At 48.9% G+C, this 279,516-nt stretch overlaps 11 protein-coding genes across 17 annotated transcripts; 4 read left to right on the forward strand and 7 right to left on the reverse strand.

The window, feature by feature from the left end:
* Positions 1–11,578: 11,578 nt before the first annotated feature.
* Positions 11,579–18,240, reverse strand: PPP1R32 (protein phosphatase 1 regulatory subunit 32). The gene is made up of 13 exons (XM_040981889.1): positions 18,132–18,240; positions 17,594–17,711; positions 17,106–17,259; positions 15,807–15,935; positions 15,306–15,369; positions 14,950–15,062; positions 14,448–14,507; positions 14,247–14,333; positions 13,868–13,981; positions 13,606–13,700; positions 12,422–12,586; positions 11,852–11,952; positions 11,579–11,695 (listed from the first exon to the last, which is right to left on the reverse strand). The coding sequence occupies exons 1-12, from the start codon at positions 18,238–18,240 to the stop codon at positions 11,859–11,861; spliced, it is 1,302 nt and encodes a 433-aa protein (XP_040837823.1). The 3' UTR covers positions 11,579–11,695; positions 11,852–11,858.
* A 23,165-nt stretch (positions 18,241–41,405) lies between these two features.
* SDHAF2 (succinate dehydrogenase complex assembly factor 2) lies at positions 41,406–61,736 on the reverse strand. Its single transcript, XM_040981998.1, has 4 exons — positions 61,616–61,736; positions 53,582–53,805; positions 53,397–53,506; positions 41,406–42,076 (listed from the first exon to the last, which is right to left on the reverse strand). The coding sequence occupies exons 1-4, from the start codon at positions 61,652–61,654 to the stop codon at positions 41,946–41,948; spliced, it is 504 nt and encodes a 167-aa protein (XP_040837932.1). The 5' UTR covers positions 61,655–61,736; the 3' UTR covers positions 41,406–41,945.
* An 84-nt stretch (positions 61,737–61,820) lies between these two features.
* On the forward strand, positions 61,821–86,450 carry CPSF7 (cleavage and polyadenylation specific factor 7). 6 transcript variants are annotated; one of them, XM_040982004.1, is made up of 10 exons: positions 61,821–61,888; positions 62,466–62,575; positions 71,441–71,659; positions 72,489–72,592; positions 72,945–73,090; positions 75,900–76,314; positions 76,910–77,028; positions 79,091–79,259; positions 79,876–80,043; positions 84,407–86,450. In XM_040982004.1, the coding sequence occupies exons 2-9, from the start codon at positions 62,522–62,524 to the stop codon at positions 80,036–80,038; spliced, it is 1,389 nt and encodes a 462-aa protein (XP_040837938.1). In that variant the 5' UTR covers positions 61,821–61,888; positions 62,466–62,521; the 3' UTR covers positions 80,039–80,043; positions 84,407–86,450. The 6 variants fall into 6 exon arrangements, with proteins under 6 accessions (XP_040837938.1, XP_040837933.1, XP_040837934.1 ...); XM_040981999.1 differs by having other exon boundaries at positions 61,827–61,888; positions 72,945–73,117; XM_040982000.1 differs by lacking the exon at positions 61,821–61,888 and adding an exon at positions 61,922–62,006 and having other exon boundaries at positions 72,945–73,117.
* Positions 86,451–89,006: 2,556 nt separating this feature from the next.
* On the reverse strand, positions 89,007–94,715 carry TMEM216 (transmembrane protein 216). 2 transcript variants are annotated; one of them, XM_040982007.1, is made up of 5 exons: positions 94,636–94,687; positions 94,014–94,115; positions 93,345–93,437; positions 90,321–90,522; positions 89,007–89,444 (listed from the first exon to the last, which is right to left on the reverse strand). In XM_040982007.1, exons 1-5 carry the CDS (start codon positions 94,646–94,648, stop codon positions 89,429–89,431), a joined length of 426 nt encoding a protein of 141 aa, XP_040837941.1. In that variant the 5' UTR covers positions 94,649–94,687; the 3' UTR covers positions 89,007–89,428. The 2 variants fall into 2 exon arrangements, with proteins under 2 accessions (XP_040837941.1, XP_040837940.1); XM_040982006.1 differs by lacking the exon at positions 89,007–89,444 and having other exon boundaries at positions 90,165–90,522; positions 94,636–94,715.
* Positions 94,716–114,815: 20,100 nt separating this feature from the next.
* TMEM138 (transmembrane protein 138) lies at positions 114,816–121,726 on the reverse strand. The gene is made up of 5 exons (XM_040982010.1): positions 121,409–121,726; positions 119,159–119,422; positions 116,808–116,979; positions 115,593–115,668; positions 114,816–115,325 (listed from the first exon to the last, which is right to left on the reverse strand). Exons 2-5 carry the CDS (start codon positions 119,284–119,286, stop codon positions 115,213–115,215), a joined length of 489 nt encoding a protein of 162 aa, XP_040837944.1. The 5' UTR covers positions 119,287–119,422; positions 121,409–121,726; the 3' UTR covers positions 114,816–115,212.
* Positions 121,727–121,734: 8 nt separating this feature from the next.
* Positions 121,735–131,693, forward strand: LOC121157663 (cytochrome b ascorbate-dependent protein 3). The gene is made up of 7 exons (XM_040982009.1): positions 121,735–122,294; positions 124,921–125,021; positions 126,483–126,681; positions 127,896–128,104; positions 128,737–128,891; positions 129,587–129,743; positions 130,263–131,693. Exons 3-7 carry the CDS (start codon positions 126,498–126,500, stop codon positions 130,284–130,286), a joined length of 729 nt encoding a protein of 242 aa, XP_040837943.1. The 5' UTR covers positions 121,735–122,294; positions 124,921–125,021; positions 126,483–126,497; the 3' UTR covers positions 130,287–131,693.
* A 4,284-nt stretch (positions 131,694–135,977) lies between these two features.
* On the reverse strand, positions 135,978–146,520 carry TKFC (triokinase and FMN cyclase). The gene is made up of 17 exons (XM_040982008.1): positions 146,100–146,520; positions 143,114–143,303; positions 142,380–142,490; positions 142,101–142,282; positions 140,641–140,719; positions 140,313–140,402; positions 139,755–139,789; positions 139,582–139,666; positions 139,409–139,498; positions 138,811–138,927; positions 138,430–138,549; positions 138,129–138,266; positions 137,353–137,459; positions 137,133–137,236; positions 136,990–137,023; positions 136,810–136,899; positions 135,978–136,497 (listed from the first exon to the last, which is right to left on the reverse strand). Exons 1-17 carry the CDS (start codon positions 146,100–146,102, stop codon positions 136,336–136,338), a joined length of 1,737 nt encoding a protein of 578 aa, XP_040837942.1. The 5' UTR covers positions 146,103–146,520; the 3' UTR covers positions 135,978–136,335.
* Positions 146,521–147,503: 983 nt separating this feature from the next.
* On the forward strand, positions 147,504–176,834 carry DDB1 (damage specific DNA binding protein 1). The gene is made up of 27 exons (XM_040982012.1): positions 147,504–147,718; positions 148,656–148,804; positions 150,134–150,250; positions 150,524–150,745; positions 155,193–155,307; positions 155,714–155,811; positions 157,038–157,196; positions 157,745–157,828; positions 158,347–158,463; positions 159,027–159,129; positions 160,880–160,955; positions 161,051–161,159; positions 163,332–163,510; positions 163,593–163,756; positions 163,832–163,939; positions 164,074–164,281; positions 165,277–165,372; positions 165,466–165,577; positions 166,648–166,771; positions 167,408–167,572; positions 168,839–168,933; positions 173,228–173,398; positions 173,988–174,097; positions 174,331–174,500; positions 174,698–174,800; positions 175,602–175,725; positions 176,089–176,834. Exons 1-27 carry the CDS (start codon positions 147,658–147,660, stop codon positions 176,170–176,172), a joined length of 3,423 nt encoding a protein of 1,140 aa, XP_040837946.1. The 5' UTR covers positions 147,504–147,657; the 3' UTR covers positions 176,173–176,834.
* A 4,089-nt stretch (positions 176,835–180,923) lies between these two features.
* Positions 180,924–204,692, forward strand: VWCE (von Willebrand factor C and EGF domains). The gene is made up of 20 exons (XM_040981857.1): positions 180,924–181,033; positions 182,961–183,055; positions 183,163–183,252; positions 183,583–183,711; positions 186,334–186,450; positions 189,318–189,434; positions 190,549–190,677; positions 191,905–192,344; positions 192,427–192,520; positions 193,438–193,520; positions 194,742–194,829; positions 196,182–196,267; positions 197,138–197,255; positions 197,518–197,603; positions 198,794–198,890; positions 199,665–199,747; positions 202,041–202,131; positions 202,213–202,295; positions 202,602–202,692; positions 204,058–204,692. The coding sequence occupies exons 1-20, from the start codon at positions 180,924–180,926 to the stop codon at positions 204,690–204,692; spliced, it is 2,862 nt and encodes a 953-aa protein (XP_040837791.1).
* An 8,127-nt stretch (positions 204,693–212,819) lies between these two features.
* Positions 212,820–219,952, reverse strand: LOC121157598 (pepsin II-4). Its single transcript, XM_040981890.1, has 9 exons — positions 219,897–219,952; positions 219,318–219,477; positions 217,344–217,461; positions 216,635–216,753; positions 215,787–215,986; positions 214,857–214,973; positions 214,220–214,364; positions 214,021–214,119; positions 212,820–212,969 (listed from the first exon to the last, which is right to left on the reverse strand). Exons 1-9 carry the CDS (start codon positions 219,950–219,952, stop codon positions 212,820–212,822), a joined length of 1,164 nt encoding a protein of 387 aa, XP_040837824.1.
* Positions 219,953–244,478: 24,526 nt separating this feature from the next.
* Positions 244,479–252,828, reverse strand: LOC121157599 (pepsin II-4-like). Its single transcript, XM_040981891.1, has 9 exons — positions 252,773–252,828; positions 252,214–252,373; positions 250,230–250,347; positions 249,554–249,672; positions 248,677–248,876; positions 246,351–246,467; positions 245,701–245,836; positions 245,505–245,603; positions 244,479–244,628 (listed from the first exon to the last, which is right to left on the reverse strand). The coding sequence occupies exons 1-9, from the start codon at positions 252,826–252,828 to the stop codon at positions 244,479–244,481; spliced, it is 1,155 nt and encodes a 384-aa protein (XP_040837825.1).
* Positions 252,829–279,516: the final 26,688 nt, after the last annotated feature.

Genomic DNA, 279,516 nt, shown 5'->3' on the forward strand with positions numbered 1-279,516 from the left:
AATATAGAATTTTTAAAATTATTTTTATTACAAAGTCAGATATACAGAGAGGAGAGACAGAGAGGAAGATCTTCTGTCCAATGATTCACTCCCCAAGCATCTGCAATGGCCAGAGCTGAGTCAATCCGAAACCAGGAGTCCAGAGCCTCTTCTGCATCTCCCACACAGCTGCACGGTCCCAAGGCTTTGGCTCGTCCTACTGCTTCTCAGTACACAGGCAGATGGCTGGATGGACAGCAGGGCTGCTGGGATTAGAACTGGTGCTCATATGGGATCCCGATATGTGCAAGGTGAGGACTTTACCCACTGCCCTAATTATAGTTTTTTTTTTTTTAATAAGGGAATGAGCAAGTAGCAGAACAATAGTATCTATGACGGGGAGGTGGGGTCTTGAAGCAAACAGCTGATGGAGGAGGGAGCGGACATGGGGGCCAGTGCTGCAATGAGCCAGCAGCCGTGAACCCACATCCTGGCAGAGACTGACTCGGTGGGTTTCCTGAAAGTGGACCCAGGAGAGGGAGAACAGGACCCGGTATGGCTGAGGAACCCCCACCACAGCTTGGAGGGGCTTCTGGCTCCTCCCCTACCCCACTTCAGCCTCTGTCCAACTGTTACTTCTTTGCCTAGGGAAGGATGTTCTTGAGGCCATGAGGGGCAGGGGGTGGAAGGCAGCCAGGTGCCTGCATGAGATCAGGCTGAGCACCTGCCTGGCCCTGCCCCCACCCGCCCCCAGGAGTTGTGATCAAGGAACATTCGCTGTGGAGGAGGCAGCTCAGCAGCCCCCCTCGCCACATGCTCAGGCTGGCACTGCAGCACCAGCCTGGTCTGGCTTCCCAGGGCTGCAGCCGGGAGGACCAGCCCCCTTTTTCTTCTCCAGGGCTTATTATATATTTTTTTTCTTTTGCTCTCGGTAGCTCCTGTACCCTCACCTCCCATCGGGCCTTTCTCAGTGGGTATGGGTAAATGTGCCTGCGTTCCAGGCCCACGCAGGCTGACAGCGGGGCAATCATCCTGATGAATCACGCTGGCACCGTAGGCACCAGCTCCTTGTTGAGGCGTCACTAATGAATGAGCCTCACCTCCAGCATGGGGCCCCTCAGCTTGTCCCCACTCCCTGGGAAGACAGGAAACTGAGACCTGTGGTGGGGGCCAGGAAGTGGGGAGCAGGGCCAGGAGAGGGCTGTGACAGCCTCAGGCAGCAGCAGCCCCCCACAACAAACACACTGCTAAAGTATTCCAAGGGCAGGTCCTCTGGCACCCGCCCCAAACTCTCCTGTTCAGCCCTGAGCCCCAGCTGTGGCACCCCTGAGGCTGATGTTAATTAAAAAATATTTTGAAATGCAGGAAAATGGAACTCTGGGATTAATTTGCATGTGCCTGGGACCCAGCACCAACAATATTTCAACTTTGCTCCCCGTCCCTGCCAGTAGCCAGCAATCTCATATCATCAAGTCCCACCCCCCCACCGACTCCCCGTCCCCCACAGGAATCCTCTTCCCTCCTGGCCACCAAGAGCACTGGACGCTGAGACTTCAAGCAGACCGTGGGTTATTGAACACTCCATTGGTTTTTAGCAAAGGTTTGAGCCTACCAGAGGCAACTGTGAAATGTCAGAGCACAGAGGGGGCTTAGCTCCCCTCGGAGGCCACAGCGAGGGACTCACCCAGGAATGTGCACGATTCTTTGCAGGTTCATGGTCTCTAGGATGCCTAGCCCAAGTCCTTCATCCAACAAAAAGGGAAAGGAAGTCTCATTCCCTTTACCTGTGCCAGGCATCACCGGGAACTACTGTCGATGTCATCACAGCAGACGAAGGGCCCTGCCTGTGTGGAGCGGATACGCTTGCAAGCTGGGATAGCCAACAAAACGTGTGCTTGTGAAGGGGTGACCAAGCTACAAGGTCAAATCCAGCCGAAGGAGAGAAGGAGGGCTGAAAAAAGGGTGGGAATGGGGAGATGCTTTTCAAACCCAGAAGCCTGGAGAAACTCGTGGGTAAGACAGAGTGGAGGCAAGGGTCACCTTGTGCAGGTGTTTCTGACCATGGCCTTGGGGATGCTGTTGGGTGACAATGTGCCTGGAAGGCCAGGAAATAAGATGAGGTCAGGGATGGACCACGAAGGACCTGTGGCTTTGACTCTGGGTGAAAGGTCACCAGGGCTCTTTGGTTGGTCATATGTTTCTCTACCTGCGCCCCCCCTGAAAAAAAAACGTGTTTATTATTGAACCATATTTATTACTTTAGTCCAGAGCTAAGGTTTAGGCCTGATTGGTGTGTGTCTCCTCAGGGAGTCTTCTGTTGGGAGTGTGGTCCATGATGTGGCTATGTGGGAGCCAAGAAAAACGTGCAAGAGGCAGGACTAGTGGGGAGTCATTGGGTAACTGCCCTTAAAGACGTTAAGGGAGCCCCCTAGGGTGTGGGTAGGTTTTTTTAAGTTATAAAAACAACAAGTTCAGCCCCTTTTCTCTCTCCAATTTCCCACGCTATCAGGTGATATGTGCTTCTCACGCATGCATCCATTGAAAGGTGCCATCCACCATCTACCTTAGCCAACAGAAACCGATGTCATGGCCTTGAACCTCCAGCACCATAAGCCACATAAACCTCTCTTTATAAGGTACCTTGCCTCCAGCATTTCATTACAAAACGAACTGACGCACAGAGATGAAGAGAAAAATCACTTTCCAATCCAACAGGTCCGAGTGTCCAGCCAGCGATAGCATTTCTAGCTGGATCTGGTGAGGTGATAGCAACCTTGATACAGCATGAGTATGTGTGCCACCTCACGTGCAGCTCCTCGGGGCGCCAGCCTGGCCGCCAGCCAAGGTCTCCTCCTGTCGTTGCACTGACTGTGTCAGCAGTTCTCATCTGAATCCACAGGGAAGGAGATGGTTCTGTTTTAGTTTCCTGGCCAGGAATAGCTTGATCCTGAAAGTCTCATGAGGAGGTAGGGCAAGGAATGGGGTCAACCACACACACACACACACACACACACACACACACGCGTGCGCGCACACACACACACACTCGCATACATTACAACGGCAGAAAAAAAGAGAAGAGGGAAAGGCATACATTTTGATAGCGTCCTTTTGGCTGCAGCTGTAGGAAAGTGTGTGTGTGTGTGTGTGTGTGTGTATCTGAGAGTATATATGCATTTGTGGGAGCCTGAGTATGCACATGTATGTTGCTACCCTGAGGGTAGCAATCACAAGCAAAGCCAAGATCTTGTGCACAAACCCGCTTTGGTGCGCTGTCCAGGTTTTTCCCACTGAGTCATTGATTCTCAGCTTGGAGGAATTAGGGGAAGCAACCAATGCTCAGTCCCACCCTGCAAACAGCAAGCAGTCCAGGAGTACCTATCCAGTGAGCCCCACGTTGCTGGAGAGGAGCCAACCATGTTGTTTCACAGCCCAGGCCCTAGAACTCACTCTGTCTAACCAGTAATGGTATGGGAAGTAGTAATCCTGAAAACAAGGCAAGCCTAGAAACCCCACAACAGGGACAGGTGGACAGGATTAAACAGACCTGCAAGCCCAGTGTCAGCTCAGGTCTGCGGCCTGGGCCCAGGGTTTGCCTGACAGCACATTCCAGGCAGTATCTGCCCCAGCCTTGGTCCAGAGGCCTGCAGTGAATAGAAACCCCACCTGGCTGGTCAGCTCTGCCCTCCTTGAAACCTGAGCCCAGGTACCCTGGAGATCACATTTGCTGAAACACTAGCTCTGCAGCTTACCTGTCTGAAAGCTGAGAGCCTTCCACTGTCCTGCCATCCACCCACCCAGTGACCTCAGAGCCGCAACAGAAGAGAGCGAAGAGCTGTGAGGTGACAGAGCAGTCAAGCTGGGGCCCCAGGTCACATCTGGAGGCTGATGGAGTTACTGTGGAGCACCACATTGCAAACTGGTCCCCAGGCATTGGGAGGCTTTCCTCCTGGGAAAAGGCCACAGCTGCCCTTGGGTCAACACATTTGGGAACTACGGCCAAGTACGAGGCAGAGCTCCTGCTCCCAACATACAGACCCAGCTCTCAGCCACGACTGCCCAGGACTCGCCTGCCCGGTCCACCTGCTGGTACCTGGGCGGTTTCCCCCTCGTCTTCCTGGATATTCAGCACCTTTGCTTTTCCCAGGGAGATGGGGTAGAACCGTGGGATGAGCCCTGGGCTGATGGATGTAGGCAGAAAGTGAAACGCCCATCTTCCACGCTCTCTCATGATAACAAAGGTGGGAAGGACCTCGGATCCGTGAGTCAGCAGGTGGAGATGACCACTGCCCCACGTCAGACAGTGAGCAGGGTGACCAATGAATGTCTAACTCGCTGAGCCGTCTAGACTTGAGACCTGACCTGACCATTCCTATCAGTGTCTCAAATTCATCTTTCCAGTGAATGAAAGTCAATAACCAACTTGTTTAAATTAATTAATATTTATGTATTTTCTTGAAAGGCAGAAAGAGAGAGGGGATCTTGTTGTCTGCTGGTTCATTTCCCAAATGCCTACAACAGCCAGTTCTGGGTCAGATCACAGCCAGGAGCCCAGAACTGCACCCAGGTCACCCATGTGGCTGACAGGGGCCCGCACACCTGAGCCACCACCTACTGCCTCTCATAATACACATTTGCAGGAAACCTGATTGGAAGCAGTGACTCAACCTCAAGCACTCTGATGTAGCACACAGGTGTCCCAAGTGGCTTGACCCCCTGTACCACCATCATTGCCCCTGCATAAGCATTTGTAAAAGGATTACATCAAACTATTTGCTTGATTATGGAACTGTTTGGCCCCTCTTTACATATTGTGTCTGGGGCAAAGGGTCTGCTCCCCTCACCCTGGTCCCAGATCTGGACTAGGCATAACCAGGCCTACTCCGGGGAATCACGGGAAGGCAGCTTGGGAGCTGAGTGCTGTCAGTGTGAGATGCTGAAGGCTCTCCCCGCAGGCTGCCTGCTCATGCCCATTCCCTCCATTCTCTGGCTTAGTTGGCTTCCTCTGTTTCCTGCTCTCCAAGGGAAACCCAGAACAAAGACTCCAATCCTCTGCTTTGAGTTTTGCGAAAGAGGCTTTGAAAACCAGAGCTGAGACTGCAGCCCTACAAGAGCTGGATTTTGAAAGAGAAATGCTTTTTGTAAGTCCAAAAGCTTGCCTTTGAACTTGAAGAGCAGAGAGCTGATGCCATAAGCTCCAGAGAGAGGAGGGATGCGTCATCAGAGAAGCAAAGATGCCACCCAAAGGAGATAGCGGTTCAACCAGCAGGTGGGAAAAGAAGCAGTAAAATGCAGCACCCAAATGCACCCCCAAAGCACGATGCTGCCCCTGCTTTTGAGGTGGCATGAGAGAAGACCCAGGAGGGTCTGGGGGTATCTTAGCGGGTGTGGCCTGAGGAGGTAACAGGTCTCCCACAAGTCCCTCTGCTTGCAAAGGAAAGACCTCAATGAAGTGCAGATGGAGGTGAGCAAGCCCCTCCCTTGAACTCTTATACATGCAAGTCACAAGGGGAACATCTAGAAGTTTCTGCACCTCCAAGACACGTGCGGGTATGTCATATGTGGCTGAGTAGGTGGCAACCAGAGGTCAGAATGTCGCAGTGGCTTCTGGGGAGATACAAGGTGGACACAGGTGCAGACGGCTACAGCTCATGGACATCTGGGGAAGGGGAGTCAGCAGCAAACTCCGTGGGGTGCACAGCTTCCTGTGAGGAAGAACTGGCAGACAGGAGAGCAGGATTCCTGACCTCGTGGGATGTGGGCATTTTGCAGGGCAGAGTTTATGTTCGAAGAAGCCCAAGTTGGACTGAAACTAGATTGATGTTTTTGCTCAAGTAGATCACTGATAGACCAAGACATATTTATTAAGACAGAGTGACAGAGGAGAGAGAGAGAATGAATCTCCCACCAAGTCCACTCCCCAAATGTCTGCAATAACCGGAGTTCAGCCGGGCCAAAGCTAGGAGCCTGGAACTTCATTTGAGTCCCCCAGTGGGTGGTAGGAGGGTGGGCCCATCCTCTGCTTCCCAGGCACACTTGTAGGCAGCTGGATGGGAAGCAGAGCAGCCAGGGCAGGAAGCAACAGCTCCCCAAAGGAGATGTGGATGTCCCGAGTAGCATCCTAACTGTTGCACCATCACACTTGCTCCCAAGACAACTTTCTAACAATTCGTTTATTGGACAGACAGAGAGATCTCCCACCACTGGCTCACACCCTGGATAACCGTAACAGCCAGAGACACTACTTGAGCCATCATCTGTTCCCTTCCAGGGTGCACATTCGCTTGGAAGTGAAGCCAAAACTTGCACCAGCCATTCACTAAAGGACATGGGAGCACTCCAGGCATTGCTGCCTCCCCCAGGACCCATTGTTGGGCTCCTGGGCATGCGCTTATGAAGTCTGTGTTCTCTGCTCTGTTCTTGGCTGTGCTCATTGCGTTGCATGCGATGGAACTGCCGCGTTGGTGCCAGAAGCCTAGGCTGGGATCAAGTGTATTGAACTAGTTCATTTCTTTCCATGCTTCATAATGGGACCTGCCAGGCTGGTAGGGTCTCTGCCAGACATAGATGCTGAGCACACAGTAGGCACACACACACACATTCCCCCACTTCTCCATCATGGTGACCCACACATAAACAACACGGGAGCTTGTGAGCTTCCCAGCCTCTAAAGCTATGCTGACTCCTGTGCCGGAGAATCTTATGTGCACGTAAAACTGAGCCCACGCCTCCTGCTGCAGAAGCTGAAAATGCCGAGAACTCACTTTCCCAGAAGCCCTCGCAAGCCTGGTCCCCAGCTTTGTTCTTGGATTTACCTGCAGGTTCTGTGGCTGCCCAGGTCATTGGAGGAAATTCCTTTGCTACTGAAATGAAGCAAGGCTGGTTTTTGCCACTTGAGTGCTTGCCCCGCCGGGTCAGACTTGGGCAGCCTGCCGTCACTCAGAGAGCCACCGGCTCACACCCACTTCTCCCTTTCAGCGCCACTCCCAGGAGCCCCCACACTGCACGGAGCCTCCTCCAAGCCCCAGCTCAGGGATAAGTTTGCCTGAGGTGCTTTCTCTGCCAACCTCCTGCCCGTCCTCAGCTCTAAGCCAGGGCTCATCAGGAGGGGGCTGCAGCAGGCCTTGGCATTGGGTCCCATGGTGCGGCTGCTCTGCTCAGGCCCAGGGTCTCAGAAAGTCAGTCCTGAAGCTAACAGGTGGGTGACAGACACCTCCCTGACCTGGCTCGTCACTTTGGGGACTTGGAGAGACACACGTGTGCACACACACAGCTTTAGTGTAAGACGACAAAGCCCCTGTGTTTATCACTGGCTGCACATGTGACACTCCTAGGAAGCCACCTGGCTCCCAGGCCCACCTACCAGAGTCCCTGTTCAGTGATGAGACGGGCAAGGCCCCAAAGCCACACAAGAGAGTAACACTGTGAAGTCACTAAGCCAGCTGACTCTTGATGGGTCACTTTGTCCCTCTGCCTCTGGCTGACCAGGTCAGCCCCAGAGCACCATGGCGGGGAGGGAGGAGGGCAGGAATGAAGATAGGAACTTCAAGAACTTTCTCAGCAGGGCCCTGTCTGCAGCAGAGTCTTGAGGCAGCAAGGAACACTGGGCATCTAGCAGAGCCTGCCAGTCCTGCCCCTGCGCCGCTGAAGAGCCTGAGCCTCACTCTGTCCTGCAGGTTCTGTTGATCAGGGCACAGCTCTGTGGGGATGGGTGGCCCTCCAGATGGCCAGAGAGGAAACTGGGGGAGCAACGAAGAGTTTTGCCTGCTCCATCTGTTCTTGTGTACTGCTCCCACCCACCCTCATCAGCTCCCCCCACGCAGGGTTCCTGTGGCCCGTGGGGCCTCCGGCCCCCACAGACAGATGCCTTGAAACACCAAACCCCTTCCCTCCCTGAGTGGGGAGGGGCAGTTTTCCCAGCTGGACAGTTGTCAAGTCCACACGTATGGGCCAGCTGGTACCTGTCAGCATCAGCTGCCAGGAGCCATGACGGGCAGCAGCAGCCTTGCACAAGTCCCCATGCATCACAAGTGGGGCCTAATGGCATGACCCCCAGCACCAGCCCTGCTCTGAGAGCTCCATCTGCTCGCTGGTCTGCGCCTTCCCCAACCCTGGTGCTGTCAGCAAGGCAATCATCCTTTCACCTGGACTGCCCCCAGAGTGAGGCCCCCACAGCGTTCTTGCAGAAGCAGGTGAAGGCCCACAGGATATTCTCTGCGCAGGCAGGCTGTGGGGGCTTAAGGAGGCTGATCATCGCAGCACACCTCACAAGCGTTTCTAACCCATCCGTGGGCCGGGAGCTTTTGGTTGCAGCGAAGGCAGTCACAGTGGGAAAGAGGGACCCCATGGATGGCCCAAAACCTGGTTTCCAGTAGCAGGTGACAAGTGGGCAGCTGGCAGAGGGGGCCGTCAAGAAAGGGGTCTGTCTTCAGAGAAGGTCCCTGTGTGTGTTTCCCAGCTCCAAGGAGCCAAGCAGGAGACAGAGGCCAATCCTGTGCCCCGTGTCTTGATCAAGTCACTACCTAGGTGGGCCTCAGCTGCCTCCTCCTCCTTCTCCTCTTTTTCCTCCCCCTCCTGGGCTGAGTCTTTTCAAAGCAGCTGTTGTTGATGTACTAAAGTGCTATACACACGCATGTACACGTGTGTGCGTGCACACACATGCAACCCATTTTGTGTCTACCGCTGCCACTCTTAGCTACAGCTTGGAATGTTCAAGTGCAGGGAACGCAGATGCGGGTGGAAAGCCATCTCAGGGTGGGGTGAGCTGGGATTCGGACCTTGGTCTTGGGAGCACAGACCTGCCACAGCTGCTCTCTGTTGAAAAGTCAGGTGCCAGGCTAGTGCCAGCAGAGAGGCCAGAGGCCAGGGCTATGGGAGCAAAGGCCCACGGTGTCAGCCCTCACCGAAATTCTCTCATGGCTGTCTGCAAGGGAGTCTCCCACCTAACCTCTTCCATATTCTGGGAGCTGAAGTTGTCATGCCCTCTTACCCCCAGGATTGCTGCAAAGTGGGACCTCTCCCACACTCTCCTGGCAGCACGGAGTAGGTGAGTGACAGAGTCAGGCTCACGCAGCCAGCCAGTCCTGTTGGTGGGGGTCCCATGTTCCAGAAGCCACAAGGTGGGCAGGTACCACAATCCTGCCATGGGACCACACATGGAACCTCCAGCTCTGATCTGTTCTGGTCTGAGGGCTTGCCAGGGCTCACAAAGTCCTTAGGTCACCGCAGGTGAGCAGATGGGGTGGGTTGCTCAGACGCTGTGAGCAGGGGGCGTGAGGGGTTCACAGTTGCAATAGCTGGCATGTGGGGTGGCGCAGCAGGGCCTCTCCTGCCAGCTGCACAGGTGTGTGGAGGCTTGCCAGCATCAGGGCAAGCAGTGCTCAGGAGTCCCTGGAGTCAGGGTGTATCTATTCATTCATTTATTCATTTTCTGGTCCCCCAGAACCTCGTTTTCTGCTAGGCTCTGCAGGTCCCCCTATGAGGAGGACAGACCAACAAGACGAGGGGGTACCAGGAGCTCCATCTTGTGGCCTTCAAAGCCCCATAATTCTGACGCAATTACCTTCTCCACTCCTTTAAGGGCATGCCCTGGCCACCTGCCTGCCCACTGACTCAAGGCCCTTCACTCTGCATGAGTCCAAGGGATTCAGGTTGGGGGCATTGGTCCTGGAGGAGGCAGGTGGTCCCCTGACTCCAGCAGGTGGCTGCTATTGCTGCTATGGTCTCTTGAGGGTCCTCACTGGCTAGGTGAGCTGGGGCAAGTCACACCACCTCCCTCCTCAGACTGTTGCACCGGGCAGGGGGCATACAAGTGCTATTTGGATCCCCTGCCTCCGCAGGGTCCACAGCGCCAGCTCAGCTATTGTGGCAGGGTGGCTCCAATCGCTTGACCTGGAAACGGTGTGATTGGCTGGGAGAGGGGGAGGAATGGAGACATGATGTGATCGGGTTGCCCTGTGACCATATCTGCCATTGATCCTGTGGGAACTGGTTGGGGTGGAAACAGTGAGCTGTAAAAGGATGCTCATGGGGAGGGGAGACACGGAGGGAGGCTGGGCCAGGGCCAGGGAGGGGAGCTGAGGAGGCATCTCTCTGAGTCTCTGTGCACTTGCTGTGTGTGTTCACGTGTCCATGCTGTGCGTGCTGCTGTGTTAGGCCTGCCAAGCTTCGCATCTGCCTGTGTGTGACCTGTGTGCTCTTGTCTGTTTGTTGTGTTTTTATGTGAGCTTCTATGTGCTCTTCTGTTGGCCTTTATGTGCCCACGTGTGTCTTGATGCATGTGTTTAGGGATTTGTGCTTTTACATCTGTGTTGGTGTGTGGTCTGTGTGTACAGCATGTATGGGGAGGCTTGTGTGTGCACAGTGTGGAGTGTGTGTGCATATGAATGGCACATATGGGAGGTGTGTATGTGTCTGTGCAATGTGTATGGGAGGTGCGTGTCTGGGCAGTGTATGGGAGGTATGTGTGCAGTGCGTACAAGAGGTGTGTGTGTGTGTGTGCGCAGTACATATGGCAGGTGTGTGTCTGTGCAGCGTCTATGGGGGGTGTCTGTGCAGCGTGTATGGGAGGTGTGTGTGTCTGTGCAGTGTGTGTGTGTCTGTGCACTGTGTCTGTGGGTGGTGTGCCTGTGCTCACAGCATGTATGAGAGGTGTGTGTCTGTGCTCATGGAGTGTATGGGAGGTGTGTGCCTCTGTGGGGGAGGTGTGTGCCTCTGTGGGTGGCAGCCTCTGGGTGACCCCCATATTCTTGCTGTGGCCAGACCACAGTTGGGACCCTGCCCAGTCTCTGGGTGACTGATGGTAGTGTTGGAAGCTCCACGGCAGAGGGGCTGTCACCAGGTCCTGAGTCTGGCGGGGAGAGACTCTGTGTCCTCCATTCCCTCCTCCCACACTGGAGCCTGCTGAAGCCGCCCACACCCCACATGGAGCCCCAGCCAGGCTGGGGACAGCCCTGGGGGCCTGCCACTGCCACTGCTGACTGCGTTGGGTACGGCAGAGCTGCTCCACAGACCTGCATGACAGCAGTGCCCTGCTCAGAGGGCAGGTAAGGGGGCCCAGCTGCCCCTCCACCCAACAGGTCAGGGCAGTGCCCAGAGGAAGGAGGCCTTCCCCACCTCCTCCCCTGATATGGTTAAGTGGCTCCGTGCTCAGCTGTGGTGGTTCTCGCAGAGGGACAGCCCATCCATGGCCATCCTGGCTGGTGGGAAGGAGGCACCTGCCCCTGTGATCGGACCCTCCCTGCGCCATGGTGAGGTCGGGTGCCCATCCAGCACAGAGGAGCTCTCCCACGCCATGCCCCCACTGTGGCCCTTCTTTCTCCTGCAGATTAACCAATACGGGACCTAAAAAAGCCCAGCAGTCTCTTCCCATTTTACAGATCAAGTGACAGGTGCAGCTTGCTCCTCCCCTACTTCCCTGCCCATCACTTTCTTGGGAGTCCTACTGCCTACACTTGACCAAGCAATTCGCCCCAAGTCACAGGAGGTCCCCTTTATGAGACAGGAAATTGAATGAAGGATCAGTTCACAGAGTCCCCATGGGCAGCCTCTCCACCCCACACCTACAGGCCACCCACCCAGACAGGGACTGCCAGGCCTGGCTGCTTCGACATGCTTTATTTCATTAGGAAAGTGGCTGAGGGTCCCCAGGGGTGGTTGGGAGTGGAGTTGGGACAGTAGCCAGCTTCTGTTCCTTCCCCTCATGGGGTTGGCAAACCTTGCAGAGTCGGGGAGAGAGGGAGGAAGAGTGGAGGCTTGAGCCTGCTGCTCGAAAACCATCCGCCCCCAGCTCTGAGGCTTGCTTGACCCAGGGCTTGGGAACAGGGTGGCCCTGACGGAGGGGAGCAGCGGCAGTGGGGTCCCCTCCCCTTACCGAGGCATCAGTTTCGGCTGGGTGCCAGGTAGCGGCTGCTGTGTGTTGTATAGCCACTGTAAGGCGAGTCTCGGTAAAAGGGATCAGTTGAAGCCAGGGTTCTACAGGGAGGAAGTGGTGGGGAGTCTAGGCCTGACCTTCTCTTCTACCCACACCTCTTAGGAACCCAAGGGCCTGGCCAAGCCAGGGCTGCCAAGCCACAGGCTTCCTGTGCCCTGCCAGCTCCAGGCCATTGTCAGTGTGCATGTAGCTCTGGGGAGACTGAATCGGATGGCAGTCACAAGTGGGGCGCCATTGCAATCTCTTTATCTCTGGATCTGCTCCTGCCCCCACTCCCACCACCGCCATTGTCACTCAGTGAAGGAGTAGTTGGAAGGGCACCAGGGTGGGGCAAGGAGCCCTTGTGTAGAGGGAGGAGCTGCCAGAGAGGAAGAGGAGGTGAGGCACTGAGGCAGGGGGAGCCAGCTGGAGGCAGTGGCCTCTCAAATGGACACACAGACGGAAGGATGAATGAATGGACGGGGCTGGGGAGTAGCTGGGACTTGACTGAAGCCTGGGTGCAGGGGTTACCTCTCCACATGGGGATGCAGGTGCTGTAGGTTCTCCATGGGATTGGTGGTGGGCTCCATACGGGTGACAGGGTGGTTGATGGCATAGCCTCCGGGCAGCTGGGGCTGGATGCCACCTCGAGTCCAGCCTTCCCGGTCTATGCCCTTGGGGATGTTTTCAAAGTACCTGCAGTTAAGGAGACATAGTGGCTGCCAGCTGGCCTCTGTCACTTCTGCTGCTTTCCCTCCAGTGCTTCTTGTCTCTGTCCATGCTGTGCCCTCTGCCTGGCACAGCCCACACCCGGCCTGCTGGTGCCTGGAGGCTTTTAGCTTCCTGCTGGTACCCCAGCATATTCACAGAACTCCGGGCTGGGTCTTGGAGGGTGCCAAGATGAGCATGGTGTGTACCCTCATGCTTGAGCTTATTTAACAAGAGAGTGTTGAGAGATCAATGCAGAAAACAGAGATTCCAGGACCAGCACTTTGGTGTAGTGGGTAAAACTTGCCTGCAACACTAGCAGGCAACCCAGGTGGGCACCAGTTCAAGTCCCAGCTGCACCACCTCCAATGCAGTTCACTGCTAATGGGTCTGCAAAAAGCAGCAGAAGGTAGCCCTGCATCCATGTGGGAGACCCAGAAGAAACTCCTGGCTCCCGGCTTTGGTCTGGCCTAGCCTTGGCTGTTGCAGGCATTCGGGGAGTGAGCTAGCAAGTAGATGTCTCTTTCTCTCAATTCGTGTCTCTCCTTTCCTCTGTAATTCTGACCCAAACAAATAAAGCAAATTTTTTTTTTTTTTTAAAATCAATGATTCCCACCCCAGGGGTTCTGTAGCCACTGGCAAGGACCAGCAGGCATGACTTCTAGGCTGCAACAAGGGTTTGGTTTACACAGGCAGTCTGGCCAGGGAAGGAGCCAGCAGAAATGGCTGAGGCAGAGGGGCAGTAACATACCTGTCCATCAACACGCAGAATGACAGCTTACCATCCTCCACAGGGTTTGCACTATTCCTGTTATGTGGCCTGGACACTACTACTCCCCTTGGAGCCTCAGGGTCCCCGTTACAAAGAGGAGGGGTTTAGCCCAGAGGCTGACCCAGTCCATTTCCGGAAGAAGGCAAACTAACATAGTGCTGACCTGCTCAGCTGTGACTTTGTGACTTGTCTCGGTCTTGGTATCTGAGCTTTGGGATGAGAAGAGGAGCCTTACCCTTGGTTGTAGGTGGTGAGGTACCGATTGTCCCTGTCGGGGTCACAAGGGCTCCGGACATAGCTGGGGTTGTTGAGGCTGAAGCCACTGAGCTCCTGCACAAGTGGGCAATTGTCAAACCGGAAAGTGCCAGGGCTGAAGCTGGGGCCAAGGCCAGGACTGGGGCCAGGATCACGGCTGGGACTTGGGCCAGGGCTGGGATTGGGGCCAGGGATGAAGCTGGGCCAGGACTAGGGCTGGGGCAAGCTGGGGCAGGCCCCACCTTGTTGCCCACAGTCTCCCGGCCAAGCATGGTCACGTTACTCTGCTGCAGCCGATGGGGTGGCTGGAACTGCCAGTGGCTCAGACTGCTTGATTCAGGGCCCAGAGGGGGTACCTGTAGGGACCACAGGAAGGAGACTGGAGTGGCCAGGCTGAGGCAGCACAGGGCAAGGAGGAAGGCAGGGGCATTTGCAGCCCCTACCCCAGGGTCTGGGGACCCTGTCCTCTCCCGCCCCTTCCAGTCAAGTTCACTGTCCCAGCACACCCAGTCCCTCGGCCCCCAGCTGTTTCCCTCTATGTCTCTCACTAGTCTAGCTCCTCCCAGTCTTCCATGTCTGACGTAGAGACCACCTCCTCCAAGAAGCCTCACTGGCACTCACCCTGGAGTGCAGATGCCTTTCAGCTACGCGGCTGTAGCCTGTCTCCCGGTCAGAGCCTCTGGCCAACACAGGGAGGCTCTCATTTCCCTGGAAAGAGAAAGGCAGTCGCTGGCCTCACAGTGTGGCTGGTCTTCCCATGGCTGTCCCTTAGTCACGCTCCAGATGGCGGTCCCTGCCTCCGCCCCCACACTCCCTGCTTACACGAGGGAGACTCATGGGGAGAAAGTCAGCCTTGGTGCTGGTCCGGCTTGGGAGGACGACCTGGCAGGGGGCCCATGGGGCAGGATCAGTGGGACAGTGGCAGCTTGCCTGCCCCACCCTAGGGGAAGACAGCTGCCCATGCCCAACTCAGCCCTCCACTCCCCACCCTGTACTCAGCAGGGTGGTGGGCTCTGATTGGAGTGACCGAGGAAAAGGAATGCTGGTGATGAAGGAGAGAATGTGGCCTGATGTGCAGCCAGCAGGCCAGGGTTCTTGTCCCAGTTGCCCACGATCTCCTGGCCAAGTGTCCCCACGTGGGTCTGCTGTACCCAAGACCAAGGGGCCTGTGGACCTCAATCTTCTCATCTATAAATGGGAGCGCTGCCCCCAAACTCTTGCATCGTGTATGTAAACCAAGCTTGTACATTGTTTAAACTAGAAATCCCTTAACCAGAGGCCTTCAGTCACCCTGGGATGCTAACTGGGGTCTAGGGGGCCTTACAGGGTCCCCAGGGAGGGCCTGGGAGGGTGGCTGGAAGACGATGGGGTTCTTGTTGGACTCCATGGTGAAGCCAGTCTCCTCCTTGGCACCGATCGTCTTCTTCTGCAAGAAATCTGCAAAGATGAAAGTGGTATGCTAGGCCACCAGGGCTCCAGCCACATGCTTCACAGTGGGTCAGGAAGGAGTGGACTCTGAGGATCTAGGGACCTGAGCTGGGAGCAGGAGGCCTGTACAGGCTCAGGGATGACCCCAGAGTCCTGGCCAAAGGGTAGAGAACGGCAGGCAGCACCAGGTGCTGAGAAGGTGTCTTAGCGGGCAGGCAGGCAGGCAGGCAGGCAGGTAGGTAGGGGGCCTACCTGGCAGGTTTGAAGGTTCCTTGAGATAACTGGAGTTGTATTCAGAAGTCATGAAGCGCGGGCCCTGGGACACAGAGGAGAGATAAATGGGGACCCTGAGGACAGGCGGCAGTGTGGCACTTCCTGGGTTATCTGTGTTCTGTGCCACTCAGCAGGGAGAGCCATGAGCACCCTGAGCACACTCGGATACCAGAAACCGTACCACGTGAGCACAGCTCCGTGATGGTACGGACCTCTCCCCATTCTCAAGCCACACCAAACTCCTACTGTGGAGCCCACACCATGGGCGTGAGGCGTCAGGATGGGGTGAGGGTGAGCAGGGATCTCGGTGTCCTATCCTGACCCACATGGCCATCAAGGCCATTCTGAGGTTGTTTTCCAAGTCCTGTGCTTTCTTAGGGTTTGGCTCCACCCAGTGAGCATCCTGGCTGACTCTGGCAATAGGGTCAGTGGTCAGTGCAGCTCTGCCCTGGTCCTTGGGCCCAGTGGGGTGCCACTCACGTAGTATGCATTCTCCCGTGCTAGTGAGCTCTTGTCCTGCTGCTGGACCAGTAGTGGCTTCTCCTTGGGCTCCAGTCCCACGATGGCCTGGGCGCCATGCTCCTGTGTGTCGAAATGTACCTTCCTGACCTGGAGGAAGGGATGGAGAGGGCTTAGCGGTCACATCCTCCCCGCAACCCTGACCCTTCCTCTGCTGTGGCTCCTACAGCCTGGCAGTGACCAACAGAGACCTGAGTTTCTGACAATACACTGGCCCCTTGCCCAGTCCTCATTATCCTCCTCATAGCAGATGCTCCTGTTGGGGAGCCCTGGCACCTGACAGGGGCACCTCCTGGAACATACATCTCTCTGATGGCCACAGCCCAAGGGTCCCTCATGTCCCTCAAGTCTGTCCAGTGGCTCTTTGCTGACCCCTTGGCCTGCTGTAGTTGCTCTTTGCTTCTGCCCTGTAGCCATTCTTCACTTGATCTTAGCCAAAAGGCCGAGAAGTGATGCCCTGTAGCCATTCTCACCACACTTAGACACAACGGAGGCCTTCAGAAAAGACTGCCATTGTGGCACAGGGGGTTAAGTTGCTCTTCTGACGCCAACAACCCTTCTCAGTGCTACCCAGAGTTCCAATCACTTGGCATCCAATGCGACTCCCTGCTAATGTGCCTGAGAAAGCAGCAGAAGATGGCCCAAGTGTTTGCATCCAGGCCACCCAAGTAGGAGAGCCAGATGGGATTCCTGGTGTTTGACTTCCGGCTGGTCCAGTCTTGGTCATTCAGTAACCATTTAGGGAGTGAACCAGCAAATGAAAGAGCATTCTATCTCCCCTTTCGTCTGTCACTCTGACTTTGAAATCGGTCATTTCTGGTTAGAATATCTTGGTTGGGTGGATGAACAAGCAAGCATCTGTTTTGACGATAGTTGTAATGATCATAGTAATGACAGACAGGAAGATGATGGAGGTGATGGTGATGGCTGTGGCAGGATAGTGCCAGTGGTGGTGAGGCTGGCGATGATGGCTTGAGAGGAGGATCAAGAGATGGGGAAGAGATGCAGAAAGTACAGGTAGAGGGGATGGTTGCAGTAGGGATGAGACTGGAGGGCTGAAGTGGGAGTGGACATGAGGGTGGGGGGATAGGCTAGGGACAGGAAGCAGAAGCAGGTGACAGTGGATGCGTGGATGGCCCCTCCACACCCTGCTATTTCAGTCTTGGCCGTGTGCTGGCGGGACCCACACCTCATCCCTTCCTGTCCTGCTCCACCATATCCTAGGCCTGCCCTCCATCTCGGCCGTGGCTCAGCACTCACCTCCTTGGAGAGGGGACCCATACTGGGCCTCTCCTGCCCATACCCAGAGGTTGTCTGGTGTACACTCCAGGGCAGTGGGGCCCGGCCATCAGGGACTTCCAGGGGCCGGTAACTCTGACCAGTCGTTGTCTGCAAATTGTCTCGGGCTTGTTCCCTGGGGGCAGAGGGCAGCAGAGGAGCTGGGACCACCAGGATCATCTGCCCTGGACCTTGGTGGAGTGGTGGGCAGGGAGGGGGCAGGAGGGCTGCTCGGTGTAAGCCTGAAGCTTCCCACCTCTTTTGGCCCTTCCACGATGCTATAGGCATCCACCAGCCTTTGGGTGCCAAGCTGGGCATTGAGCCATGAGTTTTCCAGGAACCCAGGCCTAGGCCAAGCAAGGCTCGGGGCCTGTGCCAGGAGTCTGGATTTGGTCTGAGTAAATCTGGCATCCCTTAGAGCTGAGGTCCCCAGAGGGCAGGGGGTAGGAAGGATATAACATGGACCATACCCCATGGCCAGGCTGCCTGAGGCATCCTGACTGGTTTGGTAGGGGACCATGGGCCGGTAATTTGACATGTAGCCTGTGCCAGTGTGACAGCCTGTGCGGGGCTTGAAGTCCTGTCGACCTGCCAGAGGGGAAGCACATGTCAGCAGGGTTGGGGGCGCAGTGGACTGGGGTCCCCAGGCAGATCCAGCATCCTCCCATGGACCGGAATGGCTCTGAGCTGAGTGTGCATGCCTGACCCTCCAGGACTGCAGCACAGGAAAAGAGAGCAGGTGGGGTGGAGACAAGATCAGTAAGTTAAAATTGCAGGGCCAGAGCTGGAGAAAGCCGCAGCCTGCCCCCATCTCAGAGCTGAGGGGTGGGGACCTTTCCTTTCCCACTCAGTGTCCTGCGGGTGGCCCCTCACACAGGTGCCCCTGCCCCCTGTCCTGGGGGTGGCCCCTCACACAGGTGCCCCTGCCCCGTGTCCTGCGGGTGGCCCCTCACACAGGTGCCCCTGCCCCCTGTCCTGGGAGTGGCTCCCCACACAGGGGGACCTTACCATAGGCTGTGCAGTAGCTGGTGGCATAGAATTTCAAGGGGTCTGTGCAGCCGCCCGAACTCATCTTCACATAAGGGGAGACCACCCCAAGGGGGAGCTTGCCCAGCATGATGCCCTGGGGCAGGGCCCCCGGGGCCCTGAAGAAGATACAAGAGCTTGGTCAGCGCCCAGTACAGACTTGGGGGTACCCCAACGGGCCGGTTGATCTTCCACACAACCAGCCCTTCTTCTAGCCTGCTCCCTGATACCCACACCGCCATGCCACCACAGAGGAGACTCCATCATCCACTCCTCTCTCTCCAGGCCACCTGTGACCCCCTTCACCTAACCAACACCTTTCCGTTAACCCTCTATGCCCCCATTTTTCATTGGGGATTTTCTCACAATGGGCAGTGAAGTCTCAAGTTCAGACTAAGGGTGTCTGAACTCCCCCGACCCTGATCTGAGCCAGGAAACTCCCTTCTCTGGGTGGACAAGTTGGGGGTGAGTGACCTGGCCACTTCCTCCTGGGCAGCTGTTGGTCAGCCCGGCTCGACGCTCACACCCAGCCCCAAGCCCCTTGGCCCAGCCCGGCCTGGCTTGACCTGCCTCCTCTGTCTCCCAGGGCCCCCTTGGCAGCTGGCCCCACCCTCACCTGCCCGCTGGCCAAAGGGCGGCTCTAAAAGTTAAGAAGAAGCTGCAGGAGGCAGGAAGGACTCCACAGAAGCTGGGGCCCTCCTGGAGGTGGCTCAGCCAGGGAGAAACAGTGTGTTGCCTAGCAACCAGCACCTAGCAACAGCGTTTCCACACCTACCTCTGAAACCCTTATTGGGCCATGGCCCAGGGAGGGATTGACCCAGGGGAAGAAGCCAGGACCTGCCTGGGCAAAGCCCTGCCTCCCTGGCCCAGCTCTCTTCTTCCCTGGCCTCCCCCACAGGACCAGGCAAGAACTGTTAGTGACATGAAATAAAAGCCAATCCCAAACAATCACGGGGATTTATGGAGTGCCTCCTTCTCACTCCTCCAAGCACCAATTCCAGGCACTATTGTCACCCCGTGTTCATAGGGAGGATGTGGGGCTTCGACGGGCAGCTTAGCCGGCCAGGGACAAGCACGCAGTGGAGAGTGGCGTGGGCAGACACAGACGTGGCCCTTGGGCCACATGGGGAATCCCTGTGTGCTCTGCGCAGGTGGAGCCAGGTGGGGCTGAGCCCTGTTACCTACACTGTCTCATACACTGCCCCTACCCCACCCCCTGCAACTCAGCAGCTACTCCAGGAAGCTCATGAGCCAGAGTGGCGGTTAGGAGCACGCTGAAAGGCGCTTACTAAATCCTCTCAATGCTACCAGCTCCCCATCCTTCCCACAGAAGTAGCTGCACCTGCCTGACGGCTGCTGGCAGATTTGCTGAGAGCTGGAGTTCAGCACCTGCCAGACAGGAAGTCCTCGTTTCCCCAAGCTGCCGGTCTTTGGGCTTATGTGCAGACAGGAGATGCCAGGGCTCTTGGTTGGGGGAGCAGGAGTGAGGCTGCTCTGGGGTCCATGTACCGTCCAGGACAGCCTGCCTGAGGGCCTGCTGGGCCTGTGAGGCGGGAGCAGGGAACTCTCCTTGTGCCACATCTGCCAACTCCAGTGATGGGAATACTCCCATCTCTGCTACTTTCAGGCCACCAGGGTCACTGAGGGAGAACTTGGGCTGGTGCCCACCACCACCAGAAGGTGTTTTCACGGCATGGTCAGTAGAAAACAGAGAACCTCATAGACAGGAGCTGAGTCTTCAGAGTGTCTTCCCTCTGTTTTTAACGTAACACACAGCACATGAAAGGCATGAGATTGTGTCGCTCACAGTGGGCGAGTTTAACTGGCAGCTGTGCATTTCCCGGAGGCTTCACCTTCGACAAGAGCAAGCTGGCTCCAGCACACCCCTGCAGTGTGGGGAGAGTGAGTGGGAAGGAAGAGCAGGCAGTTGAGAGCTAGGGTGCCGGCCCCACCCAGTAGAGCCTTCCCCGCAGCCCCCAGGTTTGCCAGGGAGGGGCTTGTGAGCACCCCTGTCCCTCCACAGAAGGGACCAAGGTATTGGAAGGGCCACACAGAAAGCAGAGGTACTTTGGGCACTCGCCACCCCGAGTCTGTTCAGGGAGGAAGTGGAGCTGCGTAGATCCAGCAAGAGCCCAGGAAAGCCAGCAAAGAGGAGAGCACAGCACAGCACATGCTCTGCCAGCCCAGGGGAGGAGGAGCCGCCGCCCTCCTTTTGGGTTCCAGGCAGGAGTCTGGCTCCCGGCTCAGCCACTAGCAGCTGTGAGACCCTGTGTGAGATGAATCTTAGGGAGCTCAGGTCAGGAGACATCTCAACCATGGCCTGATGCACAGAAAGCAACCTCAGATCCAGAGCTGCAGGTGCAAGGTGCTTCTGCCAGAACCCCCGGGTTCCCCGCAGGGGATAAGGACGCCTGCCCCGGCAGATGCCAAAGGGCTTGCAACAGGGCGGGCACGGCGTCTGCGGGTGAAGCAGGCCTGCGTGGGTGGAGCCGAGGGTGGTGAGCACCGGCAGAGAGGTGCCTGAGGAACCCTCTGGGGACCCACAGGAGAGCTCAAGCTGAAAGAAGCAGCCCCGGGGGAGGCTGTGGCCAGGTTTCCTTTCAGCGGTTTGGGTGCGGAAGAGGTAATGGAACGCTTTGAAATCGTCCCTTAGGGAAATTCTCGGGCTGTGGGAGCCAAGGAATTGGGCAGGAATCCCCAGGGGCCGCTGAACTCTGCGTCGGGGCTCCGGCGAAGTCCTGCAGCCTCGCATCCTGCAAGTGGAGAAGGTTTTTGCTGTGTGGCGACACCTAGCGTCAGCAAGGTGGAACTGCAGGAGATGCCGCGTGGCGTCCCAGCCACCCCACTCTCCATAAAGGGATACGGCTGAGCAAAGGCAAGGGCTGAGCACAGACAAGGAACACAAAGCTACGAACTGTTCACCTGCATGCAGGTTCTAGAGGTGATCCGTTTGCTTCCTGATCCCTGACCACCCACTAGTTCTCTCAGATCTGTACTATGAAGAAGCAAACCTTCAGGATTTGACCCAAGTGGACACGCTGGGCCCACCCTACCCTCTTCCTTCCCTAACAGTGCCCATTCATTAAGTACCTTTCTCTGTGCCAGGAGCTAAGCTTTAGACATCATCTCAGGGCCTTCACTCCAGCCCTACTAACCAGGAACTGTTGCTTTGACGGCCCGTTTACCCTGTGAGGATGGAGCCGCCCTCTAACCCAGCTTTGAGTCTGGAATCTGCACGCCGCTTGCTGAATGTGCTGGCAAATTGGCTATAAGGAGCTGGGATGGCAGCAGCAGGCTCCAGCACCTTGTGGTCAAACTCAGTTGGTTTCCAAGAAGATGGAGTGCCCTGGCCGGACAAGCAGCCTCCCCCTTTCCAGGCTCTCCCAGACCTGGGGAGTGAAGTTCATTCTTATTTGCTCCACTTCAGAAGACCGGGGTGGCCCAGACACTGCCCCTGCAGAGGTTTCTGTTGTTGGTGGTATTGTTTGTTTGTTTTTTATGTGCTTGAAAATCAGAGAGGGAGAGGGAGAGAGAGAGATGTCTTCAATCCTTCACTGTACTGACTTACTCCCCAAATGCCTACAACATCCAAGGCTGCACCAGGCCAAACCAGGTCTCCCGTTTCAGGGCGCCAGGCTCTGACTATTGGAACTGTCACCTGCTATCTCACAGGTTGGGTGTTAGCAGAAAGTTAGAAACAGAAGCAAAGCCAGAGCTTAAACCCATACACCCTGATACGATGTGATTTGCAAGGGTCCCTAGCGACGTCCTGGCCACTGTGCCAAATGCCTGCCCTCGCGACAGTTTTTAAAACTCTTTATAAAATAGTCATCCCTTCTCCCCTTGCGATGGCCTCTCCTATATTCAGCTCCTTGGTTTATATTGAGAATTTTCAGGCAAATAAAGTCACAGAAGAACGCTTTGAAATGATCCCAATCAGCCGAGATGACTGAAAAGTAGGAAGCACGTTCCTGGGAGGTGGCAGCTGCGGGAGCCGAGCACGGGCAGACCGGGAGGAACCAGCGACCTGCTTTAACTGCTGTATTTGTAACGTCCATGCTGGAAGCTGGCGCTGTCACAAGGACTCCTGGTTCGGTGGGGGCAGGGCGCTGGGACAAGGAAATGCTGCCGGATGGTGGGTAGGATGGCCAGGAGTAATGCTACCCTGAGGAACAGACCGGGCGCTGCTGCATTGGTGTAGCTCAAGTCCCACTTCTGAGATGCTTCTAGAACTTGCTCTGGTCTCAGATAATTCTGTGTGACCTTACTTCATTAGCCATGCCTCTCTGGTCCTGTTGCCTGTGAAAGGAGAGGGTTGAGGGAGCGGCACTGTGGTGCTTGTGACGCCAGCATTTCATATCACTGTGTCAGTTTGAATCTCAGCTCTTCTGCTTCCCTTCCAGCTCCCTGCTTATGGCCTAGGAAAGCAGTCAGGGACTGCCCAAGTCCTTAGGACCCTGCACCCACATGGGAGACCCGGAAGAAGCTCCGGGCTCCTGGCTTTGGATCGGTTCAGCTCTGGCTGTGGCAGCCACTTGGGGAATGAACCAGCAGATGGAAGATCTTTGTCTCTTTGTCTTTCCTTTTCTCTGTAAATCTGGCCTTGGATGAAAAGGAGAAAGGAGAAAGAAGAGGACCACGGGGAGAGACTGGGTGGCCAGTGTTAAGGCACAGCAAGTGAAACCACTGCTTGTCATTGCCAGTTTCCTATGAGGGTGTGGGTTTGAAATCTCGTGCTCCACTTCTGATCTAGCTCCCAGCTAGTGTTCCTGGGAAAAACGGCAGAGAATGGCTCAATACTTGAGCCACTTCTACACAGGTGGGAGAGCCAGGCGGAGTTTCCAGGCACCTGGCTTCAGTCTGATCCAGCCCCGACCATTGCACACGTTTGGGGAGTAAATCAATAGATGGACAGTCTGTCTCTCTCTCTTCCTGCCTTCCCCTTCTTTAATTTATCTTTCAAATAAACAAATCATTAACACACACACAGAAAGAGAGAGAGAGTTGGACCAGAACAGCAAGTTTATTTTTCTGTCTGCTTCCATTCTGGCATGTGTTGATTGTTTGACCTTGTGGTCTTGCAATCCTTTCTTCAGATGCTGCTGCACTGGTCTTTGGCACCGTGTCTCTGCCGCCTGCACCTGTGAGCCCCTCACCCACTCACAAGGCCCTTCCCTTGGCCTTGTTATAGGAGAATGGGAGGGAGAGCCAGCCTTGACCAGCCCACCCTCAGCTGGACCTCAAGGGCAAGCCAGCCTTGCACCTGCCAGTTTCTCCTGGACCAGACTCCATGATGTGACCCTGGGGGACACAACATCCGGGACAGAGAGTTCACCAAACCCCTCATTCTGTTCCTGGGGAGCAACAGTTCCAATCCAGATTCTTCTGAGGCCCCTTGACACGCATCAGCCACGACAGCTGTCCTCACTGTGTGTTTTTCTAACCATCGGTTCACTCCCCAAAATGCCCACAACAGCCAGGACGGCACTGTGGCAAAGTCAGGAACCCAGGGACTCCGTCCAGGTCTCCCATGTGGGAGGACGGGGGCCTGAGCACTTGAGTCATCAGGGCCGCCTCCCAGGACACCAAATGGGGGCACGGACCCTCTCATGCCTGCTTTGCGTCTACACTGTCTGCCCATTCCGTTCTGTTATTGTCTCTTCTGGGTGAACTTGTTGATCTTGCACAAGGTTTAAAAATTCATGACTCCTGAGGAAGACAGAATGAGATGAAGCAGAAAATGAGAACGCAGTCACGGTCCTCAAGAGGCACGGAGTGATTCTCGGCAGCGTCAGCAGGATACCCAGGCAGACGATGTGCAAGCCATTCAACGGTTTCTTTTTTTTTTTTTAAGAGTTATTTTATTTTTATTAGAAAGTCAGATATACAGAGAGACTTTAGGCTAACCTTGACTGCATTCCCAGGTCACAAGCAGGGAGCTGGATGGGAAATAGAGCTGCTGGGATTAGAACCAGCACCCATATGGGATCCCAATATGTGCAAGGTGAGGACTTCAGCCGCTAGGCTGCTGTGCCAGGCCCTCAACAATTTCTTTATTCCTTTTTTATTTCTTGATTTGTGAGGGAGAAGCAGACCTCTCATCTAGTGACTCACTTTCCAAGTGCCTGTAATGGCCAGAGCTACAGCAATCCAGAACCCAGCAGCCCAGAACTAAACCCAGCTCTTCTGTGTGGTAGCAGGGCCCCAGGTACTTGAGCCGACACCTGCTGACTCCCAGATGTGCAGCAGTAGGAAGCTGGAATTGGGAACAGAGCAGAGACCTGAACAAAGGCCCGATGTGGGATGCAGATGTACCAAGTGGTGTCTTGGGTACAGAGCCAAATGCCTGTCACTCAGCATCTTAAACTCCTGTGTGTGTGTGTGTGTGTGTGTGTGTGTGTGCGCGCACGTGTGTGCATGCATGTGGACAGAGTAAGAGAGGGAAAGACAAGAAGGTTTAGAACATGGCACTGGTTCACATGATGGGGAAGGCTGGCTAGTACCAAGCTCTCTGGAGTGAGTTCACAGGTAATCTGGGAGCCAGGAGAGAGAGTGGTCTAATTCTGGTCTAAGTCCAAAGGCAGCAGGACCTGGAGCGCCAGTTGTGTCGCTTCTGACTGAAGGCCAGTGGCTTCTATCTAGGAAGCCAAGAAGGCAGCCTTCCCTGGAGCCTGAGACCCCTAGCACCTCGATCTTGGCCTTCCCAGCATCCAGAGCTTCAAGAACCTGCACATCTGTTGCTGGAACTCAATGATTACCCCGAGATTCGTGTTGTTGCTATGTGGAGGGGAGATGAGGTCATGAAGGTGGGACTCGTGGCTTTATACAGAGAGGAGGAGAGCCCCAGCATACACCCCCTCGCTGTCTCACACATGCTCCCCTGGTCTCTGTTGAGGGCAAAGCAGACCAGAAGCCCGCACGGCCACTCTAGGAGTTTACACATGGCAGAAAATGCCCATCCTGGGCCTGGTGTGATAGCCCGGTGTCTAAATCTGTGCTTTGTATGCTGATTCATGTCCCAGCTGCTCGACTTCCCATCCGACTTCCTGCTTGTGGCATGGGAAAGCAGTAGAGGACGACTCAAAGCCTTGGGAACCTGTACCCACATAGGAGACCTGGAGGAGGATCCTGGCTCCTGACTTCAGATCAGTTCAACTCCGGCAGTTGTGACCACTTAGGGAGTGAACCAGTGCACAGATGATCTCTCTCTCTGTCTCTTATTTTCTCTGCATATCTGCCTTTCCAATAAAAATAAATAAAATCTATGCCAAAATGAAAGTGTCCATCATGTATGACTTGTCCTGCTGAGGCTTTCTGTTACAGAAGCTGGAAATGGACTGAGATGTACCCCAAGCAGACCAAGATGCCTGCAGGTCCAGTGTGGGGACAACCAAGAGGTGCTGGGCCTGCCTTCGGCCCTGCGATGTGATCTGGAAGTAGGGTTGTATCTGAGGTGAACAGGTGGCTCTGCAGGTGAGATGCCACTTGGGTCCCCTGCATTGCACACGCGGCATAACTCAATCCTGCCTGCTTGTCAGCGTCATCTGTTCTCAATGTCATGATTTTACTTCAAAGCTAAGGGCATGGTGTCAGCATGAAGTAGAACACCCACCCACCATCTTGCATTCTTTCTGCCACATTTGTTTTTATCCATTAGAAAAGGCAGAGGAAGAGATGCAAAGAGAGAGGGAGAAGGCGACAGAGAAGAGGACGGGCAGAAAGCACTAACAGCAGGTTTGGGAAGTCCAAAGTCAGAAGCCTGGAACTCCATCCAGGTCTCCCACATGGGTGGCACAGAAACGGGACATGAGCCATCTCCTGTGCCCACCAGGTGCTCCTTAGCAGGATGCTGGATCAGAAACGTTACGTGGGACTGGGTGCCAGGCGCTCTAGTGCGGATGCAGGAGTTCCAAGCAGCAGCTTAACCTCCCGCACCTCAGCACCCACTGCTGCCACCCTCCTTTCTAAGCCTCACCTCTGACCTTTCCCACCCCGTGCCCTCTCTCTCTAACCACACAAGTCCAGCCATGGCAAGTGGTGTCCAACACATCGCGGGCTTGCTCACCTCCTTGCCTTTACCCGTGCAGACCCTGGACCTACAATGCCTTTTCCCAGAAGTCTGCTGACGCTCTTCCTGTGGAGCCCAGTGAGTCACTTCTGGTTAGACTCATGTTTTTCTGATCATTCCCCAGGGATCTGAGGGGAGAGCACTCTGCAGCAGAGGACTCTGATAGGCGAAGGCCATGTTGGACACGTGTGCCTGGGGAGCTCGTGACCACTGCCATGCAAGGCAGATGGCAACGAGGGACTCATCATGTGGTCTGTGCTGTGGAGCTGTGGCCTCTGCAAGTCTCCAGAAGTAAGGTGGTCTCGGGCAGTGACCTTAAGGATGGCAGGATGTGAGCAGTGGGTCCCAAGTAGGGGCGGATCCCCAATGTTTTAGAGGAGGGGGGTGTATATATCAGCCAGCGTGTGAGCTTGGGTCTGAGAGCAGGCCAGGCAGGGGTAGGCTACCACATCCACTGTGAGAGTTATGTCAAGCTATACAGCAGTACCCCCTGCCAAATGCAAGATCCTGGGCAAGTGGAAGTGTGGGCACTCCCCTGTTAGGCTGAAGCTCCTGCTGGTGAGTATGAGAGCTAGGGCTGGGGGTGGGCCAGGTTGGTCAAGAAAGCAGCACCCACTGGCATATGTGTGGCTCAGGTCTGGGGGTGGATTGGGTTGAACTAAGCCACAGTATCCATGAGTGTACACAAGAGGCAAAAGGGATGTGGGTTAGATTGGGTCAGGTCTCAGCATACTCTGGCATGCACAAAAATGGGCTGGAGGCAAGCCCTGGTGGGGTGGTAACTGGGAACCCCTCAACTGGGCCATGGCATCCTCTGGTGTGCATGAAGACTGGGTTTGCAGTGGGCTGGATTGGGGTAGGCTGCAGCACCCACTGGTTCTCATGAGAGATGGGGCTGGGGGTGGAATTGACTAGCTAGCCACATTCACCAGTATATGTGTTGGCTGATTGACAAGCTGAACCTGACCCTGCACTGGCTGGCGCACACAAGAATCAAATCTGAGGTCACCCCAAGTGAGGTTTTTTGGAGAACTCCACAGTTAGATCACTGGGCTCATATCCCAGCTACAAGATATTTGATTGACCCTGGAATGCATGTATCGGGACTGGGCCTCCTCAGTTACTGAAGCCTGTGCAGTGGACAGCGTGCTCAGATGCATAGAGGGATGTGACAGCTGGTACATCTAGGCCAGCAGAGGATGGAAAGAACAGAATGGACAACTCTCCTGACCAGGCTGTGCAGCAAGTGTCTGGGTCTGTAGATGCACTCAGGCAGACTTGCTCAGTCAATAGACCTTGGTAAGATGTCATCAGCCCTAGTGCCATGTAGCCGACAAGGTCTCAGAACTATCAAAACCGCTGAAAGAACACCTTCAGAACATTCTTCCCCACATTGTGGTCTCTGAGGCGTCATCAGACGACTGCTGACGTAGTTTGACAGTAAGGAGCAACCCAGCCGCCAACAGACCAGGCGAATAAAAACATTTGTCATAGCTACCTTCACTCTCTCCGCTCTCATTGGAGACCAACATGCCTCTCAGCTACGGAAACAATATCAAAAGTAAAATAAAAAACTGAAAAAGAAGGGAGTAGAGACAAACCGATTATTGTATAATTCAAAACGTGAACATACAGAGGTAACCAGTTCAGCAAACCTCTCGTCCTCTGAGAAGGGAGGACAGAGGATGGGGTGGGGAGAGGCAGGTCGTGGGACTGGCAGCCCTGCAGCCCCCACAAAGCCAAGCAGCCCCGGTGGACACAGTGCAGGGCTTCCCCGCATCCTGGTTTCCCAGCTAAACAGCGATTGCAAATGCCTCCACTTTTCTTGATGAGAAACAAATGCGATAAAAGTGAAACACGCTTGGCGCCTGCTAAGCACCTCTCGTTAACAGAGGTCTCAGGAGAAGGCTAAAGGAGGTGCTGATTGGCCACAGCAAAGCCCGGAGTGGCTGTCTTCCTGACACTGACCAGGACAGACGCCTCGTGGCCCAGGTCCTGGCTTCTGGAAGCTCCTGCTGCGTTGTCAACGAGCCCTGAGTTGAGACGAAAGACGTTACTTGTAGACAGTGACAGGCATGGTTGATGTGACCAGCTGATCAATGTGTCAGAGCAGTGACAATCTTTTGCTCTTCCCACCTACGTACATATGGCTTTGGCATTCGCAGTGCCAGTTAATATCAAACTTCAAAAAAAAAGGCTGCTTTTTGATGAAGAGTGGTGGCTTCATTTTAGATATAAATGATATTAATGTAAGCACCTTAAATATTACAAACTAGTCAAAAGCAGTGAAAAATTTTACTTAAAAGGTTACTTTATTTGAAAAGCAGAGGGAGTGCATTGTGTGGAGACACACAAAGAGAGTTTGGGAGCTCTCTAAGGGTAATTTCTGTATCTTTTTTTTTTTCCTAAATTTATTTATTTTTACTTATTTGCTAGGCAGAGACACAGAGAGAAATCTTCCATCTGCTGATTCATTCCATAAATGCCAGTGTTAGGCCAGGCCAAAACCAGGAGCTGGGTCTCCCCCAGGGCTCAGCCATGCCTGCTGCCTCCAGCACTGCAGCAGGAAGCTGGCATTGGGAACAGAGCTGAGACTTGAACCCTGGGATAAGGGAGGTGAGTGACCCAAGTGGAGTCTGCCACTGTGCCAGCCTCAAAGAGCCAGGGGATGCGTCCACGCAGCATCATCACAGACATGGCCTCATTGCAGTTGTGAGGACCGTGGATTGAAGTCCTGCGCCTGCTGCCTCCTGGCTGAGTGACCTTTGACACACCTCTCTGCGCTTCTGGTTCCCAGGGAAGAGGGGCATGAAAGCCAGGATGGCTACCAAGGACACAGATAAAACCCACCCATGCTATATGCTCCAGGGTTGCCCCAAAAAGCATTGAAGAGGTACCTGGGTCAGCGAAAGTATGTGTATGTGTTGGGAATGGGCAGTAGGGGAGAGCCCGTGCAGGTGCAGCCGAATGCAGGCAGTGAGAGGCCGAGCCCCGTGCTTCCTCACCTTCTCATGCCTGGGACACATTAACGCCTGCCCTTGGTGTGGGGACGTTCCTGGAGCCCCAGGCTCAGGTTGCTGTGAGAGACACTTGCTTCCTTTAACATCTCCTTTAATATAACATTTCAGAGGCCTGGGCAGGGAACCAAGAACTCTCCGCTTTGCACAGTGCAAGAGACAGATCTAATTCATTAAAATACTTCTCCCTGTCATAGGGCATCCAGTCATCTGGAAAGCTGGAGACATGGAACCATGGGACTTGGGTAGGAGAAAACAGGCTCTTGTCGCAGCACGAGGTCCCAGTAGTAGCCTCTGATGCCCCCTAGCCCCCACAGCCCCCACAGCCCCACAGCCCCGCAGACTCCAGCAGCCCCACAGCCCCGCAGTTCCCACAGCCCCGCAGCCCTGCAGCGCCGCAACCCCCACTCTGAAACGTTTCACTTTGAGTTTCGCAATCTGCTTGAGCCACCAGTGGACTTTTTAAAATTACTTGTTTCTTACACAATTAGGAGCACAATTATGCCAAGTGCTGTGCCAGGCATGATGGACATAAAGTGAACAAAAAGGTAAGGCACCTGCTGTTTTAAGACTGATAATGGGGCCAGTGTGATGGCTCAACAGGCTAATCCTCCACCTTCAAGCCACATGAGCACTGGTTCGTGTCCTGGCTGCTCCACTTTCCATCCAGCTCCCTGTTTATGGGCTGACTGGGAAAGCAGTCAGATGACTGTGCTGACATACACTGACATTGAAGCTGCAGGCAGAGAACAGAGTCCAGGAGGCGCTGGGTGATGGCCATAGCAGCTGCCCTGCTGAGTGGCACTGACCACGGTAACTGTGCTGGAGATGGGAAGAAGTGGGTAGTGTCCCCTCCAGAGCTATTCTGGAGATCAGCCAACAGACTTGGTGAAGGGTGTGCAGGGACAGTTCCTGCCTTGAGACGTTCAGTCATGGAGGGCAGGGATCACAACACAAAATGAAGGATCTTGTGAAGAAGCCAAGCCTTGTGAGCAAGAGACGGCAGGCGGGACAGGCGACTCCCACAAAGGGGGCTGCTCAGCAGGATGGGGTTGGGGCTCAGAGGAAAGCACAGGGACTGCCTTCCATCTCTTCTGTTGTGAGGAGGGCGTGTGCGCAAGGGAAGAGCTCCTAGCTGACGGCTTCTTTGGTTCTCTCTGAAGGAAGTCAGTGGGGTCACTGGGGCGTGGAGAAAACAGATATATTGTAAGTGTGAGACTATGGAAGGCTTCACCCAGTCACTGTGGGCAGTGAGAGCAGCATGAGCAAAGTTCCTGTGGCGGGCGTGGGGAAGTGAGCCTGGCTGGGACGATGGCGGATGCACTAATAAGTGATTGTCACCCATTACACCGATACATGCAAGTGCCATTCAGAGTCAAGTGTGTGATGGAATGGTACCTGCTGCTTCCCAAAGTGCACACCAACAGGAAGCTGGAATCCCAAGTGCAGACAGGGCTCAAATCCAGCACTGACGAGATGCAGGGGTCCCAAGCTGGGCCACGCGCCCACCCCTCATGCACACTCTGAAGGGGCTTAGATAACGTGCTTCCTTTGCGCGGCATGGTCTGGAATGGGTGGCCTCTTGGGTGCCTACAGCAAGCTAGCCTGGCTGGGGATTGCTCCGGATGCTTCCAGGGGCCAGAGCTGGAAGTGGCTCTCATGACCTTTGCCTCCATTGCATTTTTCTTCCCACTCAGGCCACACACTCCCCCTCTCAGGGACACACTCCCAAGTCCCATCCAGTCCCTGCCTCTGGTGATGCGCAATCATCTCTTCCTCAACCAGCATTGCCTCTTCCGGTCCAGCCACCCATCAACAAGACAGCAAAACAGCAGGGCACCCCAACCCTGCAGGTGGCCCAAGGCCAGGAACCCCAGGAGACACCCTCCCTTCCGTTCCTCCCACGGCCCTCACTCTTTCATGTCCCCGTCCGTCTGGGGCCACATCTGCCATGAGAGGAGCAGAGCAGTCCTGCTCCTCCCTGCTGATGGCTATTGGAGGCCTAAGCTTGCTTCATAGCTAAAACCAGGAAGGTCTTCTGGAGGGGGCATGGGGCCTGGCTGCCCACTTCTTTGGCAACAGAATTCACAGACTTGGCTTCTAACTTGTTCATTTCCCACCTGCTGCACATGCCAGTTACCATGCATATCCAAAGTCATGTCCTAGACATGATTCTGGCACCTGATTTGTCTTGCTCACTCACCTCCAAGCCCTGTTCCCTTTCTACTCAACAGCTAGCTTGAGGCTACTGGGAACACTGAATATCAAGTACCCCTTTTAGATGCAACCCTTGTCCTGAGTAATTTTACTCAAGGGGAAAAGTTTTACACCTTGTTAACCCGAACTTAATGTCACATCTCCTATGATTGAGGAGGCAGGGGATTCCTAAAGCATGAAAGACCCTGAGTTTCTGGACTCCATTTCCAGTCGCATGGAAATGGATTTTGGCACCAGTTCCTCCTTCCCTGAGTGCAACTCTTCCTGCGGAATCCTTAAATGTAGCCCAAAGTAGCCAGCAGCTTTTCTTCCTCCCAATCTCTTTCCCATGGGTCAGCCCACATGCAAACATGGGGTTTCTCACACGACTTGCTGGTGCCTGACACAGACCAACTTTTTGAGGAAGCTTTATCCATTGCTTTGGTCTCATCTGTCCCACGGCTGAGTATCTTGGCACCACGGGTGCATGGCTCATGCTCTCTGGGCACATTTTCTACTTGGTGAAATGAACGAAATAGTACACTCCACCATGCTGTGGAGTGAAGCACGGTGAGCCCAATGCCTGATCCAGGATCAACACTCAAGGAACATTAGCTGGTGGCTGAGGCTACTGATCAAATGGCTGAGGAGGAACCCCTCCCCTTTTTCTGGTGATTTGGTATATTGGTTTGTATGATTTGGTATAAGTGCCAAAGGGTCCGAGAGACTTAAGGACCTACCTTAAAAAGTGAAAGTGATGGGGTCAGGTTGATCCTGCACCTACAGGGCCAGCATCCCGTATGAGCACCTGTTCCAGTTCCGGCTGCTCCACTTCCTATCCAGTTCCCTGCTGTGGGCTGGGAAAGCAGCAGACTCAAGGCCTTGGACCCCTACAGCCACATGGGAGACCTGGAAGCTCCTGGTTCCCAGCTTTGGACCATCCCCTCTGGCCATTGTGACCATCTGGGTGAGGGTGATGGGGCCAGTTTGATGGCATAACAAGCTAATTCTCCACCTGTGCCACTGACAGCCTATATCTGCATTGGTTCCAGTCCTGGCTATTCTACTTTCTTTCTTTCTTTTTTTTTTAAAGATTTATTTATTTTTATTGGAAAGGCAGATATATAGAAAGGAGGAGAGACAGAAAGATCGTCAGTCCGATGATTCACTCCCCAAGTGGCCACAATGGCTGGTGCTGTGCCAATCCGAAGCCAAGAGCCAGGAGCTCTTCTATGTCTCCCACACGGGTGCAGGGTCCCAAGGCTTTGGGCCATCCTCGACTGCTTTCCTAGGCTACAAGCAGGAAGCTAGATGGGAAGTGGGGCTGCTGGGATTAGAACCAGTGACCTTATGGGATCCCGGGGTGTTCAAGGCGAGGACTTCAGCCGCTAGGCCACCACGCCGGGCCCAGCTATTCTACTTTCAATTCAACTTCCTGCTTATGACTTGGGAAAGTAGTAGAGGATGGCCCCAAGTGGGCCCTGTACCCAAGTGGGAGACCTGGAAGAGGCTCCTGGCTTTAGTCATTTGGGAGTGAATCAGCAGATGGAAAGCCTCTCTGTCTCTCCTCTCTGTGAAAATCTTGCCAATAAAAATAAATAAAAGAAAGAAAGAAAGTCGCAGGTTCACCTGTTCAGGGCACAGGATACCCAATCATGTTGACCAGTCAGGTTTTACTTCTCCTGTAAGCAGATCTACACAGGGAGCCCGAGGGCTGCCCGTGGACATCAGTTACCAGTGGCCACAGGGACAGAACATAACACCGCAACCCAGAACTTGGTGTGAGCTGCCAGTTCGAACCAGTCTTGGCTGGGTCACTGTTGTGGTCTGAGCTGGGCTGAACTCTGCTTGAGCCAGGGGCCTAAGACATGCCTGTCTCACCTTCCACAGTTCCAGCCTGGTCAAGCTCTGAAGCCAGCACAAGCACTTTGCAAGGGTCTGCTTGCTTCAAGATCTCAGTCCTCCCACTGCCAAAGCAAGATGCTTGGGTGGCCCCTGCCACACTGCCCGGCGTGGGAAGTGTGCACATAGGTCACCACTCCGGGGCCGGCACTGCGGCATGGAGGGTTAGGCTACCACCCTCACTGACACACTCCGCATGGATCAGACACTCCGTTTCTGATCCAGCTCCCTCCTAATGGGGAAAGCTGAAGAAGATGGCCCAGATGCTTGGGTCCCTGCCATCCATTACGTGAAATCCAGGCTCTTGGTTTAGATCTGGCCCCATGCTGACTGTTGTGGCCATTTGGAAAGTGAACCAGTGGATGACAGCTGTCTCTCTCACACTGTAACTCTAGGCCTTTCAGACAAATAAATCTCAAAACACAACAATAATCCAACCCTAATCTGCCAGACAAGCCTGAAGCTGGACTATTGAGGATAAAAACAGAGTGAGAGAAGTTATTTCCTTGGGATTCAAAGCTGGGGTCCCCGGGCCCAGCACAGTAGCATAGTGGCTAAAATCCTCGCCTTGCACACACCAGGATCCCATATGGGTGCCAGTTCGTGTCCCAGCTACCCCACTTCCCATCCAGCTTCCTGCTTGTGGCCTGGGAAAGCAGTCGAGGATGGCCCAAAGCCTTGGAACCCTGCACCCACATAGCAGACCCGGAAGAATCTCATGGCTCCTGGCTTCAGATTGGCTCAGCTCTGGCCATTGAAGCCACTCAGGGAGTGAATCTGCGGACAGGAGATCTTCTTCTCTGTCTCTCCTCCTCTCTGTATATTCTAATAAAAAACAAATAAATCTTAAAAAAAAATAAGAAGTTGGGCTTCCCGATTACAAGGCCCTGCAGGGCTGGGTGGTCCACTGTCTGTCCTCAGGGGTCACTGCCCGAGATCCAGCACCAGCCTCCCTGTCTTCGCGCCCCCCTTCTTCAGAGGTCCCCTGGCGCTCATTGATCTGGCGCAGGGTGGAGCGCACTGCCCAGCAATCAATGCAATGCAGCATGGTGGAATAAACAGTGAGTGCTTCAAGGACAGGCCGGATGCAGTGTTCTGCCTTCCCCAGCACCCCACACAGACCATCCCGGTCTTTCAGTGAGATTTGTGAGCTGCCTGCTGCTGTTTAGACAAAGTTGTCTCACCAGCAGCCCTCTGGGGGCCCAGGCAAGACTGAGTGCCGGAGTCCAGCTCCAGCTGAGTTCGGAACTCGCGAAGGGTGCGTAGATGAGGCGCAAAGAAAGAAAAAGACGGACCACTAGAAACTCTTGACCATCGTGGACCACGCACAAAAGCTGTCCGCTTTATTTATACAAAATCAGTCAAACTCTGGCTCAGACTTTTTACGTCATGGTCAAGCGGGGGTTTCTAAAGATAACTCTGCCATTTGTTTCACCTAAGGCTAGGTTGCTGTTCATCTGGCACCTGGCGCCTGGCTAGGAAAAGGTTTTCAACAGATGATGCATATCAGTCAGTAGCACATTCCTACCACAATTGGTCTTGAGATAGTCAAGGAAGGAAGGGGCCTAAAAGATCAAAGAGAGAAGGAAAGAATAGATTCCCACTACACCTGAAGGCAGAACTCCCTTGATTAGCATAGGATCAAAAGGGGAGTTAACACTCTTGATTAACATATTGCCACAGGACGCAGCCCTAACAGCAATAATAGCTCTTTGGCTAAAAACGGCACCAGCAACATTAGCTTCTAAGTTCCTATTGATATTTAACAGTAACTCCGCAGAGGCAGACAATGCCTAAATAGATTACAGGATACTCAGCGGGGTTGTCCGGTGTCCATGCAAAGGGAGGCAGAGCTGCATTCAGGTGTTGTAGAGACATCCACCGGGCCTTGCCACACAGCAGGAAGTTCCTTGCGACCTTGCCTGCAATAGAACGATACTCTTCACACCTTCCTGTCTTCCACACCCATCACACGGACCCCAGCAACTGAGGATGCTGGGGGGTTAAGGTGTTCCGCCCACCTGCGAATGTCCACCCCAGGAGGCAGTGGGTGATGGGTTAAGTGCTCGGGTTCCTGCTGCTCAAAGACTTGGATAAAGTTCCTGTCTGTTTTGGTCTGGCTCTGCCCTGCTGTTGTATCTGGGGAGTGAACAAGCACATGGGAGATCCTGTTTCTTCCATTCAAAGGAAAAAAAACCACTTTTTTTTAAGGATTTGAGAAGTCCATAGCAGAAATAAGGATGTTTTTCACCTAGTGCCATGTGCCCAGGCGTGGAGGCCACAGCCTGGTTAAGGACTGCGGACCCCTAGCACTGCCTGTCCGTGATTCGCAGCAAGCAACCCCATCTCATCAAGACCATGCGCAGCTCTCAGCACTGCCACAAGCACCGACAGAATCCAAGCTGTGCTCCCAGGAGTGTGGGTGGGCCATGTGGGACAGACGCTGCTGCTGGCCGGCCTGACCTTGCAGTGTTCCTGGAGAGCCTAGGGCCACTTTCCCTGCGTTGCTATATTTAGTCCTTTCACCCGAGCTGAGTTTAGGCTCTCTTCCTCTCCCCTTAGCAGACAAGAGACAGCAGCTGGCAGAGGTGCCCACAGCCAGCCGCCCGGAAGTGGCTCCAGGATTCTACCTAGAAGAGGCTCTTAACCACACTGCTCTGTCTTTGGACAATATTATTACCACTTATTCACTAACCTGAAATCTGCTAGAAAACAAAATGCACATCTTTACAGCGTTTGCTTTTTTCACATTTTAAAAAAAAGACCTATTTATTTTTTATTGGAAAGGGAGATTTACAGAGAGAAAAGACAAAGATCTTCCATCCCGGGTTCACTCCCTAAGTGGCTGTAACAGCTGAAGCTGAGCCAATCCGAAGCCAGGAGCCCGGAGCCTCTTCCAGGTCTCCCACACGGGTGCAGGGTCCCAAGGCTTTGGGCCGTCCTTGACTGCTTTCCCATGCCACAAGCAGGGAGCTGGATGGGAAGCGGGGCTGCCGGAACACAAACTGGCACATTCTTTCTATCTCACAGGGCATCCGTGGGTGGCTTCACTGGGTGCTGATCACCATCTTCAACTTGACACCTGCAGGTGCCAAGCCTCGCATCCCCCATTACTACAGGAAGCAGTGATGCGAAAGGGGGCAGCGGGGGGCGGCGGAGGTGGGGGGTGCCTAGCCTGGCACGTCTCCCAGAGTCCCTTGCCATTTGGGGCTTTTCCAGCTGCCTGTCCCTCTTCGCTCTGGCCTAGCGCCATCTAGCAGCAGACTGGACAACCGCAACTTCCGTCTATCCCACAGCAGTATCTTTCCTGGTAAGGCTTAAAAATGTGAACCGCGGTGGTGCAAATGGTTAAAGGTCCTCGCCTTGCACGCCCGGGATCCCATATGGTCGCCGGTTCTAATCCCGGCAGCCCCGCTTCCCCTCCAGCTCCCTGCCTGTGGCCTGGGAAAGCAGTCGAGGACAGCCCAAAGCTTTGGGACCCTGCACCCGCGTGGGAGACCCGGAAGAGGCTCCTGGCGAGACCCGGAAGAGGCTCCTGGCTTCGGATCGGCATAGTATCGGCCGTTGCGCTCACTTGGGGAGTGAATCATCGGACGGAAGATCTTCCTCTCTGTCTCTCCTCTCTCTGTATATCCGCCTTTCCAATGAAAAAATAATAAAAAATAAATTTAAAAAAAAAAATGTGAACCACCTCCGTTTGACAAAAACCACCTTGGAGTCATGGCTGACACTGTTTCCACAGGTTTGTTGGCAGTTTTCATCAAACTTGAGCAACATGTGTAAAATGCTTGGTCGTTTGAGCAGAGCTTGCACTAAGACACCAACTTTGCTTTGTAAGGAGACGGTACGCACAGACTTCCATCGGCCTGTGTGGATTTCCATACTTCACTGGTGCCTGTCAAAAAGATCTAATTGACTTTTACTAGAATCATTACAGAAGTTAATCTTCTCGGAGGGTTAGCACTGTGGACTTATGACTCCAGTTACGTTTTCTGATGTGAATTTTGTTTTTGAAAATTGTCTCTTTTAGTTCCGTTCTTCCTGGTCACCCCCCTAACATTAGTAACTATAACTATTGTTTCCCTTCATTACAGTGAGTGAGCCCATCAGACTGACGCTAATTGACCTGTTATCTGAACTGAAACCCTATTACATGTTAAGCACAGTTTAAAAAAAAACAGAAAAAAGAAAAATAGAAAGTGGGCCCAGCATGATAGCATAGTGGCTAAAGTCCTCGCCTTGAACACACCGGGATCCCATATGGATGCCAATTCTTTTTTTTTTTTAATTGATTACATTGCATTATGTGTCACAGTTTTATAGGCACTGGGATTCGCACCCCCCCCCCAACCTCCCTCATGGTGGATTCCTCCCCCTTGTTGCATTACCACAGTTCAAATTCAGTTGAGATTCTTTCATTGCAAGCATCAACCAAGCATAAAGTCCAGCATCTTATTGTCCAGATAAGTTCAACAGTTTCTTGGGGAGACCATCTCTGGTCTGAAGGCAGAGCTGGCAGAGTATCATCCTGATCAATTAAAAGCCCCGACATTACATCAGTAACAATTTATAACGTTATGGAATTAGTTGACATGGTATTGAGTAATCAATATGTTAAAAGAAAAAAAAAAAAGAATGCAAGTTCTGAACCACATCCTGTGACTTTTACATTGACATTTCAATTATTAGTTTATATACAACCGGGTTCTATACACCTTAAAATGGCTATAGATTACTATTCAGCTGTCTCATGTCTATTTTTAGTATTTAGCAGTTTATAGCGTTGAAGCATGATTTTGCTGAACCTGGCTGTTTTTCAGGTAGTCTAAATCTATAACTCTAATGAGACATATGTCAACAGTTTAGGTGAACAGTTTTAGGAGGGGTGTGCAGAGAAATCTTCAATACCGTAGTGAGGAGTAACTAATCTTTGTGTCCCACCCAGTGAGTTATAAGTGCATCCCCGCTGACCGTTTCCTGTCTGTTTCTAAGCTTTCCTTGTTGTTCTCTATCTATTCTAGTTTTTTGTTTGTTCATTTGTTTGTTTTGAGGGGTTTCTGGAGCGATCCTGATGGTCATTACGAGAGAGGGTGGGGACCTGAAGTGGAAACCAGGAAAGGACCAGAGAAAGCTCCTCTCCCTAGTCCCTGGCTGTTGTGGCCATTTGGGGAGTGAACCAGTGGATGGAAGATCTCTCTCTCTGTATGTTTATGTCTCTCCTCCTAACACTGTCTTTTTAAAAAAAATAAAGCTTTAAAAACAACAACAGCAAAACCCCTAAATAGGTGGTCCAGCTCTGTGGAGTGACAGATCAAGCCTCCACCCACAGTACGGGCATCCCTTATATGCGCCTGGTCGAGTCCCAGGTGCTATACTTCAATACAACTCCCTGTCGACAGCCTAGGAAAGCAGCAGAGGATGACCTGAGCCCTGCGACCATGTGGGATATCCAGAAGCAGCTCCTGGCTCTTGGCTTTGGACCAGCCTAGCTCTGGCTCTTGCAGCTATTTGGGAAGTGAATCAGGAGATGGAAGATATATCTGTCTCGCTGCTATTCAAGTATTTATTGAAATGTTTAAAAAAAAAAAAACCTGAAGCAGCTGTGGGCCCAGAGCGATAGTCTGGTGGCTAAAGTCCTTACCTTGCATGTGCTGAGATTCCATATGTGCACCGGTTCTAATACCGGCAGCCCCACTTCCCATCCAGCTCTCTGCTTGTGGCCTGGCAAGGAAGTGGAGGACAGCCCAAGACCTTGGGACCCTGCACCCGCGTGGGAGACCTAGCAGAAGCTCCTGGCTTCAGATCAGGGCAGCACCAGCCACTGCGGTCACTTGGGGAGTGAAGCATCGGATGGAGGATCTTCCTCTCTGTATATCTCACTTTCCAATAAAAACATAAAACCTTAAAAAAAAAACTGAAGCAGGTGTGTGCCAGTGCTAACCCGGCTGGAACTGAAGACTCAAACCAGGTGATCTCCATGTACCTGCCCAGCCAGCCAGAGATGCCTCCTGCGAGCAGAGACGCGCTCTGAGGCCGAGAGGGCTAGGGCGCTACGCATCTGGCTTATGGATTATTTTAGATTTGAAGAGGGAGTGAAGGAGTGAAGGGGAGGGAACAGCCCTTCCTGACCCAGTTTCATGTCACGCGGGGAGCCTGTGGGGAACTCGCAAGATCACCCCAAAAGGGGCAGGACAGGGTGTGACACGCCTGTGTCCAGCCCAGGCCCTGAGCGAGGCCAGGCAGCAGGCTGCACCAACCGGGAAGCACTGAGGCTGGCGGCTTGTCCTTGCACGGCTCAGCGCATCCTCACGAGCCTTGGGGGGCTGCTGCCTCTTGCTGCACATTTCTTACTTTTTAACAAATGTGCTGCGGCCAGCGTAGTTTTGCTTCATGTCTAATGAAGGGAAAAAACTGTTTACATAGCAGCCCCGGGCCTGACACTGCGCAGCTGAGGTTAGTGAGCGAGCTCACTTGCAGAACTGACACAAGCCAGCAGCCCGGGAGAAAAACAATTCCTTTCGAAGCACGCCAGTCCCAGGTGAAAGTGGGAGCAGGCCAACATGTTAAATAAGACACAATCAGGGTAAGAAGGGATCAGCCTCGCAGGGCGGGGGAGAGGCCCAAGCCACATACTCGGCTTTTGGGCCTGGTTGCATAATGTGCACCGGATAAACGGGCAGGGTACGGCCTGACTCATGCGCACCAGGCCAGCTGTTTCTATATATAAACTCCCTCGGCGGTAACACTCTCCCCACAGGACATCAAACGTGGCCCGAGAATGGCCAGCCTCGCTGTGCACCCCGGGCGACGTCTTTGTGCCTGTCCTGCTTCTGCCCCAGACCCCACTCCTGTTCCTTGCCTGGGGGAGAGTGCTAGGTTTCTCCATCCAAGTTCTTGTCACCAGGGCCTGTTTCCTCAGCAGTCTTTGCCCACCGCTGACACTCCACGGTTACTTCAACAGGCTTGGGTTTCCGACCTGCAGACCAAACTGTTCAACATAGAGACACAGTGGCCCTGCTGACACGCCGGGCAGTTTGGATTGGGGACAGCTTGAGGCCCAGGCTCTGGCCAGGAGCACAGGCGAATGGTCGCGGCTGCTGAGTGCACACCGCGTGCTGCCTCGCTCCCTCTGCTCTCCTCAGCTGCTGGAGTGGGGAGCATCCTCTCCATTTCACAGGTGAATAGGGGATCTGTCCAGCAGGTAAGCAGTCGAGACAGGCTTTGAACTCACAATCAGCAGCATTCTCTTTCCTCACTTGGGAAAGCATCACTGGATGGCCAAGTTCAGATCTACTCACCCTGGAAGCACCTGCTGGCTTCTTGTCCCCCATTTGCAACAAGAAGTTTCATGTGAGCACTACTTCTTTGCCAAGTGTATATTTCTAGGAAATTGCCAGCAACAGGTAGTATGTTCTAGTAGAAAGTTCATGAGTTTTGGAAGCAGACTGGATAATGCTAAATTTTGGTTTTCTGACCAGAAGCTATTGGATCTTGAACAGCTTCTTATCCCTGGGCCCACTTTCTCATCCACAGACGAGGCCCGACATCTACCTTGGACATGACGTGCTGTGACACTGTTATGACATCACCGACATAGAAGCTGGCTCTGTTTCCTTCCTTTCTTAGCCAGAGACACCGAGGGGCAGCAGGACCCGGATCCCAACAAGGCTGGAGCACACACTTCCTGCGGGCAGCTGCCGTGATCACCAACCACTGGCTCATTCATCCCGGTCAGCCTTCTTCTGTCAGCACCTGTCGGTGGGCCCAGCCAGGCCTGGGGGACTGACCTGAGACGGGGTTGCAGTTGAGGGCAGAGCTCTGGGGAGCTCATTACCAGCAATGCGGAACTCTCCTGGCCCCAGGACTAAATATTTCCATTGGATTTATTCCAACACATCACAGCCACTGTGTTATTTTTCAGGCGACTAGAATCACTGTGAAGATTGCAGAACCGAAGGGAAAAGTTTGCCACAGCACCGCAGGAAGTAAAACCTGTAATTGCAACCTTGTAGAGCTGTAGGACTATGGTTATAGGAGGAGAGGGGAAATGAAAATAAGATGTGAGGGCTGAGGTACTATAAATTTCTTTTCATCTTTATTCTCTAATAGTCAATTATCTCACAATTTACAAAGTGCGTGGTTTAAAGAAAACCTAACAATCAAGATGTTGACACGTAGGCAGTACGGTCTCATTCCGCCCGCTGTGTTTCTCAATTGTTCAGCTCAGGTGGGACTGGATCAGCTTCCTTGGACAGGAAAGACCACACCAGGTTGTAGGGAGGGGGATTTCACTTTGACAAAGCCGTGGAGCACTGGGGTGGGGGGCTGCTCCTACAGCAGGTGCAGCGCTGGCCCCTTTCAGGGAGCACTGGGGGCAGAAGCAATGCACCAGCACAGCTGCTTTCCTACAGTGCCATCTGGTGGCAAACTTGCTAATGGCGCCAGCGGTTCAAGCCAGACCTGAGAGGCAGCAACACGGAAAACCATTTAGATAGGTCAAAACTGAACCAGAAAGTGCCAGAGCAAGTCACACCGCTCATCTACATGTGGGTCCTGGGAGGGAGAGAAGCAGCAGCCGAGGGAGCCGGGGGCCGTGCTGCACACGCACAAGGCTCAACGTGGCTTTTCAAAGAGGTACTCCAGATCCGGGGCCCGCAGTCTCTGCTCTTTGTTCTTGTTTTTGGCAAAGTCTCTCAGCAGTGTCATGACTTCATTTTCAAATATTTCCGGGGCTGGCTTTGCTTCTGCAAGAAGAGTGGACAGAAAGAATTATACCATAGTCACGTTCAGGTATCAGAAACTCTGGCCTGGTTTAAGAAACACAGGTGGGCACTCCGACTGCAGACCGTCTCTGTTCTTCCTTGGGACAGACATGACGTCAGCAGCTGCTCCCAGGTAGAGTAAGGGTCAGCCATGGCGGCTTTCCCATTATGGCAGGAGAGCCGAGTCGCTGTCCGCAAGACCACGTGGCCATCAGATTTAAGTGTGCAGGCTCTCACCATTCTGCCTCTGTCACTGTGCTGTGCAATGGGCAGTTCACGTTTTCCAGGTACCACATTTCCCCTTGTAATCTACACATTTCTGAGACAAGCTTTCACTTTATTATTTAGATGTCCTTGATTAGAAGTGACAGAAATTGGGCCCAGCATCATGGCTTAGTGGCTAAAGTCCTCGCTTTGAACACGTCGGGATCCCATATGGGTGTCAGTTATAAACCCGGCAGCTCCACTTCCCATCCAGCTCCCTGCTTGTGGTTGGGAAAGCCTTGGGACCCTGCACCCACGTGGGAGACCTGGAAGAGGTTCCTGGCTCCTGGCTTCAGCTCGGCACAGCACTGGCCGTTGCAGTCACTTGGGGAGTGAATCATCGGACGGAAGATCTTCCTCTCTGTATATCTGACTTTGTAATAAAAATAAATAAATCTTTTTTTAAAAAAGAGAGAGAAATTGGTAACTCCAGCAAACTTAAGTGAAAAGGAATTTTCTGGAAGGATATTTGAGGCACTGTGATAGAACTACATTTAAGTGGCCAGCAACCAAGGCACTGGCAGCAAAGAAACGAGAAGGCTGGAAGGCCAGCTCAGGCCGACACTCTGGCAGTGTGCTGCTCAGGCGGCTTCTCCTGTCCGAGACATCTGACCAAGCGGCCAGCACTGCAGCGTAGCAGGTGAAGTCCTTGTCTACAATGCCAGCATTCTATCATTCTGCATAGGCACTAGTTCATGTCCTGACTGCTCCACTTCTGATCCAGCTATCTGCTAATAGCCTGGGAAAACCAGTGGCAGATGGGCCAAGTATTTGGGCCCTTAACCCCCAAGTGGGAATCCTACACAAAGCTCCCGGCTTTGCTGCCATCTGGGGAGTGACGTAGCAGACGGAAGAACTTTCTCTGTCTCCCCGTCATTCCTCACTCTGTGGCTCTAAGTGGGGGGGCAGGGAGCAGTATGGTAACTCAACAGGCTGCGCATCAGCAAGTACTGGCATTCCAAATGGGCACCGGTTTGTGTCCTGACTACTCCATTTCTGATCCAGCTTCCTGTCAGGGGCTTAGGAAAGCAAAGGCCCAAGTCCTTGAGTCCATGAACTCACATGGGAGAACCAGAAGCAGTTCCTGGCTCTGGACCTGCCCAGCCAGCGGATGCAGCCATTGGGGAGTGAACCAGCTGATGGAAGATCTCTCTTTCTCTCTCTCTCTAACTCTGCCTTTCCATAAATAAATCTTATTTTAGAACATTGCCCAAAGGCAAGCAGTTTTTTAAAAGGTAAACTTAAGGATTAGATGTTTGGCACAGTGGTTAAAATGACACTTGATGAGGGGCAGGGAGCAGTGTTGTGGCATAGCCCTTAGGATGCTGTCATACTGGAGTGCTGGTTCATGTCCTGGCTACTCAGCTTCCAATCCAGCTCGCTGCTAAGGTGCCTGGGAAGGCAGCAGAGGATGGTTCAAGTCCTCGGACCCTGCCTCTCACATGGGAGACAGGACGGAGTTCCTGGTTCTTGGCTTTCGCCTGGCTGACTAGGCCGTTGCAGCCAACTGGGTAGTTAGTGGATGGAGGCTCACTGTCTCTTGCCTTTCCTTTTCAAATAAATAGCAGATAGAAGATCTCTATCTTTCAAACAAACAAATGTTTTAAAAGGTAAGTTTATTTTGACCCCGGTGTGGTAGCCTAGTGATTAAAGTTCTCACCTTGCAAACGTCGGGATCCCATTTGGGTGCCAGTTTGTGTCCTAGCTGCTCTACTTCCCTTCCAGCTCCCTGCTTGTGTCTGGGAAAGCAGCAGAGGACAGCCCAAAGCGTTGGGACCCTGTACCCACGTGGGAGACCCAGAAAAATTTCCTGGCTCCTGGCTTCAGCTCTAGCTGTTGCGACCACTTAGGGAATAAACCAGCGGACAGAAGATACTCCTCTCTGTATTTCCTTCTTTATATATAACTGCTGTTCAAAAAAAGAGGTGAGTTTATTTCGGTGCAAACTAATTTTGAAATCTATGCATAACTTTTTCTACACTATGCATTTCCATGAACTTTTGGAAGACCCCTAGTATGCATGGATTCAAACCTTTTTTGCACCAAAGTAATGAACCTTTTAATTTCAGTTTCTACACAGTTTTCTAGTCAAAGCTAGGAAAGAGAATTCCTTAAAACTAAGTCCAATTCTCCCTTGGCACGGGACCAGGCATCTCATGAGCATTCCGGCTTTTTGTGATGGTCAAAATGAAGTCATACAGACTGAGCCTGAGCAACACGCAAACCTGGGAACTAGACACAACTTCGCTTGAAGTCGTCAGAGGGCTGAGGTCACAGGCCAAGCCTCAGTTCCCGAGATGAGCAAGGAACTAGAGGAGACGCTGGACACGCACACTCGCCTCTGTGACGGCCACAGAAACGAGAGACATCAAACAACACAACTGGTAAGAAAAACTCAGTTTGGAATGACTACAAAAGCCAAATGTGAGTTAGTGTGAGCATAAAGCCCCTGGGATCCACAGGCATAAGCACAGCCGACACCCACTCGCGGGTTCCTCTACTCCAACAAAGCTGGGCGTGGAACAGATGCTGGAGGCCGCCCCCAGGAGCAGGGGAGCGGCCCGCGAGGCCAAACACAGAACAAAACAAAAACACAACGGAAAAAAAAATCCACTGAAACAAAAATTCACACAAAGCCCAGCGTGCGCACAGGTGAACAACCCTGCGGAATGATGGAAGGACACAAGGAAAACAGACTCCTCCCCGGGGAAGGGGAAGGGCCCGGGCACGCCCACAGCAGCCCCAAGGCTCAGGGCCCAGCTGCACAAAGCTGAGGCAGCAGGTGACAGACAGCAGGGGTCTCCTGCAGGGCGGGTTGGGGCATGGCACAGGAAGGCACAGAAGGCCAAACGCTGAGGGTGGACAAGAACACTGAGCAGCCATGTCCAGACGCCTCCACCCAGCACACAGGAACACCACAGGCTAATGACGTGCTCAAGATAGCCAAGGTCAAAGCAAAACCCAAACTGGGGCTGAGTATGTGGCACTGGAGTCGACTGCTGCTAGGCACATCTGCATCCCTTACTGGACAGCCTGGGTTTCAGTGCCGGCTCTGCTCCATTCCAGTCTCCTTATGAAGTGGACCCCGGCAGGCAGCAGATGGATGCCTCCAGCTCCAGCATTCGGGTACCTGCCACTCACGGGGCAGAAAGACTGAGTTCCCAACTCCCAATACAAGCTCAGCCTCAACTGCTGCGGGCATTTGGGAAGCCAACCAGCAGACTGAGATTTCACTGTCTATCCCTTAGCCTTTCAAATAAAAAATAGAAATTGAACCTGGTTTTATTGCTAACTTAACCATTTTTACTAACCTATTTTTACTGAAAAGGCAGATTTACAGAGAGAGAAAAGATCTTCTGTCAGTTGGTTCACTGCCCAAGTGGCTGCAACAGCTGGACCTGAGCTGATCCGAAATCAGGAGCTTCTTCTAGGTCTCCCACGCGGGTGCAGGGACCCAAGGCTTTGGGCGGTCCTCCACTGCCTTCCCATGCCACAGGCAGGAAACTGGATGGTAAGTGGAACAGTGAGGACACAAACCAGCACCCATGTGGGATCCCAGTGTGTGTAAGGCAAGCATTTAGCCACTGGGTCACCAAGCTGGGCCCTAATTTCACCAACCTGACCCCCCAAACCAAGAGCCATGCGGAAGTGGTACACTCAGTTCTGGGAATAACACTGTAACACAGTCTTTTTGTCTTACCCATGAGTGAAAAATTATGAATATATATACAACAGGGAAAAAAGAGTTGGGGCAAAGTAATGAACAGACTCGGGGATGACCTACATACCAGAACATACCAGAGAGTCTGCAGTAAGAAAAGCTAATATTAAAGACTTGTGGAAGACGCACACAACATGCATGAGCAGATAAGAAAACTGTAAAAGTCACTGGGAAATGCGAGGACTACAGTGGAATGACTTTAACAGGTTCATCATGAGAGTTGACATAATCAAAGGAAAGAATTAGAAGGCAGGTCAATTGCTACTAGTCAATAAATCACACAAACTGACAACAAAAACAAATAGAAAACCAAAGCAGAGGAGCTGTTGCTGTGACAGTGAGTAAAACTACTGACAGCTGCGCTGGCACCTCATACAGGTGTCGGTTCAAGTCCTGATGCTCCACTTGTACCCAGCTCCCGGCTGCTGCACCTGGGAAGGCAGAGAAAGACAGCCCAAGTGCTTGGGCCCTTGCACCTATGTGGGAGAGCCAAAAGAAACTTCTGGCTCTTGGCTTCCATCTGTCCCTGCTCAGCCATTGTGGCCATTTGGGGAATGAACTAGCAGATGGAAAATCTATTTCTCCCTCTCTGTGTAATTCTGCCTTTCAAATAAATACATTATGAAAATACAAAGCAGGGAATACAGAAATTACAGGACAATACCAAATGCTCTAACCTAAATGTAATTGGAATGCCAGAAGGAAAAAGAGAGAATGAGGCAAAAGAAACATCTGAAGATAGAATGGCTGGAATTTTCCCCAACAACAATGAAAAATTTATTAGATACAGCATGTCCAGTAAACAAGAAGGCAGGATCACTATCTGAACAAATTACATCAAATCCAGACAACGAGAAACCAAGGACAAAATGCCAAACATACTCGGAAAGAAAAGGCACTCCTAAAGGGATGGAGACGTGGCACACTCAGAAGCTCGGCACACCAGAAAGCAGTACACGGACCGCTTGGGGAGCAGGAGCTGGCAAAGTGCGGCACCGGCCACCCGAGACCCGGCTCTACTCCGGGCCAGACGACTCACTCTGCACACCCACGGCCAGCACCGTGTGCCCAGTTAAACTGCTAAAAGAAAGAGACTGTGAACATGGAATCCCATTCTGTGAAAATCTCTCAGAATAAGAAACCAAAGCTGAGAGAATCCCAGCAGCCCGTCTGCGCTACAAGAACTACTAAAAGAAGCTTCTAAGGCACAGGAAACACGGTACCAGACAGAAGTATGAATTCGCATAAAGAAATAACAATCTCAAGAAGTGGTTAAAACAAAGGCAAATATCAAATATTTTTGTATTTCCTTTATTTCCAATCACTCTGAAGATACCTGGCTGACCAAAGAAAAGCAGTAAAAATATAATGATAGCACAACTGAGGGCAAAGCATGGCATGGGCACAAAAGACTGAGTGGGAGGACCTGGAGTATACTAGTGTCAAGTTTTATGTTGTACACACGAAACTGTGTAACATTTCCTGAAGGTGGACTACAATCAATTAAAGACACATGCTCATTCTGCAATCACAAAAAAATTATACAATCATAAAAACAACTCAGATTGGATGAAAAGACTGCATATGTAGTATACAAGATATTTAAGTACAAAGATAAACGGAAGTTGGAAGTAACAGAATGGTGTGTTAGGACCACTTCCAGGGTGGCCCCCCGAGGCCCTGCTCCCCAGGGACACAGCCCTGCACAGTGGGGTCACTCTGACCACTTCCAGGGTGGCCCCCCGAGGCCCTGCTCCCCAGGGACACAGCCCTGCACCGTGGGCACTTCCAGGGTGGCCCCCAAGGCCCTGCTCCCCAGGGACGCAGCCCTGCACCGTGGGGTCACTGTGACTCTGATGACAACGCTCCTGTGATCAGGCTGCTACAGGCTGCGGTGGACTCTCAGTCACAGATCCTGGCCAGGCAGGTCCTGCCGACCACAGGAGTGACCAAAAAGCAGAGCTTTTTCAGCCAGCGGCAGAAGGGGAGCCAGAGGGCTCCGAATCAGGAGAGGGATCCCATTAGATGGCTCAGATGCAACAGGCCAAGAGACAAGGATCTCCAGGAACAGAAAAAGATGGGATTGTGAGCAAGACAACTGGATCTCAGCTCTAAAACTGCAAGAAAGTGAATTCTCCTAACAACCCAAACACGCGTGACGTGTTCCTCCTCAGCCTCCAGACAGGAATGCCAAACATCGGATACACTGATTGCAGGCTCACAGACTTTGGGCATGGCTTCTGAGCACAGAGCTATGAGCTAATGAAAGTAAGTTTGTGGTGTTTACTACACGGCATTAGGAAACCAGTACAGAGAGGGACATATATGCAACATAACACTAACCGAAGACTAGCTGGAGCGCCTTACTGCTGTCGCTCTCAGACCAGTTCAGAACAAAGCGCAGTATTGTAATAAAGACACGCAAATTACAATGTCTGAGTAATCAATTCACTAAGGAAAAATAATCCTAAATGTATTATCACATATCAGAGCTTAAAAATGGAAAAAGCAAAAATGGACAGAAAAGAGTAACTGGTGAATCTACAATTATACAGTAACTAACTGACAAATACTCAGAAAATCAGAACATAAAAGACATGCAGAACAGTATCAACCAACTAACCTAGTTGAGATTTACACAACACGTTATCCATAAAGAAAAGACAAAACACGACATAATCAGACGCACTTGGAACATTTATCAAGTCATAAAACAAACTTCAAAAAATTGTGAAACTTCAAATGTTTGAAACTGAATAACTCATGGATTAAAAAGGAAGTACCTGGGCCTGGCGTGGTAGCCTAGCAGCTAAAGTCCTCGCCTTACATGAGCTGGGATCCCATACAGGCACCGGTTCGTGTCCTGGAGTCCCTGCTTCCCATCCAGCTCCCTGCTGGTGGCCTGGGAAAGCAGTAGAGGACGGCCCAAAGCCTTGGGACCCTGCACCTGCGTGGGAGACCTGAAAGAGGCTCCTGGCTCCAGATCGGCACAGCTTTGGCCGTTGCAGTCATTTGGGGAGTGAATCACCGGACGGAAAATCTTCTTCTCTGTCTCTCTTCCTCTTTTTATATCTGTCTTTCCAATAAAAATAAATCTTTTTTTTTTTTAAAAAAAGTGATTTTTTTTTGTTGTTTGTTTGTTTAAAGGAAGTTATTCAGGGGCTGGCACTGCGGCTCAGTAAGTTAGACCTCCACCTGTGATGCTGGCATCCCAGCAGACACCAGTTGGAGTCCCAACTGCTTTACTTCCAATTCAGGTCCCATCTGGTGTGCCAGGGGAAATAGCAGAGGATGGCCAAGGTGTGCAGGCCCCTCTCACCCACATGGGAGACCTGGGTGGAGTCCAGGCTCCTGGCTGTGGCCCGGCCCTGGCTGCCGTGGTCATCTGAGGTATGAGCCAGGAAGAAAAGATTTCTCCTTTTTGCTCTAACCCTTCATCTCTCTTTTTGTAACTCTGTCTTTCAAATAAATAGCCAAATAACATTTTTTAAAAAGTCATTTGAATCAAAGGAAAAAAAATATCAGTATTACCAAAAGCAGAAAAACAGAGAAAATAAGTGAAATTAAAGAGCTAGTTCTTTGAAATCATGAGTAAAATTGATAAATTTGTAGTCAGACTGATCAAAAATACAAAAAATGACCATAGATTACCAATAATAGAAATAAAAGAGGGAACTCATCAACACTCATGGGCACTGGGGTTGGGTACAGGCCATCTGGTCTAGGCTGTAGCACCTGCAGGTGCACCAAGAATTGGGTGTGTGGTGGATTAGGCCACAACATCTACCAGTACACACAAAAGCCAACACTGGCAGGGGGGTGGCAGAGTGTGACAGCTAAGGGCCTAGCATTCACTGGCATGCATGAGATGTGGGTCTGAAAGTAGGCTTGGTGGGGGAACTTGGGAAACTCCCCTGGTGGGCCATCACGCTCATTGGTGAGCATGTGAGTCAGGGCTGGGTGTTAGCCAGGGCAGGGCTGCTTCACTTGTCAGCAGGTGTGTGGGCTGGCTCTGGAAGGGTGGGGGCAGCACCAGGCCAAACCATAGCACACTGGCATGTGCAGGCGCCAGGATGGGGTACGGGCCATGCAAGGCTAGGCTGTCACATCTACCAGTCTGTATGTAAGCCAGAGATGGGGGCAAGCTGGGCAGTGCCAGGCTGCAGTACACCTACCAGCAAGAGCTGGGACCGGAGTGTGGAGAAGAGGGGCAGACCAGGTCAGGCCGCAACATCTGATAGCAAAGCCCAAGATGGGTGACGGGCTATGCCAGGTTGGGTGGGAGCAACCGCCGGCATGCACAAGACTTGTGGTTGGGAGAAAGCCTGGTTGGGGAGCTAAGGTCCCACACCTGCTGGGCTGTGGTTCTCACTGGTGAGTGTGAGAGCTGGAATGGGAGTGGTGAACTGGGCTGGACATGGCTACAGTATTCCTCGACACGGGTGTGGATGGAGTATGGGGACTGTCAGTCGGGGCTAGACTACAGCAACAACTGGTGCTTGCAAGAGCAAGAGTGTGTTTAGGTTTAGCATAGGCTAGGTCAGGTTTCTGCACCTGTTGAACCATGCAAGAGCTGGGTCTGGGGGTGGACCAGGTATGGCTGGACTGTAGCATCCGACAAGAGCCAGAATGGGTGTGGGCTGGTCGTACAAGGCTGCTGTACCTGCCAGGACAGGAAGTGGGCCAAGTTAGACTGAAGTGCACAAGATCCGCCACGGGGAGATGACCTGATGGAGGAACTTGAGGAATTCCTCTGTCAGGATGCAGTTCCTGCAGGGGAGCACAAGAATCAAGGCTAGGGGCAGCCCAGACTGGACCACTGGCAGATGTGAGAACCAGGACAGGGTCCAAGACATGCCAGATTAGGCCACAATGCCAGCCAGTTCACAATAGGGCCAGATGGGCTTGGCTAGTCTGCAGAACCCACCAGCAGGAACTGACACTGGGGGCAGGCCAGGTCAAGCCAAGCTGCAGCATCCACTAGTGAATGCCAAGCTAAGGGAAGCCATGCCAGTCTGGGCTACAGCTCCTACCTACACACAAGACCCATGATGGGGGGCAAGCCCAGCAGGGGAGCTGTGGAGGTTGCCCTGTTGGACCACTGGTCTTGCTGGTGAGTGTGACAGCTAGGACTGGGGGCAGAACAGGCTGGGCAGGACTACAAAGCTTGTTAGCCTGCATGTGAGCTGGGTTGGGGGAGAGCCAGACTGAGGTAAACGACCATATCCACTGGTGCAGGCTGGTTGCCACAGCATTGGCTAGCACGTGCTGGGACTGGAGACAAGTCCTGTCAGGCTATACTATAGAACAACCTGGAAAGTACATGATCCAGGGCTAAGAATGGGCCTGCCTAGTAGGGAAATTGTGGGCACCTCTCTGATAGGCTGCAGCTTCCACTGGTGAGCATGAGAGTCAGGGCTGGGGGCAGGCCTGGCTGGACAGTCGGTGACACATGCCAGTATGAATGTGGGTTGGCCAGTGGGGTCGGTTGGGCTGAGCTTGGTTCCAACACCTATTGACATGTACAAGAGCCGAATGGGATATGGGACAGACTGGAACAATCTGCTGCACACACTGGCATGTGCGGGAAACGGGGTGCAGCAGGCATGGTGGGGGTTACTGGGGTTTCTCCAACTAGGCTGCAATTCCTGCTGCTGTGCCTGAGGGCCAAGTGTGCAGTACACAGGGATAGGATAGGCTGCAGTATCCACTGGTTTGAGCATGAGATGGGGCTGGGAACGGAAATGACGAGGTGACTGCAGCCACCAGTTTATTTAGGCTGATATGGGTGATGGACTGAACCAGATCCCTCACTGGCTGGCAAACACAGCAGTCAGGTTGGGGACCCCCACAACTGGATAACTGGACTCAGAACTTCAACCACAGTGAAAATCACAGGATTGAGGAGTGAATGTGTCTCCTTGGTTGCTAAGGTCTGTGCAGTGAATGGTAAGGCCAGATGTTCATGAAGGACATGACAACTAGTTCTCTGAGGCCTGCAGAGGAATGCTGGTACCACGGAGGGCAGAACAAACTGGACAACTCTCCTGGCCAAGCTTTGACAGCAAGTATCTGCGCAAAACGAGACTCCAAGGTGGACTATGTCGATGAAATAGGCCTTGGAAGGATTTTCTCAACCTTGAAGCAATGAAATCAACAGCATCTCAGACCACGCTTCCCATCGGGGACCCTGGGATGACACTGGCTGGCTGTCCCCCTTCCTGGGTACTGATGTGGTTGGGCTGCTGGGAGTGGCCCTGTCCCCTTCTGCCTCCACTTTCCCAGATACCGGGAGAAAAACGGAGATTGGAGGCAGTTGTCTCATTCACCTGCCCCCATTCCTCGACCCTCCCCCCACTCCGTTTGAAGGTCCACATGGGCACACACCCCTATCAATAACATGAACATCATCAAAAATAAAATGAATTATTCAAAAAATAAATCTACAAATTTTTTGTTGTTAGAACATAGGCACAGACACTCACTTGTTTGCTATAATCTATCCTGCTTTCATGTTCTAAGGCAGAGCTGAGACCATATCGTCTACCGTGGCTAAAATACAGGCTACTGGGACCATTAAAGGAAACGTTTGCTATGAAGTGGACTATACACTTACCACATGACCCTGTTATTTGTTCTTCTGGTATTTACCCAAGAAACACAAAAACCTATGCTCACAACATACATATAGCAGCTTTAGTCATAATCACCTAAAACTGGAAACGCCATTCAATCTCTCACCTGGGCAACAGATAAACGAACTATAATATACTCACATGTGGAATATCATTCAACCCATATAAAAATGAAGTTTTCCTAGAAATGATAGCATGAACTTTGCTAAATCAAGGGCAAACCTACTGAGTAAAAGATCACACAGGGAATATTTTAAATTGTGAGGTCTGGCAACCTGCACAGTAGCCTAGTGGCTAAATCCCTGCCTTGCAACTGTTGGGATTCCATATCGGCACCAGTTTGTGTCCTAGCTGCTCCACTTCCCACCCAACTCCCTGCTTGTGGCCTGGGAAAGCATGATGATGGCTTAAAGCCCTGGGACCATGCACCAAGTGGGAGACCCAGAAGACCCAGAAGAAGCTGGCTCCTGGCTTCGGATCAGCTCAGCTCTGGCCACTATGGCCCCTTGGGGAGTGAATCATCGGATAGAAGATCTTCCTTTCTATCTCTCCTCCTCTCTGTATATCTGACTTTCCAATAAAAATAAAATAAATCTATTTTTAAAATGGCTTAGAATAAAATTCTTGACTCAAATCAGCCAAAGTCACCCTTGTTCCACATCACCCTGCATATGCCCAGTACCTGTGGCCCAGTAGTAGATATCCCAGTCGTTACTGGGCTCATTGATCAGGCGGTCATAGAGGTTCAGCTGCTTCTCCGTCATTTGGTGCAGGTGCTCTTTGGCAAAGAGACTAAAAACAAGAAGGAAAGAGGCTGAAAAGGCTGCCTGTGGTGAGGGCAGTGACCCCAGCCTCCTCCCGGCGTACCTGAGGAGGATGCAGTTCTCCAGCATCCCCCTCTTCCTGCTCTCGTACAGCAGCCGGGCCCTTTTGGTCTCTAGGGACTCATCGGTTCTCTCCTGCCACGGAGGCAAAGGTATTTCAATCATGTCTTTTTGGGAATCTGTTGGGCTGTCTCCTCTGTAGAGGCGTCTGGGTGATGTCACGCTGAGCAAAGGAGACAACAGACTGTGCCTTGACAGCACAAGCATCTGAAACAAAGCGCAAATATCTATGTCAGTGACAGATACCACTGCTGTCACCTACTCAGTGCTCACCGGCTGCCAAATACCTTCCATCTCAGCTGTTAAGAAGTCAATGGGGGGACCCGGCTAAATCCTCGCCTTGCAAGCACCAGGATCCCACACGGGCATGCCAGTTCATGTCCTGGCAGCTCCACTTCCCATCCAGCTCCTGCTTGTGGCCTGGGAAAGCAGCAGAGAATGGCCCAAGGCCTTGGTACTCTACACCCACGTGGGAGACCTGGAAGAAGCTCTGGCTCCTGGCTTCAGCTCAGCTCAGCTCTGACCACTGCAAGCTACTTGGGGAGTGAACCAGCAGATGGAAGATCTTTTTCTGTTTTTTTTTCTCTCTCTCTGTAAATCTGCCATTCCAATTTAAAAAAGAAAAAAAGTCTTCAATTGAAAAAAAAGTCAATGGTTGCAGTCAGCATTAGGGCCCAGTGTATTAAGCTGCCATGTGTAATACTAGCATCCCATATCAGAGTGTCAGCTCAAGTGCTCCTTGCTCTGCTTCCAGTTCAGCTCCCTGCTAAGGCACTGGAAAGCAGCAGAGGCCTGGGCGTTTGGGCCTGTGCTACTCACATAGGAGAGCTCCACAGAGTACCAGGCTCCTGGCTTCAGCCCAGTCCTGGTTGGTGCAGCTATCTGAGACTGAACCAGTGGATAGAAGGTCACTTTTTCAAGTAAATGAAATAAATCTTAAAAAAGAGAAACTGTTAATGCTCACATTGTCTCCACTTCGCAGCCCCACCCCCGCACAGAAAGGCAAAATAGTTGAAATAGTTTTCAAAAGTGTACTCAATCCTAAAATACTAACTGCACAATCTTAAAAAAAAAAAAAAAAAAAGTAATTTTCCTTTCTTTGCAAGGCAGAGTGAGAGAGTCACTGAGAAGGGAAGGGAAATTTCTTCCATCCTCTGGTTCATTCCCCAAATGGCCAAGACAGGACCAGACGGAAGCCAGGCTCTCCCTCTGTGCTTCCCTGGGGCATTAGCAGGAACTGGATCGGAAGCAGAGTAGCCAGGCCTAGAAGATCACAGGACAGACCTGTGTCACGGTCAGCAGCTTAATCTACTGCACCCACAACACTGACCCCAAACACAAATTGTTAAATAATGTCTTTTCAAAAATTAGCCCAACAAAACTATCTTCTTGTTTTACAGTCTCTTACAACCCAGTATGGTGTGCACTGAGACCCTGAGGATACAGGTAGTGTGGCCCCCAAACTCCTAAAGGTTCCCAATCTACTGAAAGGCATAGTTCTCAAGATACAACATGAAGATGGTGACACTGGCAAAAAGACAAACAGGAAGCCCCCTTCCCCAAGACACTGACTCAAAAAGGCAGACCAAGTCCCCCTGTAAGAGATACAAACACTGTTCGGCAGAACCAGCTGCCCTGACACCAGCAGGACAATCTGGGGCAATCGTCTGCAATGGTCCCTTCCCCAACGCAGTATGGCCTGACCAGGAGAAAACTCCCAGCTCCTGGCTTCTAGGTGGGGAGGAAAAGGAATGTCCGAGACATACACCCAATGTTCAGATTTTGGGCGGAGGAGCTGCCAAACAGGTTGGCACTGACAGAGCCTGATATACATTACAAGGCTGGGGACCACCGGACAGGGAAATGACCAGCAACAGCTTTAAAGAAACTACAGTACCACAAACAAGCGCTAGAGGGAGCAAGAGATCATGAGAAAATCTCCATAAACTCATAAATCCAGAAAAAAAAATGCATCTACAGAAAGGAACTGAGACGTCCTCAGAATTCCTCATCAGGCTATATGGTGAAAGCTGGTCCTTGTACAAAGCCAGTCCATAAAGACTGGGACAGTTGGAAATTTTTCCAATGTGCTGATCCCAACACAAAGATGGAAGGTACACAAAGAAGCAAGGCAACATGGCCCAGACAGAGGATTAAAGAATGAGGTTTATGAATTACCAACAAAGAATTCAAAATAACCATCACAAAGGTGCCCAATTACCTCAAGAGAGTGAATGTTGAACAAAATATAACATCAATCAAGAGACACAAAGTAGTTTTTTAAAATTTTTGGAAGTGAAGAAGAGATAATATTAGGGTTATTACCCATTTTCACCCTGTAGCCCTTGACCCTTTGTACCCTAATCAACTAAGACATTAAAACAAAAAAAATAAATTAAACAAAATTCACTAGGTTTACAGAAAAGCTTTGGTCAATCCAAGGAAACAGTGTGTGTATGTATTCTGTGATGAAAAGCCAAAGAAAGCCATCTCCAGAGCAGCTGAGCCTGCGCACACTCTGATCTTGCATTTGTTTTAAGACGTATTTATTATCGTTATAGGAAAGGAAGATATACAGAAAGGAGAGACAGAGAGGAAGATCTTCCATCTGCTGATTCACTCCCCAAGTGGTCGCAACAGCCGGAACTGAGTCATTCTGAAGCCAGGAGCCAGGAGCTTCTTCCAGGTCTCCCACACGGGTGTAAGGTGCCAAGGCTTTGGGCTGTCCTCTGCTGCTTTCCCAGGCCACAAGCAGGGAGCTGGATGGGAAGCAGGGCATCTGGGGTTAAAACTGGTTCCCATATGGGATCCCGGCACGTTCAAGGGGAGGATTTTAACTTATCTGGACTGTGGTATTGTAGTATTTTGTAATGGCGGTAGTTCTAGTCACCTTTTCTTTTTTCTTTTTAAAGATTTGTTCATTTTTATTACAAAGTCAGATATACAGAGAGGAGGAAAGATAGAAAGATCTTCCGTCTGATGAGTCACTCCCCAAGTGAGCGCAATGGCCGATGCTATGCCGATCCGAAGCCAGGAGCTAGGAACTTCTTCCAGGTCTCCCACATGGGTGCAGAGTCCCAAGGCTTTGGGCTGTTCTCAACTGCTTTCCCAGGCCACAAGCAGGGAGCTGGATAGAAAGTGGAGCTGCCAGGATTGGAACCGGCGCCCATATGGGATCCCAGCACGTTCAAGGAGAGGACTTTAGCCGCTAGGCCTCTGTGCTGGGCCCTCTAGTTACCTTTTTATCACCGTAACAAAAAAATACCTGAGGCAGCCTGAATTATAACAGCTCACATTTCTGTTGGTTCATAGTCTAAGACTATGTAGGCCCAATGGCATCTTGCTGGCAGAGCCGTGAAATGGGGAGGAGCATCACATGGCCCGTGGCAGGGAATACACCGTGCACCTATACCCGTGTGTTCTCGTAAACCCACCAGGATTTAGTCCCGAGGGCTCCACACCCTAGTGAACCAATTCAATGCAGTCAGCGCCAAAAGCCAACATCCCCAGTCACGACAGTCTGTCCGACTATCTCCATTAACACAAGACTTCAGGGAGACAAACATCCAAGCCATAGTAACAACACTAGCAAACTAACAGACTACAGAATGAAAACTCAGAGTTCTCTAAGCTCTACTCTAGTCATTTTGGGTCCTATCTCTAGAACTGGGCCCTGGCAATCATATCCGGAACAAGTTCTCTAGAACATTCTGACGTGTACACTGATATCCTAGTATCTGCACTAATGTAACATGAGTGGATGAGAAATTTCCATGGAAATGAGGGATTAAGAGAGCCTATCATGATCAATACTGGAAAATTAACTTCAATCTTCCTTTTTCTAAAAAAATTATTTTGACAATCTTTACACATTGATTAGTGCACAAAGGGTCAAGGGCTACAGGAAAGTGGGTAAGACCCATTATTTCCACATTAATATTATTTTTTAAAAAGACTTATTTATTTTTATTGGAAAGGCAGATATACAGAAAGGAGAAGAGACAGACAGAAAGATCTTCCGTCCAATGATTCACTCCCCAAGTGACCACAATGGCCGGTACAGCACCGATGCAAAGCCAAAAGCCAGGAGCTCTTCTGGGTCTCTCACACAGGTGCAGGGTCCCTAGGCTTTGGGCCGTCCTCTCCTGCTTTCCCAAGCCACAAGCAGGGAGTTGGATGGGAAGCGGGGCCAACCCAGGCGCGTGCAAGGCAAGAACTTTAACCACTACGTTATCGCGCTGGGCCCAATATTATTTTTTCCCTGTGTCTGGGGTAAGGGGAGAGATAAAGGGAAAAGCCCCACCCAGCCTCCCATCTGTCCCAGGTTCCTGATGTGGGGCATGTTCGAGGGTCCTGCTCAAGCAGTTTGATAGTTCAGCAGTTCTGAATTGCTGCCAGTCTCATCATTCCAAGCATGATGAAATCTCTCCAAAATCCACTGACTGACGTGGTCTCTTCATAGTTGGGGTTCTGAGATCAGCAGCTCAGTTGAAGAGATTTCCAAAGAAACTTTATCTGAGGTGATCCCTAGACCTGATTCTTGCGTGTGCTTGCCAGTACAGGGTCTGGCACAGTCCATCGCCCAATCAGCTTATGCACATGCTGGTGGTTGTAATTGTTGGGTCAGTCTGTTTCCAGCCCTGTCTTCCACATGAACCAATGGGTGTTGCAGTCCAGCCCGATCCTGCCCACTTCTGCTGGGGTCCATGTGATGGGTGTGGAAGACAGGAAGGTGTGAAGAGTATCATTCTATTGCAGGCAGGGCCGACTTCCTGCTGTTTGGCAGGGCCCAGCGAATGTCTCTACAACACCTGAATGCAGCTCCACCTCCCTTTGCATGGACACCAGACAACTCCATTGAGATTTCTGTTATCTATTTAGGCATTGTCTGCCTCTGTGGAGTTACTGTTAAATATCAATAGGAGCTTAGAAGCTGATGTTGCTGTTACCATTTTTTAGCCAAAAAGCTGTTATTGCTGTTAGGGCTGCATCCTGTGGCATTATGGTAATCAAGGGTGCTAACTCCCCTTTTGATCCTATGCTAATCAAGGGTGTCCTGTCTTCAGATGTAGTGGAATCTATTCTTTCCCTCTTTCTTTGATCTTTTAGGTTCCTCCTGTGAAGTCCTTCCTTTCTTGATTGTCTCAAGACCAAGCTGTAGAATGAGAATTGTGGTAGGAATGTGTTACTGATTGATATGCACCATCTATCCATTGAGAACTTTTTCCTAGCCAGGTGCCAGGTGGATAACATCCTAGCCTTAGGTGAAACAAATGGCAGTTATCTTTAGAAACACCCACTTGACCATGACATAAAAAGTCTGAGCCAGAGTTTGACTGATTTTGTATAAATAAAGCGAACAGCTTTTGTGCATCATCCATTATGATCAAGAATTCCTAGTGGTCCGTCTTTCTTTCTTTGTGCCTCATCCACGCACCCTTCGCCAGTTCCGAACTCAGCTGGAGCTGGACTCCGGCACACTTCACTCCACCCTCATGCAAACCAGTGAGAAATGCAGCCTAGTCGGGTCGACTCCCCATAAACCCCCACAGGTCTGCCCCCTACCCTGGTTCCCATGCCTGCCAGTAATGTACTACAGACTTGTTCAGCCTGACCCACATCCCATTCAGCTCTTATATGTCAATGGATATTGAAGCCTAGTTCAACCCAACCAGCCCTATTAAACAGCCCACCCATATGCAGCCGGGTGCTGTTCTGTCTAGCCATCCCTGCCCTAGTCCTGGTTCTCATGCTCTCCAAGTGGGAGTGGTAGCGCAAGAGGCAGGTGCCCACCAATTCCCCACTGGGCCACTCCCACTCTCAGATCATGCACTCTCCAGGTGGTTTTGCAGTTTAACTTGACAGAATTAGCCCCCAGTGCCAGCCTCTACCAGCTGATGCTGTGGCAAAGCCCAACCAACCCTCACCCACTCTAGTTTTGGTTACACCAGCAGGGACAATCAGCCCAGCCTGGCTTTTCCCTGATCTAGCTCACATGAGGTCCACAGGTTTTGCAGCCATGCCTGGTCTGGTCTGTCCCCATCTCAACTCACGCTCTCCAGTGGGAGTGGTGGTCCAGCAGGGGAGCCCTCCACATTTCCCCTGCTGGCTTTGCCCTCTACCCCTCTGGTTCTTACATGTGCCGGTTGGGTGCTGCAGCCCACTCTGGCATGGCCTGCCTCACCTCGGCATTTGCCAGTGGGTCTGTAGCCTGACCCAGCCCGGCCACCCACAATTCCCACTGATGCCAGTGAGGGTTACAGCCTATCCCAGCCCAGCAAGCACCCAGTTCCAGCCGTTATATGTACTGGTATGTTTTGCGACCGAACCTGGCCCAACCCACACTCTGTTCTGGTGCTTGGATTCGCCAGTGGGTGATGTGAACTGGTTCAGCCTGTTCTGACCCCGACCTATGCGAAATGTATGCCGGTGGGTACCTACCCTGGTCTGGTCTGGTCTGGGCTGCTACCTTTCTTGGCTCTTGTACTCACCAGCAGGGACTATGTCCTGGCAGGAGTTTCAGATCTCCCTTTTTAAAAACTTGATTGTTCCTATTGGTGCAAGCATAAATCAGAGAGGGTGAGGGTTGCCCTCTCTGTCAAGTTAAAAGTGTAAATCACTTTTAAGTTGTATACAATGGGGCTGGTGTTGTGGCTCAGCACGTTAACACACCACCACAATATCTCTATGGTTCAAGTCCCGACTGCTCCACTTACAATCTGGCTTCCTGCCACTGTCCCTAGGAAAGCAGCGAAATAGGGCTCAGGTGCTTGGACGTTTGGACCCAGCTAGGAGATCCAGAAGAGGCTCCTGCTCCTGACCCTGGATCAGCTCAGCATTAGCCATTGCAGCCACTTGCGGACTGAACCAGCGGATGGGAGATTTGTCTTTCCTTCTCTCCATAAATCTGCCTTTCCAATAAAAATAAATAAATCTTTAAGATAAGAGTGGCTGAATGGGGCGGGGATCAAGACACACAGTCTACAGAAGACAATCGCTGCAGATTTTAAGGACATACATAGGCTGAAACGATAGGAAGTGACATTCCATGGCAATGGTCACCAAGAGCACACGGATGACCTACTTAACACAGACAAAACAGACTCTGAGTCAAATTTGCCACACGACACAAAGAAAGACATTGAACAAGTATAATGATCAAAAACGTTAATTGGCCAGAAAGGTCGAACTACAAATAGATTACCCAAGGTCAGAATATCCAAATACACCTAGTAAAACCACGCAGAAGTGAAGGAGGACACTGCCAGCAACCCAGTAACTGCAACTTCGGACAAAACATTCCAGAGGCCAGTAACCAAGGAAACCAAGTGTTGTGGATCACAGGGACCTAACAGATTCGCACACAGTCAAAACACACCCCTCGGAAGCACTGAAAGCAAATCTCAGTAAACGGAAGAAGACTTCATGGGGAAAACAATTCAACTAGATTATCTTTTCTAACCTCAGAAGGGAAAAAAAAAACACACCAGAAATCATTAACAGGAAGAAAACAGGAACATTCACAAATTCGTGGTATTAATGCACTCCTAAAACAGCCCAACGGGCCAAATCAGAACTCAAAAAGGAGCTAAATAAGACATCTTAAGACAAAAACCAAAAATCCAACACCCAAGAAATGACGAGTTGCAACAACAACAGGAGTTTTGAAAGTGAGGTGTATAGTGGTCAACGTCCACATCCACAAAGAGTACGAAGAACTCAGGAGACTGTGAAGTCGGGAAAGGCATTTCAAAGTGCTTAGAACAGGTGAGAATTGAGGCTGGTCGCCCCCCAAGGCCGAGTTCTCAGGCACCTGCGACAGCCGGAGCCCAACGCAGGTTCAACCAAAAAGCTGGACCCGATCTCAATGTCAACTGCAGGACAGACCTCTCCTTGGGTCCTCCCTTTACCCTGGGCTCCCGCACAGCTGAACGCCCCCTTTGGGCTCCAAGGCCGTCAAAAACCGAAACCCTAGCCCCTCAGCCCGGGCCCCAGACCCTATCTCCGATTGCCTCACCCGTGCCACCGCCGGGAACGCACGGACCGCCGCCGCCATTTTTTCCCAACCCACTCCGGAAGAAAGCCTGCCCCTGCCCACTTCCGGAAACTCCTGTTGACCCCACCAGCGAACCGCGGCCGCCAGGAGACCTGAGCCGGAAGGTGCGTGCTTGCGCATGGCGGAAGTAGCGGTGCGTGTGACGCCGGTGGCGGGGGGCGGGGCCTGGGGTGGAGAGCGGTTCGCGCGCTTCGGGCCTAGTCCGGACTCGCCGCCGCCGCCGCCATATTCCCGGTAACGGGGGCGCGCGGCCGTGGGCCGGCGGGGCCGGAAGAAGGGCCTGGGCCGCGGCTGAGGCGGGGAGGGGGTCGGTTGAGCTTAGGGCCTGGCCGGAGGCGGCGCGCGGAGGGAGGTGCGGGCCTTGGAGGGAGGGGCCAAGCGCGCCGGGCCGGGTCTGTTGGGAGGGAATGGGGCAGGCCGCGCTAGCCGGGGGCGAGGATTGGGCCGGGAGGGAGAGGCAGGGGCGGATGGAAGCTGCCGGGACCGACGGCACCCTGGCTGGGGTCGCCTCGGGGCTTGGGCAGGTGCGGGTAGGCGGGCTTCGCCGTCCGGCTCGAAGAAGGCGACTGCGAGCCGAGGCCTGGACTCTGGGGTCGCGCCCTGCTCCCGGCAGCAGCGGCGCCACTCGGGTCGGGGCCCCTGGGTGATGATGGGCAGCGAGCCCCGCGAGCCCGGACGGCCGGGGAGAGCTGGGCAGGGTGCGAGGCGGCGCGAGGCCGGGGGCGGGGCGGCCGGACCATCCCTGCCTCTCCTCCCGGCCTGGGACCCTCTCCTGCCTTTCTAATCGTGGGGCTTCTTCTGCATACCGCAGTGGCTTCCTTCTTTACTTTGTCCCTTCTCCGGACTTGAGATCTTCCTTGCGGAGCCATGTCAGAAGGAGTGGACCTGATTGATATATACGCTGATGAGGAGTTCAACCAGGTGAGGGGGGCGGCGGGGAGGAGGTGGTCATTGAGAGCTTTGGGGTTTCCGTCACTTTGAGCAACTTTGGCACGGGTTTCAGGATGTGCCAGCCCTAGTCTTGAACGCAACTCTTCAGGTGTAACATTTTCCCTTCTAGCGGAGATTTTAAAGCCTATTGAGTATCCTGCGTAACGTTAATTTGAACCTTCAGGCTTAATTTGAGAGAGTTTGATTTAAGAGCACATAAAAATCAGTTATAATGGAATGAGGAATCAACCTGTGGAACTGGCTGCTCAAGGAAGCGAAAGTTGGGTGTCAGTCTTCTCCAAGACTAACCGTGTTTAAAAACCACGTAGCTGGAAACCGTTCGCAGCGGTGTGTTCTGGGGGGCTGGCTGGAGAGATGGCCCTGGGCCTCGAGGTGCAAAGGCCCACTGTGCTCGAGAGAATTGAACGTTCCGTTTTGCTCTGTTCTGATTGTTTCTAGTGTGATTCTAGGCTTGAGAAGTAAGGTTGGCATTTTGATGTAATAAATTGTATTGAGAAGAAAGGAGTGAAGGACATTGGGCAGAGTGGTTCAAAAGCAGGTGGAAGTAGAGCCATTCACATGTGCCAAGTTGGGAGTGGCTGGTCGCTCCATGTGTCGATTTCACGCGGTTTTCCAAAGTCTGTTAAACTGTGGTGTCTACTGCTAACTGTCTTAAATCTGTCACGTTTTTCAGTTCAGGCAAATCAAAACTTCTGGAAGAGATTGGGTATATTCACTTAAATCCAAAGCCGTTGCTCTCCTGAGTTTTCCACGTTCCCTTGAATCAAATTTTCAGCAGTTGTGTGTGTGTGTGCTTGTTCTATCATGACAAGAAAAGAAAGCTGGCTAATTCTTTATTAATGAAAAGCTTTTTGTCTCAGCATTGAGTCCTTATTTGTCGATGGATGACAGTGTTACTGGTTCATTGGAGAAATACTCAGAACAGGGTTCTTGGTTGTGGGTCATGTGTGGTCTGAGAAAGCGTTATTAAGTGGTGTTCCTTATAGGTCACAGGATGCAGGCACTGGTCCCTGGTCACTACTCTGTTAGGGGAGACGTTGCTGGCCTCAGCAGTGTCCCCTCTTTAATTGTACAGGCAAACAATAGTGCATAGGCTCTAATTGGGTACCAATTATTACACCAATGAGGCAGGATTTGAATGTCTGGTGGAAGACAGAGGAAGGGACACACTTCCCCCAACTTCTCACCATAAGTTAGTTCATTTTTGGCAAAGCTGGTTTTAGTGTAATCTGTGAATTGCTAAAGAAATGGTAAAATCCCTTGTCTGAGTAGAATGGTAGACTCTGGCTTGGGCCAGAGACATCCAGTACCAATTGTGTTGAAGAATGTTACTGATTAGTCACCAAGCTGGGCCATGCACAAAAATCCCTTCGTGTGCTTTTTGCCCCAAATAAATATAGTTCGTGTTGAGTCCCTAGTGGTGGCTAGACCCTTCTTTTTTTATTGGCAAGGCAGATTTACAGAGAGAATAAGAGCTAGAAAGAGAAAGGTCTTCGATCCACTGGTTCACTTCCCGAAATGGCCATCCAGAGCCAGGAGTTCCTTCTGGGTCTCCTACATGGATACAGCATCCCAAGACTTTAGACCATCCTCCACTGCTTTCCCTAGGCACAAGCAGGGAGCTGGATGGGAAATGGAGCAGCTAGGACATGAACTGGTGCCGGAGTCCAGCTCCAGCTGAGTTTGGAACTCGCGAACGGAGCTTGGATGAGGCGTAAAGAGGAAAGAAAGAGACGGACCACTAGGACTTCATGATCATAATGGCCAACGCACAAAAGCTGTCCGCTTTGTTTATACAAAATCAGTCAAACTCTGGCCCAGACTTTTTACTTCATGGTCAAGTGGGTGTTTCTAAAGATAACTCTTGCCATAGTATTACCTAGTTCCTGCTGCCAGTACCTAGAAGTTCCTGCTACAATTCTTATCCTACACTTCAATCTTGTATCACAAAGAAAACGAGAACTTAAAGATCAAGGAAAGAATGAAAGCCTAAATACAGGTCCCTTGATTAGCATAGGTTCAATGGGGACAGCCAAGACAGTAGGAATGATAAAGGGCCCTTTTTGCAAGATATTGACCTCCAAACTCAGGCTGAGCAAAAGGTTAACCTCGCAGTAGCAAATGCCAGGATGGATTAGAATTCTTCCCGCAGGGTGGTCTGGTGTCCATGCAAAAGAAGGTGGAGCTGCATTCAGGTGGTTGTAGAGACATCCGCTGGGCAGGCCCTGCCAAACAGCAGGAAATTCCTTGCGGCCCTGCCTGCAATGGAACACTCTCACCCACTCATGTCCCCCACATATACTGCACGGGCCCCAACAAACTGGCACCCCCATGGGATGCTGGCACTTGGAAGTAGAGGATTAGCTGGTTGAGCCATCACTCTGGGCCCCTTGGATGCTTAGTTTCCGCAGCATGCTGCAGAAGTCTCTATGTAGCACTGATGGCTTTTTTACTGCATTGCATAGCGTGGATTACCAGCTGATAATTCTGGGAAGGAGACTGAGCATTGCCACTCCTTCCAGTGTTTTGGCTTGTTTTAAAGGTTTTTTTTTTTTTTTTTTTTTTAACTTCATTTGAAGGGCAGATATACAGAGAGAAGGAGAGACAGAAAGATCTTTGATCCATTGGTTCACTCCCCAGTGGCCACCAGGAGCTTCTTTCACATCTCCAGGCTTTCTGCTATCTTCCATTGCCTCCCCAGGCCACAGGCAGGGGGTGGATGAGAAGCAGCTAGGACATGAGCCCAGCAGATGCAATACTAGAATTTAGCTGGGTCCTCCTTCCTGTGTTTTGTCTTTATTCCTTATTATGCTGAGACCAACTTTGTACAGAGTAGGTGATCGTCTTTATTGCTTAAATCAGCAAATATTTGTTGAGTTTCTTTGGTTTGCTAAGCATGTGCTAGGACTAGTAGAGTAAAGCGGCAAAATTTTAATACCTGTACCCAAAACAGTACTCGAAACAGTTTCCAGTCATGTCGGGTAAGCTTGATGAACAGAGACAATGGGGAATAATGGGTGGAGTGATGGGGAAGGAGGGTGTGAGATGAGAACCGGGAGAATTGTTTAAGACCAAAAATTTGAGTTGTGGTTACAGTTAAAAGATACAATGATATCAAGTTGGTTGCTTTAAAAAAAGGGGGGGGCTGGTTACTCCCCATAGGAAGACAGGCTAGAAATTAGGGAAATTAAGTATGTGTTTGAAAGTTCCCTTTCATTTACTAAGCACGTGAGACATCCCAGTTCTTTCTGTGCCATTGAGCATAATTCTTCTTATTTATACTTATTTATACTTATTTATACTGAATATATACAATATATATCTTCAGTTTGAAATGAAGCTTTCAGCAGCACAGTACATGTAAAGCTTTGCTGTTTTATCTTGAACTTATGATTCATCACTGCATATATCACCAACTTTGGTAATTGGAAGAACCTCATACCCTTACCTAGTTTTCTGTTTTACCAGCTGAACCAATAAAATGTTTTGGTGATGCTAGACAATTTCAGGAGAGCCTTACGGGAGCCTATGCCAAAGTAGTTTGGACCCATTTCTCTGAAGTGAGGCTCTGAAAGGTCATTTGAGTCTGTGAGACAATTTTGCATTTTGTTGGTTTGTTTCTGAAGTGATAATCTATGCTACAAGGTCCTCTAGGATTAAATCCTTCTGTTTTTGGAGGGATCTTGAAAGAATAGATTGTTTGCCTAAGCTTATAGCGTGAAGTTGCCTGCAGTGCACTTGGTCTCTGGCTGTCTCAATTGGAGTATTGTTTCATTCTATAATTTTCAGTGATCTTTTTTTTTGTAGTATCACTAGGAAACATATTGCTGATACTAATTTGCCTCCATTAAGTATCCAAGATGTTATACACATAAATATCTTAATTCTGTTGATTTGGGTCAGGGGAAGAACCTATGCTGTACAGACATCCCGCGATGTCTAAGGGGTTGGTTGTAGGGTAACCGCTTCCCTGTGGATACCAAGGTTGAGCGTGTTCAGATTCCTTACATTAAATGATGTAGTGCTTGCATGTAACCCATTCACATTCTCCCATATGCTTTTAAGCCATCTTCAAATTACTTACACCATGTAAAAATTTATGTAAATAATTCTTAGGATGTGTTTTTACCTTTGTTGTTTGAGAAGCAGAGATAAGTCATCTCACGTACTGGTTTACTCCCCACATACCAGGAGCCAGGAACTTAATATAGGTTCCCCATATGGTGACCATGGTACTTGACCATCACTTGCTGCCTTCCAGGGCAGGTACCTCCAGGAAGCTGGACTCAGGAATGCAGTCATTATTTCAGTCCAGGTATTTCCATTAAAACTCTGGGTGTCCCAAGTGACATATTAACTATTGTGTGAAATGTCAGCCTCTCCCAATATTGGGTTTGCTTGCTTGCTTGTTAATGTTTATTTACTTAAAAGAAGAGATGTCTTTGCTGATTCATTCCTTAAATGGCCACAGCAGTTAAGGTTGAGCCAGGCGAAAGCAATGAGCGTTTGAGTGTCAGAAAATCAAAACACATGAGCTTTCTGGGTGCATTAGCAGGAACCTAGATCTGAAGCAGAGCAGCCAAGACTCAAACTGCCACTTCAATGAGGGATCCACGTGTTTCACGGGGCTGAGTAACATGCTGTGCCACGACACCTGTGTCTCTAAATATTTTTGATGTGAAGTTGAATTCATGTGGTCTGCAGGTGCCAAGGGCTTAGTGCAGTGATGTCTAAGGTGTCATCTTTATGTAAGGTATGATACACTTGAACTATTTACTTTGAGTCACAAGAGTAAGTCACCAGGGCCCGGCATGCCCGGGATCCCATATGGGCGCCGGTTCTAATCCCGGCAGCCCCGCTTCCCATCCAGCTCCCTGCCTGTGGCCTGGGAAAGCAGGAGAGGACGGCCCAAAGCTTTGGGGCCCTGCACCTGCGTAGGAGACCCGGAAGAGGCTCCTGGCTTCGGATCGGCATAGCATCAGCCGTTGCAGTCACTTGGGGAGTGAATCATTAGATGGAAGACCTTCTTCTATGTCTCTCCTCCTCTCTGTATATCTGCCTTTCCAATAAAAATTATAAAAATAAATCTTTAAAAAAAAAAAGAGTAAGTCACCCTACCTACTAAGTGAATAGATAAGTGATTTGTCTAGATTAGGGGTGGCTTAAATATGACTTATACCTGGAACATCAAGTTTCTAGCTCTAGCTGATGTGCTTATTCAAAGTACTATCTACTACCCGCAAATACTAGTGTTAGCTTCTCTCCCTGTACCTCTGTGTCCTATTTTTCCAAGATCCTGATTTGTAGGCTTCACTATGCAAAATACTCTTCTTGGAAACATTTGCTCTGTTGCTGATCTCTAACACTTGTTTGAGGGCCAAGAGCTTTTTCCTTTTCCTTTTTTTTTTTTTTTTTTGTGGGTTGGTAATATTTGAAATTATTTACGAGCTTGAGGAATCTTTGCATTTTGCTTTCAGAACAGTTCAAGATTGTTATCTTGTTGTTTTTTTCCACTGTAATTCAGATAAACTGAGAAAGTAGATTATTTCCAAAAGTGTGTGATGGCATAAGGATTGCAAAAGTTCTGTGTGTAAGTTTGGCAGTGAATTTCTTCTGTGCTCTCAGTTCAGCGTCCCAGATTCTTGTGCTGATATTTACTGGAGCTTTCTTGTCTTAGTTAGAGAAACTTTATTCAGAGGGCCAGACAAGTTACCTAATTTGAGTGCATTTTCTCTTTGTCTCTTTAAAAAAGTAGCAGTTGGGACCTACTGTGATGGTTTAGTGGCTAAAGCCTTGCCTTGCAATGCCGGAATCCCATGTGGGTGCTGATTCATGTCCTGGCTGCTCCACTTCCATTCTTGCTCCCCTGCTTGTGGCTTGGGAAAATAGTGGAAGATAGACCAAAGCCTTGGGACCCTGCACCCACATGCCTGGGAGACCCAGAAGACCTGGCTCCTGGCTTCAGATCAGCTCAGCTCTCGCCATTGCGGTCACTTGGAGAGTGAATCAGTCTCTCTTTCTGTCTCTCCTATCTGTAAATCTGACTTTACAGTAAAAATAAAACCTTAAAAAAAAAAGGTAGCAGTGGTGTGAATGAGTTACAGTTTCCTAAAGCATGTTGAACTTCTTGCTGTCTCATTTTGGCCACAGCATCATTAGTGATGTTTGAATGTTTGGAAATGTGACTGTTTTGAAGTTTAAGAAGTTTTTGGTAACATATGTGTATCACATAGATAAAGGGTAAATTTTTTCATCCAGAATATAATATCATATTATTATAAATGCTTTCTTTGGCTCAGCTTATGATATGTTGGTTTTAGTTTATTTGAAAGAGGTTTTTCCATCTACTAGTTTACTCCTGGATTCCCACTCCAGCTGGGCCTGGGCCAGGCTGAATCCCCGAGCCCAGAACTTAGTCCAGGTCTCTGTGGATGGCAGGTACTGGAGTAACTGAGCCAACACCTGCTGTCTCCCTGGGGACACAGCAACAGGAAGCTGGAATCAGAGCTCACATAAGAGCTGAACCAGGCAGGGTCAGTTCTTCACCAGCATGGCATTTGGCATCTTAACTGCAAGACCAAGTGCTTACCTGATATCAGTTTGACTTGTTTTCCGGACCTTACATTTTAGAGAACTTAGACTGCTTGTGGTGTCATTGAGCATCTTTGGGATAACTAAAAATTGTCTCCTATGCAAGTATCACTGTAGTCTGTTGGAATTGCATATAACTGGAGAAATCGAGCCTTTTTTTTTTTTAACATTTATTTTTATTGGAAAGTCAGACATACAGAGAGAAGGAGAGACAGTGAGAAAGATCTTCTGTCCGATGATTCACTCCCCAAGTGAGCACAACGGCCAGCTCTGTGCCAATCCGGAGCCAGGATCCAGGAACTTCTAGGTCTCCCATACGGGTGCAGAGTCCCAAGGCTTTGGGCCATCCTCGACTGCTTTCCCAGGCCACAAGCAGGGAGCTGGATGGGAAGTGGAGCTGCCGGGATTAGAACCGGCGTCCATATGGGATCCCAGGGCGTTCAAGGCAAAGACCTTAGCCACGAGGCCACGCCACTGGCCCCGGGCCTTTTTTTTTTTTTTTTTTTTTTTTTTTTAACTTTTAAGACTTTTATTGGAAAGGCAGATCAGGTTTACAGAAAGAAGGAGAGACAGAAATGGAGCCAAAATGAAGCCAGAAGCCTCTTCTGGGTCTCGCACAGGGGTGCAGGGTTGCAAGACTTTGGGTGGTCCTCTGCTGCTTTCCCATACCATAAGCAAGCAGGGATGGGAAGCAGAGCAGCTGCGACACAAACTGGTGCCTGTATGAGATCCCAGTGCTTGCAAGCGATCTTAAGCCGTCACACCAGCCCTTGAGAAATAGAACAAACTTAAGGGAGCTAGGGCTTTGGCCAAGTTGTTGAAACACTCATGTCCCATATTGAAGTGGCTGGGTTCTGGTCTCGACTCTGACTCCGAGAGTGAAGTTTCCCACCAATAGGGACCCTCAGACAGCTACAAGGGCTTCAAGTGTTTGGCTCTTGCCATCCTTTGGGAGACCTCCGCTCAATTCCGAAGTCCTGGGTTAAACTTGGCCTAATCCCAGCCCTGGCCATGGTGGGAATTTGGGAAGTGAGCCAGCAGATAGAACCCTGTCTGTTTCCCTGTTTCTCCAATAATAATGAAATTAAAAGGGAGAAGTAGAACCAACTAGAAAACCGACTAGAGTTACTCTTTTAACGTTTCCTTGATGGTTTTTAAGCACAGGAAGTTCTGTGCCGTGGGCCTGAGCTCCCCTAGATTTCTTATAAATCAAAGACTAAATCAGTAACTCTGTCTTGTCGGTGCCAACATAAAGTTACCGTTTCCTATTAAATACTGCTTGTAAGTTTTACAAAACACTTGCTTTCACACTAGTGTGAGATGTTGAAATAAGTGAGATACACTTTTCTAGTGTATCTCAGACGTAGTATTTAGAACCTGACCTCACTGATAACAGTAACAGATGCATCTTCTGCATTCTTATTCACCATGTGTCTTGTCTTGTCTTGTTTGAGATGTAGAGACCCGTCTACTATTTTACTCCCCTGTTACCTGCATCAGCCAGCTCTGAGCAAGGCTGAGTGGCAGGAACGCAACTATGTAAGCCATCGCTCCCTTTACCGGGGTCTATGTTAACAGGAAGCTGTGGGCCCGGTGCGATAATCTAGTGGCTAAATCCTCATCTTACAAGCACCGGAATCCTACATGGGCGCCGGTGTGTGTCCCAGCTGCGACACTTCTCATCCAGCTCCCTGCTGTGGGACAGCAGTTGAGGACAACCCAAAGCCTTGGGACCCACATGGGAGACTCCTGGGTCCTGGCTTTGGATCCGGCTGTTGGAGCCACTTGGAGTGAACCAATGGAATAAAGATCTTTCTCTCTGTAAATCTGCCTTTCTAAAATCTGCCTTTTTAAAAATTAAAAAGAAAAAAGCAGGAAGCTGGAATTAGGGCAGAACTAGGATGTGAACTCAGGAATTCTTTGGAATTCTATCATGGGACAAAAGTGTTTCTGTCTTGACCACTGCCCCAAATCCAGACTCCTTAACCATGCACCTTTGGATTCTCACAGGTGGCTAAAGCCGAAAACATTGCAAACAATTAAATGATTAACTATCTTGGAAGAATACGCAGCATAATCAAAATTAAGTAATGTGGTTAACAATGAAGCTGTTTCCTAGAGTAGGACAAGAAAGCTTTCTGTATTGTTTTACAAAATATTTGACTAGATTCTAAATAACAGTGCAGTAGAATGAACAGCAGGAAAGGTTTGTGAACACGCCTTTGCTAACCCCTCATCTCTTAGGACCCAGAGTTCAACAACACAGATCAGATTGACCTGTATGATGATGTGCTGACAGCCACCTCCCAGCCCTCCGATGACAGAAGTAGCAGCACTGAGCCACCACCTCCTGTTCGCCAGGAGCCATCGCCCAAGCCCAATAACAAGACTCCTGCAATTCTATATACGTACAGTGGCCTGCGTAACAGAAGAGCTGCAGTCTACGTGGGCAGCTTCTCCTGGGTGAGCTGGGATAACCAAATAGGCTGGCGGGTGGCTGGCGGGAGAGCCCTGGGAAGTAGTGGCATTTTCAGAAAGTACTGTTGCACTGTTTTGTGCTCTGATGGGGTTGGATTTCTTTTTCCTGGGATCAGGTTGGATTGATCTCTGAAAGAGAACTATCCTGAGGACGTTCTGGTGCCGAAGAAAGCAATGATTAAGTGGGTAGTTGCTTTTTCTGCCATCTTGTTACTGCCCCTGACCCTGGGGCTTTATGTCTAGCAGGGTCATATGTGGGATGAGATTTCAGAGTGAACACCTTGAACTCTTGGTGATCATTAGATAATCCTGTATAGTAGTGGGTGATGGGCATGAAAGGAAGACCCTGATAGTCCTAGTGCCCTTGGGGTAGGTAGGCATTCTGGAAAAGTCGTAGTGTGACGTATTTTGGTTGGGTGATGGGGGTGGTTATTTCAAGATAGAAAATGTTACATACTTAAGGGAAAAACTCTGGCATTGGTGAACACCAGTGTGTCAGATCTGTAATTTGAAGTTGCTAGCAACCAGTGTTTGAATTCATGACTAATCAGACCAAATGACAGTTAAAATAGGTTTTAATTGCCTTAACCTTAAAGTTGGGGGTTGTGAGAAGTGGTCATTTTAGAATTCTGTGTGCATAAGGGCGATAAGTAAAAGCCTACACTAATTGAAATGCTGCTAGGCTTTTGAATTCTTCTGGGAGGTCATGCTTGTGGCTAGAATCCTCGATTTGGGGGGTGGGGTTTGGGACATTCTGGGGGTGGGGGGCATGTAGCTCTTGACGTTTCTTCCTTTTTCATCTTGCCGGCCCCAGTGGACCACAGACCAGCAGCTGATCCAGGTTATTCGCTCTATAGGAGTCTATGATGTGGTGGAGTTGAAATTTGCAGAGAATCGAGCAAATGGCCAGTCCAAAGGGTGAGGTCTGGATTCTGAAGCCCCTTTGAGTTTGTCACGATGAGGATCACACATCTGCACTGGGTTTGGCCCTGGGATTTTAATCCCTCCCACCCCTGGCCCACCTAGCCTCCCCACTTAAAATGAGCACCTGTCTAGCTACCACATGGTAGGGTAGCTGTTGGGGAATAACAAATGCTAATTTATATTTCAAAAAACAAATTAGGAAGATTGTAGGGTGACACTTTTTTTGTTGATAGGTGTGTATTTTATTTAATGAGGATCCCTTGCATTATCAGTTTTTGTTGAAAGTAGAAGAGAATTTGTTGCCTAGTAGATTTAACCTGCTGTCATGTAATTTTTTTTCCTCAAGGTATGCTGAGGTGGTGGTAGCCTCTGAAAATTCTGTCCACAAATTGTTGGAACTTCTGCCAGGAAAAGTTCTTAATGGAGAAAAAGTGGATGTAAGGCCGGCCACCCGGCAGAATCTATCACAGTTTGAGGCACAGGCTCGGAAACGTGAGTGCGTCCGAGTCCCAAGAGGGGGTACGTGGAGACCATCTGTATGAATGGGGGGCGGGATTGGTGGGTTTGTTTTCCGTGGTGTGTACTCAGTTTACAATGTGGAAGAGTCTGGGAGGCATTGAATGTAGCTGTGGATCGTGGAATGGTTCGTAGGTGGCCCACGAAAAGTGGGGATTGTGTAGAAAGGAGCTTTATGCTGGGAGTCTGCTAGGGTCAGGTTGTTTTTATTTATTTATTTATTTATTTAGATTAGAAAGGCAGATATACAGAGAGGAGGAGAGACAGAAAGGAAGATCTTCCGTCTGATGGTTCACTCCCCAAGCAGCTGCAACGGCTAGAGCTGAGCCAATCTGAAGCCGATCTGGAGCCAGGAGCTCTTCCGGGTCTCCCACGCAGGTGCAGGGTCCCAAGGCTTTGGGCCATCCTCTCCTGCCTTCCCAGGTCACAAGCAGGGAGCTGGATGGGAAGCAGGGCTGCCGGGATTAGATCTGGTGCCCATATGGGGATCCCGGCACGTGCAAGGCAAGGACTTTAGTCATTAGGCTATCGCACCAGGTCCAGGTCAGGTTACTTTGATTCTGTACTAACTTGTATGACCATGGGCAATCAGAACATAGGGCTCTCTCTTAGCTATCGAAAAATGTTGGTGTATCAAGATGGCTGTGATTCTGTTGTGAACATAAAATGGGAGGGTACTCTGTAAGGAATCAACCAGGAATGTGGATGAGTAAGAATGGAATATTGTTCTCCCAGTTTTGTTAAGGGAGCAGAGCACTCTTTTAATAACTTTTTTTTTTTTTAATAACAATGTTCTCATCTGCCTGGCGAATACTAGTGTCCTTCATTAGTAAAGAAAGTTGCAGCATAATAACCTTGCTTTAATGATAGTATTCTTTAAATTCATCTTACTCCCTTTATGCTAACTGTTCACACCAAGCCACCTTCTGATGCTAATTTGATTTTTCGACTAGGCTCTCTTCTGGGAAGAGAATGTGTTGATCAGCTGACTTAAGTATTACAGTCTGATTGGCAGTTAATGTCTCCTTGCAAACTGATAGATTGGCATTCTGGTTTACTGGTTGGCCTCTTGTGAGGTTGGCTACTGTGAGTCAATCTGCTAGGCCCGATCACTCCTTGGTGAATGATTCAGATTGCTGTGACCTCAAGGTGCTGCCACGCTGCAGAGCCCTTCCCGAGACAGCCACCTGTTACGAGAGATGGCAGAGGTCCACCACCCATGTGCTGCCACTGCTCAAGCCCAGGTCTCCATTTAGGAAAAATGATTGTATCAAGTGAAAGTATAGTCATTTCTCTCTTGCATAGAAGCAGCTGTTGCTTTAACTAGCTTGACAGCCTAAGTGAGCCTTGTGTGGGCTCCCATTATTCTGGGTTAAGTTACTGCTGCGCACACTTTTCTCCTTGACAGTTCTCACCTCTGCCCAGCCCCTTACTCCCTGGTGTTACTGTGTTGCTGAGAAGATGATGTTCCAGTGCCGTTTTTCTGCTTTTCACATTAATGGATTTGAGCACTGTTAATTCAAAGCAAACCTTGCTTAAAAATGTTTCTTTTTCTGGGGATTTGTAGCCAGATCTCTTGCAGAATGGAACTGTAGCTAGAAAGATGCTTAACTGAAAAACACAGCTGCTTAAAACTTCTGTTTGTGAGAATTCTGGGGAGGAGGAAGTTGCCATGTGGGGGAGACATTAAGAACCTGCCAGTGTTGTGCTAGGCACTAGCAATACATTTCTGCAGTAGAGAAAGTAAGGGCCTGGCTGTGTAATGCATCCCACCCTGGGCTTTACAGCGAAGTTAGCACTGTTGAGCTTAATTTAAGGAGTATTGTTTTCACTCCACACTTGTTGCCAACAGCATCTTTCTCCCACCAGGGTTCCTGTGACCCGTACAATCATGTTCTGTTAGGCTTTCACATTAATCAAGATTACCCTGGTAAATTAGAGAGAAGGAATCAAATCAAGCAAGTGACTTGACAGTGTCAGAAGCCATGCTTCCAGCTACATACCAGCATGTCGTAACCGCCCTTGTGCCCTGCTAGGTTCCTGGCAGGCTACCCTGAGGGCTTGAAGTGAAGTGGGACTTTTCTAGAAAAGTACATTTTATACCAAGCTGTTGAGTCTCTGCTGTCATCGGAATGCCACCTGCTCATTCTTGGCTAATCTCCCATTTTCTCTTCACCTGTCATTTAACCTCCCATTTGCCCTTGTTCACCTGAACCTCTTTCTCCACTGTCCCTGTTTTGGATTTGTGACTAGAGAAAGTGCTACCTGTTCTGCCTTTCCACTTTTTCCCCCGTAAACTCCCTGGCCACAGCAGTATGGCAGAGAGAACACTTCAAGTGCACAACAAAGTAGAGATGTGAACTAGTTAGTGTACTAGTCTAAGTAGAAATGCCTTGAAACCCTAAGGGCTTTGGGATTTAAGTCAGCAGGAATTCAGGTGAGCATGCACAAACACTCTTGTTTCCTACTGGGCCATTGGGATCCTTCAGCATTAAAAATAGGAAACAACTCCAAGGATGAAGTAAATGTGTGTTCAGAAACACTCAATTCTGGATAAAAAAAGACATGCATCCTTGATATAGAAGACTTGCAGTGATATTGCTTTCTGGGTATGTCCTGAATTGCTTCTGATCTCTTTTCTGTAACCAAAGAAAAGGCAGTGAATAACGTTATTCTTTCTCAGCTGCTTCCTCAGTATAGTGCCACATGGCTTGCTGAAGGTTGAGCTGGTCCTGTGGCAGTGTCTGCATGACAGGCAGTAACACTGACTCCGTTTGCCTTGCAGGAATACCTCCACGGGCCCATTCCCGAGAGTCTAGTGATTCTGCAGACGGCCGGGCCACGCCCTCTGAGAACCTTGTACCCTCATCTGCTCGCGTGGATAAGCCCCCCAGTGTGCTGCCCTACTTCAATCGCCCTCCTTCAGCCCTTCCCCTGATGGGTCTGCCCCCACCCCCAATTCCACCCCCACCACCTCTCTCTTCAAGCTTTGGTGTTCCTCCTCCTCCTCCTGGCATCCACTATCAGCATCTCATGCCCCCTCCTCCTCGATTACCTCCTCATCTGGCTGTTCCTCCCCCTGGGGCCATCCCTCCTGCGCTTCACCTCAACCCAGCCTTCTTCCCACCACCAAATGCTGCAGTGGGACCTCCACCAGATACCTACATGAAGGCCTCTACACCCTATAACCACCATGGCAGGTAAGGACCATCTTGTGCCTTTTGAGATCTGAGCCAGGTGTGGGATGGAATAGAGTGTGAAGCATTTTGTTCTGCCTTAAGAAGTGAGCACTGATTCCTTGTGTTTACCCTTGTGGAATCTGTTTTCCTAGTGTTGAGTCTTGGGACATAGTTCATTTTGCTTTTGTTAGTGGGCTCATGGCTTCATATGTGAAGGGAGGTTCATTTGCATTTTAAGCACGTGACCCAGAAGATCCCCTTTTAAGGAGCTTGATTAAACTGAGTGCCATGATTATGACTACGAATGTCTAGCACTGTCAGGTCAGGCCACAAATATAAAAGCCTATGATAGAAAAATGTGTTTTGATTTTTTTTTTTTTTTTTTTAGCGGTAGATCCTTGACCTGGGCTCTAGTGGTTGCAGGCACTAGCATTCCTGCTCGCCTGGCTGCTGAGTTTGAAGGTGTCACCTTTTAAAATTAAAATACAATAAATGTGGGGGGGGGGGAAGCATATGATGGAAGAGTAACACATAAGACTAAGTAAGACAATACTGTAATACATGGTAAGAAGAGTAAGAGGTGTGGGCATTCAGGAGTGATCTTGTCTCCGTGCAGCCGAGATGTGGGCCCTCCACCCTCTGCAGTGAGTGAAGCTGAATTTGAAGAGATCATGAAGCGAAACCGGGCTATTTCCAGCAGTGCCATTTCCAAAGCAGTAGCTGGAGCCAGTGCAGGTAACTTGCTCTTACCTTGGCTGCTTCTCCCTTTAGTTTTTCAACAGGGACAGGTAGAAACATTGTTAGTTATCAAGCTGACATACCTGGAAGAGCAATGTGTAACCTGATTTCTTGGCTTTTGGGAAATACTGGTGATATTGCTTACTTAGCCTGTTCCTAGACCTGCCCCCTGTCAGAATGTAAGTTAATTAGTACCACATGATTGTGGTATTGGTTGTAGAATGAAATTCCTGTCCCCCAGACTCCCCTGATCTTAGTGCCTGGTACAAGTCTGTTTAGTGAATCCACTGCCAGGTGTAGTCCTGAGGTTTGTAGGAATGGTCTTAACCAGATGATTGTTTGATATGGAGTCTGCTCAAACTTGGTGACCTTCATGTAGCCTTAGAAAGAGGCAGGTGTGTGGGATGTCATCTTTAGGTATATTCTGCCCTTCTAGAAGCTGACTTTTGCCCTGTTTTCAGGGTTCTGGTTTGAATTTCACTTATTAGTAATGCTCGCTTCCTTCTATTGAATTTCTCACGTTGAATGTGAATTGTCTCTAGATTGTCACATCTTGTAACAAATAAATTTGCCCTGGGGTTGGCGCTATAGCTCAACAGGCTAATCCTCCATCTTTAAGTGTCAGCTCTCTTTATGGGTGCTGGTTCATGTCCCAGCTACTCCACTTTCCATCCAGCTCCCTGCTTGTGGCCAAAGAAAGCAGTGGAGAATGGCCCAAGTACTTAGGAACATACATCCATGTAGGAGACCCAGAAGAAGTTCTTGGCTTCTGACTTCAGAATCAGCTTCGCAGTGTCCATTGTGGCCAACAGAGGAATGAGCCAGTGAATGGGAGGTCTTTCTCTGTCCTCCATCTCCCTGTAAATTTGTCTTTTGAATAAAAATGAATAAATCTTAAAGAAGTTTGTTCTGAATATGTTTTCTATAATTCCTCACTTTTTGCTGTGAACAGCTGAATTATTGTTTTTAAGAAGTAATACACATCCATTTTAACAAGTCAGAGACATAGAATTTAACGAAAATTATCGTTGTTGTCTTTCCCTTGGCAGTCACTTCATACTGCACTGATCAATAATAAACTCTGTCTCCCTCCATTTTTTATGTTCTCGGTCCTGTCATTCAGACCACATATATTTCATGAACATCGGGTCCTCTAGGATCTCACAGCACTTACAGGGTTTTACTCAGTTCTTGTTGCCTTGCACAGAGGCAGTTTCCAGCCTTTTATTACCAGACCACTGTGTAGATTTGTACTTGCCTTGTATTCTGTTCTCAATGCTTGTGACTTATTTGGAACAGTGGTATACCAGTACGCAGCCTGTGACCCTGAGCACTGACCTCTTGGGCATTGTTCAGAGCTAGAAGCAAACGGGCTCGTCAGGATGGCAGCTATGTTTTAAAATGTGCATGTGCATGCCTGTGATTACAGATTAAAAGTTATTTAAGAAGTATGCATTATTAAAAATAAAGGTCCTGTATACAAGGACCACCAATAAGACTCCCTTTTGTAATTTAGTGTGTATTATTCCAGAGTTTGTTCTGTGCATGTATCAACATATGTATCTTTGATTATTTTATAGAATGAACACCATTCTATTTATTTATTGAGCCCTTACTTTGTGCCTGGTACTGTGCTTAACATTTTATGTGAATTATTCTCTCTGTATACATATTTACTTACCTTGTGATTCTAACAACTATGTAATATTCCAGAAAACCAGTGTTTCTGAATTTATATAGTGCGACTATATTGAAAACGAACACCACAAGTAACACTAAAACATTTTTACGCATATTTATGAACTAAAAATAGAGCAATTTTAGTAGAATTATAGTTGTGCTTCGACATAGTACTGTTTCATAGTACTGAGCTAGCAGCATCTGATCATGAGATACAGATGTCATTCATCCACTCTCATACCTGTGACATGTGCCTTGTCATTTGATACTGATTTGGGGGATGCGGTTAATTACTCCTGGTTCTTGTCCTCCTGAGAGCTCCTTATGGTTCAGTTATCAGTGCCTCTGCTCATCCTTGGCCTTTTCCGTCCCTTGGCAGGGGATTACAGTGATGCGATTGAGACACTGCTCACAGCCATTGCAGTAATCAAACAGTCCCGGGTCGCCAATGATGAGCGTTGCCGTGTCCTCATCTCCTCTCTTAAGGACTGTCTTCATGGCATTGAGGCCAAGTCCTATAGCATGGGTGCCAGCGGGAGCTCTTCCAGGTAAGTCGATGGCTTCACATTGCCAACCCTGAGTAGCACTTCTTCAATGTGTGGTAGTAGGAGGCACAGAGTCCTGCTAGGGTGTTTGGCAAGGACCTGGCTAGATGAATGGACCTAGTCCTTATGTCCTTAAGAGGGAGAGGTTGATCGGTTCTCACTAGTGTTGTCATGTCTGAAATCTGTTGGATGAAGTAGTGGGATCAGTTAGGAAAAGACAGTGTGTGTAAGAAAATGAGCTTTGAAGCCATATAGCCTGGGGTCTGAATCCCAATTCTTTGCTGACTATCTTTGAAGACTTTCATGAGTATAGAAGTTCAGTCATCTTTTTGACTGTTATTTTCTTCAATTTTACAAAGGAGCAAGAGTAGTGTTTGCAGACATGATTCTTGTCAAGTCTTTAACACTGGGTCACATTCATTAGTATGATCTTTAAAAATTTAACTGTTGCTATTTTCCCAAGCAAAATTGGCTCTCAGAGAGCTGAGATCTTAGACAGTGGACCTGTGGTAGAAGAATAGAAGATACATGACGAAATCACAGGGAGATACCGGAACAACATACTCTTGGGAAGATTATAGTAGGCCTTCTGGCTGAGGCTGAGGGATCTTTCTAACAGGAAAAGACATCGGTCCAGGGAACGGTCACCTAGCCGGTCCCGGGAGAGCAGCAGGAGGCACCGGGATCTGCTTCATAATGAAGATCGGCATGATGACTACTTCCAAGAAAGGAACCGTGAGCATGAGAGACACCGGGATAGAGAGCGGGACCGGCACCACTGAGAAAGGTGGGAGGCAGTGCCATTCCTGGCTGGTGGATGATCTTGAGAAAGGAAGGGTTGCTTAAATTAAACATGTTGGGGTGGAGACAGCCTTATTTTAGGTAATCAAAGTTCAGAACATACTGCCTGCTTGTCTATGGGAAGTCTGACTGCCAGATGAAGCTAAGCTGTTGTAGCAGGGGTGTTTGTTTGTTTTTAGAATTCCTTACCCTGGTATCTGGTAGAAATAATAAGAGCATGGCATCTGAAGAAACCAGTTTAAATAATAGTCATTGCTAGATTTTGAAAATTGGACCTTAGGAGAGAGCACTGATCTAAAAAAAAAATGTATGTAATAGCTTTCTAGACTGGAAGATATTTTATTTTATACAAAAAGCTTATGCACATTTCTTTTAAATCAAAAACAGAAGGGTTGTGGGGTTGGCAAATGATTAACTCAGGTAATAGAAAAGTTCTTCAGTTACAATCGGCTAGATCCATGGGCTCTGGCTATCCCTTTATTTCCCACTCATTAATAGGACCCATGGTGGAGCAGGAGGCTTGTAGCTCAAGGTAACATCCTGTGAGGTTTAACAGTGTAGCCCAGCTGAAAACTAGCACAAGACTATAGTGTTAAGTAAGCAAGAGGAGTAGTCTGGAAAGATCTTTAAATGTTCTAAGCTCTGGCCAAGAGAGCCTATAAGAGGTCGTTTAAAAGTTTATTATGAGAAAGCTATGCATAGATTTCAAAGAAAATGTTTGCACCAAAATATTCTTAAATTCTATTTTTCCATGAACTTCCTGAGGGAAGTTCAGATCTGTGGTTCCAGGGTGCGTCTGCATCTCTCTTGGCAGTTGCAAGCTTTGTTAACCTCTAGGACTCCCCACTTTTCTGTCCCACATCAAGTTTTGTTATGAAGTTGTCCTTTTGCCTGTTGGTCTGAAAATAATAACTAAGAAGGAAGGTGAGGAGAGAGAACAGTAATTATCTTTGAAATTTTGGGGATAGATGGATAACTGAATGAGTAAGGGAGAAGAAATCCCGACCACAGAGCGTCCCTCCTCTAGGCTGTAAACACTGAGAGAAATCTGTCGCAGTTTGCCTAGTGACAGCCTACTAAGAAAGGATGCCCTCTTTGCTTTGGTGACAGCCTTCTAACTTTGCTTTGGGTTTTATTGCCGGAGTCCAGCTCCAGCTGAGTTTGGAACTCACGAAGGGTGCATGGATGAGACGCAAAGAGGAAAGAAACACGGACCACTACAATTTCATGATCATAATGGACCATGCGGGAAAGCTGTCCGCTTTATTTATACAAAATCAGTCAAATTCTGGCTCAGACTTTTTATGTCATGGTCATGTTAGGAATTTCTAAGGATAATTCTGCCATTAGTTTACCTAGAAACAATAGAAGTTCCTGCTACAATTCTTATCCTACCACTCAATCTTGTATCACAAAGAAAAAGGGAAATCTAAAGAATGAGGAAAGAATGAAAGCCTAAATATAGGTCCTTTGATTAGCATAAGGTCAATGGGGACAGCCAAGACAGTAGGAATAATAGAAGGCCCTTTTGCAAGACATTATTATTGACATTAACCTCCAAGCTCACATTGAGTAAAAGGCCAACCTCACAGTAGCAAACAATGCCTGGATGGATTAGATTTCTTCCCGCAGGGTGGTCTGGTGTCCATGCAAAAGAAGGTGGAGCTGCATCCAGGTGGTTGTAGAGATGTCCACCGGGCCGGGCAGGCCCTGCCAAACAGCAGGAAGTTCCTTTGGCCCTGCCTGCAATGGAACAATACCCTTCATACCTTCATGTCCCCCACATCCACTGCACGGGCGCCAACATTTTATCTGCCATTAATAGATTTATAGTTGGTAATTATCTTTTGCCATGGGAAGCAAATAGGTGGGAAAATGAACAGTTACTAGTATTTTTATGAGTTTATTTTCTCTGTTATGAAATTTCTCACTTATTTCACCAGATTCTAGAGTGTTTTCCATCACTGATAAGCTGTGGGTTTGAGTCCAGTGGATGAGTTTTGGTCAGTGCCTGCATCACCTCGTGCGAGGCAGGCTCCTGTGCTGATAGAACTGACTGTCTTCAGGAGGCCAGGCAGCGGAGTGGCTGATGGCTTATTGCGTAGGAACAGCATTTCACTTTCTTGATGGAGTTCACACAGTGGGTAGTGCCACACAGCATGCAGACCACACAGTGTGGAAGCTTTGGAGTTCACTGAGCCAAGAATCCCCCCCACCCCCCCCAGACTTGACAAGGAAGTGGTTGGATCCACTGATTCATAAGAACCCTGAGGCTTGCACGTCTCAGCTTGAACATGAGCTGTTGTTGCCTTGTCTCATTTCTCTTACCTATAAAGTGAGACTGATTGAATTTGGATGACTGACAATCCTTTTAACAGTTTTGCCAAGAATATAGTCAATTGGCACAGGCCTCTAACAAGGAAAATGAACTCTAAGATAGATTCTTCATTCCCCAGCTTCTCCCGGTTTACCCCTTAGATATGTCGGTATTCCATGAGCCCAAAAGAACTGAGTCAGATTCCCAAACAGTGTCTGCTTCTCACAGTCTCCCCTAAGGACTTTGAATTCAATCTGTAAGTACCACATTGTGGCTTAGGAGGCTTCGAGTTGGGGAGATAATGGTTCTTGAATCATTTGCCTTAGAAGCCTTTATTTTACAAACTCTATAGATAACAGTCTTTCAGTCAGAAAGGGTTGTATTTTGAGTGTATGCACATGTGTTCTATGAATGTTTCTCAGGGGCAGTGGCCTTTGTCCATCCTTCCTCAGGAGGCCCACTTAGGACCTGAAGGTGGATTGACCCCTGAAACAACCTTTGATCTCTGTGTGTAAACATTACCCCCAGCCTGTGACCATAGAGCTTTACGGATTTATACTGTAGCTTCTTACAATGCACAAGTTATGCTTTGAATCTTGGTTTGTAGGAATAGTTCACAAATTATGATCATCTCTTTCTGGTTATGTGAGAGAGCTGTGGGATTTTATGGACTGGGACTTACGTAGTTCTCAATGTCACTGTATTAAAACTTCCCTAGTTTGTATCTTCCTAACCCTTGAAACTTTCTATTCAGTTTTGTGAAACAGTATGCAGTGAGGGCTTTAGTTTTCTCTCACAGCAAATGGGACATGCAAGTGTTGAGAGAAGCAAATAAGGCAGAGGCCTGTAGATTCTGGAATCCTTGCCAAAAGAGTGCCATTTCAGTGCATAGGAGGATCCAGCCGGAGGCAGCGTGCCGGTCTTCTGTGTAGTGCTGGCAGGCACGTGGAGCCTCTGCCAAAATACCTGTGTGAAAGGCGAGCATTGCTCTGTGGGCCATGTTGACCAGTGTGAGTACTAGAAATTCTAAGCCTGAATTTAATTTCCTTTTTCCTCTTGGTTACTAATTCTGTTTTGTATGGCAAGAGGAACTACACAGCACCCACAGGTTGATATTGCAGCACTGCAGGAGGGGCCTTGAGTTTGGTGGTGATATGACAAGTGGCTGGCCCCGAGCCTCACTGTAGGGTGGAAGATGTTAACTCTGCTTGTATGCTCATTGTGTTTTTGATAAGGACCACTGGTTATTTTCTTTTCCTGCTGTGCTGTGCTCTCTGTTCTGAGCCAGCCAGGTGGTTCCTGCTTAGTGTTAGCATGCTTCTCAGCTTCTTGCCCACGGCTGTAGCCTCAGGAAAGACTTAGTCTCTGAGTTTTAGAGTAACTTGGAAAATCTGGTGCCAGGTGTGGTCATATACTGTGAAGGACACTGCTGAGAGTCACTTTTAACCAGGCCTTTAAAAGAGGAAAAAGAGGCATTTCCTGCTGACGTGCATGCTCCCTGCCAGAGCCTCTGGGATGTGGGGAATCGGTGGGTTTGGTTCTGTGCTTACCTGTTTTCTTACCATTGTACCTCCCATTTCCAGATTTTTTCCCCTTTAAGGTAAGCTATGACTTGCTCAGAATAGATTTTCTGAAACAGTATTTAAACTTGCCACATTGCCTTGCAACTTCTAGAAATGTATCGTTTCCATACTTTCTGGCAAGATTCCGTTTCAGTCAAGCTGCATTCAGAGACCTGCTGTTGTGGTGGTCCGTGTTTTCTTCTCCCCTACCCTTAAAGTGAGATGTCACTGCTTTTTTTCCCCCTTTCTAATCACTGTAGCTTCTCTTCCAACCACTTCCCTACCCCTGGAACATTGTTGGACAATCCTGCCTGCCTTCTTTTTAGTTTCCCAGGCTAACATTCTCTTCCTGTCCACATCCTCTGCTTCTTAGGCTGTAACTGTAGAAAATGCCAGTGTCTCCTCTAAGCTCATCTCAATCAGGAGGGAACCTCTAACTTGTTTTCTTTTTCCTGATGTTTTCATTGCAGGAGTTTGGTTGGAAGCAAAATTTTTTAATGGACTTGCTGCATCTCCTCACCTTGATCAGGACTAAGGACGGAGGCCGCTCACTCCTTTCCTTTCCTCCAAATCCCTAACTCCCTTGAAACACCCAGGGAATACCCTCCGCCCTACAGAATTGAAGATTGCTTGGCAGCCCTCCCAACCCCACACCTCCTGTTTTTCCAGTGGGGTGGACTCTGAAGACTTGTGTGGTTGGAAGGAGTGGCAGACAGGAAGAAAACAACTTGTCCAGGCCCCTGGTCTCCATAGAGAATGGTGCTTTGTCCAAGGAAACAAACCGAGTTTGATTCTCCAGGAGCAGTTTAGTGGTGAGGTTGATGGGAAGACTTCTTTCCCAGGAAAAATGGATCCTTTATGTGGGGTCTGAGAGAGTGACTGGGCATGCTAAACATGCTCAGGTCTGCCCTCAGCACTCGCTGTGATGGAGCCAAGAGGGTCCACAGCCCTTGCTAACATACCACTTGTTTGTTTAACTCCTTTACCTTCCCAGCCCTCTGAGGAGGGACCACAAGAACAGAAGTGACCTTAGGAAAGGTACATCTGTTCTGGCTTTCCCTCGCACATACTGACGGTTTCCTTCCCTGAGCTCTCAGAGGACCGAACCCTTTCCACTCCCCCTGCCCAGCCGCTTCAGTGGACTTGTCCCTCCTAAGCAAAGAAGGCCCCTGAGGTTGCTTTCTGCTGGGAAGACTGGCAGAGCCAATTACCACCTTCTGCTGCTTAGTGCTTGGTTGCCTGTTGCAATAACCAGCTCTATTAGGTGTTCCCTTTCCCAAGGGCTTTTTCCATTTAACACATGGAGCCCTTCCTTCCCCCATGAAGGCTACTTCCTTGTTTTAGAGGAAGGTACTGCCATTGGGAGATGGGGATAATCGGGACCTCAGCAGTGAAGACTGTAAAATTACCAAGAAGAGCGGGGAGAGAGGCAAGTTGGGCAGGATGTAATCTACTTCCATAGGCTTTTCTTTTTTCAGGTTGGATGTAAGCTTGGCCTTGCATCCCCCAGGTACATACTTAGCGTGAGATGACCTGGCACTGGTAGGCAGGTAGTCGCAATCTGGTGTCTTTCCACCTTTTGACTAGTGACTTAACTCCCCTCACTCTGCCTGGAGGTACTTCTTGCTTCTGCTGAGGATGCAATGGAGCCTGAGGACTGAAGTCAGCTCCGGGTTCTAAGGACCAGCACTCTGGGGGCTATTTCTACTCAGGCAACTGGAACTTCCTTTTCCTGTAACATCCAAATTGTGATGTGGTTACTGCTGGAGGAGGAGGTGGCCACAGGGTCCTGCAGTACCCATGGAGCGATTCTTCTGCGTGGCAAATGACAGCTAATGTGAAGAGACGTGGCATGTGGGATGAGACTTGGCATGTGAGGCGTAGGGTTGCTGGAGATCCTCTAGTTCAGAGGAGAAAAAACTGAATTGGACTGAACCCTTCCTCTGTTCCCAGCATGATTTCTGACACAGCCCTCAGGCGCTGAGGGAATGCCCAGGGCTGGAGAGGCACATTCCCTTGGGACAGAGGCTACTGGTTGTAGCTTTTTTCTCCCTGTCCCCCAACCCGGTCCCTACCTCCACTTCAGAACGAGGCACCCCGCCCAGTCAGCCAAGTGTTAAGTGATGTGCTTATCCTCGAGAGCAGCTCCGGGCGTCTTTGTAAGTGTAGAGAAAACCAAGATGACACTTTAAGGGGAATAAAATATAGAAACCAGAAAAGCCGTTACCTGGAGGATTTCTTTTCTCTCCGCCCCTCCCCCCCGCCTTTTTTTTGTTTTTGTTTTTACTCAATGACACAATTTTTAGTTTTATTTCCTGATAGCAAAAGGAAAAAAACAGCTCCCCCAAAAAAGGCTAAGGCCCCCGTCCCCCTGTTGTCGGTGATTTGTTTGTCTTTCTGATAGGTTGAAAATTGTGTAATAAACTTGATGACGCTGTCAATCTTTTATACTGCATTGTATTTTTTTCCTTTTGTAACAAAATATTTTTAAATAATAAATGGGGTGTGAGCTGTTTTCTGGATTCTGCATTGAATAGATTTGTTGAGGTGTCTGGGCTTGGGGCATGGGCTGATGGAGATGCTGCAGAATGGTGCCAAGAGCCCAGGTTCTGCAGAGCTAGACACGTGTCAGGCAACAGGTTCTCTACAGCCATCACAGCTGGCTATGGTAAGCCTCCTCTGGTGCGTCTCCCCGCCCGGAGATCAGCTTTTTTCCCTTGGCCATCTCAATAGCCTGATTAAAGAACGCTTCCACCGGGCACACATCATGACACAGCAAGTTAAGCCACCAGTTGGGACACCTGCATCCCACACGGAGTGCTAGCTCATGCCTCGCAGCTGTTCTGCCTCTGATCTACTTCCTTATTAAGAGGCCCGAGAGGTTGATGATGGCCTGAGGACTTGAGGTCCCTGCCAGACATGTGGGAGACCAGTTCCTGGCTCCTGGCTGTTGGAGCATTTTGGGGAATACGCCAGTAGATGGAAAATCTGTTTCTTCTTTCTCAGCTCTGCCTTTTAGATACATAACATACATGCCTTCTTTACCTCATCACTCATTTTCATAACAAATGTCCTGCTTTGGACAGTTCTAGTGCTATGAAGTTCGGGGAGCCAGCATGGCCTAGTTCAGTCATCTTCACCTGAATGAGCAGCCAACATTTGGAGAAGGTGGAAATGTAAGTTACTCTGCCTTCTGGTAAGATGTTCCAAGAAAATGTGTTGCCAATTGGACTGCGACCTAAATGTGAGAAAGTATGCATTGGCTTCAAATTGTTATGAGGCAGTCTTGGGATCCCAGACTTGCTTAAAAAGCCAGGTGAACAAGAAAAGTTAGCTGATAAAGACAAGATAATATGTAAGGTGTATGTATAGATATGTAGCCTTCAGGAGAAAGGGAATTCCCTAGCAGGTTTAGGATGTGAAACCTGAAGGGAAGGAAAGACATCAGTGAATTTAAAACCACAGTTTGTGTCCTAAATACATTCTGACCTGGGCCAGACCTCAGCTCAGAGATGGCCCCTCCAGATGGCTTGGCTAGAGGGTGCTAGTGTGTAACCCGGCTGTGCCTCCTTGCCTGTGGACTCAGTAACAGCTGCCCAGCTGTCCGCCCTGCCTGTTCCTGTGGCTCACTGCATCTGCACACATGGCTCCAGTGACCATCAGGAAAAATAAACATTTCCAGAACCGCAGTCATGTTCTCGTTTCAGCCATGATCTTCATCCTTAAGAGGAATCTGTTAAGAAGCATCAGTTTCCTTGATCCAGACTGATCAGCTGTGTGACTGCCACACCACTGAACACTAAAAAGTGGGTAGAACAGACTTCATGGGTCTCTAAGGTCTCCTTGAAGTTGAACATCTAGATTTTACGTTACCTCTAAACTTCCAGCTGAGCCTTCTATTCACTTCTGTTGCCTGGGCTTGTGCTGGGGGGCCATGAAGAAAGACCCCCCTCTATAGTGTCAGGCCATCAAAGCAGGGCTAGAGAAAGCAGAAGAGGCCGCGGAATATTGGTGCTACAGGAATGTGTGACTCAACTGAGGGAAGACTACCTTCTATCCGAGTCACAGCACCAATTATCGGGGGTCCTCCCGTCCCGCAGAAGAAATCACCCGACACTTGAGAGTCTCCAAGGCGCTTTTATTGCGATCTTCCGTTGAAACCGTTATGTCCGTTACGCTGATGCCCCTGTCCCACCAAGCCCCCTGCTTATCTGTCAAACTTGTCCAATCAGCTTAAAGATAACCAAGGCACAACAATCAGGGCAAAGTGCCAATCACAGGGCAGGAAATGGTCAGCGCCCCCAACAGAAGACTCCTGGATTCTGTTAAGGATTTCGTTGTTGATTAGACCCAACTGCTGTGTTTGGACAGAACTCAGCTAGGCACCAGCAGCACTGGACAAGGTAGCAAACAAGAAAAAGGCTCAACACAGTGGAACTAGAATGAGCCTGCTCATAGGAAGACCAGCATAGATGCCTAAAGCTCAGCTACTTTGAGAGCAGCTATCCTAGGGATCTGACAGCAGAGAGAAGGGCCTTTAGTTTTGAAATTGATGCAGTTTGAGCTAAGAAAAATGGAACTGTCATGCGTAACGAGGAACAGTTTTAAAGATGATTGTCTTACTGGGAAACTAGATACTCATCTAGGACAACATATCTAACATTAAGAAAGGTACGTGTTCCTTATATAATGGTCTTCCAAAAGCTGCTGGACAAGTATTTTAAGAAACTGCATGAACTTCAAGAACTTCAAAATTGTAGCAAAGATTTTATATTCCTACAAACTTTTTGATAGACCCCCTGTGTGCTAACTGGTTTTTAAAATAAACTTTAAAATGTTAGTGAGATTCAAATCTGCTTCTAGTTACGCATGGTCCACTTTAGAAAGCAGCTGCCAATCATCTCAAGGAAGGAAGACCTCAGTCACTGCCTTGGTGTCATGCCCCCACCAAGTACAGCCGGAGAGCAAACTGCACGGACTGTCCCACCCCTCAGACTGGATGAAGCCATTAAGAAAACGCTCAATTCCACCACAAAAAATACATTTATTATAAAATAGTGTTTCATAATGAGCATAGAAAAATAACTATGAACTACTATAAAAGTTTGGGAGCTCAGTCTCTGGGAGGAAGAGGGTAAGAGCCCAGCAGGGCAGGTGCTGCCTGGCACACCCTGTGAGCGTGCAGCCCAGGTCCGCAGGAAGCAAAGTATTCTGGCCACAGTGATCAAAGAGAACTTGAGCTCAGCGTGGAGTTCTGAGAAGGGCCAGGCCAGGGCTGGCCTTACAGGCTGTCGGGTAGAAGGGTCAGGGCCGATCGTCCTGGTTCCGAAGATGCCGCGTTCCAGCCTTGGGCTGGGGTGGCTGCCCAGATAATGTGTGCCATGGGAAAGCTGTGCTTTCTTCCCCAGGATAGCCAGTTCTCACTGGTGTGGCTAAAGCACCGCAGTACACGCTTGCAGCTCTGATGGGCTGCTGGCTGACATCTGTCTACATCAAACCCTGTCCATACTGATGGCAGAAAGAAAGAAAAAAAATGTTAGAAGAGTAGTGAGGGGCTGATGCCATGCTCAAAGGCTAATCTTCCCCTTGCAAGTGCCAGCTTATACGGGCACTGATTCTAGTCCTGGATGCTCCACTTCTAATCCAGCACCCTGTTTATGGCCTGGGAAAGCACCGGAGAATGGCCCAAAGCATTGGGACCCTGTATCCATGTGGGAGACGCAGAAGCCCCCGGCTCCTGCCTTCAAATGACTCGGCCCCCTTGTGGCCATTTGTGGAGCAAATCAGCAGATAGACCTGTCTCTTTATAAATCTGCTTTTCAAATTAAAAATAAATAAATGTTTTAAAAGGGAGTGTGGGTGCAGTAGCCTAGCAGCTAAAGTCCTTGCCTTGCACGTGCTGGGATCCCATATGAGCACCGGTTCCTGTCCTGGTAGCCCTGCTTTCCATCCAGCTCCCTGCTTGTGGCTTAGGAAAGCAGTGGAGGACGGCCCAAAGCCTTGGGACCTTGCACCCACGTTGGGAGACCTTGAAGAGGCTCCTGGCTTCAGACCGGCGCAGCTCTGGCCGTTGCAGCCACTTGGGCAGTGAACCAGTGGATGGAAGATATCTCTGTCTCTCCTCTGTATATCTGACTTTCCAATACAAATAAAATAAATCTTTAAAACAAACAAACAAAAAAAATAGCTTGCCTAAACTGTTCCGTATGCCAAGGAGTGAGAATGATCCTGAAATGGAAATGGGTAACTCTCCCACCTGCCCTAAGTGGGAAAGGCAGTCCCCCAGACATACCCCCATGCTTCAGAGTCCTTTAGCTCCCTCAGGCTTCAGTCACAACCCTTCCACGCAAGAGAACCCCAAGCCCTGGCAATGGGAGACAGTACCTGGAAAAGGCGGCCAGGGTCAGCACCTCAAGCAGCAGCTCGGAGCCACAGAAGAAGAGCAAGATACCGTTCATGATGGCTTCCAGGCGGAGCACATAAGTCTGCAGCAGCAGGTAATAGGAGGCCATCATGGCAGATGGCAAGGTCAAGGCCACACTAATACCAAGGGGCATCTTTCGCTGGCAGAGGTTTCCCTTTGTACCTGTCAGACACAGCCAATGGAGTCACCTGCAGGTGGCCTGCTTGCCCTGGCTTGGGAGGAAAGATGCGAGGGATGTGACACAGAACCAAAGCAGAGACGCTCCTGAGGGGGTGTAGATGGGGTCCCCTGCAGCAGACACTGGGGGAGCTGTGCGATTATGGGCTGGGAGTCACTGACTCAAGTCTTGCTTCCAACCTAATGGCCACTCAAGGACAATGGGATCTTCAAGTGGGAAACCAGTTTTTTAATTACAGAAATAACACATATAACCACTGAAAATATTATAACACGTGCTCATGGATATCATTGAAAATGTCTCCAAATAATAAATAAAACTTTAGAAATACAGAAAAACTTCTATGTCTCCATCGTAAAATGATATAAATGGTACTATCAGAGTTTATATGCATATTGATATTACCTTACAGCTTTTTTTTTAAAAAAAAAGAGATTTCTTTATTTTTATAGGAAAGACAGATTTACACAGAGGAGAGACAGAAAAATCTTCCATCCGTTGGTTCACTCCCCAAATGGCTAAAGGAGCTGGAGCTGAGCTGATCAAAAGCCAGGAGGAAGGCACTTCTTCCACGTCTCCCATGTGGATATAGCAGTCCAAGGACTTGAGCCATCCTCACTGCTTTCCCAAGTCATAAGCAGGAAGCCAGGTGGAGCAGCAGGGACACCAACCAGCACCCATACAGGATGCCAGTGCTTGCAGGTGGAGAGTTAGCCAGTTCAGGCATTGTGCCAGCTCCTTTGTAATTTATTTTTTTCTCATAGACTTAGCTAACTTATTTTTCGATGGTTGTATATGATTTCACCAAGCCAACTGCATCACTGAACTACTCTTATATTTCATAGCTTGTTTCTAATGCTTTGATGTAAGATTGTTAACAAGCATTCTCATACAGCAATTGGCATATTTGTGAAATTTTGCTTTTGTAATACAGTTTTAGAAGTTTACTTGTTAGGTCTAAGAATATAAACCTCAGGGGAGAGTGTTTGACCCAGCATTTAAGCTGGCTCTCGGGATGCCTTAGACTATCCGAGTAGCTGGTTCAAGTCCCAGCTCCTTTGCCCCAGATTCAGCTTGCTGCAAATGTGACTTGGCAGGCGGCAGATGACTCAAGTACGTGGACCCCTGCCACACACATGGCTCCTTGCTCTGTTCCAGCCCATCCCTGGCTGCTGCAGGCATTTGGAGGTGAACCAGCAGACAGAAAATTCCCTCTCTGCTTCTGTGTTTCTGCCTTTCATATAAAATGAAAATTTAAAAAAATAGAGATAAGAATGTTTTAGATTTATTTGTTTTCATTTGAAAGGCAGGTTTATAGAGAGAAAGGTCTTCCTTCTGCTGTATCACTCCCCAAATGGTCGCAATGGCTGGAGCTGGGCTGGTCCAAATCCGTTAGCATGGAGCTTCTTCCAGATCTCCCATGCCTTCCCAGGTGTACCAGTGGGGAACAGGATTGACAGTCAAATTGCTGGTACTCAAGACAAGCGCCCATATGGAATGCCAGCACCACAGGCAGAGGTTTAACCTAAAACGCCATAGAACTGACCTCAAAAAAAGATATGAATTTTACACAGTAATAAATAACAACAAGGCAGTATTAATTTATAGTCCCACAAAAATATGTAAAACACTCATTCCAGGGCAAGTTTTTGGCACAACCATCAAGCAGCTGCTTGGGACTCTATTCCATACTGGAGTATTTAGGTTCTAGTCCCAGCTATGGTTGACAACAGTCAAGTCTCCTGGCCCAGCTTCCTTCTAAACAAAGCACGCCCTGGAGGCAGCAGGTGGCAGCTCAAGTTCTTTGGTCCCCAGGACCCACGAGGCAGCTCGGAACTGAGCTATGAGCTCTTGCCTCATCCTGCTCCAACCCTGGCTGTTGTAGGTGTTGGGCAACGAACCAACCAGCAGATGGGAGGATCTCTGTCTCTCAAATAAAAAGGAAAAGAAAAATTTCTTTTAAAATTCCCATCCCCACTGGAGAGTGTAAATTCTTTAATTGTAGCCAATTTGAAGAACAGAAAAAAGTTGCCTTGTTTCAGCTGGCTGTTTCCTTAGTGAGTTTTGGCACCCTGTCAAGCTTTTTTAAATCCCCTATAATTATTCTAGTAAGGATTACCTATTAATGTTTCTTTCCCATTTTTAAAGTTAGTTTGTTTTGGGGCCTGTGTTTGATGAAGCATGTTAAGCCTCCACCCACAGTGCTGGCATCCCATATGGGATTTGAGTCCTGGCTGCTCCACCAGAAATCTAGTTCCCTGCTAATGTCCTGGAAAAGCAGCAGAAGATGGCTCAGGCATTTGGGTCCCTTTACGCACATGCAAGACCTGGGTGAAGCCTGGACCAGCCCTGGCTATCGCAGCCATCTGGGGAGTGCACCAGCAGATCAAAGAGCTCTGTCTCCCCCTTCTCTCTGTAACTCTGAAAAGAAGCCTGTTCTAGAGGGACATTTATGCAAAGAAGTAGAGGGGACCTTAGCTCTGTGTATGCTGCCCTGCACATGCAGTTACAGCTGGATCTTTCTCTCAAGTGAACCAGCAACAGCTGCTAGGCACCCCTGCAAAGATGAAGCAATTAGGGAGAAAATTCTGTAATAAGCCGTGCTATTGCCCCCCTCCAGCCCTACAGGCAAAGCTACACCCCAAATGGGAAGGAGCAGCTTGAAGCTTCAGACAGGAAAGTAATGAGATCGGCCACCAGATCCAATCTTGGGAAGTGAGCTGAGCATAGTTCTTCCCGGTAATCAAGTTACAGATACCAGCTTGTCTCAGAGGGAGGAGAAACATAGTCTCTGGATGACACTCACCGAAAAACAGACGGATTATTTCAACTCCAAGGTAGAGGAACAGCATCACCACGTCCAGGATGAGATTGGCTGTTGGGTACGGCAGCAGGAGCCCTGCCGGCAACACAGTCAAGGTTAAAGCAACACGGGACAGTGCCCATGAGGACAGTCACAGCCCAGGGACCAGGGGGGCACCCTGAGACAGAGCCACAGAAATGTTGACTCAGGGCGTGGCTCTGTCTCCAGGAGGCAAGCAACACAGGACAGTAATGGGCGTCTTTTATCTCTCTCTCTCTCTCTCTGTAAACCTGCCCTTCAAATAAAAATACATCTACATTTCTAATTCCTAGGATCAGAAGTCCTTGGGGATTTCCCTCTCCAGAACGACTAGATGTACACAGACCACTGAGTAGCTTCTAGAGGTGACCAACAGGTTTCAAGCCCCCCAGTTCCCCAGAGCCGTGATGGGAGAACCCCACGAAGACGCCCCCATTTCCCAAGCCGTTTTGGTCGCGGGGCTTCTTTTGAGCCAATCTCCAAGAATCCCTTGGAAGAAACTTCTGCCTTGCAGGGAGGAAAAATGAAAAAAAAAAAAAAAACAAAAACCTTGTACAAGGCCCTTGGGAGGGGCTGGCTCTGGGATGTGAGGTTAGGAAGCCGGGCCAGCAGAAGTCAGACGCCAAGCCTTACCTTTATAGAGGAATATGAAGAGTTCCAGCAGGAAATAAGTGGCATAATACCACCCGTTCAGAAAAAACAGGATCTCCAGCGGGGTGGAGGACAACCGTTTACCTGCCAAGAGAGCACGGGCAAGTGGCACGGGCAGAAGCGCGGCCAAGCTGCCAGGGGTCTGGGTTTAAAGCAGGCAGCACAAGGATGCGCTAGAGGGACGGGACTGCTGATCGCGAAGTGGCAGGGCGAGGGGTCAGCGTGTGGCGGCCGTTTCCTTCCAGCAATCATCGTCAAGCCAAGAGCTAACTCACAGGATGCCGCGCCTGGAAGGCACTGACCCCGTCGCCACGTGGACCGGAGCACAGGGGCGCAGGGGGTTCGCAGGTGAGTCGGCCTAGAAGACGCCCAGCCAAGGACTCAGGGTCCCGAGCACTGCAGCCCGTAAGACCCCCAACCTGGAGACCCTCCGGGCACCAGGAGGTGCGCGGGGCAACAAAACTCTTCTCCGACCACGTGAGGACCAACGGTCCAAACGCCTCAGAACGGAGGGTTAAGGCCGAACTCCGGGAGAGAAGCAGGGAACGGGCAGACAGAAGCTTAGACAGACCCGCCGGCGGCTCACACACCTCCGGAAGCTCACCTCGCGACGCCATCTCCAGTCCCCATGGAGACTGTGTGCGCCCCGAGAGCGGCTCCCGGGGCAGCGAGGCGCTGCCGGAAGCGGCGGACAGAGCGGCCGGGGCCGCTGTGGCCTCTCTTCCGGCTGGCAGCACTCTATGGTTGAGCGCGGAGCCCAGGCGATGGCGGGGCTGCGCGTGCGCGGGGTGGGGGTTGGTGTGATGTCCACCGGCCTCCGGGACGGGGCGGCCCCGGGGGACAGGACGTCCGGGCGAGGTACCCCGGCAGATGTGTGGTTCCTAGATTCGTCTGGGCATGAGAATCCCTGTGGGCGACGGTCCGGTGCAGTGTGCTCCAGTTGGGGAGTTGTGTGCCAGATAACACCCCGTTAGGAGCCGGAAAACAGCCTTCATTCCAGGAGCACGCATAAATAAGGTTCGAAGCTGAAAGGCGAGCCGCCGATTGCAGCGGGCGTGAGGGGGACAGAGATTGAGTGCTGGGGTGTGAGTTAGGCAGTAGTTGGCACTTCTCCTAGATTTTGAGGGAAAGGGCAGACGCAATTCTTTGATCCCATAGTGTGTGTGTGTGTGTGTGTGTGTGTGTGTGTGTGTGTGTGTGCAAGGCCCTTCTGGCTCCAGGGTGGGACAGCCTGGGAACCAGCGGGTAAATAGGCACTGATGACCCTCCTGCACCCGCACCGTCTCCCATTTTCAGAACTTCAGGGCAAATGGGCGGGCACTTCTGCAGGGTCCCCTTCGCAAAGCCCAGCGCAAACTGGAGGTCGGAAGGGCTCCAGATCCTACAACCCATCTCCAAGGCTGGCGGACAGGAAACCCCGGGCAAGTTTCTACTATGGATCTCAGAAGTAAGATGGGCTAGCATTTGGTTTTGACTATAAGTGCTTTTAGGAAAAAATTACTGTTCCCAATCAATTACATAATGTGTATTTAAAAAAAAGGATTTATTTGAAAGTCAAAGACACAGAGGTCGAGGGAGAGCTCTTCCATCTGCTGACTCACTCCCCAGATGGCAAAGGCTGGGTCAGGTGAAAGCAGGAGCTTCGTTGGAGTCTCCCATATGGATGGCAGGGGCCCAACCATTGGGGCCGCCCTCTGCTGCTTTTCCCAGTCCATTCGTCTCAGAGAGTTGGGTCAGAAGTGAAGCAGCAGGCCTGGACCGGTAGCCTAGTCACTAAGACTCCTCACCCTCCAGCCGCTGGGATTCCACATGGGTGCCAGTTCTAATCCCGGCAGCTCCACTTCTCATCAAGCTCCCTGCTTGTGGCCTGGGAAAGCAGTGGAGGACGGCCCAAAGCCTTGGAACCCTGCATCCGTGTGGGAGACCATGAAGAAGCTCCTGGCTCCTGGCTTTGGACCAGCTCAATTCCGACCATTGCAGTCACTTGGGGAGTGGATTAGTGGATGGAAGATCTTTCTGTCTCTCCTTCTCTCTGTAAATCTGACTTTCCAATAAAAATAAATAAATCTTGAAAAATAAATAAAAAGAGGTGACGCAGCCAGGTCTTGAACTGGCGCTCACAGAAGATGCTGGCGTTAGCAGCAGAAGCTTTCTCTAACACCATGACAGCAACCCTCTCCTGCCACAGTGTGTATCGCTTTCATGCTCCAATGGAGGTTGCCTTGTTAGAAATAGTGGCCACGGGCATGGCGGCGTGGCCTAGCAGCTAAAGTCCTTCACCCTGAACACGTCGGGATTCCATATGGGCACCAGTTCTAATCCCGGCAGCCCCACTTCCCATCCAGCTCCCTGCTTGTGGCCTGGGAAAGCAATTGAGGACGGCCCAAAGCTTTGGGACGCTGCACCTGCGTGGGAGACCTGGAAGAAGTTCCTGGCTCCTGGCTTCAGATTGGTGCAGCACCGGCCGTTGCACTCACTTGGGGAGTGAATCATCGGATGGAAGATCTTCTCTGTCTCTCCTCCTCTCTGTATATCTGACTTTTCAATAAAAATAAATAAATCTTTAAAAAATAAATAAATCTTAAAAATAAAAATAGTGACCATGTGGCCTACAGCCTTCAGTGCCATCTGGCCCTTTGAAAGCAATACCTGACTGACCATGTCAGAGAATGCCACCCAACCGCACAGCTGCCACAAAGAAGCAGATCAGACTACAGCACAGCCAACAGCTAGAGTCTGCTCAGGGCAGCCTGGGTCTGGGAGTGATTTCAGCATGGCAGCTTCAGTCCTGTGTCACGTCATGGTCAAAGCATCCAAGGTAAAGGACTCAGCAACTTAAAAAAAAAAAATGTTTTTTTAATTGCAAAGTTAGATATATAGAGAGAGGAGGGGAGACAGAGAAGAAATCTTCCATCCAGTGATTCACTCCCCAAGTGACCGCAACAGCCAGTGCTGCACCAATCCAAAGCCAAGAGCTAGCAACTCCTGCCAGGTCTCCCACGCAGGTGCTTGGTCCCAAAGCTTTGGGCCATCCTTGACTGCTTTCCCAGGCCACAAGCAGGGAGCTGGATGGGAAGTGGGGCTGCCAGGATTTGAACCAGTGACCATATGGTATCCTGGCACGTTCAAGGTGAGGACTTTAGCTGCTGGGCCACTGTGCCGGGCCCTTTTTTTTTTTTTTTTTAAGCAAGCAGCAAGCAAAGCCAGACCTCCCTTTCCTGGGGAGGGAGATACTGTGCTGTTGTCACTGTTGGTCATGTTGATGACCCACGGAAGTGCTTGGGTCCTCAATGTCATGATGTTTCAGTCAGCAAAACCAAGGGACACTTGGGATCCAGGCTGGTGCCTGGCCTTCACAGGATCCTTCAGAATATATATGTGTGTTTAAGAGAGAGAGAGAGAGAGATCTGCCTGCTGGTACCCTTCCCCAGAGCCCATGCTGGTCGAGCTGAGCCAAGCTGAAGCCAGGAGCCAGGAGTTCTCCCACTTGGGTTGAAGGGGCCCTGTACTGTGAGCCATGTCTGCTACCGCCCAGGGTATGCAATGGCAGGAGGCTGAAATTAGGAGGATCATGGGACTCGGGCACTCAGAAATGGGATGCAGGCATGCCAGGCAGCATCTCAGCAGCTGCACCAAATGCCCGCCCGAGTTGCAGACACCGCTTTAAAGAAAACTTGCTTTCCTAGCTTACTGGGAGCTTGGTGACAGTCTTGTGATCTCAACCCCATTCCGTTGCTGTGATGAATTGTAGCTGATCTTTCCATCCAGAGGAGAAAATTCATTTTGTTACGATGTGGTGCATAAGAAAGCTTCTCCAGAGCCCAATGTGGAAGCTGGGGCTTCCGTCCTTGGAGAGCCCAGTTTGCAAGGTGGATCCCTGGCTGGTGCTGGGGAATTGGGGTTTTGCAAGGGCTCGCACCAATCCAAAGTGGTGAGACCCCTGTTGTTGTGGCTGAGCATATTACGCGACAGCCTACACCACTACATCCCATATCAGCACCAGTCCCAGCTGTTCTCCTTCCCATCCGGCTCCCTGATAATGCAACTGGGGAAAGCCCCTGCACCCACATGGAGACCCTGATGGAGCCCCAGGCTCTTAGTTTCAGCCTGGCCCAGCCGTGGCCTCTATGGCCATTTGGGAAGTGAGCCAGTGCATGGAAGCTCTGTCTTCCCCTCAGATTCTGCCTTTCAAATAAACTTTCTTTTAAAATTTTATTTTATTTTACTTTATTAAAAATTTTTTTTTAATTTGTTGAAAAGTCAGATATCCAGAGAGGAGGAGAGACAGAGGGGAAGATCTTTAATGCATTGATTCTCTCATCAAGCGGCCACAACAGCTGCACCTGAGCTGAGCCGATCTGAAGCCAGGAGCCAGGAGCCTCTTCTGGGTCCCAATGAAGATGCAGGGTCCCAAGGCTTTGGGCCGTCATCCTCCACTGCTTTCCCAGGCCACAAGCAGGGAGCTGTATGGGAAGTGGGGCTGCCAGGATATGGATGTCACCCATATGGGATCCCAGTGCGTGCAAGATAAGGACTTTTAGCTTCTAGGCTACAGCACTGAGTCCAACTTTTTTTAAGTGGCTCATAGTGGCTACACTGTACTAACAGTAGGATGTGTGTGGAATGCCTGTCTGAAAGTCTGAAATTGGGGCACATTGTGGGCAGAGGGCACCTCTGGTTCCTCGTGGAAACCTTGCACGTGGAATCTCCAGGGAGCTGCCCCGGAAGAAGACATTTCAACTGCATTGGCAGAAGGTGGTGCCGGTGCAGCAAAGCACATTGTGAGATGGGTGGAAGTTTACTCCTGGCTTCCTCTGGACTGCTCCCCGTTCCCATTTTCCCTTGTCTGTATATTCTGTCACTGTACTAAATTGTCACTGTGTAGACGCGTGGATACCAAGTCCTTCAAGTCTTCCTGGCAGGTCATCAGTGGAGCTGCCGGGATTAGAACTGGTGCGCATATGGGATCCCAGCGCGTTCAAGGTGAGGACTTTAACCGCTAGACTGCGCCGTCAGGCCCAAGTGTTTTTTTTTTTTTAAAGACAAATTTATTTTGTGTAAGAAATTTTGAGGGGCTGATAGTGTAGCACAGTGAGTTAAGCAGCCACCTGTGATGCCAGCATCCCATATGGGTCCTAGTTTGTGTCTCAGCTGCTCTACTTCAGATCCAGCTCCCTGCTAATGTGCCTGGGAAATGCAGTGGTGAATAAAAATGTGCTTGGGCATCTGAATCCACATGCAAAACCCGATAGAAGTTTCTGGTTCCTGGCTTTGGCGAAGTCCAGGACTGACCACTGTGGCCATTTGGGGAATCAACTAGCAGATAGAAGATGTCTTTCTCTTTCTCCCTGTCTCTCTACTCTCACATCACTTGGTCAAATCAATCAATAAATAAATTTCTTTAAAAGAAGTTATGAAATCTGTGCATTTTTAAAATATCTTACATGAACTTTTTTTTTTTTTAGTTTTATTTATTTAAAAGAGATAAAGTGACAGAATTTTTTTCTGCTGCTTCACTCCTCAAATGTCCAAGACAAATAGGACTAGGCCAGGCTGGAGCCAGGAGCCAGGGGCTGCTTCCAGGTCTCCAATGTGCATACACAGGTCCAAGCACTTGGGCCGTCCTCCTGTGCTTGCCCAGGTGCAACAGCAGCGAGCTGCAGGGGAAGTGGGGCAGCCTAGACCGCGGGCTCGAACAAGTGGGCACCTGCACTGCAGGCTGAGACTTGCCCCAGTAGCCTCGACCCAAGTCCCAGTGAGGAACGTTGGAATGGGAAGGACCCTTCCAAAAGCCACGTGTGAAGACTGACCGGTCATCTGTGTGCAACTCTTCCCACAGTTAGGAAGGACTTCATCTTCCCCTCTGAGAATGATGTTGTTATTTCATGGCTGAGCTCTGTCAGGTAGAGGAGGTTCTTTTTCAAGGTTGGAAATAGCATTTACCGTGAATGGGTGTTGAGTTTTGTCACAGATTCAACCGTTTTATGATCAAATGCTTCTTCTCTTTGATTCTATCAGTTTGATAAATGTCATGTAGGAATTCTTAGATGGTTAACAAGTCTTATATTCTTGAGCTTAATCCCATTTGATTAGATACTGCATGCCTTTTCTAGGTTGCCTGGCTCAGTTTATTAAAGTTCTAAGGATTTTTACAATTCTGTTTAGAAGGGATATTGGTTTATATAATCTTGTCTTTTAAAAAACTGAGCATTTAAGATATTTGTAAGAATAGAAGGAATGCAAGAGGGATTAGAATTTCATAATACACCTCAGACATTTGTGACAAAGAGGTTTCATTTTCATCTCACAATTAAGCTTCCTCCAATTCTTTTTCTCATCTCATTTTAAAATTATTTTTTTAAAAGATTTATTTTATTTTTATTGGAAAGGCGGATATACAGAGAGGAGAGACAGAGAGGAAGATCTTCTGTCCCATGATTCACTCCCAAAGTGAGCGCAACGGCCGATGCTATGCCGATCCGAAGCCAGGAGCCTCTTCCAGGTCTCCCACGCGGGTGCAGGGTCCCAAAGCTTTGGGCCGTCCTCGACTGCTTTCCCAGGCCACAAGCAGGGAGCTGGATGGGAAGTGGAGCTGCCGGGATTAGAACTGGTGCCCATATGGGAACCCGGGCGTGCAAGGCGAGGACCTTAACCACTGCGCCACTGTGCCGGGCCCTTCTCATCTCATTTTTAAAGATTTGGAGACAGAGAAGATCTTCCATCTGATGATTCACTCCCCAAGTGACCGCAATGGTCGGTGCTGCGCCGATTTGGAAGGAAGAGCCAGGAGCTTCTTCCAGGTCTCCCACGTGGGTGCAGGATCCTAAGGCTTTGGGCCGTCCTTGACCGCTTTCCCAGGCCACAAGCAGGGAGCTGGATGTGAAATGGAGCAGCAGCCAAAAAAGGAACTGGCGTCCATGTGGGATCCTGGTGTGTGCAAGGTGAGGACTTTAGCCACAAGGCTATAGCGTCGGGCCCCAGTCTTTCATTTTATAAGATTTCTGTTGGTCTTTCCGTTAGCAATCCATTTGCACCTGTGCCCTTACAGTATATTTTGCTTTTATTTTATTGTTAAAAAGACTTTGTTATTTTTACTTGAAATAGAGAAAGAAAGAGGGAGACAGGGAGAAGCCTTCCTTCCATTCGCTGGCTTACTTCCGAATGGTTGCAACAGTTGGGACTGCGGCAGCTGAAGCCAGGAGCCTGGAGCTTCTTTCAGCTCTCCCATGTTGGTGGCAGGTGACCAAGGACCTGGGGAGTTCAGGCTGCACGTGGAAGCTGGGCAGTCAAAGCAAGGACTCCGCTGGCGACCCACAGGCATTCCTCACTACTCATCTCTCATTTACAGAGAGTGCAATTCTGAGCCTTGCCAGCAGGGAGCACCAGAGTGTTGTTGCAGGAAGACCAGGGCTTGCACAAGGGGATGGGGGACATAGATGGTGCTATGCGCCCATCACACACCAACAGCAGGCATTTCCTGGCCACTCCTGCGGCCCTGGTCAGTGACAGCCGTGCAGTGGTCCTCCTATTGGGAAGACTGCCTACTCCAAGCCTTGCACCTGTGGCAGTTTCCCAATGCGTGCCCTTGCCCCCAATTATTGGTTTTTCTATGCCTTGGGTGTTTTTTTTCTAACACCTTCTGAGCGTGGGAACGCACAGCCACCGTGCACCAGGGCCATCTTCAGCTCCCAGAGGTTTGACCACTGAGGTCCTGTGTGGGCCCTGTGCAGTCACGCATGTGAGCTATTGAGCTCCTTCGGTATGTCCGCCTGACAGCCTTGGTTCACCTGTCAGTCCCAGAGACTGTCTCCCGGTGTTCTTCTGGGCCTTGAGACTTGTCTCCTGCCTAGCAATTGTGAACCTGCCCTGGCCTGGGCAAGCCATGAACTGTACCATCTTTTTAGTGGGCTGCACCAGGGCCTGAACCCCAACCTCAGAGGTGGGGACCCTACAACTTCATCCTTCCCTGGGTAATTCCCTCTTTATGTCTTCAATGTTCCTTCCATAGTATAGTTTAATCATTCTTTACATATATTTTTAAAGCTTTTTAAAAAAAGATTTATTTCATTTATTTTTATTGGAAAGTCAGATATTCAGAGAGGAGGAGAAACAGAGAGGAAGGTCTTCCATCTGATGATACACTCCCCAAGTGACCACATCGGCTGAAGCTTGAGCCAGTCCGAAGCCAAGTGCTGGGGTCCGTGTGGTGGGTGTGGAAGACATGAAGGTGTGAAGAGTATTATTCCACTGCAGGCAGGACCACAAGGAACTTCCCGCTGTATGGCAGGGCCGGGCCGATGTCTCTACAACACCTGAATGCAGCTCCATCTCCCTTTGCATGGACACTGGACAACCCCGCTGAGAATTCTGTAATCTATTTAGGCATTGTCTGCCACTGTGGAGTTGGTGTTTACTACCCATGTGAGCTTGAGCTTGGACGTTGATGTTGCTGATACACTTTTAGCCAAAGGACCTTTTAATGGTCAGGCAGTTTCGGCTGCCACCATTGACCATATGCTAATCCAGGGTGTTAAGTCCCCAGGTGTAAGTGGGAATCTATTCTTTCCCTCTTTTTTTGATCCCTCCCTTTCTTTCTTAGGTCCCTCCTTCTGTGATACATTTCCTGCCTTCACTGATTCAAGATTAAGTTGTAGAATGAGGATTGTAGTAGGAATGTGTTACTGATTGATATGCACCATCTACTGAGAACTTCCTGACCTCGGGGTCAGGATGGGTAACATCCTGCTTTAAGGTGAAACAAATGGCAGAATTATCCTTGGAAACACCCACTTGACCATGACATAAAAAGTCTGAGCAAGAGTTTGACTGGTTCTGTATAAATAAAGCGGACAGCTTTCTTGCATGGTCCATTATGATCATGAAATTGTAGTGAAGAACTTCCGTCCCATGATTCACTCCCCAAGTGAACGCAACGGCCGATGCTATGCCGATCTGAAGCCAGGATCCAGGAACTTCTTCCAGGTACCCCACACGGGTTCAGGGTCCCAAAGCTTTGGCCCATCCTCAACTGCTTTCCCAGGCCACAGGCAGGGAGCTGGATGGGAAGTGGAGCTGCTGGGATTAGAACTGGCGCCCATATGGGATCCCGGGCATATTCAAGGTGAGGACTGTAGCTGCTAGGCCATGCTGCCGGGCCCGAGCCCCAGTCATTCTTACATATACATTTGTTTTTATTGCAAAGTCAGATATACAGAGAGGAGGAGAGACAGAGAGGAAGATCTTCCATCCACTGGTTCACTCCCCAAGTGATTGCAACAACTGGAGCTGCACTGATCTGAAGGCAGGAACCAGGAACTTCTTCCAGGTCTCCTACATGGGTGCAGGGTCCCGAGGCCTTGGGCCGTCCTCAACTGCTTTCCCAGGCCACAAGCAGGGAGCTGGATGGGAAGTGGAGCAGCAGCCAGGAAGGGAACCGGCACCCATATGGGATCCTGGCGCATTGAAGGTGAGGACTTTAGCTGCTAGGCCACCATGCCGGGCCCTGGGCACCGGTTCTAATCCTGGCAGCCCCATTTCCCATCCAGTTCCCTGCTTGTGGCCTGGGAAAGCAGTTGAGGACGGCCCAAGGCCTCGGGACCCTGCACCCGCGTGGGAGATCCAGAAAGAAGTTGTAGGTTTGGGTATACACTGCCGACCAGGGGTGCTGGGGGAAGCTGCTGTCTTGTTTGGGATCTTCTGTCTTCAGGCAGGCTGCCTGGCCTGTGAGGTTCAGAGCCGGAGCAGAGCCGTGGGCAGACAGGATTTGGGATGTCCTTCCCTTCAGAGTTTCCCGTGCCTCCGCCGTGGCCCCGAGCGCCCTCCTCTGTGCTCTGGGACTTGGATTTCCTGCCAGCATGTCACATGCACTGTTGGCCTGTCACCAAGCGACAAGCAACAAAAACAGGGGACTTTCTCCGCTGGCGTCTCTGGAGGAAGGAAAGCTCTACTTCCAGCACTTTCCACGGCCTTCAAGTAGCTGCCCTTGAATTAGACCCGTAGTTGTTCCACATCTGTGCCCTATGAGAGGCTCAGTCTGAACGGGATTTTACTCAGCCTTTCTTAGAGACAGAAGCCTCTGCAGGCAGCTTAGATATTTTATCTATTTCTTCCCTATTTTCCTAAGAATATCACATGGTTGACTCCTCTGCCTTTACCAATAACTGGGCCACTTGTTCCCATTTCCTAAAAAAATTTTTTTCCCCTGGTTTTATATGGTCAGTCTACTAATCAAGTTGAGGCACACCAAATGTAATGTAAAAATAGTTTGTTGGAGCAAAAATGAGGGGGATTACCAGGTGAGCATGTATTCTGGTTGTCTGAAAGGTTCTGAAATAGAATCTGAGCAATTTAAAAATATAAGCAACCCAACTAGGAGAAACATTAGGAATTATTATATATTGTTTCAGTTACATTGGTTAAGAAGAATAGCATGGGGGCCTGGTGCGATGGCGCAGTGGTTAAGGTCCTCGCCTTGCACGCCCGGGATCCCATATGGGCACCGGTTCTAATCCCGGCAGCCCCGCTTCCCTTCCAGCTCCCTGCCTGTGGCCTGGGGAAGCAGTCGAGGACGGCCCAAAGCTTTGGGACCCTGCACCCACGTGGGAGACCCTCCTGGCTTCGGATCGGCATAGTATCGGCCCGTTGCAGTCACTTGGGGAGTGAATCATCGGACGGAAGATCTTCCTCTCTGTCTCTCCTCTCTGTATATCCGCCTTTCCAATGAAAAAAATAATAAAAAATAAATCTTAAAAAAAAAAAAAGAAGAATAGCATGGGGGCCTGGTGCGATGGCGCAGTGGTTAAGGTCCTCGCCTTGCACGCCCCAGGATCCCATATGGGCGCCGGTTCTAATCCTGGCAGCCCCACTTCCCATCCAGCTCCCTGCTTGTGGCCTGGGAAAGCAGGCACAAAACCTTGGGACCCTGCACCCATGTGGGAGACCTGGAGGAAGCTCCTAGCTCCTGGTTTCGGGTCAGTGCAGCACCAGCTGTTGTGGTTCACTGTTGTGAATCATCGGAAGATCTTCCTCTCTCTCTCTCCCCCTCTCTGTATATCTGACTTTGCAATAATAATAATAAATAAATAAATCTTCACAAAAAAGAACAGCATGGGCCCAGCATGGTAGCCTAGTGACTGAAGTCCTCACCTTGCATTCGCTGGGATCCCATGTGGGTGCCGGTTTTGTATCTTGGCTGCTCCATTCCCGTTCATCTCCCTGCCTATGGTCTGGGAAAGCAGTCGAGGACGGCCCAAAGCCTTGGGACACTGCACCCATGTGGGAGACACGGAAGAAGCTCCTGGCTGCTGATTGACTCAGCTCTGGCTATTGCAGCTGCTTGTGGAGTGAACCAGCAGATGAAAGATCTTTCTTTCTGTCTCTCCTTTTCTCTGTAAATCTGCCTTTCCAATCAAAATAAATAAATCTTTTAAAAAAAGGTAGCACAAGCTTTCTGATGTGTTATTGTTTACTTCATGCTATAATTTCAGTACAGATAGCAAGAACATACACTTTGCCTGGGTTCTTTATGTGGCATCCGTTGGCAAGGACTGAGCAGTAATGCTGCTGAGTGCTGTATGTCCAGGGCTCCGTTTTCTTTTTCCCCTGGGCTAGTGATTTCTCATAAACCTCAACCTTGTCTTGTTTTAAATTCATTTCCTCATATAATAGGGTCCTATTTCTTGACATGTTAGTAATTATCAGATGCAGAAATTGTGGGGGGACATGTTTCCCCGACTCCCACTGGCCTGCCATTCCTCTCTGCTAGACAGATACAGTGGAAGAGGGCACTTCATCCCAGCATGGATTAGGTGATTTCAGGCTGTGCTGCAACCTTGCTAACACTCAGTCCACCTCTTTCCTCTTGCTCCAACTAAGGAGTCCTCCAAGACTTTAACTGGAAGCCCTGTGTACTCACATCGCCTGTGCTGCATTCTAATCAATGGTACCATCAGCCAAACCCAAGGGTTTCAGAAGTCTGAGGTTTGAAAGATCTAAAGTAATAGTATTTCTTCATGTCTCCTCTTTCTTTTTTTGGCCAGAGACAGACAGACAAAGGCTGAGAGATAAGATTGTGTCATTTTATGATTCATTCCCTCAATGCCTCAATGCCAGGGCTGGTCCAGGCTGAAACCAGGAGCCATCAAATTCCATCTTGGTCTCATCTGGGTGTGTGCCAGAGTGTGGGTACCCTGCCTGCCAGGCATGCCTAACGCTATGCCTGCCAAGGTGTGTGCTGGCAGGAAACTGGAACCCAAAACACAGCTGGGACTTGAACCCAGGCGCTCTGGGATGCACGAGACCCAAGCAGTGTCAGCTGCATCTGCCTGAAGCATCTTTTCTGTGCTAATCAGCTGGCTGCTGGCTAACACTTCCACTTAGCTGTATGCATGGACATCGCTGGAGGCTGCTGAGCTGAAAGAGGGGGCGCGAAGGCCAACGTCTCTTTCCCGAACTATATGGCCAAAGGCCTCTCTTTGCAGCCTTTTTGTAACAACCTCGTAGGAGACTGGTCACTAAAACGGTGCCTTGAATTCCCTGAGTCCTTCCGGCCAATAAACGGAAGCCACATCGGGAGTTGTGCAACATCTCTAGCTGATGGACCAAGAAGCAGAGGTGAAACACTGGGGGCTTCCAGCTGGCATCTTCTGTGGGCAGTGGCAGGACCGAACCCCCGGCCCCTGAGGTCAGAGATCATCTCCAGGGAAACAGAACTAAACTGGATTAAAGGACACCCAGCCGGTTACCTGGGCAGACTGCTTGCTGGCTGGAGGGGAGAAAATCCCTTTTGAGGTCACAGAAATCTGTGTGGTTGTTGTGGTGTGAGAACCACTAGAGAAAGTTTGTTTCCCTAACATAAAATCTCAAGTTTTTTTTTCTTTTCCTTCTATTTTTAAGACTCCTTATGCCCTCCAACCCCCACCTTTAATCCAACCTGGCTTCACCAGCTGCAACCTTCTGTCTGGGCAATGCTTAGATACTTTGCCTCTTGCTCAAATCAAAAAATAACAAACAACCCAGGGACAATCAGCTGCGATGGCAACTTCCTTCTTTGTGATTTAGGCTCTCAAGCCCTCATTACTTCAGCAGTTCTCAGAGGCTATTAAAAAGGCGACTTGAGGGCCTGGCACAGTAGCCTAGTGGCTAAAGTCATTGCCTTGCACACGCTGGGATCCCAAATAGGTGCTGGCTGCTCCACTTCCCTTCCAGCTCCCTGACTGTGGCCCGGGAAAGCAGTCGCGGATGGCCCAAAACTGGGGACCGTGGCTCCTGGCTTTGGATCAGCTTAGTTCCAGCTGTTGTGGTTACTTGGGGAGTAAACCAGTGGATGGAAGATCTTTGTCTCTCCTTCTCTCTGTAATTCTGATTTTCCAACAAAGATAAATCTTTTTTAAAAAAAGGATGATTTGAGGGGGATGTTTAAAAACATGTTTTTATTTTTAATTGATACATAGTCCTTGCCTGTATTTCTGGAGTACAGGATGACATTTCAGATTATGCATATACCATGTGTAATGATCATATCAGGGTAACTGGCACATCAATCACCTCAAAAGTTCTCATATCCTTGTGGTAGGAACATTTAAAAATCCTCTCCAATAGCTATTTTGAAATGAATAATTAATTGTTGTCAACCACAGTTATCTTACTATGCTAAAAAGAATCAGAAGGGCCTCGTGTGATGGTTCCATGGCTAAGTCCTCACCTTGCAAGCACTGGGTTCCCTAGGGATGCCAGTTTGTCTCTTGGTTGCTCCACTTCCCAACCTGAGAAAGCAACGGAGGATGGCCCAAAGCCTCAGCACCCTGCACCCACGTGGGAGACCCTGATCCTGGCTTCCGATCAGCTCAGCTCTGGCCAGTGAGGCCATTTGGCAAGTGAACCAGCAGATGGAGGATCTTTCTGTTTCTCCTTCTCTCTGTAAATCTGATCTGCTTTTCCAATAAAAATAAATAAATATATTTTTGAAAAGAATTAGAAGTTATGCTTTCTATACTTCGACATCCTTACACGGGTTAACTACCTGTCACCCATATTGTCAGTATTCTATCCGATCTTTCCAGTTCCTAGCTTCAGCCCTGGCCAACTAGAAACGATGCCATCCCATTGAAGTAGGGAAGTACCTAGGTACTTACCAAGCATTCAGTTCCTTCCTCTGAAAGATTAACATCAACTATTCGCATGGTCATTTTACATTCTAGCTTGAAAAAATATTCCTACTGCTGAGTAAAATGAAAAATAAATCCTTGTTCCCTCTATAGTCACTTCTGACACCAAACATGTGGGTTTTTGCCCCATACTGACCAGTTCTTCAACCTAAGCAAGCACTGTATAATTCAACTAAATTCTGACGCTATTTGCCTGGAGTCAGTATCAGTGCGCACCAGTTAAGTGGCACGCAGACAAGTCTATCCCTTTAAATGCCACTCGCATGTCCTGACTTCTCTCCATGGCTACAAGTAAGGGTTCCCACAGTCCCCTCCTTGAGTTCAGTAATTTGTTGAGAGGATCTCACAGAGCTCAAGCCAATAATTAACTTAATAGATTACTAGTTTATGATGATGGAAGAGATGCCCAGGACAAGGTCTGGGAAGGGGGCATGCTGTGAGGGCCTGGACGTGCTTGCCAGCCTGGGAGTGCCCTGAACCTTGTCGCTCCGTAGCAAAAGCATAATCAAATGCATCATTTTGGGCCATTAATGTATTACTCAGTTTCTTTCACTGTTATAAAGAAATGTTCGGGGCTGGCAGGGTGGCACGGTGGGTAAAGCCACTGCTTGTAGTACCAGCATCCCGTAGGGGTGCCATTTGTTTAAGGGTGTCATTTTAAGTTCAGGCTGCTCCACTTCTGCCTCAGCTCCTTGTTAATGCACCTGAGAAAGTAGCGGAAGGTGGCTCAAGTCCTTGTCTTCTGCATCCACTTGGGAAACTTACAAGAAGCTCCTGGCTTTGGATCAGCCCTGCTCCAGCAATTATAATCTTATGGGAAGTAAACCAGCAGATGGAAGATCGCTTTTGGTCTCTTCCTTTCTCTGTAATTTTGATTTAAAAAAATCAAAAAGTCCAAGGCAGCATTAAAAAATTTTTTTTAAAATTTTTATTGGAAAGTTAGATATATAGAGAGGAGGAGGGACAGGGGGGAAGATCTTCCATCTGCTGGTTCACTCCCCAAGCAGCTGCAATGGCTGGAGCTGAGCTGATCTGAAGCCAAGAGCCAGGAGCTTCTGTTGGGTCTCATATGCGGGTGCAGGATCCCAAGGCCTTGGGCTGTCCTCCACTGCCTTCCCAGGCCACAAGCAGGGAGCTGGATGGGAAGTGGGGCTGCCAGGGTTAGAACTGCACCCATATGGGATCCTGGCACAGGCAAGGCGAGGACTTTAGCCACTAGGCTACTGTGCCAGACCCCAAAGTAGCATTTCGAACTTCCTGAAGAGAAAAGGCTTTTGCAGGCTCATAGCCCAAGATCGGATCCTCATAGTTTGGTCTTGGGTGAAGCTTTACTGCTGACAGCGTCCTGAGGTGTAGACTGTCACTGGCATCAGCAACAGGGGCCATGCATCTGAGCCTGTGTGCTCCCTGGTAAAGCCACCAGGTTCATTCAAGAGGTCTCCACCTTGACGACCCAGTCCAATTCAGACATCTCCCAAAGATAACACCTGCATATGCCATAATTTGATTGATTTCTACTCTCTTAGTACCAACCACATAAAGCGACCAAGCCTTTAGCACACAGGTCTTTGTGAGGCACTCAACATCCATATCAGAGCAGTAATGAACTCTGTCTCCAACCCCCGAGATTTGGAGTTGATGTTGCAACGCTCTGAGCACATGGTTGGTCTCTTGGCAAGCTATCCTCACCCAGGGCCATGCAGGAGCCCCAGCACAATCAACTCCTGCGCACACAGACACATGCTTATCACTTCAGACTCTAAGGCTGTTAGGAGATTGTGTGCCAGGAAACAAGGCAGAAATTAGATGTGAGGATACTTCAGAATATTAACACAGGGGCGAGTGGTGTGGCCTGGCAGGTGAGGGGTCTCTGGGGTGGCAGGGGAAGATGGCCCAAGGACCTGAGTCCCTGTGATCCTTGTAGGACACCCAGATGGAGCCCCAGGCTCCTGGCTGCAGGCTGGCTCAGCCCTGCTGGTTGCAGCCATTTGGGGAGCGAAGCAAGAGATGGAAGATCTCTCTTGTCTCTCCTTCTCTCTGTAATTCTGTCTTTCAACTAAATAAATCTTTTAAAAAATGAGTTAAAATGTAATTTTAAATAGAAAAACCTGTAAAATCTATGCTTATGTTTCCATAACATACATTTTCAAGAAATTCTGGGATATTCCTTCTTAGATTTTTCAGAACATTTCTTCACCAATTTAAACATTTTGACTTTTGGAAGCATTCCTTTTTACAAAGCAGTGGAAAAAAGAAGCAAAATAATTTATAGTCTATTCTGTACAATCACAAATATATATAAAACATACATGTATTAGTAAAAATTGAGATAAATTAAGGACACTACAACAACTCTTTACTGTTTTAAAAAAGATTTATTTATTTTTATTGGAAAGTCAGATATACAGAGAGGACGAGAGAAAGAGAAGACCTTCCATCCAATGATTCATTCCCCAAATGACCGCAACGGCCAATCCAAAGCCAGGAGCCAGGAGCTTCTTCCAGGTCTCCCACGTGGGTGCAGGGTTCCAAGGCTTTGGGCCGTCCTCCACAGCTTTTCCAGGCCATATGCAGGGAGCTGGATGGGAAGCGGGGCTGCTGGGATTAGAACCAGCGCTCATATGGAATCCCGGCATGTTAAGGCGACAACTTTGGCTGCTAAGTCGCTGCCAGGCTCAATGTTTTACTTGTATAAATAGTTCTGAAATGTTATCATGCTATTAGAAGCCGATAATAAAAGACTGCTGAGAGACAGTGAACATAATGGTTGACAGTGAGCAGTAGAAAGATTATTGCATAAGCTCTCCCTTACCCTTTATGTAATTTATTTCTCTACATTGGATGCATTTTTTTAAAAAAGATTTATTTATTTTTACATAAAAGGCAGAGTTATAGAGAGTTCCTCCATCTGCTGGCTCACTCCCCAAATGGTCACAATGGCCAGAGCAGGGCCAGTCTGAAGCCAGGGCCAGATGCTTCAGCCCATTCTCCCAAGTGGGTAAAGGATCCCCAGCATGTGGGCCATCCTTCGCTGCTTTCCCAAGCACATTAGTAGGACGCTGGGTTGAAGTAAAGCAGCTGGGCCTTGAGCTAACACCTACATGGGATGCTGCTGCTACTGCAAGTGGAAATTTAACCTACTACACCACAGCAATAGCTCACCTTGATTCACTTTGAGGCACAGAAAACTAGTGTGGTGGTATAGCACATCGGCCTTCTGCCTGCAGTGTCAGCATCCCATATGGGTACTGGCTCATGTCCAGCTCTTCCACTGCTGATTCAGCTCCATGCTTATGACTTTGGGCCCCTATACACATGCAAGAGACCCAGACGAGGCTCCTGGCTCCTGGCTTTGAGCCAGCTCAACCAGTAGATGGAAGCCCCCTCTCTCTGTGTCTCTCTTCTCTATAAAATCTGTCTTTCAAATAAAGATAAATCTGAAAAAAAAGGCCTTTAAAATTTTTTTTGTTGTTTTTAATTTCAGAGGCATAAAGAGGTCAGAGGGAGGCATCACATACTCCCATCCATTAGATTACCTCTCCGATGGCTACAATGGCCTGGGCTGGGTTGGTGTGAGAGCAGGGAGCCAGGGGCTCAATCGAGGTCTCCTAAGTGGATACCAGGAACCCAGTCACTTGACCCACCGGGGTCTGCAGGAGCAGGAACATGGAGTCGGGAGCCAGAGGTGAGCACTAAATCTGGCACCTCTAACATGAGATGTGGTAGCATTTCCCCCACCCAAAGACTTATTTATTTTTATCTGAAAGACAAGAGTTTACAAAGAAAGAAGGAAGGAGAGACAGAGAGCTTGCATCTCCTGGTTCACTCCCCAAGTGGCTGCCAGAGCAGGAGGCAGGCTAGTCCGAAGCCAGGAGCCGGGTGCTGCTTTTGAATTTCCCACATGAGTGCTGGAGCCCAAGCGCGGGGTCATCCTCCACTGCTTTTCCCAGGCCATTAGCAGGGAGCTAGATTGAAAGTGGGGAGGCTGGATGGAACTTGAACTGGTGCCATTATGGAATGCTGGTGTCCTAGGCACAGGTTTAACCGGCTATACCTCTAGTGCTGGTGTGGGTATTTCAACGTCTAAGCCAAATACCCCCAAAAAGATTTACTGAGAAGAGTTTGTGCTGAGTGATAGAAGATTTTGAGATATACTAATGTAAATACGAGGGCTGGAGGATGGTGGTAGGGATAGGATGGGAAAGATAAGGAAAGTTAATCAGTTACCAGCTGCAGGTAAAACCAATAAAGACATGTTATGTTGAAATCCTGACATAAATCCCATCAGGGTCACGGTAACCTGTTTACCCACTGCACTGCTTCATTTATACTTTCTGGACTGTAAGCCTCAAGCAGATCAGAAGCAACAGGTCTTTCTTAAGGACTGCCTTCCTATTTTAAGGCTTCTCCACTTCCTGTAACCCTGCCCCTTTTATTTGCAGTCAATATAGGTTCAATGTAAACAACAGGGGTCTTCCTTCCCCATGTTTTTATGAGTGAAAAATGCTTTGTTCTGGACCAGTGCATGTTTTTCCAACGCTACCTGGTTTGGTGGCTGGCAGTCTGCACAAACTTGACCCATGACTGTCCTTTTTCTGGCTAGCATCTACAACAGCTTGGTAACCTCTTATATTCCTGTAGCTATTTTTGTGAAAAGGTTCAAAACCAAGTATTATTCCTTTCTCTTAAAAAATTATTTCAAAGTCAGAATTAGAGAATGCAGAGACAGATCTTCATTCCCACTGGTTCATTCCCCAAATGGCTGTAACAGCCAGTGCTGAGGAAGGCCAAAGCAAGGAGCTACATCTGGGTCTCCTATGTGGGAGGCAGAAACCCAAGCACGTGGGCCATCCTCCACTGCTTCTCCCAAGCCAATAGCAGGGAGCTGGACAGGAGCAGGGGCAGCTGGACATGAACTGGCGCCCACATAGGAGGTTGGTGATACAGTCGAGGCCTCATCTGCTCTACCCCCTGTACCAGCCCCATATTGTTCATTTTTTTCCCTCATAGATAAAGGAATAGTAAAAGTAGACAGTGACTTTATTAAAACTTTAGATCATTTGAATTAATTACTGTGTATGAGGCTGGCTCTTTAGGTACTTCATTCAAATATTGTACCTTTTCTTTTGTGATATTTGGTAAAACAGCAACATCTTATTACCTCTATTCTCTCCTGTCTTTTTCTACAAAGTCTATTCCAGGTTTCTAACACCAGAGTTCGCAAACTTTGGCCTGGGATCAAGTCAGGCTTTCTGTATAACCCACAAGCTAAGAGTACTTTTACATTCACACATAGTAAAAAAATAATGATAAAAGAAAAAAAAATCAGAAGAGCATTATTCTGTGACATGAAAATTATGTCAAATTCAAATGTCAGTGTCTATAAACGGTTTCACAGGCAGACCGCTCTATTCATTCATGTAGTAAATCATTTTATCTATGGATATTTTCATGTTCTAATGTGAGTTGAAGCTTGGCTTTCAGTCTAAAATATTTACTATCTGGCCATTCAAGGAAAAGTTTACCAGCCCCCATGCTACACTGTACTACTATTCAGAGTTTCATAGGCTACCTCTCTGGCACAATAGACTGATTAAATCAATGAGCCCCATTCTTCAACTTTTCTGTATCCAGAAGCTTTGCTATACTTTCCCACGCGGACATGGGCTCGGTCATTTGACTCACCCTGACCAGTGGGAGCGTAGGAGTACCCATGGGGGCTTGTTCTCACCCACTCCTCTGCACTGTCATATGAACAGCACCCAGGTTACTCTGGGTGGCTGAATCATGTGCCCAGGGTTAAGAAACAGTTATTCCAGAGGCGGTCATCCTAGGTTAGCCAAGAACCCAAAGATCCCAAGATGATCACATCTTCCCAGATGACCCACAGCTGACTACAAATGATTATTGTCTTTCTTTAAAAATGTTGGGCTCAGGGCCCGGTGTGCTGGCCTGTTGGCTAAAGTCCTTGCTTTGAACGCACCAGGATCTCATATGGGCGAGGGTTCTAATCCTGGCTGCCTCTCAAAGAGAAAAAGTCTGAATAAAGTCCGGGAATCTTGAAATCCAGGTGTGTGGGGGGCAAGGGGACCTAGATCACACCTCAAATTTCTGCAAAACACCTGTACTTAAAATGGGATTCAATCTACTCACAGGGCCTTAAGATGCTGAAACTTGGGGCCCGGCGCGGTGGCACAAGTGGTTAAGGTCCTCACCTTGCACGCCCGGGATCCCATATGGGCACCGGTTCTATCCCGGCAGCCCCGCTTCCCTTCCAGCTCCCTGCCTGTGGCCGGGGAAAGCAGTCGAGGACGTCCCAAGGCTTTGGGACCCTGCACCCACGTGGGAGACCCGGAAGAGGCTCCTGGCTTCGGATTGGCATAGCATCAGCCGTTGCGCTCACTTAGGGAATGAATCATTGGACGGAAGATCTTCCTCTCTGTCTTTTCTCTCTGTATATCCGCCTTTCCAATAAAAAAATAATAAAAAATAAATCTTTAAAAAAAAAAAGATGCTGAAACTTGGACTTGGCACACGTGTTAACCATGATGAGATCTACCTGGACAGATAGACACTACCATTCATGGAAAAAGAATTCAATTTATTTCCATTTATAAAATGTAAACAAAGAGTCTTGGGTATAAAGTCTAAGCTTGATCATATGATCATCCAGGAACACAAAATAATCCCTCTTTGCACCCTTCCGTCAGTTCCGGGTGCCACTAGGGAAGTGGGGCCTGAGAGGTCCTTCTCTCCCAGGTTAGGGCAAAAGATTCACAAGGGAAAGCAAGGGCCACAGAGCCTACAGAGGAAGCTGAACTGAGGCTAAGGGGTCCGAAAGGGTGAATGGGACAGAGCAGGAAGGAGGGCAGAACTAAAGTAGGAGGCAGGAAAGGGATTATGTACAGGTCTGTTGGGGAATACTTTAATCAGCAAGAAGTCCTTTGGCCTGAGCTGTTTCCTGGGCCAACCCTTCTTCAGGAGGGAAGGGAATCCATCAAAGCAACAGGAGGAGGTCACCTTCGGACTTGCATGAACTCCTTGCGCAACCACAGGGAATCCTGGTAGAAGCGAGGATCGCCCAGTCTCACGGCGGTGCGTTTGTAGAAGTAGTAGTACAGCACGGCCGCTGCAAGGTGAGCAGAAAAGGTGCCTCAGGTGTGTGCCTGCATACTTGCTTCAGGACTGGAACCAACAATGCTGAGGGAGCCTACCTCCTGTTCTCCCCACCCTTTCTCCAGCAATGTCAGAGGGCGGGAATCTCTCCTGTTCTCGGGATGCCTGTCCCAGCCAGCTCAGAGCAGCCAGCATTAGTTCTGGGAATCCAGAACCAAAGCCCTCAGTGCAGGAGATATATAGGGGACTAAAATGATGCCCAAGTGGCTCTGTTCCTTACCTAGTCGCTGGAATACGAATAACGTTTGGAGTCCATCTGTCCAAACAAAGCTGTTGGAGCTTTTCCAGCGTAGGTTCTGCAAGAGATGGGAAGTCAATGGCCAGGCAAGGTCCCGGCATCTCCAGCCTGGCTAGCTGCAGAGCTGTCCCTGGGCTGGAAATCGTATGGGTTTCTCCTTTTGCCTGTCTACAGTCACAAGGAATGTTTTCTCAAAGCAGCCTCAAGCTCCCTTTTTTTTTTTTCCTTCTTTGCTGCAAAGGGGATATCCTCACAACCCTTAGAAAGGAAGCTCAACTCAGCTCTTGATTCCCTTTCATTTCATAGCCTTGGCCCGGAGAAATGATACACACTATCTCAGGAAATCATCTGGTCACCCTCTTGCCTGGAAAAGTCTGCAGCTTGGCTCCTGTCAGATAAACGTTTTGCTGCATTCAAGACTTAACTAGATCAGAAGCTTTAGTGTCCAGAGACAGGGCCTGTTTTGGCTCTAGGAACCGCGGCTCAGAGTCTACTTCAGGAAGCAGCTACTGACGTTGGCAGTGCTCCTCTTTCCTTCCTCTGGCCTCTCCTTTTCCCCATGACAAGGGGAGCCTAACAGATGTTTGAGAAGGCAGCTTTAGTAAAGATGTAAAGGATTTTAATGTGTGTTCCATCACCATGAGTCCAGGATAAACATGTAATACACCCGAAGACATGGGAAAACTGCTACAGCTGGAAACATCTGCAGCCAGGGTAGCTGCGTCTGCTCCCAATCCTATGCTGGAAGCAAAGAGCAACGTCCTGGAAGGGGTGAGTAAAGGGTACCCAGCACCCAAGGGCACCTAGCACTCTTATTTGGCTTCTGCTGAGAAACACCCTCTTCCTGCCACATTAGCCACGGACACTGAGGCCTAAGGAGACTCCCGGCAACTCTCACGTGCCCAAACAACTGATGACACATTGTCCTATCGTAGCCCTTAGTAGGCCTGTTTGGGACAAAGGTGAACGGAATGTTTCAGAACAATTCCTCAACCTTTGGATAAAGTTGTTCTTCGAGACCTAGGATTGGGCAAAAGCGCCTCAGGAGACTGTCCTATGCCCAAAGCTCCAGCCTGGCTCACCTTCACCTTACCGGTTTCTTATCAAGGATTCTGTGTGACATAAAAGAATGAAGGTGGATTCTCAGAGAAAAGACCAGCCCTTGAAAGGTTAGAGAATTTACAGCTCGGCTCTTACCATGACCCAGACATGAAAGGAGATGCTGAGGGCGAAGTAGACAGCTGTCAGGATGATGGTCCCTTTGAATTTACGGAACAGGAGGTTGACCAGGCCCGCCTGGAAGACGAAGGTGTTGAAGAACATGAGGAAAATGATGATGATGTTGAAGAGGACAGCAATATCCTGGATGCTGCAGACATACAAAACAGAGCACAGCCAAATGGGGGTCTGTGTGAGAAGCTGAGAGCTGGCCCTATGTCCTGCTGGACCATGAGCTACAGCCCTATGACCACCCTCCTCAAGAGATAGCATGGGCTTTGGCACCTCAATAGCACATCAGTAAAAAGTACTCATCAGTTGAGTTTCAGTCCACAGACAAGACTTTCATGGACAGTTTTTTTTTTCCTTTTCCTGGACATTCTTAATAATCTATTAGGCACCGATGAGAACCTCTTTCCTCTCTTTGTCCAGAAAAAGCCAGCTCTCTCTCTCACACACATAGCCTGGTCCTGTCAATTTCACCTAGGCAGAAGCATTTCACCCATCTTAGCTTGCCTAATGCTGTCGTGCCAATCCAATTCTTAGTTCCAAATGTCCCTCCTGCAAAAAGACTTTCCTTTAATCCTTCTACCCAACATGTTTTTCCTTTTCCACCCCAGCTATTTCATACTCACTACTGTATTTCACACATCACTAAGAAATGATTGTATCTTACAGTATACATTAATGGCATCTCTCCACTCGAATGGAAACCCCATGTCAGGTTCACTAGAAGAACTACAACACCATTTAGAAGGCTAATGAATACTTGCTGAGTGAAGGATAATGTCCCAAAACTGTGGTTTTTCAGTTTAGAAACTGCCTCAGGGAATCTACAAATCATGGTGGAGTTTGATTTAATGGTGCAAGTTTCTGTTCTATGGAATTTAGATGTAGTCACATGTCCTACCAACATATTCCATCAGCAAGGATATATTCTCAGAAACACTAAGGGATTGCACTGCTGTATGAACATCATGGGCTCTACTCACACAGACTAAGGCGCCCACAACACTGGGCAAGTACACTCCCACAGAACCACTGTCAGAAATAGCGTCCCTCACTGACTGAAACATAGTATGTAGAGCATGATCATATATTATTCATGACCATCTTTTTTTAAGATTTATTTATTTTTATTGCAAAGTGAGATATATAGAGAGGAAGAGAGACAGAGAGGAAGATCTTCTGTACGATGATTCACTCCCCAAGAGACCGCAACGGTCGGTGCTGCGCCAATCTGAAGCCAGAAGCCCAGATCCTCTTTCAGGTCTCCCATGCGAGTGCAGGGTCCCAAGGCTTTGGGCCGTCCTCGACTGCTTTCCCAGGCCACAAGCAGGGAGCTGGATAGGAAGTGGAGCTGCCGGGATTAGAACCGGCACCCATATGGGATCCTGGTGCATTCAAGGCAAGGACTTTAGCCACTAGGCCATGCTGCCAGGCCTTAATGACCATCTGTTTAAAAACTTTATTTGAGAGGCAAACGGCCATGGAGAAGGCATTCCCTTCCACTGGTCATTCCCCAAATGTATGTGACAGCCTGGGCTGGACTGGGCTGAAGCCAGGAGCTAGGAACTCAGTCGGGTCTCTTACACGTGTGGCAGGCGCTCAACTCACTGAACCATCACCACTGCCTTCCAGAGTTTACACACAAGTGGCAGACACCTAATGACTATCTTCTCAGCCTGCCAATTTATAGCACTCTTTCATGGCAAGGCAATCTTTCCATTCACAGATGGAGAAAATGACACGGTCAGTATTCTCATCTTCATTTCATATGTGAACGCTCCCCTTCTTAGAGGTATGTAAACAACAGGACTGGTGCTGTGGGGCAGCACATTGAGCCTACAATGCTGCCTTCCATACTGGAGAACCAATTCAAGCCCTGGCAGCTCCACTTCTGATCCAGCTTCCTGTTAATGCACCTGGGAATGCAACAGAAGATGGTGCGAATTCTTGGGCCCCTTCAACCCACACAGCAGACCCTGACAGAGTTTCAGGCTCTTGGTTTGAGGCTGGCCCAGCCTCGGCTGTTGCTTCTATTTGGGGAAGGGACTAGTGAGTCGAAAATCTTTCTCTTTTTCTGTCTCCTTCTCCTTCTGTAACTCTTCTTTTACTGAAATAAATTTAAAAAAAAATTTTAAGTGTATAAACAAACAGGATCTGTGACCATGTCTATGTGATTTCCAGGCTTTCATGTAGAACACAGGACAATGTTAAACTCATTCTCTGTGGTAGGTCCCTATTAATAACTTAGAAACGCTAACCCCAACCACCGGGGCTGTCACTCTGCTTGGGTTCAGCTTTCCAGATCCACCCACTCAACTCACATGAAGAGCACCAGCTGGATGACAGGGGCTGTGCGGAGCAACTCTGAGAAGGAATTGACAAAGAGGTCATAGGACAGCAGCAGGAACTGCAGGGAGAGCACCAGGCTGTAGTTGCTGGTCTGTAGCATCTTCCTTCTGCTTTCTTGGGCCCCAAGGGCACATTCCACAGCTCCCTGGGAAACTGCTCCTGCTTCTCGACCCGCCCAGAGGCAGAGGCGTTCTGTCCCTCTAAATCAGTTGTTCCCTTTATTCTTTGGTGAGGGCCTGGGGGTGGGGGGGGAGAGGCAAGAGTAGATGATAATTAACACAGCAAATACTACTGGGAGATCAGAAAGGACCAAACTCCATTGCAACAACCAGAAACCCCAATTGCTGCATCCTTCTAAGGCACTTTTTTTTTGAAAAAAGATTTATTTATTTTTATTACAAAGTCAGATATACAGAGAGGAGGAGAGACAGAGAGGAAGATCTTCCGTCCGATGATTCATTCGCCAAGTGAGTGCAACGGCCGGTGCTGTGCCAATCCAAAGTTGGGGAACCAGGAACTTCTTCCAGGTCTCTCATGTGGGTGCAGGGTCCCAAGGCTTTGGGCTGTTCTCTCCTGCTTTCCCAGACCACAAGCAGGGAGCTGGATAGGAAGTGGAGCTGCTGGGATTAGAATCGGCGCATATGGGATCCCGGCGCATTCAAGGTGAGGACTTTAGCTGCTAGGCCACCCCAATGGGCCCTCTAAGGCACTTTCACCCTCACTTTTCTCTAGGCCTGGCATTTCTTTAAATGCAGAGCTCTTCCTTTAAGATTTATTTATTTTTGGGACCTGGCATGGTAGCCTAATGTCTATAGTCCTCACCTTGCACATGCTGGAATCCCACACTGGCACCAGTTCCTATCCCAGTGGCCCCGCTTCCCATCCAGCTCCCTGCTTGTGGTCTGGGAAAGCAGTTGAGGATGGCCCGAAGCCTTGGGATCCTACACCTGCATGGGAGACTTGGAAGAGGCTCCTGGCTTCAGATTGGCGCAGTTTGGCTGTTGCGCTCACTCGGGGGGTGAATCAATGGATGGAAAATCTTCCAGTCTTTTTCAAAGGGCTCTAGGGGTATTCCAGTTGTGCTGGTTTGCTGTAGTAGAAGCAATAGCAGCCATCCCTTCTCTATACCATTTTCACTGTGCCTGGGACTATCATACACACTGCTTGTTTTAAGCTCACAACACTTTCAAGTTAAACATACATCACCTTCTCCTTTAAAGGTGAGAAAACTGCGAACCACAGAGGTAAAACTACCCATCCAAAGTCACCCATTTATTAAGGTGCAGAGCTGGGATTCAGAGCCAGGCAGTCCAGACTTGCACCCTTCTCACTAAGCACAAAGCCACCTCCTGTATAACCAACGGCCTGAACCATGTCTAGCTGGGTAAATGGCACAGGGCAAGGGGGGAAGTGGTGCCGGTGGAAAGAGCTGAGAGGAAACGGTGTTCTTTCAAAAACCTTCCGGTGAAGGCGATGGCACCTGGCAAAGGCAGCTGGACCTTCACCTTCATTATTCCAAGACCCATAAGTTACTCTAGGGGTGCTCACTGACCTTGAGGCTAGAAGAAACCTGTAAGCAAATTTCAAAATGCCTTCAAGAGCTAGAAAACGAATTGCAATGGTTTGCAACGCACAATATCCAATTTTACCACCATCTGAAGAAGCAGCCATTATAATGCAGTTAAACCTCCATAGCACAAGGGCTGAGTGCCTAAGGCACCTGGACCACCTTCCCAGGGTAGCTTCTCTAAGCCTGGCTTCTAACAGCTTACCAAATAATATTGTTAGCTGTCACTTAGGTTACCTGGTCAGCCAAGATAATTCCCTTTAATCCTTGCAACAATCTGCAAGAGTGGGAAAGAATTAACCCTTTTACAGGGAAGGGCAGAGTCAAGATTTAGAACATGCCTCCAAGTCGCAAGCATGTCAAACCGTGCTCTGGCCCGCTTCCAACCCGGCCACCACCAAGGGCCCCGGTGAGGACCGCTTGCCCTAAATGGACGGCCAGCTCCTCCCCGCGTTAGGGGGCGGTGGGGATCACAAGGCAAAGCTGCGTTCCACACAATTCTTCTACCACCACCCGCTGCCTTCACCTTGTTCCCCCAGAGCAGCTTTCCTCACCTTTCCAGGTCCACTGAAAAAGGAAGCGACCTGGACTAAAATTATATAGAGTAACAAAAACTGACTTCCGCTCACTTTCCCCGCTCATCAGCCACTCTCACCTCAAAGGGCCAACGGCGGTTGTCATGGGGACGCCATCCCGACTCCCGGAAACCGGTTTTGAAATCCGGAAATAGGACGCGGGGAGTCGGTGGCCAGTGCGGCCGCCCTGGCCGGGCCTTCAGTGCTGCGGGGTCCGCCTTGCGCCCGGCCCTCGCCGCATCGCCGAAGCTGACCAAGGCTTCTCGCCCCTGCCGCGCGCGGCCTGGCTAAGGACCCGCCGCTGGCGGGGAGCAGCTCACCCAGCCCAACGTTTCGGCTTCCTGGAGCTGGGGCTGTCGGAGCAGTGAAGTGCAGAGCGGACGCCTCCTGGCTCGGGGGAGAGCCGCGGCATCTGGGGGCCCGGCGCAGGGGAGCCCCCAACTCTAGGGGCGCAAGACTCAGTTTCCCAGGCGGCTTTGCGCGTCACCGGAAGTGCTGCCAATCCATAAAGAGAGGGAGGCGGCGGCGGTGACAGCTCAGTTCTGCCGTCGGTCAGTCAGTTCTCTTCGGAGCTTCAGGAGCTGCAGCTCCGGTGGCGAGAGGCGGGACTCAGAAGACCCTGGCCCTGTGGTGTCCCACTGAGGGTAGGGGTGAGGAGGAGCTCGGGCTGGGACTTCACGGACCTGGGTTCGTTGGAATGCTGAAACTCCGCTGCTGCCTCGCTTCGCACTGTCCCGATCCCCTGGCTCAGCCTCATTTTTGGTGTTTGGGGAATTGGACGTTGGTCTCTCGGCGCTCTTCCTTCCACAGGTGGTGGTCGTAAAGGCACACAAGCCCCTTCAGAAGGCGCAGGGTGCAAGAGGAACCTCTTTGCCCAGTTTTCCTCGGAGGTGTAGGCGATACCAAGCACCCAGCCCACAAGTGGCCGGACCCAGTCTTTGGAAACCTGGGCCCGGTCCGAGACAGGTCTGTACCCACGCTCATGCTTGCCTACCTCCTCTTGGACTCGGGCTTTCACTTCTGAGCCCTGACTTCGCATTGTCCACCTTTGGGAACATGGGTGGACTCTTAATTCCTGCACCAACTCTGCCGCTCTTCTTGGTCAAATCTTTTCTCTTGTCAGGGCCTTGGGATTAGCAGTAGCTTTAATTTATTTTTGTTTCTTTTAAACGATTTTTTATTTTACCCACTTGAGAGAATGACAGAGAGCCCTCCCCTCTGGCTGCATCCACCAGCACTGGGCCAGGCTGAAGCTGGCATCTCCACCCAGGTATCTGTGGATGGCAGGGACTTAAACTCTTGGAGCATCTGCTGATTTTCCCAGGCCATTGGCAGGGAGCTGGATCATCCGGGATGTGAAACATGTCCATGTGGGATGCCAGTGATGCAAGCTTGCTATGTCACATGTGTTTCCTAGTATTTTACCTGTAAGATAAGGAATATAAGACTTGAGCCCCAAGTCTGGATTGTTGAATTAAAAAATATATATATTTGAAAGGCAGAGCAACAGGGAGAGAATGCTAGGAAAAGCTTCCATTTGCTGATTCACGCCCCCAAAAAGGCTGCAACTGGCAGAAGCTCAGAGTCTGGAGCTGCATTCAAGTCTTCCATCTGAGTGGCGGAGGCCCAGGTCCTTGGGTGTGCATTAATAGAAAGCTGGATCAGACACAGCAGTTGAGACTTGAACCTGGACCGCTGCTATGGGCTGCTGGCCTTACAAGCAGTAGCCTAACCTGCAATGTGAGCCTCTCATTCCATTTTTTTTTTTAAAGATTTATTTTTTATTATTTTTTATTGGAAAGGCGGATATACAGAGAGGAGAGACAGAGAGGAAGATCTTCCATCCCATGATTCACTCCCCAAGTGAGCCGCAACGGGTCGATACTATGCCAATCCGAAGCCAGGAGCCTCTTCTGGGTCTCCCACGCGGGTGCAGGGTCCCAAAGCTTTGGGCCGTCCTCGACTGCTTTCCCAGGCCACAGGCAGGGAGCTGGAAGGGAAGCGGGGCTGCCGGGATTAGAACCGGCGCCCATAGGGGATCCCGGGCGTGCTAGGCGAGGACTTAACCACTTGCGCCACCGCGCCGGGCCCCATTTTTAAAAAATTATTATTATTTTATTTATTTTTGTTGTAAACTCAGATCCACAGAGAGGAGAGACAGAGAAAAGGATCCTCCATCCACTGGTTCAACTCCCTAAGTGGCCGCAATGGCTGGAGTTGAGTTGATCCAAAGCCAGGAGCTTCCCCGGGGTCTCCCAACAGGCACAGGGTCCCAGTCCTTTGGCTTCCTCTACTGCCTCCCTGGTGCATTAACTGGAAGCTGGATATGAAGTTCAGAGTTGCCAGGACTTGAATCAGGCATTTTTGAGTTGTGGGCATTTCAACAATATCTTAACATGAAATCCACATGCCCCCCACCCCCACCTACCCACTTCTATTTGGGAAGACAGAAGTTATGGAAGCAGATGTCGGCTGCATGGGACTTGTTTCCAACAAGGAGTTCCTGCATGCTGACTTATTTCACCTTAGGTGGAGAAGGTTTTAGCTGAATATTTAATGACCAGAGACTTCCTCTGTGCTGGTGGGAACTAAGAGGGCAGTGCTAGGACTCAGTGGCATATCTCAGAACCCAATAGTTGAGTCACAAAGTTTTAAGGAAGTCACTAGACTCAGTGAAACTCAGATTTAGCTGACCCCTCCCAACCCTGCCCCCAGCCTTCACACCTTCCTGTGGAGATGACTGTAGCTTGGAGCACCAGGTGAGAACCCAGTGTCTGTTCTGATTAGGTGAACACGTGCACCAGGTGAGAACCCAGCGCCTGTTCTGGTTAGGTGAACACATGCACGGGGAAGGATGAGCTGGCATGTGATCAGGGTGACTGAGAGTCCAGGGTAGGCGCAGCAACCACAAGCTTCAGGGTTTTGTTGCAAAGTTCCATGACAGCAGTAACTAAGAAGAGTTAGAATATTTGACTTCTAGAATGTTCTCTGATCCACTTTTTCGCTTGATCTTCTGAGAACTTGTGGATAAGAGAAAAAAAGCAAAGGCCTTGAAGTCAAGCAGACAGGAATTGGAAACTCCCAACCTACTTGTTGAGTCCTTATTCTGATGACTGAAGGTCTTTGTGTCCTGGTGTCCTCAGGGGCGAGTTGGGCATGATAGTCCTCGTAGAGTTATCACAGAAGGGAATGGTGTGTGTGTAAGATTCTAGTGTTCTGGGTCCGGTGCGATGGCACGGTTAAGGTCCTCACCTTGCACGCCTGGGATCCCCTATGGGCGCCGGTTCTAATCCCGGCAGCCCCACTTCCCATCCAGCTCCCTGCCTGTGGCCTGGGAAAGCAGTCGAGGACGGCCCAAAGCTTTGGGACCCTGCCACCTGCGTGGGAGACCTGGAAGAAGCTCCTGGCTTTGGATCGGCATAGCATTGGCCGTTGTGCTCACTTGGGGAGTGAATCATTGGACGGAAGATCTTCCTCTCTATCTCTCCTCTCTGTATATCTGCCTTTCCAATAAAAATAAAATAAATCTTTAAAAAAAGATTCTAGTGTTCAGTGATAGAGTATTCTTATTATTGTTCTACCTTTCTTTCAGGTGAAAACTGTGAGTGCTACAAACACTAGGTGATTTCCCCAGGTGCCCAGTGTGTAAGTAGCGCCCAGGCCAACACCGTGTCAAGTTGTACTGGGCTCAAGGTGAGGAACCAGGTGTTCTTTCTCCTTGGGAGTTACTGGCTGGTTTGTGTCGCTGTCAGCTGGTTCAGTTGCTGGAGGCCGCGTGGTTGCCTTCTTGGTGTGGGTCCAGGGGATGGGGTGACGGCCTCGAGGCCTGGACCCGTGCTGCCTGCACAGAGCTGGAAGGAGGCCTATTCCTGTGACTTTGCCTGTTAGTCTGGCCTTTCGTGCGCAGCTGGGACAGGGTGGGTTTTTGAGTTAACCAGTAAATATGGGTATCTCAAAATAAACCTTCTACGTTCTAGACCATGAGTTCTTACTTCCTCTTGCCTCTCTTGGACTTTCCCCAGAGAAAGCAGAAGTGTGAGAAGGGCCTGTGACAGCTGCGGGGTACCACCAGGTTCAAGGTCTGGGTCAGGGGGAGTCAGGCGTGAGCACCTCATCCCACCTTCCCAGTGTGAATTGCTTCCCCAGGGCTCAGTGTCTGGGGAGGAAACACTTTGCTATGGACGTGGGCGCCTGAAGGCCATGTTCCTGGTGAACCCCACAGTAATCTGGAAATGCACACTACTGCTTTTTTGACCACCAATACATCATGCAGATGACATGCACATAGTTAAAAACCTGAAAAATTCTAAAACCTGAAACGCTTCCAGTACCCAATGTTTTGGACAAATCTACTCAATCTTTAGTGAGCTTTCTCCATTCTGACTGGGAGTTTTAACCTGCCTCCTCTGGGCATTTGTGTGCGCTAATCTGGAGTTTAAGAAAAAAATATTTACTTATTTGAAAGGAAGAGTTAGAGAGAGAGGCAGGCAGAGGTGGAGAGAGGATCTTTCATACATGCTGGTTTACTCTCCCAAATGACTGCATGGCCAGGACTGGGTTAGGCTGAAGCCAGGAGCCATGTGGATCCAGGGGCCCAGGTGCTTGGGCTATTCTCTGTTTCCAAGGTGCATTAGCATGGAGCTGGCTCTGAAGAGGAGAGTTGGGATATGAATCACTCCACATGTGGGATGTCAGTGTCAGAAGCGGCAGCTTAATGTGCTGTGCCACGCTGGCCCACTAACCTGGGTTTTGATTCCTAGTCCTTCTTTTTCTAGAGGAGAACATAATGCCTTATATTCTGCTTCTGCACTAGGGGAGGGTCATCCCGGAGTCTGCGCTTCTATCCACAGCAGAAAAGGCCCTCTCCAGGGCCAGTCACAGCCCCAAGTTGGCTGATGTGTGCATTGCCACATGCACTCATTTCTCTGTAACCAGAGATCAGGCCCACCCAAGCTCTTAAAAAAAAAAAAAAAAAATGGGGGAGGAAGCTCCTGGAGCTGTGGCTCCTGGGAGCTGTGCTCAGGCTGCTGGTGGGGACTGAAGCAGTGAAATTTCTCCCATGAGTCCTGAGCCAGGCCAGTGTGATTCCTGTAGCTACTGTTCGGGGTGCTCCCCAAACCAGAGGGGACCAGTGACTTCATCTGCTTTTTCTAGGAGTGCTCAATCAGAATGGCTTCAGGCTGGTTTTATGTGACCTGCCTGGTGCTGGGTTCACTGGGTTCCATGTGTGTCCTCTTCACTGTCTACTGGATGCAGCACTGGCGCGGAGGCTTTGCCTGGGATGGCAGCAGCTCCATGTTCAACTGGCACCCAGTGCTCATGGTCACCGGCATGGTGGTACTCTACGGAGCTGGTAAGTAGCAGGTTGGCCTGGGAGGTGCGGCCATGGCTGGAGTACGTTCTTTCCTTAAATCTGACCTCTATCGCTGTTAGGTTTAGGGTTATGGGAATGGACCCAGCTGTCATCTGTGGGGAGATGTGAGAAAGCAGAGGCATCTCCGCAGGGCACAGGTGCTCTAGGGAAGGGGTTGGCAAACTTATTCTGTAAAGGGCCAGAGAGGGGATAGTCTAGCCTGTGTCAGCCCCATGTGACCTGTTGCAGCCACTCGACTCTGTGATTGTATCATGAGAGCAGATAGACGTGAGTGTGGCCCATGTGTTTACTGTGTTCTGGTAATGTTCTGGTAATGTTCCACAAGACTAGGCAGTGGGCTGTGACCTGCGAGCTGTCGCTCATCCAAATACGGGGTTCACTTCCTCCTCCAGGGTCTGACTTGCCCTGTGCATTCAACTCTGTGCCTTGAGGCCTAGGTGAGCCTCACTGATGCCATTGATGATAGCAGCTTATCCTTTTGCTTCACATACGTCATTCCATTTTATTCTTACAACTAGCTTGTGCAGTGTGCTCTGTTGTTACTCCATTTTACAGGTGACGAAACTGAAACTTAGAAAGGAAAAGTCCAATGGGCAAGAGGCAGAGCCTGGATTTGAAACTAGTTTATCAGACCTTTCTGCCCATGTGCCTGATCACTAACCTTAGTGGTGAGAATTCAGTTTGATGAAACAAACTGAATGTGACAGTTTTGGGGTCTGCAAACTGCTTACAAGCTCCCCCGCCTTTTGTTTAAGAAATACTTATTTTTATTTGAAAGACAGATTTTACACAGAGAATGGGATATTTTACACAGAGAGTCAGAGAGGTTTTTCTATTTGCTGATTCACTCCCCAAATGGCCGCAAAGGCTGGAGCTGAGCCAATCCAAAGCCTGGCGTTTCCTCTGGATCTCCCACATTAGTGCTACAGGCAGACGACTAGTATGCAGTGCCACTGTGCTGGCCCCACAAGCTGCCTTTATGATCATGATAAAGTGGCAGCTTCAGGGATACCTGCCCCTGCCTTCTCTCTTCTCTCATAGCTGACTGCTATCCCTCGTGTGATGGGAGAGTGGAAGATGCCGAGGCAATGACTGAAATGTGCTAGCACTTCTTCCCTCTTGGAGAGGTTGGATGGGGGAAGATCCACAATTCCCCTGATGTGGCTGAGCTCTTGGACTGTTCTCCCCTGCAGCGTCGCTGGTGTACCGCCTGCCCCAGTCCTGGGTGGGGCCAAAGCTGCCCTGGAAATCCCTCCATGCAGGCCTGCACCTGTTGGCCTTCATCTTCACGGTTGTGGGCTTGGTTGCTGTCTTTCGGTTTCATAGCCACGGAAAAATCGCCCACCTCTACTCCCTGCACAGCTGGCTGGGCATCACCACCGTCATCCTCTTTGCCTCCCAGGTGGGTCTTCTCCTCACGCCTTCCCTGGATCTCTACTGCTGGGCTGAACAGCCAGGGGCTCCCTGGTTAGGTCTTTCCTGTGTCAAGAGGGCCTCACAGACACTCCCCTCTAACTTGATAGTTGGAAGGGCTGAGGGAGGTGGCCAACTCCCCAGTTTTCCTCTGTTGGTTTTGCCCCTCACACATCTGTCATTTTTGGATTCCTCTGGGCTTTGTCATAGCATGTCCTACATTAATGTTCATGAACCACTTCTTGTCCACTTCCCACTCCAAGCTCTCTCTGAACCAAACCAACTCTAGAAGTGGTTTCTATATTCCGAGGTCAGCCCTATACCAATGAAGGGTTTTATGAGCAAGGGCTGGGAGGAAGCAAAGAGAAACAAGGACTGTTGGGTTAACGTGGGGAGCGGGATTGTGGCTCAGCAGTTCCTCTAATATTCTTGTTGCTTGTGTAGAAACAATTCACAGGTAGAAGCTGGGCGGGATGGTGGGTAATCCCTGGTGGAAGATGTTTAAGTTAAGAAAGCAGAGCCAAGGGATGGCGATGGATGGGAGGTACTGGTGGGGTGGGATGAGCTGTGGGCCTTTGGTCACCTCAGTTCAGTTACATGTCATCTTTCCTGTGTCCACAGTGGGCCCTGGGCTTTGCCATCTTCCTCCTGCCCTGGGCATCCCTGTGGGTGCGGAGCCTCCTGAAACCCATCCATGTGTTCTTCGGAGCCTCCATCCTTGCACTGTCTATTGCTTCGGTTATTTCTGGCATTAATGAGAAACTTATCTTCAGTTTGTAAGTATGATGGGGTCCCCACCTTTAAGGGGGAGGGAATGGGGTCTTCAAAAAGTACACTCCATGAGCATGGAGCCTGTCTAAGGGCCTTCCTGATCTGAAAGGTTACAGAGCTGGTCTTCCTTTGGGCTGACATTGCTGAATTGGTTGGCAAATATTTATTATTGGGTTGATTCAGTACCTACTATTGGTCAGAAACTGTGTTAAGCACCTCAGATTTAATCCTTTCAGCTACCTTATAGACCTTAGTGGTGGTGTCATTGCCACTTCCAAATGAGAGAACGGAGGCAGAGAGAGGTTCGGTAAATTCCCTAAGGACACCCAGAGCTGGAGTATGAATTGGGCAGACAACTCCAGAGACTAATGCCAACCACTTCTGTCTGATTTCTGAAGCCGTGGAGTACAGTGAGAAGCAAGTAAGATTTACACATGTGGGTACAGATCTTGGCTGCACCATTTACCGGTTATGTAACATTTGGCCAGTGTATTTCCCTGCTTTGAGCTGCAGTTTCCTCCTAGGTGAGAAACTGCACTCAGTGTCTGTTATGGTGGCAGGCACTTCGTGTATTCACATTCTGGGTCGCAGGCGGTTGCAGGAAGATTTTTCTACCCTCTGTTAGTAGCCTCAGATCTTCTACTTGGAGAGAACAAGTGGGGAAGTCCTTCTGGGACCTACATTGTCTTGTCATCTGCAGGAATGGTGGTGCCAAGCCCTACTCCAGCCTGCCCTCTGAGGCTGTCTTTGCCAATAGCACCGGGCTGCTGGTGCTGGCCTTCGGGCTTCTGGTGCTGTATATCCTTCTGGCTTCATCTTGGAAGCGCCCGGAGCCAGGGATCCTGACTGACAGGCAGGTACGGCATACTGTCCCCCACTCCAGGCCTTGACACTGTCACCCAGGAGAGTCCTGGACTTCGCTGAGAAGACAGACACAGTAGCAAGGGGACACTAAGTGGCTCGAAGGGGATGGGGAACATTAGTCAAACAGTAGTGTCCCAGCACATGCAGGGGCTGTTAGGGGCTGCCCATCAGGAACCTCAGCCCCCTCTCCAGGCCAGTGGCTCTGTGGGGTGAGGTGAGACCTCATGTGCCCTGAATGCAGGCTGAAGCGTGAGGTGAGGTGTGCTGTTCACAGCTAGTCCACAGGAATGAGTGCTCCAAGTAGGACCTGTTCTTCCTGACCATTGAGTGTCTGACAAGATGTAGGGGACCAGGGCCAGGCTTGGGGGCTTTGAGGGCTCCCTGAGAGATCTGGTGGCTGGGTGAAGATTACCCCTTGGGTTGGACTCTATCTGAACAGCTCAGGCCTGGTGAGACCCCTGTGGGTCTGGGACTGTTCTGATGTGTCATTAACCCCATGCATCTCTTTCCAGCCTCTGCTGCACAATGGGGACTGAAGCGGGAAGGGGCTTCAGAAGCAGTCGGTGGTACAGTCTGCACTCTTCTCAGAAGCGCTGCTACTCCTGGGGCAACACACTTTCTTTGGGTGCTGGCCCCAACTTCCTGCCTGGGGATCAGGTCTGCTGTCTCCAGCCACATGCTGCCCACCCGCTTTTCTTGAAGGCTTTGGCTTCTTGTTACGGACTTCTCAGGTCCTCTGTTTCCACCAGATCCTCCTTGCCTTGGTTGGTCCTGCTGCATCTGCTCTGTGTGAAGTCAGGCAACTGCCCCTTTAGGCTCCTGGGGTTGGGGTACGCAATCCCAACAGCTCACAAAAGCTGGGAGTCAAGTGCAGTCCATGACGTAGAAGCTGAGGGAGGTCAGCTTTCCCCTCGAAGGTATGCACTTTAGTCCAGCCACCCAAGAAGCAGCTTTATCTGCTCTGGTGTCCCCAGCCAGCCCACGGATAGAAGGTTGGGCAGAAGTCACTAAAGAAGGGGCGGAGGGTGGCAGAAAACAGCTTCAGCAGGGGTGAAGTGGAGGAGCTGGACACTTGGAGCTGCTGGTCCGCATCATTGCCCTCTGATCTCTGTGTGTGCCCATGTGGCTGTACCTCTTCCAGCTGCTGCTACAGCTGGGACCCGGATCCCGGCCTTTTCCTGTGACGTATGTGCCTGTCACCGTCAGGCAGTCCTGCGAACCCTGGTAACCTGCTCTCCAAGGACAGACGACCTGTCCCCAGGTGCTACGGGAGTGCCAAGTCGCAGAGCTGGTGGGTTCCCTTACTGCCCCTCACTAGGCCAGGCCCTTCTTACCTGCCAGGGTCCAAGACCAGCTGTGCTCCCCGCTCCTGCTCACCATGAAACCAAGGCCAGCACTGCGGTGCTGTGTCCTCAAGCAGGCCCCAGGAGCTCCTTCCACAGACGACCCTTGCTGAGCACCAAGGTGCTGCCCTGCCCCCACAACAGTCACTTACATTGCTTACCCCAGTCCCTGTGTGATGCCAGAGTAGGAGTTTTGTTCCTTTCCTAGGGAGAAACGGATGGGGAGGGAGAAGTCTTGCCCCTCTCTCGCACTGTTGCTTTTCTTGCCTTCTCCAAGTCAGCCTTGACAAGCCTGCACTTGACCTCATGGTTAAGACACTGGTTAAACTGCCTCCATGCTGCTGGAGGCCACAGTATGATGGTTCACATGGGAGACAAGCACTGAGTTCTGGGCTCCCTGGCTTTGGCTGCTCAGCTGCTGTGGGCATCCCAAGCGTGAACTAGAGGATGGGAGCTCTGTTTCTTTAACAGATAAATAAAATAAAATAAAAAATCAAGTCTTGCCACCTCCAGGTTTCATTTGCTTAGCAGACAAGATGGATGAGGCCTGAGGTTTGGGTCTGCCAGCTCTGAGGGAGAGATTGGGCAGCACACTGTCAGATGTTGAGCTGCCTCACGGAGGAAACCTACAGCATTGCTGGGAGAGGGGCTGGGCTCCTGGGTCACATGATTGGCTCCCCCCTTTCCAGATGGTTAGGTATCTCACTTGTTTATGAAGCGTGATGTTCATCAAAGGTGTTTAGAGTCAGAGCTGTCTTAACCCACTTGTGATGCTAGAGCAGAAGCCACCAGACTGGGGGGTGTAAACAACAAGCACAGGTCTTGCCAATGAGGGCTCCTTCTCCAGACTTCCCACTCAGCCTTAGTTGGGACAGAGTGCATGAGCCCTCTCCAGGGCCCTTTTAGGAACACTAATCCATTCATCGAGGCTCCATCCTCACCACCTTATTTTTCTCAAAGGTCCCACTTCCCAATATCACATCACTTCACCATGAATGAAAAAGCTCCAGGATGGGTTGGCTGTGGTCTGGTCCAGCTCACCAGGATGAGCTGGACCAGACCACAGTACCCACTGGCAAATGCCAGGGTGAAGCAAGACATGCCAGACTGGGGCCTGGCGGCATGGCCTAGTGGCTTAAATCCTTGCCTTGAACACGCCGGGATCCTATTATGGGCACCAGTTCTAATCCTGGCAGCCCCACTTCCCATCCAGCTCCGTTTGTGGCCTGGGAAAGCAGTCAAGGACAGCCCAAAGCCTTGGGACCCTGCACCCGTGTGGGATACCCGGAAGAAGTTCCTGGATCCTGGCTTCAGATTGGCATAACATCGGCCGTTGTACTCACTTGGGAAGTAAATCATCAGACGGAGGATCTTTCTCTCTGTCTCTCCTCCTCTCTGTATATCTGACTTTCCAATAAATAAATAAATCTTTAAAAAAAAAAGAAGACATGCCAGACTGGGTTGCAGCATCCAATCAGCACACGTGAGACCCAAGGGGAGGGGTGTGAGCCTGGTAGAGTGGTTGCAGGGGATGCTCCCCTGCTGGACCACTACTCCTACTGGTAAGTGTGAGAGCTGGAATTGGGGGCAGGGCTATAAAACCTGTTGGCCTGCATGTGAGCTTGGCTAGGGGGAAATCCAAACTGGGCTGACTGTACCCACTGGTGCATGCATAAGCCAGAGTGGGTGTGGGTTGGTTGGGTTTTGCCACAGCATCAGCTGGCAGGCACTGTCACAGGTGGCAAATTCTACCAAGCTAAACTGCAGAACCACCTGGAGAGTGCAAGGTCTGGGAGTGGGACCATAAGGAAACTGGGCACCTCTTTTGGGTTGCCACTCCCGCAGGTAAGCATGAGAACCAGGGCTTGTGGGTGGGCATGGCTAGAATGGCACCCACCAGCATGAGTGTGGGCTGGATAGAGGGACTGGTCATGTTGAACTAGGTTTCAATGCTTACTGGTATGTATGAGAGCTGAGTGGGATGTGGGAAAGACTGGACCAGTCTGCTGCATACTGGTAAGCACAGGAATCAGGGCAGGGGGGCGGGCCTGGTGGGGGGGGTTATTGTGGGTCGCTCTGACTAGGTTGCAGCTCTTGCTGGTTTACGTGAAGGCTGAGTGTGTGATGGGCAGGACTGGGCTGGGCTCCAACACCCATTGGTTTGCATAGGAGACAGGGCTGGACACAAAACTGACCCAGGAGGCTGATGTAGGCAATGGACTGAGCCGGATCCTATATTGGCAAGCACACATACAGATCAGGTCTGGGATCACCTCAGATGAGGTTTCTTTGGGGATCCCCCCAAATGAAGTGCTGGATTCAGAACTCCAACCATGGGGAGAATCAAAGGTTCCATGGTCTGACCGTGGAGTGTGTGTGTCATAAATGGGCTTCCTAGTGGCTCAGATGGAGCAGTAGACAGCATATCCAGTTGTACATAGGAGATATGGTAGTCCATTGGAGCCTGCAGAGGACACCTGGTACCATAACAGGATGGAGGACAAAACAAATTACCCCATCCAAGAGTTGGCAGTGAATATCTGGGCAAATAGAGACTCTAAGGTAGACTATATCAGCCTGTGGAACACAGATTTCATCATGTTTGGAGTGGTGAGATGGACAGCATTTCAGAACTATTGAACTACCAAAACCATTTGAGCAGGTCCCTTGGAATATGTTCCACATTGGGGACCCTGGGATAGCATCGGGTTGCTCTCTCCCATCCCAAGGTTCAGAGGCAGTTGGGAGGCTGGGTGTGGATTCTCCCCTTCTTTCCTTCCTTACCCCAGATACAGGAAGACAGAAAAAAAAAAAGGTGAAAACAATGATCTCACTCACTTTCCTCTAACCCTTGACCCTTCCCATATTAATCAACTACGTAAACATCATCAAAAATAAACAAAAACCAAAAACCCAGGCCAGGTACGATGGCTTAGTGGCTAATTCATCTCCAAGTGTCAGGATACCATATGGTAGGCTGCTTCATGTCCCTCTGCTTCACTTCCCATCCAGCTCCCTGCTTGTGGCCTGGCAAACTGGTAGACCTAGAAGAAGCTCCTAGCTTTTGATCAACTCAGCTCTGGCCATTGTGGCCATCTGGGGAGTGAACCAGTGGTTCGAAGATCTTTGTCTCTTCTTCTTGCTGAAGATCTATTTTCCCAATGAATTTTTTTTTAAAAGATTTATTTTTATTATTTTTTTCATTGGAAAGGCGGATATACAGAGAGGAGAGACAGAGAGGAAGATCTTCCGTCCGATGATTCACTCCCCAAGTGAGCGCAACGGCCGATGCTAGGCTGATCCGAAGCCAGGAGACTCTTCCGGGTCTCCCACGCGGGTACAGGGTCCCAAGGCTTTGGGCCGTCCTTGACTGCTTTCCCAGGCCACAAGCAGGGAGCTGGAAGGGAAGCGGGGCTGCCGGGATTAGAACCGGCACCCATTTGGGATCCCGGGCATGCAAGTCAAGGACCTTAACCACTTGCGCCACCGTGCCGGGCCCATGAATTTTTTTTTAAGTCCCTAACAAAATCCTTCCCTGCTGAAATAACATCATGGTTACCTGAGCTCTGGGGCCACTTGGAAGAGCCCCGGAATAGCCTTGCCCCTCACAGAACCAGGGGAAAGCCAACCAGAAGGCACAAAACAGCTCCATGATTGTCCACATAGAATCATAGCAGAGTCCCATGAATGCGGATGTGTGAACAGCTGACTGGGGTGGGTGTTCCAGTGCAGAGTCCAGCTGCTGCTTGCAACACTTGCTTCCCATATGGGAGTGCCAGTTTGCGTCCTGGCTACTCTACATCTGTTCCAACTCCCTGCTCCTGTGCCTGGGAACAGTGGAAAAAGCCTTGAGTGTCTGGGTCTTTGACACACACAGGGGAGACTGGAGTTCCTGGCTCCTGAATTCATCATTAGCATGGAACTGGTTATTGGGAGCACTTGAGGAATCAACCAGTGATGGAAAATCTTTCTCCCACTCCACCTTTTGAGTAGATGAAAATAAATATTAGAAACATAATTTGTTAAAAAAAATAGTTACTAACTTTTGAGCACTTGTTTATCTTGTGAGAAAGAAACCTATAAAATAAAATCCAAGTGTAAGTGACTGGCCTGGGGTTACCCTGTCAGGCAGTGGTAGAGTTTGGATCCAAAATGCACTCAGGCCAGTCCCCTCAGGTGCTGGGCATGGGCACCTTTGAGTGTTGATACTGCCCCTGTGCTCTGGCTGATGGGCAGGGGGTTCTGATGAGGGTAGCTCTATGGGGTGATAAGCTGTACGTGGCAATTGGTGCTAATCACCCCTAATGCATGAATACTCAGACCACCCTTAGGGGTGCACTTTTATGGAGTCATGATTCTCTTCCATTCTGGTAACATCAGTACCATTCTAACTTGAGATTCCACAAGGCCAGAGTGCGTCTGAGTTCACACAGCTGTTTAAAGCAGAACTGGATTCTCCATCATATGCATGTGGTCTGAGTCCATGGCCTGTGCCTTCTGCCACCCTTCTACACAAAGGAGGTGCCAGCAAGCACTGTGCCATGTCCACCGTATACCAGGTACCATCAGTAACTGCTCTAGAAAAGAAGCTGGGGGCTGGCTTGGCTACAGTTTCTGGTCTGTAACTGAGCCTTAGAATATGATTTCTTTTCCTTCCGGTGTCCCAAATTCAATTCCCAAAGGAGCACTGCACCTGTAATTGGGAGCCTTTGTGCCATTTCCACATGTGTCAGGTGTCTAAGGGAAGGAGGTCAGGAGTGGAGAACCCGGGAAAGCCAACTGAGCAGAGCCTGCTATCTGGGAACTCAGTGGGAATGATCTTCCTGGTAGGAGCTGGGTCAGGATCATTGCTGACAGGTCTAACAGGAAGCAGCAGCTTTATGGCATCAATGTGCTTTATTAGCTTTCTTCTCCACATTGTCTCAGATTCAGGTGCAGAGGGCCCTTCACTGAAAATGCTTTGGAGTTTTAGGGCAAATTACCCTTACAATATAATGGCTGTGCTTCAACTCAAGGAGGAGGAAAAGGCCTTATCACTGAAGCCCAGACCCAGGGCAGGGGGACTTAGGAACTCCACCCTTCTGCAGGAGGGAAATGGCAGAGCTGGAGAGGTAGGTGCCTGGCCCATTTTGGCTGGCTGCAGTGTGGTTCTGCAGGCTTGGTGGAGGACTTCCTGCTGGACTTGGGACGGTGACAGTGGCCACCTCGGCACCACTGTGAGAGGAGTTGAGGGCTGAGGACATCACGCACCCTGGCTCTGCAAGACCTCCAGGATGGCACGGAGGATAGCAGCTGCTGCCACGGCCCCGGGGTCCGGCTGCTCCAGACGCGCAGAGCTGATGTAACTGGCTCTTCCGGCTCCAGCTTCCATATTTTTGGTGGCCTCGGCGGCAGCTTCCGCACTCTGAGGGGGGGTGTGATGAGTGTAGCAGCAGGTTCCAGGACAGGCCACTGGCCCCCTCATTTCTACCTCCTTCAACTGTACTATCATGCCACCACTCACTCACTATTAGCAGGAAAAGAGCTGTTGTGTACTGAGGCCTTCCTGTGTCTAGGTACTGTGCTGGGCTATACAGATCTCCTTAGCCCCACAGACATTCATCTCCACTTGATCGGGGAGGCAGCTGGGGTTCAGGCATTCACTCAGTCTTAGGGAGATACAAGCCTACTGGCTCCAAGCCCTTCTCCCTAAGTGGTGGGGCCCAGCCTTACTCACCGTGACTGCTTTGGTCAGCACTTGGATTAGGTTTGCCCCTGGGTTCTTCCAGGCTTGGAACTCCTTTCGTGCTGCCCACAGAGAATCCAGCTGGAGAGTGAAGAAGCAGGGAGCTGAGGAGAGGCCCTGTGATAGAGGGCACAAAAGGGGGAGGGCTGGGGCTAACACCCAAGTACACACCATTGTCCTGTCGCCTGGCGCAGCCTGTCCATACCTGACAGGGAGAGAGAATAGGCAACGCTTACTCTGGGCAATCACTATGGGTGGGGACACTAACCACCTCCTCCAGTGCATGCCTGGGGAAGCCCAGGGCCCTGGCTCACTTTTGCATGGCCTCCAGGCCGGCATCCATGGCAGCAGACCAGGCTGGGAGGTCAGTCTTGGCTTTGAGAGGCTGGGCAGCTGCAGTCAGGAACAGGCCATAGAGCTGGGGAAGACCAGAACATGAAGGATGTGGATGGAGCTGGCCTGGACCCTGGGTCCAGCCCCGGTAGGATCCCTCCCTGTCAGCCCTCTCCCCTGGAGGTTGCCGCTGACACTCACTGCCCCAGATGAACCTCCCATCTTCTCCAGTAGCAGGACAGACAGCTTGGAAAGAAGTTGAGCAGGGCTGGCAGGCAGAGGGCCCTCTTTCAGCCACTCTTGGATTGCTGCAGGCAGAGAGATGGGAAAGTTTTGGAGATGCTCCCTCTGTCTGCCTGAACCCCAGCGCATCAACGTGACCCCAGTCAGAACAAATGAGGGCTGGGAACCAGAACGCCACTCCCAAGGCTCCCTTTCCATACCGACTGTAGTTTGAAGAGGGTTGGGGAAGGGACCTGGGGGGTAACTCAGGAGTGAGGCCTGCCCTAAGCACTCTCGACCTGGCACTTCTTACCCTGCTTGCCTATTTCCTGCCCTTCCTCACTGGCTTCTCTGCACTAACATCCAGTGTGGTTCACTGAGATTCAGCCTGCTTCATTTACTGCTGTGTCTAGAGGGTTGAGCGCACAGCCTGGCCCTGGTAGGTCCTAAAATACATTTTTTTTGAGTGAATGGTCCATTTTTCTAGTCTGCCTACACTTAGTCCTCACTGTAGAAGGTTTTGTTTTATTTTAAGACAGTTGCCTCCTACATCTGTAGTGTAACATGCCCCTTTTCTTTAGGCAAAGAGGTGAGGAGCTGCAGGGGATCCGTGAATGGTCTCATTCAGTTGGCAGCTCCATGACAACATTCTGCATGTTTTGGAAATCATTTTGTTTCATGAAATACCAAAAAATCCAAGGCCCAGGAGGCCATCCCAGTCCCTTTCCGGATGCCACTGGGGCCTGGGCACAAACCTCTGGCAGCGCGGCTGTGGGTGGTGCCACAGTCTCCATCGCCAGCAGCCCGGTCCAGGGCATTCAGGTGTTCCTCCAGGCCCAGGAGGGTAGTGCACACCCGTTCTAGCACGAGGCTCATCTGTTTGGAAGTTACGCCTGGAAAGACAGGACAGTGGGCAAGAGGGCTGCCTGGCCCTTCTCACAAACTTGTATGTTGTGTGAGGTGTGGGTGCCAGGGCCCTGCACATCCCGCTGTGCACTTTGGCACCCTCTTGGCCACTGAAGATGCTTGCTCCCTCCCAACAGCAGGATCCAGTACCTCCTGCAGCACTGGAGTCAGGGGCTTCCTGGGGCTCAACAGGGGCTGCGCGGCTTCGCTTCTGCCCAGTAACGGAGACCTTGGCTACATTTGGCCAGGCTGCTGCGGTGGTCTCAGCATCTGGGCACAGTGAGATAACTCTCAGACATGGCTGGCCAGCCAGGGACCATGGTGAGATGGTGGGAGGGTCTGGGGAAGGGCCAGGCAGCTCTGAGGAGGGTCCTGTCACCAGCTTCTCTCTAGGCTGGTGTGAGATGGGGAAGGCTGGGGAAGCCGGAAAGGGCCTCTTCATGGGGTGTGTATCTCTGATCATCCTGGTCCCTCTAAGTCTCCCCAGGGTCCTAACAGCAACACCAAATTCCCCACATGGATGACCCTCACCTATCAGTTTCAGGAGAGGCTCATCCACCAGCAGGAGGGTGAGAGAAACACCAGGCATCTCCAGAGCTGACATGAAGGTGCCCACTAGGGCCCTGGCGATCTTCACCCCACGGCTCTCTGCAACACCAGAGCACAGAAGTCCATGAGCGACAGGCGGGGACTCCCCTGCTCCTATCCTGGGCAGCAGGCAAAGTACTTGTATATTGGAAAAACAACAACCTTGGGAACAGGGCCTTGAGGACTGTAGGAGACGGCCTGGTTGTTCTCAGGGCAACTCTCAAAGATACCCCAAAACACCACATTCCCTGCAGGTGTCTCCACTTTAGGGACAGGATCTAGGCACTGTGCTAATTATCTTAGCTATGCTTAATGTCATCTGCACCTCACATCAAGCCCTTGAAGCAGGAATTATTATTGCCCCCAGTTCATGGACAAGACAATAGAGGCCTAAGGTGCTCAGCAGAGGATGCATCCAGTCCCGCCCTGAGGTTTTTCAGACAGCACAGCCCTCCTTTGGCTGTCTCAAGATCCTCCCTAGTTGCTTTCCTTAGGTCTAACTCAAGTGGCTGGAGGGTTCCTGTCTCGGCGTGGAGCTCACCAAGACAGCGGATGGCAGCATCGGCGATGATGCCCAGTTCCAGGAACGACAGGCCGCCCAAATTGTTGACCATCAGCAGCACCGAGGAACCTGCAGGTAGCCATGACACCCTGGGTCAGATTTTCTGGGCACCCCTTGCCCAGGGCTGGTAAGAGGGGTGGGATGCCACTTGCCTGACTGCAAAGGCACATGTGATGCATTGGAGGTGCTTGTCATGTGGTCAAGCATGAGCTTCACAATCTCGTTGGTGCTTGCCATCTGTTGGAATGAGCCCCAGGTGAGCTGTGTCTGGGCAGTCTGGGCCTGGGGCAGGCCCTGGGCAGGTCAGAGCAGGGTGTCCACCTACCTTTATCCTGCGCACACCAGCCTCCCCATGAATCCCTGTGGAGAGACATGGCCATTGCTAACCTGTTTAGGGCTAGGGGAATGTGTGCCCCTTGTTTTTTTTTTATCAAGGACTTGGTACTCAGCACTAGGCAAGATGCTGCTGATATGGGTGTGAGTGGGAATGGAAAGAATAATGAAAAACACCCACTGCCTGTTGTCTAGAAGCTCATGGCTTGGTGGAAGAGACAGCCAGGGAGTGGAAGTAACTAAGCAGAGGCAGCCATGGGGAGGCCCCAGCAGGATGGGACTTGTCACTTTGGAGCATATGGAAGCATAGGGGGAAGTTTCTCTGCCTAGAAGCCCCAGGATGGTGTGAAAATAGGTGGGAACGAGGCTGGCACCATGGTGTGGATGGTAAAACTGATGGACATCAGGCAGCTTGGCCCACTTATAACATCTGGGGGACAACTCCAGGTGAGCTAAGGGCATAAGGCTGATGGCTGCCAGGCCCAGGGAGGTAGGCAGAACCCAAAGCAGAAGGCCAGGCACACTCAGGACGGGGTGCTCACAAACTTACCTAGGCCCAGCTCGACCTCGTCAGCTGCAAGCTCGAAGGTGGGTTTGGAACCTGGGACACTACAGGAGGACAAGCTCACCCCTAGGGTACCTGGGGAAAATGAGGTACAACAGGGAGGCTGTGCAGGTGTAGGAAGGGTGGGGCGGCTTTATTTCTTGCTTTAGGAAGGAGAGAGAAGCCCACCCGTGGTATCCAAGGCTGCTGGGCCCTGGGAGCTTCCCCAGATATACCTTCCCCCAGCCCCTGGTGGGATAACCTGGAAAGCCCTTCATGCAGCCAGCAGGAACTCACCCTTACTCTGGCCTTGTCATCTGAGTCCCACACTCACCCATGGCCTTGGCGACCTCGCTCACCCGCTTGGTGATCTCCTCCAGCCCCACCCCTGCCTCAGCCAGGGCACCGGCTACCTGTAGCCACAGAGACGAGGTTGGTGAGAAGGGGGCTAAAAGATGGGCTAGGGATGGTCTTCATTTTGGGAAGAGGGAATCCCTGAGGATTAAGGGCCATCACATTTGGGGTAGGAGGCTACTTGTTCAGTTCAAAATGTACCTACGTTCTTGGAATTTGCAAGAATTCTAATGTTTTGGAACCATAGGAACTGGACAAGTGGGGGTGTTGGGCCCCGACTTGCCAGTGTCTCTCGGCAAGTTGGTGGTCAGTTTCCCCATTCCTAGTGCCTTCCTCTCCTACTGCCTGGCTCACTTTGCTTATACCTCCATTATCCAGCCATCCCTCTAACCAACCGCTGCTGAGCATCTAACTCCCACTCTGGGGAAGCAGCGTTGGAGTCCACCACAGAAGTCTACAAGGAGGAGCTCCCGGTCACTTAGGACTGGGAAGCTGGCTGGGCTGTTAGCCAGGCTACAGGAGTCTAGCACAGGGGAAGCAGCTTCCAGCCATAGTCAACAAAACAAGAGATAGGCCACAATCCCCTGGGCACGGGATATAGCATTAATGGAGCAGGAGAGGAAGATTAGTAGGGAGGATGGAGGATGAAGCTAGAGTCAGGGAGATGTGGCAAGGGAGTTAACCTGTTGCACCATGATGAAACTCCCAGACACATACTTTTACAAGAAGACTGGAATGCAGGGAGTGCAAGGAACAGACTTGCGAGGCAGGAAGGCAGGAGGCATGCAGGAGAGTGCAGTGAGGAGGGGACTGTGGCCATCAGGGCAGGCACAGTTGAGCCTTGAACAAGGCACAGACAGAGAAGGCAGGAGCTGAGGAGAACATGTGTTATAAGCCATTTGAGAATTGCCAGGAGGGGAGGCAGTGTTGTGGTGCCTCAGAGCACTGGTTGTAGTGCCAGCTGCCCTGCTTCCTGTCCAGCTGCTAAAGGCACCTGGGAGATCAGCAGAAGATGCTGGGTCCTGGCCACCCACATGGGAGACCCAGATGGGGCTCTAGGCTTTGCTGGCTCTGGCCTGACGCAACCTTGACCACTGTGGTCATTATTTGAGGAGTGAACCAGCAAACAGAAGAACCTGTTCTTTATCTCCCCTGTAATTCTGTCTTTGAAATAAATAAACATAAAAAGAAAAAAGTTGCCACAAGAAGGTGACTCATGGCTATGGGGGATAGGGAAGGGAATAGATTGTGGGAGACACCCGTCTCCTGGGCTTGGGGAACTGAGGGATGGTGGGGTCCGGCTGGGCTTGGGAGCATTGGATAGAGAGGAGCAGCTTTTTGGAGGGAGGGAGTGGCTAGAAAGCCCCTGGGTCTCCATAAGGCCCTGACCAGGCTGCCAGGGTGGCTGTGTCTGGGGTGGGGTGGGGTGTGGGGCGTCACCTTGTGGATGAGCACGGTGCCACAGAGCCCCCGGCGGCCTGCCTTCTTCAGCACGGTGAAGGCGCTGTCGTCCCCAATGATCACCATCTCCACGGCGATGCCCTCAGCCCGGGCCTGCTCCCGGGCCAGGCCAAAGTTGAGCCGGTCCCCAGTGTAATTCTTCACGATGAGGAGGGTCCCAGCTGCGGGAGCAGCCGGCAGGGCCCCATTAGTGCCGCCCCTGCTGCAACCCCGTGTGCCCGCCTGCGGATGCCCCTCTTTCCCCTGTGTCCGTCTCACCTGTGCCAGCCTGGGCCACAGCCCTGATAGCTGCCAGGATGCTGCCCACGGCTGGGGAGGTGAATACAGCGCCAGCTATGACTCCTGTCAGCATCCCCTTCCCTATGAAACCTGGAGACAGATGGGGAGAGGATGTTGGGAGGGCACAGACTGTGTCTGCAGTCACTGGGCTTTCCCTAAGCCTGTCTATCTCCGCAGAGTAGGACACATTAGCTCCATGGGTCCAGTTCAGTGCCAGGCACAGAGTAGGCTCATTAATGCTTGCTGAACAAACGATGGATTTGCTGCAGGGGCAAAGGATGGGCACACACGCTGCAAAGCCTAGGCTCTGCCCTCCTCTGGCTGTTAAGCACGTCTCACACCCTGGGCTCCAGCAAGAAACAAGTTCTGTTTGTAGGAATCAGGGTAGGAATTCACAAGGGGACAAGCCTTCAGGATGGAAGAGTCAGGGAGGAAGTCATGAAGGAGTGGGTCAGCTGGGACTGGACAACTGGGGAATTCATGGGGTCACCTGGTCTCAGAAAGGAAACAGCCATGCTGCCCAGTCTAGAGGGAGGTCCACAGAGATGCTGTGACCCACTCTAGGACAGAGCCTGAGGGAGTAGGGGAGTAAGGGTGGGGCCCTGGCGTCTGACTCTGCCCTGGGCTGTCCTGCACCTGATGCTTGCCCTGTGGCTCTTCCAGCAGCCTGCATCTGCTGTCCGGCTTCCCCCACCTTACTGCAGGGTACTCACCTGCATGGGCAGGCTCATGACCCGAGCCCCCACCCGACAGCAGTGCCACTCGGCCCTTGAGGCTGTCTAGGTCGGAACGGAGGGCCACACGGTGGCCCTGCAGAAGCTGCAGGTTGGGGTTGCAGGCCACCAGGCCAGCAAGGGCATCATCGGCACAGCCAGCCACGGAGTTCAACAGCTTCTTGGAGGCCTGCAGGAGAGGAGCAGGGAGAAGGTTAGGGGTGAGGCTGGCAGGGACAGACACTCCTCTCTGCCCTGTCATATTCACCCAGGATCGTCAAGGACACAGCAGTGCCCTGAGCTGAGCCACACTTTATCAGGTGGATTTTTCTGGAAGCTCTCTTCAGTTAAGTTTTTATTTAGTTTTATTCTTTACTTATGCTTAATTTATGAAGAGTTTTTGCAGCATGGCTTCAGCTTCTCCTGAAACAATGGGTTCAGTGAAACCAGGGGAAATGAAGTCTTCTGTTATAAAACATTTTAGGGGCTGGAGTGTTGGCTCAACTGGCTAATCCTTCAGGCACTGGCATCTTCTATGAGTGCAGGTTCATGCCCCTCTTCCTAACCAGCACCCTGCTGGTGGCCTGGGAAAGCAGCAGAGGATGGTTCAAGCATTGGGTCCCTGAACCCACATAGGAGACCCACAAGAAGCTCCTGGCCTCAGATCAGCTCAGCTCTGGCAGCCCTTTGGGGAGTAAACCAGCAGATAGAAGATCTTTCTGTGTCTTTCTCTTTGTAAATCTGCCTTTCTAATAAAAATAAGTATTAAAAACATTTTAATCAAGTTGGAGCTCAGTACTTTCTCCTGTCAAAGGAGAAGCTTCAAGCAGTGGCTCCTGTTTTGGGGGATACGGGGAGGGGGGTCCTGAGCATGCCCCACAACCAACTGCTTGGTGGGTCGGGCCTGGAGCTGGGCACTGCTTGTGAAAATAACGGACCACTGTTCCCACCCTCTGTGGAGTGCACTGGGGTGGCATGGGGGCGGGAGGGAGGAGGGTAAGCAGAGAGGATCCTGGAGATCTGTGCGGGAGTAAGCAGGAGTTAGATTGACAAAAGAGGGTGAGGAAGAGGAGCATAAACCCAGGCCCAGAGTGCAAAAGATCCTGATGGCCCCAGGAAGCAAGTTCGATACACTGGTGAGAAGCAGGAAGAAGAGGGCAGGGCCTCTGCAGATGCAGGAGGAGCCTGGCCCCTGGCCAGCTTCAGCAGGGAGGTTGGAGCAGGCTGGCCTGAGAGCTGCAGCCAAGGGCCGCTGGGTGCAGCTGAGCTGATGTGCACGCGCAGGCAGAAGTGAGCACTGTGTCAGCTTGCGCCCTGCAGTCGCAGGGGCCCGGGGTTCAAATGCCATTCCTCTTAGCTCCTTAGCTGTGAGTAGGAGGGAAGACACACGGTTGTTCTGAGCTCAGTTCTTCCTCTGTGAAATGGGGATTTAGTAGGATAAAGCACAGGCCTGTGATACAGTATGAGCTCAATAAAAGGGTACTACTCTCTTTTTGGAACAGGCTCAGAAAAGGTGGAATCACTTGAACCCCTGTGGTGGGTTGGGCTTGTAAGAGCCAGTGAGACTGGACCAACAGGGACTCAGAGGGTGGGGCTACTAGTGCCACCTGGTGGCCTAAGCGTGCCAAGGCACACTTCCTAAGTGGCCTCTTTCTGAGCCTGCCAGTGGCTATTTGGTTCCTTTGATCTTGATGCCTGCCTGCTGGCTTTCTTTGGGTCTGGTCAGGGCCTGAACCAAGTCACCTGCTTCAGAATGTGGCTAACCTGTCGAGAATGTCTCATTTTATCTTCCTAATAAGCCCATAGAGGACGAATTCACCCACTGAGGAAACTGAGACATAGTTAAGTGACCTTGCAAGCAAGCAGCCAGGTGTGTCAGCCTCATGGATGGCTCAATTCTGGGCCCAGTGTGGTTGCCTAGTGGCTAAAGTCCTTGCCTTGCACGCACCCGGATCCCATATGGGTGCCGGTTCGTGTCCTGGCTGCTCTACTTCCCATTCATCTCCCTGTTTATGGCCTGGGAAAGCAGTGGAGGACAGCCCAAAAAGCCTTGGGACCCTGCACCCACGTGGGAGACCTGGAAGAAGCTCCTGGCTCCTGATAGGATTGGCACGGGCCACTGTGGCCACTTAGGGAGCAAACCAGCAGATGGAAGATCTTTCTCTCTGTCTCTCCTTCTGTGGATGTGGCAGAGGTCTTGTCCTAGGAAGGTCACAGGTTTGGTGGCTCTCAGAAGCCACAGGCATGTGAGATGCTTTCAATTCCAAGCTCAGGTCCAGCAGGGCCAAGCTCTAAGACTGTGCTCTGCTCAGCCTGATGACATGCCTCGCCCAGGACCATCCCTACACCAGGGCCCAGGAGGACTCAGGGCCATGTGGCCTGAGGGGATGCAAAAAAGAGGTAATCAGGCATTGTGCAAGGGCCCTGGGAATCTGGTCTGATGGGCCTTGCACAGGCACCAGCGGGAGGCCTCTGTCTGGCTCATTTACAGCTGAAGAGGCACATAGAGGTCACCCTGCTCAGCTCATCCCTGCACTTAAGAGTGGCTTGATTTGGTTGAGATCAGTTTGAGTGCAGCCTGCGGGCAAAGCCCAGGGACCTTGCAAGTCTCCTACACCATGAATTCCCACTCCAGGCTCAAAGAGGTGTCCGGTCTTTCCTCAGGGTGGTCCAGTGTCCATCCCAGAACAAGTGACCATTCATGTTGTGACTGAAATGCATGGCCCAGGCTGGACCACAGGCGCTGCAGCCAGACGTACAGGCTGTGGCCCCAGGCCTGGCTGAGGCCAGTGGCTTCCAGAACACAGAGGAAGGAAGGCAGACAGACCAGCTGAATGGCTCTTAAGACTCTCTGAACCCCAGGAGGCAGCAGCACCTCTGGCTCACGGTATAAGAACTCCAGTATGCTCATGGCTGAGTTGTCTCTACTCACTGAAGCCCATGGGGTCCCTCCCCTGCCCTGCCCTCCATGCCCCCGCCGACTCACCATGGTGGGCAGGCTCTGCTGCGTTCAAGCCTTTGCACTGAAGAACTTGAGGCTAGGTGACACACTGGATGATCCTCGGGTGGCAGTAGCACCTGCAGCGGTAAGCAGGCACTTGACGCTGACTGGCACAACCACCCTTCCAGTGCCCTAGTCATTAGGGAGCTGGCCCAGACTTCGATCCAAGTCCAAACTCTAGTACGTGGGCTGAGGATGGAGAAGAGTGTGGGGCTGACCAAGGTTCAGGCCTGCACTTGGCTGCCACGAGGCAGATCGATTTGTTCTGGGCACAGGGCCAACTGCATGCCCACGAATGGTGCCCACCTCATCACCCAGGAGCAAAGTTATCCACAGGGTAACTCCACCTCCTACACAGACATCATTTAGGGAGGTGCAGTTAGGACAGCTGCCCCCACTTGCCCTCATTGGTCCCACACGCAGGAGGGAGTCAGCTGTGATGACCCCATCTTCCTTCTGGGAAAGAAAAGAGCTCTTGTCCAGGGACTAAACCCCCGCCCCAGGTCCAGCCTTCGGAATCTGGGTTTTTCTCCCAAATTATGCAAAATCCCTGCTTGCCAGGAATCCCAGGACACCACAACGGCATTATATTTTAGCTCGCCTGGCTTCGGCCTGGCTCAGGGGCGCCTCATCCCGGGTATTGGCCCTCTGTGTGTGGCCAGGGGCCTGCCTCCTGCCTGGACTTCATGGGGAGAAATTGGAGTAAACAAGTTTCCATTTCTGCCCAGCACGGCTAGGCTCCTCCCTGACATGCCACAGCGCCACGTGGTCCCCCCTCAGGCTCCTCAGGAGCCTGTCCCACACAGGGTGGCCCGCAGGCCTGACCGGAACGTGCCAGTTCTCACTGGAGAATTCGGCTTTTGTGTGCAGATGTGTACAGCCTGGGCGACACCACACAAATGACCTCACTGGCCCTTCAAAGTCCGGAGAATTAAACTCAAGGGGAGACGCGAGCATCGGTGGGGGGAAGACAAGGAGGACACAAGCCGCCGGGGAAGGGGGAAGAGCTGGGAGAGTTGGGAAGCCAAGGCTTTCCCGGGTGCATAAATCATTTTCGCCTCCCCCCCTTCTCGGGGCCTCTTTCTAGAAAGCTCTTGGAAGCAAAGGAAGGGCCAGAGGCCCCGGTCTGGGGGCCGGCGGGCGAGCTCCGAGGGCGCAGCACCCCACCCCGCCTGGGAGCCCGCCAACAGTAACCTCAGGAGCGTCCGCCGCGGCTGCACAACAACCGCCCCCCCTCCCAAAGGCGCACCCTCATCCGGGTACTCCGGGCTCTGGCGGTAACGGACGGGGCGGGAGTTCGGGGCGGGGCCTCGCCGGGTTGGCTGCCTCCGGCTCCGCGAGTCCTCCAAGAGGCCAGGTGAGGCCGTCCCGTGGTGCCCCGCGTCCTGGACGCTCTGGGCTGCAACGTGTCTCGGGGCGGAGGCAGCGGCAGCGGAGTTGGCTGTGTGCGGCTCGGGGCGTCGGGGGTCCGTCGGTCTCCTGGGTCGTTTCCGCGTGTTTGTCTTTGGCGCTTGGGTCCTGACGGGCCGCCTCAGGCCTCAACATGTCGTACAACTACGTGGTAACTGCGCAGAAGCCCACCGCCGTGAACGGCTGTGTGACCGGTGAGGCTTTTTGGGGTTGGGGACCCGACGAGGGGACAGTGCGGGGAGCGGAGGCCTAGCGGGTGGTCGAGGAGGACCGGGCGCCGGGTGGGGTTAGAAGCGGCTTTTGTAGGTCTCCTGTGGACAGGGCCCGGGCCCAGGGGCACCGAGAGCCGAGTGTTGATTGTTCCCCACCGCCTGGGCCCGGGCATGGCCCCCCTGTGGCTGAGGGAGAAGGGGCGGTCGGGGATGGCGACTTTCGGGTCGGGCTTGGCTTGGGGCGGAGTCCCGGGGGCCCGAGGGGGGTGGCGGAGCGGGGGGCAGCCATGTCCACACTCGTTCGTCGACGGACTCAGCCTTTTACCCGGGGCTGTTGTTTACGGGAGGGCGTCGCGGGAGAAGAGGGTTGGGTTGGCCTTAAAACCTGGTTGAGGGCGCCGAGGTCCAGAACCCAGGACTGGTCCTGTGGAACGCGTGTTCTTAGCTGACTGTGCGGACCCCGAGCTTGGATGTTTTTGTAAATCTGAATTGGGGAGTCCCAGGTGGAAGGCGGTGGTTCAGACACCTGGAGGCACTTAAGAGGGGTAGTTAAGGGGAAAGTGCTGGGCTGCTATGGACAAACCCGTGCGGTGCACAGCCGCAGAGAATGCTTGTATTTTACCTGGGGAAGTGGAAGGGATGAACTCTTTCAGGTGCGCTAGCTAGAGATGTTTTGAGGGGGAACAACACTAATTGTAGTAGGCCTTTCCGAGTTTCTTAGTCGGATTAGGCAAGTAAGCTTAGTTTAATGTGGGTAGGGAGGGTCTTGCGTGGGGCGGGAGGGAGGTGCTGGAATTGGCCTGGGAGTGTAATGGCTGGAAATGAGAATTCAGGAGGGATTTAGGTGTAGGAAGTAGTGGCCTGAGCATTTTAGAAGACTGGCTCTGGCATCAGAAGTGAGAGGGTCTGTTCTTTTCAGGACACTTCACTTCAGCGGAAGACTTGAACCTGCTGATTGCCAAAAACACGAGGTTAGAGATCTATGTGGTCACCGCAGAGGGGCTTCGGCCCGTCAAGGAGGTGGGCATGTATGGGAAGATTGCCGTCATGGAGCTTTTCAGGCCTAAGGTAAGCCTGAGCTGGAAGTAGCCAGTGCGGGCAGAACTGTTGGTTGCAAGTGACTTTGTGTTAATGTTAGTACGATTGCCTCGGGTAGGTGAGTAAGGCTTAGCAGAGAAAGTGTTCAGTCTGTTATTTAAAAAGAAAAAAGTTTGTTTTCATTTGCCTGAAAGAGGGAGATATCTTCCGTCTGCTGGTCCACTTCCCCAGTGCCTTTGAATGGCAGATTTTAGTGTATTCTTGAACAAGTTCCCTGTAAGTGTAAGGGGAGGTTGCTTAAGGTGAAACTTTTATATCATTGAGTTCTTTAGGAACTAGAAACTAAAGCAGCTGAGGTGGGTCGCCAAGTTGCCTAATGATTTACAACAGGCTCTAGAGTGGTACTGGGTTTCTTGTCTCTAATCCTTGCTTAAGGCTCCTTGCAGAACCTTGGTTTCTCAGTCTACAGAGTGAGGACAGCACGGTCCAATCCCCTGGGTAATGCCACAGATCCATATAGCAGACATTCCTATACTGTTAGGTTAACAGAGATCGTCATGGTTATAATTGAAGTGGTTATATTCATTGTGCCTTAACTGAATCTGACAAAAAAGCAATGATTGATTATTTTTAAAAAAAGATATATTTATTTATTTGAAAAAATAGATTGGATTTATGGAGAAAAGGAGAGACAGAAAGACCTTCCATCCACTGGTTCACTCCCCAAATAGCTGAGCTGATCCAAAGCCAGGAGCCAGCTGGTCTTTCATGTGGGAGCCAGGATCCCAAGGCTTTGGGCCATCCACTGCTTTCTCTGGCCGCAAGTAGGGAGCTAGATGGGAATGGACAGCCAAGACATGAACTGGTGGCCATATGGGATCCTGGTGCTTTGCAAAGTGAGGATTTAGCCATTGCGCTGTCATGCCAGACCCAATGTGTTGATTATTAAAGGGTTAATTAAAACCATTTGAGCAAGAGATTTAGTTTTGAAATCAGAGTTAAATAAGTAAGGTCCTTTTAGGTTCCATTGTTACTCTCTCCCCACGTTTTTTCTGTATATACTTGGAGTAGAGTGGAGGAGGCATTGCGTTCATCTGTAAGAATTTGAATGGAAAGTTTGAGATTATCTTGAGATTGAAACATATGAAGACAGAAGTTGTTTCGTAATAGTGAGGACTAGTTGTTTACAGCCTGAGGTTGGACCTTTTGTACACACCCTGAGGATGTGAGTGCGCCTCGCTCACACTGTGTTTTCTGGGAGAGGAGTTAAAAAGTTCTAAAGGCTTAAAGCATGTAAGGTCAAAACAGGTTGTTATTTTTCAAAAGAACTTGTTTTGATAGCATGATGTTGAATTCCAGGGGGAGAACAAGGACCTGCTGTTTATCCTGACAGCGAAGTACAACGCCTGCATCCTGGAGTATAAGCAGAGTGGTGAGAGCATTGATATCATCACGCGGGCCCACGGCAATGTCCAGGTGAGTGGCCGCTTCGAGATCCTGAGAATCATCCAGGGAGAACTGTCTTGATTCAATGCTGTACATGAAGCAAGGAGAAGGCACTAAGGGTTTGTTGTTTCTCTGAAGAGAGGACATCTGGGAATAGGGTAAGAAGATGCAGCATTTCAGAGAAAGCTGTATGCTGGCATTTGGACTCTGCTAGCTAGCCTCACTTTGTCCTGGGAGAGTGGTGCCTGGCGTGCTGTTACTCTGAGAGAGCCGAGTCTTCCTAATGCCAGTTTTGTTTCTCAGGACCGCATAGGCCGCCCTTCAGAGACTGGCATTATTGGCATCATTGACCCCGAATGCCGGATGATCGGCTTGAGACTCTACGATGGCCTCTTCAAGGTCATTCCACTGGATCGGGACAATAAAGAGCTGAAGGCCTTCAACATTCGCCTGGAGGAGTTGCATGTTATTGACGTCAAGTTCCTATATGGTTGCCAAGCACCTACCATTTGCTTTGTCTACCAGGTACTGGATTGGGAAGAGAAAGGGGAAAATTATGATTTGACCTAATGGGAACTGGTTTTTACTTATCAGAATTTCTCTGTATGGTGGTAGAGACAAGTGTTTAATGTATGTTTTTCTGAGATGTTTCAAATCATACAATTAATGTGAGTCATATTGCTTGCTCCCTCAAGGTCCTGGTACTTTGTCTGCAGGCAGCCAACTGTCTGGACCTTAGCAGATTATAGTGGTGTGGGCCTGGGAGATTTTATACGGTGACCCAGTTTATACTTTGTCTCTCTTACTAGCATGCATGGGGATTAAGATCTAGCAATGGAGACATGATATAGAACTAGCCTTTGTAGGGAAAGATAAAGTGTCTTGGGAATGTCTTCTTTGTATCTTCTAGAAAGGAGAGGCCTGTGTTTTCACTAGCACTCTGGTGACTTGCTGGCTGAGGACTTCTATTTTAGTTCATGCCTAAAACTTCAGCAGGGCTGATCCTGGGCAGCTGTTCTCTGGTCTAGATCTGTGACGTGGGGGTGGGGTGACAGAACACCAGACAAACATGCCAGTGTCTTGATAAAATCAGCCTTTTAGCAACGGCCCTGCAGCCCGAGGTCATTTCTCCTGCCTGTGTTTGATACAGGATGGAAGGACGTGACAGTCCGGTTCTATGCAGTGTGTGGACACATAACCGTCTCAAGTGGTGGAATGCAGGTGTATTTTTTTATTTTTTTTTTTTAAGATTTATTTTTACTATTATTTTTTTATTGGAAAGGCAGATGTACAGAGAGGAGAGACAGAGAGGAAGATCTTCCGTCCGATGATTCACTCCCCAAGTGAGTGCAACGGCTGATGCTATGCCAATCCGAAGCCAGGAGCCTCTTCCGGGTCTCCCACGCGGGTGCAGGGTCCCAAAGCCTTGGGCCATCCTCGACTGCTTTCCCGGGCCACAGGCAGGGAGCTGGAAGGGAAGCGGGGCTGCCGGGATAGAACCGGTGCCCATATGGGATCCCGGGCATGCAAGGCGAGGACCTTAACCACTGTGCCACTGTGCCGGGCCCAATGCAGGTGTATTTTTGTGTTTCTTGTCACAGTAAATGATGAAATTGAAACTTGTTTAGGAGATTTTGTTTGATTTTATTAATCAGAAAATGAACTAAGGTTTATTTATTTATTTGAAAGTTACCTCAGAGAGGGAGAGACAGATCTTCCATCTACTGGATCAGGTGGAAACCTGGAGCCCAAGCACTTGGGGCATTCTCTGCTGCTTTCCCAGGTGCATTTTTTTGGTGGTCTGGATTGGAAGTGGAGCAACTGAGCAGCTGGGACTTGAACCAGATCTCATGGGGTGCTGGCATCACAGGCAGAGGTGTAACCTGTTGTGCTACAATGCTGGCTGTTGATTATTCGAGACTTTCTGTTACCACCCTCAGGTCTGCAGTTGTGACCATCTTCACTTTTGTATGTGTGTCTCAGGCCCTAATCTACTTTTTTTTTGAGGATTGATTTATTTGGGGCTGGCATTGTGGTGTAGAAGACTGAAGTCATCACCTGCACGATGCCTCTTACTTGACTTTTTGTCAAGTTGGCTCTTACCCTTATTCCTTGATGGGAAAATAATTTTATCCACTGAAAATGACTATTTCTTATGCTACAATTTTGATCTGACAAATATTTAGGTACTTGCATATTCTCATGTTGAGTGTTTCAGTACCTTCAGTAACAGTGATTAATATGTTATATCCCTGTCCTAAAGCACATTGTTGAATTCCTTGAATTCTTTGGCTTTTGTTGAAGCCCTCTTCCACTGACTGAACCTAGCTACCTCTGTGTCTGCCCTTTCACTTCTTAAAGGTGACTTTAGACTCTTAAATGCAGCTCTAGGACCAGCATGGTTCAGAAAAAAACGTATGGTAGTATCGATAGTGAGAGGACTGAATATATATGTATTTTAAATTTTATTGTGTAATGTCTAAGGTAAGGAAAAGTCCTATTAGTAAAAATATTTTAAAGATTTTATGGGAAATGCTGATTTACAGAGAGAAGAGGCAGAAAGATCTTCTGTCTGCTGGTTCACACCCCAGCTGGCCACAATGGGAGCTGAGCTAATCTGAAGCCAGGATCCAGGAGCTTCTTTCGGGTCTCCTATGTGGGTGCAGGATCCCAAGGCTTTGGGCTGTCCTCTACTGCTTTCCCAGACTGTTGATTTAGCCACTGAGCCATGGTGCTGGGCCCCGTATTAGTACATTTCTTAAAACAATTATTTATTTTTATTAGAAAGATATACAGAGGAGAGGAGAGACAGAGAGGAAGAACTTCCGTCTGATGATTCACTCCCCAAGTGGCTGCAATGGCTGGAGCTGTGCCAATTTGAAGCCAGGAGTCGGGAGCTTCTTCCAGGTCTCCCACGCAGGTGCAGAGTCCCAAAGCTTTGGGCTGTCCTCTCTTGCTTTCCCGGACCACAAGCAGGGAGCTGGATGGAAGCAGGGCTTCTGGAATTAGAACCGGTTCCCATATGGGATCCTGGTGCATGCAAGACAAAGGCTTTAGCCGCTAGGCTAATCTTTTTAAAGAAAGATTGATTTATTTGTAAGAGTTACATAGAGAGTAACATAGAGGATCTTCTTTCTACTGGCTCATTCCCTAAATGGCTAAAGAAAAAACGCACCCACGTGGGTGCAGGGATCTGAGTACTCGAGCCATCTGCTGATGCTTTCCTAAGCGCATTAGCAAGGAACTGATCTGAAGTGGGGCAGCTGGGACTCAAACTGGCATCTATATGGGTTATCAGCTGGATCCCAAATGTCATTCTTTATGGCAATAGATAGCAACTTTACATGCTACACCACATTGCTGTCCTTTGCTGAAGAGTTTTGTTTTTACTAACATTAGAGGAGCATTATATTCTGTTCTCCCAAGTTATCGGGGGTCCTCCCGTCCCACGGAAGAAATCACCCGACACTTGAGAGAGTCTCCAAGGCGCTTTATTCTGATCTTCCGTTGTGACCGTTATGACCGTTGTGACCGTTATGCTCCAGCCCCTCCCCCGCCAAGTCCCCGCTTAACTGTCAAACCTGTCCAATCAGCTTAAAGATACCCAAGGCACACCAATCAGGGCAAAGGGCCAATCACAGGGCAGGAAATTGTCAGTGCCCCCAACACCAAGTGTCATTCTTTTTTTTTTTTTTTAATTAAAAAATTTTTCTCCTCCCCTCAATTTCCATCCTCCCCAATTGATTTTTCCCATAATGTCACAGCTCTTCATAAGGAGTTACAATTCCATCAGTCTGCTATTGAAGTGTGCCCTGACATTGCTGGTACAGTGTCAAACCGTCCTTCATCCCATTTTCTAGATATATCCAACACTTTTGTTGGGAGTCATCTTTTGTTTGGAAGCAGAGATGCATGTTGCATTATGTCTTCACATCTGGATTTGGTAGTCTTTATTACTGTACCACTATACATTCCAATTTGCATGATGGATTCCTTATATTAGAAAGAACATGGTATTTGTCTTTTTGGGATTGACATACATTTCACTGAGTCTAATGTTCTCTATTGTATAATTTCATTCTTTGTAATGGCTGAATAATATTCCATGGAGTAGATGTGCCACAGTTTCTTTAGCTACTCCTCTTTGGATTGGCATCTGGGTTGTTTCCATGTCTTTGCTATTGTAGATTGTGCTGCTGTAAATATGATTACAGATCCGCTTCTCATATGTAGTTTTAATTTCTTTTGGGTATATTCCTAGGAGCGGGATAGCTGGGTCCAAATTGTCATTCTTTATCAATGTTTCTTGTTTTTTAAATATATATAATTTATTTTTATTGAAAGTTGGATATACAGAGAGGAGGAGAGACAGTGAGGAAGATTTTCTGTCTGATGATTCACTCTCCAAGTGAGTGCAATGGCTGGTGCTGCGCCAATCTTAAGCCAGGAACCTAGAACCTCCTCCAGGTCTTCCATGCAGGTGCAGAGTTGCAAGGCTTTGTTCTGTCCTTGACTGCTTTCCCAGCCACAAGCAGGGAGCTGGGTGGGAAGTGGAGCAGCCGGGATTAGAATCGGCGCCCATTTGGGATCCTGGCGCATTCAAGGCGAGGACTTTAACCACTTGGCCACCATGCTGGGCCTTTATCCATGCTTCTAAGAACTGTGTCTCACCATTTTTTTATTCTTTGATTTATGTTAATATGGTTTTCTGGTTTGTATATTGAGGCCATGGAACACACACACAGTATTTTGTATTGTATTTGGTATACTCAAGTTGATTTCTCAAGTTCATTAGACTTGGTTCAGTTAGAAACAGATCTGAGGTTCTAACGGTTTACACAAAACTCAATCACAGGCTGGACTGGTGATTGACAGCTTGTTAGTAGATGGGCTTAAATGACAGCATTGTTGCTCTCGGGACGCCAGCTTGTCTCACCCTTCTAGGGGCTAACCATTCCACTTTTCCTCCCAGGACCCTCAAGGGCGGCACGTCAAAACCTATGAGGTGTCCCTTCGGGAGAAGGAATTCAACAAGGGCCCTTGGAAACAGGAAAATGTAGAAGCTGAAGCCTCCATGGTGATTGCAGGTTGGTGGGCGTCTCCAGAACATTTGCCTATGCCTCAAGTCTGGGTCAGATTCCTACACTTTGCTCCCTTCCTTTCAGTACTCAGTACCCAAACTGAATGTGTTAGATTTTGCTTTTTCCATTTTTGTCTTTGAGATTGTTTTTCACTGTTCCAACCCCCCAGAGGTACAGCTTTGCTTTCATTTGGTGCAGGAATTGACTATAAAACATTAAGACTGTTTATGGGATGCTGGCACTGTGGGTGGCAGCTTTACTTGGTATGGCACAATGTGGGCCCCTTGGTGTTCTTTTAAAATCATGATTTGTATTAAAATTTGCCTCAGGGCTAGCTGCACCAATGCCCTTGGCACCTCCGCTCAGCGGCTCAGCTGGTGCTGAACGTTCTGATGTTATCTTTGTCTTGCAGTCCCAGAGCCCTTTGGAGGAGCCATCATCATTGGACAGGAATCCATCACTTACCACAATGGTGACAAGTACCTGGCGATTGCGCCTCCTATCATCAAGGTGAGTGGCTTTCTTTCATCTTTTCCTGCCTTCCATCTTTTTTCCAGCCTGTGCTGCTCCTTTTCTCCTAGTTTGTCATGGCTGGTTGTCACACAGCTACTGTGTCTAGACTTTGGGAATATAGATTGATGACCTGATTTGGTTAGACTCAGCTTGCTTGCTAACCAAGCAAAATAATAAACTAGGTTTACCTGGTGCACGCGTTTGCTCAGCAGTTAACAAGCTGATTGGGATACCCATAAACCATCTTGGAGTGTCTGGGTTTAATTCCTGGATCCACTTCCAATTCTAGCTTCCTGCTACCTTGAGAAGCAGCAGGTCATGGCTTAGATGTTTGGACCCCACTACTCTGTGGGAAACCCACATCGAGTTTCATCCTGGGCCAGCCCTGGCTCTTGCAGGCATTTGAGTAATGAACCAGTGGATAGAAGATCTGTTTCTGCGCCTTAAAAATAAATAAATAGGTTTATTTCGTATTGACTGGGACAACCTTAGGAAGGGAAAAATTTTTTTTAAGATTTATTTATTTTATTGGAAAGACATTTACAGAGAAAAGGACAAACACAGAAGAAAATCTTCCATCTGCTGGTTCACTCCTCAACCAGCTGCAATGGCCAGAGCTGAGCCGATCTGAAGCCAGATTTCTCCAGGTCTCTCTCCCATGCAGGTACAGGGTCCCAAGGCTTTGGCCTGTCTTCTGCTGTTTTCCCAAGCCACAAGCAGGGAGCTAGATGGGAAGTGGAGCTGCCAGGATATGAACTGGAGCCCATGTGGGATCCTGGCACATGCAAGGCGAGGACTTTAACCACTAGGCACCACACCAGCCTCAGAAATTCTATTAATTGCTTTCAGTGCATAAATAATATAAAGTAATGCAGTGATAAATTATAGACTTTAAAAATTGATATAAAGATTTCAAGTCTTAAACTTTCTGTTTGTAAAAATGAAACCTTAAAAGCCTAAGTTTTTCTGTCATTGAGGATAAGGAACAATATATATGGTAGTGTTTGTAGTCTATTGAGTACTTAGAGCCGCCTCCTATTCTGTATGTATCATTTTTCCAGTAGAATTTGAGCAAACCTTTAAGGTATTATTTGAGCTCCTCAGAAAATTAAAAATAAAAGCTGTTCATTTCCCATCATCTGTATGTTGTGTGTGCAGGCCATAGCGTTTGCTTTCTGGTTGTGGAAGATACTGTGTAAAGATTGTTCCCTTCCTGTTGGCAGCAAAGCACAATCGTGTGTCACAACCGAGTGGACCCCAATGGTTCTCGATACCTGCTGGGCGACATGGAAGGGCGGCTCTTCATGCTGCTTTTAGAGAAGGAGGAACAGATGGACGGCACCGTCACCCTCAAGGATCTCCGTGTGGAACTCCTTGGAGAGGTAGGCTTGTTCCTGTTCCTCCACACTTCTTCCAGGTGTGGAGTCCTGCATTTTGACTCTGGAAATTATGTTAACACTTGACCAAAAAAAAAATGTTGGTTCTGATGTGGAAGTTGATATTTGAATGAGTTAGAAGTGGGAGAAGCTCTCAGGGCACTACCACCTCAAGCCTTGACAGAAAGGAAAATCAAAGGAAACAGTATGAAATTAATCTGCTAAGTTCTGCAAAGAGGTCCCCTGGAGCTTAATACTTACGCAGTGTGTGTGTGTTTTGGAAGTTTCCAGTTACTCTGTGGAGACTAGAGTAACTGTGACCAAATAAACACCTGAAAACTTGGTAAAAGGTGCACTTTCCTGTGTGTGGGAGTGAGCTAAATGAGAAGTCTTGAGACTTCAAAAATCTGTGACTTCGGAATGTGGCATAGAGAGCCTTTTCCTCTGTTTGACCTGTGGAGGCCTTTTCTCAGCAGGTGTCTCTGAGGGGGAAGGTCTCTGGCTCCCACGGAGTGTCCATCCTGATTTCTTTGGCGCCCTCCCTTTTCTTCCAGACTTCTATTGCTGAGTGCTTGACGTACCTTGATAATGGAGTTGTCTTTGTTGGGTCTCGCCTGGGTGACTCCCAGCTAGTGAAGGTGAGAAGACGTTTTGTTTTGTTCTTTTTGAATGTTTTTTCTTACATTTTCTTTATCAATTTTTTGTTTGTTCAGTTTACCTACTTCCCTGCTATCTACCTTACAACTTGGCTCATTTAATATCTACTCCCTAAAACACAGCCAAACAAACAGCGAAACATCTTGCTGCCTACCAGCTTGTTCTAATGGCTCCTTCAGCAGACATGCCAGTTGAGTTGCTGGCTGCTGTCAATACATGGTCGAATATAATGGATTCCCTCAAGAATGTGGTGATTTTGGACCTTAAACCTACACAAAAAGGCACATGAACAGCTTACATTAACTTTTAAAAATTCATTGCTAGCTGGTTTGGAGGTCATTTGAATGGCAATAATGTCACTTAACAGTCTCTTTCTAGAAATGTCTAAGGAGCACAATAGTGGAGCTAACAGGTTTGAGAATTTCTTTTGGACACTAGCCATCTTTCTGGTATGGTCTGTTAGGATTATTCCAGCGCTAATTTTGTTCTTTCTTTTTAGCTCAATGTTGACAGCAACGAACAAGGCTCATATGTAGTAGCCATGGAAACTTTTACTAATTTAGGACCCATTGTGGATATGTGTGTGGTGGACCTGGAGAGGCAGGGCCAGGGCCAGGTAAGGGTCATCTTGGGAATGAATGTTTGGAACGTACACTCAACCTGTGGCCTCCTGGCTTTGCTAATCCAGGGTGGAAAGTGTGTGCTGAAGATGCTTTTAAGAGCCTCACTCAGTAATCCCCAGGGTGCAAGGATAACTGCCATCTATTGATTGCCTATCTTGCCCTGTCGAGCACTTATTTATATACATTATTGATGATCATAGGAGCACCCTGTTAGAAAGCTGTTAGACAGCCACTCCTGGCCATGTCCTAAGTGAGGAAATGTATGGATTAGGATCATTAAGCAACTTGCCCAGTGTCATCTAACTAACAAATGGCAGGCCTGTCTGGCTCCAGGCACTATATTCTGATAGACTCAGTTGCAAGGATTTAAGCAAGCTTCCGAGGAGCAGTGGTAGGAGCTCATAGTTGCTTGGAGGAGGATGTCTTGTTAAGTTTGAGAGACTTGGGAGATGAGTGACTGCTGGGTCTGCGTCTTTTAACTTGCTAACTTTCTGGGCATCAGTGGTTGCTCTGGTCTCTTGAGGGGCTTACTCAGAAACCTTTTCTCTACTTGCAGCTGGTCACTTGCTCTGGTGCTTTTAAGGAAGGTTCCTTGCGGATCATCCGGAATGGGATTGGAATCCATGAACACGCCAGCATTGACTTACCAGGCATCAAAGGTAGCCTTTTGGTGGGTTTAGGGTACAGATCTTAGTGGAGTGACTGGCCTCTTATTCTCTTGTAAGTTTTTTTTTTTTAAGATTTATTTATTTTTATTGGAAAGGCAGATATACAGAGAGGAGGAGAGACAGAAAGATCTTCCATTTGCTAATTCATTCTAATTAGATGCAGTTGCTGGAGCTGAGCCGATCCAAAACCAGGAGCCCAGAGCTTCTGGCTCTCTCACATGGATATAGGGTCCCAAGGCTTTGGTGCTGTTCTCGACTGCTTTCCCAGGCCACAAGTAGGGAGCTGGATGAGAATCGGGGCCACCAGGATTAGAACTGGAGCCCATATGGGATTCTGGTGTGTATAATGTGAGGACTTTAGCCAGTAGGCTACTAGGCTACTCTGTCAGGCCCTCTTTTACGTCTTGAAGACGTATTATGGTAGCAGCTAGCAGAAGGCAGATGAAATGAAGAGTTTAAAAATGCAGAGCAGATCAATTGGTAGAAGCATAAACATATTTAAAAGTTCACAAGTAAACTGAAAAATATTGTTAGTAAGAACTGCGTGGCAGGGACCTGAGTGGTGTGGTGGGTTAAAGCCGTTACCTGTGATGCTGGCATCCCATATGGGTGCCGGTTTGAGTCCTGGTTGTTGTGCTGCCAGTCTGATTCTGAGTGTGGCTCAAGTCCTCAGGACCCTGCACCCACATGGAAGACCTGGAACGCTCCTAGCTCCTGGCTTTGGTCAGGCTCAGCTCTGGCCCTGTGGCCAATTGGGGAGTAAACCAGCAGATGGGAGATCTCTCTCTTCTTCTCCTTCCCTTTCTCTGTAACTGCCTTTCAAATACATAAAATAACTTTAAAACAAAGCAAAAACAAAAAAAGTGACATTTGATGTTGATGGAAGAGAGCTAATAGCACCTGAAAAGAAGCATCGGACTGTCAGTATTATAGAAAGATGTAATTTTTAAAAAAGATTTATTTATTTCTTATTGGAAAGGCCGATTCAGAGAGAGAAGGAAAAAGATTTTTCCATCCACTGGTTCAGTCTCCAAATGGCCAGCAGCTTGGAGCTTCTTCGGGGTTTCCCATGTGGATTCAGGGAACCAAGAACTTAGGCTATCTTTCTCTGCTTTCCCAGGGCCATCCAGGAAGCTGGATTAGAATTGGCACAGCTGGGACAGGAACTAGTGTCCATGTGGGATGCTGGCGGTGTAGAGGCAGCTTTACCTACTGAGCTGCAGTGCCGAGCCCCCGTGTAGTTTTTTTCATAATGTGTATTATCCATGAACTTTCTTAAGACCGCCTTACGTACACGGGTTTCAAGATTTTCCTTTTTGCAACAGATCTTTTTAGTTTTCCACAGACTTTTTGACATCCCCTTTTTGTTACGTGAAAAAGCAAGGGCACACACAGTATATGATTAGCTATTTTATTTTACTGATATTTTGTAGTGTATTTTCTTAAAAAATTTGGAAAGATAAAAAATGTATGGATCACTTATCTGAGTTGTGGATTGAAGATCAAGGTGTGAAAGTGAGATATGGAAATATTCTCCAATCTAAAATAAAAATTTAAAGTATCAGGCTCTAAACAGTTTTGAAAATCTCTTCTTTAGTCTTAAAGGAGGAAGGAGCTGAGAAGGGATTTCAGCTCAGGAATATGACTCCGGGATCCATACTCATCCTAGGAGTCTGTGGGACACGAGTTCAAGCTAGGTGTTGGTCTCTGGTTTGCATCTTAATCCTGGTTTCTTTTGTAGGCTTATGGCCGCTGCGGTCTGACCCCAACCGTGACACTGATGACACTCTCGTGCTCTCTTTTGTGGGCCAGACCAGGTAGGGGTGGGGCTTGTGCCTGCTTTAGGTGCTGGTGTCAAGGTTGGGAGGTGTGGAGGCGCTCCCAGGCTGACCGAGATTTGTGTCTGTTGCAGAGTTCTCATGTTAAATGGGGAGGAAGTGGAGGAAACTGAACTGATGGGTTTTGTGGATGATCAGCAGACTTTCTTCTGTGGCAATGTGGCTCATCAACAACTTATCCAGGTAATAACTGCGAAGGGGTAGACTTTCACCACTTACTTAATTTGACTTAGGGTGAGTTACAGAGACCCCCTTGGATTTCAAAACAATCAAAAAACTTAAGTTTTTGAAAATTATTAGCTTTTATAATATTCTATTTGAAAGGCAGAGTTAGAGGGAAGAGAGCCTGTCGTTGCCCAGCTGGTAAGACCTCTGCCTGCAATGCCAGCCTCCCATGTGAGTGCCGTTCTATTACCTAGGTGCGACCTGGCTGCTCCACTTTTGATCCAGCTCCCTGCTAATGTGACTGGGAAAGCAGTGGAAGATGGTCCAAGTGCTTGGGTTCTTGTGCTGATGTGGGAGACCCAGACGAAGCTCAGAGCTCCTGGCCTCAGCCTGGCACTGTCTAAGCAGTTAGACACACGTGTGTGTGCATGCGCACGCGTGCACACATCTTCCTCCTGTTGTTTCACTTACTAAATGATTGAAGTAACTGGGAAACTGGGCCGGAGCCCGGCTGAATGAGGAGTCAAGGCCCTCCTCCATGTCTCCCACAGGAGTGGCAGATGCCCAAGGACCTGGTTCATTTTCTGCTGCCTTCCCAGGTGCATTCACAGGTTGCTCAGTCAGAAGTAGAGCATTTGGGCCTTGAACCCATGTCCATGTGAGATGCTGTTGTGCACGTGTCAACTTAGCTTGCTGTCCAACAGTGCTGTTGCCCAAATAGCGCCCCCCACCCCTTTTTAATTTGGCTTATCAAAGAGAGAAACAAAAGAGATCTTCCAAGACTGGATCAGGCTTAAGGTACAACTTTGGTTGGTAGGCCACTTGAATTCTTGAGCATTAATAAATTGTCTCCATCTTTTTATCCGCTTGGGCTTCCTTTGACCTGGCATGATAGATGTGGAAAACTGCAAAGAAAGGTCTGGATTTGTGGACCAAGTGTGGGAAGAGGCCCAATACTGAGTTGCTGCTTTGTCAGTGTTCTCTGTTAGGTGAGCTGGTGCTGGTCTTCAGACTATCTAGTGTGAAAGCTGCATCCTGAAATTTACTAAGATAGATGAGACATGTAGGTAACTGCTGTAAACCTCCTTCTTGTTGCATTTCAGTGGTCAGTCTATAAAACTTGTCGATACAGTTTTATCGTCCTTACTAGGAACTTGGGATATTTTTAATGGCTCATCTGAGGAAAGAACTTTAATAGCTTAGAATGTTTTGAAGTTGGGAACAACTGGTGACTTGTGGTCACAGGATCTTACTCCATTGCCAGTGTCCCACAGAATGTGGTTTGTGTTGCTAAAGCATTCTTCAGTTAAAATGAAATAAATTGGGCCCGGCGCGGTGGCGCAAGTGGTTAAGGTCCTTGCCTTGCACGCCCGGGATCCCATATGGGCGCTGGTTCTATCCCGGCAGCCCCGCTTCCCTTCCCTTCCAGCTCCCTGCCTGTGGCCCGGGAAGGCAGTCGAGGATGGCCCAAGGCTTTGGGACCCTGCACCCGCGTGGGAGACCCGGAAGTCTCCTGGGTTCAGATTGGCATAGTATCGGCCGTTGCACTCACTTGGGGAGTGAATCATCGGACGGAAGATCTTCCTCTCTGTCTTTCCTCTCTGTATATCTGCCTTTCCAATTAAAAAAATAATAATAAAAAATCTTAAAAAAAAAATGAAATAAATTTTTTTCCTTCCCTGGGTGCAGGTTGTAGACTGCATTAAACTAGTCTGTTTTAGAGCTTCTTGTAAAAATGACACCTGTTAAAAATTAATCTTTACCAGGACTTTGGGGAGAAATGGGCACATGTTTTACCCTTTATAGGCTCCATAGCTGCTCATTTACCTATCCACAGATTAAAAAAAAAAATAGTGCATTGTATGGATATTTTCCTTATTGCCACTGTTCCCTAAACAATAATGTATAATAATATTTATATTGCATTGCATATTATTTTGATCTAGACATGATTTTAAAGTATTTGGGATACTATGTGTAGGTAATATGCAGATCCCACACCTTTGTATAGAAAGGGCTTGAGCATCCATGGTTTATGGCGTCTGTGGAGATCGAGATACCAGGACTCCTTCCCCCCGCCCCCGCATCAACCTGGAGGAAAACTGTTCAGCAGAAAAGTACCTTGTTTTCTTTAGGGCTCACAGGGCAGCATTGATTCAGGTGCTTGGAAACATGTGCTCTTTTCTCTAGATCACTTCGGCATCTGTGAGGTTGGTCTCACAGGAGCCCAAAGCTCTGGTGAGTGAATGGAAGGAGCCTCAGGGCAAGAACATCAGTGTGGCCTCCTGCAACAGCAACCAGGTGGTGGTGGCTGTCGGAAGGTCCCTCTACTACCTGCAGATCCACCCTAAGGAGCTGCTGCAGATCAGGTGTGTAAATATTAGCCTGCGTTTCTCCCCCGTTTTGTGGATCATCTTTGATGCTAGATTTCCTTCCTCTTGCCATATTCAGCCACACAGAGATGGAACATGAAGTGGCCTGCCTGGATATCACCCCGTTAGGGGATAGCAATGGGCTCTCCCCTCTCTGTGCCATTGGTCTCTGGACAGACATCTCTGCCCGCATCATGAAGCTGCCCACTTTTGAATTACTGCACAAGGAGATGCTGGGTGGAGGTATGTGTCTAAGGACGTGGGTTGGGTTCAGAGTTAGAGTGGACAATAACTTACTGATGTACCCCTTTCCCACAGAGATCATCCCTCGCTCTATCCTGATGACCACCTTTGAGAGTAGCCACTACCTCCTTTGTGCCTTGGGAGATGGGGCACTTTTCTACTTCGGGCTCAACATTGAGACAGGTGAAAATACCACTTTGAATAGGGGCTCTCTCAGCAGCTGTGTGTTAGAAGCCTTGTCTCAGAATGCTGCTTGTGAACCTTCATGATCGAGCTGCTTGTCCTCTTTCCTTCTCTCTAATGCCATTCTTCTATAGGCTTGTTGAGTGACCGCAAGAAGGTGACCTTGGGCACCCAACCCACAGTGTTGAGGACTTTCCGTTCTCTTTCTACCACCAACGTCTTTGCTTGCTCTGATCGCCCCACTGTCATCTATAGCAGCAACCATAAATTGGTGTTCTCCAATGTCAACCTAAAGGAAGTGAACTACATGTGTCCCCTAAACTCAGATGGCTATCCTGACAGGTGAGTCTTCTTTATTTAGCAAGAGCTGTTGATTGCGGGTATCATGTTGCTTTTCTCAAACCCCTGCAATGTTAGAGTCTGAGATGGGAAATGTAGAGCAGCTGCCCTCCAATCTGGCTGCCCGTTAGGAACACCTGGAAGGAGTTTTGATTCAATAGGCCTGAGGTTCAGCTCCAGAATCTGGATTTTTAGTTGATTCATATGATTTTTTAAGTTTTAGGACTCCACATTTTAAGTTCAGTATGTGGGTGGGTGGTTTTCCAAGGGTGGCTCTTTGCTGCAAGAGCATATGCAGATCCTCCAGCTCTGACTGGGCCCAGTGAATCAGGAGCCCTGGGAGTGGGGCGCAGTCTAACAACCCCTTACTAATTCTTACACTTGCAGCAGTGTGAGAATCACTGTCCTTGGGCAGTGATACTTGATTTTTTTAAAAAAGATTTATTTTTTATTGGAAAGTCGTAGAGAGGAGAGACAGGAAGATCTTTCATCCGATGATTCATTTTCCAAGTGACTGCAACGGCCAGGTCTGAACTGATCCAAAGCTAGGAGCCAGGAGCCTCTTCCGGGTCTCCCACGTGGGTGCAGGATCCCAAGGCGTTGGGCTGTCCTTTACTGCTTTCCCAGGCCACAAGCAGGGAGCTGGATGGGAAGTGGAGCTGCTGGGATTAGAACTTGCAGCCATTTGGGATCCTGACCTGTGCAAGATGAAGACTTGGTAGCTGCTAGGCTACTGCGCCAGGCTGGATAGATTGCTAGCCTAGGCTGCATGTTACTATTAAGTGGAAAGCTGTGAAGAATCCATCCCAGGTCCTCTAAGCAGTTAGAATTGTTTAAAGCTCCCCAAGTGAGTTCTAGCATAGATTCAAGGTTCAGAACCAGTGCCCCAGAGTGCTGTTGTAATTCTGCTTTGGTTTTTTTCCCCCCTGTGGAGTTTCCTTGTAGAATCCTTTCTTTCCTTGGGTATACTCAATCTAAACCCAGACCCTTCTTTCCAGCCTGGCACTGGCCAACAACAGCACCCTCACCATTGGCACCATTGATGAGATCCAGAAACTTCATATTCGCACAGTTCCACTCTACGAGTCTCCCAGGTAAGGGCCAGGCCAGGGAAGCTGCTGAGGGTGGACCCGTGGGCTTTGGCACAGGGCACCTCTGATTGGCACTGTTCCATGCTTGTCCTGCAGGAAGATCTGCTATCAGGAAGTGTCTCAGTGCTTTGGGGTACTCTCCAGCCGCATTGAAGTCCAAGACGCCACTGGGGGCACCACTGCCCTGAGGCCCAGTGCCAGCACTCAGGTGAGGGCAGTGGACACAGAAAGATGGCATCAGAGCAGGAGGGACGTGTTCTGATTTTGGCTTATGGGCCATATTGTTAGGAAGTCAAAGTTTCAAAGCTTGAAATCTCTACACTAAGAATGTTTATTAAGCTGTTAAAGATGCTGGCAGGAGTGAAAGGACCTGTCCTGGGACAAATCTCCTAAGCTACCAGCATCATAGCCAGACAGCAGTTAGAAAGGAGCTGCCTTGGAGAACACTGAATGTCCACAGACAGAGGGCTGGGGTCCTGGGATGGGGCTTGGATCTGTTGAGCAGACAGGGTGGCTGCTCTTCAGCACAGGGCAGAGGAATGGAGTGGGCTTTTTTCATTTCCGTTGTCAGTTTAGCCTAAAGCTCTCAATGTAAAATAATCCCATTTTCCTTTGCTTGATTCTCTGGCCTGTTAGTAAATTTCGGGTGTTTCAAAATTCTTCCCTTAAAATGGTTTTGGGGCAACTACTCAACTTTGCTTGTTTTTGTTAAAAAGACCAAAGAGAACAGATCGCCGTTATTGTGCTGCACTAGAACTTTAGAAAAAATGACTGCTATTAGATGGCCGTGCAACACAATTTCTTTTGTCTCGTCACAAGTTTGGGTATTCTGTAGAGTATGTGTAATAGGGACAGTGTGGTATATGGGTGAGAGCTTTGGATTTGGAGTTTCATAGGACTGGCTGTGAGTTACTTGCTATGTAGACAAGTGTAACTTCAATTTTCTCTATAAAAAGAGGCTAATAGGATAATACACAACCATACATAGCTCAAAGGAGATAGTAACTGTTTTGATCATGTTTGCTACTTTCAAATACTCAAGGGAAGCCTTCCCTCCTGTCCCGGAGATTTATTTGAATAACAGAATTACAGAGAAGGACAGAGACTGATCTGGTGGTTGGGTCAGACTGAAGCAAGGAACCTGGAAATTATGCCTGGTCTTCCACATGGGTGCAGGGGTTGTCCTCTGTGGCTTTCCCAGGTGTGTTAGCACCTCTTGCTGAAGTTCCCAGGGCCTGCTGTGCTTCCGAGGTGGGTGATGTGGCTCTCTATTCTCAGGCCTTGTCTAGCAGCATCAGCTCCAGCAAGCTGTTCTCCAGCAGCACGGCACCACATGAGACCTCCTTCGGAGAAGAGGTGGAGGTGCACAACCTCCTGATTATTGACCAGCATACCTTTGAAGGTGCGGTTCATCTCTCTCTTTTTAAAAAATATTTATTTTTATTGGAAAAAAATATTCAGATATTCAGAGAGGAGAAGAGACAGAGAGGAAGGTCTCTGTCTGCTGATTCACTCCCCAAGTAGCCACAGCAGCCAGTGCTGAGCCAATCCGAAGCCAGGAGTCTCCTCCGGGTCTCCCACACGGGTGCAGGATCCCAAGCCATCCTCTCCTGCTTTCCCAGGCCACAAGCAAGGAGCTGGATGGGGAGAGGAGCTGCTGCTATTAGAACCGATGCCATATGGGATCCCGGCTTGTGTAGTCGAGGACTTTAAGCTGCTAGGCTGCCACGCCGGGCCTGATTGATCTCTTTGTTTTAACCTATGCCCACCCTAAACTAGGGTAATATATTTCCAAAATCTGACAGCAGGATGACAGACCATCCCTAGGAAGAAAGGAAGGAAGGAAGGAGGCTGGAGGGTTAGGCATCCTCTTTTAGCTTGGTTGGGGAGTGGAGTATCTGAGGAGGCAGGGGCAGCTTGTGGCATGTGTTCTGTCACTGAACCACAGGCCTGACACAAGTATAGGGGGGTGTGTGTTTGTGTGTGTAGAGGGTTGTGTGGGAGGCATCAGCCCTGTGATTTATTGTTCTCTGTGTAGTGCTTCATGCCCACCAGTTTCTGCAGAATGAGTATGCCCTAAGCCTGGTCTCCTGCAAGTTGGGCAAAGACCCCAACACGTATTTCATCGTGGGCACAGCCATGGTATACCCTGAAGAGGCAGAGCCTAAGCAAGGACGCATTGTGGTCTTCCAGTATTCGGATGGTAAGTGGGCTTCTCTAGCCACTGGGGGACGTAAGACCTGTGGGCAGTTTCAGAACCTCGGATGAGCAGAAGAACTTGGGTTGGTTGCTGTGAAGAGCTATTCTGTTCCTTTCTCTCAAGGTGTTGGATGTTGGCAGAGAATAAGTCAAACCTAGCTTGTGTTTCCCTTCTGCTTTTTGAAAGGGGAAGTGTTGAATGGCTAAAAAATTTGCTGGGCAGAGTGATTTGGGAATCTTAGATTGATTTTGTCCTTGGCTGTTTGGGCATTTCAGTGCTCTTCCAACTTTATAAATTAATTTTTTTTAAAGATTTATTTATTTTTATTACAAAGTCAGATATACAAAGAGGAGGAGAGACAGAGAGAAAGATCTTTCGTCTGATGATTTACTCCCCAAGTGAGTGCAATGATCGGTACTGCGCCTGTCCGAAGCTGGGAACCAGGAACCCAAAGCATTGGGCCGTCCTCCATGGCTTTCCCAGGCCACAAGCAGGGAGCTGGATCGGAAGGGGAGCTGCCGGGATTAGAACTGGCGCCCATATGGGATCCCGGCGCATTCAAGGCAAGGACTTTAGCTGCTAGGCCACCATGCCGGGCCCAGTGCTCTTCCAACTTTAACACTTGAGATTTATTTATTTATTTGTTTGTTTGTTTTTAAATATTTTTTATTACAAAGTCAGATATACAGAGAGGAGGAGAAACGGAGAAGATCTTTTCATCCGATGATTCACTCCCCAAGTGAGCACAATGGCTGATGATGTGCTGATCTTAAGCCAGGAGCCAGGAACTTCCTCCAGGTCTCCCACACGGGTGCAGGATCCCAAAGCATTGGACCGTCCTCGAGTGCTTTCCCAGGCCACAAGCAGGGAGCTGGATGGGAAGTGGAGCTGCTGGGATTAGAACTGGCGCCCATATGGGATCCCGGCGCATTTAAGGCGAGGACTTTAGCTGCTGGGCCACACTGCTGGGCCCAGCACTTGAGATTTGTTTGTCCAGATCCTTTCTTGCTCTACTCAAGAAAGTCTTAAAGACTTGTTCTCAGCCCAAAAATCACACATCAGATGGCTGAGATGGAATTTGGTCTCCATCTCAAGAGGCAGATCTTGGACACTGCCTGGAATCATTGCTCATTATTTTGGCTTATGCTTTAGGTGGTGGTTAACTCCTCATTTCTTGCTTGCACATTACTGGCTTTTCAGGGGAAGAAGTTAGAGGCAAAGAATGAAGTATGGGCTGTCACAGATTCAAGAATATATTTCCTTCCCCAGGGAAACTACAGACTGTGGCTGAGAAGGAAGTGAAAGGAGCTGTGTACTCCATGGTGGAATTTAACGGCAAATTGTTGGCCAGCATCAACAGCACGGTGAGGCCTGCACTCCTTGGTAGACTCTGCTTTGGCTTGCATACGTGGTCCATGGATGACATCTCCCTTGTGTTTTGTGGACCTGCGTGTATCTAATGTTAAGGATGACAGGGCAGTGGCTGTGGAGGTTGGAGCTCTGAGCTCAGCATCTGGGGAGCTGAGAGTGATTGTGGCATTGGACTGGGTTCTGTGGACCCGCAGTAAGTTTGTGCACTATGAGGAGTGAGCAAAGCTGAGAGGCATGGCCCTGTGTGATGTGAGCTGGCTCACATTATCCCAACTGCCTCACTGAAATACTCGTTCTGTTTCTATTGTGATTTCATTGACTCCCTTGCAGAAACATTTTTTTCAGCCTCATTGAGGTATAATTGATTTTTTTTAGAAATTTAAGATGTATTACATAATTAGATGTTTTGAAAGAGATTAAGTTTTATAGTCATGTTAGTTTTGGGAAATGCTTTACCATGGCTCCCCCATCTTAGAACATCACACCGTATTTATGATGCTAAAAGTAAAGAATTGTTGCTTAAATTTTTTTAAAAAAAATTATTTTACTTGAAAGTTAGAATTACAGAGAGAAGAATAAACAGAGGGAGATCTTGTATCCACTGATTCACTGGCTAAATAAGGCCACCATGGCCAAGGTGGGTTGGTTTGAAACTAGGAGCCAGAAACTTACTGCTCTCCCACTTAGGTGAAGGGGCCCAAGGCCTTAGGCCATCTTCCAGTGCTTCTCAGGACCATTATTAGTAGCGACCTGGGTCAGAAGTGGAACAGCTGGTACATGAATTGGTGTCTGTATAAGATGCAGATACCAAAAGTGCAGGATTAGCTTGCTATGCCACTGTGCTCACCACTGCTTAAATGTTATTAATTGAAGATTTCTGTTCATTTGTTCATTTATAAACTGAGGTAACACTTGCTGTGTGGCCAGCACTGTTTGGGTAGTTGAGATTTGATAGTGAACAAAATGGACACAAGCTGCTCCTGGGGCTTCTGGGCAAACCCAGTAAATATTTGGGGCATGAAATGGTGAGAAATGAAAGGGGTATGGGACTGGAGACTGCCAGGTGAGCATGGGAGGTGAGTTCTTGTTCATGTCAGAGGGTTGGAGGGTCTTGCCGTTTCGGTGACATCTCCCCGAGTTCCTGCAGGAGGGAGTGGAGAGCTTTCTGAGAGGCAGCCGGGAGCCACAGCGTGGGGCCTGGTAGACTAAGGAAGGGTGACAGCCCGAGGGTAGTGAAAGTATCTGGAGCATTAGCCTAAGGGCTTTGGAATGATTGAACTTGTGTTTTGTGAACTTGTATTTTACTTCTCTGGAAAGACTGTTGGGACCAAGGGTGGAAGTGGCCAGTTGAGTTAAGAAGCTTTGTCATTTTCTCATTGGCCGTCCGTGAAGATGCTGTGAAGGAACAGAGCCTTGGTGGGAGGAGAGGATGAAGGGTATGTGTTTTCTGCCAAATAGGTAGGATCCAGGTACTGCGGTGATGGATTAAAGATGAGCTGTGAGAAGCAGAGAAGCTTTGGCCTGAGCCAACGGGCAGGATGGAGCTGGCCCTTAATTGACGTGGGGAAGACTGAGGAGGGAAAGGAGGGAAGGCAACCTGGGGCTTGGGGTTTGGACATAGCTTCTGTGGTTATAAGTGTGGAGATTCCAGTTTGGGAACTGAATGAAAGGTTTGGAGTCCAGGAAAGAGACAGGCTGGAGATAGCAGCAAGGTGGTTATTAGTCTGAAAGCTAAAAGTTGGGGACTTACCTGGAATGACTCATCCCTGGAGGGGACAGAGACAAAATCTGGAGACAGCTGTGAGGCCACCAAGCAGGTCATAGTTGAAGCACAATGGAACATCAAGTTGGGTAGTGTAGCGAAAGAACCCAGGGAGCCGTGATCTGCAAGCTGTGGAGCAAAGTGTTTTAAGTGGAAGGCAGGCATTTGTGCAGCAGTTAGGCTACTGCTTCAGGTGGCTGCAGCTCATGTGTATCAGAATACCTGGGTCCACATTTCCCCTTGTTCCTGAATCTAGCTTCTTGCTGACATGTACCCTGGAAGCAGCAGAAATGGCCGAAATGATCGAGTCTGCCACCCATGTGGGAGACCTGGGTTGAGTTCTGGGCTTCTGGTTCAATCCTGGCTCTCCTCATTAAGGAACCAATAGATTTTTCTCTGGTTTTCAAATAAAAGAAAACATCAATAATATTTAAAAAGGGAAGAAAGTATTTGAAGCATTAGAGAATTGGTAAACTGCAAGTGGTGCTGATAGTTCAGGTGGCAAAGAATCAAGAAGCATTGGTTAAAGTGTTGGTTTTAACAACAGGGAAGTTGGTGACTATCACCCGAGCTGCTTCAGTTGGGTGATGGGGTGGCCACTGGTTGCAGTGGGGTCAGCTGAGTCTAGGAAGGGAGGACACCTGGCACAGAAATCCCTTGAGGAGTTGTACGGAGGGAAAAAAAAAAGGGTTAGGGACTAGATGGAGTTTGTGTTTGTTAGGCTGGGCATTGCTGCTGATGAAGCATCCCAGGACACTGTGTTCTTAGGCAGGAGGGAGGTGGGATCCGGCACCCAGCACTGGTCTGGTGTGGCAGAGAGGGAACAGAGAGCAGCAGACATGTGCAGCTCTGCCTGTTGTTGCCTTTGAGGAGCTGAAAGGGATGCTGTACGATGTGGTTTCTGGGGTCTGTGGAGAGTGAAGGGATGGAGTGGACTAAGAACATGTGCACTTACTAGAAGATGGAAGGGTTTCTTTCACTTAGTAGACTCATGTTTAAAATGAGACTGGTCATCCTGGTTGTTTCCTCACTTGTGGCTGATTAGATTAGAAACTGGCTATTGGGTTTTGTGAGGTGATAAAGGGATAGGGGTCAGGGTGTGGAGACTCGAAGGCAGGGATGAAGGGAAGGTAGAACTGAGGATTCAAAATTTTGCAGAGGGTCCAAGGGTCATTTTTTTGTGAGGCTTTGATGGGTGATCCTAAAAAAGGATAGGGTAAGTGGAAAGAATGGGGGGTAGAAAAGGCAAAAGATCAGGATATTGGGCAGAATTCTGTGAGTGTTACAGGCATTAGAAATTGCAGAAGGGTGATGGGTTGTGCTGGGAGTTTAAGGGACTCTTTAAGGGGTGGGCCTGGCAGTGTATTCCTATACCATCCTTGGTAATGTAGTTAATAGTGCATTTTATTGAGCAAAATACTCCTAAAAAGATAACTTCAATATGTAATCAATATAAAAATGAGTTTGTTTTTTCCTAAGACTTCAAAATATGCTTCAGAGCATATTTTGTTTTGGACATTTCAAGTTTCATAGCCACGTAGCTAGTATACACTATTGAATGGTAGGGCTCTATCAGTTCAGCCATTTGGGGAGTGAACCAGCAGGTGGAAGGTCTTTCTGTTTTCTGTAAATCTGATCAACCTTTCCAATAAAAATAAATAAATCTTTAAATGGTAGAGATCTAGACTCTTTTGGGAAGACAGTGAGAATCTTTAGGCATTTGGAGGTATTTGACCTTGAGTGTTCACCCTCCCATCCCCCTGATCCTCCTATTCCCCCGACTTTGGTCTCTTGACTAGTGGTGTTGGGAAGCCTGCGAGCGTGGAAAGTGAGGAAAAGAAGATGTTGAACATAAGAGCTCTGAAGCTGCTCTCACGCTTGCTGCTAGAGATGTGGGGGCGCAGCTTGCCTAAAGATAGGGTCCTTGGGAAGTGTCCTTGACTCTCTTCATGGAAATGTGATAGAATTATCCCTAAATGGGACTCTGGTATACTTGTGGAGCTAGGGTTCTTGAGAAATCATGCTTAATGTACTCCGCAGGAGTTTATAGATATACAAAGGCCATGGTTATGTGTAGGAACTTCCAGGAAGCCTTGTACACTCACAAGTAGTCTGCCTTCATTGGTCCTGGGCTGTGCGAAGATAGACATCTTCTGTCCTGTGGAGATGTGGTTGTGACTGAGGAAGCAATTCCATGGTCAGTTATTGAATAGCATTTCTATTGAACTTTTCCATTCACTTTGATCTGCTTCTTGGGTTCACATCTTTTAAAGGTGCCAGGAACATGAGATTTGACCAAGTTTCAAAAAAAGGCAGTTTATTGGGATGTGGTCTTATTTTCTGGGTATTCTTAGTATATGTTCACTCTTTTCATATTTCATAGATGTGTGAAATAAAAACGTGACCCCACCACCTTTACTTGTTGTCCTTCAGGAAGTGGTGCTGCAGTGAGGCTGGCTGGGGCCTAGGGTGGACATTCCAAGAACATTTGGGCCTCAGGCTGAGAGAACAGGGTGTCTTTCCAGGTGCGGCTGTATGAATGGACGACCGAGAAGGAGCTGCGCACTGAGTGCAACCACTACAACAACATCATGGCTCTGTACCTGAAGACCAAGGGCGACTTCATCCTGGTTGGCGACCTCATGCGCTCAGTGCTGCTGCTTGCCTACAAGCCCATGGAGGGAAACTTTGAAGAGGTAATGGCGGGAGCGTCTGGCCTAAGCACATTTTCCCTGGAGCGCACAGTTGGCACTGAGCCTGCATTGATGGAGATCCCCAATCTGAACTGCTGAGGAGATTCTGTATCTCCGTGTACTTGTCATCCAGTGGCTTGTGTTGGCCAGAGGGAAGTTCTAGGGTGACAGTCACTTTTTTTAAAGACTTATTTATTTGAAAGGCAGTTACAGATAGGTCTTCTGTCCACTGATTCAGTCCCTAGGTGGCTGCAATGGCCAAGGCTTGGCCAAGCTGAAGTTAGGAGCCAGGAGCTTCTTCTGCGTCTCCTGTGTGGGTGCCAGGGGCCCAACTACTTGGGCCATCTTTTGCTGTTTGCCCAGGCCATTAATTGGCAGGGAGCTGGTTGGAAGTAGAGCAGCTGGGATACTACCCTGCGTCCATATGGTATTAGGCAGTGGCTTAATTTGCCACACCACAACTCTGGCCCCAGAGAACAGTTGTTAAACACAGAACTACATCTTGTAGTCCTGACTTCTGATTGAAGGACAAAAGTGCTGAAACTGGATATGTCTGCTGCTGATTATATTCTCTTGTTACACCTTGTCTAAGATTGCTCGAGACTTTAATCCCAACTGGATGAGTGCGGTAGAAATCTTGGATGATGACAATTTCCTGGGAGCTGAGAATGCATTTAACTTGTTTGTGTGTCAGAAGGATAGGTGAGTGGCCATCTGTGGGAACGGTGGAGATGGGGTGGGAGCTACGCAGGGGATGAGAACGTTGGGTTCTGTGCCTGGCACAGATGTTCTGCATGACAGTCTCAGAGGCTGCATGAATCTCCCATGCTAGGGGGTGTAGACTCCCCAGGAAGCTCAGCAGGAGGTGTTCTCTGTTGGGGTGGTGTGTTGGGGCCTTGCAGAGACCAGGCGTGACCTGTCATACTGTCTTCCAGTGCTGCCACCACTGATGAGGAGCGGCAGCACCTTCAGGAGGTCGGGCTGTTCCACCTGGGCGAGTTTGTCAACGTGTTCTGCCACGGCTCTCTGGTCATGCAGAACCTGGGCGAGACTTCCACTCCCACCCAGGGCTCAGTCCTTTTTGGCACAGTCAATGGCATGATTGGTAAGGCTAACCCCACGCTGGGTGAACTCCTGCTGGCTTGCTCCTAGATGACCGCTGGGAGGGAAGAGGGGGAGCAGTGTAGCGGAGGCAGTGGCAGCAGGCTGGTTCTTTGGTGGGGCTTCCCTGCCCTGCCATGGCAGAGCATGCTTGCTGTGGCCTCCAGGGCTCTTTGCAGCTCACTGCCTTTGCTGCTTCAGGGCTGGTGACCTCACTGTCAGAGAGCTGGTACAACCTGCTACTGGACATGCAGAATCGACTGAATAAAGTCATCAAGAGCGTGGGCAAGATTGAACACTCCTTATATCCTTGCAGAGCTGTGCCCCTGCCAGGAAACACCCAGCACACATGCAGAGTTGTGTCAGCCTAGGATGCCTCTAGGAACAGCTATCCAAAATGTTTTGACTGGGTTCTTATGGGGTTATGGGTTTTTTAAAAACCTGTGATATGGGAAATCTCAAGCGTAAACAGTAAAGGAGAAGTATATGAATCCCTGTGTACTTAGCACTCGGCATCATCTGATCCGCCATAGTCGCTGCTGGCTTCTCTAGTGTGCCCAGCAGGGAAGTGCCTTGCCTTTTTTTTTTTCCCCTTTTAAAAAAGGATTAATGTATTGAAAGGCACTGAAACAGATTTTCCGTCTTTTGGTTCATCTCCTAAATGGGTGGCTGCATAGCTGGGGTTGGGCCAAGCCAAAGCCAGGAACCCAGAACTCCAGCTAGACCCCACAGTGGCGGGGACCCAAGCACTTGGGTCATCATTTGGTGTCAGCCCCAGTGCATTACAGAAAGCTGGGTCAGGAGCTGAGGCTGGGTATCACATCCAGGCACTGTGGTGTGAGATGTAGGTGTTCTCCCTGGTGTCGTCTTAATAGATAGGCTAAACACCTGCTCCCAAAACATTATTTTGAAAATCACCTCAACTGAGAGCCATTGGATTTATGTTTTTCCAGCTACAAAAATGTTCAAAAAAACATTGTGATTTGTGCTTGAAAGTGTGACTTCCTCTTGGAGTCTTGATCACTAGACAGTGTTCGTGTTGGGATGGGCATGACTGGTAGGGTGTTTTCCAGAGAAGCGCATTGTCCTTAACTCGCCTGTCTACCTGGAGATCCTTTCACACTGAGCGCAAGACAGAGCCAGCCACAGGCTTTATCGACGGTGACCTGATTGAGAGTTTCTTGGATATTAGTCGCCCCAAGATGCAGGAGGTTGTGGCAAACCTACAGGTGAGCTTTGTGGTATTTGGCCATGCCCATCAAGTCCACTGTAGCTTGGCTGTGGCATGCTGGGAGACATGGGAGCTCTGAGCACCTCCGCTCAAACCTAAGGTGCTGCGGGAAGATGGAAGATAGGGATGAGGCTCCTGGTACCACCAAGTCCACAACAGCCTGTCCTTTAACAATGTGGGAGGCAGGGTCAGAGTCCAGCCTGACACAGACAACCCTTGGGGGAATTAGAGTTTGGTTTATTGTTTATTGAAGATGATCCTTCTGGGAGACCTGGCCGCCAGGGCGGGAGTGGGGCTGTGAAGGGAGGGTTTCAGCAGCTGGTGGACATCCCGCCCTCATAGGCCTTCTCTTCTCTTGCAGTACGATGATGGCAGTGGCATGAAGCGAGAGGCTACCGCCGATGACCTGATCAAGGTTGTGGAGGAGCTAACTCGGATCCATTAGCCATGGGCAGAGGTCCCCTCTGCTGAACCTCCCCAGAAGCTTTGCCTTCCTGTTCCCCCCTCTGTCAGCATTGTCGTCTTGCCCCATGGGAGGCTAATACCTAAGCCAGCTACTCCATAGCTGCAGTTCACCTGTATGGAAATGGGTTTCTGACAATTACAGAGACCTGGGAATGGCTGAATTTGGAATATGCTCTCCCTGGATTTTTACCAGTCTCACGTGATTCCAGTCAGCACCTTGGGCCACCATTGGTGTGCCAGTTGTCCTTCCAGGGAGGGATTTTGTGGTTCTTACTGGAAGGAAGCTGTGTGTATGTATGTGTGTTTCACACTCAGCCTTGTCCTCTACTGTGTTTTTACTCGGGTTATGGGTGTGGGGAGGTTGAGGGTGGGGAGGGGTGGGAAGAGAGGAGGGCTTCATTGTCTTTGAAGTGAGAGCTCCTTTCGTTTTTTTCTGTTGCCTCTGAGAGCCTCGAGTCTGGGAGCCTGAGCACATCTGGGGACTGCTTGACTAAAACCTGGGGATGATGGATGATCCCCAAGCTGTGGCCCTTTTGTTTCTTGGAGCTGCCTCCTTCAAAGAGAAGGAAGTCGGGGAGGACAGATTGTGAATTGATTGTTAGTTTCTGAGTTTTACCAAATAAAGTAGAGTCTAAGATGAAAGATGTTTCTGTTCTTTTTCCCTTCTGCCCACCTATTGCATGGACCCTGCCCAGGTGACTGCATCCCTCAGCTGTGCCTCCCCTTTGAGGGCAGCTGCTGGTCCCTCGTCCTTGCTGTTAGACCAGCTTCTTTTGAGGCAAAATGCCATCTCTGTCTCTCATGTCATTGTTCCTGGAGGATCCCAAGGATGACAGATTCAGGTTGTGGAAATTCGGTCATCGAGTTGCTCCTAAGAGTCACCGTTTGGGTTTCAGTTGCCTAATGTACTGACCTGCCGCACTCCTGTCCTTGTTTACAGCCAGCTGCCGAGCACTGATCCCTAGCTACCAGCTAGGTCTTCCTGTGCCTTCCACCTTCCTATTGCCACATGCCTTTTGGAGTCTCATCTTCTTTGGTCTCAAATGACCCTTTTGTATGAAAATGACAGGAGCAGGGGGTCTGGCACAGTAGCCTCATGGCCAAAGTCCTCACCTTGCATACACTAGAATGGGTGCTGGTTCATATCCTGGCTGCCACACTTCCTGTCCAGCTCCCTGCTTGTGGCCTGGGAAAGTGGCTAAAGATGGCCTCTAAGTCCTTGGGAGCTTACACTTTTCATGGGAGACCTGGAAGAAGCTGCTGGCTCCTGGCTTCAGATTGGGGAGTGAATCAGTGGATGGAAGATCTGTGTCTGTATGTTCTAATGTCTGTAAATCTGAGTTTCTAGCAATAAATAAATCTTTAAAAATGACAGAAGGAGGGCACATTGGAATTCATTTTTTTTTTTTTAATTGAAAAGGCAGATCAGATTTGTAGAAAAGAGACAAAGATCTTGATCCATTGGTCTGTCCTCCAAATGGCCACAACGGCTGTAGCTGAGTTCATCAAAAGCCAGGAGCCAGGAGCTCCTTCCGGGTCTCCCACATGGGTACAGGGTCCCAAGCACTTGGGCCATCTTTAGTTGCTTTCCCAGGCACAGTAGCAGGGAGCTTGAGGGGAAGTGGAGCAGCTGGGACTCATACTGGCACCCATATGGGATCCTAGGTTCGCAAGGTGAGGATTTGGCCACTGAGCCATCATTCCAGGCCCCACCTCTCTTTTTTTTTTTCTTAAAGATTATTTTTACTTGAAAAGCAGATTTGTAGAGAGACAGAACTTCTGTCTGCTGGCTCACTTCCAAATAGCCACAACGGAGCTGTGTATTTCAAGGCAGGAGCCAAAAGCTTCCAGGTCTCCCACACGGGTGCAGGGACCCAAGGCTTTGGGTCAACCTCTGCTGCTTTTCCAGGCCATAACTGGGTCAGAAGTGGAGTAGCTGGGATTTGAACTGGTACACGTATGGGATGCTGGCACTTAAAGGTGGAGAATTAGCTTGTTGAGCCACAGAACCCTAGCAGGGTTCATTGTTGCATGCAGTAGTGCCTGTCATCTTTCTCAGTGGACCAGCACACCCACATTTTTATCAGCCATCAATAAAGGCTGCTGTGTCCCAAGATTGAAGTAGGGTCGATCGTAAACACACTGGCTGGCCCGTTTAAGGCCAAGCTTTGGTTGTCAGGAAAATTGGGGTTTCAAGGTCAAACTGGGATTTTGAGAGGAAGAGGGCAAGAAAGCCTCCTGCTTTGGGGTCTGCTGGAGTGGGGTTCTTTCCCTGAAGAAACTCAATGTTTTATTTTTCTAATGTGGAAAGAAAAATATCTCAAAAATACACCTTTTAACTTGAAATTCAACACTGATTTACATTCTTAAAGTCACGGCTAAGAGTTTGGAGAAGGCCCACCCTGGTGCCCGAGACCAGCTGTAGTGAGGTAGACAAGCAGCAGCGCCCATGTTGTGATGGTTTTTTACACTAAATCTAGGTGAGAGGAGTGGCCTTAATGTGCCATGGTTTGAGAGCGTGGTGGGCTCCTGCTCCCCTCTGCCCCAGCTACAGCTCAGACGCGCTGCAGTGGGTAAAAGGTTGTTTCTCTCCAGACTGGCTTCAGTCTGGAATTTGGGAGTTGTAGAGTCCTTGCAGTGTTTTGCTGTTTTCTGTTTCCAACGGTCTTGGGTGTAATCATTTGGGACAGAATCCCAGCAACCCTTTGGAGCTGCTGCACTCTGCCACCACCCCCGCTTTAGAACCATTAGTCACCTCTTGGGGTGAAAGGTCAGCTTGGCTGTGGCCAGCAGGCCAGCTCTGCTCCATGTGGGCGCTGCTGAGCTAGCTGCACTCCAGGCTCTGCACGGACAGACCTTGGGGAGAATTAGAAACACTGACTCATCACATGGCTGTACGGAAGGGTCACAAGCCAGAGGCCACAGCTGAGCAGCCAATAACAGCTTGGAGCCTCCACCCTCCGTGGAGGGTCTCTTTTGTGAGAAGCCACAAGCACACAGTGGCTGGTGAGGGATATGCCCTACTGGAGCTGAGGGTGAGCAATATTAGCTTAGAGACAGCCTAAACTGACAAGGCCAAGCAAGGAGATAAGAGAAAGAAAACAAAAGCCAGATTGTTGACAGGAGAGCAAGTCCTGGCAGCCGGCTGAAGAAGCTTTGTGCAGTTGAGAATGTCGTCTGGAAAGTCAACAGGGGGGGTTTACTCCTCAGGCTGAGTGGATCATGGAGCACACAAAGTTGTATCGACTCTTCCGGCTATTCACTCGTGGAGCACACAGAAAACATTTTTACAGAGTGAGGTGGAGGGGCTACCCAAAGTAGTGGAGCTGAGATGGGAATGGCTCAGGTGTGCTGGAGTGTGGCAGACGGTGGGACAGTCGTGAAGGGTAAGGACACTTCAACCCTGTGACGGTGTGTTCAGGACTGGTGAGTAGCTGCAAGGGCCAGAAGCAGCAGCAGCTACTGGATGATGAGATCAGTGGTTGTAGAGAGGGGGATGTTTGCAGAAACAATGGAAGGGTCCTCCAGAGCACACGGAATGAGGCAGTTGCTCTCACCAGACAGACTCCGCTGGGAGCCAGCCGACTACACCAATTGAGATGAAGGACCAAATGTGAGCATCTGCAAACACACGGCTTAGCAGCAGGTGCTGAAGAACAACAAACTGCATCCCAAGGACAACCTCAGACTGCATCCTGGGATGGAAAAAACAACTAACAAAAACACAGAATGCAGGTTGCCTCAGGAAAAGGTTAGTACGAAGGCAAGGTCTCAGGTGAGCAATTTCCAGGACTTCGGCTCCACGCTGAGGTGGTCAGCAGGAGGGCAACCACAGAAGCAGATCCGAAGGGATTGTTCACCCAGGAGGTAGCCGGTTTCTAAGGAAGTGTGGACACTTAGAACTGTCCTGGGCTGCTTTTTCTAACAGGGAATGAGTTTCTCCTTCCAGGAAATGTTTGAGCAAAGGCTTGACCCCACTGGGTCTGGGTTTTCTGCTTTCTCCCAGCGGGAGGAACATGACCTTCCAGCACATCCCTGTCTCCATTCCCCTGCAGCCCAGGGCCTGGGGCAGCCTGGGCCTTTCAGTTCAGCTTCCGCCCCAGCTGCTCCTTCATCTCCCTCCTCCACCAGCGTTAAGGGGGCGGTCCACCTGCCCCGGGTGGCTAGGGAAGCCTGTGGCTTTGGGGCTGGTGCTTGGCTCCTCCTTGTGTGGATCTGCCGGAACCGCCTAGAACTGCCCAGCGGCAACGACCCAGGGTCCTGGGTTCAGATTTACACGTTTCTCACCGCATGACAACGCTGGGGTCCCAGGCGCAAGGCTAGCCATATTTCTGCAGCTTCTTTGCTTCCAAGCCTCGATCTGACGCCTTCAGCCCTTGGCAGGAAACCTACTCTGCAGCCAGCGCAGGGGTTGTGGGCCGAGGGTGAAGCCCCGCCCCAGGGGTCCATGATCTTTGCCCCTGCCCTGGGCTCCGAACCTCCAGAAGAGACTAGGGTGGCGTAGCCTTTTGTGTGTTTTGCTCCTAGGTGCGGAAGACCCCTCTTCTAGCGTTTCGCCTCGGCCCCCGGCCCCTCCTCTCAGCGTTTCCAGCCCCTCTCGCAGCTCCGCGTGCCAGCTCGGGGATCGCTGGTTCGCTCCCCGCGGCGCCAGGAGGAGGGGCGAAGGCCGGCAGCCCCCTCCCCCGTGCGGCGCGGGAGCCCAGGCGAGCCGGGGACCCAAAGCTACCGGTTATGTGGGCCGGACTGCTTCTCCGGGCCGCCTGCGTTGCGCTCCTGCTGTTGGGGGCCATGGCCAGAAGCTACACTGGGAGAAAGCCACCCGGCCACTTCGCGACGGAGAGGTAAGCGCCCCGGTCCTCTGTCCGGCCCTCACCCCCCGGGAAGAGCCGAGGAGCCGCTGGCGGTCAGGCGCAGGGTTCAGCTCTTGGGGTTCCGACAAGAACCCCAAGAGCTGTCGGTTGTGCACCCCTGGCAGCAGCTGACGGGGCCAGACTGGGGGATATCCGGCGCTGGGCGAGCCAGAGATTGTCTAGGTGCACAGGACTCTGACTAGGAACTTGGGACGTGCCACCTGGTCTCCCGACGCGCGGGCTTCCGAGTTCCAACATGCCCTGTGGCTTGGGGGTGGAGGTTAGCCCCGTGCCCTGGCTCTGTGTACGCGGTGGACCTTGGAGTCTCCGGGGTCCCTTTGGGTCACGCCTCAATTCCGCCCTGGGCGCGTGCGAGTGGGGGCTGGGGCGTGCGCCCCTAGGTCTTCCTCCCCGACTGCTGCTGCCCTCTCCACGTGTTTCCCCCACTGGTCACTGCGGCAGCGAGCCTGTGTGCTTGATGCTCTCTGCGTGTCAGCGGGATGGCTGGTCCCTGGCTACGTCCTCCGGAGGGTGCGCGGCGGGGACTTGCAACTGAATTTCCTCAGCCACCCCTAATTCCTGCTCACAACCCGGCTTCGTGCGTTTCACAGCCTCCAACCACCTGTCTCACAGTCGCTGAAGCTCTTCTGTGCGCTGTGGCTGCTCTCGGCCCCGCCAACCTGAACCGGTGATGCCACCATTGCAACTGTGGTGGCACTGCCTGTCCCTTTTTTGGGTATCCTCAGCAAGTGTTTGGCTCTGGTGGAAGAGCAGGGGATGTCCTGCCTTTCCCTTCCTCCCCCGTCTGATGTCCAGCAAGCGGGTGGGGGAGGCCCAGGAGGGCCCCGTTTCTTGCAATGAATTCAGAGAGGCCCAAGGGACAGTTCTCTGCCGACTTCCCTTCCTGGTACCCTCAGAGTCACTACTTGAAGTCCCTGTCTCTTTTGGCATAGATTATTCCTCCTGAGAACAGAGTGAATCTGTCTTGTCTCATGTTGCCAGTGTCTGGTGTGGACAAGGAGCACCGTGTGTGCTCTGTAAAGTACATGGCTCTCCCCCTGAGGTTCTGGTCAGCCTCCAAACACTGGGAGAACCTGGCTGGGAAGCGTTTTCTTGTCCCTGTGCTGTTGGGCCAGACTGCTACCCGGCCTATCCTGGGAACTGGCTCCAGCTGTCATCTCTGCCACCTCTGCACCCAGGGCTGTGCTGCTCTCCTGGCCTCCATCACTACTGTCTCACCTAGGCGAGCTGCTGGTCTTCCTGACCCTCCTCAGAGCTCCTTAGTTCCTCCCACTGTATAAGAATATGTTGTTTCACCTGGTTCTTTGCTTGGCATCCTGGCTTCTGCCTGTTCTGGACTCTGTTTTTGGACGGTTTGGTTCTCTTGCCTCCAGTGCATCACCCCCAACTCCAGAGATGTCACCCTTGTCAGTGCTCTTTTGCTGTTGACTTTCCATTTCAACCTGTCCTGCAGCAGCTGCCTGCTGCACCTGCCATGTGCCAGGCCCTGCAGAGGTGTTGGGTTGGGCAAATGGTTCCCCTCAGGAAGTCCTCCCGAGACAGCAAACAAATCAGTAACTGGACGCCTCAGGAAATCCATGCTATGGCGAGGAGCAAGGCGAGGTAGAAGCCCTGGGGTAGGGGAGAAGTGAGCTGAACCCATGATAGAGGACCACGAGCACCAGGGTCCCGTGGCAGCCATCCTCGGGGCTCCTCATCCCCTGTGGGGCCCTACCTGAGCTCTGAGGCTCTTGATGTGGCGCTACCTGTAGGATGCCTGTATCTGTTCTCTCACACTTTGGTCTTCATTCAGCCTCCAGGAGACACTGGAACTTTCTGTTGCTCCTGCGGCTGTTTATTGATGACTTACAGACTAGCTGGGAGGTTTGCCTGTTCACCAGTCCCTCCTCTCTTGCAGACGCCGACTGGGCCCCCACGTCTGCCTGTCGGGGTTTGGGAGCGGCTGCTGCCCGGGCTGGGCGCCCTCCATGGGCGGTGGGCACTGTACCCTGCGTAAGTGCCCCAGATACCCAGCCTTCTCCTGCAGCAGGGTGCACTGCCTGCTCAGAGGGGAAATGGGGTTCGTGGCCCCAGCTCCTCATCTGCCTTTCTCCTCTCAGCCCTCTGCTCCTTTGGCTGTGGGAGTGGCGTCTGCATTGCTCCCAATGTCTGCTCCTGCCAGGATGGAGAGCAAGGAGCCACTTGCCCAGGTAACCAGGGATGCGCAGCAGCTGATGGGAAGACCTAAATTAACACTGCAGTTATGGTCAAGGTCCTAGGCACTTGGGATGAGTCCCCTCACATCATCTTCCAGCAACCCTATTAGGCAGGCATTTTCCTGCCCATTTTATAGGTGAGGAAACTGATGCACTGCTCACTAGTAAGCGGTGGTGCTGGGTTGCAACTCAGGCCTGTTTGCCTCTGGAGACATCCCCTTCCCTGCCCTGCCACCTCCCCACAGGGGTCAGGACGAGTCCCCCACTGTGAGGCCTTGGTGCGCTGTTGTGTGGTACTTGCTCACTGTGCTATTCATGTTTCAGAAGCCCACAGACCCTGTGGGGAGTACGGCTGTGACCTTACCTGTAACCATGGCGGCTGTCAGGAGGTGGCCCGAGTGTGCCCCGTGGGCTTCCTCATGACGGAGACAGCTGTTGGCATCAGATGTACAGGTGAGAGGCCTGGGAGCAGTCGGGGTGGGGAGGACAGGAATTTAGGTCTCCTCCTCTTTCAGCAGGAGGGAGCTGCAGCCGTGCTGTGATGTCTGAGAGTGGGCAGGGAGGCGTGCCAACAAAGCAACTGACTCGCTTCCCTCTGTTATTTCCCAAGCATCAATCGATCACCTCTGAGGGGTTGCACAAAGGTCATGTGGTGGCCCTTGCCATGAGGGAGCTTCGGGATATGGGGAGGGACCTGAACAGGGAGGAACCCGTGTCGTGGCGACAGTGGCTAGTGCAAGGTGTCCAGAGCTCAGAGATGTGGAACCTGGAAAAGTTCTTTGGGAGCAAAACGCTGGGTCATTTTGTGAAAGTGTTATTTATTTGTGGTTTTAAAAAGTTCCTATGGGCAAAATCTGTTAGTGTCCTCAGAGGTCGCCCTCAGGACCCACTTCCTGCTGGTTTTCCTGGAGCCATGAAAGCCTTTAAAAAGATTTTCTGCCACTGAGTGGCAGAAACAAAAGTAATTCTTTTTAGAACACTTGGAAAATGAGAAAAAAAAAAGTGAAAATAAACATCTTCTTGCAAGTTCCCACTTGGAGATACTGTAATAGAAAGGGAGATGTTTTCTCTGCCCTGTTTCCTGGGGGTGTTTGTGGGTTTTTTGATGTGTGCACCTGTGTATATTATGGTAGGCATTCCTATGTGTGTGTGTGTGTGTGTGTTGCAAAATTGGGCTCATGCCTTCTCTATACTTTTTGTTATTTTCCCACTTCTGACGATATCACTGTATCGTGATTTTTGTTTCATGTTTTATCCAGAAGGCAGAGAGGCAGAGGCAGCCATGGAAGGAGCCCCAGGTCACTGACTGACTCCTTACACGTCTGTGACAGCTGTGTGACTGAGCTGAACTGAGGACAGATCTCCCACATGGGGGAAAGCCTCCCAGCTACCTGAGCCATTGCTCGCTGCATCCCAGGATACTTTATCACGGATAGAGCTGGGGCTTGAGGCCGGGCTCTCCAGGATGGAAAGCAGGCATCCCCAGCGGCATCTTAACCTGCTCTTAACGGCTCTTAAGCAGCATCTTAACGCCTCTGCGTGTGACAGCTTTGAAACCCGCAGCTGCCTGCCATCCCTCGTTAGGCTGTCTGCCATGTCCAGCTTCCTGCTGGCCCTGCGGGAGAACTGTGGGGTAAAGGTCTCCCCGGAGTAGCCTGGAGAGGAGATGGTTGCTGGTCATGCCTTTCTCCAGTGCTTTCTGCACATGACCCTCCCAGCCCCAGCCATTGTAGAGGTCAACTGGGAAGAAAACACCAAGAACGGTGTTATAGAACCCCGGGGCAGGGTGGCACTTGGCTATAGCCACCACCAGTGGGATAGGGTTAATCGACGCAGGCTTCTCAGAGGCAGCAGGCAAGTCTTGATGGGTGTGTCCATGGGAGGAGCAAGAGGATGCCAGATTAAGGTTGAGTAGGAGGTGAGGAGATTGGAGGTGGCCCTGGGCATGGGGGCATGGGGGCATGGGGGATCCAGGTACAGACTGGCATGGGCAGAGCGGGCCTTATGAGTTCTTTGGAGCTGCTTTGTTTCTGAAGCAAGGAAAAGATTCCATGCAGCACAGTTTTGGGGATTTGGTCTCCCAGCCCCCTCACCTAGCCTTAAGTCAACCTTCCCAAAGTGTTGCTTAATTTGGTCACCTGCCGTGGGCCGAGGTGGCAGGGAACTTCTTTGGGGCCCTAGCCTGGGCTTGTCCAACCTACCCTCTCCAGCCTTGCTCCTGTTATCTAGGTAGGAGCCCTGTTCTCCAGTGGGTGTCCTCCTATGGCTCCTGTGATCACCCCCATGGTTCCCTGATGCTGGCTGGGCACTGCCTGCTGGGGTGTGGGTCACCCTGCCACACGCTGGCCTCCTGGGCTGCGCCCCGGTTCCTCTGCTGACAGACGGTAAATACAAATGGCCATCAGCGAGTCAGCAAGACCTTGTGTCACTTTGTGTCCTCAGTGGGCCCTGTTCGAATAGGTGCTCAGGAAACATGGGATGGCCCAGTTGATGGTTTAGTCAGCTTTGTCATCCCCGCAGGGTTGTGAGCAGGATGGGTGGTCCTCTCTTTCTGTCTCTCTTTTTTAAAGAGCTATTTGTTTTAACGGGAAAGTGAGATTCACAGAGAAGAGACACAGAAAGAAAGATCTTTCATCCGCAGATTTACAATGGCCAGAGCTGAGCTGATCTGAATCCAGGAACCTGGAGGGTTTCCCATGGGGGTTCAGGGTCCCAAGGCTTTGGGCCATCCTCGACTGCTTTCCCAGACCACAGGCAGGGAGCTGGAAGGGAAGTAGAATGGCTGGGATACGAACCAACGCCTGTATCGGATCCTGGCACATGAAAGATGAGGACTTTAGACACTAGGCTATGGTGCTGGGCCTGAGGCTGTCCTCTCTTTTCACTTAACCTGTGTGGGTCAAGACTTGGGTCCCGGGTTTCCTCTGCCCCTTCTTTCTGGGCTTTTATCCTAGCTGGATGACTTCCCTAGTGCCTGCTCTTTTCCTCCTGGGGTGCAGGTGAGGGATCCCCAGTGCTGGGCATGGCTGTCCTCCCTGCTCAGGGGCCACACAGGGGTGTTTGCTCTTTTCCCAGATATTGATGAATGCCTGAGCTCTGCCTGCGAGGGCCATTGCGTGAACACCGAGGGAGGCTTTGTGTGCGAGTGTGGGCCAGGTATGCAGCTATCTGCTGACCGCCACAGCTGCCAAGGTGAGTGCGTGAGGAAGGGTCCCAGCACCAAGTTCTCCCCAGGCAGACTGTGAATGTGAGGTCCCCATGTTACTGATGAGGAGACAGAGGCTTGCCCCAGGCCATCTGTGAGCAAGCGATGGAGTCAGAGTTTGAATCCCAGCCTGTCTGGCCAAGTACGGCTCAGAGTATGCTGGTCTCCCCGGGTCAGGGACATGGGGAGGGCAGGTGGAGAAGAGGCCTTAAGGAGAGCATGGGGCAGGAGGGTGGGCTCACCTTACACAGGAGCCCACCTAGATGAGGGAGGGCCAGCCGGCAGGCACCTGGGGTGGGAGCACATGCCGCACCCCTCGTGGGCTCACTCACTCTCTGCATCCCATGGTTCTACCTGTGCCCTGGCTGGCCGCCTCTGGGGGCACCTCCCGATCTTGTGGAAGGGGGAAAGTAAAGTGAGGGCAAGAGGACTGGGGCCCAGGACTGTGGGAACCCAGGGAAGAGAAGGGATCTTTCCTCTGGAATGAGCAGGGTCTCTTAGAACAACTGCTGCTTCTTGGTTTTGTTTTTCTTTTTTTTTTTCCCCCCAAAGATTTATTTATTTGAAAGGCAGTTACAGAGAGAGGAGAGACACACACGAATGGAGAGAGAGAGAGAGAAGGGGAGAGAGAGAGAGAGAGTTCTTTTGTCTGCTCGTTCGCTCTCCAGATGGCTGAAACAGCCAGGTCTTAGCTAGACTGAAGCCAAGAGCCAGGAGCTTCATCTGGATCTTCCGTATGTGTGGCATGGGCCCAAACACTTGGCCCATCTGATACTGCTTTTCCCAGTCCATTAGCAGGCAGCTGGATGGGAAAGTGGAATAGCCAGGACACGAACTGACACTGATATGGGATACTGGCATCATAGGTGATGGCTTTACCTGCCGTGCCACAACACTGGTCCAGCTGCTGCTTCTTTTTTTTTGAAGTGCCACTTAGTTTTTAGCATTTGAAAGAGAGAAAGAGAATCTCTCCAAGTATCTAGAACTAGCCAGGGTTGGGCCAGGAATCTGAAGCTTCATCCGGGTCTCCCACATGAATGTCAGGGACTTCAGTAGTTGAGCTACCTGCTGCCTCTTGGGCTGTACGTTAGCAGGAAGCTGGCTTCAGGAGGAAAGCCAGGACACAATATGGGACGGGGGTGTACCAGTCGGCAGCTTAGCCACTAGACTCTGGAGTTTGTTCACATAAGGGCACACATGCCTTCCTGGGACCCTTCTCCCCGCCACCATGACCTCATGGAACCCTAATCATCTCCAAAGGCGCGACCCCCAAATACCATCACACTGAGGGTAGGGCATCCACATGCATTGTGTAAGTCAGGCCATGGTACCTGGTTATCAGTCCGTGACTAGCTCTCCCTGCTCATTTCCATGCACGTGTCTGCGGGTACACTGAGCTGCAACATCACTGCAGTCTCCAATCCCATTTAACTGACAGCAATATTGAGGCATGAAGAAATGAGGCAGGTTGCCTAGAATTTGAACCCAGTTGTTCTTCTACTTTAAAAACAAAACATTGATTTTTATTTGAAAAGACAGAAGTACAGAGAGAGGGACACAGAGAGAAATACAGAGAAAGAAAGAAATTTTCTATTTGTTGGTTCATTCTCCAAATGGCCACAATGACTTGACCAGGCCAGGCTTCAGCCAGGAGCCAGGAACTCCATCCAGGTTTTGCACATGACTGACAGCGACTCAGGCACTTGGGCCATCTTCTGCTGCGTTCTCAGGTACATTATAGGGAGCCGGATTGGAAGGGGAGGAGCCAGGGCTTGAACCTGCTAATATGAAATGCAAGCACCTGCTGGATCACCACACCAGCCTATCTGCCCTTTTTTTTTTTCCTTCTCCCCACTAGTTGGCCTTGAAGATCTTTTCACATCAGGATAAGTAGATCTGCCTGTTCATTTTAACCCTTGCTGCTTGGTACTTTTACAGTGCAGTTATCCAATAGTTTATCAGCTGTTTCTTATTCACAAACATGGAGATTATTTCAGATGATAGCATGGGGTTGGGACCAACACTGTGGCATAAAAGGCTAAACCTCTGCTTGTGGCACTGGTATCCCATATGAGTGCTGGTTTAAGTCCTGCCTGCTCCACTTCAAATCCTGCTCCCTGCTAATGGCCTTTGAAAGCAGTGGAGGATGGCGCAAAGCGTTGGGACCCTGCACCCGTTGTGGAGACCAGGGGGAAGCTCAGCAGTTGTGGCCATTTGGGGAGTGAACCAGCAGGTAGAAGATCTCTCCCTCTCTGTTTTTTTCTCTGTATCTCTGCCTTTCAAATAAAAATTAAAATAGACCTTAAAAACAATGACAGCATGGGGCAGCTCTGACAGACAAGTGCTCTGCTGGCTGACCTTTGAGCTGTAAGTAGAAGTTTTCCAGTTGATCAAGAAGGGAGTTGATCCATGCACTGCTGAGAAACTCAGTGTTTGCGAGACCTGAACAGGCGTGGTGCAGTCAGAATGAAGGTGAGATGCAGGCCGGGAGAAGGGAAAGGCGGTCCAGTGCTGTGTCGAAAGGTTCTGTGAGCCTTGGTGCCTTCATTTAGAATGAGGCCCCTAAAGAGATTTCAAGTAGGTAGTGGCCTGCTCAGGGCAACCTGGAGGCTAGAGTGGGGTGTGACACAGACACAGGAGCGGACCTGCAGGAGGCTGTTGCTGTGTTCAGGTCTAGCGATGAAGAGGCAGATGCAGCTTTGAGGCAAGTCCAGGGAGCTGGTGCACTGGAGGAAGGAGTCAGGGTGCCTGCCCCTCCCCTCCAAGGGCCCCCGCCGGGTAGAAGCTGTCTCGTCAGGGAGGAAGAGGTCCTGGGCATCCAAGACTCCGCCAGCCTTGCTCACTTCCCTTCCAGACACTGACGAATGCTTGCGGACACCCTGCCAGCAGAGGTGCAAAAACAGCATCGGCAGCTACAGGTGTTCCTGCCGTCCTGGCTTCCACCTGCACGGCAACCGGCACTCGTGTGTGGGTAAGGCTGCAGCCACGCTGGGCCAGGACGATGGGCAGGGTAGACCCAGGGACCTGGACAGACGACGGCTGGGCCTCCTGGCGCTCTGCAGCCCGAGGGGCTTTGAACATTGGCTCACAGCCTGGCTGTTCCCAGGGTTGACTTCATCGTGGACCTTCCCTGGCCATGAGCCATGTTCTTCCTGTTTGTTCCTCTTCCACTCCTCGGCTTCCAGCTACTCCCCAGGGAGTCCTCTCTGCTCATCCATTTTCTTGGCTGCCCCCTTGGTAAATAAAGCACGTTATGTCTTGCTGCTCTCTAGTTTAGAAGGAGATCTCTGTTTGCTCTGCCCATTAGCAGAAATTTCCAGAAAGGGATTAGCCTGTTTGGCTTGAGTTTGGCTCATGGGTTGAAGGTGGGGTCCCATGGGCCTGAAAAAGGCCTTGTTCTAGTGGAGTCTGATTTTTGCTCTCAAGCCTACCTTAAATAGCTCAAGGAATTAGATATATATGTTTCCATTTTTGATATGTATTTCTTTGAAAGGCAGAGCATCCAGACAGAGAGAGGAGAGAGTGCCTCCGTTTGCTGGTTCTCTCTCTGAATATCCTCACCAGCTGGTGCTGGGCTGGGCTGGGCTGAAGCTTCAGAAGCTCCATCCTGGTCCCCCATATGGGTGGCAGGGACCCATGCACTCGGTCCACCCCTAGGCTGCACATTAGCAGAGAACTGCGTCACAGGTAGAGCAGCCAGGACTCAGACCTACACTTGGATATGGGATGCCGACTTCACACGTGGCGGCCCATCCCCTTCCCCACACCACACTCCTGTATCTCAAGGCTGGCTCCACACAATAAGTTCTGAAACTATTTTTGGAAAGGAAAACAGGATAGTGGAAGGTTTGGAAGGTTTTGGTGGGAAGTTCCTCCCAGGCAGCCACCCTTGTCAGGACGTATCCATTATACACCTGACAGATGTGTTCAGAGAGATTAGTACTGGCCTCAACCCTGCTCCCAGCCACTGGGTCACACCGGCACCCTGGTACACGAATGTGCCATATGGGAACTTGGAGGCTTTTGGGTAAGGGCTGGGAGGTAGCCCAGACAGGGCAGATGTCCCCAACAAAGCTCCCGCACAGATATCAACGAGTGCCGAAAGCCGCTGGAAAGACGAGTTTGTCACCACTCCTGCCACAACACCGTGGGCAGCTTCATGTGCACCTGCCGCCCTGGCTTCAGGCTGCGAGCTGACCGCGTGTCCTGTGAAGGTGAGTTCCAAGCCCCAGCCTTGCGGTCTCTGGCCCCACCCCTGGCACCAGACCCTGCCCTGCCACACCTGGCTGGCTCCCTTCGTCACGTGGTCTTTGACCTCCTCCCTGGCCTGTTCACCTTTCTTTTCTCCTATAGCCTACTGTCTTCCTCCCTTTCTCCTTCCGCTTCTAGTTGTTCTCCCCGTTTTGCTAGCCCTGTGGTTTCCTGCAAATGGGCAACAGAGAAGCCTGTGACTTAAGGGTCCCCTTTATCTGTAGCCTGGGCTGTTGGATTTTGCCCTCCCCGGTTCTCCCTGAGAACTGTCAGCCCCTGTGGCTGTATCCTCAGAGGATCCTGGAGGATTCCAGCGAGTACCTGCCCGCCATCGTGGCGCCTTTCCACCTGTGCACCGGGTCCTGTGTGCCCTCCTTGCCCCAGCCGTGCTTGCTCACATCTTCTCTGGGTTCTGAGTTTCCCTCGTTTCCTCATTCTTCGCTCCTGCTCTGTCTGCCTCTTGTCCTCCCCTCTTAGATTTTCTGATTTTGTCTTTCACAACCTTAGGTAATGGCAGTTCATGGGGCTTTGACAGGACCCTGGGCTGGTCCTTCAACTGTAGCCACAGCTGGCAGGGGAGCAGGGGGCCGGGTCTGGGCCATTCCCAGATGAATCCAATGAAGTCTGTGTGTTCCAAAGAAGCGTGGGAACTGTGGTCTTGTACGTGTGTGGAGCTTGTGTGGCTGGGGAGAAAGGCCAGGCTGGCGGCAGCAGCCATCTTCCCCTGTTATTCCCTCTTGTTCCTGTGAGTGTCACAGCTGGTCACCTCCCCTTCCTAACACAGCTGGTCATCTCCCCTTCCTGACACAGCTGGTCATCTCCCCTTCCTAACACAGCTGGTCATCTCCCCTTCCTAACACAGCTGGTCATCTCCCCTTCCTGACACAGCTGGTCACCTATACTTTCTGTCACAGCTGGTCACCTCCTCTTCCTGTCACAGCTGGTCATCTCCCCTTCTTGTCACAGCTGGCCACCTTCTGATCCTGTCAGAACTGGCTACCTCCTGATCCTGTCACAGCTGGTCATCTCCCATCCTGTCAGAGCTCGTCCCTTCCCCATCCTGTCAGAGCTGGCCACCTCCCCGTTGTTCAGATGAAGGAGCACCCAGAGCGGTGCTGGGAGCAGTGATGAGAGAGAAGCTGCTTCTTGCCCCTTGGCCTGCCTCAGAGGACCCTGTGCTTTCTTTTCAGCTTTCCCGAAAGCCGTGCTCGCCCCGTCTGCAATCATGCAGCCCCGCCAGCACCCAGCCAAGATGCTCCTGTTGCTTCCAGAGGCAGGCCGGCCTGTCCTGCCCCCTGGACACAGCCCTCCTCCAGGGGCTCCAGGGTATCTTGCTGCTGGAGGCAGGACAACCCGCCCAGCAGCATCTTCCACCCCTGTGTCCTCCTCTTCCGCCCCTCCAAGGCTGTTTGTCACCCCAACTGCCACCCCAGTGCCAAGTGCCTCCCTGTTGGGATCCCTTAGACCTCCCTCTTTCCTCCAGGGGGAGGCAGTGGGGACCTTGCCTTCCCCCAGGGGCCCAGAGGCCTCAAGCCTGGCAGCAGGGCGCCCTCCCTGCTGGCACCTGGGAGTTGTGTATGAATCAGGAAGCCACTGGACAGAGGCCAGATGTTCCCAGTGCAGGTGCCAGGTGAGTGTTAGGGGTCCCTGAGGCTGCCCTGTCCTGGGGAGTGAGGCCTGGCCATGGCTGAGACTCTTGCCTGTGCTTTTAGGATGGGGAGGTGACCTGTAGCAAGGTGAGATGTGAAGCTGCTTGTTCCCACCCGATCCCTCCCAGAGATGGGGGCTGCTGCCCGCTGTGCACAGGTGAGAGCTGGCCTCTTCCCTTCTCAGCCCTCTGCAGGCAAAAGGCTCTTTAGCCATCACACACCTTAGCATTACCCAGATGCTCATTTAAGAAGACATTTATTTATTTGAAAGGCAGGAAAACAGAGAGAGAGAGAGGGAGACAGGTGGACGGAGAGTTATCTTCTCATCTGTGACTTACTCCCCAAATGCAATAACAACCAGAGCTGGGCAAGACCAAAGGTAGAGACCAGGAACTCTACTGGAGTCTCTCATGTGGGTGGCAGAGATCCAGCTGCTTGAGCATCACTTGCTCCCTTCCAGGTGTGCAGTAGCAGGAAGCTGGAACTGAAGTGGATCCAAGACTCATACCCAGGTCCTTTGATATGGAATATGGGTGTCCCAAGCAGTGTCAGCCTCTTCACCAAGTGTCCACCCCTTCTATTTTTCCTTAATGGTGATTAGACTCTTGGCCATGTTCCTGAGTTGAGCCATGTGTGCAGAATCTGGGGTACTTTGTATCTGGGGCTGCAGACCCTTCCAAGTTGCCTGCTGGGACCTCAGTCTTACAGTGGAAACAGCTGAGTCCCAAAGAAGCCAAGTGTCCGAGCGACCACGGTTGCTCAGTGTACTGAGCTGGCAGGCCAGGGTCTGGTTTCCCACTCAGGGCTGTCTGGCTACATTTCTTGCCTGGCAGGAATAAAATGCTGTGCCATCCATGGGACGGCTGTGGGTTTGTCACACCTGGAGAGACCCTCCTGGGTCTCTCCACGCCTGACCCTTGCAGATGTCTCCTGGTCACTTCATTCAGTTTGGGGCTCTTGGTCTACCTCTGCTGGGACATCCAGGGCAAAAAGAGGTCTCCCTGGTACCTGGAGAAGTAGAGACCACTGGTTTCTTCTTCCTCCGATGCCTGCATTTGCTGTTTGCTTTCCAAGGCTGCTTTCACCATGGTGTCATCCGTGCTGAAGGGGATGTCTTCTCGCCTCCCAACGAGAACTGCACTGTCTGTGTCTGCCTGGTGAGTGTTCTCAGGCAAGACTCTCCTGAGTCTTGTGGATGTTTTCTTAACCTATGGGCGTTTTGAAGGAAGGGGACAAGCCTGGGTGTTGAGTGCAAGGAAAGATGCTTAGATTGTGGCTTTTGCTAGGAGCCTGCAGAATTTAACAGGTGGGCGGACAGGGACGGGAAGAGTGTGGACAAATTTGAGCTGAGGTAGTCAGAGAGTTTGTTGCCCGACAGACAAACAAATGGTATCTGGGTTTTCAAGGGGAGTTGTCAGCGTGATCCAGGCATCCTCACGTGGGCTAGAGATGGCTCATCCCCAAATCCCCTCCTCGAAGGATGCTGTCCAGCACCCGTTGTGTACCAGCTGCTGTTGTATGCATGTGTGATCGAGCACCCACTGTTGCCTGGTACATGGCTGGTGCTTTTTATCTATTTTCTTTCCTTTTTTAATTTATAAATTTTATTTTTTAAAATTTGAGTTAAACACACACAGATCTTCCATTCATTGATTTACTCCCCAGAAAGAAAAAGAGAGGGAGAGAGATGAGATTTTCCATCTTCTAATTCTCTGGTTTACTCCTGATACAGAGAGAGAGAGAGAGAGAGAGAGAGAGAGAGAGAGAGAGAGAGAGAGAGAGAGAGATCTTCTATTCACTGATATTTTCTGTTTGGGGGAGTGAACCAAAGGAGGGAAGATCTCTCAAATAAAATGAAAATAAGTAAATAAAATTGTGGACTTTTTTGTTATTAAAACCACTTACCCAAAGCATATTAGCTTCACAAAGAAAAGAGGTGCACTTAACCTTCCAGTTTGGAGGTCAAAAGCTGAAACAGTTTGGCACAGGCTCTAGTGAGGGTCCTCCTTGTTACATCACCTTATGGCTGATGGCAGTGGAACCCTGTGGGAAGAAGAGCTCATGTCACCCGACAGGAAGTCAGAGAGACTGGGGTCTCCCCCAACAACACTCTCCAGGGCAGTACCCCAGTGACCCAAGGACCTCTTAAAGGATCCACAAACTCCCAGTACCACTACCATGGGGTCCAAGCCTTTGTGGGGAGACCCATTGAAACCCTGTGGAGATCCAGCAGTTTGGGCTGCAGTGGCACAGGAAGGGCCACACGCTTCTGCCAGGTAGTTGTGGTGCTGGGAAGGTGAGGTGCCCTTTAGGGAGTGAGCTGCTAGGTGTTCCCTCTCCTACCCCTATGCTTCTGCCATCCCTCACCCTCTCCTCAGGCTGGAAACGTGACCTGCATCTCCCCCGAGTGTCCTCCCGGCCCCTGCCAGGCCTCCCCACAGTCAGACTGCTGTGCGTGTGTCCCAGGTGAGTGACATTCTTGCCACACTGAGTTAGTTGGTGTACAGGGGAGAGTGTGTCTTCTGGGGCTGTGCTAGGGTAGGGTGAAGTGGGGGAGGACAAGGGGGCAGTGAAGGCCTCAGAAACATGGGTCCTTGTGGCTGTGCTTAGCCCTTGCTGCACAGTGGTATGCATGCTAGACCCTGCTCCCAGCCCCACCTGGCCCTGCCTGCCCCCGCCCAGGCAGTGCCTTCATGCAGGCAGGAAGGGTTCTGTGTCTGCCCTTGGCATTGCTTTTCTCTAGACGTGGTTTGGGTCTCCCCTTGCCCATGGGGGAGCTGGTCTTTGTTGAGAACACTGTTCTCTTCCTGAGGTGACCTCAGCATCATCATGGATGTTTCCTGCCTTCAGAGATCCTTGCTGTGTAGGGCACTGACCAGCTCCTGTTAAAGCCTCCTTGTGTGGCCGTGTGAGGGTGTAAAACTACTCGCTACACTATTTTATAGATGAGGAAACTGAGGCACAGCAAGGATCTTCCCCAGTACACACAAAGAGACAGTTAGTCATCTTACCCTGCGTCATTCTCCAATGATTTGTGGAGATGGAGCTGGGATTTGAACTTGGGACAGTCTGAGCAAAGCTGAGTGGACCTGAGATGTGTCTTAGAGGGGTTCCTTGGATCTGAGGCTCTCAGTGAATCCTTAAGACTCTGGCAGGGACCATGAAACCCAGATCTATATCCTGAGCATTTGAGGCACTGTCCTCCCCTGACCCCTAAGACATGCTTGTTTATTTGAAAGGTAGAGTTTCAGAGAGGGAGAGGCAGGGGGAGACAGATATTCCATCTTCTGGTTCATTCTCCCAATGAATGCAGTGGCTAGGGCTGGTCTGGGCCAACACCAGGAGTCTGGAACACCATTTGGGTCTCCCACTGGGTGGCAGGGGCCCAACTACTTGTGCTATCTTCTGATGCTTTCCCAAGCTCATTAGCACAGAACTAGATTGTAAGTGGAGCATCTGGGGCTCGAACCTGGCACTCTGATACGGGATGTAGGTATCCCAAGTGGTTGGCTTAACCTGTGATGCCACAATACCCACCCTGGGGCCTCTTTTTCTCTGGTTATTTAGGGTTTCCTTTGCCTTTCTAGAAGACATTGTTTTTGCATGCGACTCCTTCTTTATCAATGTTTAGTCCTCAACTTGTTTTACATCTGGGCTTTTGAGGGTGAGGGGTACTTTGGGTTCCTGGGTGTGGAAGGTGCTGGGCAGGGCTATGGGTGTATATGAGTCCCAGAGTCCCTGCCCTCCCCTGTCCCCTTTTTTTCTTCAGTTGTCTCAGGCCCAAGACCTGGAGCCACTTGTTCCTCTCTCTTCTGTAGGGAGATGCTACTTCCATGGCCAGTGGTACGCAGATGGAGCCGTGTTCAGCGGGGGTGCTGATGAGTGCACCACCTGTGTCTGCCAGGTAGAGTAGCTGCAGCTCCTGACACCTCTTAGCTTGGTGGGTGGTAGGGAAGGGGGCAGCACTCAGGCCTTCCTTGATGTCTGTGCTTCAGCCGTGCTGTAAACAGAGCATCTGCTCTAGGGCACAGCCAAACATAGGACAGGCCCAGGTTCAGGCCCATCTGCCCCAGGTCACCAGGGCCCTGCGTGTCTTTTTGGAGGGTGGGATGCTAAGTGCAGAGCTGAGGGATGAAGTGGGATGGATCCGGTGAAGGCTGAGGATGCTGTGGCTGGCGGTGAGCAAGCAGGACAGGGCAGGGAGGAAGTCCCTGGGAGCTCCAGAGAATGGACTGGGTGGGGAGCTGGGCTCTTCTGCTTCAGCAGCTGTCAGTGTGTTTGAACGGTGACTGCCACCAGCAAGTGCAGGATTTAGGGGAAGGGGACCTGTATATGTGGGACTAAGCCTCTGCCTCTGCTCAGATGTGGCGGCTGTGCTGGTTGAGCTCAGGGCTCTGGATCTGGCGGAGAAGGTTGAAGGGTTTTATGTGGTGGGGCCATGCACTGGGATAGGGGTTTGAGGAAGTTCTCTGGCTGCAGAGCCCTAGAGCGGAGTGGAGGGCAGCAGCTGGGAGCCTGGACGGGAGCCATTGCAGGAGCAGGGATCTGAGATGGTGGAGGCCAAAGGAGGCAGCATGAGAGGACACAGGCCCAACACCTGACCTAAGACCATCTCCTAGTGTCCTTTGCTCCTGCACCTGCTGCCTGGAGACATGCCACTTTTATTTGAGGCCAGATGGGGTGGGTGGTGGGGTACAATAGCCTCTGCTTCAGCCCTCATGTGGCACCGGAGTGGGCACTGGCTTCACTGGCCTGGTCTCTGGCTCTCTTCCAGAATGGGGAGGTGGCATGTTCCTTCAGGCCTTGTCCAGACCTTGCCTGTCCCCGAGAAGAATGGTGGCTGGGCCCTGGACAGTGTTGTTTCACCTGTCGGGAGCCCAGGCCCATCACAGGTGAGGCCCTATGTGTTATGTACTTGTGTATGTTCAGCATGTGCAGCTGTATGGGTTTGGTTCTGTGTGAGCAGGTGTGTAGGTGGGTGTGTGCTATATCTGTGTATGAATGTTTGGGCAAGTATGCCTTTAGGAAGATGTGTAAGTTTGTGTGTGAATGGTATATCTGTTTGTGTGCAGGCACATCTGTGGTGGGGTGGCATTGCACGTCTGGCAAGCACATCTGCCCACTGCCTTTCCCTCCTCACTGTCCCCTGGCCAGGCTGCTCTCTTGATGACAACGGGATTGAGTTTCCGATTGGACAGATCTGGTCGCCTGGTGACCCCTGTGAGTTATGCATCTGCCAGGTGAATGACAACCTCACCTTCAGCTGCTTTACCCGGCTGCCTGCTCTCAGTGATGATGCTCGTCCCAGCCCCTGGACCATCCCACACAAACTTCAGTCTCCCCTGCCCACTCACCTTTACAGAAAGGGTGGGGCTTGAATGTAACCTGTCCTTGGCAGGTGGCTCAGGGTAGCCAAACCCAGCAGCCTTGACTTCAGAACTGTGTGCGGTTGTGCCAGGAGCTGCTGGCCTAAGGAGTTAGCATTGGGAATCCTTGCAGGAGAGTGTCATGGGGCCTGGACAGCTGAGGGGGTTGGGGTACCCTCAGCCTCAGCTGTTGAGGCTATTTCTGTGAACTAACATTTGTCTCCTGGATGCAAACTTTGAGAGCTTGCATTACAGCAGGTGTGGGACAAGGTGCGTGCAGAATGCTGGCATCACCGCTCATAAGGAGATGGGCTTGTTTTAGCTAGTTGTTTATCCACGTGCTGGCCTACTTGCCTGTCTCAAAAGAGCTTTGAGTCTCTGAGAGTTTTGTTTTCTAAAATAAAGGCCATAGGTCAGTGGTGTGGCCTCTGTCACCTGTGAGCCCGTTAGACACCTGCTGAGGCCCTGCCTATGGTCTGGACTCAGACCTTCCTTTTAAGCCCCCAGGAGGTTCCTGCGTGTGGAAGAGTGTGAGAGGCAGGGCCTTTGGGTACTTTGGTTGTTCTGTTTGTTAAAAAGCCTCAGGCTCTCACGAGGTTGAGGGCTTTGCTTTGGAGTGGGAATTAGCAGGCCGGGCCCTTCTGGTACTGGCTTCTCCTTTATAGTTCAGTTCAGGCACTGATCTGAATTACAAGAAAATCATACAAAAGAGTCAGAAACATTCAGATGATTATTAGCTTTAAAAGGAACGTTGTATTGCACTTTGGTCTTTTGAAATAGACATTTCTGCTGGATTTGGTTGTGCTCCATGGGTATAGGGTGAGCCAGGGTGTCTAGGGAAAAGCTGAGAGAAGGATTTGGATGATGTGGGCTTTGGCTGCTACACAGAGGAACAGGAAGCTGAGGAGACCGAGCCTCAGCCCCTACCTTCCTTCCCCTTACACAGGAGACCTTTCTAGAAGGGGCACAAGTAGCTACTGGTCTTTGGGGAAGGACCTGTGTGGGGCTCTCCTGTGGGGGACGGGTGCCTCAGGTTGGAGCTTGTCAAGTTCCTCTTCCTGCAGGCAGATGGGTCGGTGAAGTGCAAGAGGACAGACTGTGTGGACTCCTGCCCTCACCCGATCCAGATCCCCGGACAGTGTTGTCCAGACTGTTCAGCAGGTAATCCTGGGCCCGGCCCCTGATTCCTAGACAGGATTCCTGGGGTGGAGTCTGAGCATCCAGGCTGCTCTGTGTAAGCACCATCTTACCATGACCCCATTTTATAGATGAGGAAACTGAGGTTCGGAGAGGTAAGTTTTACCCAAGGCAAGGCAATGCACGGGCAGTGATGGCCTAGGTGATGCACAGACACCTGTGAAGCAGCAGGGGGAGCCTGGTGGTTTTCTTGCTTCTTTCTGTGACATTTATAGATGCTCATGGTCTGTATTTGGTTCTTACAAAGTCTGTTCCACTGCCTGTTTTCATGCTTGCTGGTATGTGGTAGATACTAGCAACCCAGCTTCATTCAAGTCAGGTCTCTCACAGCATTAGGAATCAGAGAAGGGGCTGTGTGGGCCACGCTCTGGGTGGGTCGATTTGGAGGCTGTTTGAGTAGGGAGCAGCAAAGGCCTTGTGTTTCTGGCTCCTGGCACTTGGCACCTGCCAGTCCTTGTACGGATCCTGCCTGGGGAGGGCCGAGGGACAGGAGACTTCTTTGTGTGGCAGGGACCCTGCAGGCCATGACACTGGGGTCGCTTGGCTGAACCCAGTGTGAAACCAGTCAGCCTGCAGCTCACAGCACTGTCACTTGGCCACTTCCACAGGTGACTGTCTTGATGGGGAGGCGCAGGGCTGACCTTGTTTACCCAGAGAAGCCTCCAACTTCTGTCCAGGCTGAAGGCTGGGTCAGGGCTCTCCCTCTGCCAGGTGCTCACCACAGACTCTTTCTGGCAGGCTGCACCTACACAGGAAGAATCTTCTACAACAATGAGACCTTCCCATCAGTGCTGGACCCCTGCCTCAGCTGCATCTGCCTGGTATGCACCACCCAGACCTGGCCCCTGTGTCCACAAAGACCCCAGGTCCTAGACTCCTGAGACAAAAGCCAGAGGCCTCCCAGTGAAGGGCCACTGGTGGCTCACGGTGAAAGCCTGCCACCTGCCCAGCAGGACTCTAGGGTCGGGGCCAGAGAATGTTTGTTTTTCTTTCAAAAAAGTACATTTTAAGAAGAGAGATTTATTTGTTTTACTTGAAAGGCACAGACAGAAATGGAGAAGCAGAGAGATGTTTTCTCTGCTGTTTAATCCCTAAATGGCTGCAACTGCCAGGGCTGGATTAGTCTGAAGCTGGGGGCTTCTGTTTTTTTTTTTTTTAATACTTATTTATTTACTTTATTGGAAAGTCAGATAGACAGAGAAGAGGAAAGACAGACAAAAAGATCTTTCATCCGCTGATTCACTCCCCAAGTGGCTGCAATGGCTGGAGCTGAGCCGATCCTAAGCCAGGAGCCAAGAGCCTCTTCCAGGTCTCCCAGGCGGGTGCAGGGTCCCAAGGCTTTGGGCCGCCCTCCCCTTCTTTCCCAGGCCACAAATGGAGCTGGATGGGAAGCAGGATCGCCAGGATTAGAACCGGGGCCCATTTGAGATACTGGTGCATTCAAGTCAGGGTCTTTAGCCAGCAGATTACCGTGCCAGGCCAAGGCGCCAAGAACTTCTTCTGGGTCTCCCACATGGTGACAGGAGCCCAAGGCCTTGTTGCTTTCCCAGGCCATTAGCCAAGAGCTGGAGTTGAAGTGGAACAGCCAGGACATAAACCAGTGCCTATAGGGGATGCCACAGAGGATTAGCTTGCTATGTCACTGCAATAGCCTCTAGAGATTGTTTCTAACCGGGCCACCAAAGTTCTGTGCTTCTTGCTTACCAGGGAGAGGCTTGGGGGTTGGTTCCTCACAGGGCAACGTGGGGCCCAGCGATTCTTGTTGAGTGGAGGTGGGACATGCAAACCCAGGGTACCCTTCCAGACTCTCCCATTGTCATGCTCTTGCTGTGTGCCAGCCCTTGTGCTAAGCCCTCGGTATGCATGGCTTTAGTTATCCATCCCAGAATTCTGTGGGGTGGGTACCATCATCTCCATGTTCTGCACAGGGAAACACAGTCATAGGGTAAGGACTCTACAACCAGGTAGGCAAACTGCCAAGAACTGAATCTTAGCATTGTGACAAGAACATGTACAAGAACATTTCAAAAAAGCTCCTAAAAGGTGAGCCAGGTTTTTGATGCAGTGACTAAGACACCACTTGAGATGCCTACATCCCATACTGGAGCGTGAGGTTTAAGGACCAGTGATCACTCCAGCTCCCTGCTAATGCATGCCCTGGGAGGCAGCAGATAATGGCTCCAGTGCTTGCATACCTGCCACCTACATGGTGGGAGGTCAGGGGAACCTGGATTGGTTTCTGGGCTCCCGTGTTCGATGTGGCCCAGCCCTGGCTGGTGCATTCAACTGGGGAGTGAACTAGTAGATGGAAGATCTTTTGTTTGTCTCTCTGCATTTCACATAAACATAAATTAAAATTTTTAAAATTCATGGAAAATGGAATTAAGCTTTGAAATTCATGTAAAAGTGGGGTCTTCACAATTTTGGGAAAGATGAATATTATGAAAAAACTGCATATATTTCCAATTGTTTTGCACCCATTTTTAAATTCCATTTTTCATGAACTTTTAAAGTCCCAATATATATTTCTGACCCATAAACCAGAGTGCCTTTTAGTGCAAACTAGTGTGTTAGACAATAGTGTATTTTAAGATTGGAAAAATGAAACTAGATATTTCTTGCCTGCTGAGCTGAAATTGGTTATGCAGATACTGTATGCCTCTGGGGGTTCAGCCATAGCTGTGTATGTGCACGGGTAGGGACAAGGCGTGCAGATCGAGGAGCCCAGGGCGCACAGGCAGGGAGCCTCAGAGGGGCCCACTGCACGATGCCCCTGTTTGTTCACAGCCGCATGCTTTGGGGAGGTTGGTCTCCAGGCTCTTCTCTCGGGTGTTCAGTGCTCACCTTCCAGAACAGTTCATGTAGCTGTCCCAGACACTTGCTGATGGGGAGATGGTGGGGAGGGTGGGTGGGAGGGAGGGAACCTCACAAACAAGGCCGGGCCCCTGCTCCTGTGGGGTGCATGTGCCTGTGGAAGATGGCTGTCACTGAGTAATGCCCTCCACCCTGTATGCCAGTGACATAAGCTGTTCTGATGGGCACCCGGGGCCTGGGCCTCCCTAAGTGTGTGTCAGCTGTTCTGAGCAAGGGCCTTATGCATTTTGTGTCCTGCAGCTGGGCTCAGTGGCCTGTTCGCCCATGGACTGCCCCATCACCTGTACCTACCCTTTCCACCCTGATGGGGAGTGCTGCCCAGTGTGTTGGGGTGAGTGCGACCAGCTGCCCCTGTGTAAGGCTCCCAGGTTGGCCTTGGCTCTCATGAGCCCCGTGTCCTGTGCCTCTGCAGACTGCAACTACGAGGGCAGGAAGGTGGGGAACGGCCAGGTGTTCGCCTTGGATGACGAGCCCTGTACCCGGTGCATATGCCAGGTAAGCTCGGCCTGAGAACCCGGGGCTGCCTGGGCAAGGGGCTGCTTCCTGCCAACTACCTGACCCCTCATCAGTATAGGCCATTCTTCCTAATCAACTGCCTTGAGGCCTTTGGTTTTGACTGTCTCTGGGTGAAGGTGCAGCTCAAGACTGCTGTAAGGTGGCCCCACTAGGACTGGCTCACCTGTTGTCTGGGTGAGGGTCCAGCCACTGCAGGCTCTGTCCTGGTACTGGTGCAGGAAGCTTGGGGAGTCACCACCCCCCAGGTAGGCTGAGCGGCCTCACGTTGTCCCTCTATCTCTCCAGCTGGGTGAGGTGAGCTGTGAGAGGATCCCCTGCCAGTGGGCCTGTGTGGACCCCACCCTGCTGTCCGGGGACTGCTGTTCCTCCTGCCCAGGTGAGTGGTCCTGTGTTCTGGACTCCGTCATCTTCTGCTACATTCTGCTTCTCACGAACAGAGCCTGTGAGGTGTGGAGGTGAGAGACCCAGGCTCAGAGAGGGTGTGTGGCTCGCTTCAGGTGGCATGGTGGGGCTTGTCTTGCTGCCGCTTCTTCTTCCCCCACCTTTTTTTTTTAAAAAAAAGATTTATTTATTTTTATTGGAAAGTCAGATTTACAGAGAGGAGGATCTTCCATCCACTGGTTTACTCCCCCAGTGGCTGCAACGGCCACAGCTGAGCTGATCCAAAGCCAGGAGCCAGGAGCTTCTTGGCCTCTCATGCAGGTGCAAGGTGCCGTCCTCGACTGCTTTCCCAGACCACAGGCAGGGAGCTGGATGGGAAGTGGAGCTGCTGGGATTAGAACCGGCGCCCATATGGGATCCTGGCGCGTTCAAGGCGAGGACTTCAGCCACTAAGGCACGCCACTGGCCCGATATGAATAATTTTTGTGCTTCATTTTATGTTTATTTGAGAGCTACAGCTCGTCTATGCCCTGATTCACTTCCTGTGTGCCCTCAATAGCTTATCCTGAAAGCAGGAGCCAAGAAGAACATCAGCTTGAAGGGTAAGGGCAGAAGCACATGGGCCATGCTCCGCTGCTGTTGCAAGCCCATTATGGGAACATCTTGGGTTCCAACCAGCTCACATGGGAGGCCAGCCTCATAGGCAACAGCATTACTCACTGCATAACAACACAGGCCCTTTGCTGGGTTTATAAATAGAATCGTTCTGGGCTTTGGGTGTGCCTGGTGGCCTCCGCCTTCCACTCACCCCTCCAGTATCATCACTGCTCACCATGCAGTCTCTTGCTTATTTGTTCTCTGTACACTGAGCCCTGAGGATGCATTAAACTCCTGGCTGAGATTTGACACGTTTTTACTAGGCTTTATTATTATTATTATTTTTAGAGCAGTGTCAAGTGCATAGCAAAGTGGACTAGGAAAGTCCCCAGCCCCTCTGTTCCCACATCTCACAGCCTCACCACTCCCAGTATCCTGCACCAGCAGGGTACCTCCGTCATCACCGTTAAACCTACACATTCAAAGTCCTTAGTCGGGATTCTGCCTATTTTATAGCTGGGAAAACAAATCAGGGGAGTTAATGTGTCTTGCACAAGGTCACCCTGTGGATCCCTGTCAGAGCCACCTGGCTGAACTGTCCCATCCAGGGATCCTTTTGGGTCTTTAGGTGGAGATGGGAACAAGCTGCTCGCACAGGTGCTGGCCGCCGCCCTTAGGTCAGCACTTAGCCTGTTGCCTGCAGCTTGTGTAGAGCCGCGTCGGCCAGCAGGGGGCACCGCTGTGCGTCTCTTTCTCTCTCTAGAGGTCCTGTTTGCGGCGGAGGAACGGCAGGGCCCAGTCCCTCACAGAGACGGAGCCGTGGATCTGGATAAAGCCGCTCGGAGTCCCCGGGGAGACGCCACTGCCCCGGTCAACTGCACCTCCAGTCCGGGTCCACCCCCGGCCCTGCCGGCCCGATCCACGCTCCCTCTCCTGCAGCGCCTCTTGGGCGCAAACTCTGACGCGCACGCCTCACCTGGCCGCCCCTCAGGAGCTCCGGCGTCCAGCTCACCAGCTCTGGGACCCGAGGGGTCGACTCGGGGAGAACCCGGGCGCTCCCAACCCCCTCCGCTCTCCCCAAGGCCTTCAGTGCCTCCAGGCGCCTCCACGCCCCCTCCGGCCCCTCCGGGGGCCCCGTGGCCACCTCCTGTCACTCCTGCACGGGGCCCCGCAGCCTCGTCGGGGAGCCGGACAGTGTCCAGGCGGTCCACCACGCTCCCGACCCAAGTGGCGGCCCTTTCCACGCTGGGCCCCTCGGAGGCGTCCACACGCCCGCTCGGGCCTCGCGGACTCTCAGCCGCCACCTCCAGACTCGCAGCAGCTGCTCCGGCCTCCGCCCGCCCTCGTGCCCAGCCGCCCTCAGAGAAGACTCCGAGGGGCGAGGACGCCATGTTGTGAGCAGGACCTGTGCCTGGGCGAGCCGGGATGGAGGACCCCGTGCTCGCGGCCCAGGGAGCGCCCCGGCGTGGACTCTGGGGTTCTCGGGGGCACGTGGGCAGGTGCTCACTCCTGGAAGCAACACGGCTGCGGCCAGACGGCTGGACGGAAGCCTCCCCTGGGGACGCTTGCCCAGCTGTGCAACTCAACAGATGTGGACTCCAGGGCCGCAGAGGAAGAGGCGTGAGATGGGGGCCGGGGCTCCCCTGGGACTTTGCCACCCCGTGTCTCCTGAAAGTTCCTGATTAAAGGTGGTGTCACTTTCCCCCGGCTGCCCTGCTCATTCCCTTCTAACCTATAGGGGAGGTGGGGTGCAGATCCTCCTTCCAAACCCCCAGGTAGTGAAAGAGCACCCCCCAGTTAATAACCCTCGCTGCCGAGAGAAGCCTGCAGCAAGCCAGGCCTGGGCTGGGTGGGATTTCCAGTGAGCCCCTGGTGACCTGTGACTCGGAGTGACCGCCGCGGTGAGAGCGGAGGATGCTAGAGAGGGCTGCGCAGCCTGGAGGCCCTGGGATGACCCCGGAGGCAGGGGCAGTGTTTCTCCGCAGGAGCACCTGTGGCTGAAAGGGTGCAAAGGACGAGAGAGGATCTCGAGGCAGGACGGGCCCAAGGCCTCAGCCAAGCCTCTCTGGGACTCAGAGGCAAGGGTTGGGTCTTAGGGTGGGCTGAACTGGGGCAAGGACACAGGATTTGTGCCTTCACGGATGAGGAGAGGGGTCCCCTGCGGCCTTGAGTTCTGCATTTGCACATTCAACCCGCTGCAGATGGAAAATCTTTTGAAAGAAAAACCAGACCTGTATTGAATGTGAAACACGGAATTAAAACATAAGTTTATCAACGAATGGTTTTCAAAAATATTTTTGTCTTTGTTTAAAAGGCAGAGTCACGAGGGAGAGTGAGGCGTCTCCCAACTTCTGCTTCGCCCCCAAGTGCTTACAACAGCTGGGGCTGGGCTGCAACCGGAGCCGAGAACTCAGTCCGGGTCTCCCTCACAGATGGCAGTGCCCGAGCACTGGTGCCTCCCAGTGTGCAGCCTGGCAGGAAGCTGACGCAGGAGCAGAGCCAGGACTTGAAGCCAGGTACTCTGAAAATGGAATGTGGGTGTCCCATGTTGTCAAATGCCCTGCCCCCACGTTGTATTAATTTTTTGTCTTCATCGTATTTGTTTGGAAATCAGGGAGACTGAGAAAGAGGAAGAAAGAGGCAGAAAGATATTTCTCTATAGTAGTTTATCCCGTAAATGTCCACAGGAGCTGGGGTGGCGTGGAGGCCTGGAGCTTAGGCTGCGTCTCCCGTGTGTGTGGTAGGGTCCTAACTACTTTAGCAGATTCTGCTTCAAGAGTTCTTGGGGACCTGGTGGGTGCCACGACCACCTCAGCTATGTTTTGTTTCCCTTAGGAGCTGAACTTCAGATAGATTCTAGAGTGGTGGTCGTGGGAAGGGGCCAATCAAGGTGTGTTAATAATAAGCTAGTTACTACTGTCACACTCAGTCCTGTTGGGATTGACTGGAACCTGTGTCACCCAACCTCAGGTCCCTCCCCAAGGTGTCAGATGCACGCGCAGTTATCCATACTTCTGTTCTTCATACTTTGAAGCCTGCAGCACTCGAATGGCTTTTTATTACTATAAAGAAATACCTGAGAAAGGAGATTTTTTATAGAGAAAGGAGGTTTATTGGACCTACGGTTTTGAGGTTCAAAACGACGTGGTCCTTGAATGGGCTGAGTTCTTGCTGGCGGAGACTTGGGGAAGCAGGTGGCATGATGCTTGTAGGGACAGGCTGTATCTTTGGTGTCTTCTTACAAAGCCTCAGGATTCAGTCATGTGCACTCACCTGATAAGCTTACAGAAATTCAATCACTTCGCAAGGAGTCACCTCTGAACATCACGACCAGAGTGTGTGGCCAACCCCTGCATACCCTGGACACGTGACATACCCTGGGCTGTGTATGTGGTCTGGGACAGGAGAAACTGTGTTGGAACCACAGCAGTGGTTCCTGAGCTGCCAGGAGTGTAGGTGGCCCCACCCAAGGACCCAGCCTGCTTCCTTTTCCGCTGCCCCAAGGCCTGGCTCTTGAGTAGAAGGTGCAGGAGGATCTGCAGGAGTTCTTGGACTGGGCTGTGTATTGCTTCCTGCCCAGGACTGGCTGCTCCCTCGGGTGCCAAGTCACTATTAACCTCCTGGGTACAAAGTACTCATTCCAGGATGAGCTCAGCTGCGAATTCTCAGCAGCCCTGGGTCCAGAAAGCACAAGGGGAGACACTCCATGTGTTTGTGTTATTGGGTCTTATTTTTGGGGTTCTGGGAACAGTATGAGATGAAGGAATGGTGGCAAAAAGCTGTTATCAGTTTGCCCTGGCCCTGGAACCACCCCCAAAGTCCATGGGGATCAGGACCATTTCAAGACTCATGGTTTTAGGGATGAGTGTTTCTCCTAACAGTTGAAGTAACCAGATCCCACAGTGGGGTACCTGGGTTTGAGTCTCAGCTCTCAGTTGTAGCTTTCAGACACTGGGAAGCAGTGGTGGTGGGAGCATATGGAAAGGTGTGGAAGTAGAAAAACTTAAAACTACTTGCTGGCTGGGAGGATGACCAGTGAGGCGAGGATTTGGGATGAGAGGATCAAAGTGCAGGAGAGAAGATACCAAGTAATCAAGAAGTTCATGCCCATGAAGTGTCACTTGATTCCCAGTGTAATTGCCAGGCTTTCCGTGGTGTTTTGAGTAAGGGAGGCATGTGATCAGCTCTGCTTCGAACACATCCTGAAGCTGTGACAGGCCTGGGGCACTGGACAGTGGAGAGGCGTGTGGCACTGTTGGGTGGTAGAGCTCACCCTAACCCTTTGTAGTGGCCAGCACCAGCCTTTGGCTCAGTGTCTCCGGTTTGGGGCAGCTGTTGGCAGAAGCAGGAGCTGTGGACTTTTTCCAGTGTGCTTGCCAAAGAGCATAGGACTAGTAAGTAGGGTTGCTGGCATAAGAGATGAAACTGACATGGAGTGAGACAGATCACAACAGATCTCAGAGACAGACCTGTGCCTTGTGAATCTTGAAGAAAGGCCTACAAGGTGGTACATTGCAGAATTATTTTGAGAGTGTGTTTTTAGTTGAACACTAGGTGGCGCATAGTTATCTTAGCATTACAGTGTCAGTTTATAGTCTTGGGTTTGAATCCATCTGAGTTTATGTTTTTAATGAAACATTTTGTTACCAAACCCTCCTGGAGGAATGTTGCTCTAGATCCTTCTAAACAAGAAGTTGTTCTAAATCCTTCTAATCACAGAGTTGCCAGGCATCAACCCATTATCCACAACCAAAACTGAAGTGGGGGAGTAGACTGTTAAATTTTTCCTGGGTCGTGCTTGCTACCTGGAGACACGTTCTGTGTATACATGTATGTAATATGCACAAAGTATTAAAATGTTATTTAAAAAGAGAGAATGAAAGTGTGTGCACACATACACGCATACATATACATACAAAATATGGGTTACCTTATGCAAAGATTTACCAGTTATGAGCGGTTAATGGACTTAAAGGAAGAAACAGGCAGGTAGAAGGGAAACAGAAAAAAACACGCAGCACCTTCTCCAGCTATGCTATGAGGCACAGAGAGAGCTCCTTTGTGGGCCTGTTTAATGAGATTGGTGTATGTGGGATGCTTCTGTGGGCGAGATGATATGATTACCTCTACAAATTCTAGATGAGTATTAGCATACATAACTTCATGACACTATCTCCCCCAGGATATGAATGGGACAGAAGGATCCTGGGAAAGGGGCTTTTGATTGACCAGGTGGGAGGATGATGTTATGTATGGGGTAGGAGCTGTGACTTCCAGCTCATTGGATCATACCCCAGTCACCCCTATTCTGTATTACCACCCCTTCATATATTTTTGATCCTTAAGAGGATGCTGAAGGATGAAGTTGCGTCTTGCCTAACTACTGCTGATGACAGTCCCTGCCTATCCCAGGCTCAGAAACCTCTTCCTTTCCAATCTGATGGTTTTGTCTCAGGATCTGAAGAATTTCTCTAACTCTTTTTCAATGCTTGTTGCCTCTGCATGGTCTTGGTTATTCTGAAGTTTTAAAATTTAGAAACAGACAAGTTTTTACAGGAAGAGTATAACTGGAAAAAGGTACATTCTAGGTGGAATCACCTGCAAGAGAGGAAAGCTATATTTTATTGTTTCCCAAATAGTTGGTGCTGATAGATTGCACAGAGTATAAAACTACCTGTGCTGAACATGAAGATTCGTCGTTTTGTGCTAGTGAACATAATGCTCTTGGAATAGAGGTGACAGATTCCATTAATCACTTCATGTACTCCTCCTTGTTCTGTCAGGGTATATCCTTTCTTTATTTTTACATTTAAAAATTTTTTTTAAAGATTTTATTTATTTATTTTTTATTGGAAAGTCATACAGAGAGGAGAGGAGACAGAGAGGAAGATCTTCCATCTGATGATTCACTCCCCAAGTGGCCACAATGGCTGGAGCTGCACCAATCCAAAGCCAGGAGCCAGGAGCTAGGAGCCTCCTCCATGGGGGTCTGTCTCCCTTGCTGGTGCAGGGTCCCAAGGCCCTGGGCCATCTTCAGCTGCTTTCCCAGGGCCACAGGCAGGGAGCTGGATGGGAAGCAGGGCCGCTGGGACACAGACAGGTACCCATATGGGATCTTGGTGTGTGCAAGGCAAGGACTTTAGCCACTAGGCTGTCGTGCTGGGCCCTTTCCTGGGTTATTTACTGTTCTCTTGTTGAAGGTTATTTGTCTCTACATTTGTAGGCTCTCTTCTGGGGTTGCTGATCCACTCATTGATCTTCCTTTCTGTTTCTGTATCAGTACTAGACTGTTTTAATTACCACTTCCCCGTAATATGTCTCAAGATCTGGAATTGTGATTCCTCCAGCTTTATTTTTATTTTTCAGGGTAGCTTTGGCTATTCATGGTCTCTTGTGTTTCCAGATGGGTTTTTGTATCGTTTTTTCTATCTCTATGATGTTGTTGGGAATTGAATTGGGATTGCATTGATCTGTATATTACTTTTGATCATAGGGACATTTTGATGATGTTGATTCTGCTGATCCAGGAATATGGTAAAGTTCTCCATCTTTTTAATGTCTTCTGTTTATTATATATATATTTTTAAAAGATTTATTTATTTTTATTACAAAATCGGATATACAGAGAGGAGGAGAGACAGAGAGGAATATCTTCCATCCGGTGATTCACTCCCCAACTGACTGCAATGGCCGGTGCTGTGCCGATCCGAACCCGGGAACCAGGAACCTCTTCCGGGTCTCCCATGCGGGTGCAGGGTCCCAAAGCTTTGGGCCGTCCTTGACTGCTTTCCCATGCCACAAGCAGGGAGCTGGATGGGAAGTGGAGCTGCTGAGCTTAGAACTGGCTCCCATATAGGATCCCGGCGTGTTCAAGCCGAGGATTTAAGCCACTAGGCCACAGCACCGGGCCCTATTTGTTATATTTTTAATGTGTTGTAATTTTCCTCATAGAGATATTCCACGTCTTAGGTTTATAAGTTCTAATGATCCCTTTATTGAGTCTTTTGATTCTTCTATGTATAGAATCATGTTGTCTGCAAACAGATAATTTTACTTCCTCAGTTTCAATTTGAATTTCCTTATTTCCTTTTTCTTGCCTAATAGCTCTAAAAGCACTTCCAATTCTATGTAGAATAGCAGCGGTAAGAGTGGACATCTTTGTCAGCTTCCAATGTTTCCCTATGGTGCATTAGATTTTTTGTATATTGCTTTGATTGTGTTGTAGAATGTTCCTTCGATGCCTATCTTGTTTAGGGTCTTTAGCATGAAGTAGTGTTGGATTAAATCAAATGGTTTCCTTGTATATATTGAAGTGATCATATAGTTTTTATTTTTCATTTTGTTGATGAAGTGTTAGGTCTCCCAGTGATATTGTACTGGAGTCATTATCTTCCCTTAGGACTGTCAATAGTCATTTTATGTAGTTATGTGCATTTGGTGTATATACGTTTATTATTTATTATTATACATTTATTGTTAATTCTTCTTGCTGGATGGATCCCTTTATGATTATGTGGTATCCATCTTTATCTTTTTTTTTTTTTTTTTACTATTTTTCACATCAAAGTGCATATTATATTATCTGATATAAGAATGACTACACCAGCTCATTTTTCTTTTCCATTAGTCTGGAATATAGTCTTTTTCCATCTTTTCACTTTCCATTTCCACATATCTTTGTGAGATGTGTTTTCTGTAGGCAAAGATAGAAGGGTTTTGTTTTTGATCCAGTCTGCAAATCTATGACTCCTTATTGACGAACTGAAGTTATTTAGATTCAGGATTCATATGGATAGGTAGTAATTGGGTCTTGTCATTTTAGTAATGGTTGTATTTTATTTGATTTTAGTAGATGCTATTCCTTTTCTCTGTTAGGAAGGCATCTAAGTATCATTTCTGGGGCAGGTGTGGAAGAGGCTAATTCTTTGAGCTTTTCTTTACTATGGAAGAATGGGCTTTTCTACACAAAGAAATTCCTGTCACAAGTGGCAGTGGGCCCAAAGGGAGAAGGGAGCACAGGGGGAGTGAGCAGAGAGCACCCAGCACCTCCTCCAGTCTCTGGTAGCAGAGAGTGCTCCCCAAAATTGTTGACTTCTTTTATGAGATCAAAGCAAGATGCCTCTTTGGGTCTAAAACCACCTGAATGGGGTGCAGCCCATTCCTCTTGCTGCATGCCCAGTGAACAGGCAATGTTGGGGTCTCGTTTAGTCAATTTCTGTCAGGGGTTCCCCTTGGGACACAGTGTGCTGTGTGCCCACGGCCTCCCACATGGGTTAGGTAGGCAGAGATCCAGGGGTGATCTTCCACAGCTAGGATTTCATCTGGGTCTCCCACATGGATGACAGGGGCCAAAACACTTGAACGATATTCTGCTGCTTTACCTAGGCCATCAAACAGGGAGCTGAATTGTGTATGGAGCAGCCAGGATATGAACTAGACCCCAAATGGGAAGTTGGCATTGCAGTCAGTGATGTCTTAACACCCTAAGTAAAAACACTAGTCCTTTTCTTTTCCCTCCTTCTTTGTCTTCTTTCTCCCCTGCATTCCTTTATATTTATTTGAAAAACTTGGAGACAAAGAAAGGGAGAGAGAAAGATTGATGGGCAAAATCTTCCTCCTCCTAATTCATTCTCCCAGTACCATCAACATGCAGGCCTGGACCAGGGAGAAGCCAGGGAAATGGAGCTCCATCTGGTTTCCAGAGGGGCTTACAGGGACCCAAGCACTAGAACCATCTTTTGCTTCTTCCTAGAGGAGTATATCAGGAGAAAGCTGAGGCCAGAATCATCCAGGTCTCTAATCTAAACCCTCTGATATGGGATACAGCTGTGTAAAGAGGTAGTCTTCTGAGCTGCACCAAACATCCACCGCAAAGCCATTGCATTTAAATGAGGGAAATGGATCACTTGAAGGTCCTCTGTTGTTAGCTCATCCCAAAGTGTGGTCGGAAGGACGTCAGTGTCCGCTTCTGTCACATTCTTGTCTGTGTCTATCAGACAACATGTCCTTTTCCTGCCTACTTGGGGTCATCATCATTGTAGCTCTTCCCCTTTTCTTGTCATGTCTTGTGGCTCTGGGAGAAGCCACTAAGACTCTCTTAACTACGGTTGTGGGTGTCCTCGTTTTTGTGGATGCAGTGGTGTCCTCCTTTTTGTGGCTAGTGTTTCTGGTCCTCAGGTCTTTTTGTGATGCTCCCACAGGACCGTTGATGCCCATTTGTCATCCTGGCCCTGCTATGAAATTTCAGTGTCTTTTGTGCTGGCCAAGTGTGTGAGACTATTTTTGCTTGTCTGCCTGGTGTTCTGGTGTAGAACCAAAGGAGCAATACTAGTGGGGAGAAGCAGCCACACACATATTTGCATCAGTGGTTTTTATTGTACGTTATGGGTGCCAGTTGGGACAGGGTTAAGGTACTACTTATAGAAGGGGACTGTGGTTCAGCAAGATCATCAAGAGAATTCTATGCATCTAAAGGGTGAAGGGAAGAGACCAAATCTCTCCAGAAGAGACTTCAGAGCTGCAGGCTTAAACTGCAGCAGCGAAGCCAACCTGGTTGTTGGCCCGGTCGAAGACAGTGAAGTACTGGCGGATGAAGACATCACCCAGGATCCAGAGCTCGCCAGTGGAGGTGTCAACATTCATGCCCTCAAAACCACTCATGCAGTCGTCATCTTCCTGTGGGATTGAAAATGGCACAGGAAGTTAGAAAGAGGGTGAGGGTGGCAGGGCTGGATAATATACATTAAGGGCTCTCTTCTTTTTAAGAAGATTTATTTATTTCTATTGGAAAATCAAACTTTCAGAGAGAGGAGAGTCAGAGAGAATGATCTTCTATCTGCTGGTTCACTCCCCAAATGGGTGCAACAGCTGGAACTGAACCTATATGAAGTCAGGAACCAGGAGTTTCTTCTGGGTCTCTCACATAGGTGCTGGGTCCCACAGCATTCCTCCACTGCTTTCCCAGGTCACAAGCAGGGAGCTGGATGGGACATGGAGCAGCCAGAACATGAATTAGCACCCATACGGGATCCTGGTGCTTATAATATGAGGACTTATTCATTAAGCCATCATGCCAGTCCCTCACTGTACTCTTGCTCATGGATTGATAGAACTTACCTAATGTTTTTGGCAGACATACGGACTCTGACCTCAGCACTGATGTTTAGGGAGATGTTTATTCCCATGCTGGTCAATGGCACACTAGGCAGCTGTGAGTCCTTTTCCTTCCGCTCCTTACTAAGATTTTGGCTGTACATTACATTTCCTGTGGATGGGCCCAGGCATGGGTGCTTCTCTCTGAGTAAGTTCAACCCATTAGGAAAAACTAGTTTTGTACCTGGGTCATGTTGTAGGAAGCTAACTGGACTAAAGATGTGGTGACTGTCATGATTACTGTAACCACACCATGAGGGTGGAATGAGCTGACTCCCTGGTTTTTATACAAAGAAATGGAGGATGAGAGAGGGCCAACTTGCTCAGAATGGCTAGGACCTGAGACTCAGAGATAATGCTCAGAAGTGTAATAGACAAAGTTCTCTTTTTTGCTGTTATCTTTTGACTCACTTTCCCCGTGGGGCTTCTTCCAACTCTCATTCACGTATTGCTTATGGATAGATTGTTTCTATAGGCCCTGCAGACCAGCTGTCAATCTGCCTCTTGGCATTAGCTGGAAGAAGTGTGCTTTTCTTTGTTCAGAGGCCACCTTGTGGGTGAGCCTCTTCCTTACCTGCAGGATATAGGCACTAGCGGGCAGAGGGTACTGGACTCCGTTGATGGTGAAGACAACATCGGGCAGGGAGTCAATGGCCGAGCAGCTGATGGTACCCTGGAAGGTGTAACGGTAAAAGTATTACTAGGGGCTCATTTGTCTTACATGGGACTTCTAGCATTTGAGTCTAGAAGAGAGCATCTGGGGATGGACTTGCCTCTCCCAACAAGTTCTTGGAAGCTCCGATGTAGCTCTGGATGTTGGAAATGGCACTGGTGGGTCCAGCCAGCAGAGAGGTGCCCGTATCAACCACAGCCTGGCAGCTGTCAGCACAAGCGATGGTCTCTCCATTGATAGTGATGCTGAAAATGAGATGCACCAAAATATCCCCTAGGTCCATAGAGGATCTTGCCATTCTAGATGGACCCTCTTTAGGGTCCAGAATAGCTGAGAAGTCAGGCTACAGAAGGTCCAGAGAATATGTACCCTGAGATAATTTCTTAGTCATTTTGATGTAATCCTATACTGCCAATGAAATTTACCTAGGGAGCAAGGTCGAGTGATGCTTCCCAGGTCACCTGAATGCTGAGAGGTGTAGACAGGTGGGTTGGCTAACCCTCCCCACGGGTACTGGGAGGTGGACCTGTATCCTGGACCATCTTTGTAAAGCACCTGGGCTCCCAGATGTGTGGTTTATTTCCTGGCTCTCTCTGGTTTTGCCAGTTTCCAGCTTCCTCCTGTTTCAGGCAGTGATGGCTGTTGCAGGCAGACTGGGAGTACAGGTCAAGTATGAGTCCCTGAAGAAATGGGATCAGGGCTCAAGCAAAGGACACCATGTAACGGTGTGGTCTCACCTGTCCATGGTGATCTGCCAGTAGCCCTCATGGGAAACAGGCACCCAGTTCAGACTTCCTGTGTAGTAAGAAGAATCGATGCCACCAAACATGACCACGCTGCCCTTCTGTTCATCACTGTGGAAGGGTTTGGGAGAGGGGAAAAGATAGGAATTCATTTACTCAGCAAGCTTACATCTCTGCTATGAACAACCTAAGGGGTACCCTTGATGTGGTACTCCTTCATTCCAGGAGTTGTGCTGAAGGAGTTACAGATGTGGGTTCTTTTAATCCTGTATCATCCAGGCTGTGGTCATTATGATTATTTCTACTTTACAAAGACTAAATCGGAGAAGAAAGCTTGCTCAAGATTACACAGTTGGAGAGCTGTAGCCTAAAGTAGATCCTAGAATTTATGGTCTCCAAATACGTGATTTGTACCTGGGCGCTGGTTCTAATCCCAGCAATCCTGCTTTTCATCCAGCTCCCTGCTTGTGGCCTGAGAAAGCAGTAGAGGATGGGCCAAAGCCTTGGGACCCTGCACCTATGTGGGAGACCTGGAGGAAGTTCCTGGCTCCTGGCTTTGGATCGGTACAGCTCTAACTGTTGTGGTCACTTGGGGAGTGAATCATCAGATGGAAGTTATTCCTCTCTGTTTCCCCTCATCTGTATATCTGACTTGGCAATAAAATAAATAAAATCTTAATAAAAACTTCTGGTGGAAAATAACAGTGAATGAAGATTTTTTTGTGTGTGTGTGTGTATGTGTGTATGAGAGAGAGAGATTTGGTAGCATTATTGCCCAAAGACTCCCACCTCCAGACCTTGGCGTTCACTTGGAAAATTTTGTTTTAAGATCATCCCAGCCAACTCAGCCCTGGATAAGTTCCTTGCTGGACCAGGTAAAAAATAAATGTTTCTGTGGCAGAGACCCTGGGCTAGCCGACTTACGAGCTCAGGTAGACGGAGAAGAGGTCCTGGGACACGAGGCCTTCATTCCACATGTTGTCAAAGACGGGTGTGGCACCGGAGGAGGAAATGCTGGGGTAGGCCAGACCCAGGATGCCATCGAAGGGAGCAAACAGGAAGAAGAGGCCAGGTTCTGTTTTGCTCAGGCCGAAGATCTGGTTTGTGTCCTCGATGCCTGCAACCTGTATTTAGGGAACAGACATGATGTCCATGTTGTGTCGATGGAGTGCTGCTGGGCTCCAGCCAGTCCTGTACCCAGGGTGATCCTTCTCATTTCTTCAAGGACTCAGTTTCAGGGCTTTGGGCTGGATGTCAGGGAGAGGGTATTCACGCTGAAAAACTGTGACTCTTCATCAGAGAGGTCTTGGGAGCTGGTGTGTGTGACTCGCTGTGGGATTCTGTGGCAGGCCAGATGGCTCCTGGTATGTGCATTTCAAATGGACAAGTGCAGTGTAGATCCTAGCAAGTCAGGGTCGCTGATTCCTGTCATCTCTGTGGGGTCTGTGGAGCTCACATGAGTAGAAGCAGGTAGAGGAAGAGGAGAGCTAAGACACTTTCACCTTTCTGCCTCCAATCCCTGCTTCCTCCGTGACATTCAGCACTGAAATTGGCTGGCACCACTCCTCTTACACACATACAATTCACCTCCTTAAACAAGTTTGCAAGCTTTGTCATATTTCTTCCTGACCAGCCTGTTAGGTTGCTTGGGTGATCTCTGAGAACTATACTGCTGGAATGAGGTATAATGAGGGATTCACTGTGGTCCCTAAAGCCTCTGGCAGGTATCCTTAGTTAGGGCAGCATGAATGACAGAGCCCCCAGGTGCTCACTTTTACGGTGTCATATCCCAGGATGCCAGTCATACTGCCAGTGCCGTAGGTGATGGAGAGGGTCTCGCTGGTGGCCTGGTAGGTGGAGGAGTCCTCAGGGTTGAACCGCTTATGAAGAGCTGTAAAGGCAGGAAGTGACATCATTAACTTAAAAAGAATGAGCCACCATTGTGGGCAGGTAATGGCCTGCTAGCTTTGGGTTTATTGGGAATGTTGCCCTGGAGGAGAAAGTATGATCTGTCGTAACATAACCTTTGGCATGACCAATAGGCCACAGGCTCCACTTCTGACTTTTTGGTTAGCAGCATGTTGGAGATGGTCCCAGCCTGCTCCTGTGTCCTTCTGAGGTCCTCCAGGAAGACCCTGAGCACAGCAGCCTGGCTGCCCATGGTACTGAGCACTGACTTTAGGTCCACAGTGTCACATGGCCCTCTCAACATGGTTGGGCATCCTGGAGCCTTTTAACCAGGATTGACTTTGGATCCATATGCACTTTCTGCTCTGCAAATCTACCTGTTAATGTCTTTTGTTCCTTTATTCCCCAGAGCATCTGTGCCTAGTACTTGGCTCCTAATAGCTTGGGCAAGGCCTGTTGTATGATTCCCTGAGTGACTCCAAGACTGAAGTAGTAGCTATGAGAAGTTACTGAGCAGTCAGGGTTCCCAGTGTCACTTGGTTCTGGACAGCCCAGGCAGGTACAGGTACTCACCACAGGCCAGACTGCGGCAGTAAGTGGAGGGCACCCACAGGTTGGAGGAGCCGGTGTCAAAGATGACGGTGAATTCCTGAGGGGGGGTTCCGATGCTGATGGTGCCGAAGTACTCGGTCTGTAGGGGAAAGGTCAGCACAGCCAAATTACATGTGACTCCCCATGTGGGACGTCCCTCAATATCCAGTTCCTCAGTCCACCCCTCCATCTTCTCCAACTCTCTTCTCACCCCACCCACCCCCTCCAGTGTATTCTCATTCAGTCAGTCCTTTTCTTTACTCCTTGGAATCTTCTCTTAATTGCTCCCTGATACCCTCTGTTCTCTGCTGAGCACATTCACACCCAAGGCTGATCTGCTATCCTCTCTTGATTGGTGTACTGCCTGTGTCAGTCTCGACCTCCTGGAGAGGATACCTTGCTGGATGATGAGGTGTACCCCGTGGTACCCAGCCAAGTAAAACCTCAAGTGCTTTTTCACTGACTGGTTAGAAGACACACAGGTCATTTAAATGTGGAAACACATGGAAATCTGTCATTCTTAAATCTCTGTGTGGATAGGAGATTTTAAGAAAGGTACTGTCCATGTTCTTTGTCAGTACTTTCCCCCTTGTTCATTCTGCACTAGTTAGACTGAATTTATGCTGTTCTTAGACAAGCTCTTGCCCACCCAAACACCTTTCCGCTGGCTGGTTCTTAATTAGATCTTCCTTTGGTTGTCTCTTCTTTCTCCAGAGCTCTTTTCCAATGTTGTGTCTATCAAGAAGTCTTCCTAGCCACTGCATCTATATTTGACCCTTCCCTGTATTTCTTCTTCCTCTTGGTCCAATTAATTAACTAACTAAGTATTCTTTGTGGCCACACTCATTGAATTCATATCACGTTCTTGTTTGTTTCTCTTCTTCTTTTGAATAATCTCAGAAATTTGTCTTGCTCTTTGTTGTGTCCTCACCCTATACAGAGCTTCTCCACTTAGTGGATGCTCTGTAAGTGTTTGTGCAGTGAATCCATTGGCTGGTGTTGCTGAGCTCTTCCAAGGGCCAGTTGAAACCTGTGCTGGGCATCTGTTGAAGCTCTATGGTGTTAATAACTTGCATTTGCCCATGGATGATGGACATGGTGATCATGTAGAACAGAATATGAATGAATTGCCCACAGAATATGAATGCCCACAGAATATGAATGAATTGCTCCAAATCAGCAGGCCTGGAGCTTTAGAGACCTCATTTGTAGTAGGTGTGGTAGATCTTAGAGGCAAAGACCTTGGCCATAGGCAGGGCTGCTTTGTGTCCTTGGTCACGTGCTATTCACAGAGAGGACACATGGTGTCCTGAAGACCAGATTATGTCATTGGCACCCCCACAATGATACAGACCAATCCATGGGAATTATGGTCTGCATGTCCTGGATGCTCTGTATTTTGTCACACCTGTAGTCCCTTGATCTCACTTGTCACCAATCCCCTTCTCTCTCAGCCTTTCTCACACATTCTTGTTGTCCTTCCTTAAGTGCGCTGGGCTCTTGGTAGCCATAGATTGAGCCTGAGCCCACTGCTCTCTGGAAGTCCCTCCTTCCTCTTGGAGTTCTGCCTTTATGGCTCCCAGGAGGTGCCTCTGTCTTCCAGAAGCTTCTTGCTCACTGAGTGACACCTTCACTTGGTGGTGCTCATCCTAGTCACCTATCCCACTAAGTGATTAGACTCATAAGGTCACCTTTATCCTACTGCCTGACTTTACTCAGTGCTGCCCCTCTGGGTCCAGCACAAAACCTAACCCTTAGCAGTGTGCTTAGTATAAATAAACCTTAAACAAATGGATGAATGAATGGTAAACAAATGAAGGCAACAGCTGTGATTGTGAGTTTCCCTAAATGCTATGCACTGCTGAGATGCAGCGATACATCCCTGGCTACCCTCCAAATCCTGTGGACACCCTCTCTGCTGCTGGCTCAGTCCTTGGGGCTGCCCCATGCACTCACATCCAAGTAGTTCTCCAGGCTCTCAGTGGACTCAGAGGCAAAGGCATCCTTGGGGAAGTACTTGGAGGCCGGGTTGAGGGTGTGAGTCTTGAGGTAGTCTTGCAGCAAGCCCTTCTCAATCAGGTTCTTCCTCAAGGACTTCTTTTTGACCAGAGGAACCCTGGGGTAGAGCATTGAGACAGTCACAGTTAAGGGAGGAGAGGGTTCCCTGGGCAAGATCATACTCTGGGGATGCTACCAGAGCCTGAGAAAGACAAGGAAACTAGTCTGAGAGAAAAGGAAGAAGGAAGAAGCAGGAAAGAAGCTTCCATCTGTTATCCAAAATGCACAAGGGGAGGTGACAGCTGGCCAATGATGGAGTGCTCATCAAATCCTATTTGTACTAAGCACCTGGACTGTAAACCACCCCTACAGCGTGGTCTCCCCAAAAGAGTGGAAACAGGGCCAAGGGAAGAAGACACCATGTGGTGGAAGAGAGGGAGGAAAGAAAAGAGGAAGACAGGAAAGACAGAGAACATGGTAGGCAGTAGAGGGCTGGGCCCTTAGTGCCACTCCTCTGATGCTCAACCCTACACTCACTTGTGGACAACACACTCAGAGAGTGCCAGCAGGCCCAGCAACAGCAGCCACTTCATGGTTCTTCCTGCTCTCAAATCAGTGGGGAAGGCAGGCCGAGTGGCAGGTATGCAGCAGCCAACAAGAGCCGCTGCTTATATACATGTGGGCCACATTCTGAGTGTAGTAGCTCTTATCAGTGTCTTAATGCCACTTGTTATCACACTCCCAAATAGAACAGTCTCTGATAAGACAGTCTCGCCTGTAGTCACGTTTTGAAATGTGTTAAGTAGCTTTCCGCTAACACTGTGTCCTTTGGTTGGACTGCATCTGCCCAGAGTTCACCAGATGTTGAGTTGTGGCTGACTCATGAATGAGCAGAGCTCTTCTTCTAAATTTCAAGTTTTCTGATTTGACAGAATTGGTCATAGATGCACTGAACAACATGGATTTGTGTTAAAGGAGATCAAAGTACACTAATGGGGCAGATCCCCAGTGGGGCAGATACTGGAGTTCTTTGACAGCTGTTGTCAAACTTAGTGATGGGTGCTGTTGTTGCATCTGCCACCCCAGACAATATGTACAATGTGTGAGATCAGGATATGCTTCCCTGTGTGGACGGTTTCATATGGGTATGATATCATGGAATCTGTGTATATGGAGAAGGATTTGCTTTCTGTTCTTTGTTCTTGGCTCATCACTTCCTTCCCAAGGTAGAGAAACTGAAATTCTCTTCTTTTGGTTGGGCCACAGAAACTATAATCTCCATGACTTAGCTGGCCCTAATAAAATTCACTGCTATGTGATTGTCCACAGAGTCAGAGGCCGGTCCCCCCCCCCCCATCCTGCCACAGCCATGGGAGGAGGGAGGCTGAAGTGTCTATATTTGGACACATACCCAGTCTACAAACAGTCATGCCCATGTAGTGAATTGCCCACAAAACTCCCCAAGAATCAGGGTTCACAGAGTTCCCAGACACTGGGGCACATGGAGGTCATATGAGGGCAAACAGGAGATTATCCACATGCAGAGAGGTGCCCTCCAACTCCTCAAGGTGGAGCCTGTGGTCTTGGGGGCTCCTCTAGCCCTAATCCTCTACACCTCCTCAGCTGGGTGCCTATTCCTATTATTACTTTTTTTGAATTGTGCAATACATTGTTTCCCTGACTCCCATAAACCACTCAAGTGATTAGCCAAACCTAGAAGAGGGTGTGTAGCCTTCCAGTCCCACATTTCTGAGCTTAGTCTTCAGGCTCTGATGTGGAACAGTGCTGGAGACTGAGCCATAATTGTGGGATTTTATGATCTCCCAAGCAGATAGAGGCTGAGCCAAATCCAGTTGAATGTGTGGATGCCAGCAGTTGCAGACTTGGTTGTTGGGAGTGAAGGGAAAGTCTCTGCATATCTGCTGTCCTGAGCTGTACTGGGAGGAAGCTGTAAGAGATACCAGGTCTGAGACTGAAGGAGGGTCTGTGTGGGTATTTACTTGTACAGAGTTAGTGTTGGTGAAGTGGGATCTACTAGAATGGCCTGGACTTAAAACACTTGGAATTTGGGAGAGGAAGCAGTCAGCTGGTGGTGAGGGGAACTTGGGGTTTCTGGGTGGCCACCAGGTCATTGCTGGTTGGGCAGCAGTTCTGTAGTCAGTTACTGCAGTCAGCAAAGTCTCCATCAATGGAGCTCTAATTCACTGGTTGAGGGACGAATTGCAAACACAAAAGAAAGAAAATGCACCATCTTGTGTGTATTGCTCTCTGTAGTGGCTCAAAAGGAGGGCAAAGGGAGTGTTGGCTCCACATCACCCACCCATGTTCCTTTGGCCCAAGTTACTGCACCTTAGACTGTTGGCAGAAGGTCGTTTTGGGAGGTTGTCTGCTGCAGGAACTTGCTGGACCATGATGTCCATGCATAAGAGAAGAACAGCACACCTGTGTGCATTGTAGGCATTAAGGCCAGTGTGCCTGCAAATCAAACTGATCTTGAAGCTCCTCTGTGTCAAGGTCAATCCTCTGATGAGGCCTGTTGGAGGAGAAAAAAGTCCAGGTCCCGCTGGTTCCTGATTGTGAGGCTTTGATATCAACGACCTAATCAGGATCATCTATATTGAGTCCAACTGGTTCCTTCTAAATGTTTTTCACCGTAAAACAAGAAACAAAAGAACCCCACCAGGTTTTAATGCAACACAGGAAACCTGTATGGGAGCTCCTTCAGGCCATCTACCGTTTAAAATCTCCAAATAAGCCTGCTGCATTTACCACAGGTGGGGGAAGTTAAAGAAATCCGAAGATAGGTTCCAGTGAGAAATCTGCTCTGAGATGGCTTTGTGCAACAGTCAGGGAGATTCACCAAGAAAGCAGTGCATGAATGAGTCAGGGTCTGTTCACTCATCCTGGGGGTGGAGAAGACCTGAGCCTGAGACCTTCAGGTGTGAGCATGGATAGGACATGGAAGCCAGAATGATGTGACAGACTTTCTAGGTACAAGTTGTGTCATTATTTATTTATTTATTTATTTAAGTCCTGTTGTGAGCAGACATCATGTCTGGCTGAGTGGAGGACATGAAAAATTTTACTCTTAATATTGTGAAACGGAACTGGCAGTACAGTCCTGCTGGAGCTGCAGTCAGGGAAGTGAAGGCCAGCAATGTAAATGAAAAGAAATTGTGGGACATGAGGACAGGCTTCCTGTGAAGCAGTTGCATGGCTTTCCCCTGATGGTGTTATGGGATGGACTCAGGATCTGATTAGACAATGTTTGTTACTACCAGTTGTAAATTTGGAGGTGGAGCATCTGTTCTTAACGATTCCAATTGGAAACACTGTCTGTGAGCCAGGAACTTTGCTCAGGGTCACCGAGTGTGGAGTGCAGGCTTCAGCACTGGGAGGGACACCATCTGTGTGTGGTGGCCCCGTGTGGAGCCTAGACTGGGGCTGGGGTAACAACCTGTGGGAACCTCTCAGCAAAGCCTGCTGAGAGTCTGGACTGGAGAATTCCCCCTTGAAGGCATTTGCTTACTTGTAGTGGATCCAGAGCTGCAGTTACACCTGTGGCTGAAGGACCTGAGATGATCTTGACCCCTGAAAAACCCATCATGTCTTGTCTGACATCAGGGAAATTCTCAAATGGCGAGGCCAATATCAACAAGTATCTGTAGTAAAACAGAACTGGTTTATACAGGGCCAGGCTATCTCAGGAGCACAAAAAAGTTAATGAATAGAGAGCCTCTTTCCTCCCACGACTGACTCGAGGTCTGTGTGGGAGTTGTAGGGTTAAAGAGTGCCCCAAATATATCTCAGGAGAGGGCAGGAGGCCTCTTGCCTTCCCATCTGGAGGAGCTCTGGATCTCTGGGAAGTTTTGGACTGGGAAGACCCTTGAGTCCCTCTATGTGAGCTATTTTAACATCTCCAAGTAGACTGACATTATTAGAAACAGACTTCAGGGAGCAAATCAGACTCTTACTGAGATGGTCCCACTATGATTTTGGTGTTTGGATGTTGAACTTTCCCCTATATCCATGTGTGAAAGGCTTGATGGCCAACATGGTGCTACAAGGAGAGTGGAACCACTAAGAGATGAGGTCTTGAGGAAGGTCCTTGGGTCTTTGCATCAAGTGTGCCAGTGGAAGTCAGTTTGCATATGGAGGCTGCTATAAAAGCCTGAGTCTGATTTCCGCCCTCACAGAGTCTCATGTGAGACCACAGCTGTGTCTGATGCCTGGTTGGCAGCCTTGTGAGATCTGACACGGAGAATCCACCCTGTGTGATCCCCAGGGAACCCTGATGTGATAAATGTAGGTGTTATAGGTTAAATGGTGCTAGTTTGTCATCAGCAATAGAAAGCAGGCCTGGACACATTCTGAGATGTTTGTCTGGGGGCCTTTTGCTCTTCTCCACTTAGAGGCATTTCCAGACTGTGCGTGATCTGAGAAAGGGGGAAGTCACTATCACGGAAAGGATTGTCTGCAAATCTTTATCACACAATAGTAGATCATTTTTGACTGTGTTCTTCTGAATACTTTGTCAAAAATGATTTTGTTTTCAGTCACTATTTTTGCTTAATACCTCCTGACAGAGGGGTTAAGTGGTCATTGCAGATTCTTGTAACCAAGTAGTGACACTGACAGGACATGACTCTGGCTCTCAGAAGAGTTGTGACCTTGAGAGACTTTTGTCTCACTTGGTTTCTGTCAGATCAGAGTATAAATAGGCATTGTGTGATGGCCATCTCAGGGGTGCTCAGGAAAAGCATTGCTTGAATTCTTTAGATACGTGGAAGAATCCCAACTCTGAGGATCAACAGCCAAGGCTGATATAGGCTGATAGCAAAGAAATCATATAATCTCATTGTGCCAGGTTGACACAGCCAAAGATTAAACAAGAATATTTACCTTGCCATGAGCCTTCCTGGCGCTCAGAGTGGCAGTGCCTGGCCTTAGAAGGCACTGGGGATACAGCCTCTAATGCAGGCCATCCCAGGCCAAGGGCCCAGGTGTTCAGTAACATTCCGTGAAAGTATCAGAGTAAGCAATGGAATGAAATTAAACAAACCATTCCTGGCAAGGTGGAGATGGAGTGTTTAAGTGTGACAGGTGCTGTGTAGCTGAGCTGGTTGGCCTGGAGGCAGTTGGTCCCTAGAGCCCAGGGCCTGGCCTTCCAATCACATAACAACCACTGTGTTCTCTACTTCTCAGCTTCAGATTTAGCTGAAATGGCTTGTTCACATTACATTTATGGGGCCATTTGTGTTGTGTGCATGTTAGCATGCTCAGAACATGAGGGTGTTTCCAACGAATTTATCGAAAGTGGAATTAAACGGTAAGTTTATCTTGGTGCAAAAAAGGTCTTGAAATTTGGCCCTAGTTGTCAATGTCAATGTGCTCTTAGACAGGATTAAAGTAGTTTATCCAATAAATAAAAATTTTAAGCACAGGGATTTGCTGCAGTAGTTACATTCCTGCTTGGAATGCTGGTACCCCATATCGGAGTGCCTGTATCTCTGTCCCAGTTCTGCTCCCATTTGCAGCTTCCTGCCAGGGCACATGTTGGAGACAACAGGTGATTGCTCAAGAGCGTGGGTGGTTGCTGTTCATATGTGGGACTCAGACTGAGTCCTGGGTCCCAGGCTTCAGCCACAGCCTCTGCAGCATTTGAAGAGTATCTCTGCTTTTATATATCTTTTGAATAAACAGAAACTACAATACTAAAAAAGCTTCATACCACATTATTCATAATTGGCCACCATTAATATTGAAAATGAATGTATTTATTTACTTACAAATATAGGGTCATACCATATACAACACACTGTCTTGTACTTCTTTTTAAATGGATAATAAGTGTTTCCAAGCGATTTCTTATAAATCTATATTAACATTTAAGATTTTATTTATTTCAAAGATTTATTTATTTTTATTTGAAAGGCAGATTTATAGATAGAAAGAGATACAAAAAGAAAGGTCTTCCACCTGCTGATTCACTCCCCACGTGGTTGCAACAGCCAGAGATAAGTCGATCTGAAACCAGGAGTTGGTAACCTCTTCAAGGTCTCCCACATGGGTGCAGGGTCCCAAGGTTTTGGGCTGTCCTGGACTGCTTTTCCAGGCTTTGAGCAGGGAGCTGGATGGGAAGTAGAGCAGCTGTGATATAAACTGGAGCCCATATGGCAAGGAATAGCCACTAGGCCATCGTACTGGAGCCAAAATTTTATTTATTTTTTTAAAAAATATTGCTTATCACCACCCTAGTAACAAATTGGCATTTTTATTACATGTTCGTTAACCTCATGTGGGTGAAAGTTCACTATTTTTCTCCCCATTCTGGACTGTGTTCACTGGCTTTGTATTTAAGGGGGAGCATAGTGGAAATGCAATGGATAAATGGTATGTTCAGAGGTGGAGACAGAGAACAGTATGTCTTATGCATCCAGTACAAGGATGGACTTCAAGTGAAATGGCTGATAATGTCCTGACAGTTAGATACTGGACTCTCCAACGTTGTCCATGCCTACATGGTTGGGAGACACTTCAGTGGCAGCATGATGAACTTACGAAAGTTTATGAAAGACATCTATTGTAACACTGGTGCGAAAATCAGTTGGGTGGGAGAGAACATAGAGAGGGGGAGGGAAACCCCAATCACTGTTAAACTGTGTCATAAAACAAGATAATAGTAATTTAAAAATACTGTTTGGGCCAGGTGAGGTAATCTAGTGGCTAAACTTACGTTGCATGCGCTGGGATCCCATATGGGCACCGATTCTAATCCCAGCGGCCCTGCTTCTCATCCAGCTCCCTGCTTGTGGCCTGTGAAAGCAATTGAGGATGGCCTAAAACCTTGGGACTCTGCAACCATGTGGGAGACCTGGAGAAGGCTCCTGGCTTTGGATCGGTGCAGCTCCGGCCATTGTGGCCACTTGGGGAGTGAATCAATGGACGGAAGAGGACGTCTCTCCTCCTCTTTATATAATTGGCTTTCTAATAAAAATAAATAAATATTTTAAAAATATTTTTGATGATTTTTACATAGTTGATTAGGCTGATAAGAGTCAAGGGCTACAGGAGTGGTGAGATCATTATTTTCTTTTTCTTCCTTTCTGTATCTGGTGAAAGGGCAGAGACAAGGAGAGAAGCCACACCCAGCTTCCCAAATGCCTATGCACCCTGGGATGGAGGACAACCACCAGACCTGGTAGGGCTAAACACAAGAGGAGGAGTGTGGAACCTGTAGAATCCACAGACTCTGAAAGAGCAGGTTACAGACAGTTGGGTCTGATGTAAGCTAACGAGTCACTGAGCCTTGGAGTGTGGAGGGTATGGCCTTGTCCTACACTGTGCCCAGTGTCAGTAGTGCCTTAGTTTCAGTACGCTGTTTCTCTTCATAGGTCTAACAAGTAGATATGTAAGTTAGTGCAAGTCAGGTCAGTGACCAAAGTTAGAGCCTGAATCTCTTTGGTGAATTTAAGGTCCTTTGGAAATTTTTCTAACTTGTAATTAAAGCGATTTAACTCAGATGTGGTGAAAGGGACATGCACTCTGATTGTGCCAGCTCATTTTGTTAATTCTCTCAAAGGAGAGAATAATCCTAGTTTTGTTTTCTAGGGAGCCCCACTGTAAATAATTTAATTTGACCTGTTCTCAGTGAAGAGGAATAGGAAGCTTTAGGATGTGGAGGTTTTAAAATGGTAGAAGGCGTAGAAAAGTCAGGTTCTGAAAGTACAGAAGAGATGATCTGATCTTCCAAGTTGTTGAACTTTGGATGGCTGATTACCTGCTAGTAATTGATCATTTGCAATTCCAATTGGTTATTCCCTTGTCTCTGATTAAGTAGTCCACCATGCTTTTCATGGGTAAAATATCATTATAATACCTAAAGGCCAGTACATAAGCAATTGCTAGCCATTCTTATTCTCTACAACAGAGGCTAAGTTCTGAAATAGTGTTAGAGACCCATGCATTGGCAATGTTATCCATTTCCTAGCTTATAGTTCAGCCCAAGAGCATTGCAGAGGAAAATTTACTTCTTAGTGACACCCTTCAGGTTGTGAATTTCCCAAATATTATCTATGCATCCTTGGTTGTATGCAGGGGAATGGATGTAGACTGACTTATGGCTGAGGAAGTCTCCATACTCTAGGAAGGCAAAAGGCAAAACTGGCTGAGCATGAAGCATGTGACGTAGATCCCTCGCATTAGATGTGGTTTGACCTTTTAGAGTATTTTTCTGTACCACAAAGTGGGTTTTTGTGTTTCAGTCTTTGGAGATGAGGTCCTCTGTAGAACTGATCTAAATCTGGGGTGTTGTGTTTGGTTCAGAGGCAAGTGTGTGAGAGACATTTTTAGTTCAGGCAAAGAATTTCATTAGACAAGGGGAGAGAGTCTGAGGGACTGCTCCCTGGTGGAGATGGCCTGGGACCACTTCTACATGCCAGGGTGACTTCATGAGGGAATGGCCACCCAGGGTATATAGCACTGGGCTTTTATGCATTGTAGGCTGGGGCATGGAAGAAGGTAGCAGCTCCTCTGTTAGCACATACCTGTGGCATAGGGTACTCATCATAGTAGGTGTTGACCTTTAACACAAAGTCAGAGTGATTTGGCATTCTAAACATTCCTGGATGGGAGTGTTGACTTGACTTTGGCATGGTGGTGGAGTCATTCTGGTTTTGCCCAACCCAACAATAGTATGTATTTATACATAAGATGCTAATATAGCTGAGGGACTTAAATTTCTTTTTTTTTAAAGATTTATTTTATTTTTATTGGAAAGGCAGATATACAGAGAGGAGAGAACAGAGAGGAAGATCTTCCGTCTGATGATTCACTCCCCAGGCGGCCGCAGTGGCTGGAGCTGAGCCAATCCAAAGCTAGGAGCCTCTTTTGGGTCTCCCACATGGGTACAGGGTCCCAAAGCTTTGGGCTGTCCTTGACTGCTTTCCCAGACCAGAAGCAGGGAGCTGGATGGGAAGTGGAGCTGCTGGGATTAGAACCGGCGCCCATATGGGATCCCGGGCGTGCAACGTGAGGACCTTAACCACTGCACCATCGCGCCGGGCCTGTGGGACTTAAATTTCTAAGTTTGGGGCATTTTTTTCCAGTGCTCAAATGACTTTGGGTGATATCACTGTTACTACAAGATAACTTCTAAAGTGCATTGTATCTCACTCTAGCATGTTAGAAACATTTGTATGGGTGAAACCATTATATACATAGACACACATAATATATGCATATAAATATATATATTCAATAAATAGTCAGGATCTACATGTGGCTGCTTACTGTTTTCTAAAGCTCCTGGCTGGCTCACCAATTGATGAAGACAGGGAATATATTACCCAATTTTTTCAGGTTCTTGCCTTTTATCTACAGACACATTCTAAGTATTAGCATGCGTAAGGTGTACAAAGTGATAGTTTTATTTAAAGGTCGATAGTAAACACACATGCACACAGGAGCATGAGTTACCTCACACAGAGAAATACCTGTAATGAGTGGGTAGTGCGTCCAAAGGAAGAACTATGGGGGACACTGTGGCAGCTGCACATCCATTCGTTCACATACAGTGTCCTAAGGAAAGGAACCTGGGACAAGACTGTGGTGTATCATTAACAATCTGCAGTTAAGCTAATTGTTTTACTCACATGTCCATTTCCTATCTGTCCTCCCCATCCCTTCCAGTCCGAGGGTTTTAGCAGTGGGAACTGCTGGCTTCAGATGGATTTACCAGACCCTTTCTTTCTTTTAGTTCAGCAGCAAGTTCCTACAGAAACCTAATGTTAGAATGTTATCCTACTGGAAAGATTTTAATCTGTAGTCAGTTATTGTATATAGAAGATAAGCTAGTTAATAAGCTCATGCCAGAAAATATTGTTTTTAACTCTTCTTGAGCCAAATTTCCTGTAGAAGCTGCAGTTTTTCTCTTGAATCTATCATTTTGTGTTATGCCTGTCCTCACTGCCTCAGTGTGTTGCTACCACTTCTTTAAAAACAGCAATATTAGAATAAAAGTAAAAATTGGAGCAAGAAATCTTGCTCATTATTTTGTGAGCCAAAGAGTCTATTCAAATACAAACCAATGCTCTAGGAGCAAGTTCCAGTTGAGCAACACTATGAATAAAACTGTAGAAGCTTCTTTTCCTTCCCTAATGACTATTTTTTTAGTAACAGGATGGTGGTGGTGGAGGAATGACAATGTCATCAATCCAAACAGTGTTGGGTTGTATTTTGTCTGTGGGTTTATGTTTTCATTTTCATTTCATACTCAACATCATGTCACCAAATTCTTTGTTTATACTCAGCAAAAAAAGAGCCTACATGTAAAAGTTCTTCCAGTGCCTAAATGTCTTGCTCCTACAGCTTGAAACCCAGACTTGCCACTTGGAGTGCAAAGGTGGTTAGGTCAGCTGGCCAGTTCTACCTGTAGCCTAACACACAGCAGGCTTCTCATTAGCTGGAAAAGAGTATTTTTCCAATATATTGCAAGGAAAAGCCAAATCTTCTTATTGAAGAAAAATAAAAAGCCAAAGTGAAGTGGTTAGTTGTACCTAGTGTGATACAATCAGAGTCTCATGGAGACCACAGGGGCAACAGCTCTGTGAACACTGGCTGTTCCTCCTACCACATCCTTCTGTGGTAATTGCTAGCTGAGCATAACTCTGCCCCCCTTTCTTTATTTTCCTTATCCCTTCTTTATTGCACACAGGACATCAGTCTTCAAGAAAAGTGCAAGCCATGTTGTTTAACCTTCCTGAAAATATGTTTGTCATTCTGGGCTTCGATCCCATTCTGTCTCTTTCTCATACACATGGGTGTGCTTATGAGTTAGCTAGCAGATGTTGCCATTTGTTGGGGTCACTGGGCGATTTTCTGGTTCACCATTCATCTGGATCAAAGGAAAGAGAGTGAACTGCTTCCCCACCTGAAGAGCAGTGAGAAGCCCTCCAACCAGCCTCAATGATGCTGTTGAGATAGCCTCTTCTTCCCACTTGAGGTCTTTTTAGGGTCTCTTTCTCTAAGGTCTCCTCTCTACAAAGCACAACACTAATGTGTGGGTGCTTAGATTTCCATTCAGTCAACCTGCTTATTTCAATAAAAACATCTGAATTGGAGCCACTTCTCGTTTGTCACCTTTATGTTGTGGTTCTTCTCACCTTACTTTTTCTCTCATCCCTTCACTGGCAAATCTTCCTCCACAAGTCCCTTTTTGTCAAGGAAGGCAGCAGTAAGGAGCACAAAGATAAAAGATGGCAATGGGGCATTTATGGGGGCTCTGGATCACACAATGGAAATCCTTGGATTTGAAAAGGCAAGTGAATCTTCTCACGTGAGAGATTTTAACTTCTAGAGGGAGGCTGACATGCTTAGGGACACATTGAAGGAGCAGGACAGTTTCTTTAGGTTGACCCTGATATAATTTGGATCTTCATTTAAATGTTGAACACCTATCTGAATCTCGTGTATTCTAGACTGGGTCCCTAGGGTGGTGCTATGGGAGAAGGTAGAATCTTTAGCAGGTTAGGCCTTAATTCAGGGTTCTTGGGTCATTGGAAGTCACTCCTCAAGAGATGGCTGCTGTTAGGCTGAGTTTCCACCCAGCCATTGTCTCTGAAATCTCTCTTGCATTTCTATGCTTTTTGACATACTCAACCATTGGTCCCATGAGAGCCAAACTCCGCCCCATGCCATTGCAGCTGCTATTTGAACAGCTAAATATGACTTAAATAAATTGCATTGCTGATATGTGTCTTGGCTTAGGTATTTCATTGTAGTAGTAAGAAGCTGACTGGCTGTCTCAGGTATGTCTCAATTATTCTTCCCAAGAGTACTGATGCATTTGTGTTATGCACTTGCATTGAGCATGGTAGAACCAGTGACTTAACTTCTATTCAGTAGAATGCAGTAGAGAAGATGAACATCATTGCTGGAGCTGCATCCTGTAGGACTGGAGCTTCTGTCAGGCTAGCCAGTTCTCTGTATGGATTCTCTCCCTGCTTGTTTTGATGTAGCAGGATGCCTTAGGAGAGGCCCACACACCAAGGCATTGAGAAGAATCTCAGTCAGTAGCCAAGAGGACAGATGGTCACTGGCAGACAACTTGGAAGGAAATGAATGCTCCCCACTCCCAATGAGTGTGAAAGTAGATCCTTCTCTACTCGAGCCTCAGAGGAAACCAGAAGCCTGTCTGACTCGTGGTCTGAGATCCTGACACAGAGAACCCACCTCAGATGGGCCTGGATTCCTGACCACAGAAACTGTGAGGTCATAAATATATTGTCGTAAATTAAGTGTGTGCTAATTTGTCATCACCAACAGAAAATCTGGTTGGAATCCTCTTGAGAAGTTTCCCAAGTCCTACCGCCTGCATCACTCTTATCCATGCTCATAGCCATTTCTAGACAGTGTGAATACTCTTAGAAGGGAGGAGGGTTGGCTTATAAAGTTGGTCAATTTACCTGTTCACTGTCTTCAACACAGTAGTTGAATTTTGTTGAATCTCAGTGCTCTTCTGGCTGTTTTCTGTTTTCTTTCAAATTATTATTTCTGCTTTATTGCCATTGATGGAGGGGTGGCAGTGCAGGTTGTCATAACCAAGTAGTGATAGTGACAGGACTGGACCTTCAGTTTTGAAAGAGTTCTGGACTTGAAAGACTCTTGTCCCACTTGGTTTTTGTCCATGGGCATTCAGTGATGGCCACTCCAGGGACACTTAGAGAAGCATCTTGTTGACCCCCTTACCTGAACTCTTTGGAGACAGAGGGGAATCTTAAAGCTGGGACCATCTGGAGCTAGGGCAGATTTGGGCCAGTATCCTAGAAGCCAGGTAATCTCACCGTGCCAGTTTGGTGCAGTAGAAAGATTAGACAAGGATGTTTACCTTGTCATTAGTCATTAGGCTTGCTGGCACTCAATGTGGCAGTATCTGGCCTTGAGTAGCACTGGGGACACTGTCTGTAATGCAGGCCACCCCAAGCCAGGAGTCCAGGTGTTCAGCAACGTTTCATGAAAGTATCAATTAAACAATGGAATGGGGTTGAATAAACCATTACTGGCAAGGTCAAGATGGAACACTTAATGCTTGTCAGGTGCTGTGGAGCTGGGAGGCACTTGTCCCCCAGAGTATTCAGTCAAGGTCTCAGTCCAGGGCTTGGTCTTCCAATCACTGTGCTTCACTTCTCAGCCCCAGACCTGGTTGCTCTTTCAGAAATACAGATAGATTGGTAACATGCCATTTATAGCCCCATTGTTTCTGGTTCTATATGCTTAACATGAAGGATCTAAAGCAAGTTCATGGAAAAGACAAATGTGTTTTTCCTGATCTGTGGTAGTTAATACACAAAGCATAAAAAAAAAAAAACAAAAACAAAACGTGATCCACAGGAGCAAAATTGGCATTTCAAGAGCTGACTTGTTCACAGCCTATGTCTATACTCTTGAGGAACAACAGGGCTCCCCCGCTGCCTTTTAGTTATTGTTATTTACCTAACGGAGTATCACTCTGCTTCTAAAACTGTATTGTGAAATTTATTCAATTTATATGAATAAAATAAAATATTTGTTTATCTTGGTGCAAAGAGGTCTTGAAATCTGTGCATAATTATTCATATTATAAATTCTATGAACATATTGATGTACTTGTTTATAGGTAAATAGGTATCTGTTGTAGTGGTTATGTCTCTGCTTGGAGTGCCCATGTCCCGTAGTGTCATGTCTGTGTTGAAGTCCTAGTTCTGTTCTATGTGCAGCTTCCAGCCAATCAAGTATTTCAAGCATTCTCCACTACTTTACCAGATACATTGATAAGGGGTTGAAATTAAGCAGAACAGAGGAACCAATACTTAAATATGCCATTCTGGCAGCTCAGGCAGCAGCGTAACTTGCTATGCCGTGTTTCCAGACCCTAAACTTCTCCTGAAATACATAATATGCACAAAAAGAAAAGGTGTATATCATAAGGAATAGCTTGATGGGTTTGATTTTTGTGAGCTGAGCATATCTATGACTCTGATTGCTATTACTAAAGGAAACTATCAGGGGCAGGTAATTTTCATGCAGTGAAGAGTTTTCCTTTGACTTGTACTTCTGGAAAATGGCAGTCTGAGATGTGGCAATTCCCGTTTGCACAGCCTCTGGGTTTCTTGCTGGCTGAGGCCTGAGACAAGCCAGGGCATTACATGGCTGTGAGTGAGTCTGTCTGTGTCTTTCTCCTCTTCTTATGAAGTTGTCAGGTTTTAATCCTGGGAGTTCTACTCTGCCACTTCCTGAAGGCTCCAACCATATGCACCAGAGGTAGATGACTTTTTACCCATTTAATAACATTCATGTATGAGTTTGGGGTCTAAAATTGCTGCTTGGGCCCAGAGGGACGAACATGTTCAAACCATGGCCCCAGCAGCCACAATGTAGATGGATACCCAGAGCATCACGAGTGTTTTTCAAAGTGCCCTCAGTCTCTTGCCCGTCACCACTGTCCCCCGCCTAAGAATATCACTGCTCTAACTTCAAACACCGTGGATTCGCTTTGCCTGATTTTGCATGGTAGATAAATGGCACTGTCCAACGTGTGTTCTGGTGTCTCATCTCTTTGTTCAGAAAGTTACTTGAGAGATTATTCTTCTGTGGTGTGTGTGGTTGTAGTTTGGAAATTTTTCTTGTGGTACATGATTTTCTAGTGGCAATATATATTTTATTGATATCCTCTTGAATGCAGGGGCAAGTATATAAGTTCCCTGTGAGTTTCTTATGGACAGTGGTCTGTGAACATTCTGGTACATGTATTTGGGACACATAGGTATATGTTTTTTTTTAAACCAAGAATTTACCCAGTAGTGGGGTTGCTGAGTTTTAGTGAAAGCAGTCGAATGGCTTTAGTAGAGATTGGTACAGTTTTCCAAATTGATTTACTTAATTATCCTACCTGTTGGTGAATGGGAGCTCCAGTTGCTCCATGGTCTGGACAGCACTTAGTGTGTCAGTGTTTAAAATTTTAACCATTCTAGCAGGTATAATGAGAAATCGTATAGCTTTCATTATTTATTTGACAGGCACATATACAAAAATACACACGTACAAACACACTGAAAAAGAGAGTCTGAGGAGCAGGGAGGGAGAGAAAGAACGGCAAAGCTAGAGAGGGAATCAGTCTACACGTTCAACCAGCAGGAGGTGGAAAACACTTTAAAGGAAATATTCATTCCTAAAGTGTACAGACTTTAACTCTTGGTTATTATTTCCTAAGCATAGTGCTGTAACAACCGTCTACATGACATTTACATTGTAGGAGTGTCCTTATAAAGTTCTTAAAGTTCATTTTGGTGCAAAAAATGTTTACTCCAAGGATGGTTTTTAAATAAGTGTTTATTCATTTGTTTGCTTAAAAGACAGAGTCATTTGGAGAGACAGACTAGCCTTTTGGTTCACTCCAATGGCCCACAAAAGCTGGGGCCAGATAAGCCTGTAGTGGTAAACACACTTCCGTTCTCAAGAATAGGTGAACATGCCTCTAGTGACTGAGCTATCACCTGTTGTCTCCCAGTGTGCTGGAGTCAGGAATATAGAGCCAGGTCTTGAACCCAGGTACTCTTGATTGGGGATGTGGGTGTTCTAAGTGGTTATGTCAACTGTGCTTCCCAATGCCTGCTCCCAAAATGTACATTTTTTTTTGTCTTAAATGTATTAACTTGAAAAGTAAATGGATTGACAGCTAGTGATGGTAAAAGAGAGACAAGAAGATATTTCCAACTGATTCACTTCCTAAATGCCCAAAGATCTGAGGACCAGGTTGAGTCAAGGGACTAAATCTGGTTCTCCTGCGTAGGTGGTGGCGACCCAACTGCTTGAGCAGGTCCTTCTGTTGGGATTCAGTGGGTTGATTGCCACAGTTATGATGGGTGTCATGACTGCCTCAGCTGTGTTTGGTTTCTCCCCAAATTGCAGTTGGAGATAGATGCTTGGGGGAGAGTTATGAGAAGAAGACCAGTCAGGTGTGTGATGCACTTCTCACTGTTGTGAGCTCTCAGTCCGACTGTAACCCATTGGGGACCACATCATCCAACATTAGGATCCTTCTTGAGCCCTGGATGTAAGATAAGGGCAGTTGTCCCCACTCTTGTTCCTTACTCTTTGAGACCTGCAGTGATTTTTTTTCAACTGGTTTTTGCTATTATGTGGAAATCCCTGAGGAAAGGTTACTTGGTGGGACAAAGAGGTTAGTTGTGTTCACAGTGTTAGAGATCAAAGGCTTGATGGTGTCAGTTCTGTTGAGGAGTTATTTGCTGGCAGAGACTTGGGTCAGCACAGAACTAGCACATCAGATAGAGGACTGGTATCAGTCTTCTTAAAAAACTTCTAAGATTCAAGCACACCTGGTCTCCCTATGACCCTGTTTATGCTCAGTCACTTTCCAATGGGCCATCTCTGAACTCTGTATCAGAGAACACGTCTACTCTTTCATTTCTTGGATTTATGACCTTGGCGCCTTATGGCTTTGGTGTTGAAGAATGAAAAGGTATTCAGCCATACTTTTGGGTCCTAGGCTGCTTATTCTCCAGACCTATAGCTAGCTCTGCTCAAGGATCCTGTTTGCTTCCTTTCTGCCTGCTCCCAATAGAAGAAGGCTCCTGGGGATGAATCGCTGGAGACCTCTACAGGAAATATTGGGTATGACATGTAAGATGTGCTCTGCCACCAGAATAGCTGGCATCTGTGGCTGCCTGCCCAAGATTGGTTGTTGCCAAGGGTTTTTAGACCATGATTAGACCCTTGTTGTGCACAAACTACTCTTCCTGGGAGGAGTTCAGGACTGGGTACTCTGAGGCCTGTGTTGCAGCCAGCAAGATGGTATTGTCTTTGGAGTCAGACAAGGCCTGCTTCCCCAGCATAAAATCTGGAGAAGATGATAGATCCTGTTCCATAGTATTGATTTTCTTTTGCTCTGGAAGCTCCTCCAAGGCCAAGTGTTCAGGAATTTTTCAAGAGAACAGATTTTTGGGATGAGTTTGTGTCTTAACTGTTAAGATGCTGTGCATTGAAGTACTTCTGTTTGATTCCCAGCTCCTGGTTGCAGCATCCTGCTAATGCAGACATCTGGGAGGGCCAGGTGTTGTTAGCACAGGTAAAGGTGTGGATGTGGGAAAGTTTAAGATGTTTGTAGAGTAGGAGGATGACCAAGAAAAATTCAATCAAAATGCATTGTATTATCTGAATGCAATACAGCATACTCATTGGAGTGTTGAGGGAACAGATCAATTGTGTCTCAGAAACATCATGTGTCCATTTAAATGGGAGGTGAGGGTGAGACTGACATGAAGGAGGCTGGGATCATTGAGTAGTGGAACTCAAACTAATCCTTCCTAGACCAGCACCATCCCTTGGCCCAGCATCTCGAGCAGATGACCTGGGACCATTGATGGCAGAGGCAGGAACTGTAGTGATCTCTCTAGTAGACTAGTAGACATAAGGCAAGTATACATTTTTCCTAACACAGAAGGAAAAGCTGACACCAAGTTAAGGAGAGTTAACAAGACAGTGATCATGGCAGAGCTTTTAGAAGCTGCTTGGCACCTGTGCCTTGTGAATGTTGATGTATATTGTATGTGACAATATGTCATATACTTATTTTGAAGCTGTGTTTTTCATTAAATATTTTGCTACCAAATTCACTTAAGAAATGCTGCTCTGAGAATCAAGATAGACGGAGAAACATTAACCAGTCTGAAGTCGAGAGGCCACATTCCAGGAAGTAAGAGAGGACAAAATAACAGCAGAGGGGTACCTGCAGACTGACAGACACAGGAAAGCAGCAGACACAATGGTGTGGTGTTGCAGTGACTGATGCCCCAGCAGCTTCAGAGAATGGCGATCTGAACTCCACCAGCAACCAGGTGGGAAGGGACTTCCACTGGGAGCTTGGGAGGTGAACCCAGACAAAGAACTGCCTGTTCTGCTGGTCTGTTTGATTTGACCAGGAGCAGAGACAGAGCAGCAGATCCCAGATGGGCAGTGTGGGAACAAGGTGGATTTCACAGTCAAGTCTGCCCCGCTAGAGCTGAATCGGGTGCCATTTTGTTTAAGGAAGTAAAGGCTAGGGAAAAGATTGAGCATATGCTTAGCTGGGAGTGAACTCATTTTTTCCCCTAGTTTTAAATTATGTTTCATTTTATGACACTGTTTCATATGCTCTGGGGTTCCCCCAACCCCTCCCCATACCCTCCCCCCATGGTGGATTCCTCTACCTTATTGCAGTATTACAGTTCAAATCCAGTCATGATTCTTTCATTGCAAGCATGTACCATGCATAGAGTCCAGCATCTTATTGTCCAGATAAATTCAACAGTTTCTTGGGAAGACCATCTCTGGTCTGAAGGTAGAGCTGGCAGAACATCGTCCTGACCAATTAAAAGCCACAACAGAACATCAACAACTGTTTACAACATTATGGAGTTAATTGACAGGATATTGAGTGACCGATATGTTAGAAAATGCAAGTTCTTAACCACGTCCTGTGACTACCTCATTGACATTTCTATTTTAGTTTATACATAACCGGCTGCTATACACCTTAAAATGGCTATAGGGTACTATTCAGCTGTCTCGTGTCTATTTTCATTTTTGTATTTGGCAGTTTATAGTGTTGAAGCATAATTTTTATTGAACTTGGTGGATTTTAGGATAGTCCAAACTGGCTTATAACTCTAACAAGGCATATGTCAACAGTTGAGGCGCAGAACAGTTTTAGGATGAGTGTGGAGAGAAATCCTCAATACCCCAATGAGGAGTAACTTATTTTCGTGTCCTACCCTGTAAGGAATATGTGAGTCCATGCTGACTGTTTCCTGTCTGGTTCTAAGCTTTCCTTGTTGTTCTTTGTTTATCTATTCTATATATTTTTTTTTTGGGGGGGGGTGCTCTGGAGTGACCCTGATGGTCACTGCAGGAGAGGGTAGGGATCCAAAGTTGGAACGAAGTAAGGACCAGAGAAAGCTCCTCTCCCTAGACCTGAAGGAAGCTTACTGTTCTGTTTCTGTGGACCACTCAGGGCTCCTGGCTGTTGTTCCCATGACCTTGGATCCTGCGAGGAAGGATTTGGGCTTCTTTCATCTCATGTGGTAGATCCAAATGGGAGTGGATGACCTCAGAGTTCTTGGCCTCCGAAGGCACTCCAATTCCCTGTGGTCTCCTTGGCAGTTGGGATGTAGTCCTTGGTACCCGTACTGATAGTCCTTGGTGAGGGTCTGGGAGTCTCCAGGGTTGGGATACAAGCCTGCTCCTGTTCCCTTGCTCCACTCTGGGATTCCCCTCTGCTCTGTGCATGTGACCTCCTATTCAGAGGTTGTCAGGATTGCTCTTGATTCCCCCATATGTCTTTGTAGTTTTACTATTGTCTAATGATGCTTTGAGTCTGTTGGCTATAAGTTACCTGTTATGTTCTTGATAGGTTATACTTCATGTCTTCCTAAGTGAACTCATTTCTGACTCAGCAAACTGCAATAATGTGAAATCCTACAGTTTCCACCTAAGATACGTCTGGGTAACCCACAGACCTGGAGGCCAGCAGATCAAGAACTCTAGTAGTGGCACGTCAGGCGCCATTTTGTACAGTGTGGCAAAAATTTTAGGACTGCAGGGACAACAGTGAGCTGCGCATGTTCTAGAGCTGAATTGGGTGCCATTTTGTTTAAGGAAGCAAAGGCTAGGGAAAAGACTGAGCATGTGCTGAGCTGGGAGTGAACTCATTTTTGGTGGTTGCTATTTCTTTTTTCTTTCATGGGAACATCCTTGAGTATCATTTGTAGGGCAGGTTTAGATGAGACAAAGTCTTGAAGTTTTTCTTTATTGTGGAAGAATTTTATTTCATTTTCAAAGACAAAGGAGAGCTTTGCAGGATAAGTTATTCTGGGCCAAAATTTTTTATCTTTCAGAATCTGGAATATGTCACTCCATTCTCTTTTGACCTATATTGTTTTCTCTGAAAGGCCAGCTGTGAGTTTGATTGGGATTCCTCTATATGTCACTTGATTTTTTTTACATGCACATTTAAGGATTTTTTCTTTTTGTTCAATTGAAGGGAGCTTGATTATCATGTGTTGTGGTGAAGTTCGTTTTTGATCAACTCTGTTGGGAGTTCTGTAGCCCTCCTGTATATTGTTTTTCCAATTCTTTGTCCAGATTAGAAAAGTTTTCCTTTACTATTTCATTGAATACACCTTTAATCCCAACTTCTCTTTCTGCACCTTCTGGAACTCCCATAACTCTTATGTTCGACCTTTTAATCATATCTTTTAATTCTTGGATACTTTTTTAAGCTTGATCCAGCTCTGCTTCCAGCTTTTTGTTTGTTTCTTCATGGTGACAGAAAATATCTTCTAATTCTGAAATTCGATCTTCTGCCTCATTCATTCTATTGTTGAGACTCTCTGCTGTATTTTTAATTTGCTCTACCATGTTCTTAATTTCTGATATATCAGCCTTGACTTGATTTATTACTGCTATTTCTTCTTTGAACTCTTGTTTGTGCTTCTCATTGTTGATCAGCAGCTTTATAACTAGTTTTCTGAGTTCTGTGTCCCCCATTTTCTCAATGTCTTCCTCAGTTAACTCTGAAAGTGGGTGAAGCTTTTGCTCTTTTGCTGGAGAATCTCCAGTAACATTCATAATGTCTTTGTCTTTTCTTTTACCTTTTGTAGTTGCCAATCTGATTGACAAAATCATCTCTAAGCTGTATTACTTACAGGTCTGCAAGTTGATTTTTTATGTTCAATCAATGCCCTGGATTTGGAAAACACAATTGTCCTAAATAATTGCTTTGTTGGTGGCACTGATTTTGTAGGCAGCACTGATTTTGTCACCCCATGTTGGCCAATAAGTCTGAGTACCTTCTGGAGTTATTTTGGGCAGAGTTGGTGGCGTGCCTTGTCTGGGCTGTTTTTTCTGTGGAGCCTGTGCAGTCCTCTAAGATGGTGGTGATTTTGTTCCCAGCTTAGTTCTTGGGCAGCTCAGCTGTCCTCCCTTCATTGTAACAGTGCCTGGTCCCGTGACACTGATATCTGAGAGCTATTGTGAACTCATTTCTTACTCAGAAAATTGCAACAAAGTGAAATCCTACCGGTTCCACCTAAGATAGGTCTGGGTAGGGGCAGCGCAATAGCATAGTGGTTAAGGTCCTCACCTTGAATGCATCCAGATCCCATGTGGGTGCTGGTTCTAATTTCAGTGGCCCTGCTTCCCATCCAGTTCTCTGCCTGTGACCTGGGAGGGCAGTTGAGGACAGCCCAAAGCTTTGGGACCCTGCACCTGCATGGGAGACCCAGAAGAAGCTCTTGGCTTCAGATTGGCTCAGCTCCAGCCGTTGCGCTCACTTGGGGAGTGAACCATTGGACGAAGGATCTTCCTTCCTGTCTCTCCTTTCTGTGTATCCATCTTTCCAAAAATAAATAAATAAATCTTTGAAAAAAAATAGGTCTGGATAGCCCTCAGACCTGATGGCCAGCAGATCAAGAACTCTAGTAGTGGCATGTCAGGTACCATTTTGTACAGTGTGACAAAAGTTTTAGGACTGCAGGGACAACAGTGAGCTGCGCATGTGCTAACCTCGCAAGAACTCACTGAGCTCAGTGGATTGCACTGGTCTCACACGAAAATAATACTGACTGTGGTATCATACTGGTCAAAATAGGTGTGTGGCCCTCATACCTAATGGCCAACAGTTTCCTGCAAGATTACCACCACCAAAAACCTAGCTAAAGAGGACACCTGGTGTCTCCCTAATCCTGGGACCAGCTCTAATCGAAAATGGAAGAAAGGGTGGACAAACAATGATGCAGCCTCAGCGCTATATCACAGGAGGTGGAGCGTGGTGAGCCAGGAGCTTTGGCTCCAGAGACCATGGTGGAAATCTAGCGTAAGATCCCAGACCTGGAACTCACTGGAGGGAGTGGCACAAGTGACTGCAAACAAAGACCATGTACCAATTGCATTAAGTAAAATTGAACTGTAGACCTGTGGGTGACACAGCTTAGAAACCTGCCCCAAGGTGGAGAATCTGTGAACCAGAAGTACAATGACCAAGAGCAAATGAAGGACAGAGGCACAATGAGTATTACTGAAGACTCCCCTGCAAAGGAGCAAAGCCCTTTGCCAACTTCAGAGTTAACTGAGGAAGACATTGAGAAAATAGGAGATATAGAATTCAAAACACTGTTGCAAAGCTTCTTTATCAACAACGAGAAGTGTGTAAAGCAAGCGTTCAAGAAATTTAAGGAATATGTCACCATGGAAATGAATCAAATGAAAGCTGATACATGAGAATTGAAGAATACGATGAAGCAAATTAAAAGTACAGTGGAGAGTCTCCAAAATAAATGAAGGAGGCAGAAGAAAGAATCTCAGAATCGAAAAATACTTCCTGTCACCAAGGAGAAACAAACAAAAGCTGGGAGCAGAACTAGGTCAAGCTAAAAAAATATTCAATAATTGAAAGACACTATTAAGAGGCCAAATGCAAGAGTTATGGGAGTCACAGAAGGTGCAGAAGAAGAAGCTAGGTTTACAAATGTGTTCAATGAAATAGTAAGGGAAAATTTCCCTAATCTAGAGAAAGAATTGGAAAACAGAACTCCCCAACAGGGTTGACCAAAAGCAATCTTCACCAAAACACATGATCATCAAGCTCTCTTCAATTGAACATAAGGAAAAGATCCTTAAATATGCACATGAAAGCAATCAACTGACATATAAAGGAATGTCAATTAAACTCACAGGAGATCTCTCACAGGAAACTACAGTCAAGAAGAGAACGGAGTGACATATTCCAGATTCTAAAAGAAAAAAAAATTTTGGCCCAGGATAACATATCCAGCAAAGCTTTCTTTTGTCTTTGAAAAGGAAATTAAATTCGTCCACAGTAAAGAAAAGTTACAAGAATTTGCCTCTTCCAAACCTGCCCTAAAAAGATACTTCAAGATGTTCTTTTGACAAAGAAGAGGAATAGCACCTACCAAAACCAAAGGCAAATGTAAAGAACATCCCAGTAAAATGACAACAGAAGACTAAACCAATGAACAACCCATTCCTAAAATGACAGGACCAAAGTACCATCCATTCATATTAACCCTGAATGTAAATGGCTTAAACTCTTCATCAAATGTCATAGATCAGTAGACTGGATTAAAAACAAAACACATCTATTTGTTGCCTACAGCAGACACATTTCACCAACAAAAATCAGTGGAAACTATATCTCATGAGTTTTGACTTTTTATTGTTAGATTTATCTCTTCAAAACACTTTCTTCTGATTAAATTCTTCAATGATTCATAGATCAGAGAGTAGCATCATGTTCTTCAAGAAGGTTCTTGATTTTCATTTCTTCAGCTACACGTTAGTCATTTAGTAGTATATTATTTAACTTCATGGTGTTGTTGATTTCTTTTTTCTTCCTGTTGTTGATTTTGTTTTGTGGCTTTTCATTAAAGGGGATTTATAGTAAGTAGCTGTGTAATGGAGACTGTCATATCTAGTAACATGTTACTTTAGCTCATGGCATTGTAAGTTTCTACTTTTCTTCTTATTGCTGATTTTGTATTGTGGCTCTTCATTTAAGGGGATGTACAGTAACTGTGAAATGGAGACTAACATATCTAGATGTGAAGATACAATGTAGTATTCATCTCTACTTCCAGAGTCTTGATGGACTCCCAATGAAACTGTTTACTATATCTTGACAATAGGATACGGGACTCTTCTACCATTGTCCATGCCCACAATAATGGACATATGACTGAATATGAAAAACTGTATTTTAGTAATGATGTAGGGGAACTCAGTAGCGGTGGGGAATTGGGACTGGGATAAGGGAAATCCCAGGGGCCTATGAAACTGTATCATAAAATGATAATAGTAATGATAATAATAATAATACTAAATAAAAAATTAAAGGGCCTGGCCAAAAAAAAAAAAGTAAAGAAAAAAGAAATGCTGCTCTATTTCCTTCCAGTTTGTGTTCTCAAGTCATATAAACAGGTGGGCATCTAAAAGAGGTACTGCCTCCACAGGGAGATGGACAACACTCCTGTTGTACCTCCCTTCTCTCCTCACTTCTCCGTATTACCCTTGAGCTGTATTCAAAAAAAGCTTGGGTAGAAGAGGTTGAGTCCAAGTCACAGAGACAGAGACTTTCCTTTTGGTGGTTTACTCCCCACTTGTGTCAGGTAGAAATCTGAAATCTTCATCTCTCGTGATGGTGGCTGGGACCCACGTCCTAGAGCCTTTACCTGGTGCCCCCTACGGTGTGCATCAGGAGAAAGGTGGACTGACAGCAGTGCTGAGTTTTCAACCTCAGGCACTCTGACATGGGATTACAGAAATCCCAAGAGGTGTCTTAAGTATTGCATCAAGTACCTGCCCCAAAGCTTTCGTCTTTGTATTGCAGATGGGGAATAGGATTAGTTCGTGGTCTTATTACATTCAGAGTATGGAGGCTGTCAACTGTTAGTTCATCACAGCGTGTAGTCCGGAAGTTCTTAGTGCCAGCTTCTGTCACTTTTCTGTTTGAGTGTACCAGGCAACATGGCCTCCTCCTGCCTGTTTGGGAAAATCATTGTCATAGCTCTTCCTCTGGACAGGCCCCCAATTTCTTCACTATGAACTTGGTGCTTTCTAGGAGCGGTAAGAAATTGACTCTTTGTCCTACATGACTAAGAATTCTCTTCTTTATGGAGGCGGTGAGCCTAGTGTATCTGGTCCTCAGGTCTTTTTGGGATACTCTGAGCAGGACCTGCTGCTGATGGTTATTGTTATCCTGACCCTGTTAGTGAATGTCACTGTGTTTGGTGTTAACTAGGTGGGTATGTTAATTTCTGCTTGTCTACCTGGTGTTCTGACCTGATAATTGTGGAGGAAACTTATTATAGTGAAGAAGCAGCCACATACATATACACACATTTTATCAGCTGTTTTTATTCTACATTTGCATGTGAGTGGGAACTGGGGCAAGCATGACTATGATTTGCAGATTACCATGTTTCAGGAAGAACAATCAGGATGATTCTATGCATCTAAGGGGGTGCAGGAAGGAGGCCAAATCTCTGTGGAAGAGGCTTCAAAGCTGAAGGCTTAAACTGCTTTAGCCAGGCCAAGCTTATTGTTGGCGCGGTCAAAGACGGTGAAGTACTCGCGAATGAAGACATCACCCAGGATCCAGAGCTCTCCAGAGGAGGTGTCGAGGTTCATGCCTTCGAAGCCACTGGAGCAGGCGCCATCCTCCTGCAGGTCAGAGAACAGCACAGGAGACCGGAGAGGGTCAGGGTGACAGGGTGTGGGTACCAAGCATACTGGGCTCTCTGGACTGTCTGCAAGGCCTCTGCACGGAGTGGCTTCCTTTTTCAGGGATGTGATTGCTGCTGACCTGGGGTGCACCTGCAGAAGCTGTTCCCACTCACTGCATTCCTGTGTGCAAGGATTGCTGCACGTATCTGATGTCTTTTACATACACACTATCCCTGACCTTAGCAGAAAGGTGTAGGGAAAAGTCAGCTTCTGTGAGGGATGTTTGCAACCCTGCTGATGTGAGTACTTCTCACATCTCCTCTAGGCCAGAAGTACAGCAGGCAGCTGTGAGTTCTTCTGTTTGCCTGGGATACTGGACTGCAGCTTGGACTTCAGGAAGGATTTGTCTGGGGAAATGGCCAGGGTGAGTACTTCTCACTGTGGAAAGCATCTCCCTGGGATAAACTGTTTTTTCAGCTGTCAGGGTAGTAGGTGGCAAAAGTGGTCGTTCTTAAACAGTCACTCTAACCTCAATCTGAAGGTGGTTTGGGCTGACATCTCTGGTTTGCCGTAAGGAAATGGAGGCTCAGAGAGGTTAAAGCTTGATAAAAATCATAGACTGGCCTCTGGGACTCAGGTCTCAGCCCCAGGTGTATAGAAGGGCACAAAATATATTCTTTGTTTTGCTGTTCCCTTAGGAACATCATCCAAATTTCCATTCATGCTTGATTTTGAGTATGCTTTTTTTTTTTCTCTGCTGGCCCTGCAGATGGTCTCTTCCACATGGAGAAGTGTAAATTTCCTTGTGCCCAGGAGCATTATGTGGCTACCTGGTGAGTGTGCCCGTTGTGAGGCTGTCCCCTGCCACATTACCTCCAGGATGTAGGCTTTAGCGGGCAGAGGATGCTTGACACCATTGATGGTGAAGACAATTTCAGGCAGGGAGTCGATGGCCGAGCAGCTGATGGTACCCTGGAAGGTGCAAATATGAAGTTTAGAGGGGGTTCATTCCTTGTGCATGGTGCTCTGATCACCTGAGGCTGGAAGAGAGCATTGTGGTTAGACTTGCCTCGCTGTTAGAAGCTCCGATGTAGCTCTGGATCTTGGAAATGGCACTGGTGGGTCCAGCCAGCAAGGAGGTGCCTGTGTCGATGATGGCCTGGCAGCTGTCTGCACAAGCGATGGCCTTTCCATTGATGGTGACGCTGAGGATGAGATGCAAAGAAGGGTCTGGTGAGTCCACAGGAGTTACCCCTGTGACCTGGATGGACTCTCCTCAGAGAACACAACAGTTGAGATGTCAGGCTACAACAGAGCTGGGACAGGTATAGCCCGAGCCAGTCCTCATCATTGATTTCTTATTGTAGATGGCCAGTGGCAGTCTTTATAGAGAGCTGGATTGTATGATCTTTCTAGGTGCCCACAAAGTTGAGAGGTGTGGTGATGTGGGTTTTATAGCCCTCTCTGTGAGTGCTGAGTGATGGTCCTGCCTCATGATCCACAAGGAAGCACTAATTAGACTCTTGCTGGGCTCCGTGATAGTTCTGCCTCCTTCCTTTGATTGAGACAGCTTTCCCGGGCTGTCTATGGCATGGCCAGTTTCCAGCCTCCACCTGTGCTGGCTATTGCAGGCATATCAGGACAGTGACTCATCTCTGAGTATGTAAATAAAGAGGATCAGGCCCTGGAGAGGACCTCATGCAGCAATGGCAGTCTTACCTGTCCAAGGTGAACTGCCAGTAGCCCTCGTAAGTGACAGGCACCCAGTTCAGATGTCCAGTGTAGTAAGAAGAATCGATGCCGCCAAACATCACCAAGCTTCCCTTCTCATCATCACTGTGGGAAGGTAAGGAGAAGATAGGAATTAATTTATTCACGTGTTCCATGTCTGTCATGCACTGCCTCAGAACTACCCTGGATGGGATGCTCATCATTGCCAGGAGCTGTAATGGATATGTCACGGAGGTGAGTTCTTATCCTGTGACACGAGGTGCAAGCAGTGTTCATTAGTAATATTTTCCCTTAGCAATGTCTCTGAGGAATAGAGAAATAGGGCAGCTTGCTCAAGATAGCACTGGAGCATGGCAGGCAAAAGTAGAGCCTACAAATTTTGAGTTCCCAAATGCGTTGTTTGCATCCAGATACTTATTAAGTTGCCATGGGGAGTATAAGAGAATTGAATATTGGACGGGGCTGGTTCCTAAGGGGTGAATGATGTAGTTCCCTTGTTCTCAGCCAGTCCAGGTGTTGCCAGTGTCTGAGACATTTGTCATTGTCAGGATTTGTGGGTGTACGGAGTGCTATGGAATTAGGGTCAGGGATATGGTACACACCCTCAACAGGGCATGGGTGAGTTCTGACGACAGCACTTGGGGTCAAAATGTCCATGGTGCTGAGCCAGAGAAACCTTTGTTTCAATGGGTAGATGCAGAGGCCCACAAGTGATGTTTTAGTCTTCATGCAGTCATGCAAGGACTAAAGAAAATGTGTATTGTGTGGGCTAGAGGCACAGAGAGCTTTCATGCTGGAGTCTCTGTTATTCCCAAATCCATTTTTTTTGGCATCTGCACTGTTTCAGGTGAGATAGGGCTGCAAGCATACAAAAAGGTTAGTGACAACTGGTCATTTGTGAAACACACCCTCATTCAGATTAAATATCCACTTGTGCTGAAACACGCGAGAGTGCAATTGCTGTCTAGTTGAGTTGTTAACACCGGAAGGATGTAGTGACTGATGACCACTAGTGTAACAATGCAGGTATGACAGACAGAGGTGACAACCCTAGACCTTGCATGGACTGTCTGCCATTGTCCATTCCTACAAGGATGGACTTAGGACTGTTTATGAGGAACTATGCTGTTGTAATAATGATATGGGGGAATTCAGTTAGGGGGGTGGTTAGGTGATTAGAGGATGGGATAGGAGAAATCACAGGGCCTATGGAACTGTATCATAAAATGATAATAATAATTAAGTAATGAAAATAAATGAATTTTGGTTTAAAAAATCTGCAGAATCTAAATACCTGGTATATTCCTCATTCATTCTTTGTCCTTATGTTTTGATAAGTAAAATAGAAGCTTGCTTTCATTACTTTATAATTTCATTGCTTAAGATATATGGGGGTATGTAAAAGCAATCCTAGGAAAGTAGTATTAACAGAACTTATATTGGTGCCCAAATTTATGGATTCTGTGCTTCCCAGGAGTCTGGAATGTACTGGTCTAAAATGGGTATTATATAAATAACCCCCTGTGCATGATTTGCAACATGCCTTAACTACGTAAACTTTTTGTTTTCTACAATCTGAAGTGTAGAGTGATAGGGAGAGCCAGTGATATTCCATATACCTGCTCATCTCCCAAGTGTCCAAACTGCACACATTCATCCAGGTTGAAAGTAGGAGAAAGTCTCAATCTCAGTGTTCTACATGGTTGGCAGAACAAGTAGTAGGGTCATCACCTACTACTACCCAGGGTGGGGAGTGTGAGGAAGCTGAAACAAAGGCAGTGGAGTGAGGACTCAAAGCCAGAACTTGGTGTGAGTTGTAGGTTTCAAATAGAGCGACCTGAGCACTTCAACTAATACTCACTGCCTAAATATAACTTTGAATGTGTTGAATCCTTGCCATTATATTTTGAAATCCTCTCCTAAGTCACAGTCATGTCTTGTTATGTTTTGCTGTGACTGTTGAGCCATGCATTGCTTTTTTCTACTGTAAATGTAATCTCAGGGACAGGGATGAGGGAATCAATATCACAGAGCCAACTGGCAATGACGTTGGTATTGAGTGATTCAAGGGAAAAAGACTTAAGCTGGTAAGAAACAGGTAATGATGATTATTCTTTGTCAGAGAGAGAGAGTTTGAGAGAGATGGATAGAGTGATTTGATAGCTCCTAAAATCATCCTTCTCTAGCCCCTGACATTGATTTTGAAATCTCATACTTCTAAGATTGTCCGCAGCCCATCCAACCCTGGGTAAGTTCCTTGTTGGGCCAGGTGCAAATGGTATCTGTGGGAGAGGTATGGGGATAGGCAACCTACGAGCTCAGGTAGACGGAGAAGAGGTCCTGGGACAAGAGGCCTTCATTCCACATGTTGTCAAAGACGGGTGTGGCACCAGAGGAAGAAATGCTGGGGTAGCCCAGACCCAGGATGCCATCGAAGGGAGCAAACATAAAGGTGGTGCCGGGTTCTGTCTCACTCAGGCCAAAGATCTGGTGGGTGTCTTCGATGCTTCCCACCTGTACAGAGTGGAGAGAGGTGATGTCCACCAGGTGTACCTGTCTGTGGTGGAGCACTGGTGGGATCTAGCCCTGGACCCAGAGGGATCTTGGTTCATTTCCCAGAGGACTCAGCTTTCAGGACATCATCCTGGCAGGCAGGGAGAGGGATTTTCTCTCAGAATGATTGTTGTTCCCCATTGGGCAGAATTTTGACAGCTGATGACCAGATGGCCACAGAATGTGAGTCACTGTGAGATTCTGCTGCAGGACAGATGGTGTCTGTGCATTTACACCTCATCTGGGCAGATGCAAAGTAGATCCCTGCAAATTTGGACTCTTAATCCTGCCATGTCCTGTGGGACTTGTGGGACTTACATGACAAAGGTTAGGAAGAGGAAGATGGGAGATCTTAGAAAAGAATGGAACATTTCTGCCCCATTTCCCTGTTTCTGGCATCACATTAATCATTGAGGTTGTATGTGGGCTCCTGGCAGACTCTCCTGTGCACCTATGGCTCAGCCCCCAGTGTGTGTGACAGCTCTGTCACATCTCTACTTTAGCACCCAGCTAGGTTTGTTGTGTGATCTCCAAGACCCATGCTGCTGGGTAGGCCTTGCTTTGAAGGATTCACCATGGTTACTGGTTGGTATCCCTTGGTCTGGGCAATGTAAGGGGCAGAGTCCCTGGGTGCTCACCTTCACAGTGTCATATCCCAGGATGCCAGTCATGCTGCCGGTGCCATAGGTGATAGAGAGGGTCTCGCTGGTGGCCTGGTAGGTGGAGGAGTCATCAGGGTTGAAGCGCTTATGGAATGCTGTAAAGGCAGGAAGGGACATCATTACCCTGAAAAGGATGAGTTAGCATGCTGGTAATGTCTTTTTCGCAGAGTGCAGTTGGCTTGCATTGGGACTCTGGTGGAGAAAGATGACCTTTGGATGATGTTTGGAAGCTTGAAATATTATGGTGACTTCCAAGGCTAAGTTGCCTTGATTAGCAAAGCAGTGCATTTTGTTTGTGTTTTTAATGAGCTGTGCTCATCTCCAGAGTGTAGTGCCCTGGTCCAGTTTGAAATCCACTGCATCACATGGCACTCACAGGGTGGAGCTCTTTAAGCAAGTCTCAGTTTGTGTCCCCACAAGCTTTCTGTTTAATGAGTCCATCTGTCCATGCCTATTCATCCTTTTGTGTCACAGAGCAGCTGCAGCCCTTGTCTCCTAGGAGCTGCCTGGGCAAGGTTTGTGGCTCTAATCCATGAGTGGCTCTAATAGGCTGGATGGGAGCTGTGAGCATCCCTGAGTGTTCAGGGTTCCCAGCATCACCTGATGTTTTGCCTGAAGGGGAGGGCAGAACATGTTAGGCGCAGGCACTCACCACAGGCCAGACTGGAGCAGTAGGTGGAGGGCACCCAGAGGTTGGAGGAGCCAGTGTCAAAGATGACGGTGAATTCCTGAGGGGGTGTTCCAATGCTGATGGTGCCGAAGTACTCAGCCTGTGGGGGTCAGGATGGCAGAGCTCAAGGACCTGGGACCCTTATCCAGGGTTGCTTGGGTGCTGCTCATCACTTTATTTCTCCATCTTTAACTTCCCTCTTCTCCCCATCCAGTGTTCCCTGCTTCTCAGCCCAGCCCTGGTCTCCACTCCTCCTTGAAGTCTTTTCTGATTGCTCCCTGATTGCCTCCCTGATTCGGTGTCAAGCCCATTTGTTATCAAGGCTGATGTGCTGTCTTCTTTGTGGGTTCCCTGTCTTCCTCAATCTTACCCTTTTGCACATCCCCTTCTTAGTGGATGAGTTGTAACCTGTGGTTCACAGGCAGTCGAACTTCAAGTTGTTGTTTAATGTGCTGATTGGGAGACATGCCAGTCATTTTAAAGTGACTCCTTCAGAACAATCTTATTCCCAAGCCTTAGTGTTGTCAGTAGACTTCTGAAAGGAATTCTGGTGTTTCTCAGTGTCAGTGGGCTCCTACGTTCTCTATTCCAGTTACCCTGGTGTTCACGCCTTTTTGGACAAGTACAAGGTCTTTTCCACCCCACAGTGTTTCCACTTCCTTACTCTTGAAGCAGGAAAAAATATTTTTTCTGTATCTCTTCTTGGTTGAGTCCTTCTTCATCGTTTGGAACTTTAATCAGATTTTACTTTGTCCACAAATCTTCACACCATATCAACCAAATTAGTCCTTGCTCCTATGTTTATCTTTCCCTTCATTGCAATGAACTAATTTGTCATGCGTTGTAGTCGCTCTCATTGAATGACATCATCTCACATGCTGGTATGTAGTCTCTCTCTCTTGAGTATAAGCCCGAGGAATTTGCTTCGCTTACTGCTGTGACCTCAGCAGGTGCCAGCCTGTCACAGCTAATAGGTACTTGGTAAGTAACTGTATAAGGATTAATTGGGCTGATGTTTGTGCCTTGCACTGAAGAACTTTCAGCCCTGTGCTGAGCCCTCCCTGAAGCTCTTTCATGTTACTGACTTGTAGCGGCCCGCGGGTGGTGACCTTGAGTGAGTTCTGTTCTGTAGACCAGGATGCTAAGGCTCAGAGACCTCATTGTCAGTAGATCTGTTGGATCCCGGGGCAAGTCCTTGACCACAAGCAGAGGTACATCTTATCCTTGATTATTTGCTGCTCTCATAAAGGACACATGGTGGTCTACTGAAGACCAGGGCATGCTGTTAGGTCCCAAATGAAAGAGTCTGTGAGATCTTAAGACTCACATTTGATTGTGTCACCTCAGTGATTCAGATAGTACTTGGAAATTTAGGGATCTGGCTGTGCTGTCCCTGGACTCTCTGTAGTCTATCTGATCTTAGGCTCTTCGCCTCACTTGTACCACTCTATCTCCCCTCTCCTCTTCCTCACTCTTCTCATGCACTCTGTTTTCCCTTCCTCAAAATCCTGGCTGTTTGAATCCACAGATTGATCATGAAAACTACTGTCTGGCTGTCCCGCCCTTCTCTGGGGAAATCTTTTCCCTTCTTCCCTGTTCCCAGGAGGTGTTCTGCCTTGCAGGAGACATGTCTCACTTAGTGGCCCCTTCTCTGATTTTTTTTGCCTTCAAGTATGGCTCCTCAATGGGTGTTGGGGCTCTCTGACGTCATCCTTTCCCTCCTGTCTAATACTGACTTTATTTGCTGTTAGACCCCAATGTCTAAGATCTAACTTGACACATAGGCCAGCACTCAGTATCAATGAGAATTGAAAGAATGAACAGCGCAAGAGTGATAGCTCTGAGTGTGTTTTCCCTGAGTATCTGTGGGCTCTTGAGATCAGAGAGCCATCCTTCACTGTCATACTTGCCCCCTTCACCCTCTGATCAAGGATGAGGCCGCTGTGTTCCGCTGCCGTGCACTCACATCCATGTAGTTCTCCATTGTCTCAGTAGTTTTCTTGGCATAGACCTCATTGGGGAAATACTTGCTGGCCCGATTGGGGTTGTGTGTCTTCAGGTAGTCCTGCAGTAATCCCTTCTCACTAAGGTTCTTCCTCAAGGACTTCTTTTTGACCAGAGGGACCCTGGAGCAGGACAATGTTGGGTGCATGGTTAGGAGAGGAGGGGTAGCGGCAGTAATCCTGCTTGGGGGATGTTACAGAAGCCTGAGAACATGAGGAAAGTGGTGTAAGAGAAGCAAAAGAAGGCAGAAGCTCCCATCTGTTATCCAGTGGTACACAGAGGGGAGATGACTGCTCTCCAGTGATGGAGCTGATACAACATTTCGGTTGCACATAGTGTAAATCATGCTTACAGTGAGGCTTCCCCAGATAGGTGGAAAGAAAGACCAAGGAGTCTAAGATGTTGGAAGAAAAGAAGCAAAGGAAGGGATGTCTAGGAAAGCTAGGGCATGTGAGAGGCAGCACAGTGCTGAGAAATTGCTGTTTGGAGCCGTACTTCCTTCTCTCCAATGCCAGACTTACTTGTGGATAACGCACTCAGAGAGTGCCAGCAGGCCGAGCAGCAGCAGCCACTTCATGGTTCTTCCTGGCTCCCAAGTCAGTGGGGAAGGCAGGTCGAGTGGAAAGTGTGCAGCAGCAGGCAAGAGCTACGGCTTATATAGGGGCCACCATAGCCCTTATCAGTGTTTTAATGCCATGCGTCATCACTGTCCCAAATGGAACATTTTCTGATAAGCCAATCTTGCCTGTAGTCACATTTTGTTGAGTAACTTTCCACTAACTGTATATCCCACTGTCAGAGTGCACCTGGTGGGTCCCCATCAGTTGTCGTGTGTTGCTTTTGATTCTGGAATGCAATGGGTCTGTATATAGTTTTCCAAGCTGTGTGTTTTGACAGAACTGGTCAGAAGTGCACAAATCACAGTATTGAACAGATGTCGTAGGAAGTCACCGTGGCCTGTTTTGTCTCATTGTGAGATGGTTCTGGTACTTTGAGAATACTTGCTCAATTTGTCTATGTTGTTTTTGTTATGTCTGCTATCCCAGAGCATGTGGGAAGTCAGTGATTTTGAAAGCAGGACTCCCCAGCCTGTGGTAATGGATTTATGTTGGTGAGACATTATGGGATCTGTGTATATGGACATAGACTTGGTTTTTGTCCCTGGATCCTCACTATTATTCCTTCCTCAGGGCACAGAAACAGATTCTTCTGTTGTCCAAGGTTGGTCACAGTAACTCCAATCTCCCTGCATTTAGCTGGCCATCATCAATTTTTTTTTTTTGTTATGTGATTGTCTCATAGTAGGTCCTTCAATTCTTCCCACCCATGGGAGGAAGGGATGCTGAAGAGTTCTAGCAGTGTGCAACTCATCATGCCAATGAAGTGAAGTCAGTCCACAAACCATATAAGCACATGGATCACAGAAGTTCCAGACATGGGGCATGAGAAGTTCATAATCAGGAAGTCATACACATGCTGAGAGCAGGACCCCAAAAGCTAGGTGGTGGACAATGTGGGTGAGAGCAGGACCTCAAAACCTAGGTGGTGGACAAGGTGGATTCTGGAGACTTTAAGCTGCTGTCCTCCACATCTCATCTGACTTCTTATTTTTATCCTTTAAAAATGTACTGCAAAGTTTATTTTTCCCCCCCAAGATACTTAGAAAATTACCCATATCTGAGGACTAGGCCACTGAAACTTCAGTTTGTAGCCTGGGATCTTAGGTGTGAGATGTTGGAAGTTAAATATATGCTTATTTGTTGTCAGCAAATTAACCTGCTGAGAAGTCTACCAAGACCCACTGGTATGCCTCATTGTCTTCCCCACATGGAGGTATCCAGGGAATGGGGGTGATCTTAGAAGGGGGAGATTGATGTACTGATTGGGGTATCTGCTCGCCTTCATGAATAATAAAAGTTGAAATTCATTGGCTTGTTCTGCTTTATTGAATACTTTTGCCATCTGTGTTCATTTTACCTTTAATAACTATTTCTTTGTATTACCATATAGTCTAGGGGGTTGAGTGGTCAGTGTTGGTTCTCATGACCAATGAGTGTTACTCTCTAGACTGTTTTCTGGGTCTCAGAGGAGCTGAGGCCTTGGAAGGCTCTTGTCCCACCTGGTTTCTGTTCATGGGTTAGTGTACGTTACGTTGTGGACATCCTGTGATGGCTGCCTAAGAAGCACTCAGAGAAGTCAGCTCCATGTCTTCCTGTACAAGAACTTTAGGAGGAAGAGTTTAATCTCTGCAGTGGGGCTATCTGGTCCACGACCAGGGCTGCTCCAGGACTAGTAGCAAAGAAGTTGTATAATCTTTCAGTGCCAGGCTAGCCCAGCGCAGATTAGACAACATTTACCCTGCCATTAGCCCTGCCTGGTACTTACTGTGGCAGTACCTGGCCTTGGAAGGTACTGGAGATACAGTCTGTAATGCAGGAGTGACCTGCCAAGGCACAGGTGTTCAGTAATGTTCCATGAATGTATCAGTTTAAGCAATGGAATGAGATAGCACACACAGTTTCTGGCAATGTGGAGACGTTGCCCTTAAGCATGACAGATGCTCTGGAGCTGGTCTGGAGTAGCCTTGAGACAGCTGGTCTGCCAGAACTTTCCATGAAGGTCTCAGCCCAGGATGAGTCCTTCTAGCCACCCAGGACATTGTGTTCTGTCCACATGTAACACTGGGGAACTTCCAGTGATTTATGGAAAGATGGAATTAGAAATATGTTTATTTTCATCTAAAAACATTTTGGAATCTGTGCATAGTTTTTGAGAACACACGTTCTCCGTGAATGTGTTGAGATACTCCTGTACATAATGTAGATTTTTTGGTAGGTAAATAAAAATTGGGGAAGCAGATGTTTGGATTCTACTTGTGGTGCCCACATCCCGTATTGAGTTACCTGGGTTCTGGTCATGGTTCTGCTCTCAATTCTGAGTTGCTGTAAATGAATAGAGAAGTGATTATACATCAATGGCAATGTGTCTTCTTGCCACACTTATGGATGACTCAGTTTGATCTCTGAGCCACTGGCTTTAGTGTGGTTCAGTTACAGCTGTTGGTGGGCATTTGAGGAGAGGATCAATGGGAGAAAGAGCTATACTTTCTTTGTCTCTCTCTCCCTTTCAAGTAGCTGAAACATATTAAAAAGTCTTTAAAAATGACTTACAATTTCATTATCTAGTACTGATCATTAATGTTGCAAGTGAATGTATTTATTTACTTATTTATATGAGAGTCTGTGGTACAGGAACACTGTCTGGCTACCTGTTTATCTTTTATTTTAAATATTTCTCTGATAACAGTTGAGTAGGTATAGGGATTTCCCCCTCTGTCTTCCATTCCTCCCTCCTCAATATTTCCTCCTATATTATTAATGTAGCCCTTTAGTAACAGAGTTTAGTAACACAGTCCTTTAGTAACAGTTGCAAGTTTAACTTTCTGTTATTTCAATGTATCATGGCATTGCAGTTTTCAGCAAACATAAAATATGTAGTATTATACTGTTGCAATATACCTAACTGTTTTATTGGGAGTCCTTCTTTTATTTGGGCGTTGAGATGTGTACTGCAATGTATCTTCAATTCCCACTATGCTATTCTCTATTTTATAGTGCATCTATAAGAATATTGTGTACCTTTGATTATATATATAATATATATAATACAATATATAACATAAAAATATCATAATGTATGAAACAATATATTTTAGATATAATGTATTATTGCATATAATATATAATATAAATATATTAGCATACTATATCAAATAATTATTATATGGCATATTATGTGTGTAATAAAATATGTATATTATATATGCATGTTTTGAATCATCTATGTCAGAGAGAACATAAAATATTTTTCCTATTAGGAATTTTTTTTATTTCACTCAGTGTAATGATCTGCAGTTGGGACTATTTTATTGCTAATATTAGATTTTCATTTTTTAAAATGGTTGTGTAGGATTCCATTGAGTAGATGTACCACAGTTTCTGTCTCCAATCATCTGTTGATGGGTATCTGAGTTGTTTCCATGTCTTTGGTACTGCGGATTGTGTTCTTATAAATACAGGGCTGCAGTGCATTTTCCTATATGGTGATTTCATCTCATTCGGATATATTCCCAGGAGTGGGATAGCTGGGTCATACGGAAGATCAATTTTCAGTTGCCTGAGCACTCTCCATATTGACTTCAATGGTTGCACTAGTCTACACTCCACCAACAATGGAGTAGGGTACCTTTCTCACCACATCTTTTTATTTTATTTTTTAATTTTATGACACAGTTTAATAGGCATTGGGGTTTCCCCTCCCTCTCCCCACTCCTCCCCATTGATCTCCTCTCCAGTCTTTCACTGGGTGTCTTCCAGGTGCCCTCAGAAGTCCATCATACTGCCATTGAGGTGTCTCCCAACAATGTAGGGGCTTATCTGTTGTGTCATGGTGAGACCATCCTTGTATTGTGAGTACAGGGATATACTTCTCTCTGTTTCTGTCTATGGACATATTTATTCCTGCTGCACTTCCATTATACCTTCCCATCTTCAACAACATATGTCGTTAGTTGATTTCTGTTGTAGGCTACTTTCACTGGAGTTATGTGGAACACATGTGATTTTTTAATTTGTCTTTCCTTGATAGCTAAGGAGTCTAAGCATTTTTCCTGTCTATTAGCCATATGATTTTGTTCTTTTGAAAATGCCTGCTCATTTCCTTCACTCATTTCTTCACAGGCTTGCTTGTTTGGATTTGTGAAGCTCTTTGTAGAACTTGAAACTAGTCCCCTATTGAAGAGCTTTATAATGACTTTTTTAAAGATTTATTTTTATTATGTTTTTATTGGAAAGGCAGATATACAGAGAGGAGGAGAGACAGAGAGGAAGATCTTCCATCCGATGATTCACTCCCCAAGTGAGCGCAACGGCCGAAATTATGCCGATCTGAAGCCAGGAGCCTCTTCCGGGTCTCCCACGCGGGTGCAGGGTCCCAAAGCCGTCCTCGACTGCTTTCCCAGGCCACAGGCAGGGAGCTGGAAGGGAAACGGGGCTGCCGGGATAGAACCTGCGCCCATATGGGATCCCGAGCGTGCTAGGTGAGGACCTTAACCACTTGCGCCACCGCGCCGGGCCCGAGCTTTATAATGATTTAAAAAAATTCTTTACCCAGTAGTTTGTCAATGTCTGCATCAGCTAATTCTGAGACTGAAATAATCTTTTGATCCTTCGTATGGGAGGCATTGATTTCCTTATGTTGCTTGTGTCTCGAATATTGCAATTCTGATTAGCCCACTTTTTCCTCAGGCAGATTTTATCTTTAAACTGTGTTGTTCTCAGGTCTGCAGACCAACATTACTGGTCCCATTCGGTGCCCTGTTTCCTGGTTTGGCACTTGCAACATTTTCTCTAGTGAGTTTCATCCTTGGCTGGGCTGTCTCGCTGTGTTCCCACCACAACCTCTGTAGCCAGCGCCACACCTCTCTATCCTCGGCACTTCCCTTCGTGGCTGTGCCACTGTTTTCTTGTCTTTCCTCCTGCTCACTGGTTCAGTGACACCCAGGGCTGGGGAGGTTCCAGCTATCTCTTTAAACTATATTGGTGACAGGTCTTTCAGTGGCTCAGTTTCCTGTTCACTCTCCACTCTAGATTCAATGAGTGTGGAACATGGATTATTTTATTTTTTCTTGCCAGAATCTGCCAGCAGCTAGCTCATGGAGCAGTATAGACATATTTTTGATGGAATCTGTGAGATGCTATGTGAGTAATACCTTACATGTGGGATCAGCAAAACATCTTTATGGTGTCCAATTATGTGGAAGTCCCTTGGGGAGCCAGATGTAGGTTGTTTTTGAGCTTTGCACATGCCCAGATGACTGTTTCTCCATTTGTTTTGTCCTCTACTCAAAAGGGCACATGATGTGCCACCTACAGGTGTGGAGTATGGGGATATATACTTTGCCCCTATTCCTATGCCCATCTGCAGGGGCATGCTGCTCTGTCATGGCTTGCATTCGAGTTACAAGATCAGCTGGACCTGCTATTTTGTGATTCAGTCACCTCCTGTGTCTCTGGTGTTTTCCCCTTCCCACTTGCCTCTTTGGATGGAGCTCTTGCTGCCAGCTGGAAATCTGGCCACTACTGCACTGATCTGCCATATCTGTTGCTTCCGAATGTCCACTGTCCTAGTGGCTCTGTAGAACCAATCTGTCTGGTCAGCATCCAGGACTGATCTAGTGCTGACATAAAAGAAGCTGCCTAATCTTACTGCATCAGGCTGTACCAGCAAAAGGATTAGAAAACAATGTTTACCCTGCCATTAGCCCTTCCTGGTACTAAGTGTGGCAGTGCCTGGCCTTGATAGGCAGACTGACCCCCTGCCAATGTCCCAGATGTTCAACAATGTTCCATGAATGTATCAGATTAAGCAATGAGATGAGGTTGAGCAAAACATTCTTGGCAAGGAGGAGCTGGACTGCTTAAGTGTGACAGGTGCTGTGGATTTGGACTGAGTGGCCTTGAGACAGCTGGTCCCCCAGAGCTTTCCATCATGGTCACAGCCCAGGGCCTGGTCTTTCAACCACATGGGAACACCATGCTTTCCACTTATTGGCCCCAGATCTTGCTGCTCTTACAGAGTTACAGGCCTGTTGTTAATTTTACATTTATAAGCTCATTCGTTCTGATTCAAGTAGGCATGTAACATGAGGGAACTTTAAAAAATTAATGGGGAAATAGATTGAGAAATAATTTGTTTTGCTATAAAATTTTGAAATATGGATGAATTTTATAATACACATTTCCATGAATGTGATGTGATGATGTACTCTGATACATGTTTAGTTGTGATATTTTATAGGCAAGAAGCTGTTTGAAACAGTGTTTAAGATGCTACGTGAGCTGCCCACCTTTCATTTCAGAATGTCAGAGTTTCAGTCCTGTTTTCTTCCCAATCCCAGTTTCTTTGCAATGTACTTCCTGAGATGCAGAAGGAAATGTGTCAGGCAATTGAGTTCTTGCCATCTGTGTGATATCTGGGCCCCTGACTTCTGCCTGATCCAGTTACAGCTGTTAGGGGTGTTTGTTGAATGTCCCAATGGAAGAAACATCTCCCTTTGTCTTTCTCACTTTCTTTAAAGTAACAAAAATGTGTTAAAATGTTTTAAAATGACCCAGAATCTGATTTCCAGTATTAACCACCATTAATATTGTAAATGAATGTATTAATTTACTTCTAAATATGTGACGACACAGCACAGAACACACCATCTTGTCACCTGCTTCTTTTTCTTGTTTGCCACATTAAAAAATAATTGTTCATGTGTTTTCCAATTGATTTATTCTAATTCTTCCTTATTTATTTAAACAATATATTTATGTTTAAGGCAGAAAGAGAGGTAGAGAGAGAGAAAAGAAGAGGGGAGGAGAGGAGAGGAGAGGAGAGGAATGTAACTGATTTGCTGATTAATTCTTACTTGGTTGTAATGAACTGAGTTGGTTAGGTTTTGACTGCCTGTGCTTTTGGTGACTTCTGTAAGAAGTCTTTCCCCATTCCTTTATTTTGGAGAGTGCTTCCTATGTTTTCTGAAAGAACCAGTTCTTTGATTCACTGATCTTATACATTGTTCTTTTTTGTCTCTACTTGGTTTATTTCCTCCCTTATTTTGGTTATTTCTTTTTTTCCTGCTAATCTTGGGAGTGCTTTGATGTTGTTTTTCTATCTCCATCAAATGTTTGGTTGGCTCATTTACTTGGTGCTTTTCTAATTTCTTAACATAAGCATTGATTGAGACGCGCTTTCCTCTTAACACTGTCCCATAAGTTTTGATATCTTGTGTGGATATCTTGTTTGTTACCAGCAATTTTTAAATTTCCCCTTTGATTTCTTCTGTAAACCATTCTTCATTTAGTAGCATGTTATTCAGTCTCCAGGTCTTTGCATGTCTTCTGGAGTATTTTGAGGTATTGGTCTCCAGTTTCACTCCTTGATAGTCTGAGAAGATGCATTGTATAATTTTGTTTTTTAAAAATTTGTTGATTCTTGTTTTGTGGCCTATAACATGATCAGCCTTGGAGAAAGTTCCATGAACTGTTGGAACTGTGTGCTCTCAATGTGTAGGTTCTGTAGATATCAATTAAGTCATTTAGTGTCTGGGTGAGCTCTTTTGTTTCTTTGCTAAGTTTTTGTCCGATCCATCTGTCCACTTAGGTTAATGGGGTATTAATGTTCCCCACTATTATTGTATTGGAGTCTATTTCTCAATTAAAATTCATTAATGTTTGTTTCACATAGTTAGGCGCCCTGGCATTTGGTGTATATACGTTTATTTTGGTGACCTCTTCTTGCTGAATAGAGCCTTTGATCATTATGTGGTGTCCTTCTTTAACCATTTTTAATGTGTTTCATATCAAACTCTGTTTTATCTGACGTAAGAATGGCTACATTGGCTTGTATTTTTTTCCCATTAGCCGTGGATATCTTTTTCCATACTTTTACTTTCAGTTTCTGCTTATCTTTGTTGGTCAGATGTGTTTCCTATACACAACTGATAGGTGGATTTTCTTTTTTGATCCACTCTGCTAATCCCTGCCATTAGATCGACAAGTTTAAGCCATTTACAACCAGGATTAATATGAATTGGCAGTAATTTGATTCTGACATTTTGGCGGTGGGTTATTCATTATTTGATTTAGTCTTCTTTTCTCATTTTTTTGGGACGTTCTCCACATTTGTCTTTGGTTTTGGTAGGTGCTATTCCTTTTCTCTGTCAAGATAATATCTAAGCATCATTATCTGGAAGAGGCAGACTCTTTGAGTTTTTCTTTACTGTGGAAGAATTTTATCTCATTTTCACAGACAAAGGAAAGCATTGATGGGTATGTTATTTTGGGCTGACAATTTTTCCTTTTAAAATCTGGAATATGTCACTGCATTCTCTTCTGGCCTATAGAGTGTCCTTTGAGAACCCAGCACTGAGTCTAATTGGGGTTCCTGTACATGTTAATTGATTTTTTTACATGCATATTCAGGGATCTTTTCATTTATGTTTGATTACAAAGAGCTTGATTATCCTGTGTCATATTGAAGTTTGCTTTTGGTCAACTTCTTGGGAGTTCTGTGCCCCATCCTGTGTGTTGTTTTCCAATTCTTTCTTCATATTAGGGAAGTTTCTGTTTATTATTTTATTGAATACATCTTTAAACTCAGCTTCTTTTTCTTCTGGAACTGTATAATTCTTATATTTGGCCTTTTAATATTATATCTCTTAATTCTTGAATCCTTTTTTTGGGCTTGAGTCAATTCCATTTAGAGCTTTTTGATTTTTCCCTGATTATTGAGGGAAATATCTTCTAATTCTGAAATTCCTTCATTTGCCTCACTGGTGCTATTACTGAGGCTTTCCACTGAATTTTTAATTTACTCCATTGGGTTCTTCATTTCTTACATGTCAGCTTTTGTTGGATTCATTACCTCTTTGTCCTGTATAACATATTCCTTAAATTCCTTAAACTCCTATATGAGCATCTTACTGTTGCTAAAAGCTTTATAACAAGTGTTTAAAATTCTTTGTCCCCATTTTCCTTTTTTTAAAAAAGATATATTTATTTTATTGGAAAGGCAGATATACAGAGAGTAGGAGAGACAGAGAGGAAGATCTTCCGTCTGATGTTTCACTTCCCAAGTGGCCGCAGTGGCTGGAGCTGAGCCAATCCAAAGCCAGGAGCCTGGAGCTTCTTCCGGGTCTCCCACGTGGGTGCAGGGTCCCAAAGCTTTGGGCTTTCCTTGACTGCTTTCCCAGGCCACAGGCAGGGAACTAGATGGGAAGCGGGGCTGCCAGGATTAGAACCGGCACCTATATGGGATCCTGGGCATTCAAGGTGAGGACTTTAACCACTACACTATCACGCTGGGCCCTATCCTCATTTTCTTGATGTCTTCTTTAGTTAACTCTGAGGTTAACAAAGGTTTTTGCTCCTTTGCCAGGGAAGCATTGGTAATGTTTATTGTGCCTCTGTCTCTTCTTTTGTTCTTGGTCATTGTTATTCTTGTTAGCAGATTTCACTCCTTAGTACTGGTTTCTCAGCTGCATTGCCCATTGGTCTACAGGTTGATTTTATTGATTATGTTTTGTACCCAGTTCTTCATTTTCAGTCACATGTACCACTCCTTCCAGCAAGAATCGCACCTGAGCTATTGTGCTAGGCTTCTGCCATCCAAGTCAATACTGATTTCCCTGTGGGACCAATGCAGTGTGCCGAGCCAGAATTGATTTAGCTTCTGGATTAGCACATGCATAGCTCACTGTTGTCCCTCTCATCCTGCAGCATTTGCCACAGTGCACAAAATAGCACCCGATGTGGCACTGACGGGGTTCTGGGTTTGCTGGTCACTAGGTAGGTGCCACCTGGACCTATTTTGGTAGGAACCTGTAGGATGCCAGGTTGGTACTGATTTCCCTGTGGGACCAATGAAGTGTGCTGAGCCAGAATTGATTTTAGTCCTGGCTTATGACATAAACAACTCACTGTTGTCCCTCCAGTTCCTCAGACTTTGCCACAGTGCATAAAATGGTGCCTGATCACTCCTGGGCTTGGCACATGCATAGCTCACTGTTGTCCCTCCAGTCCTGTAGTGTTTTCCACAATACACAAAATGGTACCCAGTGTGCCATTGGTGGGGTTTGGGCTGTGAAATCAACCCTGTTCTTGTACCACAGGTCTGTAGCTCTGTCTGCTTGTGGTGAGATCAAACAAATCATCAGGATGGGCAGTTCTTTGCCTTGGTTCACCTAATCTCCTGGTGAACTCCCTTCCCGCCTGGTCATTGGTAGAGCTCTGATCACCAGTTGCCGACAGCTGACCGCCAGTGGACTATTTGCCCACTGCAACAACCACTCCATCGTCTCTGCTGCTCCCGCATGTCTGTAGGTCTCCAGATGCCCCTCTGCTGTTAACCTGTCCTCTCCTATTTGCTGAAACCTGTCCTGGCGAAATACTCTCTGTCAGTTTATACCTGTTGTCACCCTATTATGTTTCAATGGCTTTTAAGTAACACGCCTCTGGAGAGACAGCATCTGTCTCCTCTTCGCCACTTTGGTGTTCTCTTTTCTTGCTCTGCTCCCCCCACCTCTGGTTTCTTCTTGCACGCCCTGTTCCTTTTCTTGCTTGTGCTCTCTGCACTACACAATGGGAATGCTGCAGGCTCCTGAGACTGTAACAGATTTTTTTTTTTTTGGCTAGGATTATTTTTTAGAGCAGTGTTAGATTCAGAGCAAAACAGGAAGAATTAGTTTTCACGTTTACCAGAGGACCTACGCACCCTGTATCAAGTCATCACATGAATCCCTGACATATAGAGTCACTTTTCTAAATTGTCCTCCTCCTTTTGTGACTCCTTGTGGGTTCTTCTCTCCCTGGTCTCAGGGGCAGGTGCCTGCCTAGGGTGCTGTGGCTTGCAGATTCCAACAGCTTGTTCAGAGCCTCCTGGGCCACCAGGTGGCACCATTGTATGTCTGTACTAGTCTGTGGAATTCTTGTTTGTTGTGGAGGAAGTACAGGGGCCTGATCCTCATGGAGATGTGGAGTTGGCAAAGCTTCTAGGGGTCCCTGGGGGGAAGCTCTGGGTCCTGTCAACTGCAGTCCCTATCCAGTGCAACCATCAACATCACCTGTGCTCCTTCTGCAGTTTCTCCTGAGCACACGCTTGTGTGACAGATGTTACCTTTGGCTCTACAGTAGCTTGGGCATTCATCTTACTGTGTCTGGGACTTGAATCCAGGGATCCCTCGGCATTGTGTTGTTACCAGGCAGTATTTCTAAGAGCCTTCACAGCATTCTCAACCCCTTCAGGGTTCCTTGACTATTTCCTGTCCCTCCAGAAGGCCATGCTCAGCTTCTGGGATCTGGACATTTCCAGTTGGCCTTGTTTACTTGCCACGTTCCTACCTGAAGCCTCAGCATATTTCACACCACATCTCTGATGTATGGACACTCCTATACACTCCTCAGTCCCTCTCTTTCCATTTTCCAGACTTCTGGTAGCCACTGTGACTTCCTTCAGCCCAGGCTCCCAGCAGCCCTTGAGACCAGAGCCCATCCCTGCTCCCAGCTGCCCCAGGGGAGACTCCAAGGAAAGAAGAGATCACCTTGTGAGCAGGGCCAATGACTGCGAGAACTGAGGCAGAGGATGCAATGTTCACGGCCCAGGCAGTGAGTTGGCTAGTTTTGAGGCTGGGGTGCTGGTAGCAAGGGACAATGCAGGGGCTCACTCTTGTGGGATCTGCAAGGAACATCCTCATGGCTAGACTTCCGCCCATAATGCATGTGTAGACATTTTTTTCCCTTGAAATTCTTCCCTAAACAGTATGCTGTTTGCATAGCATTTACATTGTATAACAATTCTTCAAAGTTTGCCCAAGATGGAATTAAAACAATTTTTTTTGATGTAAAAAGGAAATCTGTGGACAATTAAATTTTTGATTGATCTATTTGATTAAAAGTCAGAGAGAGCAAATAAAAATGAGAAGAAAGAGAGATTCTAACTGCTGGTTTACTTGCAAATACACTAGTAGCTATGGCCAAATTGAAGTCAAGATCCAGGAGGTCAATCTGGGTCTTTAGTGTAGGTGACACGGATGCAAGTACTTGAACCCTCCCCTGCCTGCTGCCTCCAAAGGTGCAAATTAGCAGGAAGGCAAGATCAGGAGTGGTTCTGGATTTGGACCTAGGTGCTCCTCTGTGGGATGTGAGTGTCCTCGGGGGTGGTTTAACTGTCATTTTTTTTTGTCTTCATTTTATTTGTTTGGAAGTCAGAAAGAGAGAAAGAGAGAGAAGAAGAAAAATACCAGTTATTTGATGGCATATGTCTTTAAATATTCACAACATTTAGGCCAGCCTGAAGCCAGGACCCCAAAACTCAAACTGTCACTTACATGGTGGCAGACACTAGGCTGTTGGGGCCATCATCTTTTGCATCCAAGGCATCTACAGGAAGCTGAAATCAGGAACTGTGTTGTGCTGCAGTATTGGGTGTGCACGTCCAAAGCAGTGTCTTAAATGCTGTGCAAAATACACTTTTTTTTTTCATAATAGACATTTTCCTCCAACTCTTTGAAAGCCCTTGTATGTCATAAATGTCAAAATTTCAAAAACTTCAAAGTACACATTTACAAAAATGATTTATTGAAAGACAGAAGAAAAAGGAGTGAGAGAGAAGAGAAGAGGAGACAAGACAGAGATAACTTCCAGTGCTGCTGCTTAGGTCTGGTCTCCCACGTGGGTGGCAGTGGCATAAGCACCTGGCACATACTTGCCTTCCTGGCTGCATTATCAAGGAGCTGCATCAGAAGCAGAGCAGCTGGGAACCTGGGAGTCAGGCTAGCTTGGCTTTGGTGGAGACTTTCTTGCTGGCAGAAACCTGAGGGGTCTCAGGGTATCACATGGCAAGAGACAAGTGACATACAGTTCTGTGTCTGTCTGGTGTCTGCCCATCTTCTTACAAATCCCTTTGGGTTCATTCATGATCTTTCCTAAACCCAGTCACTACCCAAAGGGTCTCCTTGGAATACCATCGTCAGAGTCTGTGTCCACCCTATTCATGCCATGGATGTATGATTTTCAGTTGAAACTGCTATGTGAGTGGACGAGGAGAACTGCCATAAAACTGCAGCACCAGCTCCTGGGTAGTGGGTTCTTTAGGAGTGTGGCTTGTCCCACCCAAGGGTCCTTCCTGCTTCATTTCCATCTATTTTGCGACACATCAATGCTCCTAGGAAGGAGGAGCAGGAGGAGCTATCTGCAGAAGTCTTTTTCTGGACAAAGGCCTCACCAGGGCATGAAAGACACTCTACCTGCGGGAGTATCCCCTTGTGCAGTACCACGGCTGGAGACTATCACGAGGGTCTCAGCTGGGGAGATATTGTCCTTCCAGGGATTAGTCCAAGTCTGAAGTTACATTTCTTGCTTAGGGATCCTCCATATTGGCCTGATCTTAGATTTCATTTTTAGGCTTTTGGAAACAGTGTGATAGGATGCCCACATAATGCACTGGAGTGATTCAGTTTGATTCCTTGCTCCTGGTTGCAGCATCCTGCTAATGCAAACCCCCAGGAGGTAGTGGTATGGCAGTGTAGAGAAAGGCACAGAGGTGAGAAAAAGCTTAGGCTGCTTGAAGAGTAGGAGGATGACCAGTGTGTTGGGGACTGAGGGAAAGAGGATCAAGTGTGGCAGGGAAAGAACGGGAGAACCAAGAAATCCATGGCGGAATGTGCTGCTTTGTTCCAAGTGCAATGCCAGTACATTAATTGGAGTTAGGGGAAGGCATGGAGGAGATCAAATTTGTGTTTTGAAAGCATTATGCAGCTGTGCAAATGGGTGGAGAGAGTGAAACTGGCACTGGGAGACCTGGGTGCAATGGATAGAGGAGCTCAACCTGATTGTTCCTTTGGGCCAGCCTCTCCAGCAGACAGTGTGGGACCATACATAGCAGAGGCTGCAAACGCAGCATTTCCTGGGAGGTGTGGGATCAGCACATGGCATTGACACCAAGTGAACTGACATTGACATCAAGTGAAGAAGAGTGATGATAAAACAGATCCTGGCAAAGCTTCCCAGGGTCTGATTGGCATTGTGCCTTCTGAACCTTCATGAAAGGCCAAGAATGTAGTGCATTTTATACTTATGTTTAGAATTTTAAGCTTGTATATTTAGTGTGTGTGTAATTTTAGTGTAATGATTTTACAGTTTGTAAGCTTTTCAGAAACTTGTAAATTTTTTCCCCCTTGATTTATGGATGGCATTTTCTGTTAATTTTTTTTTTTCAGTTAAATTCCTTTGACCTCTGACAGGTGTGTTTTGTCTGTGCCCATGTGGACAATGGACTCCTGCAAGGCCTCTTGGGGCTGGGGATTCCCCTGCTGAGCCCAGTAATCCATGAATGTGAGTACTTCATAGACTTATTTCATTTTAACTGCTGCACAGTTCTCTGAAAGCTGATGGTGACTAATCACCCTGAGGACCTCTAGATGACCTGGTAGCCGATGTGCCATTGCCCTGAGCATTTTACCTGATATCTCTCTCACAAGCTGGCAGCAGCATGTGCCAGTGCTGGCAGCGGCTGCTGTTTTACAAGTGGGTAAATAGAGGTTCAGATAAGATAACTCTCTAGTGTGGAGTGTTGGAATGAAGCCAGGTTGCTTTTTTTCTTTCTAACCTGTGCTCTTTGATGCTGTATGCTCCTACGCCTAAGTAGGGAAACTGAGGCCTAAAAACAGAACTTATGGAGCCCCTCTCCTCTTCCTGGCATGCACTGCTTAGGCTGTACTTACCGCATATCCTATCCTAATCAGATTTTCCTTTAAGAAAAAACAAGTTCTTATAGAAGTAGACTCTGAGCTGTTTATGTTTGATTAATTATATATAGTAGTAATCATGTAATTATTACTTAACATACAATTATATAATATACTAATATACATAATTGATTACATAATATATAGTTAACGTTACATATAATTATATATATATATGGACATCTTTCCTGAGACAGAACTTACATATCAAACAATTTATGATCCAGAGTTCATGATCCTGAGGTGTTTAGCCTGTTTACAGGATTTACAGCCAGCCCTAGGATGGTATTTTGCCTAGAACCCTGCCACCTTTCAGATGAATCAGACAGTATCTGTCCCCTACCTGTCCCCTACTCTCCCTTCCGCGCTCTCCCGTCTTCTAAACAATTGTTTCCTACTTAGCGTTTTCCTTTCTTTATTAATCACCTATGCATAGCAACCTGGGATACCGCAAGCTCCCACTGTGACTATAAACCATTTTTTACTAGAACTTATTTTGACAGCAATATTTAAACCTAACAAAATCAAGTGTAAATTAAAGAATTCCCACACAGAGGAGCACCGTGCTCTGTATGGGGTCACCCTATGATCCCTGGCAGAGTCATTTTGTTAAATCATCCTTCTGCTTTCATGGGTCCTTTAGGCTCTTTCTCCCTGGAGTCAGGGACAGGTGTTCACCCAGGGTGCTGTGGCCTCTTACATTCCAGCTCCTGATGTCTGTTCCCAGCAGCTTGTCTAGAGCTGCCTGGACCACAAGAAGATGCTATTGTGTTCTGTCTCTGCCTCTAGAGTTCTTGTATGCTGCAGGGGGTCTGTCCTTCATGGAGATAGGCAAAGTTGGTCTGAAGCCCTGGGGAGAAACCACAGGTCCTGTCCATGGCAGCTCCTACCTGGGGCCCCCACTAGTATCCCTGGCCAGGCCCACATTCCCTCTCCTGCAGCTTCTCCTGAGAACAAACTTGAGTGACATGCAGATTTCACCTGCTGGCCACTCAGGAGCACCGGTGTTTCCCTTAGCTCCTCTGGGCTTTTCTCTAGAACACCCAGGGACTCCTTGTCTCCTTAGCTTTCAATAGACTTCTATGACTCCAGGAGCCTTCCCACCACTTCCAGCCCTTCTATGGAATCCTTGGCCATCTCCCATCATGTCAAAAGGCCCCTTCTCAGCCTTTGAGACATGGCTAGCATCCAGCTGACCTTGTGTGCCCACCATGCTCTTAACTGAAGCTGTAGTATTTTCCACATCCCATTGTGGCCTCTTGCGGGTACCCTCATGCCTCTCAGGACCCATAGACCCTCCCTCCTGACTCCAGACTCCTAACAGCCTCTTGGGCTACTACCACTCATCCGCTCCCTATAGCCCCTGTGGCCCAGATACCTGAGCAAGTTTTTTTTGACGGAATTCCACACAGTCATGGTGGATGCCATGACTCCATCAGTCAGATTTGGATTACCCCAAAAGCAGAGCAAGGAGTAGTTGCTTTGATGAGAGTCACAGGAAGAACACCAGTCAAGGTGTGTGATAAGCTGCTTGCTGCCTTGGACTTTCAGTCCTGTTGGGACCCAATGGAGACTGCAACACCCAGCCGTAGGACCTTTCCAAAGGGAGTTGGAGGCAGGGCAGCTGTTCCCTTGCTTGTTTCTCAGTCTCTGAGGTCTGTCACATCCATCTTGCTTTTATTACTATAAGGAAACCCCTGAGAAAAGGTAACCTTATAGAGAAAGGAGGTATATTGGAGTCACAGTTTGGCAGCTCAAATGCATTGCCCTTGATAGGTCTCAGTTCTGGTGGTGACTCCCTGATAACAGAGACCTGGGTTGTTGCAGTAATGGCATGCCTGAAATAGACAGGCTTCCTCAGGTCTACATCTGTCTGGTGTCCATCTTCTTAGAAGGCCTCCAGGATTCAAGCATGGGTGCTCCTGCAAAGACCTGTAAACTCAGTCACTTCCCAAAGGATCACCTCTGAACATCAAGGCAGAATACATGTCCATCTCTTTTGTATTTAGACGTATGACTTTGGGGATGAAACTGCTGCATGAGTCTTAGTGAGAGGTGAAACTTTATTCAAAGCACAGCTCTGGCTTCTGGGCTGCCTCAGGCTTCTAGCTGTACCCACCCAAGGATCCCATTCTCTTGCTTCCTTTCTGGCTACTCCAAGTATAAGAAGGTTCTAGGGGAATCTCTGCACAGGGTCTTGAGTGGGACCTCTGCCTCTGGTTTAATTAAAGCTGAGCCCCCAGGACTCGCCACCTTCAATAGGAAACAGGTAGTTCACAAGGTGATTTTTTTTTCTGGGATGAACTCAGGTATATTTGCATTCTGTATTCCAATAAGCATGTGTGCCTTGTTTTGGATGGAGACACAGCGCATTTCCCTGACATTGGATCCCACTTTTAGGATTCTGGTCACCATATAAGATAAGGGAGCCTGCACGACTACCTGGCTTCTGCTGGTGGGGGCAGGTTCATGGAGGCCTTGGGGTGTGGGCTTACAGGAAGCCTTAGGGATGGCACAGGCAGGGGTATGCGAGGACCTGGGGGCTTGAGCCCAGGAAGACAGAGCAAACCTGGTAATTTCTGCATGTGCTTGATACCTGCCAAGGTGGGGGAGTGGAGGGCAGAGGCCTAGGTTATCATGCTGGTGTGGCTTGCTGGGGGGATCAGGCTTGCGGAACTGTGAATATGCTTGGATCTTGGGCAGGCATGGGTAGGGTCCCAGGCTAGCATGTGTGCCAGGAACTTGGGTCTGTATGGGTGCTCAGAGCTCCATGCCAGCACACCACCCCACCAAAAGACTAGGCTTGGTAAGACTGGGCTGGGGAACCCATGTGCTCAGGGAAGGATGTATAGGGTGTGTGGGAGGGAGGACCTCTGAGAGAGTATGTTACAGATGAGGAAAGACTCGGGGATTTCTACCAACAACGCTGCTATACTTGTAGGTAAGTGATGGGATTAAGACTGAGTGTTTTGAAGGAGGGAAACTGGAGGACCTTTCTAGGTCAGATCAATGCACCTGTCCACATGGGAATCCTGGACTGGGCTAGTTAGCTTTGACCACTGCCAACCACCACCCACTGGTGTACACTAAAGTTAGGGCTGGGGGCCTACCTGGAAGGGCTAGATCATAGTACCTGCCAGTGATTGTCAGAACAGAGGATGGGTAATGTTAGGCTGGGCCATGACACTATGGGAAAACTAGGTCTGGGGGCAGATTCTGTGGGGGATAGGTATCCACTGGTTTGCTCAAGAGCTGGGGTTAGTGACTGGCTAAGCTAGGCATGATCTTAGAACCCCAAGACACCCATGGGTATGGGGTTGGAAACAGGCCAGCGTGGTCCAGGCTGCAGAACCCATAGGTTTACCCTAGAAAAAGGTGTTGGTCAGGCTGGGCCACAACATCTACCAGTTCACACAAAGGTTAAAACAGAGGAGTCAGACTACATCAGGTAAGGGCCTAGCACCTGTTAGTCCATGTGCGAATCAGGTCTAGATGTGGGTCTGGTGGAGGAACTTGGGGAACTCCCTTAGTGAGCTGTAGTTCCTGCTGCTGAGTATATGATTCAAGCCTGGGTGTTGGTTGGGGCAGATAAGGCAGCTCCATTTGTCAGCAGGTGTGTGGGTTGGGTAGACCTGTTTGGGTAGCTAAGGGAATGCCCCGGATGGTTTGTGGTTCCCACTGGTGAGCACAAGAGCTGGAATGGAGCAGCGATCTTGGATGGACATGACTGAAGTATGCCTTAGCAAGCATATGGACTGGGTCTGGGATGTGCCAGACTGGGCTAGACTCCAGAACCCACAGGTGCTTGTGAGAGGCAGGGTGGGTATAGGATGGGCTGGGAAAGATCTTAGCACTGAACCATGCAGGAGCTGGGTTTGGGAGTAGACCAGGCATGGCTGGGCTGTAACAATCAACAGTAAGAGCCAGAATGGATGTGGACCAGTCGAGGAAGGCTATTGTATCCACCAAGACAAGAGGTGGGTCAAGTTAGACTATGACAAGCACCCACCCATGTGCATGAGATCTATGACTGGGAGGCAACCTGATAGAGGAGTTTGGGAACTCCTCTGTCAGGATGCAGTCCCTACTGGTGAATGCAAGAACCAAGACTGGAAGCAGCCTAGACTAGGCAGGTTACAGTATCCACTAGCATATGTGTGCCTCAGATCTGGGGGAGGTCCAGGCTGGTCTATTTCATAACACTCACTAGTAGATCTGAGAACCAGGACAGGGTGCAGGACAGGCTGGGTTGGGCCATATCAGCCAGTTCACATTAGGTCCGGGACTAGGGGCAGTCTAAGCTGGGCCAAGCGGTAGCACCCACCAGCATGAGCTGGACCTAGGTTGTAGGCTGGGCCAGGCTGGATCAGGCTGTAGCACCTGCTGACAAATGCTGAAGTGAGGCAGGCCATGCCAGACTGGGCTGTGGCACCCATCAGCACATGTAAGCCCCAGGGGGTGGAACCTGACAGGGGGGCTATGAGGACCTGAGGGGAGCTCCTGCTGGTGAGCATCAGAACTGGGACTGGGGCAGACCAGGCTAGGCAGAGCTATAACACCTGTTGGCCTGTGAGTTGGTTCAGTGGGAGAGCTAGGTTGGGCTATGTGACTGTATCCACTGGTGCATGCATGAGCCAGATTAAATGCGGGCTGGTTGTGTTTTGCTGCAGTATTGGTTGGCAAGTGCCAGGAATGGGGGCAAATTCTGTCAAGCTAGATTGCAGAATCACCTGGAAAGTACAAGATCTGGTGCTGGGAGTGGGCACAGTAGGGAAACTGTGGGCATTTCTGATGGATTGTAGCTCCAATGGGTGAGTATAAGAAATAGGGCTTGGGGTGGACCTGACTGGACAGGCAGTAGTACCACCAGCATATGTTTGAGCTGGATAGGAGGCGTTGGTTGGACTGAGCTAGATTGCAGCACCCCTCAGTGTGTACAAAAGCCGAATTGGATGTGGGATAGACTGGACCAGTTTGTTGCACCTACTGTCATGCGCAGGAACCTGGGCTAAGGGCAGGACTAGTGGGTATAACTGAGGCTCACTCCAGCTAGGCTGCATGTGGGTGATGGACTGAGCTGGAATCCTAGCATACATAGGAGTCACATCTGGGGTCACCTCAGATGAGGTTTATTTGGGCACCCCACCATCAACTGAGCTGCTGGATTCAGAAATTTCAACCACAGAGAGAATTGCAGAGCACATGTGTTTGTTTGTTTATTTTGAATTTTATGGTACAATTATGTAGGGTCTGTAATCCCCCCAAATTCCCATCCCCTGACTGATTTTCCCCATGCTGTTACAATAGTATAGTCCTTTATAACAAGTTACACACTTAAATAACAGATGGATGGAGTAAATAACAGATGGATGTGTTTAAACTGGCCCTCCTCAGTTGGTGAAGCCTGTGAAGTGGATAGCATGCCCAGATGCACATGAGGGAAATGGCAGTCTTTTGAGGCCTGCAGAAGATATCTAGAACCATAGCAGAGACGGAGGGCAGAACAAATTGGACAACTCCCCCAGCCAAGCACTGGCAAAGTGTCTGGGTGAATGGAGACTCTAAGGTGGACTATGTCAGCAATGGACCTTGGAAGGATTTCCTCATTCTTGGAGCAAACAAAATCAACAGCATTTAGAACTATTGAAACCACTTGAGCAGAACCCTCAGAGCATGCTACACACTGGGAGCTCTGGGATGACATCAGGTGGCTGTCCTTGAAACCTGGGTACTGATGCGGTTAGGATACTGGGTGCAGCTTTTCTCTTGGAAACAAAGTTCTTATCCATTTTCTGCTTTACCTCTACCTTTTCCAGCCTAACCAGTGGTCCACATAGACATGTGTCCTTCTCAACTATGTGAACATCATCAAAAACAAAATTTTAAAAAGTTAGTGTTCTAAAAATATGTATGCATATGTAAGATCAGTGGATGGAACCGGTGTGATGGCTCAACTGGCTAATTCTCCATTTACAAGAGCAGGCATCCCATGTGGGTGCTGATCCTGTCCTGGCTGCTTCACTTCCCACCCAGCTCCCTGCTTATGGCCTGGAAAAAAACACTGGAGGATGGCCCAAAGCCTAGAGACGCTGCAGCTGCATGGGAGACCTGGAAGAAGCTCCTAGCTCCTGGATTCAGATCAGATCAGCTTTGGCCAATGGGGCCATTTCAGAAGGAACCAGTGGATTGAAGATCATTCTCTACCTCTCATTCTCTTTAAATCTGGCTTTCCAATTAAAATAAATGTATTTTTTTTTTTGGAAAAAATAAAAAAAAACATTAGGGATGGTATTGGTATCCTACTCCATGGTGTTGGTTTCTCTGGCCCTTGGAGTGACCACAGGCCAAATGATCTGAGCAGTTTCAAGAGAACCGATTGTCAGGATGAGCATGTGTCCTAACAATTAAGACACTCATGTTCCTCAGTGGAGCCCTTGGGTTTGATTTACAGTTGTCGAGTCCAGCATCCTGCTAATGCAAACCTGTAGAATCAGTGATGGTAGTAGCATATGGAAGGTGTGGATTTGGGAAAAACCATAAGCTACTTGCAGTGTGATGAAATAAAAATTGGGTGTTGACATTCAGACTTCAAGTTAGATATACAGTGTAATTGCATGTCCACTTGTTTGCAATACTTGCTAACAAGAACTGTAAGCAGTTCTATTTAGAATCTGCCTTTCAAGTAGGTAAAATGTTAGCATGGTATTATATGCAAGAAATGCCTTCTTATGTCACAGTGCATGACTTTTACACACAAAACTCTAGTTTGAAAGTATTTGTGTCATACATCTTAAAGTTTGATGGAAGCCAAGTGAATTGTTGTTGGAGGAACCCTAGAGTGTTTCATTTTTGGTCCTTATTACAACAAAAACAATGACCTCTTGTACTGCATTTCACATCTCTTAAAAATAGAAAGTATTTAGGCAACTTAAAGTTTTTTTTCTGTCATTTAAAAAATATATGGTTATTTGTTTTTTTCCCCTCAAAAGAGGTTTACATGCATAGGGAGTTGTGGCTCTCTGTGGGTCTCAGGATTTGGGATGTGGGGCAATGTCACATGAAAAAGATACAGGGGACCAAGATTCAGGAGTCCAAGGCAAAAAGGTTATTGTAAGCATTCTTTATATCGATTCTACCTGGATCTGTACAACCTCTGAAATTAGACAATCTTAAGTCTATTGTCTCTGATATAGTCCTATCAGAGTCTCCATTTGCCCAGATACTTGCTCTTATCATTTGGCTGGGGTAATTGTCCAATTTGTTCTGTCCTCCTTCCTCTGGGATGGCACAGATGTCCCCTGTGGGGGCTCAATGGACTGCCATATTTTCCATGTGGATTTGGCCAACTGTTCACTACTCTGTCTTTTCCACTGAGGAGGACCAGTTCTTGCAGGTGGGCCAAGGGCCCGAGTCAGACCCACACATTGGGGCTCATGGACCTGGCACCTACTGCTTAGGCTGGCCAAGGACCGGGCCATGCAATTCAGGCCCACCTGATCCCCTGCCCCAGGGCTCACAAACCTGGCATCCACCACGTAGGCAGGCTAAGGACCTGGGCCACATGACTCAAACCCCACTGGACCCCTGACCCCTGGGGCGCACAGAACCAGCACCTGTCGTATAGACAGGCGAAGGACTCAGGCCAGGCAACTCTGCCTGCCTGATCCCTGACACCCCGGGGCTCACAGACTTGGCACCCACTGTGCAGTGGGTCAAGGGCCCAAGCCAGATGATCCAGACCCTACCAGAACCCCCACTGGCTGGGCTTATGGATCCAGCACCCGCTGTGCCCAGACTAGCATGGCTCTCCTCCCTTCGGCATCCACCAGTGGGTGCTGCAACCTGCTCACAGTTCCAGCTCATGCTGGTGGGTGCTGCAGCCTAACCAGGCTCAGCCAGCCCCCAGTCCTGGCCCTGATGTGAACTGGCTGTTGTTGTGGCCTGATTTGGCTCCTCTTGCATGCTGTGCTGGTTCTTAGATCTGCCAGTGGATGTTATAAACTGACCTAGTCTGGCCTCCCCCCCAGGCCTGATCCTTATGTATGCCAGTGGGTATTGTAACCTGCCTGGTCTAGGCTGCACCCAATCTTGGTTCCTGCACTCATCTGTAAGGATTGTGTTCTGACAGAGGAGTTTTCCAGGCTCCTCTTATAGGTATTCTCCCAATAACAGATGTTGCACACACCGAAGAGTCATTGTCCCAGGTTGACTTGGTCCATCTTTTGTCCTGGCAGGAACAGTGGCCTTGTCCATCCAACCCACACTCATTTCATTACTGTTACTATAGCCCAACCATACCTGGTCCACACCTATGCTGGCTCTCATGTGTACCAGTGGGTGCTGGAGTCAAGCCCAGTCCTCCATGCTGAGGGCACAACTGCAGCCATGTCCAGCCTAGGTCAGTGCCTCCATTCTAACTCTTACGCTCACCAGTGGGAACCTCAACCCAGCAGGAGTGTCCCCCTAGCTCCCCAAACAGATCTATTCCCAGTCACATTTCTTGTGCCAAAGGAGATTGTTGTTCTACAGGTGTGAACACCCATATGCCCCCACTAATTCTGCCTCTAGTACTGATTCACTCATGTGCTGCTCAATGACATTGCCCAGCCACACATTACCCATTCCCTGTTTTGACTCATTAGTGGGCACCTTGATCCAGCCCTGCCATGAAGGCCCCCATCCCAGCCTCATTGTGTTCCTGAGAGTAGTATTCAGTGATGGTAGATGATAACTCCCCAGCTCAGGCCTCCCAGGCAAGTTGGTTCTTCGGCATGTCCCTTAAAGGTCCTCCCATTCCTCACTCCAGACAACTCATCTCAGCACCCTTGATTACCTGCTAGAACAGCGGCAGTGTCTATGAAAATCCCTCGGAAGTCTTTCCTCATCTGGAGAAGAACCCTCAGGTTCCTATATACCACTCTTCTCCCATGCCATCCAGCAGACCCCTTATAGTTGCACAACCACAGGTCCCCATAGTTTGTTGCCAGGCAGCTATTGGTGTCCTGGCTGCCTGACCCAAGATGCTGCTGGTTGCATTCAAATACAGCCAGTGGGGTGGAGAACTCAGACTGTAGGCTAGGCTCTGCTTCTCAGTGGCTGGCTGGGAGAGAGTTCCTGGGAGAGAGTGGCCAGTCCAATTCAAGATGGTGCTGGTCGCATTCAAGCACAACCAGCAGGGTGGAGATCTTGGCTCAGAGGCTAGACTCCCCTTCTCGTCCAACCCACCCCTCTAATCAGCCAGGAGAGAGTTCCCAACTGAGCACCCAATCTGACCCAAGATGCTGTTGGTCACCTAATTGTTTCTTAGGTATCCTCCTCCATCCCTTGTTTGTTCTCTGTGCAATCTGCCATCAATATGCCCAGGTTCCTAAGTGACTATGACACATTCTGCTGTTTGTTTACATATTTTCTTTATCTTCTTCCTGTTTTGGGGGGAGGGAGAGGTACAAGGGGAGAAACCACTAGCAGCTCCCCAACTGCCTCAGTACCCAGAGATGGGAAATGGCCACCTGATGTCATCCCAGGGCCCCTGTTGTGGAGTGTGGTCTGAGAGTTTTGCTCAAGTAGCCTCAACAGTTCTGAGATGCTGTTGATATCACTGTTCCAAGAATGAGGAAATCCTTCCAAGGTCAACTGGCTGACATAGTCCACTTCAGAGTCTCCATTCGCCCAGAAGTTTGCTGTCAATCTTCACTGGGATAGTTGATCAATTTGTTCTGCCCTCCTTCCTCTAAAAACCAGTGGAAGTGATGAACACTTAAAAATTGTATTATTTTTATTTTTAGTTTCTTCTTTATCCCACTTTTATTATTAATATTTTATGATACAGTTCCATATGCTCTGGAATTTATTTTGTGCCCTTCCCCAAACCCCTCTATTCCACTGACTTTCCTTATACTATTACAATAGTATTATTCTTTATAAACAATCGTAAGTGCATCATTGTGGGCATGGACAATGCCAGAAAGTCCAGCAGCCTATTATCAAGGTGTAGTTAACATTCATTGGGAGTCCATCTTTGATCTGGAAGTAGAGATGCATACTGCATTGTATCCTCACATCTGGATATGTTAGTCTCCATTTCACAGTTACTATACATTCCATTAAATGGAAAGCCACAAAACAAAATCAACAACAGGAAAAAAATAGAAGTTTACAATGCTTTAAGTTAGATAACATGTTACTGAATAACTAATGTGTCACTGAAGAAATGCAAAAGAAGGTCAAAAACCTTCTTGAAAAAAATGATGCTACAGTATGAGTCAGTGAAGAATTGAAAAAAACTGAAAACAAAAACAAAAATATCAAAATCAACGAGACATAGTTTCCACTGATTTTTGTTGGTGAGATGTGTCTCCTGTTTTGTTTCTTAATTCAGCCTACTAATCTATGATGTTTGATTGATAAGTTTAAGCCTTTTACATTTAGGGTTAATATGAATAGGTGGTAACTTGGTCCTGTAATTTTAACAATGGGTTGCTCATTGTTTGATATAGTTTTCCGTTATTTTAATGGGATGTTCTTCACATTTGCCTTTGGTTTTGATGAGTGCTATTCCTTTTCTTTGTCAAGAGAACATTTTTACGAAGCTATTTGTAGGGCAGGTCTGGAAGAGGTATATTATTTGAGCTTTTCTTTGTTGTGGAAGAATTTTCTTTCATTTTCAAAGACAAAGGGAAGCTTTGCTGGGTATGTTATTCTGAGCCAACCATTTTTTTTTTTTTGCTTTTAGAATCTGGAATATGTCACTTTGTTCTCTTCCTACCTGTAGAGTTTCCTGTGAGAGGTCAGCTGTGAGTCTGATTGCCATTTCTTATATGTTGATTTTTTTTCACATGCTTATTTTAGGATGTTTTCCTTACATTTGACTAAAGAGACCTTGATTATCATGTGTTGTGGTGAAGATTGCTTTTGTTCAATCTGTTGGAATTTCTGTTGCGTTCCTGGATGCTGTTTCCCAATTCTTTCTCTAGATTAGGGGAGTTTTCCTTTATTATTTCATTAAAAACATTTTTAACTCGGTTTCTCCTTTTGCACCTTCTGGAATGCCCATAACTTGTGTATTGGGCCTTAAATAGTGTTTCTCAATTCTTAATTTTTTTTATTATTATCATTTTATGATATACTTCCTTAGGCTCTTGGTATTTCCCTTATCCCAGCCCCAATTCCCCCACCTAGTTCCTCTATATCATTACAAAAGTATAGTTCTTCATACACAGTCATATGTCCATCATTGCAGGCATGGACAATGGCAGAGTCCAGCATCCTATTGTGAAGACATGGTAAACAGTTTCATTGGGAGCCCATCTTAAGTTCTGAAGTAGAAATGCGTAATACAGTGTATCCTCACATCTGGATATGTTAGTCTCCATTTTACAGCTACTGTACATCCCCTCAAATGAAAGGTCATAATACAAAATCAACAATAGAAAGAAAAATAGAAGCTTACAATGCCATGAAGTTAAATGACATGTTACTAGATATGACAGTCTCCATTACACATCTACTTACTATACACCCCCTTCAATGAAAAGCCACACAAAAAAATCAACATCAGGGAGAAAAAAGAAATTAATAACAACACCATGAAGTTAAATAACATGCTACTGAATGACTAACGTGTAGCTGAAGAAATGAAAATCAAGAACCTTCTTGAAGAACATGATGCTACTCTATGATCTATGAGTCATTGAATGATTTAATCAGAAGAAAGTGTTTTGAAGAGATGAAACTAACAGAAAACATCAAAATCCATGAGATATAGTTTCCACTGATTTTTGTTGGTGAAATGTGTCTGCTGTAGGCAACAAATAGATGTATTTTTTTTTTATTGTTGCTTACATTGTATTATGTAGTACAGTTTTATAGGCGCTGGGGATTCCCCCCTGTATTTTGTTTTTTAATCCAGTCTACTAA

The sequence above is a fragment of the Ochotona curzoniae genome, unplaced genomic scaffold (genome assembly GCF_017591425.1).
Source record: "Ochotona curzoniae isolate NIBS_2020 unplaced genomic scaffold, NIBS_Ocur_1.0 contig_3527, whole genome shotgun sequence".
In the NCBI taxonomy this organism is placed as follows: domain Eukaryota; kingdom Metazoa; phylum Chordata; class Mammalia; order Lagomorpha; family Ochotonidae; genus Ochotona; species Ochotona curzoniae.

Coding starts and splice junctions, on each gene's coding strand:
- PPP1R32 (XM_040981889.1), bottom strand. CDS start 18,240: ATGCTGGGCAAGCTCCCCCTTGGGGTGGTCTCCCCTTATGTGAAGATG. Junction 17,260..17,593: donor TCAGGCAGCCTGGCCATGGG/GTATGGTCCATG, acceptor CTCTGCCCCCAG/GGAACAAGCCCGAGACAATT. Junction 15,936..17,105: donor TGGGTCCCCTCTCCAAGGAG/GTGAGTGCTGAG, acceptor CCCTTCCTCCAG/GTCAGGAAGGTACATTTCGA.
- SDHAF2 (XM_040981998.1), bottom strand. CDS start 61,654: ATGGCGGCGGCGGTCCGTGCGTTCCCGGCGGTGGCACGG. Junction 53,806..61,615: donor CGTTCCCGGCGGTGGCACGG/GTGAGGCAATCG, acceptor GCTTTGTTTCAG/ATGCTTGTGCTGTCAAGGCA. Junction 53,507..53,581: donor GAGAACTGCATCCTCCTCAG/GTACGCCGGGAG, acceptor TCTTGTTTTTAG/TCTCTTTGCCAAAGAGCACC.
- CPSF7 (XM_040981999.1), top strand. CDS start 62,522: ATGTCAGAAGGAGTGGACCTGATTGATATATACGCTGATGAGGAGTTC. Junction 62,576..71,440: donor CTGATGAGGAGTTCAACCAG/GTGAGGGGGGCG, acceptor CTCATCTCTTAG/GACCCAGAGTTCAACAACAC. Junction 79,260..79,875: donor GCCAGCGGGAGCTCTTCCAG/GTAAGTCGATGG, acceptor TCTTTCTAACAG/GAAAAGACATCGGTCCAGGG.
- TMEM216 (XM_040982006.1), bottom strand. Junction 93,438..94,013: donor CTTCATATTCCTCTATAAAG/GTAAGGCTTGGC, acceptor TGTTGCCGGCAG/GGCTCCTGCTGCCGTACCCA. Junction 90,523..93,344: donor AATAATCCGTCTGTTTTTCG/GTGAGTGTCATC, acceptor TGTGTCTGACAG/GTACAAAGGGAAACCTCTGC.
- TMEM138 (XM_040982010.1), bottom strand. CDS start 119,286: ATGCTACAGACCAGCAACTACAGCCTGGTGCTCTCCCTGCAGTTCCTG. Junction 115,669..116,807: donor CCTTTCATGTCTGGGTCATG/GTAAGAGCCGAG, acceptor CATCTCTTGCAG/AACCTACGCTGGAAAAGCTC. Junction 115,326..115,592: donor ATTCGTATTCCAGCGACTAG/GTAAGGAACAGA, acceptor CTCACCTTGCAG/CGGCCGTGCTGTACTACTAC.
- LOC121157663 (XM_040982009.1), top strand. CDS start 126,498: ATGGCTTCAGGCTGGTTTTATGTGACCTGCCTGGTGCTGGGTTCACTG. Junction 126,682..127,895: donor GGTGGTACTCTACGGAGCTG/GTAAGTAGCAGG, acceptor TCTCCCCTGCAG/CGTCGCTGGTGTACCGCCTG. Junction 129,744..130,262: donor GGATCCTGACTGACAGGCAG/GTACGGCATACT, acceptor ATCTCTTTCCAG/CCTCTGCTGCACAATGGGGA.
- TKFC (XM_040982008.1), bottom strand. Junction 139,667..139,754: donor CTGGTGTGCGCAGGATAAAG/GTAGGTGGACAC, acceptor TCATTCCAACAG/ATGGCAAGCACCAACGAGAT. Junction 136,498..136,809: donor TGCTGACCAAAGCAGTCACG/GTGAGTAAGGCT, acceptor ACCCCCCCTCAG/AGTGCGGAAGCTGCCGCCGA.
- DDB1 (XM_040982012.1), top strand. CDS start 147,658: ATGTCGTACAACTACGTGGTAACTGCGCAGAAGCCCACCGCCGTGAAC. Junction 163,511..163,592: donor AAGGAGCTGCTGCAGATCAG/GTGTGTAAATAT, acceptor TGCCATATTCAG/CCACACAGAGATGGAACATG. Junction 173,399..173,987: donor TGGAGGGAAACTTTGAAGAG/GTAATGGCGGGA, acceptor ACCTTGTCTAAG/ATTGCTCGAGACTTTAATCC.
- VWCE (XM_040981857.1), top strand. CDS start 180,924: ATGTGGGCCGGACTGCTTCTCCGGGCCGCCTGCGTTGCGCTCCTGCTG. Junction 186,451..189,317: donor TGACCGCCACAGCTGCCAAG/GTGAGTGCGTGA, acceptor CTTCCCTTCCAG/ACACTGACGAATGCTTGCGG. Junction 197,256..197,517: donor GGAGCCCAGGCCCATCACAG/GTGAGGCCCTAT, acceptor TCCCCTGGCCAG/GCTGCTCTCTTGATGACAAC.
- LOC121157598 (XM_040981890.1), bottom strand. CDS start 219,952: ATGAAGTGGCTGCTGTTGCTGGGCCTGCTGGCACTCTCTGAGTGTGTT. Junction 214,974..215,786: donor TTCTCCGTCTACCTGAGCTC/GTAAGTCGGCTA, acceptor ACCCTTCCACAG/TGATGAACAGAAGGGCAGCG. Junction 212,970..214,020: donor CTAGTGCCTATATCCTGCAG/GTAAGGAAGAGG, acceptor TCAATCCCACAG/GAAGATGACGACTGCATGAG.
- LOC121157599 (XM_040981891.1), bottom strand. CDS start 252,828: ATGAAGTGGCTGCTGCTGCTCGGCCTGCTGGCACTCTCTGAGTGCGTT. Junction 250,348..252,213: donor CAATGGAGAACTACATGGAT/GTGAGTGCACGG, acceptor TGACCCCCACAG/GCTGAGTACTTCGGCACCAT. Junction 249,673..250,229: donor CTGCTCCAGTCTGGCCTGTG/GTGAGTGCCTGC, acceptor CTGCCTTTACAG/CATTCCATAAGCGCTTCAAC.